Here is a 288,358-nt window from a genome sequence, read left to right on the forward strand (position 1 = left end):
AAAAATGTAGTTTTCTCTGTGAGTCTTGGTGCCATTAACATTTTTCTTTCACAGTTTTATGGAAAACACAATGTTCTCTGTGACATAAGACAAGTACTTTTTACTGCATGGAAGAGAAATATGAAAACAGCTGAATGTCTAATTCATCACTTGTATTAACCACAGAAGCTTGATTCACATTCCCATGTGTTCTTGTATTTTAGCCTTGTATTCTAGAAGACTTAGAGTCTATCTTGTTTTCTACCTGCATGTCACACCTTATGCTAGTAAGTTTGGAGCAGTGAGCTGACTGCAAGAAAATCTAGTAGAGCAGAAGGGTCTCAAGGATTTCATATTTCTGAAGATATTTCATATCTTTTGATAAAAGTAACAGATAATTGGAGGGAAGAGAGCCTCTCAGTGCTTCCAAAAGTGAGGAAAGACCATACTGTGCCTTCTCCTTCTTGATCAATAAATCCATGCAGTCTGTTTGTCAGCTAGCCCATGGCCTGCCCCAACCCACCAGAACAGCACTGCTCTTCCTTAGACAACACTTGGGGAATCAGAAGCAGCTCCAGAGGTCTGCTGGAAACCTAAGGAAAGAATTAGGAACCTGTGGTGCTGGGGAGGTGGGTGATGTTGAGATGACAATCCCTTGATATAATTGTGGGGTGGGGACAGGATGTGGCGGATGCTCTGTGGGTTGAGGTTTCAGTGACATTGGACACAGCTCCATGCAAATCTAGATTTCATTAGTTCTACTTTACATGCAGAAAATACCCCCAAACAGCCACACACCTCCCAATCTGTCCTAATTTGCCCAATCCATAATATTTTCCCCATCATTTTCTTTCAAGTAAATGTTAATTTCACCTTGCTGACTGTGGCTGTGTTCACCAAACAACTCAGAACTCTGGAAAGCATTGCTTAATCCAAAATTATTCTGGTTCTGCATCATAAGAGCTGTCTGTGGAGCATTGGCTTGAGGTTCCTCCTCAGCAAAACAGGCTGAGAGATGACTGGGCTCGTAAACACACAGAACAGAGGCCCCATTTTGCTTTGCAACCAAGGCATTTCCTTCTCTTTTATCGTCTTCTATATAGGACTGGAAAATGTGAGCCGCAAAATCAACAAGTAGCATATTCAACAAAAGCCAGGATCCTAGGTTTAAAGAAAAACAAAGATAATTATGGCAATCTCTTCATTTGCATATCTTTATTATGTGTTCTTTTTTGGAGGGCTTCATTATATAATAGGCTAGACAAAGTAATGGACTAGCACTCATGAAACAGTAATTACAAAATTATGTACTTCCAAATATCCCAGAAAAATAAGTACCACTGCTAATTTTAAACATATGCAATTTCCCCCCTTATTTAACTAGAGAGAGAAGTTGTGTTCATTCACTTTCCTGTTCAAGTTTCTCCTCCACATTCACTTCTACTACAAGACTTACCAATAAACATGTATTACCCCCATTCTCCCCTCAGATAGATAAATCGTTCCGCCTCTTCCCAAGCAAAACCCCCTACAGTCATCTGTGTGTGTTGTATCTATGACATTAAATGGCCCACCTTGCAGCTTGGACCATAAGTGATAAAAGCCAAGAGAGACTCACTGAGGCCATTGACTTTTGAATCATACCTTGGTTAAAAGCCCTTACTGTAAAAAGTAGATCTTCCATGCCATAAATATACATAGGAATTCATCAAGTAATTTATAACCTCTGCACCCCACAAACTAGTTTATATGGACATCAACAAGGAAATATCACAATTTATATTAATGACCACAGTTTACAGAGCTTTAAAAATGAAAAATACTCTCTTTTGATATGTGTCTAAGAAGCTGCTGTTTCTGCTGTTAATCCTTTTGAGGATCTTTAAACTAAAAAAGTAGGAGGAAGTACTTGTTTGCTTATGGAACAAGGAAAGGGATTTTATATAGTTGGAGTTGAAACTATATTGATTTGTTAATAGTCATTCAAGAGTGTTTCTAGCACTCTTACATGTGTTTTCAATATATTCTCTAAGAAGAAGAGTAAGCATGAAGCCAAAGCTACCACTCCAGTTGTCTTTTGGGATAATACAGAGGAACACAGTTCTCAAGGGGAACCAGGTTGAAGCAACTTGCTTGAAGAAGAGGAATGCACAGCTCACTACTCTCAGTCCCCATGGCTTGGCAGTACATCCTTGAATGCCTTGGAAGGCAACAGAGGTGTGTGAGCTGACATGAAACTCTATGAGGGAGGTGTGTAGAGGCACATTTTCTAAAAAGGAGATGGAGTTGAATGAGCTGTAGAGGTCCCATATGCCCTGAATGCTCTAGCACACTTGCTCCCTGCTTCCTTACAGCAGGGGTAAATGCAGAGCTCCTCTGATCTCACTTGGGCATCACGCAAGCAGGGGCTGGGCTGGAAAAGGGTGAAAGTCAATCCTAAATTGAGAGGTGTGAGTATGCCAGTGTATTATGTCTGCTGGATGTGGCCAGATAGAAGGCAAGAGGTCAAGTCAGAAGTAAAAGTTGTTTTGGTTACTGGATTAACGTGACACACATTTCCCCAGGTAATTGTGTTTCCTCAGTGAGGATGCTACATAGTTCATATTTTGAAGAAATGCTGAGATTTAAGACATTTCTGGAAAGCAGTGTTCCCAAGTACAGAACTTTTACACCAGATGGCTTGTTAACAGAACCGCTTCAGCCTGTCTGCTAAAACTCAGTGTCCTAAAGGAATAGAAATATGCAAAAAAAAAAAAAAAAAAAAAAAAAAAAAAAAGACATTGATAGCTCAAATACAACATCTCAAGGAGTAAAAAAAGATAATTATTGAAGCATCATGGCAAAATATTAAAAAAAAATTTAACTCTGTCATATTTGAAATAAGTTCAATTTTAGTGTTATTGAAGTAGAGTAGGAAAACTGTCATAAAATGGGTGAAATCTGTATTTTATTTACAAAGTCTCAGCAGACCAAGAGATGTGCTCCATCCATTGTATCCCATCCATCCACACAACTGCAGAACAGGGAGGCAATTCATTAAACTCTTCTTGTGGTGAAAAGAGGGGAGAGGATTTCATCATCATGGGGAATTTCAATAAACATTATACTTTCAATGCAGTTCTTGGAATGCATTTTCAATTTATTCATTGCCAAAAATATTGCATGTAACATTGGAGAGTTTTGTGCAGAACTCCTCTGGAGGGAGAGAAAGAACTGATTATTTTACTCTTACTGTAATGCAGCAGCTGATGGACCCTACTGTGTTATGTTCCCTGCAGACACAGAACAAATCTCTGATCCTGCTCCAGACAGTTTACAAGCAAACAGAAGGCAAAAGGCAGCAGCTTGATGCAGAAGAAGTGTGTGTTCATACATGCATAAGCACAGACATTAATGGGGTAAGAATACTGAAGAACACAAAAGGCAACAACCTTGACATACTATGTATTTATAGCAAACATGAAAGCATGGTTTTGAAGGGGCATTTCAGAGAAAATAATGAGGTTTTCTTTGGCTATTTGTATGAAGTTGCATCCAACAGAAGAGTTAAAAATATGAAGGTACTCCTTTGAAAATCTAAAAGGCATTTCATCCAGTTTGGGATTAGATGCAATTCATGGGAGACAGTACATTTCTGCAGAAGTGGCACCTTTGCAAGGTGTTGCAAGTGAAGAGAAAGGCAATTGGAGTAGTGATGGGACTGATTTAAGACATGTTTTTATCACTTCAAGCCTCTTTGAGTGAACACAACTGCACAGTTCCTTCCCTTCTCCCACCTTGCACTGCTGTATGATGGATTTGATGTTTGACAGCTCAGAGCCTTAAGACTGAGAGAAAAATAACCCAGCTAAAGAAGTGGCTATTTTTCAGTCAGTTTAATACCTTCAACAGGTGTCCTGGTGGCTAGGCAAGAACTTAGGTCAGTGTAAGACAAAAATAAGAAGAACGTATATCTGTTGTCAAAGGAACCAACTACTTTTTTGGCAACTAGTTATTACAGTGGCTCTGCTCTGGCTGTATTATATAGAAAGAACCTGGGGGACTCTTGTATGGAGGAAAGCAGAGGCTCTCACCTCTGGAGGAACAGGCCCTGTTCCCTGTTTCCCCACAATCTACAACTTCTGCCAGAAGAGGGAGTCCTGGCTTTCCTGCCATCTAAGCTGCAAGCTCCTACTCTCTCTTATGCTCATCCTACAGTTCCGCTCAGAGAACTGGTTTGGTCAAAATCTAATAATTTAATTTCCCTGACCTGTCTAGCCACATCACCAGGGTGCCCACCCCCTGCCAAGCATTTTCCAGAGGTTGCTCAAAGCCCCATCCAACCTGGCTTTGACCACTTCCAGTGATGGGGCATCCACAGCTTCTCTGGGCAACCTGTTCCAGTGTCTCATGACCCTCACAGTAAAGATTTTTTTCTTAATATCCAGTCTATACCTGCTCTCTTTCAGTTTAAAGACATTCCCCATTGTCCTGTCACTATATCACCAGCTCTTATTGGCCCCTTTAGGTACTTTTGGATCTGTTGCCTCTGCCATCTCAGGTCAAAATGGGGCATATCAAATTAGAGCCACAAAGATTCTATTTACCAAAACTGTCTGTCCTGTTGATGGTCAGAATCTTGCCTACATTGCTCAGTAGGAGGCTCCATTTCAACATGAAATCTGATGCCTGCTCTTTAAATGCCTCTTTATTCTTGCTTGGCTGCAGATAAAGAAGAAAAATGGTTTATGATAAAGTTGGTTAAAAGAATTCCTTTCTGTGTGACAGACCATTTTCCCTGTACAAACTGCAAAGGTGAAAAAAGCAACAAGCATTTTTTTCTATTAGAATCCTAAAATGTCTTAGGTTGAAAGACATCTTTGGATATTACCTATTCTGATCTCTTGTCCAAAGAATGGCCAGCTTAGTTCAGGCCTTTTCCAGCCAAATTCTGAACATATCTTGGATAAAAATTCTACAGCCTTTCTAGATAAACTCTTCCTATGCTTAATTATTCTAATGGTAATTTTTTTTCCCTTTGTATCTATTGTAAGTTTTCTTTGCTGCAACTTGTGTCTATTGTCTTATGGTCTATAACTGTGAACCCCCAGGAAAAGTCCCACTCCATCTTCTCTATGCTATTCCATGATGTAGCTAAGGGTTATGTAAGATGGAGGCACTACAGAATTGCAAAGTATTATTCTTCATTTAAAAAGAAAAGAATAAGAGTAAATAATTAAGCCAAGTAAACACAGTTTAGTCTGCTTCTTCAGAAAGGAGGAAAAATCCCAAACACTAAGTACCACCCAAACCCAAGTTAATTGTTGTGGTAACCAACCAAATGCAGCAGTAGCACCAACATGGTGACACAAATTGTGAGTCAGTGAAGGTAGAGGGGTGGTAGAATTGGTAATCTATTGAAAGGTGCATATGGTCATACTTGAATCACCATCAGGTGAGGATGGTCATACTTGAATCTTTCACAAGAGCTAGAAACTTTCTACTAGAAATTCTTAGCACTTGCTAAAAGTCAATAGTTGGTGAAACAAGGATGTAAGGAACCATGAAGTGTTCTCTTCATTTATACCAACATATTACTTCTGAATTTTAGTTTATTAGGGGCTATGATAATATGTGTCTATGAAATGAGCAGATACTGAAACCACTAGAGTGGATATGTGCACATAAATATGCTTGTAGTTGTTTGCACAGATGGAATTTTTGTATGTCAATTAATTCTCCCTTTTTCCACAGCATGCCTAAATTGTATTTATGCAAATCTGCAGTCTGGTCAGGTTTCTAGTGTGCAATGTAGCTCCTGCAGACTAGTGCCAGTCAGCATGTAGCAGGATAAATGATGTGATCACTCCTATTCTGAAATTATTAAATTTATACCTTAATAACAAAAGTCTGGAGATCTGAAGACAAACAGCTCAGGAGATCCTGAATATTTGTGGAAGATGCCAGTGAAGAAATGAAGTTTTTCAAACCTGTGAAATGCAGAAGGGAGATCGTTATTTGAAGTGATTGGTCTGCCTTTTGGTTTGTTTCTGCAGTTTTAAGCTTGCCTTTTTTTTTTTTTTTTCCCTTTCTTTTATCTTTACCTTAAAATAGATTAAGACATCTGTTCCTAGCATTTTGATTAATATATCATTTCTTTAGTGAGGAATAATACCCTATTTTCAAATCAGTCAGAATTCATGTTTATGTCCATTTGCAATATATCTGCATTGACCTAGTCATCATGGCAAAAGTGGCAAGAATAAACAGTTCCAATGTGAAAGCTGGAATTTGGTTAGAGGCAATGCTAACTTATTTATGTGAGATTTTATGTGGTTGAGAAAAAAATATCTGGCTGTTGAACTGAGGGAAAAAAGGTCAGGCTGTTGAAGGGAGAAAAAAATTTTAAAACAATATCAGAAAATGAAGAATATTCTATAGACCACTAGAAATATGGATAATGTTGCCACATATCAATGCAATTGTTTCACCAAAAGTTTGGCACCTACTACCCAATGCCAAAAGGTAAATTGGACCTCCCTGAATTTATACCCTTCTAATTGAGACCTCTTCCTTCAAGAAAGCATATGGATAAGTTCAGTGAAACCTTGCTTATTACAAATGACAGTTTGGAAAAGCTATGAAAAGAGAATTCAATAAAACCACCTTGGGAAGACTAAGACCATTGACAATATAATGGAAAAATGTAATAACTGTTCTATGCAGTGGTTTTGGGTTTAGTATGTATATGTATATGTATATGTATATGTATATGTATATGTATATGTATATGTGTATGTGTTTGTGTATGTGTATGTGTATGTGTATGTGTATGTGTATGTGTATGTGTATGTGTATGTGTATGTATATGTGTATGTATATGTGTATCTGTATCTGTATGTATATGTATATTATTGAAATGGTTCTCCTGATGGTTCTGTAAAGCAGTCAAGTTGTTATCCCTACTGAAAGCAACCACAGAAAGTCTGTGACAAATCCGTTGTCAGTGCATGAGTCTGTGATGGACCAGGAACAAAGAGCTGAGGTTCCACCAGTTAGTTCTGTGCACAGCCTAGTCCAACTTGCCTATCTCTTCCTAATATTTTAAATGGCAGACCATTAATCTAAAAATTAAGTTACCATTCTATTCCTTTTCTTGAATCCATCAAATCATTATGTCACAGCTGCACACAAACTGTGTATTTTATTGTTCACAGCACAACATTGATCCCACAGGCCACAATATAGCAAAAGGACACCAAAGCTAAAAGGCCTTGTCCAATTCAGCATTCAGTATTTTAAATCTGGCCACAAGAACTGATTTTGTGTGCTTCAACTAATAACAGAAGAAAATGTAATGATTGAAAACATCTTTCCTGTCAAAAGAAACTAAGAAAAAATATCCCTGCTTGTCAAAATTCTTCTAGGAAATACATAATTCAGTAACACAAACCCCATTCCTGCTGTCACAAAAAGCTTTAAGCGAGTCAGAACCAAAAGCCTTTAATTCTTAACCTTTAAAGTTAGGAGGATATTACCTCATGCTCGATTCTCAATTTTATTGGCTCTTTTCTAGCCCTTCAGGTTACAGGAAGACTGTAATTCCCAGTAAGACAGATGTCAGGAATCAACAAGAGGAAATGCTGGACCTTCCACAATGACAAGCTGGTGCTTAAGAGGAAAGACAATAAATACAAAAAATTAATTACATTTTAATTGTATGTTTTTCTGCCGTTTCTTTGGATTCCTAGACTTCTCTTGAAAGAGGTCCTTAGTCACATCCAGGGATTTCTCATGGAAGATGGCATGCAAGCCTGATCGCAGAACAGTGACTGTGCTGTTGTTGTTCAAGAGTGCTCTTACTGTCTGCAGAGAATAAAAAAACAGTTAATGCCTTTCATTTTCTCAAGCCCTTAACTCAGCCAATTAAGGAAAATGAAAAAGGAAAGCTTCCCTTATTCAATACTAGGCTTCATATGACCAGTCTCCAAATTGAGGGTGTGGGGGGTGGGTATAGGATCAAAGGAGATAAATCTGAAGTTGTCTTCAAGAGAGTTTTTTTCTGAGAGATGTCCTTTTCAATGACGCTCTGTGTTGTCTGTGGTGGAGCAGACAAGGCTAACATACTTGAATTATCTGGGCAATTGCCTGGGCAATTGGCTTTGCCTAGAGTTATTATAATTACACTAAATAATGATATTTTGTCTATTTTGGAATGGTGTATCAGGAATGACTTTCCTTCAGTGTTATCTGTCCTTAATTCATGTTGCAATTTAATTGTTGCAAGTTTTTTCAAGTTGGTCAAGCCTTTGAGAGAGTAAAAATAACATTAGAAATATGGTATTAGTTAAAACAGTATTAGTTGGTATTTTATCCCATGTATTTGCTTATAAGTCATTTGTGAATGAATCTATTTGTCTCAAAAACTATTATTCACAGAGATATTGCAAACAATTTTCAGACTACCACTTATCATAATCTCTTCACTTTTTAAAATTAGTGGTTATATCACACAATATTCCTTAAGATTCTTGATGAAACAATGAAAACAGTCAAGGTAACTAAATCTGAGTCCATTAAATTTTGTTAACAAATACTTTTAGTCTCTTAGACTGAAATCAGTAAGATCCTAAAGCATTTTTTGGACTTCAGGCTTTTCTGTGAATAACCCTTGTCCAGTTGGGCTTTTCAGTGAAAAAATATGGTATGCAAAATTCCAGAAAACTTCAGGATTCATACATGTTTTAACAAATTCCATTCACCAGGTGCTTAACATGACCCCACAAGCAGCAATGAATGCAGCTGACCATTTATTAGCAAAAATTATCAATACAGCTATTTTTCATCACACTGCTAACTTTTTTGAAATACCAAACCCAATCTGATTCTTGCTTAGCAATCTCCTTCATATAAGTTAAAGACAAAGGCATTCTTCTTATTTGACTTGGATTTTCCAGTGACAGAAAAAGAGCCTGAAAAAAGAATACATGACCCAAAGGCTGAGAACTACTGGGGCAGCATCTTCACTAGGCTCTTAATACCTAACTCCGTGCCCTGACACTTTAGACTGATCCCTTTAGACATTGCTAAACATGATTCTCCAAAATTACTCAGAGACAGTCCTCTCAACACGCAAATACAACTTACCAGAGACAACCCAGAAAATGACAAGCATCATATTCACATTCTTTTCTCACAGGGAATTTGCACCTTTTTATGCTCTAATTATTTCTACATGTCCAGGAAGTACCAGCTGTCAGCCTGCTTTATCTACACAGGGTGGGAAAGTTACCTTTTTTCTTTTGAATGCTGACCCTGCCAAAATTGTTCTTACTTTCTCTCCAGATGGCTGAATTATTGTGAGGTACTCCACAAGGGATGGTGTGGTTACAGCATTCAGAGGTTGCAGATGCGCAGTGCCTGTGTAGCACTTCTCATCAGGAGCACTCTTGCCTGCTCTGACCATCAGTCTTTAGATGAAATTCCAGATGCATTTTAGACAGAAAACTGAGAAGGCTGATTAGCAATATCAAATTACTCCTATGTGAGAAGATGAGATAAACTTCACTTTTAGAGAGAAATAACTGAGGCAGGATGTGATGCAGGTTTGCAGGAAGAATTGCTTGAATTGCTTAGAAGAAAGTATTTTTTCATACAACAAATAATTAAACTTGGAACTCACTACCCCAAAATATCAAGCACAGTAAAACTCTTACTTTTCCCTTGTGTTTTGAAGAGGCTCTAGAGAAGGTACAAACATTTACTTGTGAGTGTAAATTTGACCCTGATTCTCAGGTCTTCTGTGTTCAATTTGTGTGGGTTAAACAGTGTAAAAGAGATGTAGAGCACCCAGAGGCTTCTTCTAGAGAACTTCTTCCAATTGCTGCAATTCTCTTGCCCTAAATCTTGAGGGTGTAAATCCAGTTTTGACTCTGAAGGTTTTCCACACATTAAGAATAGACAAGGAAGACTGAAAGAGCTACAACCAGCCCTTCGACGTCATGGCTTGAAAACAAGAAGGATGGTTTGAAGCCTGAGTATGCAAATTAAATACATATGTCTGGTAATAGGTGACACTTGTGATCTTGCTGGATCATGCTCTTCAATGCATAAGATCTGTTTAGAAGCACATAAAGTTGAGATTTTCAGGTACTAGTATTTCCAAGGGCTGCTGCAGTTAGTGGAAATGTGAGTGCTCAGTACTTCATGGAAGTCAACTTTTTGCGTCTGTAGGCACCCTTATGCATGTCTGTGCTTTTTTTTTTTTTTTTTTTTACAATTTTTTTCTTTTTTTTTTAAAGCAAGAGGAGGAAGTGTTTTGTTTGCTGCTGGTGATGAAGTTTTCCCATAAAGAAAAGCTGTATTTAGTGGTCCAAGAAATTGCAGTTCCTCCCATCCCTCTCTCATTTGCCCTGCTTCCCTTCCATCTGAGTAACAATTCAAATCAGATGGCATGTTGGGAAAATTTTGTACTTGTTTGAAGGAGGGAATATATCCCCTCTTCTCTTTTGCTTTCTTCCCTATTTGTGACCTTCCTTTTTCTGTTATAGCACAGACCACCTCAAAAACCAAGGATTTTTAATTATCCAAGGACACCAATGGAAAGAATGCTCCAGCATATGCTCTTGACTGACTTCGGCATGGATGGGCAAAGATACTGGAAGCTGTCATCTGACCCTTCCTACTACTATGCTCTCCTCTCCATGGCCTACCATCAACTGTATCTCAGAAGAATCCAGAGGGAGGAAAATGTCCCCTCAGCATGCTTAATAGTGAGGGAAGAGATGGGTAGGAGTGTGAGCATGACATGGCCGGTGCACAGTTAAGAACATCCATGCTGCTGCACTTGTTCTACAATGGAGTATTTCAAAAATAGTGCAGACAGCTCACAGGAATGAGATTCCCAGCAGGTTTTTTTTTCATGAATTCTGAAACGTACCTTGACCATGTTGCAAAGGTCTGTCTTCCTCCTGAGCCTTTTTACAAACTCTTTAGCTTCTGTTAAAGAAGAAGAGGCAGGTGTTTCATATCATTAATATTTTACAGTCTAAAATACATTAATGAAGACATCTTTTAAGTTAGAAAGTAGTTCCCTAGGGGAGATATGGAGGGTAATAGAAGGCACAGCAGGGGCATTGAGCCAGCATTATGGGATGGGCTGGGGACCCTTGCCGCCAAAGCTTGCAAGAAGCTGCCCAGCTCACCACTAGTCCTTTACTGTGAATTAATCCATGATGTGCAGAAAAATGTCTTTTAATATTTTCTTACATTTAATACTTCCAAATTAAGACTAATGCTCTTTTACTTGTACAGTTTCAGGTGAATGAAAGTAATGTTAATATAAACTTGCTGTATTTTGTTTATATAGTTTACATTTAGACCTTTATGCATCTATAATTCTACAGCACTGTTGATATAAGTTGGTTTATTTTGTTCTACTTTTATCCTGTTTACAATGTGCTGTATGTAATTATGAAAAGTATGGTCCAAGAACACACTTCCTCAAAGTAAAATAAATAACTGTTTCTCAGTTGCAGGGAAATCAAATACAAAGCAACTGCTGTAGACAGACAATGATTTTAAAGTGAAAATTTGTGTTTCTATGATATTTGTACAAACCAGAAAAAAACAGGATGTATATACACAGGGCCACAGCTGATTAATTACATACACTTCTTTGCACACACATGTTAAAAATACATTACTATGTTTGCTCTGTCAAGCATTCAAATGTAGGAAATGCCAAAATTAAGCCTGTCTGCAATATTGAGCATATGAATCCTAACACAAACTTTTGCCTACACAGGACTCCTGCTTTACCACTGTGGAGTTGGTCTTCACTCAGTGATCCTCTTAGCAACATGTTTTAGTCAAAATCCTAACACAAACTTTTGCCTACACAGGACTCCTGCTTTACCACTGTGGAGTTGGTCTTCACTCAGTGATCCTCTTAGCAACATGTTTTAGTCAAAATCTTCAGCATAACAGGTATAATGTGTACATATTTACAAACACATTTTTTTTCCAATTGTCTTCTAATATCAGTCATATTTTCCCTATGGAACTATGGCTTTTTTCCTTTTATATTGGACTGCTACAGCCATTAATTAATTTATCAGCATGAAGCCACTTGTAAGAGGAAGAGACAAAATAATATCTGAGTTTCAGAAGGCATGCTGCATAGTATTGGTCTTCTACATGGCCAAAGCAATCATGGCAAGAAACAGATCTGTAAAAAGATTTAAGTGCATTTCAATTTAAGTACATTTCAATTTCAATGAATTGGGAATACTTTTGGCTTAAGTCTGTTCTCATCACATTATGCAAGACCATTTATTTTTAACTGTATCCCAACTAACTGTAATTGTTGCTACTATCAGTGTTACATCAGCTGATTTTAAAAAATAATTTAAGAGTTTTGTAATACAATCTTTTCTGCAGTTTAACCAAAGATTATTTTTGAAAATACCTCTCCTACTCAAACCTACCATTAGACTTGGATGTTTGGAGCAGTAATGGAAAACCTCCCAAAGGATTAAGCATCCAACATTTAACATTTTCACTGAATGATCTGATGAAGTCTATGTGTTGTGCAGGCACCTCCTCCAGGAAATCAGGAAGTAGGATGTTCTCCAATTCCTAGAATACAAATTCATGCTGCTGTATTTGACTGGTGTACCAGAGATATTTACAGCAGCATGAAATAAAATTATATAGATAATTTAAATGTAAGTGTAAAGAAACACATTTTTTTCTTCCAATTAAGCAAGAGGTAAGCTAACTTTTTTAGTAGAAGGACAAAGATCCTTAGAGTAAATGTTGCTACCTGAATTAATTTCTAGACAATACTTAATGACCTGCTGGAAATAAGAAGCAAATTATTTTTATCAGAAAACTGCATGTTTCTATGTGGAAGGTCACTGAGAAATGCAGTAGTGTTCTCAAAGGAAAAGTAACTCTCATAATCTGGAAAATCATCATCAATTGAAATTTCAGTCGCATAACCTCATGCCAGAACCACAAACCACATTTCTAACAGCACACTCCACTGATATTAGGAACTTTCAAATTAATATATAGGAGAAAAATGGAATCTATCCCAAATTCCAGTGTCTCCTTTCAAAACCAAAACTCATACTGGGCTGTCCCAGAAGAAGCAAAAAGATAGAGTTGAGGAATAAACAAAAATCCCATTGTACAGCACAAAAGAAAGAGAGGACTCTTCTCCTTAGAGCTACCAAAAAGACACAAACACGTAATAGCATAACTACAACAAGCAAATGTGTGTGCAGTACCTTGAATAGATGCCTATCATAGCTTTTTAACATCTGGCACACATCTGGCAGGCACATAAGTTCTATTCTTTCAGGCTGCAGAGATGTCCAGAATGACATGATACAGTCTTCCACCTGCCACACAAAGCCCTTTATGAATTTCCACTGATTTTACACTTGTGGAATGTGAAGTATAATTCAGTAAGACAACACACAAACACAGAAGCAAAGGAATGACCATGGAGATGGTCTCTTTGCCTGGGCCCATTCTGGCTGGGCTCCAGCGTAAGTGGAAGTGTGCTGGGGAAGCCACAACAAGCTAAACCTCACCAGGCAGTGTATGAAAGAGGAAGGAACAAAGAATTGTGAGGATGTAATTAAAGATATGTATCCATGGCTATGTGTTATGTGCTCAGCTCAGACTTGTTGATGTGCCAGGAGGGCTTAGGATATGTGCACAAACTCATATTCTTGGAGTTATGTTTTGTTAATTCAGAATTTTAAAATAACTTGACTGAATGCTCCTTTTGTCTGTAAATCATCATCTACCTTAGCTCAAACTATCAAGTAAATAAGCTACCCAGACATAATTTTGTCCTTACAGTTGTTTGCTGTTGTCAGAGTAACTGTTATTAAAGAAAAGGCATACCTTGTCAAGCTTAGCTTCTTTCACCGTTTGTAAAATAACTTGACAATAGTTGTAGTAGTCATTGCCAAGCAGTGTAATCTGTTACCAAAAAGAGGGAACAAAATGATATAACAGGAAAAGAGCTATCTTGTTTTATGGCCATGTACTTTCAACATACCAGTTCATAGGGGTATGTCTCACTTTGTGCTTGTTCTCCAAAGAAGAACTGGTTGAAATCAGGAGAAAGGTAATGAAATGTCTCTTGTTCAGTCTTCAGATAAATGACAGATGGATAATACTGCAAATTCTTACTCTTGATGCATCAGAATTTATTTTGGACAATTAAAAAAAAAAAAGATTGCAATTAATTTGTCAGTTTGGTTAAAGGTGATAAGTATTTTCTTGAAATTGTAGGACATGATTTTATAATAAGATTTATTTCTTCAGAGAAATGCTTGTGCTGCCACACTTGTCTTTTTTTAGAAAATACGGGTGGGTGAAAAGAACAAGAAGGGCTGCCTAAATGTTTAAATCCTAAACTGTACACTAATTTCTTTTCAAAACCAGTAAATATTTAATACTATACAGATTTATATATATATTTTCTATAGCACTCATGTCACACTTGTAATCCTCTGCATAGGGCTGCAGATAGCTGGCTGTGCTGTGGGGATGACAGGACGTTTCCCACTGGCTGTCATTGTCACAGCACTCATCGGGAGGAGTCACACATCCAGCCTCTCATTTTTTCCTCACTTAGGTCTACCTAAGTTTGTTGCCCATGTTCTTCTGGCTGACACCCAACAAACCTGGTGTCAGGTCATCGCATAGCAGCTTGCTGATGGGAGAACTGCCACAGGTTAATTTTGCATCTGCCCTTTTCTGTGGATTGTGCTCTTTTTTTTAATAATTTCCTAGTATTTAAATACTTCTCATGACAATAAACTCCAAGCATGTTGATGTCATCGTTGAGTAAGAGACGACATGTTGAGAAGACACCATCTCAACAGCATGCGGGTCTGTTGCTGTGGGCCGCAGGCAAGGAAGGCTGTGCCCCACTAAGTCCCCTAATGTTCAAAACCTGATCTGTCAGCCACAATTTCTGCTCTCAGTACAGAAAAAATTATTTGAGCTGATGTTAAGACAACAAAAGTATTTAGCTAATGGAGGAAATAGGAGTGGGGGAACTAAGCATGTAGTGAAATTACACAGATCAAGATTATTTTGAGGAAGATGGGCTAGCTGTATTTCATCAGAACATATTAGATAGAAGTTGTAATTAAACACAGAGATAGACATTTCGTTATGTCTAATGTATCTGAAACTCACTGTTCCTTTTTTTTCTCTATTCTTCTTGTAATCAGTTGCATTTTCAGAACTCCAGGAACTTCTACTGTGATAAAATAAATAACAGAAAAAACAAACAAACATTCAAAAGCTCACTGATTCATTCTGTATTTAGTAAGAAAATGAGCTCAAACTCGATAGAGTACACTAGGTTGGAGAATTGTATTTGGGAAACAAACCCCTCTCCCTTTCCTGTCATTTAGTAACCCCATGATTTTCTAACAAATCTGGAACCAACTTCTGAATTTTAAGATTAAACTTAAACATTCATTTTAATGACAATTGACCATTTAACAGTGCAATGACTTTGAATTTCTTGCACCAGAACCATGGGTTTGTATTTCTAGTTGCAGTTTGTTTGGAATGATAATAACTATTACAAATATGAAAATAACAAAATCATTATAATCCTTTTGCTTAGGTTTCACAGTTATTACATTTTCTGCATCACAGATAAGTTTAGATGGCATTTTGTTTCTGACTACTTCCCATTTACTTTGCAAGTTGGCCATGGTGTTCCACACAGTCAGAATTTACCTAGACCTGCAAAGGCTTGACCACTGGCTTGTTGCTGAAAGCAGGCACAACAGGCTGCTTTCTTGTACTTTCTCCTAGATGTCTTCCTGCCTGCTTTGTCGAGGCCGATGGTAGCAGAGGGAGAGACAATGTTGCTAGTAAAAGGGACATGCTGCAAAAATTGGATGTCTCCAGTCAAGCCTCCATCTGCTGCAGACACCTGCTCACTTTCTGTGAAGGCATTTCAAGCTCAAGGGTCCTGCTGGACTTGGCTGTTTGGAAAGGTGGCAGGCTATCTAATCAGAACCTGGCTACTGGGTTTCACTGCTGTGATGGATTACAAACCAGGGTACCACCATATGCCCTGAAGGGACAGAGGACAAAATGCAACAACTTGTCTGCCTGAAAACTCCAGCCACTGAAAATGCTTCCTCTCCGCTCTCTGCCATCCACAGGCTTGGCCCTTGCCACCTTTCCCTCTGCCCTACTCCATGCCGTGAAGGCTGTTCTCCAGCAAAACTACCAATTTGGCTGCCCAAGACAGGGCACAACATTCATGCTGAGTATGTTTGGTAGTGCTGGTGACTATTTTGCCCGAACATTTTAGAGGTGGTGACTGGACAAAGCAAACACATGTACATAGAGATGTTTCACAAGACTTTTTTCAAATAGGTCCTTCCTGCAGATTTCTAAAGCCTGTGAAATGAAATTAATTAATATTTTCCAGCTCCTGCTCTCCCTGAGAAGGCGGCCAGCTGTATCTTCTGCTGCTGCTACTATGGCAACACGTATCAGCATGGCACGCCTCCAGTGCGTTGGTTCCCTCGGCAGCCTGGCTCCCCACTCCCCTGACACAGGGATGTGGAGGACAGACAAGGAGTCCTCTGTGCCCCAGCAGCCAGCCAGGACCTTGGTGCTGGTTAGGTGCAAACACCTGCGGGACACTAACAAACAGTTCTGTGTGTTCCCACTGTTACCAAGAGGGCTGGGACTCACCTGGTGCTCGGCTGCACATCAGAGATGCTCACTTCCCCCGGAGAGCAGTGCCTGGGTAAAGACAGAACACACAAAAGAGGAGGTGGGTGGGAGAAGGGGAAAACGGGAGACAAAAAGATCACAAGGAGTTTCACCATCTCTCTAGCAGAGTCTGGATGATGCTATGGGGTGGGAATTAAAGCTAAAATGGGAAATACAACAATGGGGATGAAATAAAGAATAACAGAGATGCAAATGGGAAAGACAAAAGAAAAATGAAAAGAGGGAAGGTGGTGAATGTGCATGCTTTTGACTGCCAGATTACACAGAGATTAGAAAAGTCAATTTTCTAGAAGCAAAATAATTTTTTTAAAATAAAAAAATAGTACATTTGCTTCACTAGTCAGGAGCCTAAACCTTGCCTGTTACTAGAATCAAAAAAGCAAATCTTACAGAACCAAAATTCAATTACGTTTTTTTAAACACTGCTGTACTCTGAGCCAGACCAGGTACCATTTTAGGGAGAGCTTATCCTCAAAGCTCCTCAAAGTTCCCAGAGGGAACACATTCTATTGTAATACAAATCAGTAAATACCATATTACCTCGTGTCTGTAATGCATTTGCAGACCTCATTGACTACAGCTGCATATATTTACATTATTTTCATAGCACCATCATCAGAGCAGTGGTACACATATCTTCAACGAATTGAAGATTTCTAAACGAACCAATTCATAGGTGCTGTGTAAGACCATCCTCATCACCCCTTGTGAGAAAATGTTCCAACCCCAACACATGAGGTCCCACCAACTACCAAAATGTAAACACCTTCTTTGTATTTAAAGGCAAACCATTATAATCTTACTGCCATTTCTGTGACACCCATAAGCCTAGCTTGCAGGCTGCCAGATCCTTCAGAAGCCTAGCTCCTCACTACCAACACTGTGTGAGTTGCTGGCTACCATGGTCAAGAAATATCCTTTTCAGTAATTAGAAAGAGTCCATAATTTTGAAACCATTTTTTCCCTTGACAACCCACAGGCTAATGGATGTCGTGGTCTCTCAGCTGGGCTCAAGGATCCACTTTCCTCTCTGGTAAGTGTGACAGAAAAAGCATCTGCATGTTGAATTTTATTCAGGCATGGGAGGGCGCAGTAGCTATTCAGGACACCTTCACTACTGAATCAGATATCTCCGGCCCCTGCCTGAGGCAAATGGCAACAAGCCAGAGAAGTTATCCCATTAGAGAGGTCTGGAAAATAGACTGGCACTGGACTGCACTGAAATGGTACATTAAAAATCATCTTCACTCTGACTTGGAAATTTCCACACAAATACACTCTCAAAAATTGAGATTATAGGTCAAATACCCTGCTGCGTTTATACATATGATTACTTATATGAGAACACAATTTCTTCTTGCAGGTAAAGAAGTCATCAGGTTTTTAATTACTTTTTCAAAATTTCAATTTTTTAAAGTAAAAAACAATCTAGACTTTTCCATTGCTGGTTTTATCAGTTTGACTGGATGACAAAAAATGAATGGTGATTTCAAAAAGTACTGAACTGTACTGATAGGACAGTAAAGATTAGTTATTTCCTTCAATACTTAATTGCAAAAAATTTACAAAGCTCCACACATATGGAAACTAGCTCACTTATTTGGTTGAAGCAGATGCTTTTTTAGTATGCGACCTAATTATTTCTTTCAGAGCTCTGCTACTCATCCTTCTCTGGCTGTGTTTTGTGTTTTTTTACTGCTTTCTCTCTGTTTTTTCCTGCTGTGCTATATGAGATACTAAGAAGTAATTGTGACACCCATCTGCCCAGGTGTTGTGGGCCTGCATGTTGTCTTGGGACAGGGACATGTAGCTGAATTTAGAGTGGAAGCTGTTCTAATTTCAGCTGTCTGGCTTGCCTCAACATCTTAGTGTCTTCTTAAAATTGTCTTTAATGAAGGAAGCATCAGACAAGATAATTTTGTAGTTAAGGGACTTTTCTACTGCAGCTAGAAATATGATCTTTGTCTGAATATGATCTTTATATTTTGATTTTTTTTTTTAATCTGAGAAGTTATAGAATCATAGGATAGTTTGGTTTCTAAGGAACCATCAAGGGTTATCCAGTCCAACTCCATTGCCAAGGGCAGGGACACCTTCCACTAGACCAGGTTGCTCAAATCGCCATCCAACCTTGCCTTGAACAATTCCAAGGATGGGGATCCACAGCTCTGGGCAACCTCTTCCAGTGTCTCACCACCCTCACTGTAAAGAACTTCTTCCCAATATCCAGTCAAAGCCTACCCTCTTTCAGTACAAAATCTTTCCCCAGCTCTTCTGATGGCTCCCTTTAGGTACTGGAAGGTGCTTTTAAAGTCTCTGGAGCCTTCTCTTCTCCAGGCTGAAGAATGCCAACTCCCTCAGCCTTTTCTCAATAGGACAGGTTTCTTAAGAACTAATATCAAGATCAGTAGGTGTCTGGTTGATATCAGTCATTTCCCTGGAAAGCATATCCTATTCCTTGCCTTGGCCAAATTAAACACAGTTTTTTAGGAGTAGGTGTCTGGGCAGGCATCTCTGCAGCTGGTGGAAAAGGAGGAGGAGGTCTGGAGCAGCCAGGGCAACAGTTCCCCTATGGTTAAGCATGACCTACAGGGTGTTCCCCATCTCCCTATAGAGGATATGGCTCATTTCCATGAGGAGGGCCAAAGACAGAAGCTATGCTGGTATATGTGGTGTGTCTCTCTCTCCCAGCTGAAGTCCTTCTTTTTGCACCTGCACCAAACTTAGCTAACATTGCTTCTTTGGTTCCTCTGATTTTATAATTTTTTTCCTCATGTTTCTACAATGGGAGGAAAAAAGAGCATCAATTCAAATAATTCTGTTCTCTGTCAGCTCTCATATTACCAGAACCATCACCTTTCCTTTTATGCCCATCGAGATTGCTATTTTTAAATGATGCTGCAGGGAGACACCTTTCTTTCCCTGAAAAGGAAAGATCAGCAGACTTAGCCAGAGACCTGCAATATCCCTTAAACAGTGGACAAGACCTTTCCTCATTGTGGGTGTCAAGCCTTAGGCCTGTTCTGGGTATACTAGGTACAGAGGAAGGGAAGGATATCCTTTCAGCAAACGTGACATGGGAAACCAGCCTCAAATTTCCTATGAATAATTTGTTTAGTCTCACAACAACAGACTGCCAGTTGATCATCTACAGAACCTGACCCTCTGTCCTGTCTCAACATTTACCCTTGTCCCTCTATGGACTTCTGCACCATTACCTGCCATAAAACCTATGAAGAAAGGCAACAAACTTATGGGTGCAAATTTTCCATGTTCTTCCAAAGCGTGCACTTAATTAAGTAACTATCATATAAAATATCACTGAAACAGTTTCAGCATCACCAGATATCTGGGTCCTTACAGGCTGACTTGTATGGTCCTAGCATTCATGCCATAGAATAATGCTGTATCTCCCTATTAAAGAATGGAAACCTAATTACAGAATTTACCCATACACACACTAAAGTAATGTACAAGACTGTAAGAGAATGAGGATACAAACCTGGTCTTCAGAGGCACAGACTGCACCTAATTTTTTCTTCAGTGTAAAGGAGTGTAAAACTGCTAAAACTGCTGCAGAATGGCAGCATTTCTTTTTCTTTTTTTTTTTTTTTTTTTTTTTTTTTTTCCTTTCTGGGAAGAAATTCAAGATTGTGGTTTATTTATCTGAATCATGAGCTCAGCCATGAGAATTCTTCCTCTCCTGCCCACAAAATGCTCCTGTCTGTCCTTTAACCTACCATAGTATTTTACATTCATTTCAGAATTTTAGGCTTTTAAGCTTTGCAATCCATTTTTAGTTGTCTTAAACATTTTCTTATTAATGTTATCTTACAAGAGGTGACTTTAAAATCTGATATTTTAAAACCAAATGAATGAAGTATTTTTGAAGTACTGTTTCAAGCAGCAAAAACCCCAGCTAACAAGATTGTGTGTAGGACTCTTCAAAACAGTGCAGTCATTTATACTGTAATACATTTTTCCAGCCTAGTGTTTAATGAGGAAGGTGATAGAATGTCAAGAAGCCATTTAAATATGATTTTTTTGAGTTCCCATTTAGAGTCTCAACATATTAAGCTCTTCTTTTAGGTTCAGCATGAGTTTCTCCTCTTAAGATCTACATGACTAAACCATCCAATTTTAGGAAGACTAATTAGGCAGTGTCTGTTTCCAAAATGCAGCTTGTCTATTAGGGCACAGCACTTAATGGCACAGCACTTTCATAGTGTTTATAATGAGAAGAAAAATATAATGCTACTGTCAGTGTTCAACAGAAGACTTACAGATTTTCATAGACAGAAAACATATAGACATGGGACATTTTTTGATGAAACATTTTTAAAAACAAACCTGAAAAAATTTTGTTCATACAGAAGACAGCAAAAACGTGCATAAAAGGAAGACACCTTCTTGATAGCTATTCCATCATAATGGTATCTAGAAAATAAAAAATATTAACTGTATGATTTTCAAAAAGTAAGCAAATAATTCATAATCCTCTTTTAAAAAGAAAATGCTCATTCTATTTAACTCCATCTGAATGGAGAGCCTCAGATTTGTACAGGACAGTTAGTGAAGTCAGGAAACAGACTCTTAGCAGACAGAGGTCCCCATATCCCCACAGAAGTTGAAGAACTTAGTGCAAGGTGTTCCTTGGCCATTTACAGTAGCTCAGCGTCTGACGGCCCATAAGTGTCATGGCAAGCTAAAACTCAAGAAAACTGCCAGACCTTCTGTAAGATTTATCTGAACTCAGTGAGAAACAGAGCCACCATCTCTGCTACCAAGGTGCTTCCAGCTGGCTCCTCCCAGGCTGGGTCACCAGGAGCCAGAGGAGCAGTGTTGTGCTCCAGAGTCACCTGCAGCCAGGAGCAGGTAACCTTCTGCTGGTGGGGAGAGCATGGAGGCCACCAAACACCATCCCAAATCCTGTCTGCTGTGAGCAGGAGCCTAGGAGTGTCTGAGGTGAGGCACTCCCAAAATAAAGGATCTCCTAGCTCAAGCTGATAGCAAGTCCAGGCTAGTGGAGACAAGTCAGGGCATGTTGTTCTTAAAGCCCATACTTGATAGCTACACAAAATGCTTGCAAAATTATTCAGTCTCAATGACCTTAAAACATCCCTTTTCCTAGTCTGGATGTTCAGCATGTGAGTATAACTTTGGATATGAAAAAGCATCAAACTCTGTGCTCTAGAAGAGAGGGAAGGGAAAAGAAAGGATGTTTAGGAGGAGGACCTGAAGTTGTCCAATTTAAACGGTTTGAAGCTGTACAGCACTTCCATTGACCATTGACTGGGTCACTCCATGGATGTGTGCAAGGACAAACAGCACAATATGGACATTGATCATTAACCACCAGTCCTGTGCATCCCAGATCCTTTCCTGGCCTAGAGATGCAGTATCTGAAGAGCTCTCAGTAAGGCTGTGATGTCTGGCACATGCTTCATGCCAGCCATGCTGTTAATAGCCAGTACAAATTGGAGGACTAAGATCTTTTAAAAAGCAGTCCAGTCTGGAATTCATGCCTTACCAAAACAGATCGGATGTGGTGGTTTTCATGGAATTAACTCTATTTTAATGTCCTTGGTTACACCATGAATTACTCTGGATCTTGTGTTACACACTTGCAACCAACAATTCAGCTGCCATATTACAGTTCTGGGGCTGAAAAGTCACCCACTTTAAAATTTTATGAGAATAGTTATAAATAACATTTCCAAAGAAAGGACACAAACCTGATACTCCCTGCTGTGGTCCGCCTTCTTGTCACCAGGCCTGGGAAAACTAACTGAATAAGCTGTATAAACAAACAGAAAATTAGAGATACGTAGCAAATTCATTCAAAGATGTAAAAATGTATCTGGTATACTTTTTTGTCTTTAATCACTTTGTTTGCTTTTCATAATTTCCAGGCTAATACCTGTTCTTACGTGCCTCTCAAATGGTAACTGTTGAACTAAACTCAATCAGACATTTGCGTACCCAAAGCTAAATAATTTAAAGGATTACCTCTCTCAGGTAGGAATTTTTTTTATAGTTTGCACTAGAAAACTGTGCTCACACCAAGAGACCCCTTGCAGCCAGGGCAGGATCAATCAGCTGAGGGAACTTGAAGGTGCCCTGATGGTTCCATACTCTGCCAGACCTTCAAGCCTTATTAATTTAAGAAGGACTTAACACAAGGGGCTTCACCTACCCACTTACTCTTGGAAGGTGTACTGACAGGATAGGGCCAGATTTACTTGTCTTATAAGGACCTGAATCATCAAGCTGCAAGGCAACCTTTTGACCACTGTGCTGGTGTGAACTGAGGTTGTGCAGCATCTGTCAAGGTCGGGCTCTACAGAGTAATTAGATACTGTCAGGGTTTTATAATCCACTTCACTATGATGATTCTGCATGAGCTGTCCTGAGACTAACAGAGACTAACTCAAGACACCTGGGTCCAGGACTAACCCAGGACACTCTAATATTCCCAATACAGCAGGAACAGAGGATTTACTCCCTGTTAGCAAGGAGTGAGGAGAGTCTCCACTGAGACTTGCTGAGCAGCACAAAGATGGACTCTGCACAATGTGTTGCTGGTCCAAAGGCCTGGTAAAGGACTCACCAACACACACCTCTAGTTTTTATGATGGACCTGTTCATTGCATGTTTCTGCATGCACCTACCCAAGCTGCTCCCTTTCTCAAATTGATAGCTTAGCATAATCCCATTTTTCTAAAAGGACAGCCTATGAAACTGGGGCTTTTTGTGGCACAAAACATATCCTTCCTCCCGCTGCCATTCCTTACAGAAACAGTAATGTATTTTTGGGCAGAGGGATAGGGCAGATGAAATTAATAGTGTCTTCAACCACCATAGTTTGATCCATATGGGGCTGTGAAAGCCCTTGCAGTCCACACGCATGGAGCACAGTCAGGTTACTACAGCTTGGTAAATTATTAATAGCTCAGCCCATTATAGGCTGTGGTGTTTACACATGCACTCAGGTTAAACCAGGATTGCTGCAGTTCCTGCTCTGCTCAGTTTCTTGCTACAAGGTCCATTCTCCTGCTGCAGAAGGCCAGACAATTTCAAGCCACTGGGGAGCTGCACCCCAGCTTGCTGCTTTGGGATGTGTCAACTTGCACTGCAATGCACTGGGTTGATTGAGGCTGCGAGCAAATAGTTACAAGCAGCAGCCCACAGCAGCTCTGGCACGTCAGCTCTTCCATGTGAGCAGACTCAAGCTTCATCTGTGCCTGTCCCAGCTTAAAAGTCAAACACATTAAGGTAAACCACATGAAGGCTTAGCTTACAGGTGGTAACTCAGCCGTGCTGGAGCACTGGAAGGGTACAAGCAGGATAGGATTAATCTCATCTACATGGCTACAAGGCAGAGAAGTCTAAGATAGTCGCTGCAGACTATGTAGTCAATGGGGAAAAAACAAATGGCAGTTCTGAGGCCCCTTTCATCTGAGCTGTCTGGGTTGACTCATATAGTATGAGGAAACATATATAGCTACTTATTTCTCTCCAGTGGCTACCTAGAGATTTTTAAGGTGACAAGCTTCATGACCAATGCCTATGCTGAGCCAGGCAAATTCTACCCAGTCTTAGCTGATGGGTGATGATCCATTAAGCTGTGGTAATAAATTACACCGGAGCACTCACTCAAATATTAATTTTCAGCAAAAGTGATTTAACTTATGCAGTAAAAAAATTAGATTCAACTGAATTGAGATAAATTATTCATAGAACGGGGCTAGCCATACAAATAAAATTGACTTCAGATACAACTTGTACTTAAATTATTTTGGGTTTGTGCTAAAACAGTGCTTACTAGCTCTTACTATTAAGAGTAGTAAGAGCTACTAAGAGTAGCTACTTAGTAGCTCTTACTTTGGGAATTAATAGAAAGTTAGCCATAAAAAATAAGAAGTTCTGAATTCTGAATAAGAAGTCTTGAACAATAAATAATCACAGTATATTCCTTAATTTGTTAAAAAAGTTTGAATAGCTATGGGTGTTATTGCAGTTTGGATTTCTAAGTGTCAGTTGTTCCATGGGTTGTATCAACCTCTATGTAATAGAAGAATGGAACTGTTAGAAGGAGATTCAGTTCTACATCTCCAATTGTTTTGCTTGACTGATTACGTAGCAACTTTTTAGGGTATGTTTGAAGCAAAATCTCTTCAAGTATACAGAAAAGGGAAAGCATAAACTTATGTAACAACCAAAGGTGTCTTTTAAAGACAGAAGAATCATCTCCTTGGAATAAGTTGTGTAACTTTCTGCTGTTAAAAAAAAAGAAAACTGTAAAACTTTCTAAAATATATTGGCAAAAGAAATCTTTGCTAGTGTATTATGCACCAGTTCCCTGAAGAAAATAAACTCCATACCAAACAATACTCTTTCCTCTGGTACAAATGCATCTACATGAAGGCTTAGCAAAAATACAATAGAAAATGCACACATAATCCATTACATATGCATTCTTCTCTGATATGTCTTTTGATATGCAGTGTGTATATTTGATGATCAGGCTATCTCTTTAGGCCTCCCTACTTCTTATCTTGTATCAACTTCTCTTGTATCTTGTATGCACTCTGTACCTTTCCAAAGGTGGATGGATGTACTTGAATCTTGAAATTGGCATTGCAGGTTTCAATATACAGCTCATATAGTAGCCGGCAGGGTACAGTGCATCCTCCACACAAATAGAAATTATCAGCTAGCCTTTAAAACAAAAATCAGCAATTCGTTTATGTCAGAGTTAGAATAAAGAACTGTTAGATTTTTATAGTTTATCAGATTTACAGTGAACCCTGCAATAGTCATTCTGATTTTATAGAAGCACAGAATCAAAAAGAGCTACTTCCTTTGTGTTAATCTGTATCCTGGGAAACAATATACTTTTTCATATAAATATATATATATACTCTCTGTTTATTTTTAATTTTTAGAGCCCTATATTCCTTGCTTTCAACATGTAAGAGACGTCATGTGAGATTCTGCTAAGAAATTAACTAGTTCTCAGAATTTTTAAATTAAAACAATACAACTTAGTAATACTAATATAACATTAACACCAATACAGATAGTATTTGAATTTCTCATATGTAAAATGTTGTTATATCAAAGGATCTAACTCAGTGCACAAACTATAAAGGACCACATTTTGTTTTCATATAACCTCACCGATTTTAGGATAAGTTTAATAGGAGAACAGAGTTTTAATTTACAGTTACTGTATAACAGAACTGTCAGGACTGAAACAGGTTTAAGTGTTTAAATATCCATCCTCTTGCCAAATCCCTATTCATCCTACTAATCAGAATGTCATAGCCAAGTAAATGCAACTACTTGTGTGAATAAGGTGAGGAAAATGTAAACTTGGTTACTTATTAGCCTAAGATATTACCTTCACCAGGAGAAAAGTTATCTTTAATTACAAAATAATGCCAATGGTTTTGATGTCAGGATAATAGGCTACAGTACATATATGGGAGCAAAGCTGAATCAAAGGAGCAGAGGGATTAATTTTCAAAGCATGACACACTTCTCATATCATGGTGCTTTCTTGCTCTGACTGTTTCTGTTCTACCAAATTATTTATGCATATTTAATTATCAGCTGAATGCCAGTGCAGCACAGTGCTGGTTACTCACTGTGTCTTTACTGACAGTCAGGTTGGTTGGGAAAGCAGACTTTTCAATTCAATTGAAAAGTGTGTGAAAAGTCAGCTGGATTTTAAATCAGCATCCTCTGCTTTAGTACCCCGACTTCAGGCAACCCAGTTGTTTATCTTAGTTGCTTTGTCAGTAGACAGTGGATAAGATGTACAGCAAATCAGCTTTCTAGAACAGACTGAGTAAGAATATGGTCTCTGTGTAGTTGATGATGTTTACCTCACCTGTTATTTGTGCCTTCTCCCCTCTTTCCATTGAAGAATGCTATCTGCTGCCCCCCAAATGCATCACCTATACCTCGTTGAAGACCATCTCCTCACCCAACAACCCAAGATGCTCTGCTGGGCTCCCTGCCAGCTCCTCACCACCTCCAGCCCCACCATCCAACAGCAAAAGCTTCATGGCTAGACCTGAGCATAACCTGCACCCAAAGATAGGGGATCTGCTGCTCTAACGGGTATTTCCCATCATCAGGCTAAAAGGTAAATGAAATTCATTCTACATAAGAGTCCTGATGAGCTCTGCCTCCCAGCAGGCAGAAGTGCTTTTTCTTCTAGAGCATCTCAAAACTCTTCACAATTGAGCAGTCTCAGAGGAGATTAATCTTAAGTTCAAATTCATCCTTAATATAACATCACAAGAGTCATTGGAAGTGCATCAGAAATTAATTCACGCTCCAGTAGCTGGTTTCTGCCAATAGCTTTCCCTCAGCATTTAACTACTTAGCGACAAAGTATTTGGGAATTCCATTTCGTGAATTTTTTGTCTATTAAGCTGCCAGTCTTTTTCAAATAGTAAGTCAAACACCTTCTTAGTGCTGACACATAATACAAAAATATTTCTATCAGGAAAGCAATCTATGCAGAAAAGAGCACAGCACTCCTCTTCTTGCTTACTAGCCCCAAGGTTTTCAAAACCTGAGTTTTTATGGCATGCATCAAAACAAAACTGTGAAAAAAGACAAAAAAATCTAAAGGAAAGTGTGGTAAGGGAAAAAGGTAGAGGTTAAAGAAAAAGCACAGAGGGAAAGACCTCCTCTATTTATCTACTGTGTATCCACACACTGTGTAGGGTTTTTTATCCTATTGATTTTAGGACCTCACATTTAGGGTTTGCCACCTATTCTGTGTGAACCCTTAGCAGCCAGGCCATTATACAGGCTGGCAAATCTGCTGTTAAACCATTTCTGGACCAAAATCTGGTTTGCTACTGGAAATGCGCCAACTGTAAAATGAAGCTGAACATTCAAAATTTTTCAAAACATGAAAAGAAGGTTGTCATGATGAAAAGAATCATTAGTTCATCCTTTCAAGGATTGCTTCTGATTCCGTTTTATGCTGTGTCTAAGACTGTTGGATGAATGACCTGGTATGAATCTCTTCCTTTAATCCTTTCAGAACGGGAGCAGTGGTATCTATATCACAGTGAAAAAACCGACTAACTCCCACTGCTCATGTATGGGGGGAGTAAAATTATTTAAGATCACTTGCTGATGAGTTAGAAGTTTGTATGTGTTGTTACTGTTTCACAAAAGCTTCAACATTATTTAGGAGCAGGACTCATTTGTGGAGAGAACCCTGGTTTCTCTTTGGCTGTCACATGGTAGATCATGCTCTTCTCAAAACCCAAGAAAACAATGGTGACAGCTTTCCTCCACTACACAAAGTGTCTCATTAAGGAGTTCGACCTTCAGCTCAAGAAAAAATAACCTTGGAAAATCTCAAACATCCAGCATCACCCTGTGTGCCTGTGTGCCACCTCCTCGCAGCCACCTGTGTGCTGCAAGAGCCCACCAGGCAGGGAGATCCTCAGGAGCTGCCCCGCAGCATCACATCCAGTGCATGGCTGCCAGGGGCCAGATCCCAGCCTGTGGGTAGGCTGAGACAAAATCCCATTCCCCCGTGTCAAACCACCTCCATATCACTAGGGCTTGTGGCAGAAGATGGTCTTTCAGGGGAATTTCCCTGCTTGCTTGGTATCGTTTATACATCACCACGATGATGGGGCCTTTGCAGCAAACCGCGCTCTTGCCCTACGAAACCGCGAGAAAAGTTAAAAGCAGGGCTCCTGCACTCCCTGTGGCAAGGCACATCCTGCGAGCCCCACGGGGAAGCAGAGACAGCCGCGCCACCTGCCCGCTCCGTCCCGGGCAGCGGGCAAGGGGACAACACCCACCACTGGAGGACGGGGAGGTAGGTGAGGGAGGTGGGGCCGAAATAAGTCATGTCGGCCGGCTCCGGGTCGGGCTGCGGCGCCGCGTCGTCCATTGGGACGGGGATGGTGGGGCCGGGGCCGGTGGCTGCCGGGGCGGTCGGGTAACGGACGGCGGGTAACGCCCGCCCCGCGAGCGCTCCGCGCGGACCCGCGCCCGCCCCGCGCCCGCCCCGCGAGCGCTCCGCGCGGACCCGCGCCCGCCCCGCGCGGCCCCGCGCCGCCCCGCGCCGCCCCGCGCCCGCCCCGCGCCGCCCCGCGCCGCCCCGCGCCGCCCCGCACGGTCCCGCGCCCGCCCCGCGCCCGCCCCGCGCCGCCCCGCACGGTCCCGCGCCCGCCCCGCGCCGCCCCGCGCCCGCCCCGCGCCCGCCCCGCACGGTCCCGCGCCGCCCCGCGCCCGCCCCGCGCCCGCCCCGCGCCGCCCCGCGGCGCTTCCCGCAGCGGCGTCCGCGCCCTGCGGAGAATTCGGGCGAGCCGCGGCATTCCTGGCACCCACCCACTGCTCTGCCGCCTGATGGGCCTGTTTTTTTGTAGGAACTGCAGGAGAGAAAAGGAATTCTTGTCCAAATCGGAAAGCGGTGTAAATGGCCGATCGTGCAGCGGTACTGCTGAATATCACGTAGTAGCAGGAGAAGAGGGAATAGTTTCAGACTAAGTGTACGTTTAGATTATGTGTTAGGAAAAAAATCTTTACTATGAGTGTGCATGGCACTGGCCCAGGCTGCCCAGAGAAGCTGTGGACTCTCTGTTCCTGGAAGTGTTCAAAGCCAGGTTGGATGGGGCCTTGAGCAGCCTTGGTCTGGTGGAAGGTGTCCCACCCGTGGCAGGGGAGTTTGGGACTCTTTATGGCCCCTTACCACCAGGCCATTCTATGATTCTGTGATCACAAGTGCCATCTAGAAGGTTTTGCACATCTTTAAAGCCTTCCTTTCAGAGTTTTCAACAGGGATGCTGCAAACTCCCATAACTGTTTAATTTCTCTTTGATACAGATAGATGAAAGGTCTGTCTGCTCTGCTGAAACCCTGTAAGCACTTTTCCATCACAAGCATCCATTATGCAAAATGAGCTTTGCTGCCATGTGACTGACAAACATAAATTATGTATGGCTGGAGCATCTAAAAGCTTACTAGTCCATGGCTTTGGGTTACATCAGAGCTCAGCTTCTCAGAAACTCCCACGGCTCCCTCCTGTTAATTAGCTTCCTGAAATCCCCATGTGTGACACAGACTGGCTTGCTTCTTTCGTTATGACAATATGACCAAAGCCAACACATTGGTAGACAGCAGTATTAAAGGGGGGGCAGGGAGCACGATGGCAGGAAAGGGAATTTAAGGTGGCAGGTTACTTTGGCAAGGTACCTTGATGTACCTTGTTTTGAAGGAGCAGTGCACGCAGATGTCATGTATGGTACAGGTTGCTTTAAGTCTGTGAAGCCTTATGCTGTGTGGAGAAGCCCATGGGAAGATCATGTTCACTCAAGGGCCCCTGAACCAAAGCCTTGAAAATGCTGTCTGCCAAAAACACAGGTTGGTGTTAGTACATGCATTGTAACCAGTACAGTCTGCCATCAATAACTGTGCTTAATGGCCAATTGTGGAAGCTTCCCTTAGTAGCTGCAGTTTTTGGTATTGATTTTGTATGTCTACAGTCTGCTGACCTCCAATGTGGGACATTGAACTTAGACAGCAAATACTCCTGCAAATGCTGTAGAGCAAATCCTTTCTCAGGTTGAAGTAGGTGTTGTAAGAACTAACAACAGTGAGGCAGCAGCAGCTGTAAGGCTTGTGTGGTGTTGCCATGTAAGTACTCCCAGAGCTTCTGCAGCAGGTCTGGCAGTAGATGCTGCCCGGGACACTCCCTGCCAGTTGAGGTGTGCCTTCCATTCTGCACTCAGAGCAGTGCCCTCCACTCCATGCACTTCAGGAAGAGGAAACCTCATCTCCAGTTTCCAACAACTGGCTTGCTTATGTGTTTGCATGTGCTTCTGAGCCCTGGTCTTAGTTCTCAAGGTTCATGACCAACAACTGACTTTTTGGGACTGTCTGAAACTCTACACAGGGAAGTTCCCTATGCCCAAAAACATCTCAGCAGGAAAAATCCCAAAAAGCATTTACAATTTAGCTAAAACTGAAGAATGATAAATAGAATATTACTGTGGTAATAGACAGAAGTAAGGGAAATGACACAGATCAGAAAGTCCCTGGCTAATACCTCATACTCAGAAAGGTTTTGATGAAAAGAAGCAAATGCTGCACAAAAAATACTGTCCAGTTACTGTCTATAGCTTGAGAGATACCAATTAGGTCACAGCATTTTTCCTGCCTAGTTTGCAGATAATGAGATAGACAGGTCTGTGCGCTGTTCAGGTCTTGATTGATTAAGGCTTTCCCATTTTTTTCCAAAAATGACTCTTTACCTCTCAGAGAATTCTAGCATGTGCTGTTTGTTTGTTTGGTTTGGTTTGGTTTGGTTTGGTTTGAGTTTTTTTGACAAGAGGAGGAGTGAGTGGGAGAGAAGGGAGATTCTGTCTTTAAATGTCAGGCTGTTCACAGAATTTGGTTGAAAACCTGAAATCAGTTTCTTCAGTTTAAACTAGTCAAATAGGACTGGTGGATATAGATTAGGTCAAGCTGTAATAAGTCTTTATTCTTGCATAAGCTGAAAGATGCAAAGCTCTTTATTGCTGTCATGGACATACTCCTTGCATAAAATTACAGAGTATATAATGAACATGTACTTTGACTGAAAAAAGATTTGGTATAAAATTAGGAATATGGTTGAACAGATTAAAAGGTGTACAAAAAAGCTTCCTTCCTCTGACTTTCACCCATAACTAGGACAAATTTAAACCAAACTTTGAGGTAATCTCCAAAAAGTTGTAAGGAGTGTCTTTAGCACAAAATTGCCTGTTCAGATTACTGTCTGCCCTCAGCTCCCCCATCCCATATTCAAGAGAAGATTTGGATACCTTGGGAGATTTGTAAGGTAAACAGATTATGTAAGAGCTCTTGCTGGTGACAGCTGTCTTGTAAAGGCAAGTGCTAACATCTCTCAGATATTTACAGTTTTAAAAATAAGTACTTTATTAAGATTTTTTTAATACTTAGGCAAAAGTATGTATGAAATAATAATTAAAGCAAATTAATCTACTATAGCTTCCACCACTACCAGCAGCAATGAACATATGTGACTATAGGAAATTGTGTTTTCCCTAGAGCTGCAGAGGCCTGAAGGGTATTTATTGCATTCATTCTCATGTAGGAAGGAATGGGTAAAAGAGCTTGAAAAGGAAAATCAAATATACAAATTCTTCCCTCACACCCACCAAATCAAAGTTCTGGAGCAACATATCATTATCTTTTCCATATGGAAAGTTAAAAGAATTGGGTCACAGTGTAAAAGTCCCGTTGGACAAAGGTAAATATCCCAGTTTGAGAAATGTGTCAGTACATTTTATTAGTTTGGCGTTTGTTTGTTTGTTTGTTTGTTTGTTTGTTTGTTTGTTTGTTGTTTTTCTACCTTTACTAATTGGCCTACAAGGGACAAAATTACATCTGTGCAAAGGTTTACTCATTTTCCCTTACTTTGAGATCTGAATAATGCCAATGATCAGGCATTACCTAAATCTGATCAGTTTACTATGAGCAGAGATCTTCGGTCATAGTTACCTTTCAAACTTCAGTTTGAAATAGATCACTTGAAAGAATCAAACAAATGCAATACTTTAACAATAAAGAATGCTATGTACTTCACAAACCATGCATTTGGACCTGAATGCACATGAGGAAGAGGAAGGCTCCTCTCCCAAGTGCCTATAGCATGTGAATTCTTGTATGTATGAAAATCCAATTCAGCAAAGAATGTCAGCATGTTTGTAAGACTGCTTCATTTCAGCAAAGCATTTAAGAATGTGCTTAAATTTAAATACGCACTTAGCTGAATCGTTCCACTGAGTGGGGATTGATGGCTGAATTGAGGCATTAAACATTAATGAGGGAGTTGGGAGTACAAAATAATATGTAAATTGGGATATGTCCTGTCATGACTAGAATAAACTGATTCAAACAATACAATCATTGCATGACTAAGATCTCTTGAAAGATGTGAAACCATTAGAAATACTTAAGACCTAGTGACTTGAGATGGGACACAATCACTGACAATCACTCAGGCCTTCACTCATCTCAGATCACCTGGTTTTGGAGTGTCTGGTGGAGAGGCTGGGTGAAAATCTCTTCAACACGGTAACCGAAACACTTAACTGACTGTTGCCACATCATTCATTCCAGATGCTGCCCAGGGCAGTGTCATCTACTGATCTTTTGACTAAGATTAACAATGACTTTGACTGCTTTTGGTCCAGCCGCAACTGGGAGCAGGGACTGTCTGAGCAGCTCTGTCCCTCCTGTCTGGAGAGCCTCTGGTGAGAACGCATCCCATGGGGCACTGCCGGTCCCCCTCGTGCTCCTGTACAGGGCAGTGCCTCTAGGGAGCTAAGAGGAACTAAGAACTGTGGTTTCCACTGTGTGCTGACACCTGCTCTTTGTATTTCTTGCTCTTTAGTCCAGTTTAGGGCAGCCAAACAGTTTATACAGTGACTCATGAAGATGGAGATATAGATAAAAACCTATCTGACCAGAAGAGGCTGAGGTAATGCTTGCAGGAGAAAGCAACTGCTTCATTTCTGCTTGGCAGAAGATGTGGCGCTTGCTCCTCCAAGTAGAAATAGCATTTTATGATGCTTCCCTGATACATTCTTTTTGTGGTTTTGTTTTGTTTTCTACGTCTTGGGTGCATACTGGAGTTAACTTTCTGTTTAATATGACAATTTATTAAAACAGCTGTGCTATAAACGCTGAAATAGTGATGCTAGGTTTGCATGTTAGAGTAATTTGAACAGAAAAAAAAATTCCCTACAATAAAAGCAGTCATGAGTCATGCAGAAAAGCCCCATCTCAGAGGCTAGAAACAGCAGCTCTTACATTAGCTCCTGTGCCTGGTTTGCAGATGACATGCAAAAACCCTTGATTGTATTTGTGGGTCAGGAATGTTTGCACAATTAATCAATTAGTTCGGAAATAAGGAATGGCATTAAGGGCAGCTTTCAAATGTATTCACAGTAAAGTCCAACTACAAAAGTTTTGAAAACAGAGAAAAACATCACCCTCCTCCAAAAAAATAAATGCAGACTTTACTGTGAAAAGAGATGCTTTCTTTTTTCTTCTTAATTAAAACAAAGGGTGACAATGTTTCACTTAAATAGCTACATTAACCAATAATTTTCTTGAAAGAACTTGTTGAAAGATTCAACATAGTGTTTGACATAATTAAATGACAATGCAGTTAACAGTTAACTCCTTTGAAACTGAATTTTATTGCAACAAATACAAATCCTGCCTCAGTAATTTTTGAAGGTTAAGCATATGTTACATGAGTGATGTAGTTTTATTTTCTCACCTTTTGAATATCTTAGGCCAAATGGTACATCAGAGAAACATTATATGCATGTAGTGTCAGGGGTGATATGACTAAAACTGCATGCAGTTCTGTATTCCTATTATTCTTTTACAAATATTGTTTTATCCTTCAGTCTAGAAAGCATTGTAGGAGATAGTGTGATTTATGCCTTGATTATAGTTACATAACTGACATTTTCATATAATATTTTATCTCAGATTACCAATAAATTTAAGAGAGAGAAAAAACACCCTAACAGACTTAATAAGCATAACCACTGTATGAACAATGAAACCTGAAGTACCATGACCCATCTGAACTGTTCAGATCCACCAGGACCCCTCTTTGATCAGAGAGGTGAATTAGACAACCTCCAGACATCCCTGACCACCTCATATATTCCATGATTGCTGCATGGTCTTTTTCTTAATTGCATCTGAAGCATTTATTACTTGTCTATGATTGGCTTTTGTTCAAGTAAGTAGAGTGTTCATTAATGTTGCTGGCAGTAGTGTGGCTCTAGCTGCAGCAGTGTACAGATACAGCCAAGGCAAATTTTATAAAGAAAAATCTTTTACTTGGGCCACTTCATACAGCTAGACTAGATACACCTACTGTATGCCTATACAGATTGTGTTGGATCTGAAGCTAGCAGCAAACATATGGCTGATAAAGGTTGGGAGCAATTGCTCTGGTAGAATGAGAGTATTTCGTTTTCCCAATTTAGTGAATTTGATTAGACTGATATGGTTTAGGACGACAAGATGTCTGCTATACGAATTGATACTCTCTATTTTAATTGGAATAAATTACCAAATCAACCTTTGTGAAAATTTGGATTTGAAATTCCCCTTTGAGGAGCTTGTGAGCTGTGGCCCCATAGCTTTGCACTGACACAAAGGAGCTCTGGGATGATTGGATTGTGACCAGCCACGGAGAGCCTTTGGTCTGATCAAGATCCTTCATTTATGGTCCTAATTTGTGATCCTGATCTTGAACTACTCCACCATTTCTGACCCTTACAAATACTTTCCTTCCTGCTAAGTGCTCCTCAGATAGCTTACATAAAACATTTCTACTTCTGCAAGCTTCTTATTTTGACTGTGTGCTATTTGTAACACGGCCCTCTAGTTGGTACTGTTGGAGTTTTGCATGAGCAAGGACTAGAGCAGACTGAGCACATATCCTAAATATCCATTTGCATTCAAAAGGGAACTTCCATTTAACAGTGGTTGTAATCCTTTTATGTTTGTTTTCTATGAATATGCGATCATGTGAGCTTTACTAGCAGAATACTTCTCTGTGAGAATGCCCATGTGACTTACTTATGGGAGGCAAACATTTCATTCAAATGTTGCCTTTCCAAAAGGAGGTTCGGAGTTTTCTATTGACTTTGTTTTGATTACTTATTCAAACTAAATGTTAAGATCCTTGAGGATAAATCAAAGCAAACCTAGGCAATATTATAATTGGTGGGACAATATGCACTCATGCTCAACTTATTAATTTTTAAAAATGGTATCAATATAGGCCAAAAGATATGTGGGGTTTAAATTCACTTTTCTTGATTCATTTTAGAGGATACATTCCCAACTGAAAATTTCAATATGGATTACAATATTCATAAATTGTATGATCTACAGACCTACTATTACTCACTGAGTATTTAATTCACAATTTTATAACAAGCACATTTCAGACTTGAACTTCAGATCTACAATTGATTCAATGTAAACTTTGCCAAAGCAAATCCTCTGGTAAGATCAAAATGTGTGAGTTAGGGATGCAGGATGTGGTTGCTTAGTTACTAAGCAGAAGTCTACCTGAAAAGCAGAGAGAGTATGGAGAACACTTCCGAGCATGGAGAAGGGTTTTGCCCTTTGCTTTTGACTGACGTGTCTGCTGAATGTTAAATGTGGAACCAATTTTAATAAACAGTGGCTCCAGTCGGGCAACCTCATTGCTACTGCAGCCAGTGGTAGTGTAACCATCAGGAAAGACAGAATCACTGGGGAAAATTTAAACGAAATTTAGTTTTAAGATGCATTTAAGAGGCATTTTAAAGACTGTACTTTGGATATTTTTCTTTCATATGCCATCTTCATTGCCCTCAGAAATCACAGAGATTTCTTATCTGTTTTAATATTTTCAATATATCCTTGGATGACTTTAATAAAATTTTTATAACTATTTAAAATTAAAATCCTAAAAAGATCATTAACCTATAATATTTAAAATTAATTTTCACTTGAATCTGATTCTTGAAATAAATATTATTTAACAAGATTCTGTGATGTTTCTGCAATTTGCCATTTTTTTTTTCAAATATTTATAATATATTTTCACCATTGTCTTGAGAATTGTCAAGAAGATAGTGAATTATTCTGCTTCCCACTGTGCAACAATAAGTTTTGCACAGTTTGAAGCCTTAATGGCCACAGAGAAAAATATTTTTAAATCAAACCTGTAATGGTTTTCATAATTGAAAGAGATGCTGACATAGTTAGGAATGCACAAAGATTTTTTTTTTTAAGAAGATATACAATTTTGACTTTGAGTGAATCTTGGAAAACAACATGATTTAATTTGCCATCACAGTCAAGTGATCTATATGAATGATATCAGACAATCTTATGACATACTTTTTTATGCTTCTGCAGCTGTCATCTTGTCTTTTTCCAATTTTCTTAGCTACAAAACAGATGTCAAACATTTTGTTTGTAGAATTATTTTATCACTCACACCATTTATAAGCATTAGTGTACCTAAGGATGCAATTAATTAAGAAATCTCTTAATAAATTGCAAAAATACAGTAAGTATTGTACAACGCTATGCACAATAATTTCTTTACAAATTCTAGAAAGTGCAGAACATTTTTCTAGATCTTGCAGCTTAATGGCAGGTTAGTGTCACAGTTGTGGCTACAGTCTGTGTAGAATTGTAGCGTGACCAAGAAGAAAAACATAAATAATATGTAAACCTACCTTACTGTGGCATTACTTGCCTATGCAATTCCCATTTTTGATACCCTAAACTCAAATGCTGTTTTCCATACAGTTACTCTTTATCCATGTGGAAATACATGGGAAGGAGCTCCAGCCATGCCTGGCACTCTGCTGGCACAAGATGCTGGATGCATCTAAACCCCTTGTTTTCTTCCCCACCGAGTGGGGAGGCACAGAGGGCCAGGAGCCAGGACCATGGCACTCCAGCAGCTGAACAACTAAGGGACCACAAAGCACCTTGCAGATGAGCCCCTGCTTCTCCAGTGGGGTCAATATTCACAAGTCTTTCTTCTCCGATCTTTGGCTCACTCTCATGGGTTCTTTCATTTCAGTTTTAATTGGAGGCCTTGGTAAAGGGGCATATTCAGCCCATTTTTTCTGAAGAAATCTTCAGACCTTCAGGATCTCTGAAACCCTCAACCACATCTTGCTGTCCAAATTACTTTTCCTCCCTCTCTCCCCTATTTCATCTTGTGTCTTCCTTCAGCTGCCCTCCTTCATTAACAGTTCCTGGTTAATTAAGCAGGTTAATACAAGAAAATCATATCAAGATGTAACCTCCTTTCACACAGGCTGCTGAAGCCTGGCTGGGAATTAACAAGAACTTCCAGTAAGGGTTCTCCTGAGCAAATCCTATTAACAGCAGGCTACCATGGTCAGTCAAAACATTAAAACATTGCATTTAAACATACAAAGTTTTATAGTGTTATTCCTTGTACATCACCTCTTAAGCAGGTTAAAAGAGTACAGGTGATGGCCGGAGAAATGTCACATTTTAAGAAAGCAGCATCTATAGTTCTTACTTCAGGTGAGTAATTTAGCATAGTTTTAGAACTATATAAAAAAAAAAGTTGTTTCTTTTAAATGGTGTAATTAATTATTATTGAAATGCTAACTTTCTTTGGGCCTAATTCTACTTTAAAAATGAGCTTTAATCAAGAGTTAGAGTATTTAATGTTACTCTGTGCAGGTTTGATTGATTCAGTTTTCTTCTTGCTCCTGCAAAAATGAACGCAAGAAGACATGACTCTTAAATTAAAGAGTGGATTATGACCTTCAGGGAGAAGTCAAAGGATTTAGGAAGAATCTCAAATAAGGGATGGATGAACATATTAATGACAGTTAGCATTCACTTTCTGTTAGGTTGAAATAAATTAAGACAATTTGAGCACGTATATGACAAAGCTTTTCCAGTTTCCTGAAACCAAAATTGTTAACTATTAACACATGCTAAAAACCCTTAACCCTTTGATAAAATGTTGGGAAGGAAGATGTGCATGTTATACCTAAAGTAATTTTTCATTATTAGTAATATTATTAAATGTGGTATTTTGTCCTGTTTGTTTTTGTTGGGTAGGTGGTTGCTCATGTTCTGCCAGTTAATCCTGTTCTTTTGCCCATTTTAATTATAAAGCGCTTAATAACGTAGTGACTGCTTCTAATAAATTAAAAACACCTGGATAAATAGAGAGGTGGTGTTGTCTATTAGGCACAATATCCAGGTTTGGTTAAAAACAGGAAAGTGCTTGAGCTCCTAAAGTAGCTTCTGCTTGACACAGATATAGAAGATTAGCTCTCAGCTCTAGTAGAAATGCCTGAAGCAGAAGGACCTGGGAACTTCTGTTCAAGGACAGAAATAATCAGCACACACAACATCCGATTTTTTCTGTTCAGCCCTCATAAATATTGTTCCTAATTCTACATGTCACAGTGAAAATAATATTGCAGCCTTGAGAGGCTTTTACATTTTCAGCTTAGCGTAGTTTAACCGCAAGCTGTGTGGCTTGCAGAAGAGCAACCCACTTGTGCATTTCTCCAAAAGCAATGGTTCATATGCCTCTGAAACAGAGAGGATACAATGCCCAGGCTGTGGCCAGTTTCAGTGTTTGCCACATCAGTGGTGCTGCCAGTCACCCTGCAAAGCCAATGCAATGTAGCTTTTAGTCACAGTGCTTACACTAACTTCTGATATTCTGAAACAACTGGCACTTGCCATGGGCTTTTAATCAGGCCCTTGTAGTTCTCCTTTCCTTAGTATACAGCAGCTCTTAGAGGCTGGGTTTAGCCAGAGCTTCCAAGTGAAGTCTCAGCAAAATTTGGATTGTTTCATGTATGAGCCCATACAGAATCTGAGTTCTTTGAAAACCCTCATCATCATTATCTAAGTGCAACTTTATCATTCTACAGCAGTAACCTTCCTGAGGACCTCACCATGGGTGAAAATACTGAGCAGAGGAGAAAAAAGGGATCATGAGAATATGTACTACAGTAACCCCTTATTAGTGAATGAATGCACACTCATGCACACTTCAGCTATCTGCTTTGATATCCAAATACAATAGAGCTATAGACTAGGCTCAGAATTTGACCTTCTGTGTCTTTCTGCCAGGGCATTTATTCCTCAACTGGTTTCTTTCGTCTTAGGCTGTTTTTGTGCTAAGTAGTGAAGAAGTCTGGTAACCCCTGCTGTGCCAGAGGAGATTGGCCCTGTACAGCAATCATGGTGTAAGACCGACAAACTGTGCCTGACAGGTAATGACATCTTCTGCCAATCCTTCTTCATCCACAGAATGCAAGCTTTACTAAGCTGCTTAATGATGGCACAATGTTTACTTCCTTTTTGATGTAGGTATAGAAGGGATCTGAATAAAATTTATCCCCTTTTGGTCATGAAATATTATATGTTGTGAAACACAGGTTGTACAGCTGAGAGCATAACAATTTGAGGACAGAACTACCTCTGGAAAAACCATTTCTGTTGCTCTTCTGCACATTTCCATCTGCCTTTTATATCACTGTTTATCTTTGTTATTATGAAGTACATCTTTCTGCATGGTGGTCATAGCTCAAATATTGTTTGAAGGGAATGTCTTTTGACTGTCATTTTGCTTGCTCAAGCCCTTGGAGTTCTTGAAATGTAAAGATTTATAGCTTTTTTTTTTTGCTCTGCTTGTCCCTTACATATGCATATATAGATGCATATCTGTTGGAACTCAAAATGTCCCTCAGACATTTTTGGAGGTTCCAGGCCCTGGTCAGAAGCATTTTAGACCCTGGAAGGCAGCTGGAGACAGCTGTGAGTTTGAGTTTGAGCCATGGAATGAGTTACCAACTTTGGAAGTGGAACAAGCAGCCACAAAAGTTTAGATATTATAGTAGAAGTAGTTACAAAATAGAGGGGAAAATTTTTTAGTATTGTACAGGGGGGTTTTAGCACCTCTACAGGGGAGGTTTTACTTTGTACATGGGGGTCAGAACTTTTAAGATGGAGGAATGTAGGCCGGTCCTGTTCCTCCTCTTTCTTCTTCCTTACGTCCATGTTCTTGATGATGCTGGCACTTATGGATTGGTTTAGAGTAGAAAAGCACCTTTTAATATAGGTAGTAGGTATTGGGGAAAAACTGTAAATATGTAACACGTAATATATCATATAAAAGATAGCAGCAGCCCTGGGCGGGGAGGGAGAAGAAGAAGACAGCAGACAGAGAGGGTGTCAGGAGTGTGTGTGCCTCTGCCTGAGCTGCTGACCAAACCACAGTAGCCAGAGAAGACAATCCTTTAGATAGCTTACAATAAACTGCCTTGAGACCAAACAACAAGAGGCTGCAGAGTTTTTCTTTGGAAGCATGGGTTGGAGGAGAGACTTTGCCCTGAACCAGGCCGGGGTTCCGGCACATATCTCAAACTGGCTGATTAAAGTAACTGGTGCAGAGGAACCCATCCTAGGAACAGTATCTTCTGCTATATCCGTGGCTCCAGTCAATGCTTGTCTTCTGACACCTGGAGAAGTACACAGTACACACACAAAATCAAGGAGCAGGAAGTATTTTCTTTTATTTTTGATAAAAAATTTTGCTGACCTATGTTCCTTTGCTACAATAATGAAAGCCCATCCACCTCTAGAACATGATTCTACAGCTTTGAGTAGGGGAAATTAATTCAACAAACACAAGGCCCTGATGACTCTATGATCAATTATCAGAACTGCTCATTCCCCTTTAATGGCAGGGTTAATATGAGGATGTATTTTGTAGGACTGGACCAGATACCCAGAGTTGTAAAAAGAGAAAAGAACACTTCCCTTTTAGGTAAAAATCTAAAACTATTTCAACATTCCTTTTGGTTTATCTTTCCTGTGCTAAACAATTCTCGAAGTGTAAGTGATTACCTTTGCTGGTGCCTTTTGGTAATATCCAGTGACATATGCAGGAGCATGTGGAAAAGGCTTTGTCACCACACCTTAGCATAACAGATAGTGTGTTTTATTGAGTGCCATGGAAAAAAAAAAAAAGTAGAAAAAAGTGAGGCTTAAAGCAGAGGTCTTGCCCTTGGCAGAAAAGAAGCAGGCTTGTAATGTTCATAATTTCTAGGGGAACCCATTGCCCCTAAGATGGGGTATGCCATTATGGGAAGTTCTCTGCCAAGTGAGGAGCAAAGCTGAACATCACAGTCTTCACAAAAGAATTTCAGATGAATTTGAGACCCAGACTACTGCGTGCTTTGGAGACTTGGGCTGGAGTCAGCAGTGTAGGAGAGCACTAAGAGGGTACTGTAAGTCCTAGTCTGTGCAGGTGAGAAGAAATATTGCAGCCTTCTGCACTTGCTGGAATTTCCTAAGAGCTCATGACTTCTCACTCATGCGTGTGACATTGCTTTGGTCTAGACAAGAGCTGACAAAGGCTTGTATAATGGGGAACAGGTCGCCATCTGATGCTGACTCCCATGACCCTTAAATGACATTATTTTTCCAGGCAGCTATCATAAATAGCATTTTCTGTTAGAACACATGACAAAAACTCTATTACATTTTTTGCTCTGCTTTGAAAGAAATCCCCTTTTACATTCATGGCCAAATCTGGTTAAAAGGTTCTGGAATGGGACTTTTCTGATCAGAATTTTCTGCTGTGAATTTAAAACGAAAAAAAAAGTATCATTGTTGAGGGGTCTTAAAGTTGACACAATCCAAAGTAAAAACATCCACATAATCTAAAATGACCAAGAATATTAGTAAAATGTAAAGTTTAATGATAAAAAGCCCTTAAAAAAATTGTAATACCAGACAACAGTAATTCAAAAGTGACCACATAATATTTTTTCTTTTATTCTAGATGTCACCAACTCTCATAAATAAACAAATATGTAACTTGCCAGAGGAATGATCCAAATCCTTCATGTTCTGAAAATAGGCAGTAACTAAATAAAGATATTTTTTTAAGAGAAGTGCAATATTTGAATGACCCTGTGAAATTTACCCCTCTGCTTCAGCCCTCACCTAAACCATCACACTTCAGGTCACTGCTCTCTTGCGTGTGCTATCACATGTGCTTGTGGTCAGTGTTCTCAGTGAAATGATCAAATTTAGTCCTCAAATGGTGCAAGCAATTGAGCTGGTGCAGAGGAGAAGGCACTAACCTCTAAGGAAGGGATGAGTACAAGCCCTGTGCCCTGTATAACATGCTAGCCCAGTGCACAATTGAGACTAATATTTAGTGGAATTCCCCCTCCTCCTGTATTAATTAATTAGTGACAGGGACTCTCCCAGCTGCTGGCCCCTGGTGATCAACACACCTCATCTGTTGAAATGTGCTGGCCCAAGGGTTTGGCCCATGGTGACTAATACTATTCTAAGGGATTTAGCAGCTGGCACAATCAAGGCCCTCTTCTCAGTAAGAAAAATGCTTAAGAAATTAAGGTGGTTGAATACAACAGGCATGGGCGAAACTCCATCTCCTCTAGCCCTACAGACTGAGAATGATCCTGGATGCTGCTCCTTTGTGAGGATGCCTGCCTACATACTTATTCATCCATCTTGCCCTACCACATGATCGGTAAAGACAAAATTATCACCTACTGTCCCTCTGCAAACTTCACTCTGGAGGGAACATGGAGGCCTAACAGAATTGTAGAATCACAGAATAGTTTAAGATGGAAGTGACCTTTAAAGGTCTTCTAATCTAACCCCCTGCAATGAGACAGGACATCTTCAACTAGATCAGGCTGCCCAAAGCCCCATCCAACTTGACCTTGAATATTTACAATGATAGGGCTTCTGCTTCCTCTCTGAACAACCTGTTTCAATGTTTCAGCACCTTCATTGTAAAAATTTTCTTCCTTAAATCTAGTCCAAATATACCCTATTTTAATTTAAGGTCTTGACCTCTTGTCCTATGCAAAAATCCTAAAAGGATTGTCTCCATCTTTCTTGTAGGCCCCCTTTAAGTAATGAAAAGCTGTAATAAGGTCTCACCGAAGCTTTCTCCGGGCAGTACAACCCCAACTCTCTCATAATTTCTTCATAGGAGAGGTGTTCCAGTCCTTTGATTATCTTGGTGGCCCTTCTTTGGACCTATTCCAACAGGTCCGTGTCCTCCCTGTGCTGGGACCCCAGAGCTGGACACAGCACTGCAGGTGGGGTCTCACCAGAGCAGAGCAGAGGGGCAGAACCCCCTCCCTGGCCCTGCTGGCCACACTGCTTTGGCTGCAGCCCAGGCTATGCTTGGCTTTCTGGGCTGTGAGTGCACATTGCTGGGTCGTGTCCAGCTTTTCATTCACCAGCACCCAGAGTCCTGCCCTGCAGCGTTGCTCTCAAGCCCTTCTTCCCCCAGGCTGTATTGATCCCAGGGGTTGCCATGACCCAGAGGTAGGACTCTCTCAGAGGAAGGGGCTGAGGGCCCTTGCACTCTGTCCTTCTAAACTTGGTGTGTCATCTCACAGCTTGTCACAGGCAAGCCTGGCATTAGCCCCCTCTCTTCAAGTCTAGTTTAAAGTTCTGTTGACAAGCCCCACTAACCTCTGAGCAAAGATTCCCCCTTAATTATGGGGAAAAAATTAAGGTTTTAATTTGGCCACTCTTCAACATCAGACTGAATTTGACCCACAGCCACTGAACACCATTGAAAGGAAAGCTGCAAAATAATCAGTTCTGGGACTGGAAGAAAATTTCTGGGCAATGTTTCCGAATCCTTTTGCTGCAGTCCTGTCATCTTTATTAGTCAGTACTTGTTTTAGCAATGAAACCACTTTGATTTGGGGTAGAACTCAGAACTTCTCTGCTTTCTTAGAAAAACAAAATTATGCTGATTTGTATCTTTCCCTTGTGCAGGCTGCATTTGTTTGCACACAAGATGTGAATAATGAAGGAGTCTACAAAATTCAGCTGGTGAAATTCTATCAGAGTTTGCAAGAAACAAAACAAACACAAAAACAGCCCATCAAGTAAAAATGGCTGATTGATGCAAAAGGCAACACAGATGGAGGTAATGGAGTTTCAAAAGAGGAATTAGAGAAGATCTGAATGGAAGCTTGTAAATCTGCAGTAATTCAGCTTTGCCAAGAATTGCAACGGGAAATCCTCATTATGGAAGATATTTCCATTCTGTACTCACCGATGGGAGCTTTGCTAGGGCAACCACAGGGAAAGCAGGAGACCCAGCCATCAGCATTCCTGAGCCCTGCCAGCGGGCACTGCTGACTCACAAGGCAGCCTTGAGTGAGTCACTCATTGCCAGATGCTTCCACCTGACCTTGTCAAGGTGCTGCAAACAAGGAAGCAAAACAGACTCACCTTTGGCAACTCTGCAGACAAGTTTTATCATGTTGTATTCCAGCTTCCCCCACATCACCAGTAAGCAGTGTGGCCAAGGAAGACACTTTAGGCCAGGCCAAGCCATTTTTGGGATTGGGAGCTATTTCCCTGGCATGGCAGACATATAAAGGAGCTGTCTGTAACAGAGGAAGACTTGACTGTTGCAAAAGGTACATAACAACTGGCAGCAAGTTCTTTCTACACAGAAAGTGGAGAACCTGGTTGGTGGAAAGCTCTTTGTACATAGGCAGCAGAGAAGCCAGTGGCTCAGCAGATCCTGTGGGAAAGATCAGTCAACAAGGCGATGCAGAGTCCCAGGAAGAGAGCCACATAAACCTCTGAAATAGCCTCCTACCATGCAAGCTCAGCTGAAGGGCTTAGATAGAGGCTGGTCTTAAATCTTCCACCAAATAGGAAATATATCATTGCTTCTAACAGTGGGCTAGTGAATCCTGGAAGGCTACAAAATCAGGGAATTTTTCTGTTTTATTCCACCAGTTTCTCACCAGAGGGCATGCCACATTGCTAGTCTGGGAAGGACAGTTCTTGATTTGACAATCTGTCTCAATGCAATTTCTGTGACATACTCTTTCTCTTCTGTGGGATCAGATGTTGGCAGCCTGCTCTATGTTAGGAAAACATCATCAAAAGTTTCTGAAATAATTCACTTGGGACTGAGATTTCCTGAGGATTTTTCTCTGTAGTTCCTCTCTGTAATATCTCTTGTACCACCACCTCTGACCACGAACACTGGGCTAGATTAACATGACTTAAAAAGCCTAAAAAAAGAGCTGAGACCTGGGTGGTGTGTGGTCAGACCTGCAAGCTCAGGGGAAAAGGAGCCATAATAACCCTTATCTTGGCTTAAGCTTCATCTCCTCTTGCCTCCCAGCACTGGCTCTGGATCAAACTTCCCTGTTTCATGACAGGAGACAATGCCATTAATCACATTGCTGCATCCAGTATTTATACATAGAAAAATCAAGCCATGTTGCAGGTTATTGAAAATCCCTCCTGAGTGCCAGCTGAGGGTTAGTTTTAGGTTGCAGCTGCCCAGATACCATTACTGGTAAAGATCCTTACTATCAGCTATAGAGAGAGATTCTTGAGGGAGGGTGGGATGGGGGAGGGGGAGACATGAGAGGCTGCCCTGCAGAGCTATAATCTGGGGTTTAGAGCTAGCCCACATCTCCTACAGAGTCATAGAAAAGTGCCACTAAAGTCAGTACAGTAGCTCTCTACTGTCTGAGCTGCACTAGGCAGCTTAGACACAAACACAGGCAACAAGCTGTGTCCTGAGTGCTCCTCTCCACTTTGCCCATCTTCCCCCAGGCTTTGTGAGGACTGTGAAATGCATGTGGATTTGGGATTGGTCTCAGCTCTGTTGGGCTGGTGAAGGTAAACAGATGTGAGTTATATGGTTCCTGTTTTCTGTTGCTGTGACCGTTCTGTGACACCTGAAAGCTTCAGGAAGTGATTTATAAAAACACATTTGCAGCAGGTTAGGTGCACTAAGAGAGTTGTAGGAAGAGTTGTCAAGAAGTCACAGGTATGGGTAAACCCAGCTGTGTACCACCAACAACACAGAAAGCTGTCCTGACCCCTGTTGGGACAAGCCAGGCTGTGTTGTAGTAGGTGCACCAGGCTGTAATCCTCCCCAGCACTCCAGCACTCAACCAGGTAAGGGATGGATGTCCCTCTGGGTGAGGTCTCACCCTGACACCACAAATTACTCCACAGGGAGCAAGCCTTTATTCAGAGAGGCAGAACCTCCATGCAATAAATGCCCCTCTTGTTTCTGTTTTGTGACTCTGTTAGAAAATCAGGTTAGTGAAATACTCTTACCAATTTTAATCCCTGAATAGCAGAGTGAAGCCTTATGTCCTTTGTGCTGCTTACAGCTACAGCATTAGTGTTGCTAAATATATTAAATGTTAGCATTTTTGTACTTTTTTGGTAGAAACAGAAAAATAATAATTATGCTGGACCTGACCTGTTTGAACTAGTGAAACACCAAAAACTCTCAGCTGTCTTTGAATAGAAACATTTCAAAGTATTTCCTAAATATTTTGGAACAATATTCAAACTATGTTTTCTTTGTGAGATATTTTATTTGATGTTTGCAAAATATTTGATGTCTGCAAGCTATTGGATTTGATTCTCAGCTCATGTTGAGCAGTAAGCAACATGTTTTTTGGCTGCAGGACTAAAGCTTTCCTCCTGACAACTGGTGACCTGCACACCATTGTCTTTCTTTCCTTGCATTTCTGCACATAATTTATGCTAAATTAATGAAGCATTTACAGAATAGCTTCTAATCACCAATAGAAAAACCATTATACTATCTCAGAAGTTGCAGTTAATGAAATTATGTGGTTTTACTTGCAGTGCACCTAAATGCTTTATTTGCTCCTTGAAAGAGCTATAAGCTCTTTTTCTGAAATTCTCTCTTTCTGTAATAAGCCCTTTTTCAAACTTTCTCTTTCTGAAACTATTAATGGGCATATTTTCTGTCACGGCCAGGGCTCTGTATATTATATGACCAGCTTTCTTGTTAAATTCCTTTGAGCAAATCATACTTTAGCACTGCAGGTGCAAATTCTTTTGCAGCCAGTGGGTGTAGCAAGTACATATCTGAGATCTGCATTATCCCTGTTGAGTCGAACTGCCCAGATCCTCAGAGGACCAAATGGGACAAGGGGAAAAATGGGAGCCATGAATTGCTCTACCACTAACGGGCTGGGATGTTGGAAGGATATAGACACAGGTGCTTTTTGGACACATAACCACTTTCCAGCGATGAGAAAATCTGGGGAAGTGGTGACATTTGAGAGGCTGGGAAAGAGATGTAGCAACTGGAGTGGGAGAGCATGACTGTACCCACTGTCAGAGTTTCAGTGCACCAAAGCCAGGGTGCCTCACCCCATAATGACACAGCTAAATGGAAAGATTTTGTTTCTTTTGTGTCTCCACCCAGTTAGATAAAGATATGGCTAATGAAAGCCAGGTCACACCTGTCTACTGGCACCTTTTCCTCCCTCATTACGTGTGTTACCTTCACAGATAGATTTATCTCGGCATTGAGATAAAGAGGGTTCTTTCTGTTTGTTTTCTGTTTTCTCTTTAATTTTAAAGGAAATGTTTCATACCTGAAAGGTACAGATTACAGTTGCTTTTGCTTTCTCTAAACTTAACTGCGGTGGAAAAATAAGAGCTGCTGAATCTGTTGTGTTTGATCCACTAGAAAATAAATATGCAAATAAATTTGGGGCTGCACAGATTATAGCCCTCTGAAAACAGCTGATTAAAAGCCACAAAGTAAAACCAAGGATATCTTAAGCAATTTATTAAATGAAAAATATTTATGCTTAGTATTTTTCACATATATTTTAAAATTTTTTGCATATTATGATTTAAACCAATTTTAATTCACCTCAAAATACTTGTTAATTCATTGAACACTTCACTGTCTAGTATAGTTGGTTCTAGACCTGCATCTTTTATCAATACCTGCTCTGAGGAAATCCTATTTATTTCTAACAGACAACCCAAATCAGGATTACAGAGTTTAACCTACAGTGAATTAGGAATGCAGACATGGCTCAGCTGAGAAAGCAGGAGTTTCAGTTCATCGTGGAATTATCTGTCCTGAAGCAAAAACCCTCCTTGAATGTACTGTTCAGACGAGAGAATAGTTTTTCAACTTCAAGCCTACAGCAGAATAATAAAGTCCTCGTGTTGAAACTACAGGTGCTTCATACAACACTGAGTAAATTACTCCAGAGTGAGTTTGGCTGGGGAGAAATGACAATCTTTTATTCATTGCACAAGCACCTCAGTCAGTCTGTCTGCTCAGGTTTCTGGAAACCTCTGTGGTCTGATTCACTATTTCCTTACTGTTTGTTTTGGGACTGGGAGTAACTATGCAAACATGACATTGATGCAATGTTGTAGGGAGTATCTAGGCTAATCCCTGCATTCAACTTCTGAACATGTTTGTTGGGAGCAAGGGGTTGGATTCCTTACTGTCTTCTCTCCTGTGCTAAGCCTATGGAGATACAGGCACCCACAGTTTTTACACTTATTTTCTAACTAAATCACCATATGCAAGCCAGTGAAAGAGAGAACTTCTAGTGTACAGTGAAATGTTCTGACAGTTGGCATAAGGACATAGCTAGCACAAAAAATGTATTTTCACACAAAATCTTTTTGGAAATTTGCAACTTCTAAGGAATCAGTGCTGTCTTCAAAATCACCTGAGGTAGTTTTGGTTTTGGTAGTGATGGCTTGGTGCTTTCAGGGAAGAATTAGCATTTGCTTCCCTCCAGATTTGTTTAAAGATGTCCAAAGATATAGTATTTCTAGCAGGCCCTGTCTGGTGACTCGGAGTTTATTTGGAGGTTCAGTATAGAGGCCAGAAACACACTTCTAGAGACCTGTGCCACTTTTTAACATGCATTCCAGGCAGCATCCATCTCAACTCACAGTACCTGTGAGAAACATCTGGCCCATTTTAGATGTCTGCCTTGTGAAGAAAGGTAGGAAAGCTGCTTCCACAGGTCAGCTGTGAAGGGATCCATTCAGCACCCTCAGATGTGGAGCCTGCAGCCAGTTTGGCCAGCAGACATCTTACCCTTTGCTGCTGAGAAAGAAGTGAGATTGCATAGAACAAGTACGTTATTTACAGTGGCAGAAGTGTGAAGGAAGACAAAATAGCAAACATTTCAGACCTGCTTTCCAGTTCCTGATTCTCCAGGGAGTGTTGTGTTGGTTTTGGAGACATTTATGAGGGAGGATTTAAAGTTTTCTTTAAGGACTGCAGAGCTTCTAAGGGTGGGGTGGATGGTGTTTGCAAGCCTTTTTAGGAAAGAAAACTTGACTTGTATCTCTCTGTAGACAGTGCCACTTTCAGTTGCGAGGCAGTGGTATGGAGACCAGAAAGGTTTCCTGTTTAATCTCCCAGCCAAAACTACAAACACATGAATAGTTCTCTAGAAGAACACAGCTAAAAGATTGCCCTTCCAGGCACCAGCTACGGAATATCAAATTGTAGGTGGCCGTGCTTTGATATTGTAAAATGTAAGTGGCCTGCAGACAGGCAGGATAGAAGTCCATGGGACTTGGGATGTATCTGAGGTGCTAAGAGAGACAGCTATGGCTTCCTGCCATTTTTGGAAGGCTATGGTCATTGGGGAAGGCCTCCAAGGAGGTCTTGCAAATGTCACGTCTGAAGTGTGAGAAAGGATCCAAGGAACTGCAGGCTGGTTGGCCTAACCATTACAAACATATCTTCTGGAAGCTGTGACTGGCCACATGAAGAACAGACAGATAGCTGGGGACAGCCAGCATGGGCCTAGCAAGGACAAGTCCTGCCTGCCCATCCTGCCTGCCTTCTGTGTGCAGTGCCAGACTGTGAAAAGGGCAGAGCAAGGCTCCTTACAAAGATGTTAAGCAGTACTGGCCCAAGCACTGACCTCTGAGGGAGGCCACTAGCAACCAGCTGCCACTAGAACTTTGTACCTCTGACCACAAGTCTTTAAGCTCAGCAATGCAGCCAGCTTTCCACCCACCATGCACTCTGCTCATTTGTTTCGGGAGTTTGGCTCTAAGGATACTATGAGAAGCTACAATGAAGGTCAAAATCAAATCAAGAGGCAGCTGGCAGAGGTTGCAACAAAGGCAATCCCAATCAGATCAAAAGAAAACCAAACCTCATTGGGAGATGGAGGGGGGACAGACCCTTATTCAGGAGCCCCTGTCCTTGGAGATGCTGATAACAGCTATCCAAGGCCCTGAGCAATATGATCTGAGAGAGCCACATTCCAGTGAAGGGGTGGCCCAGAGGGATGGAAGGCACCCAGCCAGGTCCTTTCCAAACTGAATTATTCTATGATCTACACTATATTATAGTGTGTGTTTATAGGTAGGTGTGCAGGAGACTTCCAGCACCATCTCTGGCCTTGTGTGGGAGGCTGTTTTGTACCTTAATTCAAAACAGTTGTGTCTGGCTTTCTTTGAGAGAAGAGACAACCTTCTGGAAGCTCATGTTTTTGTTTCCACTTCTGTTAGGGAGATGTCAGAATTGTGAAAGTTACCACGGTGTGCAAGACTAATTACTGCCTATTTGAGAAAAGGAATATGGGGCTGTATTGCCTTCTTACAAGGTCAGGTGTGGAAGCTGTCTGGGCAATGGGAGGAGGTCTGTGCTCTCCCACAGAGGAAAAGCTGAAGAACAAAGCTGTCAGCCTACTGCTTATCATCCCTAATACACATCTCTGTTTTGTGTGTGAGCTGGTATTTGCTCCACGCCTGACCCTGCTCTAAAATTAAAGATAACAATATTTCAACATGTTCTTGCCATGCAGAGACAGCTAAAGAGAATTAACAGCAAAGATAGATAGACCCATGGGCAACAGCAGTGAGGGGTAGTATGTACTTTCTCTGTCCTCCAGACAGGAATCAGAATAACCTTTAAGGGTTCAGCCAACAAATATTTTTGTGACATCATCAGTGTTTAATCTAAAAAACTCATGTTGATATTACCTCCAATATCATGATAGAGATAATGCTTGTGAATGGATAGGAAGGTTCCACATTGTGGGGCTACATCCGTGTACATTTTATCTCATCTCTGATGACATAAGCACTTCAGTCTGTGCTCATTCTGGATCTTACAGGTACATCTAGAAGGGCTCTTCTAACCCATTTTACAGCAAACCCATCTACACTGAGATTCCCTCTGTGGTCAGAGGAGAGATATAGGTGTTTCCAGGGAGTAATTTCTCTCATTTGATAGCGGATCTTCAGAATAGATTTTACAACTTCCTGTTCCCAGCTACTGAAAAGGAAGTGTGGGTGACAGGCTCAAATGGAGATATCTTCATTATGAACATCAAAAGTGCAGATTCATCTCACCCTGATTTTAGGGTGTTAGAGTAATTGCCCTGACTAGCCTCCCACAGGACCCCCAGACATGGCATGTTGTAGCTGTACCTGTGCCCTCTGCCCCATCCCCTGCTGATCCAGACTTGCTCCCTGTACTGCCCACATTGACTTCACACCCGACTCCTTGCCGGCTGTACCCTCTAAAGGGCTTGATGCAATCACCTCAACTCTAATGCCATTTGGTGTTGGTTATCTTGCTTAGTGGGGAACTGATGCTCCAATAATCTCCCACAGGTCTGGCACCAGCTCCACGGGGAGCAACAACCCAGAAGAGTCTGAAAAGGCGTCAGACATTAATGGGCAGGCAGCTTTACGCACTTCAGGTGTCTAAAGCCCAAGTGTCTGCCTGAGAGCAAGGTGTCTAAGCTCTTGGTACAGGCAGTAAGGATCTAGATAATATAGTTAGTTGAGTCTGGAGAACAATTTGGCTGGCCAAATGTTGTGACCAACCTCTGGAAGAAAGTAGCTTGCTAGTCTGGACCAAGTGTATGGGCTTGGTCTTCCTTTTCTACCACTGGAGTTTAAGCTGTATCTCACATTCAGGCACTATAATTTAGGCAAGCTAAATCCCACCCATGGTGACTAAAAGGAGAAGAAATAAATACATTTATGAGAAAAATATTTAAATGATCACTCTTTGTGTTAAAAATTATGATTTTCATCTGAAAGGTACAGAAAGGCAAAAGCTTTGTGGATATTTAAAGTACAGTCACTGTGTCTGTACATGCAATCACACACTCCAAGAGTATTACATACACTCTCACAAAACACATCCTTTGTTTACAGTCATATAGATTTACAAACACTCCCTGGAAGAACAGGAACACACTCTTTTCATACAATATATTTTTTGGTTCTGTAAACTGTTAATATGGAATTATAAATAATAATTTGGGATATTTCCCATATGGTTTTCTGCATTCTGTGTTTCTATTTCTCCAAATAAATTAAAATACTGGTAGTGTAAAATAATTATCTCTTTTTTGCCCAGTCTCTTCTGCTCAGTTATATAGTATTGTTATATCCTCCTCTGTTGCCATAGAAATGATTGATATGTCAAATCATTGCATTCTTGCCATACCCTTGCATCTACATATTATGTATTTTTCCTTTAAACCAAAGTCTTGGTTAGCTTTTTGATATTTTGGGTTAAGTTCTGCAGAGACAATAACAATGAAACACACAATCAAAAGAAAGAAAAGAAAAAAGAAAACTTTGGCTTTGAGAAGACTGAAATTAATTCAAAATACAGTTACCTGTATTAATACTGTGATTATCCATGATTTTACTTTAAACCTTTGACATTTGCTGTCCTTATTAACTCCTAGCTCTGGCAAGCAATGACTTTGGGAGATTCTTAGCATCTTCTCATGCAAAACAAGTATTTGCAGCACTTAAACTTCCTAGCTATGGAATTTAAAAGAAATTTAAAGACCTGCCTTTTGGGGGGCCTGCTGATTATGATTTTTGCAGATTTGAGTTTCCCTCTCAAGAAAGCAGAAGAAAAAAAGAACTAGTCGAGCATGATTTTGCTTCACATTTTCAGAACTTACTAATGCAAGCTGGCTACTTCCAGACTCAGATGTCCATTCCACAGCACTTTATGACTCTAGGAAATGCCCTGGGGCTGCCTGGACTTCCTTTTCACGGATTTCTACTTCCCCCCCAGCACTGCCTGCAGGGATATGGCACCAGACATACTCTCCCCTTTCCCTACTTCTGGACAATAAACCTTCCCCCCAGTCCTTTGTTCAGAGCCTCACGAAGGCCCCTCCACATTCCCCCGAACATCCTCTACGTAGGAGGGAGGGCTTTCTGTTCACCCAAGGCACTCGCAACACGAGTGCTTTTAGGAAACCAAAGTGCAAAGGAAACCAAGGCAAGCCAGGTCTGAGCACAGGGGGCTGCATGGCTTTGCAGCCCTGCTGCCTCCTGCTGAGATGCTCAGCATTTGGTCCATCCCAAAGGATGGCCCAGCCGGCACAAAAAGGGCTCTCGGTGCAATTCGGCAATTCGGCAAAGCGTACCTCTAAGCTGCCGCTGAATCGCCTCCTCAATCTCCTGCCTTTTTTGGGGACTTCCCATCCTGAAGCTGCCTGTAATACCGATTTCTGTGAAGTGCCACTAGGTGGCCCGAGATTGAACCTCTGCAGGCAACAGCTTTCAGTGGGATGTACGTGTGTGGGGGGCAGGAATTTGGGAATTATCCTTGGGCGGTGTGCACCACCCTCATCGCTTCTGTGATTTTTAGATCTTGGTTGCAGATGCTGGAGGAGGTAAAGGGGCATCCCAGCAAACCCTCTGAAATGGGAACGAGCTCATTCTTATTTCTCACGTGAAATGAAACACAATTTTTTTCTCTTGAGAAGTGGGACTGGTGATACCCTGGAGCCTAGTAGTACTCTCCGGAATACCAGCACTGCCGCCACCCCAAATAAAAATGTGTATTGTTTTTCTCTTTTAAACTTTTTCAAAGGCAATTGTTGCCATTATCAGGGGCTTATTTTGACACAGGTTAGCTTTGAGAACTCACCGTGGATGAGACATACTGGAGGAGAAAAAGGCTTTCACATGCCCAGCAGATGACAAAAGTAATCTACAGGCATCAGTTTTATGCCTGTCACCCTTCTAACCTCTTTCTCAGAGGTCCCCTGAAGTAATTGATTACTCCCCATTTCTCACTTCCCTCCATACCAAGCCTCTCTGTTTTCTGCCTATTCTTGTTCACTCTCATTCCAGGGAGCTCCGTGTCCCTCTGCCTCACTGATACCTATCGGGGCATCAGACCTGCAGTTCGGCAGACACCCCCGTGGCGGTGGAGGGACATCTCCCACCCGGAGCTGCCGCAGACGCCTGGGGCGACGCGCGAGGATGCTGCAGGCAGGAGCAGAGCACGGAAGGCGGGATGCACGGCCCGGCGCTGCTGGAAAACCTCGCCCTGCTCCCGGGGGAGGCCAGGCCCGAGTTTGTCAGGGTGTCAACACCTCAAAGGCAAGGAGGAGGACGGGGAAGGAGGAGATAGAGACATCATTGAGCAAGAAGGTGCAAGTGGGTGCCATCAGCCGGTTGTTTGAACTATAAACAACTGCAGAGATGCTGGGGGCTGTAGCTATGCTAATCAGTTGATCCATCCACCTCCTGTGTTGTTCCCATTACACCTTCTCTTGTCCACAGTCAACGGGGCTTTGGCCAGCAGTGCTTTCCCTGACATTTTGGATTTGACTGGAAAGCAATGTCACATGCAGGCAGGTGAGCACAGCGATGCTGGCAAGTCAAGCATATGGTCTCTCACAGCAAGTCAAATATATCCCCCCACACCCTTATGGGACTTAAAAAATCCTCATTTAAGGCCAGAGACAGCAAAGGTGAGCAACACCAAAGTACTTGCTTGGCTCTTAAGGGCTACAGAGGGGGGAAATTTCATCTGGCTTCTGCACAGCAGCTACCAGAGCTCCTGCTAACCATCAACAAATTAGAGGCTTGTTTTAAAGTGTAAAAATACACTTACTCTCAACTTCGCTTTTATTGAAAGAGAAGGGATAAAAACCGAATTCATAAGCCCCACCTAAAGCCTCTTCCCCAGTGTTGGCTCTGCCTCAGCCTGCCTCCTCTCTCCCCACAAACATTACCTGCCTTCCACCCAGAGGGCTCCTCCTGTCTTCCTCATTTTTAGGGTGGAGGCTAATAAGCTCCCCAACCCTGGTAAGTCAGTATTAATTAACCTGCAGATCCCTGCAGGCTTCCAACACCTGCTAACTGAGAGAATCCAGCCAGGCTCTCACGGTGGTTTTTTTTTGTTTGGTGGTGTTTTTTTTTTTTTTTTTGCACACAGCAAGCTTTAGCACCTGGAATAAGGGAAGGTTATAAACTCTCACTTTGCCTGGGTGGTTTACAGTGAGGTAAAAAAAAAAAAAGAGGGGGAAAAATAATATTTTGTAGGGTCTGTTTTCTTTCCTTTTTTCTCTTTTTTTTTTTTTTAAACTTTAATTTAGACCAACAACCTCTTTTGCATGGGAGGGGCATCTACAAGGAAGCAGCTCTGCTGCATGCCATTACCACCTTTCTGAGGCTGGGGGAGGCAGTTTTAGCCGAGTTCTGCCTCTCTGCTAATGGGCACCCCTCTCTGCTGGCTGGTGGCTGCCATCTGTGGCAAACGTTGTAGAGCATGTAGTCAATCACTGCGGGATGCAGTTATGTGGTGCAACAGCTCTCTAGGGACTGATTTAGGGCCACTACAGTAAGGCCAGTTTGAGCTAATTGGATTTTTTTTCCCTCTCCAGCCAGGGTCTCCAGATGTGACAGGGCAGCATAGCTTTATTAACCTGTGTTCATCCATGTTCCCTGTTACAGAGGAAGAGATTTCTTTCTTTTTTTTCCCCTTGGTGTTGAATCACAGCTTAGTGGGGGTTGTTTCCTGCCAGTTCCTGAACAAGAGCCAAGTGGCTTTCCTTGCCTGCTGGAATTTTACAGCATGCACTAAGCAGGGGTGCCACCCTGCTGAATGCTGGCAATTTTTATTTCAGTGAGCACTTCTTGTTATCTCCACCAATACACAAGTCATTTTTCAGTGGACTAGGAAAACCAGAAGAAAAAAAAAATCCCTGGCAGCATTCTTCAGTGACCCATTCAGGTGGCTAAAGCTTTTACAAATGTCCCCTCACAGCTAAGAGGACACACTGGTAAATAGCCTGTGTGCAGAACGGAGATGGTGTTTTGCTGGGTCACTCCTGCAAGAGTGTGCAGGTCACTGCTGGAGAACTCCCACCACCCAGCTCTTCCCTGCCCAGGCTCCATCTTGGTGCTCTTGGGGTCCCCCCACAGCCATATCACCATTCCAACTGGACGGAAACACAGAGCTGTGTCCAGCTAGTGCTTTGGCCCAAGACCAGCTGGGCTGTGAGGGAGGAGAAATGAGCCCACCTGGTTGGGAAGATATTTGACCACTGCAGAACAGCAGCCCCAGTCCATCTGCCGGCACTCACCAGCCATGTATTCTTTATCACAGTGCCTTTCTGGAAGAGATGAGAAACAAAGACCCAAGAAGAGCTTAGGTGACATGCTGGAGGTCATAATATAACAAACCCAGTTTTCTCACAAGTTTTGCTTGTGAGTGTTGTACCAAACTATCAAGAAAATTACTTGTATGCTATATTTGTCTGGATAATCCTGTGCTTTAGATAATGGAAGCTTGGCCCCATACTGTGACCCACTTCTAGGGCAAAAGAATTTATTTCAAGAACAGAAATAATGTTCCATCATGGCTGTTGATCATTTACATTCTGTAGCTGTTTGCTGAGGATCTCCACAAGAATAAGAGTTCCATTTTTATCTGTCTTGCAGATCTTAAAGAGAGGCTGAAGGTTTCCTAGTACTGTGCACAATGCAATACAACTCCAGAGCCAGAGTGGAGAACATCCTTCAGAAGAGCATGATTCTTCACAGTCCAGGCAAGGGTAGTGGTGGCTCCTTCCAATACAAGTAGTTGCAACAGGATCCTTAAAAGAATGATTAAAAGGACACTCCGTTTACCTTCAATCATGGCAAAGGTTTTAAGAGATGTGGCTCTGGAGCAAGAAAGACCACATGCAATTCCATCTGCATATCTGCTTATGTCTGGTCACTCCTTTCTCCTCACTTCACACCTACCCTCTCTTTTTTTTTTTTACCCCATCTGCCAGCAACAGGCAAAATCTCCTATTTTATGGAGAGCAGTTGGTGCTTTCCTACCAGCAACCCATCACCCACAGTGACGGATCTTTTCCTTCCTAAATGATTCCAAGTTATCACACAGCTCTTCTTTCACTAGCAATGCAATGAATTGGGAGTACTAGAATAGGGTTCTCCCCACAAACTTCCTACCTGCCCTCCCAGACAGTTTCCCTGTGAAGCATCATCCCCAGCATCCTGTTCTTGGCTTGCCTAAAGGCTGCTGCTCTTTGACTGAAAGACACGCTTCTGGCATTCCTGGGCAGTGAATTACAGTCATGCTGGCAGCTGCCCTCTGCCCCTGTCTATTGCAATACCTCAAGATGATGCCAGCAGGCCCTGGGCTGCATTAGGAGGAGGGTCACCAGCAGGTCGAGGGAGGTGATTATTCCCATTCAGTTCAGCACTGGTAGACAGACACGTGAGAGGTTCTGGGTTCAGTTCTCAGCTCCCCAGTACAACACAGACAGGAACTTGCTGCACAAGTCAGTGAAGGGCCATGAAGATAATGAAGGGATGAGATATTGAGAGAGCTGGGATTGTTCAGCCTGGAAAAGAGAAGGCTCAGGGGGATCTGACCCTTGTGTATGAATACTCAGTGGTGTGACAAAAGAAGATGAAGTCACACTCTAAGTGGTGTCCAGTTAAATGACAAGAGGCAATTGGCAGAAATGGAAATACGAGAAATAGCATTTCAACATTAACTGCCCCCGTCCCTCCTCCACTTCTCTACTGAAAGGGTAACCACCCAGAGTGACCATCCAGACAGACTATGGAGTCTCCATCCTTGGAAATAGTCAAAATCTGACTGTATCCACTCCTAAGCAACCTGCACTAGCAACTGACCAGGTGTCAGACTAGACACCTCAGAGGCACCTACCTCCCAGCCTTAACTGTTCTGTGATCCCATTTGCTGATTCTTATGTCTTGCATTCAATCCCACTATCCTTATCCTTAACCATCTTGATGAAGTGTTGTTTGGCACTCCTGGGTGAAGGAACAAATTAGCTCTAATGCAGCAGATACTCAGAGACACCTGACCAACAGTCAAATGCACAGCTTATATGGGCAGTATAAAAAAAATTGTTCCATAAGGTATTAAGACCAGACAAGGGGATTCATCCCATCTAACTCTGGACATTTGAAGCGTAACCATTTATGTCTGAGTAGTGTATCTAGACTCCCTTTGGAGTTAACACAGAGAAAGAGGCATTTCTAGAGAGCGACTCATGTGACCTATTTCATATGAGATGAATCATGGCCAAGAGCTGCTCTTCTTTCTTTGCTGACTACTATGAGGAGAGTGAGGAGTGAAGAGGTCAAGTTTGGACTTCTATACTGTAGACATCTTACAACATTTAGGATGATTCCCACCTCTGATACTTGTGCAGAAGTCTGTTATTGCCTAGAGTAAATTTTTACACACCATAAAATGAGTCAAATTTGATGAATGTCTCTTTGCCTACAAAGAGGACTAAACAAACAGACAACTGATAGGGACAGGCAAACCCCAGAGCACTGCAGATTAAAAGTTCATACACATGATCTAGGGGTTGGATGGAATCCTATAGTTTTATTCCAAGACTGATTATTTTAGGGGTGCAGGTCAAGGGCACTTTGAGTAATGGGACTCCTCTGGACCAAAGTCAAGAGCCCTAAACCCAACCCTATAGATTTCTTTTGTGGCTGGGCCCCTTACAGTCCAGGGGAGTCTAGAGAACTGCTTACTTGATCAGCCCATGCTACTGTTTCTGCAGTGGACAGAAGAGGGCTGTGGACAAGATGTCTTGGTAAGGATATGTCTTAGATATTTCTTTGCAATTTTTGCAGATTTCTTTGCATACAACCATCAATAGGGTCTTACAAAGGCACATCATCACCGCATCACACTGTTGATTGAATTTAGTCATAAACTATCCTTGGCCTGCAATGCCAAGCAGCAAGGAGGTAATGTGTGTCCTTGGCAGTGACAGGCCCTAGGCTGGGTCAAAGGCTTGAAGGGATGGTGAGAAGACACAACCTGTCTTGTTTTTTCTTTTGAAATGTGATAAGACAACACAGCACAAAACTGTTTTCCCTTTTTGCACTGTCTGGCACACATCTGGACAGCATCTAGCCAGAGAACTGATCAGACTTGGCAGAGGTAGTTTGGCTGTGCAGCATGATGCCTCCATGCACTACAGGAAGCCAGATGGCATTAACACCCTGTGGTGGTGCCAAGAGTGCTGGGGTGCAGTGTGGTCCTGGGTGCCTCAGACAGTCAGTCTAGGAGCTTGACTCTAATGTTGCACCAATGGCTCTGGGAAAAGGCAGTATAGCTCCAGATTTCATCAGGCAAGTGATCTTTGGGCAAGATGCTTAGCCCCAGGATTTTTCAAGAGAGGCCATAACTTCTAGATAGCTTCATAATTTTGGAATGTTAACATTGAAGAAAAAGAAAAGGATTGAGAAAGAGTAAATGAAAAAAGTAAACTGATGAGAAAAATAACATGCAAAGTGTGAATGAAAATAGTTAATCTCAAATTAGGTACTTCAAATCCTAAATTAATTCCTGGTATAAAAGAACTTGTGACCTCAAATTTCTCAGAACTTTGATAAAGACAATAATGTGTTGTTTTTTTTTTTTCCCTGAAGTGCTTAGAGATGTCAGACAACTATATAAGACTTAAGTGTTATCAAATATAGATATTAGCTGCTGTCCTGTAAAATGTAGTATGCAAACATGTTGGAAACTGCTGTGGGATGCAGGGAAAAGGTTGATATTTAAATATAATTTTACACCTTGACAGTGTTAAATCTCATCATCAAAAAAATCATAAAGTGTTTCTGTCTTATTGTGTTGGAGAGAGGAATATGGCTAACTATAAAAAATTGCTTAAAATACCTAGTGCTAAGGTCAGTGGCCCTTACTAAAACTCATTAACTTCTCTCATTTGATATTTCCTTTTCAATAGTATGAAAATACATTTTTTCTTACAGCTGAGCCCAGTGAAGAGCTAGACAGGACCTAGGTGGACAGGCCCTATTGGACCTGTGGACAAGTGTCCACCTCAGTGGAAATGCATAATCTCCACCTCTTCTTGCAGTGGTGTAATTCCATGTAGATCAGGAAGAGTCCAGCTCCAGAGGTTTTTACCCCCAATATTGTCAAAATACATGTGCAAGAGAAAACTATTTTGCTGAGCTTACATTCATCCTCAGTGAGCTGGCTTTCAGATCCCAACATCAGTGTAAAGACAGCCTTTCTTTCCTGTAGGAAATCAAGGGCTTGATCAGGCAAGGAGCTGCAGGCAGGGTTTGAGTACACCTGGCAGTGTTCTGAGGAACTCTGAAAAGCCTCTTGCCAAGTACTTAGCATCTAATCTGGGGGAATGCCCTTATTCAGAAGTGCACATTTGCATGCCACCCTACCACCTTTAGTACTTGTCTTCCTGAACTGGGACTTCCTCCTGTGGTGTATGCCTTTATCTCATCATTTCTCCCTATATATTTACACATAGTTCAAATAACGGCTCCAGGCTGGGCCTGTGAGAGGAGGGAACAACAATTATCAAAGAGGCAGAAAAAGTTTTCAAAGTGCTGTTGGGAAATCATGGGTTGTTTTTCTTTTCTTTGTATAAATTTTCCTGTTTTTCCATTTCATGGCTAATTGAGCCAAGGCCAAATCGCCTATTCACCACTGCCTAACAACTTTGTTTCTGATGATGTCTGTGCATAATAAAACCAGAAGTCTTAAATGGGAGAAGTTGGTCATCAGAACTTCCAGGCAGTTTCAGAAGAGCTACCCTAATTCACAGCAGTTAAATATCTGTCACCCTGACTTTACTTTGCTACTTAAATGGGTAAATAGTTTCCAAAGCATGCATGACTGCATTGAAAATCTTAAAAACTGGCATTGCATGAAAAAGCATTGCCTGGTTACAAGAGATTAATCAATCACACCAACCTGAGATGTCTCCAGCAAAGGGTCCAGCCTCTAAATTAACCATGACTGCTAAGATACCATTCCTCTGTTCCATTTCATTGTTTGTTTCATGATGAGAAGAACCTGAATGTTCACCCTGGAGGTGCTCACTTCTCCAAATGTCCAGGGGAAGCCCACATGTTTTATCTGGATATAGTAGACCCTCTATATTCAGTATTTCTGTTATGACCAGAAGATCCTTAAAATATCACATTTCAAAAAAAAAAAAAAGTTATTACATTGATTAGGAGTTCTTCACTAACAGTTACACCAGGGAACTTCACCAAACTGCTGTGTCACAGCAGCTCTCATAATTGGATTACTTAAAGCCAGATCACAGAGGGTAAATGTATCATACAGAAGAGCCCCTTGTTAAATTAGCAAGATCTAGAAATAGACAGAAAATGCCTCTGAAAGCCAAACTGTAGCTAAAATACTTTGCCTTCTATCAAAACCCAGCAATGCCCCATAACATTCAACATTTTACTGTATTTTGATGACAACATTTTGTTTAAGAAACAACACCTGGAGGATTATCTTGTGTCAATCAACGGCCCTTCCCATTTCAGACATTGATTACAACAAGCTGGTGTCTTTTTTAAGATTATATCAGCCTAGAGGCTTTGTCCCTTCCCTTGGACCTTTCTTTGGTATTTCTATTGGCATGTCAGCAGCAGCCTCATGAGATCTTGGCCTTGTTGGTGGAGAAGTTGCCAATGCTATTTCACCATTTCACTTGTGCTGCTTTGCTGTTATGGCCTTCTTGGTGATGTCACTGCCAGGCGTCAGAACTGATTCACTCTTTCTGGGGAATATTATTTTCCACTGATGTGGGCTTAACCCTGCAAATCCTTGTTCTGGCAATAGCTGTTGCCCATGGAGAGGTGTGAAGCCAGGTACAGGGCACCAGGGAAGGGAGCAGAGGGAACATTTTAAGTTAGCTTCATTGACAAAGCCAGAGTTTCCTGAAATTATGGCCTCTGTGGACGTCATGCTGTATGAAATGAAAGGGAAACTTAAAATAATTAAACCTACATATTAACTGTGGAAATTCTTACATGGTTTTAAATTTCCTTTAATAGCACTGGGGTTTTAATTTTTCATTTGAAAGGATAGTTAATTCTCACCTAAGCCTTTTTTCCTCCTTTCTTTTGCATTTTCGTGCTAATTCACTTTTCATTTTAAAGTTACTTTCCAAACACAACTCCACTCATTGTCAAATATAACACAAAATGAAAATACCTTCAGTGTTCAAATAAAAGCGACTCGGAAACTGAAGAAGAAAGCTTTCAAAGGGCAGACTTCAGTAGCTTTAATGTTTGTTTAAAATACATGCTCTACACTTTAATTTCAACTTCTATAATTTACCTCACTAAGTCACAATTCTCAAAGGTATATGAATTCACAGGGAGCTTGCACAGTGCACAAAGTTCAACGTGGGGATACATTTTCAGAATTAAAGACAGCTATACTCAGACCAGGGGCACTGCAGGAATTTATGCTCTCAGAGATTCCTTGCAGAAGCCCCCTGTTAGATGTTCTGTGACAAAATGACTCCCTCAGAATTTTTTGGATACATTAGAATTGACAGAAGAAGTTCATAAAGGTTCAGTGATTTGTATCACTTCATCATGGCATGTTTGACTCATTATATGGCACATCAAGACTATGTTCAGGGTGATGCCAAAACGAGGCCCCAGTTCTTGAAAGGTGATCCCCACTGATTTTGTCACGAGCCTGGCAGGCTTGCAGACTCAACTTGAACTCTGTTTATATAAGCTGAAGGGCTCTAAAAGAGCAACACAACTACATCCCCACTCACTGCCTTTCTGCTTTCACCACATTATGGACACAACAGAGCTGGATAAAACAAAATAAAATCTGAAAACAGGTGTTATTTCCAATAATTATCTGTTTGATCACATGGCTCTCGTAAGGATAATGCAGTGACATGAGCCAAAGAGCAGAAGGAAAAGCATAGGATACATGCCCATGTGCTTTGTGGGGAAGGCCTGGGAGATCCTTGAACAAGCACTGCCTGTAAATGCCTGCACAGCCACAGCCACTGTCATGTTGGCAAAGCAACTTTTCTTCTTCGAGGGTGCAAATGTGGCATAAGCAGGTTGTCTCTCCTGAAGACAGATCCCAGAAACTCTGGGTGAGCATCCCCAGGTGCCCTTTTGTGAGATAAAGCACATCAAGACAAATGTGAGAAGAGACAATACTCCCTGAGGAGTTCTGAGTCAGATGGGGAGGAAAAGAGTTTGCTCACAGCCACTACAGATATGGCTCAGGGCCCTGTATAAGAGGTGAAATAAGTGTCACACTTGGGTCATGGGAAGATAGCTACAAGCCAGCTTAGCTACAAGCAGAGATAGCCTGTGACAGGCAGTCACACTCAGTAATTGTGTGCTTTGTGTGACAGATAGCAGACTCAGAAACAGCGAGCTTGTTAAAACCCTAGAACACGGGCAGTGTACAGAAATACACATGGGATCTTCTCAACTAGCCCAAGCATGCAACAGTATTTTTTATGCCAGGTTTTTGCATCATTGCCTGGTTTAAGTCCAGCTGCAGGACTGACAACAGTCTGATATGAAGTACAAGATTCTGGACTGTACTGTGAGTTCAGTCTGAGTAGATCAGTCAGGGATGTGGTGTCAATGAAAACAGTGTGGCAACATGAAATCACTCTTTCTTCTGTGCAGAAGCAGTCTCCTCACAGAGACTATGGCTCCATGGATGCAAATCCTATGTGAGCATGTTCAGAGTCAGATTCAAAATACCCCAGCTAGGTGATGCAAATTTCTGAACTTCACTCTGCTGGTTTAGATTTGTTCAGATTTCTCTGGAAGCATGTTGTCCCAGCAAACTTCATACCATTTCAGCCATCTGCTTCTCATGGCCTATGACTTTAAATGGACCAGGTACCATCTTACTTCATCACAACCAGCATAAACAAATGGCATAAAAATTGTATTATGTTATTTTCATATGAAAATTTGCATATGCTCATTTGTAATCTGGATTAAATAAAAAATGCTGGGTGCTCCACTACTGCACAAGTGTGATATTAATTATTATAGGACTAAGATTAACTTTTCCCCTTAGGCTATTCTGCAGTGCCATTTGAGGTAATTCTTCCCAAAATTATTTTCAGGACATGGTTTTGTGGTACCTAGATCTCTATGCAATAACAACGTGAGAAATTCTCACTCTCACCAAATTGCCTACCACTCATTTAAAGCAGGGCATTAATGGGAGGTAAAGCAAAACTTGCAAAAAAATAAAAATGGTGTATTCCTTTTTGCTAAGATCAGTCTAGCTACCAAACCACAATACAGAGAAGCCATACCAGCACAGCTGAAAAAACAGCACAGATGTGAAGCCTGGCAGGGGATGGAGAAAGGTGGGCACCTCCAAAGTGCTGACAGTGCTGACTGCACTGTGCCTCCCTGCATGGTACCGAGCAGCTGTGGAAAGGCTCTGACTCACTTTGCCACTCTTCCTGCACTAGCAGGATTGCTATATTTAGACATCCCCTGTATTTCAGGAGTCCTTTCAATCCAGTCCCCAAAATGCTAACAGAGGAAGCCAGCCAGGGTGTGGGCAGTGATGGCCTCAAAGAGTACAGCTGGTGGAAAGCTGCTCCTTTCTGGCCCTGTGCATCTTCATGTCACCTACATCATCATCTACATGTGCATCCCCAAGCTTGGGCCCGGCTATGTGCCTGAGCCTGATTCCTGCATGCTGGAATGAGGGAAACCCATCAGTGTGGGAGGCAGTGCAGCATCCTGAGGAGCGGGAAGCAGCAGGATGTCACCAGCAGCAGTGTGTGCGCAACTGGGCAATCAGAGCTGCAGGAACATGTCCACCCCATATGACATTGTAAAGATGCAGCATGAGAAAACCTGGGTGTGCCTGCAGAGATCACACAGAGCAGCTTTCACATGGAGGTGTGAGATAGGGGTGGTGGAAACAGCAGAGGAGGAGAGGAGCCTAAGCTAGAGGGAGGCTGATTGTATGGCATCCTTTTGTAACTGATCTACTCCCAGTATGTGTTGCAATAAATAGCATGAGGAAAAGTCTCCCAGCCTCCTTCTGCTCCATGTGCAGCAGGAGAGCTGGACTATGCAAAGCCTGACTCAGCCCCACTCACTACCCTGTCCTCTGTTACTTATCACCCTAGCTTGAGCCTCCCTCAGGGATTGTTTCAGCCAAGGAGAGAACAATTTCCCCAGAGTATGACAGGGTACATGTCTAATACTTCACACTATAAAGGAGGTCAAAATCACTCCCATTTTCCACATAGAGAACGAGAGTGGAAGCAGGAAATGAGATGCCCCAAGGCTATAGGATGAATCAGTAGTAGAACAAAATGAAAATTCAGAACTTCCTGTCTCTTTACTCATCTTCTTGAATACTGTTGATGATTAAGCTCATAAAAAGTTAGTGCAGTTGATGACCTCTGCATCTCTGGTCAGTGATTAGAGCCCTGGCATATTAGAAGTGGAAAATTATAGAACAAAGACAATTTCAAATAACTTGAAAAAAAATAGAGGGCAAGGAATTTCTTTTGTGGCTACAACATAAATGTTGAGTTCCCATCACTCCCACAGTGTCTCTTCCAGTAAGGAAGGAAGTTTCTCTAGTTTTACCCCTATGGGTCCACTGAGAGTTGAAATTGGCTTAAGCCACAGCCGCAACCAAGAGGCAATGCTGTGGTCACAGTTCCTGCCCTCCACTTAGTTTCTGACCCCTCGGTTTCCCTTTTGTTAACACATCAGCTCAAGGAGACACGTGATGAACCAGCCCAAGGAATTGATCAATAATAACATTAGAAGTTATTTTCCTTTTGTGGGTTAGCTTTGCTATGAGTCCTGGCTCACTATGTAGCTGTAGGAATGCTCATATCCACACAAGGGTACCATTCAATAGGAATAAATGGTCAGAGAAAGGGAAGCTCAGGACCCCTCTTTCAGGGATACTGAAACTGCTCAGGGAGCTTCAACTCCTCTGTTCCCTTCACTGCTATGAGCACTTTGAGCAGGAATGGGTGCAACTGTGTCTGAGGGTGATGGAAAGCAGCACACAGGTCCCAGCTTTCTCCTGCTTTGCTCCCCAGTGGACTCAGATATTTTGATAAATCTTCTGAAGTTTGTCATTAGAAAAACCATGTGTGCTCTGTGGGGAGACGATCCACAGGGTTGAAAATGCATTTCCTTGCATTTAGTCTTCGTTATGATTTTTGATGGCTGTCTCACTCTGTCTCACTTCAGCATTGCTGGTTTCACTATGAGGAAGAGTTAAAACAGATTGCTCTTCTTCTTTCCAGTGGTTTTAGGTTTGGTCTTTCAACCTTTGGACTTTCAAACTGGTTATGTACACTGAGCTGGTGAAGAGCATGATGAACATGTGAAGAGAGTGGTTTTGGCCACAGCTGAAGAGGCTTCTTCCTCAAAAAAGCAAGCTTTTCATCCCTTCACTTGAGTAGAAGAAAAAGGAAGCTGAGGCATCGTGGTGCTTCACTCTGGGAACTAGCAGGAAGCTCTCTTCATAAAGCATTTACTGCTTTATGAAAACTATTTTTTCCCCTAAAGATAGAGGATGGCTTACTTTTCAAGAATTCACAATCTTGTTGCTAGCACTTTAGCAGTCTTTAGTGTAATACAAAAACATGCCAAAGAACTGAACTCACTCTAATAAAATAAAAACTTAAAGCAGAGAGGGAACACTGTGGTGGAGCCACATCAGAGGTCTGGTGAAATGACATCTGTTGGTGAAAATATGAATGGTGAAAATGTGTATATGGGCTCAGATCCTCATCTCTAAAATCCTGGCCTGTACTTTTCAGAGGCACAAGGAAGTTGTTACGTCCTGGGTTTGGAAAACTCAGAATTCAGAATTTGGGCCTGAAAATCTTTCAGCATTCAGAAATGCACAACAACAGTCTCTGAGGTGGTATTAACATTACAGAAGGGGATCCTGGAGTTATAATAGGCATGTGCCACAGGAATGTCATATTCATACCCAACAGTGAAGAAGGGAAGGATCAGGAGCGGATTAGAAACGAGGACATCACAATGATGCTGCACGGGGAAGCCAGCATGAACATGAGATGGAAATCTGTTTACCCATGTCAAAAAGGAAGGTATTAGAAATGGTTCAATGAAGGACAAATATAGAATGAGTTCCATTTGTGGTATCACTAAAAAGACCAGAACTTACTAGCTGGCAAAAACCAAGGGGAAAACACACCAGAAGTCTAAAAAATGAACATAATAAAGAAAATGAATAGGAAACGATTGGTGTCTCTTCCAAAACAAGAACCAGCAGGATATTTTTTTTTTAGTTTAGCAAAAGGTGCTCTCCACACAACATGTTAGCTCACCTTTGGAACTCCCTGCCAAAGGACACTGCGAGAGCCACAAGCATGTATGAATCCAGAAAGTAAACAGCCAATCTAATGGAAGGAAAACACAATTAAAAAAAACAAAATGCAGGGACACCAAATGCTGCTAAAGAGCTCCTTGAGCTGTAGAGAGTTGGTAAAATAAGCCAGGGAAGTATTACTGGATGGTTAAAGTATCCCTGTGATCTTCTCTCAGTGTCTACTACTGGCTAAATCTGGAGATGGATGCTGGGACAGACAGGAAATGGATCTGACCTACCAAGGTTTCCCTTACACATAAAAAGGCTGAGTTACCATGTAATGCAAACCAGACCAATGATAATAAATCTTTGTAGAAATACACTTTTCAAAACCTACTGCATCTCTAGACTTGATCTTACTCCTGTGCATGCACTTGGGCAGACACAGCATCAAATACATTTGAAATTACTTGCCTTTTCCTAACTATAGGTTCCTGTACAGAGAATGAAGTTTCCTGGTCTAGGCTGAAGTTTCCTTTCTTTGTATCTACACTTAAAGTGAAAATGAAGTATGCCATTAAACTGTTATGGTAATTTATCCTTAAACTTTCTGCTCAACAGGTTTGCTTTGTTTCAAAAGTATGTTTCTGTAATACTTATAGCTATGTATATGTAATTTTGTGGTTAAATTAGAAGACAGGAAAACCCCGATTCCCACAGGAAACTCGACCTCTTGCAAGCAGGTAACACTTTTGCCATATCAGTGTGATAAAAAACTTCAATGAGAAACAAATCCTGCCAAGGTTTACACTTGTGTCAAACTGCCTGATGTGTCTTGCTCAAGTGAGGTTAATGAGATTTTTCCACGATTCAAATTCTGCTAGAGGATTCTTCTGGGCGGGAAGGGGGCCTGAGACAGCTCTGTCAGTAAACGATGTGTTAAAATATGAGAGATGGGTCTGGTTCTGTGGGCCAGGATTTGGCCGTCTTTCTGTAGAAATCTCTTCATGAGACATAATGTTTTTTTTCCTGTGGGCCTGGGATCTCGAGGCAGGGGGGAACTGTGACATTTTGCTGGTCATCTCACCGGGGATGGGAAAATATCCCCACCACACGGTGCATACGAGCCGTGACAGGCCCCCACGGAGCGCGCTGTCCCGCAGAGGCGCGGCGGGGGCTGCAGGGCTCCGTCCTTGCCCCGGGCCCGGGCACGCGTGGGGCTCCCGCGGGCGGGGCCCAGCGCCGGTGCGGCGGGGAAGGGCCGCCCGGGGTCGCCCCCGCCCCGCGGGGCTATTGTGGGCGGCGGGGCGGGCAGGCTGCGCGGCCGGTTCCCTCCCCGCCCGCTGGCTCCCTCCCTCTCTCTTTCTCTCTCCCCGCGAGTTTACCCAGCAGTGCTCTGGTGCGGGCGCGTTTCCGCCGGTTTTTCCTGTTGGAGAAGGGAAGGGGGAGCTGTTCTCTTCTCTCTCTCTCTCTCCGCTCGCAGTATATTTTTTCTCCTCCTCCTTCTCCTCCTCCTCCTCCTCCTCCCCGGCTATCTTTGTCTGGCTCGCAGCACCCCGCTCCAGCCCCGCGCCCCTGCCCCGCCGCCGCCGGGACGCGCAGCCGCTGCCCGCCGGTGCCCGGCGCCGTTTGATGCGAGGGCAGCGCCGCGGGGAGGGCTCGGAGGCGGCGGGGGCTCCGCCGCGGCGCTGGGCGTGAGCCGCCCCCCCATGCGAGAGCGGGGCCGCGGCTGCCACTGCCGGCTCCCGGCGTGAGCGCCGCCGGCCGGGCCGAGCCGTGCCGTGCCATGCCAGGGAGCGGGGCGCATCGTGAGGCTGCCAGAGGCTGCCGGCACCGGCGCCGCTCCTGCCGCCGCCGCCGCGACATGGTGTGAGCCCGCTGCCGCCGGGGACGCGCGGGCACCCACCGACTCACCCGCCCAGCCACCGACCGGCCGGCCGGGATCCTCGGGGGGATCCAGCCCCGCACTGCAGCGCGGGGAGACGGACGGACGGACAAACCGCAGCACCCCTTCTCCTTCTTCCTTCCCTTCCTTCACCTCCCTTTCCCTCCTCCTCCCACCATCCATCTATCTATCCATCATCCCCCCCCCCGCCAACCCCTCCCAATGCTGAAGAGTTTCAACCCAGCGGGGCTGGAGTGAAGAAGGGCGGAAGGGAGGAGAGGAGCGGAGCTCCGCGCAATTCACAGCTCCTCCAGGGAGGGGGGAGCGGCCTCGCTATTATTTAACAGAGAAGAAAAAAATATTTAAAGAAAAAAAAAAAAAAAAAAGAAGAGACGGGAAAATGGCGAACGATTCTCCTGCAAAAAGTCTGGTGGATATCGACCTTTCCTCCCTGCGGGTGAGTGCCGGTGCCGGGGGCCGGGGCGGGGGCCCCCCGGGGTCGGCGCGCCCCTTGCCGGGGCTGCGCGGCCGGTGGGGTGGGAGCGGCCGGGCCCGGGGCCGGTGCCGGGCGCGGGGGCCGCGGCCGCATGGGGGGAGCCCTCCCGCGGGGGCGGGCGGGGGACCGCGGCCCTGGGCTGCTTTTCCTTTGTTTGCATGTATTGGCATGTGCGTGGAAAAACAGGGCGCAACAGCTGCACGCCGCCAGCAGCCGGGTTCGCTGGCTGGGCTCTGCCAGCAGCCATCGCCTGAACAAAAATGTAACCCCACTTCTCTTCTCCCCTTTCCTCCCCCGCCCCTTCTGCCCCTTCCTCCCCCTAGGACCCCGCTGGGATTTTTGAACTGGTGGAAGTGGTTGGCAATGGCACGTACGGGCAAGTCTACAAGGTTTGTGTCAGAATTTCTTCTCCTTTTATTGTTGCCGATCTTCCAGAGGGTACCCGGTGTCTGCGCCGGGCTGAGCACACGGCTGAAGGCGAGCCACCCGCACTGGCAACCGGAACAGTGAGGGGTGGTAGAAGTGTTGCCCTTGTCATTGTTGCTGGCCTTGTCAAGTTTGTCAGCCTCTTGGCTTCTGCTTTTTTAGACGGGTACAAATTACTCTCCCAAGTACCCATCCTGTAATGATGAAATACGCCTTTATTGTCCTTATTCTTCTCTGTGCTCCTTTCAGAGAAATGACCAAACCAAGTGGACGCTGTCAGAGTCTGGCTCGGTTATACAAACACGTCCACAGGCTTATTCAGCTTTGCTGCTGGAAATCCTTATAGAAGTTGCTGCTGCTGCAGTGACTTTAGACAAAGACATTTGCCATAATTAAAACTGTCACCCGGTTTCCTTGTGAGTGTTGAAGCTCTGGAGTTGGGGGTGTGTGCATCTGATGGGCTGTGCAGAGATGAGGGGTGCAGAGTGACAATAATAAGTGACCAAAGCAGAGAAGTTTATTTTGTGGAAATCAGAATTCCCAGAATAACCTGTTTGACAAGTGTATGACTTTAAAAAATAGAAATCAGAGAGTGCCCATGTGGGTGTGAAACTAGCCTACTTTTTTCTTTTTTTCTTTTTTTACCCTTTAGTGTGCAGTCAGTGGAACAAACAAATCTTGAGCTTGCATGATTTTGCAGTGAGTGCTAGCTACCAGGAGGACTAATTATTTGCACAGACTTAATACTTGGCTAAAGATTGAAGGCTCTAGCCTTAAACTGTAGAAATGCAAGATGCATTTGGAGAGAGAAGGAGAGATGAAGATGCTTAGTTGCTTGTTTGTTTTTTGGTTGTTTTTTTGTTGTTGTTGTTGTTTTTCTTTTTGCTTATAAACAAGGGACTGTAATTGGTCCGCGTTTCCCTGATGGCAAGATACTGCTGCTTGCAGCTCCGGTAACTAATGCTCCAGTAAATAAAGTGCTTTGCTGCCTCTTCTGCAAATGAAACACATGTCAGTTTGTTTTGAGGGCGTGAACCTCAGCCTTCCTGATGGAGAATTGGTCTGCCTGTGCAGTGTATTAGTTGCTTTTTAAGACTTGAGCTGGAATAGCCAGACTGCTGCTGTTGGTACAAAGGTGGGAAAAAGAATGTGGCTCAAAGGGCCACAGGAGACGGGGAAGATAAGTAAAAGCTTTGACACAACCTCGACTATTTAATTTTTTTATGCCATTTGAAAGGACACAACTTTTTTCTGTAATCCTTTGCTCCCAGAGCTTGCATCATCTGAACCCTTATTAAAAAAAAAGAAAAATAATGGGGTGTGAATGTGTGAGTTGAAACTCTCCTGTTAATTATTGCAATTTAGTGTATTGTTTCTCAGTGTACTTGTTAATGCTTTTGAATAATGAGCAAAGTTCTCCTTAGTTTAACAGTCTTGACAATAGAAATGTTAAACTTAGTTTTCTTTAGGTAAGGTAGAGCTCTTCCAGAATAGTTAGTATTAGAAATGAAACTGGGCACATGCATTTATTGTCTTGGAAGAGTTGAACACCTGATGTCATCAGTGTCACTGTGATAATGGGGAGCAACAGGCAACCTTTTTTCTTGCTATAGAACCTGCTGGACAGTAATGGATTGACAGGTGTTTAAGTTTGGGTTGGCACTGCTTCTTCTTAGGTATTTGTCTACATTTGTGTACATACACTGATAATGTGGACACCTAACAGGGCTGTATGTAAACAAATAATACCAAACAAAAAAACTTTCTTTCTGTGATAAGCATTTTTTTTTTTTAAGTAATGAAATTATGTAAAAAAAAAATTAAAAATCAGTTGTTGCAAAAGTTGTTGCAAAAAACAAAACAAAACAAAAATCCCAAACCTTTTCTTGGGCACTTTTTTTGCTAGGAAAAATGCTCCAGGGATGCCCAACGATGAGACTGTATGTGTATGTTTTGAGGGCTTTCATGGGAACTGCATAACCAAGGGAAAAACGTGTTTATGCCATGTTTGCTTGTTGCCTTCTGCTTTACTTGTACCCAGCAACCACTTCTTGAAATCTCTCTTCCTGGATGGTTTTATTTCCCTTGTTAGCGGTCTGTCATCCCAAGGGGCTGGGGGGTGGGGTGTAGGTTGCTTTTGAGGAGCCGAGCTCCGAGATGTAGTTTGATGTACTTCCACATTCGTGTAGAGGCATCAGCGATGATGTCACCCGGGAGCGGGATTGGCTGGCTACCTGCCACTGCGGGAGGACACGCAGGGAGCGCAGAGGCCATGACGTTATCTCTTTGTCTAGCTCATACACCCGCCGATGATGCCGAAGGTCGCTTGCCTGGCTGGGGAGTCAGCTTTCCAGCAGCGCTGGGAAGGGGAGTGCGCCAACCTGTTGAAAAGCAGAAAATAGTCCTGTTTTTCTCCCCTTTGCCTTAGCTGAGCTAGCTGGAAATAGCTCATCTATCTGGCTGGTGATATTTCTGTAGCTAGTTCTACCTTAGCTATTTATTTAGCTATATGTAGGTGTGTAGATGTTTATACATGTATGAAATGTGAGGGTAGCCCTTGAATGTTTGGCACCTAAATGCAAGTCGAGTTACTCTGCATTTTATGCATTTGATGCATTGGCTTATGTGGAGTGTTACTGTGGGCCTGAGACCTCAGTGGTGAGATGGTAAAAATACTAAGTTTTCTATTGCTGTGATGGAATTGGGATAATGGCTTTAAACTGAGAGTAGGTTTAGATTAGGTATTGGGAAGAAATCCTTAACTGCGAGGTTGGTGGCCTACAGGAACAAGTTGCCCAGAGAACTTGTGGATGCCCCATCCCTGCAAGTGTTCAAGGCTGGGTTGGATGGGACTTTGTACAGCCTGGTCTAGTGTAAAGTGTTTCTGCCTGTGACAAAGGAGTTGGAACTAGATGATCTTTGAGACCACTTCCAACCCAAACAGTTCTGTGATTCTGAAATCTATAGAGTTTTTATTATTTTCATCTTCAAAACCTTGCTTACACCTCTCCTGTGTGAAGAAGCTTTGTGTGTCACGAGCAGCTGGTTACGCAGTGGTGAATTAATGAGGAAAAAAAAAAAAAAAAAAGAGGTTCCCCAGCCCTGGGGTATGTAAAGAAAGGAAGAGGTGTTTTGGGGAAGCCTTTGCCCAGCACAGGGGAAGGGGCAGCAGGGATTGGCTCATTCATCCTGGGGCCAAGCAGAGCTCTCCTGCTGCTCGGAAACCCTGGGCAATGGGAGTTGTTTTCCCTTTCGTAGCTGGTTCGAAACCCGAGAACGACGGCGAGGAAGTTCCATCACTTAGATCAGAGAGAAAGCAAAGGGTTAAACGCTGCCAAGTACGGCCGGCAGCGTTCCCTCCGAGCCGAGGCGGGAAGGACCGGCCGCAGAACCCCTGGCTCGGTCCTTCTCACACTTTTAAGGAGTCCCAGGCCAGTTCTGGGGTTGGGAGGGGGAAGTTTCCCTTGGGTAGGTCGGTATCAGCTGGCGGCAGTCGAGCGGCGTGTGCGGGCCGGCCCGGGCCGCGCCTGTGCCCGCGGCGGCCGGGGAGCCCCGGCCTCCCCCCGGCCTCCCCCCGGCCTCCCCCCGGCCTCCCCCCGGCCTTCCCCCGGCCTTCCCCCGGCCTCCCCCCGGCCTTCCCCCGGCCTCCCCCCGGCCTCCCCCCGGCCTCCCCCCGGCCGCCCCCGGCCTTCCCCCGGCCTCCCCCCGGCCTCCCCCCGGCCTCCCCCCGGCCTCCCCCCGGCCTCCCCCCGGCCTTCCCCCGGCCTTCCCCCGGCCTTCCCCCGGCCTTCCCCCGGCCTCCCCCGGCCTCCCCCCGGCCGCCCCCGGCCAGCCGCCGGCAGCGCCGCTGGGCCCGGCGGGCAGGGCGGCGGCGGTGTCCGCCGGGCCCGCCGGGCCGTGCCCGCCGCGGCCGGGATGGCGCACGGATGTGCTGCCCCTCCCCTCCCGAGTCAGCCCGGTCCCGCTGCCGTGTGACCGGGACTCGTAGCCAGCTCACCGAGTGACCGCCTGCCTTAAGGGCTTTTTTTTTGATCTTTTGCAAGTAGTGGGAGAAGCATTTTTAGCATTGCTGCGGTTAGATTTTAGCTTTTTACATCCCATAAGCTTAATATGAAGTTTGGCTTGCACCAAATTAGAACACTGCTGAAATTTGTCTCAAGATAAGGTCTGAACTGGGTGTTTGCTTCCATTCTGGTTTTTGGTATCTTGGGTTTTTTTTTAATGTAAAAATTACCTGTGACCTAAAGGTAATTGGTTAATACTTCTGAAATTTTAAAATCTCTATCATCTGATAATTCATAGAGGCATAAAACATTGTAATTTTGCTATTGACACTGAACTATGTTAACTTGCTTAGTCACTTTCTCTTTTGTTGTGTATGTGTCTGGTTTTAAAGACATCTAACACCTTGACCATTTTGAGTGTGCTGTTACATCTCACAGACATCGTAATTCTCTTGTGGCAGCAATAATTTGGGTGGAAGGATGTATTTGTGGGAGTTCTGAGGCATAACAGGGGTGCACCAGAAAGATGAGAATTAGAGGATGATACTCCTAATTGCCCTCAACACAGGCTGGAGTGACTTTTTTAAAGTCTTGTAATAGTTAATTCATAGTGAAGGCATCTTTTGTTGATCTATGTTGCAGCCTTCCAAAACTGCATGTAAATGATGTGTATTGTCTAACTGCTGGCTCGTAAAAGGAAGTGATGTAAGATGTGATCGTTTAAATGCTGATTTGAAAGTAAATTAAAACTTTGTTAAATGTTTTCCCACACTAAGGATACCCTATTTGTGTCTTAATGGACTTTCTGTCTTATAAGGTGACTGTGTTGGGAGGGTAGGAAGATAGGAGAGTTCTTGGTATTCTCTAGTAACTCAGTTAAGGGTGTTTTTTTCTGCTCTCTCTCCCCTTTGTTTCTCTCACTGCTAAAGGGACATTATTTTGTATTCAAATATTTTAGTTAAACATGAATACAATTCTAGTCTTATCACTATAAAGAAAAACTGTACAGGGGATCAGTGAGGTCACTGGCTTTCAGGAACTGATCCAGACTAGCTCTCTTAAGTATGAATTGCACTTCTTCCCTTACTCCTCTGATTTTTTTTGTGGACTGTGTTGCAAAGTGAGACCTTGCTGTTTTAGAAATCGTGAAGGACCAGGCAGCGGCTGGAATGTTGGCATTTTTTGGGTCCTTCAGCTAGATGTTTACTCTCCTGTCCTCCCCTAAACTGGTTGAACTTTTGACCAGTTCTCCATCACCCAAATCCTTCTTAATTAAATACACAAAAGCTAGGCAGGTGGCCAGTGGGGATTACTGATATTTATTTTTATTAAAAAAAAAAAAAAAAAAAAAAAAAAAAAAAAACTAAGAGAAAAGAAAGCAATGTGCCAGTTGTGGGTAACCACATGTCCCTCTTGTTTTCCTCCCCCAGTCCCATCTGTCTCTTTGCAAAATGTGGGGGTTTTGCAAACTCCTGGGGCAGGGACTCCTTATTCTGAACTAATTAGAAGAGGAACCAGCAGTCTAGTACTTGGGTGTGTGCAGGGCTTGGAGGTGATGGATGTAACAAGATCCAACCCAGAGTTTTGTGCTGACTCCTAGAAATTTTTTTCACCTTTCTATTGGAAGATATTTCAACTGGTGTGGATAAAATTTCAGTTGAAATCATCTGGTATTTGCTCCTTGCTTTTTACATCTGTGGGCTCTCTCCCCCTTGGCAATGGTGGGGGTAATTTCCCTGGGCTTGTATGGGTGAATGGTTTTCCCCATCAAGGTCTCTTCTTGCATCAGGCATGAGGGAGGTGAGCTTTATCTGTAAGGCCTGGAGTAGGGGTTTTTAGTTACTTTGGGATAGTGAAGAAAGGAGGAAACCAGGAATGCACACCTTCCATTCATTCCTTACTTAATTTTTATTCTCTCCTAGCAGTGTAATGTAGTTTGGTGACATGTTGTCAACTTCCAGGCACCAGAGCCTTGGCTTGATGGTGTGCAGAAATCCTTCTTTTGGTCTCTGTGATGATGGCAGGCCTGCACCTCCCACCCAAGGGAATGATGGTGAGGAACATCCCCAAAGGCAGTGCAGCATTCATTATAAGAGGTGCTCACCCTTTGCATTTCCTTGCCTTCCTCACACACATTTTTTAGTATAAATTTTTTGGATGAGAATGCTAGCTAACTTTTCTCATGTGGTCTAGCATGTGTTTGTATATACACATTATGTTCTAGTCATCTTTTCAAGTGGTACTTGCCTTTGCAAAAGTGATTTTAACCTGGTATGTTGTATGCCCACCCTCCTGAGATCTGTTTTCTTTGGAGGAAAGTGGTATTTTTGTTTTTTTTATTTTACATTTCTGACTGTACACTCTGGCTCCACCAGGCTTTGGATGACATGGATATTTAAGCTCAGTAGCATTGACTTGCACAATGTGAGCTTGACTGTAGTCAAAGTTACAGTAAGATCCTTATCTGCATTGTTATTTTCGGTCTCAGCCCACAGAAAGTGGTGGAAAGAATTCAGCTTGCTTGAACGAGAGGTGGATTTGGGAGGGGATTTCATAGCTTTGCACAAGAGTTCTCTTATCAAATACTCTATGTTTGTAACATTATGGGTCCCTTATTATTTCTCAGGTTAGCACAGGCTCAAGGAAAGATACTGTTGGCTCTAAAATCAGAGCTATGGGAAGGAGGAGGAAAAAAGCCCACACTTGTGCATACCTCTTGGGAACCTTAAGGCAGCTTTGATTGTAAAGGGCTTGGGGATTTTGACATTGCGTCCCAATATTATTTCTAAAATGTATTTTCTGCTTTGGATGTGTTGTGAAACACTTTCACAGAGGCACAAAAATATTACACTAGTTATAAGTTGTGGAGTACTACTGAATGGCCTATACACTGCTGTGAAGCTCATGATACCTCCACCTAAGCCTCATTCCTGGTCCCCTGTCCTGTCCTGGGCAAGGCTTGATGTATCTCCTCCAAGGTAGCCATGGGCCCCTGTAGTCCTAACTCGTGTGGTATCTATTTCAGTGTTAGAAAAAGGACAGAGCAGCTTTTTGAATGAGGGGCAAATACTGACTAGACTCGATGGTATTGCCAACAAAGTACTCCCCTACTCTCTCAGGCTTTACTGTCCTGCAGCAGAGTGAAATCTTCTGTTCTGAGTGTAATGAATAATTACAATTTGACCTCAGTGGTGTTGGTTTTAATTTGCTTCTGATTGGGAAATCTGTGAAAAGCACCACTAAAGAAGGATGAAATCACAGGGACTAGGGAGAGGAGATGCTCACCGATTCAGAGAATTTGCACTTCTGAGGGTCATAAGGATCAGACAGAGGTATGGATGGAGTAGGCTTCTCTCCACTTTACTTAGAAATTGATGTAACTAAGTCCTATCTCTAATGCTCTGTGCAGCTCAACTGTGTGGGCATGAAGGGTGTTGACATCTCCCAAAGGCTTATCTGTAGCCTTCTGCTTGACCTTGCATTATAGTTGCAAATGAAGGGTGAAATCTATGGGAAGATGTGGAGTTAGGAAGAGATAGTAGGACAGTTCAGAGAGAAGCAGTTGACTGAAGGTGAATTTACAGAAGAAATCAGAAGATGAAGGAGAATATGGCTTAAATGTAGAGACTGAATTAGAGGACTGTTCATAGTTGTGGGCAAGAAAAAGTAGTATGGAGTCAGGGAAGTACTTAGTATAAGAAAAAGTAAGGGACACTTTAGTTGTTAGTAGAAACATTAGCACATAAAATTGATGTTAAAAAAATATATACTATGAAAAAGATTAGCTTTTAGCCATGGCAGCTCACTAGTCAGCCAGGCTTTGGGTTTATGTGCACCAGGGGAATGTTCATTGACAAAGGTTTTTACGCTGATTTCAGCATGGCCCAGGCTGAGGACACCTCCCTTAGCCCACCTAGCTGTGTTATGACCATGTGCCAGAATGAGGGATGTCTTTTGTGGGAGATTGTTTCACACTCCTACCAGGATGCTTCTTTCCCATTGGAGCCGCACCTCCCCGGCTTGCTCTGGCACTGTGGCACATTATCACTGTACAAACAGGACACTGCAAGTGCCAACAGGTCTTGATTGGCCTGTCTAGCAATAAAACAGCTAACGTGGTAAAACTCCTAACATGGATGCAGTTATACTGGTATTGTAGGGCTTATCTAGTATGTCTCTGTCACCTCCCTTTGGAGCTGTCCCGTGGCACATTGATAGCAGTTGGTCTCCGTGCAGGGATTGCAGTGACTCATGGCTTTGTACCTGTGGCTGAAGGAGCCACATGAACTGTAGCCACTCTCTTCCTCGATCAAGGTAGTGCTACCCCTGGAGAAGGTCTGCTGTGGGCTGAGGTCAGGGTGTGGCTGCTGGGGCTGTTGGTGGTGTGCCATGGACATTTGTCTGCTTCCTCCCCTGCCTCTGTGTGCCTTTGAGCACCCCAGTAGCCCCGTGGCTCTGGGGCTGCTGGTGAAGTCCACGTGCTTAGTGCTCTTCTCACCACCTCACCTTTAGAAAGTCCTAAAAGATCCCTCTGGGCACTGTAGGTTTGCAGCTTTGGAGGTGTGGTGCTGCTCCACTCTGTACCTGCTTCTGAAGGTTTTCCTTCTAATGCCACCCTGCACATGGAAACGCGGGTCTGCACGTCCATCTGTGACATCCCTCTGCTTCTTCTTTGACTACTCACTCTATGATGTCTTATCCCCCAAAATGTCTTTTCCTTTCAGTTTGTCTGTCCATGAAGTTCCCCTTAGTCCACTGGATATTTTAGGGCTCTGAAAGTCCGGCTGGTTTTATGTGTAAATATTTGGGTTACCATCTTCTAATGTTGTACGAGTCCATGGTGTGGACATTTTGGCTGTAGTTTCTGCACTTGGAAACTTCACCAGAGGACAGAGGTGAAATGGGAGTGTTACCTAGGTAGGTAAAAGAATGGCACCAGCTCAAAATAATTGGTTGCATCAAATCTGTTTTAGTAACTTCCTGTGGACTACCAAGCCAATAGTTTATTCTTGCTGGTTTGCCTCAAAGCTGATGCAGCTTGGGATTGGCACTGTTAAAAATTACTTGAAGTCTTAAAAATAAGACAGTTTCAGTTAAGCTCTGGCAGTCTCAAGAGCTTCTTCCCAGGACAGAGAGAGTAGCTATGGGGAGTGACAGTGAGCAAGAGTTCATTATTTTAATTTAAAATCTAAGCTCAAAACAAAAGAAACCTGTCTCAAAACTTGCTCCCTAAACTTTGAGCTGTCTAATGGTATTGGGTTGTTTTGTTTTCGAATGCAGAAAAGAAAAACTTAAGGTCTATGGGCCTTAATGTGTTATCATAAAGTATTCTATGCCATGCTTGGGTTTATGTATCTTAGAATCAGGGACCCCCCAATATTATTTTTGTTCATTATTTTTCTTTATTTTTGTGATTCACAAAGGAAAATCAGTAGATAACTTAGAAGGAGGCACAGCTATGCCCGTCTTACAAGGCTGTTGTCAAGAGGGAACACTTGTAACTGAGTTATAAACCCTTACAGATAGGGGTGCAGAAAGAAAGTCAGCATGCTGGTGAACCCTAGCTGTAATCCACTGCCATGAACTACTGAAATAATCAAAGTAATTATTGGGGAAACTGGTGCAGCAGAGTTTGGAAATAATAATGAGGTATTTGCTGACTGGAAGCCCCAATTAAATTTGTTTTGTGCTTCCCAAAAAACTGAAGAGTGCTATGTATCTTCAGTTATGTTATGGTGGCCTGATGGGTAAAAAATGCATTTTGTAGTGAGAGCTGCTTTTACACACAGATGTTCAGTAATTCACAGCTTGTTTCTGTACAGTGGGCATGGATGGTACTTTTGAAGGTGCTTAAGTAGGTGAGCTGCTTTACTGTCCTTTTGCTGTCTGATCTGAGCTTTGTGCTCTTGGACTCAGTGGAGAGAAAGAGAACAGGAATGGCTTCTAGAGATAACTACCATAGGATGAGATAAATTGCTCTTTATCTGAGTCTCTGTCTGTTAGTTAAAATGGGGACTTTTGATTAATGTCTCAGTTTTATGTCTTCTGAATATCTTAAGATTGGACAGGTTGACCCCACGCTGTACCATGTATGTAGCAGCTCTTGCAGTCCATGTTCTTTGTGGGATATATAATAAGAGTGAAGATACCTTTGTAAGTGAATGTATGAAAGTGAGTGACATGTAAAACCCCACTGGCCCATCATGGAAGGGAAACATCTATGTTCTCAAAAAAACTCATAAGTGACCTGTTTTTGCATGTACCAAGAGGTGAATGTGCTTCCTCTCAGTTAGGATTCTCTGCACTCTTACATGAAATATGATAACTTTTATGAGATGGCTTTTCTCAACCAGATCCTTCACAAGTTGTGCAGAAATAAATCTATCAGTGTGAAAAGCAGTCAGTGTCTTGTCTGTCCTCTCTGTGCTTCAGCAGTAAGCACTAGGGTTGTTCCTGTTCAGGTAGATTATACATCTACAGAGAGCACATTTAATCTAGGTTACTGTTTGTCAGGTGAGAATTATAGAAGTACTTTAGCTTTTTGATGATCTTGATAAGGGTTGTAATTTAGTGCTTGATGTTCAAACAGTTTTATTCAAATGTGTGCTTCTCTGTTAGGTATGCTTTCCCATCAAACCTGTTTGTTTTTTTATATATTTATTTTTCCCACCTGTGTTGTTGTAATTGCTTCTTCCTGTCTGTAAGCTCAGCTAGTAGAATTTAGTCTGGTTGTGAATCTTGTGTTAAAATCTCAACCTGTTGTAAATCCAAGTATCTTTTCTCTGGTTAACACTTGTGGTTTTTTTGAGACGATATCCTGGCTATTCCTTCAACAGCTACAGTTGACATTCCTGAAGTACTTGAAGTTTCAGAGTCCGCACCATTTGTTAAACTGAACTTTCAGTTGCATGGCAATTTCCTGTATACACACAGAAGGAAGTGGAACTCTCTTGTGCTTCTCTGATACTCTGGTTATCCACTGTGCTTTAATACAGGGTGAGGAGGTGGCAGGGAAGTATGGTGTGGAACTGATGTAATTTATTCCCAGCCACCCAGGAAATACATGACGGAGATATAATCTAAACCTCTGAACACAGAGTAGTTACGTGCTTTAATCAAAAGAGATCCTTTCTTTTGCCTTAGTACTGGCTGGGGTCAGTTTTTATGCTTACCCATGCCAAAGAGAGGTAAGACTGCATGCTGACCATGTGGTGTCTTAAAAACTGCCCAGAGAAAGGGTCTAAATGTCCTGGGGTGACTGGGTGGGTGGATCTCATAGAGCAGGTCTCATAGTACCCTTGCTTGTTTTACTTGTATTTGTGGTGGAATTATGTGCTGGCATGCAGTTGGTGAGGTTTCTTCTTAACTGTCTTTTGCAGAAAGGCCTGAACTGAATTGCTCACATTTAACTGTATTACTGTCTGTAACAGAGGTGAGGAAGGTATTAGGTATTACCATGACTAAACAGCAGTTTAATACCTTTAAAATTGGTATATTGACATTTATGAGCAGGTATCATATTACAGTGATAGCTTCAGGGGCCTTCTGCTGCATATAAGAGCTCTTGGTTGCTTTAGAAAGCAAAGAAAGCAAATAAATAAAATTTTAAAGGTACCCCAACACAGCTAAGCATGTTAAGTCGAAAATTCAAGGTGATGCTATATCCTTAGATTATCCTGTCAATCGCTGCTATTTCAGCAGATGAAGTTAATGATGTACTGTCGCAGGAGAAGGAACAAAAGATGCATCATTGAGAACTATGGGGGAGTCTGGGATATGAGAGCTTGTCCTGGGGTCTCTTTGGAGTTGTCCTTGTGCTGCAGAGTTGGGATTTGGCAGAGCTGGCATGACTCCAGGCTCCCTTAACTTGTTGCCCTTCGCCTGTGTTTCTGGTGTGGTCTTGTGGGAGAAGAAAGAATGTCAGCCTATTAATAGTGACAGCACAGGCTTTCTCATCTTCATCTCTGGAACGCTTTGAATAACAAATAAATTATTACTATTTTCTTTTTAATCTGGGTGTTGTGAAAGGTTACTTTGCTGTTCTTTCCCCCGTGTGGAACACACTGAAATTCTCTGACCTGACTTGTCCTTGGAGACTATGGAGAACACTCTGTACAGCTCCCTCTGTGCGTTTTCACCAAGAGTTAAGTTCTGGGGTGATGACAAGTGAATATGGAGAAAATGTTTCAAGTAATGTGAAAGAAATGTTACTTGCTAAATAACTTGAGTGTTAAAAGAAGGAATGGGAAAAGCTTTTCTTTGCTTTCTTGCAATCTTACATGGCAAGGAGTGAAAATCTTTTAAATACAAATAAAATTAGGTCAATATTAGATCAAAGAGCCTTTGTGAATGAGTTGCTTGTCTTGTCTGTCAGTGGCTTTATGGTCTTCTGAATGGCTTGAGGCACTAAATCAGTTCTGAGTAATGTTACCTTTCCTTAGGTTTCGTCTGAGGTAATGGAAGAGTGTTCTAGTTTCTTCTTCAGGAATAAAGATATATTCGTTATTGAGAAGACTTCTTTTGGGCTAATTGCCAAGTTTGGAGGTGCCCTCTCATGGACCAAGTGTTGTGGCAGTGCTTATGCTGGGCTTTGGGAAAGGATGAGAAAAATGGGCAATGAAACAACTGTTGTTGACACTGCCACTTTGTTCACAGATCAAGTCCTTGGCTTCAGAGTGGCCTCATCTGCTGCTACTCTGCACCTCTAAGCTCTTTGCTAGCAGAATGTGTAGTCAGTGTGTGCTGGTGTTGTAAAAAAGCATGTTTTATATACATATTTTATGGTTACACTGGGCTGTGTGGGAAAGGGGAAGGTTTTATTTTGTGCTTACCATCAGAAGGATTTTCTATTGCAGAAAGGACAAGGGAAGGTTAGGCAGATAGATGGAACACCTTGAGTGGTATCTGATTAGATGGAACACCTTGAGTGGTATCTGTTTGCTTTATTCCTGCAGGGAGAGGGATCCTGCTGGCTTACATGATTCAGAGCTGTGCTGAAAGCACTGGGTCTTGGAGATAACTGGGATTGCTGGAGAATCTCTTGACCCAGTAGCACTATAATGTGGATTTTAATATTTCTCTGTAACTCGGATAGGAGAAGATGGGAAAAAGAAATAGAAGAACATTTCAAATCTATAAACATGATTCAATGTAGTTTGTAGATCCTTGTGAGTTTGGAAACAAAGCCATTAGACTTGAGTATTAAAGTGTTTTGTTACTGCTGAAATCTGTTCACCCTATAGGATTCCTATGCTTAGGAAAAGAGAAGATTATTTTTAAGGGAAGAATCCCAAATCCTCTTCTTTCTTCTTTAAGAATTCTTTTTGTGGATACCGTTGTCTCAGCTGTTGTCTTGTGAAAATGCACATGTGAATGAAAACCCACTCAAAAGGGTGTGGATGGTACAGTACCTCTGGGGTGGTAGTTGTGTCTTCTGAGCCTTGACTGCTTGTGGATCTTGGTGGTGGTGGATGCTGCTGACTTGGCAGTGCCTCTTCTCACCTCCTCTGCTCTGAGCTGGTGCTCATTTGTGGGAGTGAGAGGTGCCCAGTAAACGGGAATATCACAAAGCCACTTGTGTTGCTGAAATTTACCAAAACCTGTCTTTTTGTCAAGGTTAGCTGAAAAGCCTGGGTTGTGTTTTTCTTGCAAGTGCTCTTGGTTTAAAGCTCCATTAATTGTGTGTCAGTTACCATATGTGTTATGATAATAATCAGTAGTGGAAAAAGACTAGATTTATTTCAGTAAACATTTCACCTAGTAAAATTTTAATAGCTTGTCCATCTTCAAAGGCCATTCCTTTTTCTTCTGTGCAGATTGTGCACCCAGCATCAGTACAGAGTGTTTTCCTGAGAGATGCATTTATAACCTGACCTTGAGATGCTGCTCTTTCCAAGACACTTTGGTTGTTCTAAAGATGTTCAGTCTTGAGTGTCTTTGCAAGGCAGAGATTGAGTTTGCCTCTGCTGTGCTGGATTTTGTGGGTTTCTTTTAATAGTGATTATGAACAGCTTTGAATGATAAAAACAGCGTGCTGAAATGACTAGGAACTGAATCACAGCCATCAGCAAAACCACCTCGTTTCGGGAATGGTTCTGCGTGACGGCAGAAAGTCTTGTGAGCACCCAAGCCAAACTTCTCTTCAACAAATATGGGATTTCATGGGTGAGTGTTTTGAGGGAAATGTTCTGAACATCTTTGCTGTGTTAGGCCAGCAGGAATGCACACCTTACCTGATTATGAAACCACCAATATGCTCATAATTTAAGAGATGTAAATGTCATTTGAGAGATAAATAAGTGTGGTAGAATAAGAGCATGATAGAAGCAATCCCTGTGCAGAGTTGAGGTGGATATTGGTTAGCTTAGATTTACTTTTGTAAAGCTAGAAGTACTTTGACTCTCCAGGAACAGCCTCTGCTAAAGTCAGAGGAACTAAACTGAGTGTCAGCCTGGCTCTGGAGCTTGTGGTTAGAGCTGTGTGGGCAAAGGCTGGCACATTTTTGGTTTGAGACAACGTTCACTTGTCAGACTTGAGAGAAAGAAGTATTCTTTCTAGAAATAGCACTTTTCAGAAGTGCCTCAGGTCCTTAATTCTTTGACTTATTCTTTAATCTTGTGTAATAAATTTTTTAATTTTGTCCTTTCTCTTAGCAGTGGCAGGTTTTTCTCCCTTTGTGTGGTTTTGTCCTTGCTGTCTTCCATCATACTCATCTGATGTGGGTAAATTCCTCCTGCTAGTCTCCCTTCCTGTAAACTCTATACTCATCATCTTTTGCATTTCTTCCTCTAGGCTTGTCTGAGGCTTTATATTTTTTGTCTAAAAGTAACTAACAAATAGGAAGGATATGGTTAAATCCACATGACCTCTGGTATATTGGCTGTAGTTCTGTCAAGATGAATGAGGTATATTTGTTTTTACATTAATTTGTTGCTCCACATGCATTCTGTACTTTTTTTTTTTTTTTTCTTTTGTAGTCTCTTTTTACCCTGGATTTCTGAAGGAATGAAGCTTTGTCCACTTCATTCTGTCCTCAACACTTTTTCAACCTCAGGGTGGGCTTCAGCTGTGTTTTGATTTGGGTTATGGGTCTGAAATCCTTACAAGTTTAATGAAAAAATAGATGACTAGGTAGATGGGAGTGAGAGAGCCTGTTAGCTCTTCTCCTCTTCCCTGCTTCTCAGTTATTGCTCATTGGGAAGGTGTGTGCCCAAGCTTCAGGTTACCCCTGCTTGCAAATTTGTGTTCTGCTTGAGTGGGGTAATCTTTTTACCCTGGTCTTTCAGAGGAAAAGGCTGGTGCCATTTTCTAAGTTTGGGTGTTCCATCCCCTGTCAGAGGAGCTCTGAGGGAGGGATGCTCTCTGCTCTCTCCCAGGGCTTCTGTCTCCACTGGGATTGCAGATGTGAGATTTGGATATACTTACTTAAGTGCATTGAAAGTCTTTGTCTAGACAAGGCATGCTGCCCTTGACACATGCTTAAGTTGGTTTAAAGCCTCGGGTACTTAGTGTGTGCTAACCTCGGGAGGTAAATCCAGGGCTAGACAAGCCCCCTAAGGAGGTGGTGGACAAGGTGGGGATTTCTTTGCATTTGCTGTGACTTCAGCTGGTGCCTGAATGCAAAACTAGTAGTAAACGGTCATAAACCCTGGATGCTTTTTCTCTTGACAGCTCCTGTCTGAATAGGGGCTTTTTCATGACACATGCTTGTTTGCTCATGTTTCTCTTTTAAGGAAAGCAGTTAAACCACACAATAACCAGCAGTAATTCAGTGCTCTGTTAAGCATGTAATAAACCAAGCCCCAGATCTCTCAGTCTGGAGCCATTAGAGACTGCCACCCTTTGTTTCTCTCTTGGAGGGGAGGAGGGAAGAAATGGGGCACGACCAGCTTTTGGTGTGGGAAGGACAAAAGGGCGCCGGGCAGGGGAGAGGTGATGGTGCCGTGCTCCCAGGACAGGCACCACCGTCTGCCCCAGGAGCACAGGGTCAAACCCCAGCCTCTGCTCTCTGCCTGCAGTGGCAAAACATTGTGAAATCTGCTTCAAATTTGCTCAAAGAGGAGTTGCAGCCGCTTGTGATTGTTGCCAATTTGAGTATGGGTCTCAGCTCATCCTTCTGATGCAGGCACCTCTCCTTGACCACAAGGCTTGCAATCATGTTCTGACCTTTGTTTAATCCAAGAGCAGCCCACCTGTGGGCTAGCCAGTAGCTGATCCTATTCTGCTTTACTTGCAGTCATTGCTAAAATACAGTCTTCTACTAAGTTATCAAAGGGACTTTGTTGCAATTTTTATTTTGGTTTTATATTTTTGTGGGTTTTTAAAAATAAAACTAGTCCATGCAAGTGTTGGTATAAAGTAGAAACAAAGCAAAGGCTTTAACCAATATGTGGATACATATTTAGGACGTGTGTATTAGAGGTTCTGGGAAACTCTTGCTGTAAAAAAAAAAAAAATAAAAATTGAAGTGCTGTCTTATCTCTGAACTGCCCCTTTAAGCCTAAAACACAGCCTCTGAAAGTCAGTTTGCTCTTTGACAAAGAGAATGGCTTCATACTCTTTCTCTCTATCATCCTGCAAAAAGCATTTCCAGAGGGTACCTTTCTTATACTTATGCAGAACAAATTTTAGCAAAGCATTTCACTTTCTTCTCTCTTCAGATTTATGAAAATGAACTCCATCATGACTTTTCAAAGTGTGGGTTTAAGCAGAAACTCTCAAGGCATTTCAGTGCTGGTTCTGATGCAGCTGTTAGTTTAAGAAATCTCTTTAAACTGGAGGTGGCTGTTAATTTTATTCAGGAGAGGAAAATGGAGTGTTGAGCTGGATAAACCATAGTTTAGCTGATACTTATTTTGAGATTGGGTGTGGCAGGTAAAGAGACATTGTATCAGAAACAGGAAAGAAGAAAGACTGGTTTCAATTTTGTTCCAACAAATTTTTAACAATCTTTTCTAAAATTTTTTCCTTCTGCAACACAAATTACCAGCGCTGCCATCCAGAGAGCAGCCCCTGGCATCCTGCTTTGACTTCTTTGTTGCAACACTTCTGTCTTTTCAAAATGTATTGTGGTGTTCACTGTAGGTAATTTAATATACATAGACTTTCGTTTCTTGGTCCTCTAGGTGTAAGGAGGTGCCTAGTGGCTCTGTAAATGCTGAATGGAAGTGTAAAAGACAGTAGGTGCTAGGCAACTGTTAAAGAGGAAGCGGGGGAATCAAGGGAGGAGAGCAGGTTGTCTGGGTGGGTCTGCCTTCATTAGCTTGGCTTGAAGCTTCCACATGGACCATCACCACATCCCGTCTCTGGCTCTGTGGGTTAGCTTGTGTGATTGTCCCCCTGGGACTGTGTGGGCATCATGGCCTTAAGAAATGGTCCATTTAATTTGTCTAGATGATAATAGCATTTGATGGGGGAAGCTTTAAATGTGGAGTTACTGCCTTTTGAGCCTGGAGCTTAGTCGCAGTTTTCCTTGCTTGTTATGCTTCTCTTCCCCACATGTGTTTGAGTGACCCACTCCATGCACAGGAGCGATGCTCTCCCCTTGGGAGCCATTCACCCCTTTGCTTTGATTCAGACCCTGCTCCCCAGGAATTGCTTTTCCTGTCCTTCGTGGGTGTGGAGTAGATGGGAGAGCAGGGACACACAGCCGGCTTATTAAACTCAGTTTCCCAGCCTGCCAGGTTTACCAGATGAAGTGAAATTAGTTTTCTATTCATTAACTATCTGTCTATTATTTTTTCACCTCATGGGTGAATTGAGAAGTGCGTAAGGGTGTCTATGGCCTTGTGCCATACAGCGAGCAGTGGAGGATGAAGAAACTGCTGTAGGTCTCGTCTCCAGCCTTCTGATTGCTGGAGCTGCTGATTGCTCCTGTATCCTGGATTCAGTCTTTCAGGTGCTGGATAGTAATGCAGTGATAGCAGAAGGCAACAAATTATAAAGATCAAAACTCTGTCACTTGGATATCTGCAGTTTTGAATGTACACACATAGCCTTTTTTCCCCCAGGAAAACCGTAATTGCATCTATCTTTTAAGATTCCCTCCTCCAAGCCTGTCCCCCTCCCAACTCTGTCCCCCCTTGATCTCCAAGGAGGTGACAATTCTGGAAGGATTGAGCCAGATCTGGTTTTTTAGGTGTTAGGCAGTACTTAAAACAGTTTCTGCTAAGACCACCATTTGAACAAAGATTCATTTACTGGGGAGCTGCAGTGATTCCAGGGAAAGACTGTTCACATGGGGTGTGTGTGGTACCAGCAGGCTGAAAAGACAGTAAAGGAAGATACAGGGTGCTCTATGGTTACTTTAGGACACTATATTTCTTGAAGTTTTTCCTGGATGGAAAAGAGCAAGCAGTCATTGCAGATGGGCTTGGTGCTGACCAAGTAAAGTACTGGGTAGCCAGAGGACTCTAATCATTATTAATTGCTCCTATATGGCAAATTCACTAATAATATAGGTGGTCAGGTATTTGGGAATCACTTTTTTCTTTCAATGATCTGGTCCTGTACCTGTCCCATACAGGAATTGCTGAAAGCAGCATAAGTTCTTGGGAAGAGTTTAAAATGCAGTGTATTTCCAACTTGACCCCTTGAGGTGTTTGGCTCTTGCCCTCGGACACAGATCTTGTTAGTCCTGCTCTGCTGAATTTTACTGGCTGTTTCATGCTCTCTGTGCTGGAATTGATTGAAGATTAGAGGCATGTGGATACACCACACATGTCCCACTCTGGGGGCATTGTACTGGTGGGGCTTCACATTTAGGCACCAGAAGGATTAAAGGGCATGCTTTGGAAAGATACGACTTCATTGTGCTGATAAGCGGCGCTGAGCACACAGGAGGGAGAGAGGGTTAATGCCCCTTTTACCCAGGGTCTGTTTAAAGAAAGGCAGTAATTTAACTAAAATATACATCCACAGTTCCTTTCTGTTTAAACTGAAATTACTGAGTCAAGAAATGCATCCTGGGAACAGATTAAGCTGAATGCTGGGAAAGGAACACATTTCTCTCAAGCTTAGTTGACAGCAATATGCTTCAGGGTTTTCTGTATTAAATATTTGATAAATCTCTAGTAGATTTGAATTCTGCATGGTTTTAATTACTTTTGATTTTTTTAAGTCTGTAGGATTCTGACATCCTTTTTTTTCATAGTGATTCTTTTTCATCATGAAATGAGTACTTGGGTATAATTGTTTGTAGCCACATCCTGGTGATGGGCAGGGTGATACCTGTGGAGCTGGCCATAAGGCTACATTTTCAACCCTGGGAGGTCCAGAAAGCTCTGGTCTTGAAATTTATAGCTTCAGAAATATTTGGTTAAATTTGCTGTATTATTATGAGGTTGTTTAAGGTTGGTTTTATTGCTATTGCCTATACTTTATTAAAAAAATTAGAAGTGCAAACATATGTATTTCCTTGTTATGAACCCTTTATTTTTCTGCTATTGGTAGCAGTTTTGCCATAGGATTGTTAGCAGCCAGTGCTTCCAGGCATGGTGGGATGGGGAGCGAGGAGTGGTGCTGCTCCTATTTTTTAAAAATATTTTATGTTATCAGAAAATATTTAGTGGGTTTTTTTGGGTTTTTTTTTTTTTTGTTTGTTTGTTTTTTTGTTTTTTTTTTTTGTTTTTTTTTTGAGCTGGAAAGAGGTTAATTCTCCCTGTGCATTCTAGAGCAGGACTCTGGATCTTCCTCTCTTTTTGAGCTATATTTGGGGCATATTTGCCTGTGTGCTGTAGGTATGTAGGTGCCACTGACTTCTGTGCCTGTTTGCTTTGTTCCCCCCACTCCCAGCTGGAGACAGCCTAGACTTTTCACCTGCCCCGTGCATTGCATTCCCAGCCTTTGGATAATCTTGTTTTGTCAGGGAGCCATGGGCACCGGTGATTTCTGCTAGATGCACCTGCATTATGTCCCTGTGTAATTTGTATCAGCCAGTGCAGTGGTGTTCTCAAACAATGAATAGAGAGGAGGGAGGTCAAGGGGAAGAGAACCCAACCAACCCAGCCTTGAGCAGTTGCTTGTAGCTATTTCAGGCAGTCTATTCCTGCTGCTGCTGCTTTATCACTTATGTGCTTTGGGCCTGCAGACTCTGGACTGCAGAAGATAAGAAAAAAAAAATATAAGTCCACTCCAGAGAGAACTTGATTTGCTTATTCAAAGTACAGATATCTTTCCTAGCAAGAGCACAGATTTTTTTTTTTTTTTTAAGGGAAAAGTGCTGATTCTATGTGAGCAATTGCGGTATTTTGTTGTGAGTAATGATGAATATATTCCTTTGCAAAGCAGAACTGTTAAAAAAAATTCTCACCAAGCTAGTAGTGCAAGCTGGTGTTTGGTGGTCTTTCCCCATTTCTCCTTATTTTAACCAGGTCTGTAACTATTTGTCTTTTGAGAAACCCTTTCTGGAGGTGTTTTCTGTGACTTAAGTTTTTCCCCCCTCCCCAGTGGTATATTTTGGTTTCTCAGTTTGCATTTTCCACCCTTCACAATATATAATACTTGAGACATTAGTCTTTATTTAGTCTGTTTTCCATAAGGTTATAGGTATGTAAGAAATGCTGGAGACAGCTAAAACAAAAGACCTTCCCAGACAAGAAATATAATACAAGACACCTGAGTAGCTTGGTCTTGTCTAGCTGCCTGCTAGTAACCCTCTTTTTTTTTTTCTCTCAGGCTCAGGGCCTCCATTGAAGTCTCTCCCCTCCAGATTTGCCAAGTTCTTGGTTTGTCTGTTAATCACCAGTAATAAAAAGCATGTTTAAGATCAGGTGGATGTCTTGGGATTCTTGTCAAGACTATATGTCTCCTCAGCCTTTGCAGCTTTTTCCAGCAATGAGTGTGGATGAGGTGACTCAGACCCCCAAAGTGCAGCTGAGCCAGCAGTTTGCCTGTGGGTACAGGCTTGGCCATTTCCCTCTTACCCCTGCTTTGCACAGAGACAGGCATCGGGCAGATCCTCATTGTTCAGGAGACATCAGAGAGGTTGTGCTGTGTATGGCTGGGTAGAGGATGTTTGGTGTGTGCACAGCACTAGTGAAACTTCTGCTGAAAGGCTACAACTCGCCCTGTACTTAAACCAGATGTGTTTTAAGTGGGTTCTACTACTATGGACAGCCATGGAAAGCTGCTCTCAGCATGGTTGTGGGTCATAAGGTCATGGTCACATAGCTGACAAGGGTTGATCTGTCAGGGCTTGTGTTAGCCAGGGAAGACCCTCTGACTGACTGCAGATTTGAAAGCTTGAGCTCAGGTGGGAGAGCCTCTTGTTGCTGTCTTTGTCCATTGCCTGCCTCAGCTGATGCTCGTCAGCACCTTGGTGTTGCCCAATGCAGGTTCTCCTTGTCAATTCATCTCTGTTATACAAGTCATTTGCTGACAAAACAAAGATCTGGGTCACTGCTCTTAAAAATAGATTCAGCATTAGGCAAATTGCTCAAGCGAGCTCTCCTTTCCTCTGAGAAGACAATGTCAGCCCAACCTCATAAGGATACCTCTAAGAAGCACACCATCCTACTGCAGAGGCCCTGTTGATTTAACACACTTGCTTAATACGCTTTCAAAATACAATGCCCAGCTGTTTGCTCAACATCCACTTGTGCCTTAGGAGTAAGGGTTTTTTATTTACATTGATGCAGATATATGCATCAATATGAATTGGTTTGGGGTTTTTTGTTTGGTTTGGTTTTTTTTTTTTTTGATTTTGTGGGGTTTTGTTTTTGTGGTGTTCCTTGCAAATAGTTTCTCTGTGCTTTTGTGCCTGGAAGTGTGATCAGCACATTTAACTTTCATCTGTAACAGCCATAATAAATGATAACTATATAAGGTGATTGTTGGCTTTGCTTATAGGCAGAGTCTGGTGGAGCCACTTTAATCTTGATAACAATCATCCTGTAACTGCTTTGAGCACACTGTGCCAAGTTCACGTGTGGGTGCACAACCGGTCAAGGTTGAATTACTCATGAAATAAATTTTTAAGGTCAGAGCCAGGCTTCTGTGGACTGTGATCCTGAATTTATAGGACAATTTGCTGTACCACGTGCCCTGCTCCAAGAGTTCTGTGGGCTTCCTGGGCCTGGGCTGCAAAACATGCTGCCTGGCAATTTCTTCTGTTTGTGCAGGGGATTTCTTCCACTTTGAAGAGGACTACTGTTCTGGGAGTGGGACTGGAAAGCACTGATCAGAAAAGGGGAAGTGGAAAGAAGGATATTGGTTCTTCTTGCTCATCAGAATTCACCTCTCTGTGTCTATTGACGTTAATGTGGGCATGGAAAGCGTAGTAGCCATTGGTTTGAGGAACTGTGAAGTCTAGGTTAGAATTTCCCAACTGAAGAGAAGTAGTGTGAGTGCTCACCAAATACGGGGAATGCTAACAATTCTGTAGCTTCTTAGTAAGAGCACTTGGCAAGTAGAGAGTTGGGGTCCAAGCTCTTCCTTTGAGATGTGATCTCTTACCTTCTTCACCCTACTCCAGCTACTGTGAGTTAGGAAAGTCTTGATAGATTTGATCCCGCTCTCTTTCTGAAGTTGTAATACTTGTGTGAATTGGTTTGGGAAGGAGGTAATACAATGCATATGACTTTGTGTGATACATTATCATGTGGAGTGTCTCCTAAAAAGTTCTGTGTCTGCACATCTAACAAGGTTGAAGTACAGTTCAGGTGAAGAGAGGATGGTGGGTGGGTTGTTACTGACAGCTCTTCCACTTGGAAGAGGAGATGTGGGGATGCTATTACCTATTTCAGCCCCCTCCCAACAGTGTACTTTCAGGGAAAGCAGAGTGCCTCAGTACTGCTGAGGGGCAGCAGAGGAGGGCAGGCTGACATGGAGTGGCTGTTGGTAGGTGCCAGTGTTACCCCCAGGGACAGACTGAGGAATGGAGGGAGTCAAATACTTCTGTAGAGACTGTCGTTGATGGGAGCAGAAAGCTCCCTCCCTTATCAGGCCGGTAGGGCCCAGTGATTTGTAAATCCGAACTGTCTTTGTTATGTCAGCTAAGAAAGAAACCTTTCTTCTCATACACTAGGGGGAAAATCAAGTCTCACTGTGGTAACTGTTAATTAGGTTTATCTACTTTCCCTCTGTTGAAATGTTATTTTGTTTCTTTTTTCCTTAATGAGGAAGCTGAAGTACTAGTCAGTGATTTTAAACAGCCTGCTCCAAAGGACATTGCTACTTTAGAAACTAACTCCTTTATGTTGCAGTGTTGCATTGAGGTTAATCCTGACCTGGAACCTAGCATTTGCCTTTTCATTTTGGATTCTTCCCACTCTTAAGTCACAGATCTAATCAACTTAAACAGAAATGAAAGGTGGCAAACTGGGAGAAGGCTTTGTAACTGTTTTCCTGGAGAGGCTGGTGCTTGTCCTGGTGGAGCCTTTTTCAATGATGCTTTGGGAGCAGAAAATAGTTGTTTGCCCCAAATCATTAAGTCAGGATGATGGACTGAAGGAGGGTCAAAAATTGTTTCAGGTGGTTATCACTCTTTTTATTTCATCAGTTCTGAAGCTTTGCTGTACTGACCTCATCACTAAAGCTGAGTGACAGTCAGCTGCTGTTATATCTTCATTTGGGAGCTGAGATCTGGACTTGATTTTTTGCTTAAATATTTTATTCAGAAAGGTGAGGACTGGGACAGAGAACTGTTTGCTGGCACATTGGTGTGCTTATGAGATTAGGCCCAGAATCATTCATGTGACAGTACTGAAGTACTATGATGCACAGAGTGGAATTTTTCAGCAGAATGATACTGTGCTGTTGTATGTGTCAGATTCTTGCTGTATCTTTAAAAAATAGTTATCTAATTGCTCTGTTCAGCAATTTTTTAAACAAAATTACAGAAATGACCTAGGAGTGGTTGTGTTGGTTTTTATTTTCTTTTTTTTCCTAGGGGTGGCAAATTCACATGGACTAGAAAAATAGCAAAAAGCAAATAGAAGCTTGCTGGAATGGTCGTTAGGTTTGTGTTCTGCTTCTAGATATTATTCTCTTCACTGAAAATGTTGAGCTAAATCTTAACCAGGGTTTCAATGCTGAAATCACATGGGGTACTAATTTTGACTCAAGAGGTAAGACAACAAAGGAGAGATGATGAGAAGCATGGACATAATGCAGAGATGTTGAATTAGTGTGTTAAAGCCACACGCAGAATATTCCTGTTCAGGCATTTCATGCAGCTTCTAAGAGCTCTCACTACCTTGTTGTTACTGGGTCTCCTCTGTGTCGTTACCATGAATTTTTCAGTGTATGAGAGAGCTGTGTGTGTACTGCACATCAGAATAATATAAATCATGCATGTTAACATAAAAAAGGGATAATGCTAATTGCTCTGTCAGGCTGATAGTGTCTTTATAATCAGGACTTCTGAATCAATGTCCTCGAATGGAGCTGTGACAGCTGTCCCTTGGACATTTCTCTATGTGTTAATTTTTAATTCCTGTATCAATCACTAGCTTTATGCAAGGCTTGATCAGGTTGATAAAACACAGAAAAGGATCCATCTAATACAGCTTACAGTGAAAGTGGCACAGTAAGTTCCCCCTGCATGAACAGCAGTCCCCTGATATATCAAGAAGACCTGATTATATAACAGGACTAATCAGCTCTGGATGCTGTCATGAATTATGGGTTGGCTTAAGTGCTGTGATACACATTTCTGCCTTAAATTATGTCAGAATCAAAACAGAAAAACCAGTGCAGAAAGCCCAAATGTTGACAAGGCTTATCTTCTTTAAGTCTCTATCAGGGTTAAGGAAGAGGTTTCTTAATGTAATTATAACCCGTCTCTTCTATCCAGGCTAGCAAAAATAAACCAGGTTATATTGGATATTCACTGCATTATGTTACACAACCATGCTTATTTAAATGAAGCTATTTTTGTGATATGCATTGTCCTTTCATGGGAGTCATGGATAAAGTGTGGTGAGCCACTGAAACAGCTTAATATAGAGGTCCAACATTTATGGAAGTTACAGTGAACCTAGCATATTTGCATTTAGAGCAGAGAAAAAGGTGGAAAATAATTAATGTGTTAAAAAAAAACCTGCCTGGTGTAGCTATTTGCCTTTTTCATCTTATGGAGAGTAAATGAGTTGTTCACTTCCTCCCCCCGCCCCTTTCTTTCTTTGTCTGTTTTCCATTTTTATTTTGCTATTTACAGTGGTGTCATTTTGTCACCTTATGTACAGTTCTTTCATTTCAGCCACCTCCAATTAATGTCTAAGCCTTACCTATTTACTCAGACTTAGTTGCATCTGTGGTTGAGAGATGAACAGGTGCTTGCAGGTGATTCATCTGACCTGTCAGGCCCTGATGAAAAGGTGGCTAGCTGAAACTAGCAGTTAGGTGCCCATTGGGACAGATGTGTTCCCTCTCTCCACCTGCATGACATCTCCAGCTCAGGTCACTTTGTGAAGAGGATGAGGAGGGTGGCATTGGTCTATTCCTGGTAATTTCCAAACCAGGTCCACAGCTGTTAGGTGAGTTTTGGGGTAAGTGTGCTTGGGAGGTGGTGGCTCAGACCAAGGGGCTTTCAAAAATACAGCAGGGTGCTGGCTGTGGAGAACTCAGCTGTTTCTTAGATATGCAAATCCACTCTCTCTGATTTGGCTGGGAGAACTGGCTGTCTGTGTCTCCTCATGATGAGATTGTTTGTTTGTTTATCTCTGTGGGATTTTCAACATTATAAATTCTGAGTATAATTATAATAATAGATGGCATGGTTATTTTACAAACATGTGCCCTCTGCTGTGATCAGCTACTGCTTTCAGGAGCCTATGTGCCCATCTACAGCTTCGTATCCTCTTGCCATATCTGTATTCTGGTTGTTCCAGGTTTTCCATCCTCAAGAGCAGCAGCAGTTTCCAAGCATTAAGAGAAAAATAATAAAGGACTGCTGTGAACATTTTTAAGGCTGTCCTGTCCAGAGGCAGGAGTTGGACTCAGTGTTTCTTGTGGGTCCTTTACAGCTTGGGATACTCTGTTTCTGTGATTCCAACATGATTTAGGAAGGAGGAAATTATTAATGGTTTGGTAAGAAGTGGCATTCTGTTGCCTTTTTTTTTTGCTGGCTGGGAGTAGTGAGTGATACAGCCTTTGTGACGTGCAAGGTGTGTCTGTGGAGGAAAGCTGGCACCTACTTGCAAATAATTACAGTCTAAGCAAGCTTGGAAAAGGGGTGGAGCGCTGGGAACAATTCAATCTGTGAGAGATTTGTTGTACAATGGGGTCAGCTCTTGGTTCTCATTCAGTTTTTCTTCTAGGGTTTTACATTTGGAGGGTTCAGGTGACAGAGTGAGGGGATACTGTTAGTTGCATGCTGCTCTTTGGAGGGGACTCTCAAAATTGGATTCCCTAAATTTAAACCTGTGTGTTTCTCTAGCATTTCTTTCAGTAGACATGTCAGCTGGGAGAGCTCAGCCCTTCCCCACCACCATCTCTTTTGCTGGGCTGGTACAGCCCTGGCAGCAGCTGAATTTCAGGAGCCTGTCCAGCTGCACAGAGTGGCTCCAGGTGCCAGAGCAGTGGGGAGGGAGGAAGAGGAGGAGGAGGGATGCTGGGCTTGGCTGTGCTGTCGAAACAAGAGCTTGTGGTTGAAGGCTGTCAATTTGTGTAAGCTGGTTTTAGGGCTTTTTAGTGCTGGATCAGGAGCATTCTCATCAGATCTGAATCTTTGCCGTGCAAACTCAGCAGGTTCAAATCTGTTAGCATTAATTTATTTATTTAGTTTAAACAGGTTAACTTTCCGCTGATGGGACTTTGTGCTGCTTTGGGTGTCCTCCTGCAGCCAGTGGAAAGCTGGCAGGGTGTCCAAGCTTTGGCTAGTGCAAGAGTCATGTGGCTGGCTGGCTGCTAGTTTCTTGCTGACATTTTGGGGTGGGGCTTTGCTTGCCCCCATGGGTGCCTGCTGCCTGGTGTGGGCAGCTGGTGGGGAAAGGTTGGGTCGGTCCCCAGCTGGCACTGGCACGCTGGCAAAGCTGTGGCAGTGTGGTGCTTTTTGCTTGGCTCACCTGGCCCAGGGACAGCCACCATGGCATGCACCCAGCCAAACAAGGGTTTCACCCACCTCTGTGAGTGTGCTGGGGGTACAGTGTGCTGGGCAGGATGCCCTGGCAAGGTGCATCCCTCTGCAAATGAGGTCCCCGCCACCCTTGCTGGTGTCAGCTGAAACTGTTAGCTTGGGAGTCAGAGCAAAAACATAAAACAGATTGAAAATGTTGGGCTGGAGCACTGACAGGAGATCCCTCGAGTCTCACCTGTGCTGTGAAGATAACCATCCAGGCTTCTTTCCCTGGAGTACAGCACAGCCTGAGTAAATGGTTCTTAACAGTGCTGAGGATGAACACCTCCACAGCTTGTCTCTATGGAAGGGGGCCATGGGGCTTGCAGATGCTTTCAGCTTTGTCTTGAACAGTTTCACCTGCTGATTCTGAGTGAACATCACATGGGGCCTGTTGAAATGAGGCAAAATCCTATTTAGTTGCTAGCTTCTCCTCCCCAAAGAGAGGTAAGAAAATCTGTGCCCCTTCCCTCCTTGACCCAGTCCCTGTGGGACAGAGGAGGTACTGGCCAGTGCAACACCCAGTCCATTGTTTTTGGTTTATTGTTGTTTCTTGATAGGAGATTAAATCAAGATGCAAATACAACATCAGAAAGTAGATTGATAGAACATTTAGTTTTACCCAGAAGTTGTAGTAAGGGTGTGCAACTTTTCTTGCTAAGTTTTTCCCTGAAATTGTATTTTGGCTGTGCAGCCCTTACAATTGTATGAACCAAGGGTGCTTCCTCCTTATGTTTACTGCGTTTTCCTTTTGCAAGTGAAACACCCCTCAGGTGTGCAGCTGAGCCAGATTGGGTGGGTGGGACTGAAGGCAAGAGAAGGACAAGCATATGCAGGAAGAGACATATTCTGGATTCCTGCTGTGGAGATGAGTAATCGCTGGTGGTTAAGGCAAAACAAGCAAGTTACAAATAGAGTTTTGTCTATTCCTTACATCTTTTTTTCTCACTGGAGAGCCTTTTCGTGATTAAGGTCTAAACATCTGAGCCCCAGGGTTGCAGAAGACGATAAGGCTATGCTTTTTGTTGGTATTGGACAAAACTTGCGAATTATCTTACTATTTTTCTCTTTACTGTGAACTTTGAAAAGATGATCTATAGCCACATGCCAAATACTCGATAATCTGTGACAAAGGAGGTGGTTGTGTACTGTCTGGGTATGCGGATATAAACAAATCATAATTTGTTTTTTAGGACTATGTTTGACTATATAGTACATATTGGGGAATACAAGACGGAGTTGGAGCCTACTGACATAGTTGCCTGGCCTGGCAGTTGTAAGGTTTTATGTATGATGCCATGAACAATGGCTTGGAATGTGATGCTATTGATTTTTTTCCCTGCAGTGTTTCATAAATGCTGTGCAGTTTAACTCAGCTTTTAACCTTGTATGCAGTTTGGAGTGTGAGGCTTCTCACCCGGTGTCAGATGGCTCACTCAGTGGAAAAAAAGCCAGTCACCCTACAGCTCAAATCCCATCAGTACGTGGAAACGTGCCTGTTCTGCTGTCCGATTCCCAGCAAAAGCGCCTGGATGGTGGCAGCCCTCCGGGGTGGTCCTGGGGAGGTCTGTGCACAGCTCATGGAAAGAACATGAGCGCTGTGGGCTCCACACTGCCCGGAGCCTGGAGCCTCAGGCTTCAGTTTTAGGTGCCTTTGTTTCCAGCCTGGATTGCTATAGCATCTGTTTGCGCCTAACAGGGCTGTGTTGTACTCTGCTTGCTGAGTTTTATACTGCATGTGGTACTCAGCACTTGCTGTAGAGCACTCTCAAAAGAAATCAGTTAACTTGGACTTGTTTTTAACCAGTTACTATTTCACTGAATATTGCATTGCATATTCATTAAAAACCCCCTGAAACATAAAACACTCCAGTGGGGGAGCATTATATTTTCTCCATGTTTTTATAATGTTCCCATTTTTCTGGATGTGCAGGTGTCTCATTTACATTCCTAGAAACACAGCCTTCATGTTTCCTTTAAAGTCAAAGTTTCTGATCTGTTGTACTTAGCTTAAGGCATCCTTGGCATCACTCAGGAACACCTTTGAGAGGGGATTGTTTCACAATGCAGTATCTGCAGGTGGTGATGTCATGGCAACACGAGCAAAAGAAAAACTATTAGAAACATTGCAGGGTGAGTTGGGCTCCTCCTGTGCTGTGTCACTCAAGGATGTGTCTTCTTGTGTGTTGAGTTTCTGTCAGAGCACTTGTGCCTGTGCGTTGTGGTATGCCTCTTGTACAGCCAACCCTTTGTACAGGTTATTGTGCAGTTTTGGCTCCAAATTGCACAGATCTGGATTTAGTAGAGTTACGTTTGCCTATCTGACTTATTTATTGCTGTTTCACATGGTGGATCAGTAAATACTGCTGAAAGACGTGCTTGATATAGCAGTATTAGGAGAAAAGCCAAAGCTGATCTTGTGTAGGTGGAGTGACTGACTATCCCTCATAAATAAGATGATTAACACACATGCACACACCAGAAAAAACCCCAACCACCACCACCACCACCAACAAAAAAAACCGTGAAATGTTTGCTTTTTCCTTTAGACATCACTTTTGACTTGCTCGGGGTGATGACCCTGTGTCGTGAATGTCAGGCAGGTGACTCAGGAGTGCTGATGACAAAACATCTGCTTGAAGTTTCTGGTTATGAGAGGAGATCCCGTTTCTGCTTCTCTGTGCCTGCTTAGCCATGTAGCAGCTGGAGACATTGTGTGTCTGTACTAGTAAATGCTCTGAGGTCACCCCAAAAATTAATTATATGCTGGACAAACACTGGAAATTGTAAATATAGTTTTTATTTCCTGGAGTAGCCTTCTTCAAACTTAAGTAAAACAGAAAAGGGACTGGAGGCTCTTGCAGAGTTTGTACAGGGAAGGCTTTGCTGGTAAGATCAGCTAAAGGTGAAAAGGTCTGACCCATAGCTGGTTGATATAAATGTGTTGGCTAATGTTAATAGCTGGAGGTTTCCTTTGCTGTTTTTGTTAATAAACTCCCCCAGTGCAGCATTGGAAGAGTTCACATTTTTTTGAAGAAAAGTTTTGGGTTGCTGAATCCTCAACAAATCTTAAACTAGAGGTATGTCAGGATACTACGATTCAAAGCGCTGTGTGTGCCTGGGAAATTGAGACATGGGACGTATGTTCTCTGCCACTGGACCCCACATAAAACAAAAATAAAAAAAAACCTCACAATGTTCAATTTTGTATTTTTGTGTTTTACACCTTTATGTTAATATGTTTACACCTCTGCTTAAACTAAGTTGTCAGTGAAAGTATAATTGCAAGTTTTGCTAAAAGGTTGTGATACTGAATGCAGCTTTTAATCTTGAACACCTTTGGAAACCAAATTCTGTTATTTTCTGATGGAATGATTTTAAACAAGGGCAAATGCTAGGTATATCTGGTGAGGTTTTTTTGTTTTGTTTTTTTGTTTTGTTTTTTTTTGCAGAGGGGGTACTGTTTTAAAAAATATTAGCACTATGTGAAGTTGATTGCAGCTGTCAGGATCCTGGTATGTCACTCCTGTGCTTCCAGACAGTGTAGCCATGATGTAGCCATTGCACTTGAATTCTTTTCATTCTGACAGCACTTGCAGTTTAGCTGTTGGGATCTGTTGGAGTGCAGAAATCCAGGCATGCACATGGGCTCTCTGCTGAGAAATTACTCGATTGACACCCCCCTCCCCCCATGGAAAAGTACAAGCATGTGCATGTACTTTTGAAAGCTATTTATTTGCCTTGCAGAGGGTCAACTGTAAAACCCTTTCTGAAAATATGCTCCTTGAAAGCCTCCTAAAGAATGGTGGGCTCAAGCCAGAAAGGTCTTGTTTTACAGCCCCGCTGTCATGAAAGAAATCTAAGTGTAGAAAAAAAATATAGCTTAAATACCTCAGATATTTATTTTGTCCGTGCCTTAGACAAGCCTTCTCTCCCTCCCTGGGCTGGGAGGTCAGGGCGTGTGTGTGTGTGGCTGTGCTTTCAGAGGGAACCCTGCTGCACAGGCACTTGTGGGTCTGCTCTAGCCCCCTTATTGTTTTAACAAGTAATCTTTCACCCATTTATAATTCAAAACACTAATGAGTACACCATTCTCTCCCCAAATTCTCACCAATTTCTGCAGTCTCCTGCTTGATTGTGTATCTCCAAGCTTACACAAATAAGTCATTCAGTGTTATCCCACCAAATAAAACCTTGTAGGGTTGTGTTTCACCTTGGTTTGTGCATTGACTGTACTTTACGTTCTGAAGACAGAAAAGAACGTTGACATTCACAATGTGAAAATAAGTATTTGAAGATAGATTTTGGTCTGTCACCATGAAGAAAAAACATTATCTGTGTGTTAAGGGTCCATATTGTAGCCTTCACAATACTACTCTGTATAATCCAAAATCCCTTCATAGGAGGCATGTTTAATTGGAAGCTAAAACTAGAAAACAAACCAGAAATGAAACTCCTGCACTACTATGATTGCTTGTATTCCTTTCTTCTTAAATTCAGTATGGATTTTTTTATTTTATGTTTTTGCATATTCTCACAGCAAATGGTATGTTTGCTACCCCACGAGGAAGCTCAAACCGCTGCCTAGCCCTTGGTTTCATAGGAGGCATTAATTTGAAAGAAAATTTGAGCATTTCTCTAGGCTGCCAAGAAAAATTGGAAGAACTTGTTTCACATTAGAGCTCCCACCTTCGTTCTTAGCTGTGGAAATAAATGAAAAACTTGTTTTGATGACCTGGTGTATTTGGCTGAATGCCTTCCTTTTCACTGATGGATAGAGGGACAGGCTTGTAGTTCTGGGTACCATGGGCCAGGAGCAGTGCTTCCCAGAACAGGACATCTAATGACAGGACAGGAATGAAGGCCTAAATACCTGCTTTCAATTCCGTGTGTGTGCATCTGCTCCAGGAAACTTTGAGATGAAAAAAGTGTAAGATTCAAGGATACCTGGTTGGTAGCTTTGTTCATCCATGATCCTATGTGTGGATCCTCTCCTTTCATTTTCTCTATTGTTGAAAAAGTGTAAGGCCTTGTTTTAGCCAATTCCCTTTCCATTAGAACCTCCTAAGAAAGTAAGAAGTGACATGTTGAATTTGGAGTGGACCAGGTTTATTTGCTTGATGCCAAACAGGAAACTGTGCAGTGCTCTAGAGAAGTAATCTGTTTCAAAAAAAAATTATTCTTTAAAGGGTAGTGGTGCTCATTTCCTGAAGTGGAGCTAGCATGAGCTGAGGATGTCTGTACCACTGAGGTGGTGTGGTGTCTCTCTGGTGTCCTGAGAGAGGTGTGCCTGTAGGAATGGGCTCCTACTGATGGAGATGTGACAGTGTGTCACAAAATTCTGTGCCTACTACTGCAAAATTTCTCCTGAAGTTTTTCTATAAAGACTGACAGAAACCAGAAGCATTTTGTGTTGGGTCAAAATGCTGAGATGGTTTTTCTTCTACTTGCTGTGCTTTTATATTTTTAAAGCCAAGGCGAGATTGGTAGCAGTCTCTGTGTTCACTTGATTTTGAGATACTTCCAGTGGCACTGTGCCTGCTAGTACTGTTTCAGACCATCAGGATTTTGTTATCTCCAGAGAAGTCTATAGCAGAACAATTGTCGACATCAATTTCTGCACTGAGAGTTCACTGACAGTCTCTGGTGCGTGCAAGGACTAGATCTGGTTTTGATCTGATTAGCTTGTTTATAGCTTGAGGAAGAAGAGCTGAAAGTCACTTTGCCATCCTTTGATTTCCCTGAATGTTGCTTTTTCTTGGCTTTTTTCTCCTTCTTGGGTAGTCTTTCCCAATCAATTTAAAGGGGACTACCATGTTTTGTGCACTATTTGTAGAAAATCTAATGTTGACAGGCAGTAATATATTTAAACAACTTTCCTTGAAACCTTCTTGTCATGGTTGGACAGTCTCACGGGCTTGTATTGTGCAGAGCAAGGGCATGGAGTCAGGTTTCATGTTTTGGTTAATTTGCAGGTCATTTAGAGCTCAGGGTATTGCAGGGAGAAGGCTGCAGAACTGTGTGAAAAACATGGGGTTTATCACTTGCCTCTGTCTTTTTTTTTTTTTTTTTTTTTTTTTTTTAATCTTGTTCAGAAGAATTAGTTTTCCTGCCTTTCCTGCCTTTCCACTTCATGCCCTAAAAATCACTGAATTTTAAATTAAGAGGTAAACTTGAAGTCAACCTGTTGGCTTCCTTGTTTGTGTTGGTTTGGTTTGAAGGAAAGTTTTTTAAGGCTTAAGAGGGGAAGTCTAACTAACCCTTGGTGGCAGTGGTACTTGAGCTCTTCACTGGTGGCCTTTGCTTGGTGGTGTTCCTCCTTGAAGGTGATGTCCTGATGGGACTGAGGCCTTGGCAGTGATCCTTAAGATGATGAAAACTCCGTGTAGGGCTACATCTGTCCTGTAGTTTTTATAGTCTCTGCTCTAGCTCTGTTCTGCCAACAGTAAATGAGAAATGTGATTCTTGATGGTGTGGTAAGTCAAAGATGGCACCAGCTACTTTCTGTTCAGAATACAGATCACCCAGCTCTTGAGGCATGTACACCTTCAATCACACCTTGTGTTTTCGCTTATTCTTCTTCTCACTATGGAGGTGAAATTAAGGCACAAGAAGTAGAAAACCATGTAAAATTAGAATTGTGAGCCAGGAGAGGTTCTCTGTCCCTTCTCGTGCAATATTGACCTTGTAATTATCTCAGGGATAAACATTCATTATTTTCTGCCTCCTCAGCATGGAGAGGGAGATGGACAATGGGGGCTGTGGTCAGTTCATCATTGATTGATTCTGAGGGTGAGGAGGCGGTCCACCACAAACTCGTCCAATGTGAGTTCTTCTCAATGGTTGCAATTCTTCATGAACTGCTTCAGTATGAGTCCCTTCCATGGACCCCAGTCCTTCAGGAACAAGTTGGGTCCACCATGGGATCACAGGTTCTGCTCTTACACTTACTCCATCATGGGCTCCTCACTCCGCAGGTCCACAGGTCCTCCATGCCAGGAGCCTGCTCCAGTGTAGGCTTCTCCACAGAGTCACAGCCTCTTCTGGGCATCCATCTGCTCTAGTGTGGAGTCTGCAGGTGGATGTCTACTCCACCAGAGACTGCAGAGGCACAGCTGCCTCACTATGGTCTTCACCATGGTCTGCAGAGGAATCTTTCCTGGCACCTGGAGCACTTTCTCCCTTTCCTTCACAGACCTCTTGGTGTCTGGAGAGTTGTTTCTCTCACACATTCTTCATCCTTGATTCTCTGGCTACAATTACTTCCACACAGTATTTTTTTCCCTTTAAATGTGTTATCCTGAAGTCATTACCAACACTTCTGCTGGGCTCAGCCTTGGCCAGCAGCAGGTCTGTTTTGGAGCTGACTGGTGTTGGCTGTCAAACATGGGAAGCTTCTGGCAGCTTCTCAGAGAAGAAACCCCTATAACCTCCCTGGCTGTCAGCACCTTGCCACCCAAACCCAATGCTTTGGCCTGTCAGTTCTTCCTGGTGCTATTTGTGCTGGGGGCTTTCATCTGCATGGGTTCTGGGTCTTGGATTAGGCTCCAGGAAAACGAATTAGCCTGTGGATCATTTCAGGCACTTTTGTGTGTGCTTCTAATTTGCTTTACTGGAAGAAAAAGCATTTGATTTTTTTTTTCACCCCCACTTTAAAATAGTGATGGCCTGAGTTTCCCAGAACTAGTCCACTGAGAGGAGGAATAAAAAAGTGTTTAGGCAAATGAAGGCTTCAGCAGCTTAGTGCTTGTCTACATGGGGAAGTTAGTGCGCAGTAAGCTAGGGTGTGAATTTACAGCACGCTAGCTGCTCTGCACTAACTCCCCCTGTGGATGCTGAGTGTGCACTAAGAGCGCCTGTTGGGCAGGTTAATTTAGTCTGCTGAAAGAAAGTGTGCTGAAAATTCACACTGCCACTTCCTTTGCCCTGACTTTCCCATGTAGACAAGCCCTTGGTAAGGCTAGAATAAAAAGTCCTTGTTCAGAGGTCTGGCTACAATTCTTTCTGCTTTGTTATTTCTTCATTGTTCTTTCCTCTCTTCTCTCCCAGTTCACCCTCTGTTTTTTCTCCTTTGTCTCTCCTCTTCATTTTCTCTCCTCCTATTTTCTCTTCAGTGCAGATTAAATGTGACTGGAGCTTTGTTGTCCTGGTGAAGACTCTCTGTACACATAAATTTAGGGCCAATGAGGGAATAACTTCAGAGAGAGGCCTGAAGGTGTATCATGTGCAAGTGTAAAATGCTGTTTTACCAGATGAAGAAGGAGGCATGCCCTCCAAAGCACAAGCAAGGTGTACTTGACTCAGCTTAAACGCAGCTTAACCAAAAGCTAGAAGAGCATAGTCATTTGGAGAAATGTACTTCCCCTTGCTTAGAAGATGAGAAGGTATTTATACTTGAAACTGTATGTTTTGTAGACACAGCATTAGGTTTGTTTAATTTTCAACAATTAGGGGTCCCGTAAAAAGCCCCACTTCTAACAAGTACAGACAGTAATTCTCTTACTGATTCCTGAGGTATCAGGGCAGATTAGTATTGTGGAAATTATAGAAACAAATTAATTTTTTAATAGGTTACACTCACTGGTGGTTATTACTCTCAGCACATTTCACTGCCTATTATCTCAGTTTATTTCCTCTTGGGAGGTGGGAAATGTGAGAAGGAAATTTATATGTTCTGGTACAAAATGCAGAGCCCTCAGTCCTTTTAATTTTGAGAAGGTTTACCATATGAAATTTTGGCTATGTCATACTGATATTTTCTATCTAGATTTCTGAGAAATAGGTTGTTTTGGTGACTTAAATAATGGAAAGAAAATTTGCGTTTCTTCTCCTTAATTGGGAGGATGAGAAGGTGTGGTTACATACATGTGTGAAAACAAACTCTTCTACAGCTCATCTCACTGTGCTAAAATAAGCCCAGTCAAATGGGTGAAATAGGTCAGGTACAATGTTGCACCATTCTGGCTTTTCGCTTATCCTGCTTTGTGGTGGAGTTTCTCAGAGAGCTTTTCCAACATGCCTTCCCCAGCCCTGATGAGGAGGGAGATACAGGCTCTTCCCTTTTCCCTCTTCAGTATGCATGTGCTCACACACTGTTTGTGTGTGTGGTTATGCTGGATGCAGTCCACTTCATCCAGTATTTCCAAATGCAAAGGAGAGTGAGTGATTTGGAGGTAAAAGAGAAGTTCTAGGGCTGTCTTTGATATAGGGATCTTGTTTTAAGGATTTGCACTCAATGAAATATGGAAAATGGGCTGTGTTCAGAGTTTCCTTTGGTTTTATAGATCCTCCCCATCTATGCTGTCTTAATGGTCCACACTTGTAATGACTTAGAGGTACTGCCACAGAGGTTGGAAGCAATTTTATCATCCTCTTTTCAACAGAATGTGTATTTTTGTTACATAGTTTTTCTATAAAGTACAGAGACTATGGTGGTGGCTTCTGCCTGGTGTCCTGGCTCATGTGGCAGAGAGTTAGTGAAGTGGACTTGGGCCTCCTGTAGAAGAGGTCATGAGCAGTAAACACGGATATGCCACTGTGTTGGGATGTTTTGACTTAATTCTTCCTTACCACTGTTTCTTGTCTGCTGCAGTATATCAACTGGTACTTTGTCAGCCTGTAAACATATATTTATTTTATAGAGAGTTTATAAAACACAGGAATAAGTTCCTGTAGTGTTTGAGAAGAATAAATAAACCCCCAATGTATATCTGCAAAGGAGCAGGAGTTGTTCCTTGTATTATAATTGTAGCATATTGTTGATGGATGTCTTATATAAACAAACCTAAAAAAAAAAAACCAACTATGTGGTTGGTGCTCTTGCTGCAATTTCCCTTCCAAATTAAACTGATCTATGCCCTTTTTTTCTTGCCTGGTGTAACCTTGCATAAATTGCTTTGAACAATTAAAAAAAAAAATCTGTCTGGTCATTTCCTTTATTTTCTGGCATCTGTGGTGGGACTATGTCTCTGTTTAGCTGCTCCTCCCCTCCTTTCCATTTTTGGGAGACCCTTCTCCTATAAATGCTCCCAGTGCCAGCTTCCCTGGGCCGCTGTTCTGGACCATGCCAAGCAACGGACAAAGCTGAACTTTAGCAGTCTCTTGGCTTTCCAGGCACTGCCTGCTTCTGAATAGCAGCTGGGGAGACTGATGAGGCACTGTTCTCTCCCGCTTCGCTGTGCTTAGGCGAGGCTGGCTGCTGGGGCTGTGCCCTTGCAGGCTTATGAAGACATTGCTCACCTTCTCTTTGCCCAAGTTTGGGTTTGAGTGATTCCCTTCACAGCTAGCGGGGCGCAGGGGTGGGATTGTGCCACGCCTGAAAGCTTGGGCTCTGCTGAGGCTGGGGAGCTTGCACTGGATTTTTTCCTGTTTTCTACGGGTGAGAAGAGTCATTCAGAGCATTACTTTTGCTGTTCGAGTATCAAACTCCTGAACACAATTAAGCAGGGCAAGAAAGAGAAGGGAAAAGGGACTCTCTACTTCCCTAGTTTTCCTCCCTGGAGCTGGGAGGTGCAGGGGCCACTGTGCTGCAGCAGGAACCATGGCAAAGCCACATTGTGTGTGGGGCAGCTAGCTTTGATCACCAGCTGTCAGCCTTGGAGGGACTTGAAGGTGACAGAGATAAGGCTTGGATCCTTGTAAACCGACTAATAAAAGACTTATTCCAGCCTTAATAAGCTCCTTGGACAGATGGATTCTGTTGGACAGATGGATTTAATCTGGGAAAATGATTACACGGCTTTTGTACTCATTAGTATTTTTGGTCTTGGTATTTATGCATTAATATTCTTGTGGTAGGTTGGTGAAAATATATCTGTGTAAACCTGCACTACTCCTGCTAGCAGCAGTGGGGCAAGATGCTTTTGTGCTTCCCTTCCCAGCCAGGTATGTGGTGTACATGAGTGCCTCTCTATATTTTATAGACATACGTCTATACATGTACATATGGGTATGTAGATAAGCATAAAGATATATGTCCATGTGTCTGTAACATATGTAGATTATGCATTCCATGATTTTTGCATGACTGAGTTGAAGACTTCCATTTTGTAGCTGTGTAGCCCTGTATTCCCCGAAGGTGCAGCTCAAAGTGATTTTCTAAGCTGAAATGTTCTTTTTCCAGCTTGTGCGTAGCCACGTTTTGGAAGGAGACTTGGCAGCTCTTTAAGATAATGAGGGAGATCAAAGTTGAGACTTCGGGTTGTCCTCATGTCCCCAGTAACATATTAGCAGGGTGGACCAGAGAGTAACTAAACAGATTCACAGTCTTCATGTAACAGAGGAGAGCTCTTGCAGTGGAGTGGGTGCATACTTAGGTAATGGTGTGGGAATAATTAATGCTAGAGCAGAGGATGCTAATAAACACCATCTCTCCCCAGGGTTCATTCAAAGCAAGAAGCTATAAAAACATAGAATGAGAAATAACATACCAAACATTTTGTGATTGGACTTTATATTTTCATTGCCTTAAGTGAGAGGTACTTATTTTAAGCACTTAATTTTCCTATTATGGATGGGTGTCATTTGCAGCTCTGGACTGGCTGGGGATTTTTGAAATAGCTGGAGCATGATGAAGTTTTAAGTGAAGTCAGAAACCGAAACTTACAGTGGAAACTTTCTTAATATTTAATATACTACCTCCAGAGCGAGTGGAAAAGGGCTGGGGGCAGAGAGAAAGGGAAGAACAATATTCATGAATTGTTCTGTGAATGTGTGAGTGGGTGTTTTAACGGAACAACAACAACAAAAAAGTTAATTTCATAAGATTTATGAACTTACTTTGCTATAAACTGCAGGGGTGTTTGCCAAATAGTTTTCTTCCTTGGCACTTTATTTTCCTATAGGTGCTTTACCAATGTTACCTGCCACGGAGGATTAGCTTGGTAGTTTGGCAGGCTTTGAAGGAGTGGCCATTAGCAGTGGGAGGTGGCGAGTTTTGCGACCCACCCTGGAAGTCTGTGCTACCTTGCTGGCACTGTGAGGATGCAGGGGCAGGTGACTCCCACCCTGTCACCTCCCTGATGCTGGATTACCCTGCTGGATAGGCAGCTCCCCATTCCTGGGACTGCCCACAAGAAATCCTCTTTGAAATACCTTTTACTCTGTAGGTGTCTGCACTTTGGGTTTTCACAGGGAGTGTCCTAGGGCGAAAGTATTAGTGTTTAAAATATGTCAGTGTGTGCATTAGCTTCTCCCACAGGTAGGCATGAAAAGATTAGCTGTTTTCTGCTTCTGTAGGGCCTGGGAACCCCAGGCAGGGGTGTCAGAGGTCCCTCATCAAGCACTTTCCTTGTGCTCCCTGTAAGCCACAAGGTGCACAGACAGGCGCCTGGTAGTAGTAGTGTGTGACCCAGCAGAACCAGGTGCTCTGGAACTGAAGCACACGATGCAGGTTGTGCTGTTGTTGTGAGGCTTCTCTGCCCCTCTAATTGCCATACTAATGTGGATTAGTATTGAAATAGTTGGGTGGAAAGTGTTCATATTTATGTTGTGATTTTTTTTTTTTTATGTCTGTGGGTCTGTGACGACTTATTCAGTTCTTACATGTCTATATTTCCTTGATTGTGGAAATAAAGAATCTGAGTAAAAGACTCCAATATTGGTGTGCTTCTGTTTCAGGGGGCTCAGTGCTGTTGTGGTGAGGTGCTTAAGATCTGATTGCTGTGAAAGGGGGGGTGAGGTTGTCGAGCAAATAGCAATTAAAGAGTTCTTCAGGGAACAAATTATCCCAGGTGTATAATTAAAAATAGTGGTCTGCTGCTGTCATTGCTGTTTGGGTTTGCAGTTTGAAGCAGAGCCAAGAAGGGCAGCAGGCAGCTGCCCCTCCCACAGTGTGGCTGCAGGATGTAAAGGCCTGTCTGCTCAATCATTTTTCCCCTTGGTACCTGCTTTCCCCCTGTTTTTCAAGCACACCCACAGGAAGCCCTACCCCAGTCAAGGGAGTGAAGCCTGTGCTTGCTCTGGGGTGCTTGTTGCTGTCAGCCTACTTCAAAGCACCAGGCATTCCTGTACACAGAAAAGCCTCTCACTGTGTTCAACTAGATGTGCTTCATGGGTTTCTCTGGAAAAAGTGCTAACACAAGTCTTTAGTTACAAACAAAAAACAAAAGAAGAATAACTGCTCTGAAGCAGCATAATTTGTACTGGCTGGCAGTGAGTCACAGAAATTGATTTTTCCCCCTAGTTAAAAAGTTTACTGTTCTTTTTTGTTTTCCAGTTAGGTGTATCTGCACTATTTATTGTATAATAAAACACCTCCTAGATGAATCCCTTTATTTAGGGGAATATCCCCTCAGCTTTTCTCCTTTATCTTCTTTAATGATGGCTTCACTTTGCTTTCTGACTGATGCCATGAATCATGTGCATGTTAATAGATCTCTCTCAAGGTCTGCTTGCTCACAGAATTGAGAAGGGGAGCAAATGATGGAGGTGTCTTGTAGCTGTAGAACTGCTGTAGCCACCTTACAGATTGAAAAACAAAGAAAGCCCAAACCTGCTAGCATGAGGTAATTTTTCTGTGAGGAGAGGTGATTGAAAAAACAGTAGAAAAACTAGTCTGGCAAAACTGTGACCCTCCAATTCTTTCAAGTCCTGTCCAGCTGTGAGAAGGAGTGCAGATGGCACTGGATTTTTGGCTAACCTTTTCTTTGCTTGCTTGTTATGGTTCTTCAAGGATATTTGCATGCTTTCCCTGCAGCAAACCAGAATTTGTTTTTATGGTGAGATTTGAATGACTCAAGGGAATTTCTGCTGTAGTTTTATTTAAATTCAAAACACACTTTGATTAATCACATGAAGAAGGGTCATGTGGTCAGTATCCTCTGTTTTGCTTGGAAAATTATTAAGCTTCCCATATTCAGCTTGCTAAGAGTAGTTGCTGGTGTTTCAGTTGCTAGTACTCAGCTGTGATGGATGATACAGGGTTCTAGGATAAAGACCTTTGGACTCCTAACTAAATTCCTGCGCTCAGCTTTTTGGCAAAGCAGCTCACTGAGCTAGCATTTGTGATTGCCTTTTCAATTCATTCATGGTACACAAGGAAACTGAACCATGGGGGGACAGCCAGGCACCTCCTTGAGTGCTTGCGGGTGAGCCATGGAGGTGGGTGGTGTGCTGCTGGAAGTGTCTCCTTGGTGGCAGCCAGGAAGAGGGGAAGGAGTGCCTGCCCCAGAGTTTTAGTATCACACAGCTGTGGACAGAGGTAGCTGGAGCTCTGATGCCTCTAATTTAGAGCAGGCAAAAAGCATGTAGGTGGATTTCAGTGGGTGAATTTGGCTGCAGAGGCAGGGATTGATGGTGGGCACCTGGAATGAGGAGGACCTTCAGCAAGCAATGTCTCACCAGCCAGAGCTCTTCTGCCTTGGGTCTGTAAGTAAGCGTGTTTTGGTAATATTGAGAAGTTATCTTCCACCCCACAAAAATATGCAAAACCTAAGTTAGTATGTTGGATTTCTTTGCTCAGAAGTTGGGAATCAGTACGTGTACAGTTATTCTTGCAGCAGGTCTCTTTCTGCACCCTTTTTCTGTGTATACCACACTCCACTTGCCCTAAAACACGGGCAAGTGGAGTGTGGTGGCACTTTATAGTAATGTCAGTTTGTAGGAAAACTGAATGGAAGCTTGTGTGGATAAAAGAATAGTCCCAGCTGGTCTAAGATTTGGATCTGAGAATTGGATAACTTCAGCACAAAGAAAAAGGTTTCTGTTGTAGGCTTAAATAGAGAGTGGGGTTTTTAGTTTTTCAATGATTGAGAAGGACTGGTTTTTGACAACATAGCTGTCACACGCTTTTTTGTCTTTTAGAAATAATGATTCCTTAGGCTAATCTTGCTCTGAAGAGTTGTTACGCATTAGCTGTTCAACTCTGCTCTGGACCATGCTGGCCAAATCCCAAATAATCCCCAACATTTAGTGAGAATTTAGTGAGATGAGAATTCCAGCTCTGGGGTTGAGCAGAGTGTTACAGGTCATGTGTCCATGTATATTGTATGGAGTGGAAAGCTGTTTTTTCAGAGATGTCTGTTCTTGACATGGGTGGTCTTTGTCCCCTGAACCCTGTCCATAGTTCTTGGGATGGCTGTATGTTATTGCTTTCCTTGGAGATTATTTACTGTGTTTTAAGCTATGCTGATTGCCAGGAGGTTGAGGCTGTCAGTATTATTTGGGTTGCCTTTGTAGCCTAAAAGTAAATATTTTTATTGTAGCCTGTATTCTTGGGAATTGCATGCACATGTTAACCACTCCATGGAAACACCTTACTGTGGAAAGCACCACTGAGAAAATGAGAAAATCTTTGTTAAAGTGGGAATTTTGGTCTTATTCTTTCTCACTTAAATTTCTCCTCCTGATGCTTGTTCACCTTGATTGCTTGGGAACATGCCTTTTTCTGGTGTATGTGGGAGGCTGCTGTATGAAGAGTTATCTTTAGTTTTGGATGGATGTTCTAGGGCATGGATACTGAAGAAAATACAGACGTGCTCTTAGATTTGCATTCACAAATAATTCCATTGATTAGGGGCCTAAAGGGGCAAATTATTTAAATTTATTCATTACATTTTTTGTAATCCTAGATTTGAAGACTTTCCTGTTTTAAGTAGATGCATGGGAGAAGCCTGTATCTAGTTTTATTCTCTATACTGAAGAACTAGAAGCACTTGGGTTTGGATTAATTAGAGCTAACAGTAATAAATTGTTTTACCCATAGCTCTCAGACTTTTTCTTGAAGAGCAGATTCGTCACTGTGATTGAAGGTGACATGAGGACTGAGTCATATACTCAGCCCCATCCAACACTTGCATATGATAAGTTTTAATTAATTTTAAATTTGGACTAAAACTTCATCTCATGATGATCTTTATTTTTATGCTAAGAGCATGCTTTGTGTTTTTATAGTAAGACTGCACTTTGAGTGATTGCTGCATGGCATTTTAAGATAGCTTTTAATGGGGAATTTTTTTCTATAGAAGCTTTGCTTTGTGTTTTTATTTTAAAAAATGCTATCTTTTACTTGGAGACATTAAGGAATATTAAGCTGAGAGATAATTTACCTTGTCTTTTTTTATGCAATGTTCATGTGCCCTATTGTGGTTTTGAACAATGTTACCTTTGGGTACATGATGAAGGTGATGACAAGTTGATGAAGTATGACGACGAAGAGAGGCTTAATTTTAGTATATTTTGTACTTGGAAAGTTCACTAAGTTCTTTTACAGTCTGATTTAAATGCATCTGTTAGTTGCTTAACCCATGATTGAAGTGGAAGGACAAACTTCTGAGCGGGCAGAATGTGTAATCATGAAAACTGAGTAACAGCTTGTGATTATGGGATTGAAACTACTGGTGAGAATTTTTGTAGTTGCATGTAGTTTATATAACTAACCAAATTAAAATTTAACCAAATATGAATATCTTCCTTCTTACAGAATATGTTTACTGGAAAAAAAAAAAAGGAAAACAACCCCCCAAGGAATTCAGCAATTACAGGCAGTGCTTTACATTTGATCTCTTACCAGTCTTTCACTAATAGTATTTTAAAGTATGAATTTAATTTTAATGCATACATAATTCTCTGCTATTTTCACTTGTTTGATTTGGACTGTGAGAATCTAATATTGCTGTTTATCAATATCTGCTTCCACATCACCACCTCCTTGGGGGAGAGCTTTTGTTTTCAGAGCAGTGCTTTGGACTGCACAAAGAGAAAACTGGAGCTTTCTCCTTTGCTTAGTTTCTTTATGTCAGCATTACACCTTCTCAACTGCATTTAGGGCTGAGTCCTACTTTTTAAGATGCCAGTGAGCTGCCACTCTTGATGTAAAAACCTGTTTCCAAGAACTTAAGCTTTTTCTACACAAAAACCTAAGTGTACTTGGGAAAGCCTAAGAGCTTCCATGTGAAATCAGGCTGCAGATCTGTACTGCCTAGGCTCCTGTCTTTAGTACTTGTCAGTGATTGAGAAAAGGATTAAAAATACAAATACAGACAAAAAGAGAGACTTCCCATATTACCAACCCTTGGCAGCTGATACTGGGGGTTTGCTGTGGGTGTGGTGTTGTTTTTTTTTTTTGGTTTTTTTTTTTTTTTTTTTTTGTGTGTGTGTTTTTGTTTGTTTTGACCGGAGTTTTATCCAGTTCATCCATACTTAATAATCCTTATGATATAAAGCATGTTTCCACCTTGGCTTCAGTGGCATCCAGTGAGAAGGAGTCTGGCTGTGTGAAAACGTACTGGTTGAACTTGCTACTCATTAAACAGTGGTAGGAGCACCATGGTGTGACTCTTCAGGGTGGAGGAGCACTCAAGAGCCATCTGCAGCTGGCAGAGCCTCATCTTTCCTGCCATTCTTCTTCCCTCATTTCAAGATAGCAAAGTTACACCTCAGCAGCTTGATGACCTGTGGGTTGTGTTGCGTGGATTTGCAGCCCACTTCCATCTGCCGGACATAATTAATGATCCGTGTGTGTCCATCTATTAAAATATCAGGCTAGTGTAAACAGTCATTTTTCCTTTGGAAGCACGGCTGCTCAAAAGCATGCTATCACCAAATTGGTATTTGTTTTAATCTACAAGTTGGAAAAACATGTTTTTCTGATTTATTAGGCTGTCATGAGGGCTCCCTAAGTCAGGCCTGAGTCTTGCTGTCTCCTGCAATCCCAAATGGGACTCCCTTCCAAAGCTGCTATAAGTCCCATTTTTGCTGAAATAGTTTCATATGTTTTGCTGTTAGAAAAAGAGCACTTGAGATGAAAATTAGTTTGTTAACAGTAAATTTTGGTCTTAAGCCTAAGATTTTTTTTAGCCGTGAAAGAGCTCTTATTCCCGAATTTCTGCAGTTCCTTTCACAACAAAATACACACAGTTCTTCTCAACAAAGTACAGGATGAATTTTATGAAGAATCAAAGCAAGTTTTAGGTGTTGCTTGCCACATGATGTTTGATATAGTTTCTCAGTTGTGGGATTATCTGTTGTAATTTTCTAATTTGGCTCTCTAGCCTGTGTTCTAAGTGTATGGATTTTTTTGGTGCTTCAGAGTGTTTTTACCCTGTATGGAAGGAGGGAAGAAGAAAGCAAAAAAGGCATCTATAAAGGTTTCCTGGTATATTCTTATGTATGCATGGTATAGTCTCATGAACTCAGTTGTTTATCGGATCAGTAGGGAGCAGAGTTTTTTCTAGAATTGGTGTCCACCAACAAGTAGCAAATTTGAATAGCCCAGGAAGACAGAACAAAAGGATGTGACTCCTGCTGCACATGTCTGTCAGGAAGACCAATGAAACTGTGAAGACTGAATTTTTATATATGTTGTTTTTGGCATCTGGTTGGTGTGCAAAAGACTTCAATTCTTATTAGGAAGAATGCTTTTTGGTATTTGCTTCTATCTTCTGAACATTTTCAGCAGCTTCAGAAACCAACATTTTGCAGAAATAAGGTTTGGGTTATTACTTCTTTGCTCTTTGTTAGTAAAGAGTGAGAGTTATGATTTTCTGTAATAAATATTTCCAGGATATAGTAATCTGCAATGAAATATGGTATGCACCGAAGGTTTCCCAAGATATGGAATACATTTTTTGTATTTTTCAGAGAGTGCGTAATCTTATTTTTTTTCCAGGATGGGGTTGCTTAAAAAAAGATTGTTTTTTTTTTTCCACACCAGCAGTTGGTGACATAGTTTGCCGAGCATGCAGTATATAAACAGATGAAAGCTATTTTTGATGTGTCATTGTCTCAGCAAGATGGGAATTGGCAGCACCGATGAAATGACAAGTACTTGGCGCTGTCGACTTTACCACATGGCTGTCAGTCTAGCGATTAAAAAGAACTGGCAGGCGAGGATTGCTGTGATTTTAAGCAGAGGAGCTGATTTTCTGCTGTAGAACCTGATTCTGCACGTTTTGACTCATTTTGATGTGCTGCAATCAGGTGACTTGGCTCAAGTGAGGTAAGGTTTGCTGGAATTGAGTGCTCAGGAGCAGGGTTGATGCTCTGCAGACCCTCCTGTTGTGGCACAGGGCTTGCTAGCACATGGGCACATAGGGATGCACGGACACACGGACACGCAGGGATGCACGGGCACATGGACAGACACACATGCGCACTCAGGTCGCTGCTTCTGAGCCAGAACTGATTCTTGGGCACAAATCCTCTGAGTCTCTGAACTCTGGGCTGGAGTTGCATTTGCTTTTTACAGCATTGCTTCTAGCTCACGTTGGAAATGAGGATAAGTTGTTTTATACTGCTTTCTCTGGAATGGGGGTCTAAAATAACTGTCCTCTTTAATGTACTGTGCAGGAGTGATTTCATCTTTTAAATTAGAAAGTTAGATGAACACCATTAATAAAGAGCTTGATCTGTTGATGGATTCAAGGAGGGCAGAAAACATGCCTAAATTTAGGAATTTTTTCTCTCTCTGGGAGTGGGGACTGTATATGCCCCAGCAATTCCGCTTTCTGTGGTGAGGGGGTAACATTGTTGCATAAAAGGGTTTTCTTTATTTATTTTAGTGGCACAGCTTAAAGGCTAATTGGAAGGGTACTCTTGGGCTGTGCTGAAGTGCTTAAAGGGCTCCTTGTGGCTGGGTGAGCAAAGGGCCTTTGTTCTGTGCCGGGCTCATGTGACAGCAGCGAGGGGATAAATAGCGACAAGACATGTGCACAGCAAAGCCTGACTTATCTCTGCAGCACCCCCCCTCCATCTCCACCCTCCCACCCTGCTGCAGGCCCTTGGATGATTTTTTTTTTTTTTTTTTTTTTTTTTTGTTTAAATATGATCCAGGTTTTTCTCCTGTAGTTGACTTTGGGGTGAGTGGAGGAAGTGGGGCAGTGCAGAGGACAATCTCCATCCCGGTTAAGACAAACTTGCCAATGACTTTCTAATGCTGTAGAAAGGGCAGTTCTCCAGGCGTCTTGAGGGTTTTAATGAGCGTAGCTGATGGTTCGGTTAGGGCTTTTCTTTCCTTTTATGACAGATTGCTGATACCTGTCCAGGAAACCTAAATGCAAAAGTCATTTGTGGCTGCTCCGTTGCTCTCCTTTGCCATCCATCTCCCCAGGTGCAGAGTGCTCGCCATGGCAGCAGCCGTGGGTGAGGACAGTGGGAGCTGGATGCTGCACATCTGTCTTGGTCACAGCCCCTCTGGTTTGTCTGTGAGCATCCTCCTCTGCCAGCAGATATGTAGGGATGGGTGCTGGTGCCCAGGTTTGAGGAGTACACTCCTACCAACCCTCCCTATGAACCGTCTGTGGCCTTTCTAGAGGGGGTTTGGCAGTTTTGGGGTTTTTTAAATCACCCCCCCCCCGGTCTCAGTCAGGAAATTTTTCAGTATTGTGCCTGGTGTTTTCGTGTTACAAATCCTCTCAGCTGGCTTCTCATTTTTCTGGCCATTTTTCTGACCACCTTGTACTGGCTGTAAGGCAAAGGGGGGAAAGCCACCCTTGGGATTTGAGGCTTGACTGCTGCCCTGTATTTTTACCTTTTCCTACTACTTCTGTTTTTCAGGCTCAGTTTTAAGTCTCAGTTGCCAGATGTTTGAAATGAGATGGCTAGTCCTATTCAACATAGTTGAAGTCACTTCAACATTTTGAACTTATCAGAAGTGTGTTAAGGGATTTAAAGTTGCATGGCCATTTCAGAAGTGCAGCTGAGCTCCATCATTTATCTTTATGGAGAGAGCTGGACCATTGCACATTTTTTTTACCTACATTTATCTGATGAAAGGAAGAGGGCATGAAATATAAATCCTCAGTTGTTTAGTTCTGGTCTTTTTTTTTTTTTTTTCTTCATTTGTTTTGTGAGGGCAACAAGAAAGAATTGTGGGGGTGGGTGTCTCAGAGTTACCTGAAGCTTTTGAACTCTTGGAGGCCAGGAACAATAAAAATATGAAGGGAGGGTGAATTCTTGCCATCACTGGTCTCAGGCTGGTGATCTGCAGAGCTTACATCAGCTTCAAAAAGCTGTGAAAATACTTTCTTTAGGTTATGCATGGACTTTTGGGTTTTGGTTTTTATTTTAAATTCTTTATTTAGGAGTTTGGGACACAGTGTTTTTTTGTTTTAAGGGAGAAGTGAGTAGCCATCAGTGATTAGCCTGTCCTGTGTTGCATACTTAACCAGATACTTTGTAAAGCTCCTAGCTACTGTTTTTTTATTCAAACACAAGATCCATCTCTGGCCTACAAGTTTTCCACACCTTTGAAAAGTAGCACAATTTCAGGTGCAAGTGGCTGACGGCTCTGCTGCCTCATGGAGTATTGGTATTATTTTGCTCAGCACATCCATTTCCTCTGGGTGGCTGGGCTTCAGGGAGGTCCTGAGCTTGCAGCATTGCAGATTCTCACAACAGGTTAGGCCTGCCATGAGTTAAGAAGATAACAGACTCTTTTCACAGCTTTTAATACACAACTTATGTGTTCAGTGCACTTGGTTCTTATGGGAAGGTATATGCTTGGAGGAAAAAGCCGGGCTGTTGACCCTGGATATTTTAGAAGAGAAGAGAAAATTATCTTTCCATTAGCATTGTCATTGCCAGTTGCTACAAGTACACTATTACCTGTCACTGTGCCTTGGTGACCTGTAGCTGCTGTGAAAGTGTTGCTTTATGGCTCATGGGAGGCTTGAAGTAGCTTTTTTCTTTCCCCCACCCTCCATCTGTTGCCCTTGTGCAGCTGTTGGCATTTTACGTGTGTCCAGAGGAACCCTGGAGAGGGGACTGTTTGGGGCTGAACCCTGAGGGATAGGAGTAACCTGTGGCTTCTCTTCCTCTGGCTGCCCCAAGCTGGTGTTAGGGAAGCCTCAGATTTTATTATGGGTAAATTACATAAAATGTGCTCTTTTGATTGCTGCCCTTGTGTTGTTAGAGCACATTTATGACAGATAAAATACCTGGGTTTGGAGGGCTGTTGAGGACACAGGCTGAAGGAATGGTTTTTATTTTGTGTATGTGGCTTGGACAAGAAGTCTTTGAATCTCTCCTGTAGTTTCTAAATTAATTCCCAGGGAGTGTGGGGTCTGCAGCTCAAACTCTTAGATGTGACAAGTGTGACTACTCACATGCCTTCAGTTTTAAAGAAACTGTCTTTTTCAAATGTCTTCTGAAAATCACTGACTGCTTCTTTTTACTTTTTTTTTTAAATTACTTTTGAAGTAACATTGAGTGTTACCATTTAATCTTTCTTATGCTAGTGCTGAAAAAATGCTATTGCTAGTGTGGTACCATTTCAGAGGCAGTGAGGTTTTGGGGACTACCTGACTAAAGGCAGCAGGTGTTTTTTCTGGTTTCCCTCCCTTCCTGCTGTGCTCTTGCTTGAGCAAGAGTCTTGAACATGACTTATTCCCTCCTTCCACAGAGAAGGCTCTTTGATCCAAGCCCTTGGGGATGAAGCTGGTGGAGATTTTTGAGGTGCCCTGCAGGGCAGCAGAAGCCTAGGAAGGTGGTTAGCTCAAAGGAAGCACACACAGGTTGTGTCTGGATGCCAACCTGGTAGTCCCTAGGCCCTTGTGTCCTGTGATGTGCTGGCATCACTGCTGGCAAGGTTGCTGATGGTCTTCTGATATCAACACATCTCCCATTGCTCTCCGAGTCACTGCTCTGGAAAATACCAGATTTCCTCTCCTGACTTGAGCAAATGTCAAGTCTTGTTACTAATCAGTTTTTTCCTTCTTTTCCCCACTGTTCTTCCTGTGAGAAGTCCCTGTGCTAGCCTTAAGAAGTGGATCAGTGATTGAATTTTCATCCCTGTAAACACGGTACTCCTGTGTGCTGGCTTACAAATCCCATTGAAACGTCTTATGCTGCTGTTTGGTTTTTGAAGTATTTCAGATAGGCCCTCATTGTCTGTGGCTGCATGCTTGTTTATTTACTTACTTATCCAGGTGCCCTTTGGTCGGCTGGAGGGCTTCAGTTGTTTTCGGCTGCACTTTGGTAGATCTTTTAAGTGTGGTTAGCAAGCATGCTTAAGCAGGGTTTAAAATTCTTATGGCTGAGCAAAATCACAACACACTTCTGCCAGCATTGTGGTGGGAGCCAAATGGTGTCAGAACTGTCTGAAAAAACTTGCTTTGAAATGATGGAGAGTTGCAGCAGTCGGGGACACTTGGCCAGGCTGACCTGTGTTACAGCCTGAGTTGGCCACAGCCACATCTGAGCCCTGCCCGGCTCCAGCCTGCCGGCCTTCTGTGCCATCAGTAGCTGCCCTGCCTCCCTTTAGGGAGAAGGAGGCTTTGGAGATGAGACAGGACTTGGTAGAGGTTGATGGACAAGAGATGGGAGGAAGGAGCAGAGGGCCAACATTGATTCACTAGCATTGGATGTTGGTCGGGACAATCATCTGTATTCATCTGTGTCATCCTGGGCTTTCAGTAGGCACTTTCCATAATTGTTCTTGTTATTACAAGGCTAACCTTTATGAGGGAAAAAAATTGCCAACAGGTTTAATAATAAGTCTGGCTATTGTAAAGGAAAAGATGTTCTTAGCACAAATGGGTAATTATCTCCTAGAGCTTGGTCTTATCTATTCTCTATTCTCAAAGGATCTGATGATACCATCTGGGTGGCATTTCCTCAGAAAAGTTTGTAGCTCAGATCCTCTACGCCACCCTGGCCCTGCCTGAACCACTGGGAAATGGGGGTGTGAGAAGGGGGGAAGGGAAAACCATATAGACATGTTTTCTGAGGGAGACAGGAAGCAAAACAGGATTCATTGCCCCCTTCACCTCCACTTTGCTCCATGGAGTGCCCCATTGAGAGCATGTTGGGCATGAGAGGGTGTCAGCAGAGCTTTGCACACACATCCCCTTGGCGCCTTTGCCTGGGCCATTGTGTCCATGTCTGCAGTGTGCTGATCTCCTGCATGTGATCGCTCTCCTTTCCGCGTCTGGCCTAAGTTACTTAACAACCAGCAGATTAACTTTAGGAAGATTTCCTCTGGTTTGAGGGGGAAGCCTGTTCTTTTCTTAATGAATGTGGGATTCGAATCTTATGTAAGCAACCAAAGGTGTTGACTGCAGTCCTTGGATGGCAACATCTTGTGTTACTGGGACTTTTTTGTAGCGTAGGTAATTTGAAGGGGATTTGGGCTTCTATTCTCCTCCTAGCCAAAATTGGTTAGCTGGAAACTGTATTAAGGAAATCATGTATGTAATATTTTCTTGCCCCAGAATAGATAATTTGTGTGTACGTGTTTGTGTGTATATATATATATATATATATATGCATGTGTGTGTACATGTATGCATGTACAGATGACTAATCCATTAATGGAAAAGAATTTCAGGAAATCATCCAGTCCCATGCCCCAAGATTGGAGCGCTTTGGTCTGTTAAGCTATTCCTAATTGCTAATTTGTGTAGCCTCTGGTCTCATGGAACTGCATCCTCAGGCAGTCTGTTTCTGCAGGTAACCATCATTGATAAGGAGGACCCTGCAGTATGTAGCAGCATGTCCCCTGATTTCCAGCTGATAAATGAAAATCATCAGGAGTTTGTGTCTTATCCTCAAGAGACATGCTGGTTTTAGTAGGAATGCTGCAACCTTCATCATGTCTGCTCTTCCTTGTCAGGAATCCTTGACCCTGTCTAGTTGTTTATTGGCTGCAGGTGCTCAGCCTCCTAGCTCAGCAGCACTGGTTATGTCTCTGAGCTGTGGATGTTCATTTTCTTTTTCTCCCCCCTCTCCTCGACAAAGAAATGATGGAGATTTCTGCCAGTCTGGCTCTCTGGCTGTGGCTGCTGCTGCTGTGCCTGAGGTGGGGGCTGGAGGTGTGGGGAGGGGAGCTGTCAGAGGCCTGCTCCTGGTGCCAGTAGCTCACCCTTAGATGGGTTTTTAGCTGAAACCCCAAGTCACACCCACAGACATTGCTCAGGTCTGGTTTGAGTGAGGGGTGAACTGCTGGTGCCCTGGCGATGGGGTGAAACGTGGCTCTCAGCTGTGACTCGCAGCAGTATGGTCTGCTCAGGATAGATGGCCTTAATTTGATGGTGAGGGACTCGGGAGGAGTTGTTGCTCATATATGGGCTTCCCGTCCTGCTGCTTTGACACCCTGCTTTCTGCTTACCTTCTCAGATGCTTTCTTACCCTTGGCTTTTGCCTATTTTTTGCCTGTTTCATCTTGCACATAGCAGCTTCCCTGCTTTACCTCCATACCTCCAGACAAGGACAGGAACCAACTTATTGCAGTTTGGCTGAGGCTGAAAACAAAACAAACTTCTCTTAAACACCCATGTAGTTTTGGTGGGCAAGGTGATAAATATCTATGAAGGAACATTTGCACCACTCCTACTTTCCTCTTTTGGGATCAATACTTCTTTTTTCAACTATGGTAATTAGTGAGAGTAATCAAGTCACCCATGAATACAAGTTATCCTGTACTTTAAGAGAAGTAACTCCTGGCAAACTAGACCTTTTCATTTCCTCTGACATCAAAAAAGGTGACTTACTTTACCCATAAACACCACTAACCTTTCTTTTTCCCTGGCTTTAGCTGAAAGAACATCCTGAATAGTCCTACATTCATCTGGCTGCTGTGAGAGAGCCTGCTTTTTGTGGAGGCATGTTTTGAAAAGGCTTAAGTTACAGTTATGTTGTCCTCAAAAAACCAGAATTTGTTTTCATAGCTGAGGGCAGAATAAATGGATTTCTTTAAATGACAGTATTTTTAGTAAAATTGTGGGGAGTAGTAATAAAATTGTCTACAGCTGAGATAATATTTTATTTACTTATCTGTTTTTTTTCCCCTGGTTGAGAGCTAGCACAAGGCATTGTCATCACATGAGCACAGCAGAAAGGTCCAGTGCTAATTTCTGTTCTCCAAGAAAGGGACAAGAGCTGGAGAAACTCCACTCTGCTGTTGAGCTCCTGATCTCTATTAGCAGCCTGTGATTTAATCTGCTTGTTGTTCTTGTTAACATGGTTTTCTTCCTCTTCACTATGTTGTAAGTCAGCTGAACATCCATCCCATCCCATCCCGCCCTATCCCGTTTGGTAACAGCAGCTAAAGTCATGGGACCAGGAGTCTGTCTTAGCCTTTCCAAATCACTTCTCAGTTCCTTGGCATCTCACTGAGTACCCTCCTGAAAAGGGGAAAAGTAGATATTTTTCTCCTCCTGACAGGGTTCATCATAGTTCCAGTCACACAGCACAATGTAGTTAATTGTGGAGCTATGTTGAAAGTGATGTCCTTGGCAGCAGTAAGTTTTTCTTGTTGAAATTCTGCCATGGAAGTGGCTTTTAGCAACCCAGTACTCATGAACCTACTTTCTTAATTTATAAATACTAAATTAGAAGAATTAAATGTCTTCTGATTTTAGTCTTTAAGCCAATGAAAGTGAAGTAAATCACGATTATGGATGAACTGCTATGTAAACTTGCTGCTGTAAAATACTCTGCCAAGTAGAATACTATAACAAAATAAATCCTGTAAGCCTAAAGCTTAATTATTGATTTGATTTAGGCACATATACAAATGCTAAGAAAATACTGTAACTTTGGATTCTAGTGTAAGTTGTAATTCAAGTTGTAAAACAGTTTCCATTATGACCCTCAGATTGGAGACCTTTTTTTATTATTTTGGTTTTTTTTTCCTTTCCTGTTTTGGCTGACAGTTTGCATCTGGCTTGTTCTCTCTAGAGGTTGCTTTGAGTGTTTGTGCTCTGTGGTTTTGTTCTGGCCTTGGAAATCAGAGGGTCATAGGAGTTAGTTCCCTCCATCTGATGGAATTTTGTCCTTTCTTTTATAGTGGGTTATAGCAAACATTCTAAACTAGAGGAGAAATTTGCATTAGGGAGAACTCAATAGCTCTTGAGAGATGGAAATATTTGGGTATTGACAAAGCAGTCCATTGGTGGAAGAGAGTCCTGAGACTCCAACTGTCTCCACCAGAACTTCACAATATTTTCTTAAAACAAGGACTGTAAATAGTATCACAAACACTATAGGTTGAAGTTGTGGCAATTGTGACAAAATCATGTTTATGGGGAGACAAAGTGTATTTGATAAACATTGACAAAATTTGGTCATGGAATAGTCCTTTGAGCCCTGCAACAGGAGGAGCAAGCTTCAAGAAGTGATATTTTTTGTGTTTGGTGTATTTTTTGGGGTGTATGTGGGTTTTTAATGGATTTAAATACTTTTCTTGTCTGCATAGTTTCCTTTTGAATGCCACATCTGCATTTTGATCACTTTAGAGAACATTTTACTAATCCTAAGCATCCTCAGGTTTTTCCTTCCAGCCTACCAAGAGGCTGAGAACTTGCAGGACCTAAGGCAGTGTTTGACATAAGGCAGCCAGAGGAAGATGTGAATTTGCAGCAATGTTTGTGCAGGCCAGGCATTTTGCAGACGGGCATTTCTGCCCTAACTGGGACAGAATCAAACTCTTGGAGTCTTTGCTGTCTGGGATAGCTCGAGTGCACATGCTTTCCTGAGCGAGGGCACCAGGATGTAAGCGCTTTGGCCTAAGCGCTTTGCCTGTGTGGGTGGCTGGACAGTGCCTAACACAATGCTGATTTGGGCATGATTTGAGGCCACTGAGTGGTACTGCAGTGTAAATAAGAAATAAATTGACACTGAGCCGCACTCTCATGCTGAGCCATTCAGTCCCAACAGCCTCTTGTTCCAACTTTAATTACTGTTCAGGGGGAGCTTCCCCCAGTACCCAGACCACATCGGTAGCTGGTGGAGAGGCTGCTGCCTTATCTTTTCTCTTCCTTTGCAGAGTTAGCTCTCTGGTTCCCTTGTGCTCCTAATGGAAGAATTGATGTTGATTTCCCACTGGTTACACATCAATTTGTGCCTCTGAGCTCTGAGGATGCCCCAAAATCCTCTAATCTGCCTGGAGTGCAATTCCATAGGGAATTTGGCTTCCTGTGCTTCATGCTGGGTCGGATCCTCAGGACGTGGCTGGTGGGGAAGTTGTGTGAGCTGCAGGCTTCCTGCTCACCCCATGTGGGGCATGTCTGCCTCACACTGTCCCTCTGAGATTTCTTCAACTGTTTCCCGTTGGGAGCTGGTGACATCATTTATATTTTCAGTGATGCAGAAAAACTGCCTGGCAAATCCAGCCTTGTTCATTTGTTCCTATGGACATCTTGTACCTTGAAAAATAACCTGCAGAACATCTGCGTGCAGGGGTGTATTTACTCATGCTATAGATATCCGCTATGAAGTTGCTCCCATCTGTGCTTCTGCCTAGATGGATTAATTTAATTTATAGTTTGCTGCAGCTGCAGAAGTGGGAGTCTGTCTGTTCTACCCGCAGACCCAGGGCAGGCTCTTGCTCAACCTCTGCTCCTTTTTCTAGCATTTTTCTGAGGTTTAGAATCCTCTTTGATCCTTGACTTGCCTAGGAAGGAGTGAACTGTGTAAACCTGAAAGTAATTGGTTGTTCTACTCAATAAAAAAGGCTCTCTGACTTTTTTTCCTGCAGTAGCTTAATTTTTGCCGTGATTTCCCCCCTTGCTTTTCTTTAACTATTGGTGTTTGGGCATAGTAATATAAAATGGGTAATGTTGCGGGTATAAAATAGTTGTTTATAAATACTGCACATGTAACTTCCACATCCTCCACAACTTCTTGCTGTAAGCTTGGTCTTCTTTTAAAATCCAGGAAACCTGATAGCCTAAGAGAAATGGGATAAAGCAGATTGTTGGTATCAAACCCAGCACTGGAAAGAGACAGAGAAGGGGCTCAGGGAGGAATTGCACTTCACATTTGCAAGTGATGTGAGGTCAGATATGGCATTTGTGCTGAGTGGTGCTTTGACCTCTGTCAGTCTGTTGAATGACTAATCAAATAGATAGTTAAAGGCCTTCCAGTCCAAATTGTTAGTCCTCCTTTCTCAACAAAGAGAAGAATAACACAATTTTAGCCCACTGTGCTGTTCCCTACTGTGCTATAGTCTGGCCCTCACAGAGGGCTTTATGTGAAACTCGGCATAGGGAGAAGATAATTAGACTGTTGCTCTTTTTTCTTACTGTTCTGTTAAATTCATGATGCACTTTTCTCTAACCAATGCTCATTATAGGTAATCTTATAAACTGCCCTGCTAACGTATTTAGTAATATTCTAGTAATTCAGAGACACACAAAAGCACCAGGCAGAGGGTGATCTTGGGACCTGATTAATGATGTCTGCTGCTCCTAGGGGAGGAGGGTGACAAGTCCTTCCTGCTGGATGCATGGTGCAGTTTCTTTAAATAGCTGTAACTTGCAGCTGAGTGAGGAAGGAGGATGAGGCTGTGTGCCCACTGAAGTGTCACAGGAGGAGTGGGCTACACCTCAGTTCTTGGTGGTCCTCTGCCACAGCATTTAATGAATCATGACCTGGGGAGCTGAGGATCTTTTCCTTCAGTGCAGTTCCTCAGGGGTCCCAGCTTGCTCTACAAAAATTGTCATTTGAGAGTAGGATGTAAACTGGCAGTAAATGGTAGGTGGGTTTGGGGTACAGAAGAGGGTCCTTGTGGGTGGAGGATGCTGCACAACTCCAGGCTGCTCCTTGTTTCTGGAAACTTCTTGGATTTGCAGAATTTTAAAATAATTTGGCATAGAGTGAACCATCAGTTGTGAAGTGTGGGAGGAGTTGGCCTGCATTAAAGGCAGTCTTTTCTCACCAACCCTGAAATACAGAGTCTTCAGAGGATCTAGTGACTTTTAATTTTAGAAACAAGAACACCTTAGATCTGAAAGTACACCAGCAGCTCCAGCTCCCAGCCAGGCAAGGTGTAGAAGTGACAGTACTGAAGCAGTGGAGTTTTGTCTTGAAGGACAAAATGTCTCTGCAGAGAGGGAATTCAGAATTTTTTTTCATTTTGCTTTGCTTTCAGGCTTATAGATAAAGACCTGAATTTCCACTACATCAGCAAATCTTGGATTTACAGCCTCTTGAATACATCCACATCCATGATACTGTTAATATTTGTTTAAACAGACATTCTGTTACTAAAAAAAGCTACTTTTTTTGGAGACCATCTTAACCCGCTCATTCCCTTTTGCTGTGCTGAAGGGAAGTGCAAGAATCAAGAATAATCTTTCCCGTAACCCCTTTCTTCCTGTGGAAAACATTAATACTCAGAAGCTCAAAGTCAGAGTGCATATACTCTCTGGAAAACCATACCACCTTATCAGGAATAGGAGTTGTGCGGTTGTGTATTTTTTGTTTTTTATAAGGTTTTTTGTTGTTGTTTTGGGGTTTTTTTTGGGGGGGTGTTCTTTGTTTTGGTTTTTTGTTGGTTTTTTTTTAATATATGGGATTAAGAGTGAAAAATTAAAAGGTGGTGAGATCTCATCTCGTGAAGTAGTAGTAATCAGTAGTGCCTTTTTGAATAGGCATTCCTCTTTCTTTTCATCCTGTCTGCCAGACTGCAGCGTTGTTTGCAGCATGCCTTGTTATGAAGGCTGGGAAGCACGTGGGTCCTTTGTTCCAGCCGTGTTGAGGCACTTCCACAAAGTCAGAGGGATTGACCCCATTTTCAGGGGCCACTGCAGCCCAGCTGCCTTCAAAACCAAGGTGCATCCAGCTGGGACATTGCCTTTGAGCTGTTGTACCAGGAGTATTGCTGGTGATGCCATCCTACCTCAGAGGCAGTGGGATAGGACTCATGTCCTCTCTTCCCCACCACCCTCTCCCCTCTACTTCTGTCAGCAAGGAGAGGTATGCTGGAGAATTCTGTCCTGCCTGGCCCCCAGCATCTGCTCCAAAAGGACTTAGACCTTTAACAGGACTTACATTATTTTTTGCTTGCCCTGGGATGTCCCATGAACCATCAATCACCCATATTTAAGCTACAGAAGTTGAACTGCAGGATGCTGACAGTCTGGTCTCAGACTCATGCAGGAGGAAGAGGAAATCTGACTCAGCTTCCTTGGTTTTCCCTCAGCACCCATGATTTTGTTTCTTTGCTTCTGTGGTGTCATCTGCTCTCCTCCGGATCTGGCATGGCATTGAATGTGCCTGGTGTTTCTGATGGATGTGTCTGATGCTGTTTCCTGGTCTCAAATGGCCACTCAGTACAGAGAAATTGCAAATACTCTTGTAAGGCATTAGTCCACTCAGCTGTTCTTTAATATGTGATCTGTCTGTAGCAGCTTTCACTGAGGAACTTCAAAGCACTTTTTAAATGGAACATTAATGAATTACATCTGACAGCATAACTATGGAGTTAGTATTTTTATGGATTAAAACAAAACAGAAATTTGAATTGCATTTTCAAAATTGCACAGGAAATCTACAGCTAAAGTGGAAATGTGTCATCTCCTTCCAGATCTCTCTTCTTGACATGCATTGTCCCATCTCCCACTGTCTTGTGGTGACAGACACCTCAGATTTGTGTGTGTGCGTTCATGTGTCTCTTTCAATGTGCCTCAAACTGCTCAAAACAGTAATTCCCTTCTGAATTTATATTTTGAAATTTCTGCTAGTTTTCATGGCAAAGCTGGAACACTAGAGATGGGGGGGGGGGTAAGGTGGAAGGATCAAGGTCTGGAGTTTATCCTGGGAACTGACTCAATTGGATCCTGGTAATGTGCACACCTCCATGTTTTCTTCCAAACCCAGGCCCATTGTTTATGGGAGGACCTTCCTGATGCTTCTGTGTTCTCTTGTAAGCCATGTTTGAGCTACCTGCTGCGTTTAACAGGAAAAAGAGATGGTTGGCATGTTCTTCTGTTTCAGTGCAAAGGCAAGGTGCAAACGTGTGCTCTTTATCTGCTGGATGCTTCACATCTGAGGAAGTGAAAGGTGGTACAAGAAAATTAATTTTTCAGGTAGTAGATTTGGCAGGAGAAGGCTTGAAAAGAGTAGAAAAAACCATGTGCAAACTGAGAATTAGAGGAGTGGTCACAAGGGTAGAAATGCAGATGCTGTTTGGGTCAGACTGCCACTGCATGCGTGAAATGGATGAAAAATGGTAGCAATGCTAAGATCTAAATGTGTATAGTAGTTTCTCCACAAGTAATTTTATATGTGCAGAGGTCCTCTGGTATAGCTGTTGGTTTCAGAAGTAATTTGGCAGAGAGCTTATGGTCTGCTAGAGAATTTTGCAAAAACATTTAATGGATATTTGTTACTTAAGTTTTAAAATTTTTGTTACTAGCACTTTTTCATCGGCCTTAACTATCTCAGTTTTGTAGACTTGAGAAGCAAGTTTTGGATATTGCAGCAGACAAACAACACAGAAATTTTTCTTCTTCCCATCTTTGAACATCGGGCTCTATTTTTTGCCCCACTGAATTTGAGGTACCTGTATTTTCATGAAGACCATCCATCACAGCCAAAGTGGTGGGAAGGACAAGGAGAGTCCAGTCCTGGAAGTGTCTGTGTCTAGCTGTGGTAGAGAGAATCATCATTAACTCTCATTAATGGCATCATTAAATGGATAAGTCTTTTTTAAGTCTAGCTTTGAGGAACCAAATTATCTTAACCTTATATAGGCAATAAGTCACCAGCACTCTGGAGGCACTGGTTTTTTTTCCCCATTAGGAATGAAATTTGGCACTCTAAAGGGAGGCTCCCCTGTGCAAAAGGCACATATGCAGGTTGTGATGCTAGATGGGATTACTAAATGCTGGCCTTTGTTCATCCTTATAATCCCTGTGCATATTGTTTCCTGGACTTGTCTGATGCAAGGGCCTGCTGTCATGTGTTGACTTCCTAGCAGTGACTAGGCAGGCACCTTTTGTGAGGATTAATGGTGCTGGAAGCAGTCCTCTTTTTCTTCCTCTCTCTTTGCCTTTTCTTTGACTGTTCCTTCTAGCTTTATGGAGGGGATTCCCCCTCCTTTGTCATGTTATATCCATGAGAAAGATTTTTGTCCAAGTTTGGATGTTCAAAGAGAGCAGGGATGTTAGGAAAGATGCTCCATTGGCTTGGGGAGTTGCCACTCTCCCTCAGATGATTTTTGGACTGCTCCAGTGAGTGTCACATGGGAATCCAGTATCAGGTAATCTTGATTGAAGAAAGGAAGGCTTTGCTTATCATTCACAAGGTGATTCTAGCTGGGGGAAATGAAATCCTAGCAATACTTTACTTATTAGGTGTTCTCTCTTGAGATTCTGTTTTCTGAGATGAAGGGAGTTGTGGCTGGGAGTACTGAAGATCTGATGTGGAGGAAGAGATGAAAGATAGGGCTGTACTTGCACCTACATGTCATAAATTCAGCTCCCTTGCCATTGACCCATCTAGCAGTAAAAACACAGTCCCTTTTTGTTTACAGTTGTTACCTCCTATCTCCCAGAGCTCTGCCAAAGCTGTAGCATTGCAGACTCCCCAGGGTAGCTGTGTCAGCCAGACTCGCAGACCTCCATCTTGGCTCCTCCCTGGGGCTCATCTGTCCTCTCTGCTGTTTTTGACCCTCTCTTTCTCTCACGTCTCTTCCATAGGGCAGCCTGAAGAAATGTAGCCCAAAGGCCTTCTTTTCAAGTGAATTTCCTTGAAGGAATCAGACTTCATTTAAGCATATCATGTATCTCTCTTGTTTGTTTGCTTGGGAGGTATTGGCACAGGCTTGCCTATGCATTGAATGATTTCTATCCTGAGACAGCTAAAATTTGTCATTAGTAGGCGTGTACTTTTGCTAAGTGTGTGACACATTCACAAGAATCATAAAAGTAAAACAAATGAATTTCTGCCTGCAATGTACATGAAAATGAAGACTGGAAAGCTGGAATGATCTACTTCAAATTTCCACTAGTCAGTTTTTCTGTTAATTTTTCAATTTTTATGTAAATTTTGTACTGTAGCTAAGGGTGGTTCTTGAAAACTTTAATGCAGCATTCAACAAGACTGCTTTTCTCGCTTGCCACCTCTTGAATTTCACCCACTGATTTCAATGCTGCCTATAAATGCAAGTGGCAAACAGTGTAATTAGGTAGATTAAACCTCTCTTAGCTACAGACTTCACATAGTGGATAAGTCTTGGGTTTCTTCTAATTTTTCCGTTTTGTTCTGGAATTGTGTCTCCTGAAATTCTCGAACAAGTGAGCAGGCTAAATGGAAGCCGAGCATTATAATTCTTAAGTGTTTATAGAAGATAGTTTGTAAGCTACTGACGTGATAGTAAAAATGAAAAACAGAATCATCAAAATCTGTTAAAGTAAAAGCAAGCACTTGCTATTTCTTTCTTAAATGGAGTGCTGATGTTTGCCAGTAACATGTATCTGCTTACTTTCTTTTCCCAATCATTGGGTTTCACACCGAGGGGCCCTTGCTCTGTGCTTCTTGCAGGTATTTGGATGCTACATCTCCTCAGTTTTAATTCTTTGGAGCTCAGATGATTCTATCTCTGATCTCTTAGCTTTGCCTCTTTCTTGGTTGCACTTAGGGTTTGTGGCAAAAGTCAGAAAAGGAGTCCTTCTACCTTTCTGCTGGTGTAAAGGTACAAGCTCCTTCCTTCTTTCTGGCATATGGGCATCTTAAATACTTCCAGCTTTGAATTCTTATGTTTATTTGAACTCAAGCCCAGCATAACATCCAGTTAAGCTTTGGGGGTTTTCTTGATGTTTCAAATGGAAATTCATTGGCAGCCTTGAGCTTTTTGTTTATTTTCTTTCCAGGCATCTCAGTTTGGGATGTGCTGTAGCTAGATGATGAGAAAGTGCATAAGATCCCTGAGTTTTTTACTTGCTTTTTTTTTTCACTAAAACATCCTCTCAGGCCTTGATCTAGATAGAATAAGGCCTTTGGGACAGACCTGTGTACCTATGGGGACCTGACTGGTCTTCAGATTGTATGTACTGGGTCTACCATAGGTTCCCTTGGGAGGGTAAGAAAGCCCCTGGCTTTGCCTTGAAAAGTTGTGGGAGCCTGCCTCCCTGCCACAGACAAAGTCAGGCAGAGGTGAGTGATGATGGAAAATGTTTTGGCATGTACATGTATGACTCTGTGTGTTTTTCACCTTCAGTGATAGTGGAGCAGCATTCCAGCCAGAGTTTAAGAACTTTGCCAGAGATGGGTCTCCCAGGGCTGCGCTTTGCTGGCTGTGTCCAGTACTCCTTTCCTTTGTGCCCTGTAGTTTCTGAATGTCCGTGGTTTCCCTGTGTGGTGAAGCAACCTCACCTGCTGGGCTGGTGGGTGGGTAGGATTCTGACTTTTATTGGGGTCTTCTCACTCAGAGTAGGTGATGTGGGTGGGGAAGTGGTCATTGATGCTCAGGTTTAGAGCATGGTACCATAGTCAGCCCTTGGCTTGTCTGTGTATTTGATGGTGCTGCCCCACACTTGCATAAATATGCATCTGTCCATGTGAGTGTCCATAACTGACAGCACTTACAGCTAAATTTTGTCTTGCATGTGCTTTGCCTGTAATCCATGGTTCAGTGAAATTGCTTTAAGAGTTGACTATTGCTTGTGCTTGTGTTTTGCAAAACAAGTGCTTGGACTTGTTCAGAATTCTACTTTGACAGCAGTTGCAATAGCTGTGCACTGTATAATTGAGCAATCTATTCCAGCATTCCATCTTCATGTTTTCAGTGCAGACACATGATTATTATAAACTGTAATGCTTTTTCAGTAATTAGACAAGTGAACTTTATAAGGTTTATAAGGTGAACTTTAAAAGCTGGAACTTTTGCAAATCCAGTTTTATTACAAATTTAAAAATAGTTACTTTGTTTTAGCTGTCCTCGTAGTGGTGTAATTTGGGACAGGCACATCCAGGGTGTGTAGACCCCTCCCCAGCATCTTTGAAATCCCGTCCTTCTGGTGATACAACGTTCAGACTGGTGGAAAGGACTTTGTTTTCTTTCCCTGATGGGAGAAGGGAGAAGAAGTAGTAGGGCAGCATCACAGCTGATTTAATTTTGTTTTCAGTGCATGACACTTAATTGGAAGATTGCTTAATTCTAGGAACTGCTGTTCTGCACCACTATACCACATAATGTAATTAGGTCATGGCTGTAGTGTTTGGTCGGAGTACCTGATTAACACAACTGTTTTCCAGATTCAAGTGGTGATTTGTTTAAATGATGAGTAGTTTTTCAGGCAGTGTTGCTCAAACTTTGTAGGTAAGTTTCCATATGTCCTAGGAAAGTGAGCAGAAACATTAAAACAAGTGGAAGGCTTTTACTCTTAAAAAAAAAATATATATTTCCAGTCCCCCCTCTTCAATCCTTTTTGTAAGGTTGGAACTGGTGGAACAAATTAAGTTTGGCTACAGCTTTGGCATTATGTATATCTGTGTTTTAAGGATTAAATTTTTTTAAGATTTAAATTCTGAGTGGGATTAAGCAGTATTTGCACTTGTGACTTCTAACCAAAAGATGTACTAGAGGTTTCCAGGCCGTTCCCCTAGTCTCTGAGCTGCAGTAGCTGAGATGACTGATTATTTTACAAAGAGCCATGTGGCAGGAGGCAGTGTGCTGGCTCCAGCTGTGCTGCAGTCCAAATGTGTCTGGGTGCATCCTTCACAGTCAGCTTCATCTGCTCCTGGAGACACCAGTGTATCAGCAGAGACATGAATTCTTTCATGACTGCTTCCCTGGAAATCACCCAGCTGCGGATGGAAACTTTGGGTGTGTAGGGCGCTCCTGAGTCAGGGCTGAATGATTGCTGGAGAAATATTTTTTTTTGTTTGTTCGTAGGGGGCTGGAACTTTCCATCTGAACTCTTTATAGGTTCCTATTTCTTATTTAGGGGAGATGAGGTGACGGTCCCAGAGATGATCAGCCTGCTGTAGTCATCAGCAGGGCTGGTCTACTGTCTGCTTCCTTTATGTTGTGCCCTAGTCCTCAGCGAGTGTCCCTGCTGCCTCTTCTGTTTATGTGAGCATGGCTGCCAAGATGTTTGCAGGGCCAGAAGGACAACTTTGTTGCCCATGTGGGTGGAGTGTTCTTCCTTTCCCTTTGCCACATGAGAAGTGGTGCAGTATTACCTGAGGCTACCACACGTTACGTGGGGTCGGTGGCTGGAAACAAGGACGACAGCACACACTCTTAGATCCATCAAACAACAGTGAGTTTTATTGTTTGAACCCAGTTTATATAGGGGGTTTGAAACACCTGGTTAAACTGCTGATTTAACACTACCCAGCTCTTTGACCAGTGAGATGTCTGCAGCTTAGGATGGAGCGTGATTGGGTGAAGTCTCTGTTTAGGTTTGAATCCAACCTATCCCTGCCTCATCTGAGGACTTGTTTTGAGGGCCTGATATGACCAAATTTATTTAGCAACAGTGACAGTGCTATGTTATGGAGGTTTCATGGGTGGTGATACTGAGCTAAACTGCCTGGCTATAACTGGCTACAAAATGTATGAGTCTTGCTCCTCAGCTGAATCTTGATCATTGCTCCTCTTTCGCAGTTTGGGGCAAGAGTAAGTTGTCGTATTTGTTCCAGTTTACCAAATGATTTACAACCAAAAGCTTGGCCTTTCTGACTAGCAATTTTTACATTACATCTAATAGCAGTTGTGGTCCAGAATAGTGACTTGTGGTTTGCAGGAATGGCTGATGTTGGATCATGAGCTGAATAACAGTTTTGCATGTGTTGTGGTGTCATGAGAAACGACATGACAATTTTATTTTTCCCAAAGTGCAATTGTTATTAGCAAGTCTTCATTTTATATCCTATCCACAGCTACAGAAGGTGTGTGTGTTGGGGACTAAAACTGAAGAATCACAGAATTGTTTAGGTTGAAAAAGAGCACTGCCAAGTCCACCACTAAATTAGGTTCCCAAATGCCACATCTGCATTTCTTTTGAATACCTCCACAGATGGTGACTCCACTTCCCTGGGCATCCTGTTCCAATGCCTAACCACTCTTTCTGTGAATAAATTATCCCTAATATCCAGTCTAAACCTCCCTTGGTGCAATTCAAGTCCATTTCCTTTGGTTCTGTTATTTGTTTGCTTAGGAGAAGGGACTGACCCCACCTTGCTAGAGCCTCTTTTCAGGTGGTTGTAGAGAGCAATAAGATCTCCTCTGAGCCTTTTTCCCCAGGCCAAATATTTCCAGCTCCCTCAGCTGCTCTTCATGGGACCTGTGCTCCAGACCCTTCACCAGGTCTGCTGCCCTTCTCTGGGCACACTCTAGCACCTCAGTGTCCTTTTTATAGTGAGGGGCCCAGAACAGAACACAGGATTTGAGGTGTAAACCACTCTATTGCTGATATGGGCCAGGGCACTGTTGGCTTTCTTGGCACATTCCTGTGTTTCCTACCCCTTCTTTCAAAGATTACAAACTCTTCTTTTTTCCTCTTAAGTTCCACCCAAAGTACTTTATTCAGCCAGGCTAGCCTATTTCCCTGCCAGCTTGTCTTGCATCATATGGGGATGGGTTGCTCCTGTGCTTTTAAGATTTCCTTCTTGTAGAATGTCCAACCTTTCTGGACCCCTTTGCCCATCAGGGCTACCTTGCAATGGACTTTGTCACCCAGTTTCCCAGACAGGCTGCTGCCCTCCCCCTTACTTGTTCAAGAACTGAAAACTCTTTATCATTTCGTGGTTGTTTTGCTCAAGAGTACTCCAACCATCACATCACCTGCCAGTCCTTCTCTGTTCACAAACAGCAGTCCTAGCAGGGCAGCTTCCCTAGCTGTCCACATTAGACCAGCTGCATCAGGAAGTTACAATCTTCCACACTCTCCAAGACCCACCCAGACTATTTCTTCTCTGCTGCATTGTATTTCTAGCAGACGTCTGGTAAATTAAAGTTGCCCATGAGAATAAGGGCCAGTGATAACGCGATGACTTCCAGCTGCTTGTAGAATATTTCATCTGCGTCTTCATCCCGGTTGGGTGGTCTGTAACAGACTCCTGCCAGGATATCTGCCTAGGCCATCCCTCTGATTCTTACCCATAAACACTCCACCCTGTCATCACCATCATTAAACTCTAGGCAGTCAAAACACTCCCTAACACACAGGGCTACCCCACCACCTCTCCTTCCTTGCCTGTCTGTTCTAAACAGTTTATAGCCATCCATTTCAGCTCTCCAATTGTATGAGCTATCGCACCATGTGTCTGTGATGGCATCTGTATAATGGTTTTCCTGCTGTGCGATGACTTCTAGTTCCTCCTGTTTGTTGCCCGTGCTGTGTGCATTGATGTGATGCTTCAGTTGGTCCGTTGATTCTGCCACCTTTTCATGGGAAAAAGCCCTGATTTTTGCGTGACCGTGCTCAGATACTTCTGTGGTTTCCAAAGCATCAGTAATCCATTCTATCTTTGTTGTCATATGAACCTCCATCTGCAGCCTTCCCTAAAACAGCAGACTGAAGGACCTTGGTAGCACACTGTCCCTCAAACATTGGCATGGTTCTCCCAGACTTATCTCTAGTGACTCTGGTTTTATCCCTTTCCAGTTTCAAACCTAGTTCAAGGCTCTTTCAATGAGCCCTGTTAACTGTTGTCCAGAGATCCTTTTCTCCCTTTGAGAAAGATGTAGCCTGTCTGTTGCCAGCTGGCTTGCTGTCATGTAGACTAACTGATGACCAAAACCCCCAAAATTCTGCTGGAGACACCAGGCTCAGAGCCAGGTATTGATCTGCTGACTCTTACTGTAGAAAGAAACCTAACAAAGCCTTTTGCACCAAAATAATTTTTGCTTAATCTGTTTTATTTGTACCCTGAGTTCACAGCAAGGCAGGTAAGGACCAGCTGCAGTGGCAGCAGTACTGCAGCCTTGCTTTGCAAGCTTGCCCAAGGAATTTCTTTCCCTTTTTGTTTGCCACAGCTTGGTCTGTGAAAGCCTGGAGTGTGTTATTTAAGAATGGTGAACGTGTTTTGACTAGTTTTTGTGAGGCACTTGGTGTGTTCTTGAGTACTTGGTAAAAAAATCATTATTGGAGAACACACAGCCTCCATTTCCTTAATGCTGTTCTTTCCATGGATTAACCTGTGAGCTGAATGTGTTGCATAATGGCTTTTCTGTTGTCTGGCCCTTTCACATAATAAACATGTTGTCCATAGACTTTGGGAATGCAACTTACATACCCAGGTAGCAACAGAGAGGAAATGGCATTTATTTTGGTCTTTCTTTTGCTAAATAAATAAATAAGTAAGTGTCTCTATAATTACTGATACTGGGGAGTTGTTGTTACTGACTCTGGTATAGAAAGGGTTGTTAGTACAGGCTTGAATTTCTGACTCAAACTCCTGCTGACAAAGCAGAAATGGTTTGAGGTCTGAAAGTACTGCCTGAGTATTTGAAAATAGTTGTGTGGACACAAAGCTGTTTACAGATCACTCGCTGGCCACCAGCCAGGTTCTCAAGGACAAGGTGGTTTGGATTTTTTTTTTTCCTCTCTTTAGAATCACAGATGTACTTGGCAGGTTATCAGAAGATAAAAATGCTGGAAATAGTCTCCTGGTGCGAGTCCTCATTTAATTAAAACATAAAACTTTAGGCCAAATGTTGCTTGAAAGCAACTTGGTAAAATATTTCTGAATTTGTTCTTGTGTATGGGGTTACAGTATAAAGCATGGGCCCTATTCTTTTCAATAATGCTTCTTACTGTAGTCCTCCTGCAGCATACCTTGTGCTCTACAAGATGTATTTTAGTTTCAGCAGTTTCTGCCTGGCAAATTCTGGCTTCCTAGTACATAGTGGCAAGGAGATATGATGAAAACTGGCACTGATGGTGTTTGTAATGGCTAAAGGAAAGAGGATTGAATAATAGAATATCCTGAGTTGGAAGGGACCCACAACTCTTGATGGAATGTCTCTCCTCACAGGAGAAACGAAAAGCTCAAAACCATGCAGTTCCAGCCCTTTTGGTTGTGTGAGGTAGCACTGGAGACATATTAACAGTTGGACTGGAACTTACTTTATATATATACACATAAATACATGTATATGTATTTAAATAAATGTACATTTAACAGTTTATTAACTTCTTTAATGCTAATGTTCCAGATTTTTTTTTAAGGCTGCCAATGTGAAATCTCTCATTTCAAACATGTTGAAATAAAATTCATTACATAGCCTGATTTCTTTGCTCTGCTCAGCTGTATTGTTCTGCTGGGAAGGTATATATGAAAATAGTTACCTTTCCCCTTGCCCCTCATTAACATTAAGTTAGCAACTCCTTCCCACGTAGTGTGTTTGCTAGCAGCCAGACAAAAGGTGGGATTCTTGATGGGGACAGCTGTACAGTGTGTGTTGGGCTCCTCTGTGCAGCAGCAATTCCAAAAACATAGTAAAAAGTGAAATAAAAGCAGTAAAGGCAGTAGTTCCCCCTTTTGCCTTCCCACTATGTGTTTTGCATTTACAGTGAGGTTTTTTGCCTTCCAAAACAATTGCCCCATCCATTTAGCATTATTGAAATAAAAGAAAAAGTTGATTTCCATTTATTACCCCTCTTTGCTGCTCTCCAGGAGGCTGCAGGACATTTCAGTATGGTGCCTCAGGCAGCAGGACCTGAAGCAGCATAGCTGGATACTTGCTGTCTGTGACTGCTGGATGCTGCCCAGGGAGGGACATGGACCTCCCACTGCCTGGTGATGGCTGTCACCCATTTCTCCTAGCAAGTCCCTTTTGGCAGTACATGGAATTGCAACAAGGCTGGTAGGGTGTGTTTGGGCTTATTTTTCCTTCTGTCGTGGTGTATAACCTCTGGCAATGCCCCTCACCAGAGTGCAGGCTGCTTACAACAGCGGTGGTGCATGGAGGGGCAGGGACTAACTAGGGTTTGAATATTATTTTTCTCTCCTCAAAGAAAAGTAAAGTTGTGACACTTCTGTGTACTCAGTGCTTAAATACTTAAAATTGTTGAGGACATCTCACCTTGTCTTTCTGAAGGGGTGTGCCCAGGAATGAGGTGGTTTCTCTGCAAGTTGGTGGTGGGTGTGCAAAAAGTGAAATGGGAGCAGACTTACCTGGGTATGCAGAGGGTCTTGGTCAAAAGGTATCACTTGCTCTTTTCAGTTGGAAAGCTCTGCTTGTCCAGGGTGATGATTAGATGTCAATATGAATTCATTTAAAAGGCAGTTAAACAAAGAGAAGCAGCCCCAGGCTTTCTTCATCCAGGCTTATTTTGATGTCACTCTGCAGAAGGGATGGAGAAACTCTGCCCTTTATCTGCCATCTCTCTCAGCTGCAGAAGCACCTGCATTGTTTTAAAGCCCCCGTCCACCCATGTGGGGACCTTGGTAGGTCACTTTGGGCCCTGCTTGGTCTGAGGTAGGAACCTTGTGTGGTGCTGGACGTCTTTGAAATTACGCTGGGTGGTTCTGATGCTCTGTGGCAGGCACAGTGCTTGCTCTGGTCACTTGTGGGGGTTCCCTTCAACCTGAGTAGCACAGCCCCTGTTGCAGGGACTTGCCATGGCCATGCCACCAAACTGGGTCTGCTGCTCCTTCAGCAGTGGCCAAGACTCTGTGGAAGGTGTTTTGTGGAGAAAGTGCCTGTCAAGGTGTGAGATGAGAAATCAGTAGCAGTCTGCATCAACAGACCATGTAATTTTGTATCTACAAGTACATGTTTTGAAATTCGATCTAAATTCTTTCCATTATGTCCTCCATCTGGCTAATTTTTAATTATAGGTGCCAGAAAGAAATTGTTCTACATAAAAGGGACCATTGCAGGGCACCCAGAGAGACAAATCATTGTTAGGAGGGGTGTATCTAGTGACTGGTAAAGCCATTAAGGTAGGGTGAAGAACTGGTTTGAATGGGGGCCAGCTGATTTTAACTGATGTTTCCAAAGGAAGCTAAATGTGCTCTAAGCTAACTGTGTCCACGTGGGAGGTATGCCTCTATTCTGATTTAATTATTTTCTTTTTTCATTAGTTTTTTTTTGTGTGTGTGTTTGTTTTTCAGTAGTGTGCTAACTAAATCATCTAGGAAGGTTTAAAATCAGGAAAAAACTGCAAGGGTTAATAAAGTCCTATTTTTGGATGCAGATTCTATTTTAAGGGAAAATGAGTGATAGTGGTTTTGGTAAAAAAAACTGAACACAGCATGGTGGTGACTGGAAGAATGGGATGATGACTTCAAGGATGGCTCTTGAAGAGGGTATCTTCTAGGCTGGGGTCTCAAGCCAGTTAGCTCAAGTGTCCCTTTAGAAGAAGCATCTAGTGTGGTGCAGGAAGCTGTGGTGGTCACCTACAGAGCAGCACACAGCTGATGGCTGGGGTGTCTGGCAGAGGGGCAGCACTCAGCACAGCGTGTCTTTCAAAGAGGCTTCTGTGGCATCGTGTGAAAATGCATTTTGCCCTTGCTGCCAGTGTTGATCAGCCTGTCCTGCTTGGTTTTTGAAGAATGAAAACCAGAAATCTGTAGTGTTCACTTGGTAAGGGAATGTTTTGTGCCATTTGAGCAGGAAATGTGCAGTCTTGAAGGGATCCCAATTGGCTGAATAGGCTGGAGTTGACATGACTGGATTAACAAAGGAACATCCATAGTCTTAAACTGCACAGATGCACTCTTTTTACCCTCCTCCTTCCCCTGCAACATCCCCTTCTCTTGCTATCTTTTTTAATCTATTGCCAGGTGAAGTGTTTCAGTGGCTGTGAACATTCAGTGCATGAACGTCAGGCCTCAGGCAAATCTTTCAAAACTCCTTGGGGAACTGGTGTTGTTTTCCAGGTGAATTGTCAAGAGAACAGGCCTGCCTTTGCAGTTCTTTTTCTGTTTCTCCCATCAGACCAAAACATCTCCTGCTGATGGGTGTGAGGAGGGAGGCTGACTGCTGGGCAGTGTGCTGGGAGTCAGCAGAGATGCCTTCTCACTGAGCTCTGCAATTGACCTGTTGTTATCCTGGGAAAGTTAGATTGTGGCTTTCTGCCATGCTTTTCCCACCATCCTTTCTCCCCCCTCCCCTTTCTTTTCTTCCTATTTAGGCAATGAGCTGTTTGGGAGAAGGAAATGCCTCTGATAATGTATATCCAGCATCTTTCACAGTGGGAAAGCTACCACAAAACTAGGAAGCAAAGTGAAAAATCAGTGAATAGAACTCTCTTTTTTTTCTTCCTAGTGGGAAACATCTTTTCACTCTGTCCCCAGAAGAACAAAACTGATAATAACTGTGTATCTTTCTGTGTATTATTTCACAGAATGCAGTACTATGCATGAGTAAATTGTCATTATTATTTCTTCAATAGGCAGCTAGCAAGCCTGTGGATATCAAAAGCAGGATAGAGAATATGTTATTTTCTGTTTTGCTTTCCAGGCATTTGATGTCAAGAGTTAGACAGAAGGAAAACACAAGAGCTCTGTCCTGTCTTTGACTTAAACAGGGACAGACATTAACAGCTCTGGTTAGTTTGGGTTTAGAATCATCTAACAGGATAATTTCTCGTGTATTTCTGCAGTGATTTTCTAAGTCTTTGTACTCAGGGGGTCTTTTGCTCATTTTTACTTTAGAAGTATTTTTCATGCCAGATAAACATTATCCTTTTTGTTTACAAATTCATCTCCATTGCTGGAACATATTTTTACCTTACAGAATGCTGTATCAGTAGGAACAGCATAATTATGGCTACAAATGCAGTTAGGTAGACTTTTTGCTTAAGAACACTTTATTATTTATTTATTATTTATGTTTTTAGTTTTGACTGGGGGGTTTGTTTTCACTTTGTGCCGTTCTGTTTCCCCCACAAGCACTATTCCCAATGCTTTTCACAGGGTAGACCTGATCTTTTCAAGGGGTGGAACGAAATAACCATGTCGAGTCCAAGTTTTCACAATGCAAAGTTGATTAGCCTACAACTTTCTATGTTGCCAAGTGACAGAAAGAGCTGATGGTAAACATGCCTTGGAATAATAAGTTATCATTTATTGCACTGGGCTGTGCAACCCAATAACAGAGCATTGCTTCATGGCCTGTTGCCTCAGGCTGGTAGGAGTTAAGAGTCAACTGAAGGAGAAGTGAAATGGAAAGTTATGTTTGCCATTGAGCCATTGTACAGTGCTCACCACTAAGAGGTGGTACTTGATGGCACGTCTAAATCTGCTGCTTCTGTGTGCAGTGTGGCAACTGAAATTGGATTAGTAGTTAATTTGTTTTTTTCAAATCAATTCCTCTTCTTTCTACAACTGTCAGCATAGAATACTGGGAGCTGGGAGAAGTTTACCAAAGACTTAATTGTGTACAGAGCACAGGATAATCCAAACTTTCAAGTAATGACTCACAAATGGTGCATTCCTTCCTTAACGTGTGATGTTGCCCTATATGCCACTTCCATGCCATTTAACTGGGGAGCAAGCTTCCAGGAACAGTCTCCCAGAGGCATGTTAATATTCACGTCTGAAACTGTGTTAGTAGAATACATTACTGTGACATAAATATCTTGGGTAATTGGGGGAGGGGGTGTTGGGAAAGGAGGTAAATTAACTGATAGCATTTCTTTTGCACTTAATTTGCATAGTTCTTTGATAACATTAAGGCACAAGAGAAAAGAGCACCATGAAAAACAGCACATAACACTGCTTGCTTTTGAACCTTTCTAAAGTAAAAATTTTACAGTAATAATGTGTACAAAGGAGGAAAGAGGCAAGAAGTAGGTGTATTAACTGACTTGGAGAGTGTGGGAAGACTTGAAATTTATAATGTTCTGCAGATCTTGGCAGTCTACCACGGATTCCCCTTGCCCCTCTGCTTTTCAACATGCATAAAGCCCACTGAGATGAGAAATAAACACCATATTGCTATCAGACATCACTAGGAATGTGCTTAAGTAGTGGATTCGGTTTAAGATCCAGTTAAATGCTGCAGTATTGCTGTGTTGATGAGAACTACAGCTCTATGTATATGAACTTGCAGTCATGTGCATGAGAAGAAACAGGACAAGATTTGAGGTTGGCAGTCTCAATTCCATTGACTTGCTCATCCCAACAGGCCATTTAAAAATGCAGTGGTACAAGTAGCACTCTTAAAAATATTCTTAGGCTGCTTCCTTGCGAGGATAAACCAAGTGCTTTAATATGAGTAGAACCATGAAATGAGGGAGAGAAAAGTGGGGAGAGTGTGTAAGAAGTAGTTCAGAAGTTTTGGTGAATAAAATCTTAATGTGGTCTAAATGAAGGGAATGTGTTGGCAGGCTCATTTCCATGGGGACAAGCTGACAGTGCGGATGTTTTCTTATGGTTCCCGTGCTGAAACCCAGTAAGAGACAAACTCTCACTCCCAGGATGACGTAGCCTTTTCTACCTGTTGCTGTGCCACTGTTTGAAGAAATCTCTGCAGCTTCCTCAGTCCTTTGGTTCTGGAGAGTCACCTTATGCTTAGTAAGATCCTTCTAGGTTGCTGTTGTCTTCATTGCACATTTCATATCCACACAACATGCTGGCTGTGGGACAGTATCTTGTGATCCTCAGCCTCTGATATTTGGCACCTAGCAATATTTTAAGAAACTGCTCTTTTCAGTTAGCATTGGTTGCATTTTTGTAATATTGAAGCGCTTTTCAGATATCTAGATGGTAATGGCTGACAGTTTGCCTGGAGAAACAAAGCTTCAAGAAGCTCTGCCTTGCCATGGGGATGGGCATGCCTAGATGCCCGGAGGGGCCATGTGTCCAACTGCACTAAAGCAGAGGCCTCATTCTGCATGAAAAATGTTATCCCAGTGGAGGGGTGTTGCTGAGATATGGTGTCTGGATGGAGCCTTGATGGTTACTACATTTGTAAAGGGCCCTGTGAGCAGAATTTTAATAAATTTTAATCCCAGGAGATTGAGTTCAAAGGGTTTCTCCCATCTATGATTTCTGCAGTTCTTTCTTCACATTCAACCATATTGTGATTTTATTATTACTCTTTTTAACACTGACAAACTTTTCCTAAGCAAAAGCTGGCCCTGAAAATCTGATGCTTGGTTTCCAAAATGGGATTGCTTAGCCATTTCATGTTGCAAGCAAAATTATACCAGCATGCTAATAGTTTGACAGGTCTGTTCTTGAGCAGAGCTGTTAAGCAAATAAACAAACAAACAAATACTCTGCTCATGCTTATATGCTGTGCTTTTGGTGTTTGCTATTTCCCACCCTCTGAAAATATTTTTAAGGAAAAGAATGTGGCTTCGAATATCTTTTTTACTTCTCTCATAATAAATTAATGTCATGCAGGCCATCTCTCCTCCTCCCCATATGTTGCAGCTTTTTAGAATATGAGTGCTCCATACATTATGAAAAGGGTATTTGGAGTAATTTTAAACAATATTCTGAAGTGACCAGGGTTTAAATTTGGTCTGGGATACTGAGCAGACCACACTTCCCACACTCTGCAGTTCCCTTGCTTTCAGTCCCTTAGGAGGGTTATGTAGAAGCTTTTCCCCTCCCAGAAGAAGCAAAGTGAAACATGAGCAGTGGCTGTGTTCTGCTGTAGCTGGCCCCAGTTTTCATAGGGACACTCATGAAGGCACCAGCAGGATCCCATAAAGCTGCAGGGGAAATATGGTAGGGCTGGTGCGTATTAGTCATCCTGAGTGGGCCAGTCTCACAGGGAGGAACATTGACTTCAGAAAAGCTGTGAAGTCGAGCACTGGGAAATTTTAGGTGTCACTCTGGAAATAGCAAGCCCACCAGTAGTTAGTGGATTTAAAAAGACAAATAGAGAAAAAAATTCCATGAAAATGGCATCCTGTCGTGCAACTTTGCTCTTCTGCATGCCACGTTTTCTGCTTGAGCATATTTGGCCACCATTCTAGCAACTCCACTTTGCTGCAGTGAATGGGGAACTGTATTTCACTGCTTTTGTAAAAAAAGTTTCTCTCCTCGGATGTCCTTAATGTTGTGAGTTTTTTTTCTTTCAGAGATGTCTTTGTTTCTCTGTTATCTTTAGCATATTCTTTTTGTACCTAAAACTGTACTTCTCATGTCCCTGGGCTTTCAAATTCCTTCAACAAGGAATTTGTTGAAGGAAAATGTGGAAAATGGGGGCAGAGCTGAGAGTAGGTGTTTTTCCACCTCAGTATAAGCCATTTTCCCCTCCTTCCTTGTAGGATGATAAGTCTTGAGGAGAAGCCCACAGGCTTTTGTCATTAGGCAGAGGTCCAGGGTGGGAAATTGGAGTTGGAAATCTCCTGGGCTTGCTGAAAGACTTTGGTTCAAGAAGAAGTAAGAGAAGTAAGGTCAAGGTGAGGTCAGTGTTGGCTACTGCACACGTTACGACCCCTAACTTTGTTTCAAAATCAAAACCAGCTTGAGACCAAGCTGTAAAAAGAAATGCCTGTGGTAAAGCCAGTTTACAGAGCAAGCAAAGCCTGAGCACAGTAATGTATTTATAGAAAGCACGTGGATTGGTTAGTAAGGGGGAGAGTGAAGCACAAGAAGAGTTGTGGAAGAAAGCTGAGGCAGTGAATTCTGCAGCATTTCATCCTTTTGAATGCACCAGCAACGCCTGGCCAGTACCTCATCATAAGGTGTGAAAGGGTCAGGATTCTCTAAAGAGACTAGTGGTTTGTGGTGCTTCAGTTCTGGGGTGCCAGTCTCGAAAGACCCTGTAAAGAGATTAATGTTAGTCCAGGCAAAAAATACACTATTCATGTCCATCATATAGGTTTCTGCCTAGGAAACTCAGAAATTGGTGAGGAGAGAAATAAAGGAACTGTGACTTCAGTTAAATGTTCCATTGTGTTCTTATCATTATTTGTGATAAAAGTGAAGAAATTTAATGGGCATACCTGTTGCTAGAGAGCTTGACTGATGCAGATAAGAACCTTTGGAGATGGTGCCTGGGAAAGTGGTTGGTAGACTGGGCTGTTTGACTGGTTTGGACAGACTGCTGGTGTTACACTGCTGAGCATTAAGTGGAGAGCTGGAAAATACCAATATTGGGACCATTTCTAAGTGTCTGTTTTTATTAGAATAAAAAGTACACAACCCCTAATTGATGTCTCTACCTCATGTAAACACACTGGAGAGAAAAAGGCTTTTGTTCGAAGTCAGCTGAGGCAAGTTACAGCCCACCAGGGCTGGAGGGGCCTGCCATGCCGCTTGCCTGCCAGCCCTGTGATCTGCATCCTGCTGGCTCCAGCTCTGTTTTCACTGCAGAGCAAACCAGTTTAATTTCCTGGACTGCAATCCCCTGCCCCACCCCACAGTTTGCTTTGTCTGTGTTAACTTTCTGCCATTTTAGTGATCTCAATCAGCTTATCATATGATACAATGAGTGCCAGAAGGAGCTCAGTGCTCCTGGGAGAAATATGTGACAGGAGGCTGGAAGGAGGCAGAGGAAGGAAGGGTAGGAGCTCCCTGCTGCAGGAGCTGGGATCTATTAACTTGGCTCCAGCTGTACTGAGAAACTGTACCCTTACTGTGGTGTAGCTGAAGGGAGATGACGTCTTGTTCTGGTCTAGCCATTGTGGGACAAGCAGAGAGCTCTTGCAGGTCTGATGCATCCTTTGCAGAAAACCCACTTTTCTTACCTGGAAAGACCAAACCAGTGAGAAATGTCCGAAGCACTAAGCATGGGCTAAGGTGATATAGCAAAGTATAGTAAAGCATGTAATATATCACCTAGGTACTACGCATTGGTTCATACAAATAAAATATGCAACACGTGGAATTTATTCTGACATGTTAATAAGCTATCATTACTGACAACAAGCTTTGCTAAACACAAGGGAAGCTGAGAATATAATCTATTTGTACTTGATAATCATAATTTTAATGTAGAGAAAAATAAATGGGTACTAAAATTTGAAGAGGAACACTTTAAGTTTGTTATTGTTGATTTAGCCATCTAAAGTATTTGTGGTATCTCCTAGGAAGTATCAGAAGGGCCCAGCACAGCTGGGAAAGACCCGGTGACTGGCACTCTTGTCCAAGTGTTTTGCTCTGTGTAAGCTGAAGGGATGGGTGAGATGCTGGTGCTGACTGTTCTCTCTCTCTCACTCAGGGTCGCCATGTCAAGACGGGTCAGCTGGCAGCTATCAAAGTCATGGACGTTACTGAGGTGAGTACAAGAACCTTCTGCATTATTAGCAATGTGTAAAATTTAATAATGAGATGGTATAAGGCTTGCATAATATTTCTGTTCATAAGGTTTACACTGTATTTCTGTTTAAAGGCATGGTCCTTGCATGTGAATGTTTGCTCTCTGCTTGTAGTACCTGACCTCTTCAGTCCATTTGTGTGAGATTTCTGTGTGCCTGTGTGCTGGGGCGTTTTGCCTTCAAAAATTGCATTGCCCAGTCCCAGGGCATATCGGTGCATGTAGCACTCTCTTTTCAGAAATTTTTTAGAAGAGGGGGAAAAGTTCAGATTGCTTGCTTCCCACTGTTTTTCTCTGAAAAGTATCATCTTGCTTTTACCAAAAAAGAAGGTGAGGTGTCTGCTTGATGTTAAGGACAGTGTTCTCCCTAGTACATCTGCAGCCTACAAAGGGTATATGTTTATTCAAAGGAATGAGTCCATTGTAGTTCCAAGAAGCCTAAAAGCAGAAACATCTGCAGGACTGATGAGCAGATTGCTAACAGAATTCAGCAGTGTAAAGTAGTTGTAGTAACTGACCCATGGAGATTTACTGTGGAGCTTTAGATGGGAAAGAGGGGAAATTAACCCAGTCAAAGAAATAAAAAATATATGTCTATATTTGAATCCTTGGGTATCTTACAGTTTATGCTGTTCAAGAAGCAATCAGTTTAAATTAAGTTTTCAAAACAGATGAAGAAAAGCATGGGTTTCTCTCTATTACTCTGTTTGTGATATGTGGAGTTCCATTCACAAATTAACAGCTTCAAATTTAAAATTGAATGAGATACTCCCATGTGATATCTGCAAAGCTTGACTGATACTGCTCTTCTGTAGAGAGGTTGTGCCTTTTCAAATTGTCATATTCTTCTGAGCTCCTGAGTCTTACACAGGGGGAATACTTAAATGAATGCATGTACATTGTGCAGAACAGGGGTCTTTGGCCAAGATGGGCCAAATATTGCTTAGTGTGGTTATAGGTGCAATGAGTAAAAATGGCCTTGGACACAAGGTCCTAGATGAGTGGTGGGGTGTAATGGGTAAACAGGCAGGAGAGAGGAAAACAAGAGACAGGGTTAGGTCAACTGATAGGGCTTCAGTCTTATCTCTGAATCTCTAGTGATTGATGGGCAGTGTGACTGCTGCTCTCTAACATCAGCTGTTGTGTCTGCCAACAGCTAGATATTCCTTTTTTGTCAGATGGCTTGATAAAGATCAATTTTCAGCTGAAGTTTTTCAAAGGCTGCCTTCATGAGGAGGCAATGCTTTTTTTGCTGCAGTTAACAGAGAAACCAAAGAAGAATGATGGTTCATTGCATGTTCTTTGCACAGCAAATGTTTTCATCTGTGCAGCAGTTTTACACAGGGCAACTTGCTGGACTGTGCATGACAATGGCTTCTTCCATAATACTAAGATTGGCTCTATTGCACACTCCCTCTGTTTTTAATAGCATGTAGTAATCACAAGCAGTTGTAATAGAGAGGTTGCACAGAAAAGGGAAGACAGTTGAAAAATGCTGGTTTTAGTATGGCTAAGCTTATATTGCAGGAGTAAGTTTTGAAAAGCACTGTCTTTTATCTCATAAGTGCAATGCTTTGTAGGGGATGAAGGGTTGTCAGAGGGAGGAATTTGGAGATGTTAGCTAGCCCCATGCAGCTTAAAAGCATTGTCATTCCTACCAGTGGAGCTCATGTGTTTTTGCTTCAAAGAGCTCACAGAGACTAAAAATGTGTAAATTCATCCAAGTTGTAGTAACTCAGCTCCACTTTTTAACACCAGGCATGGGTGATATTGTTACATGTACCATTTTCTCACCAGTGGCAGATGTGGCTGTAGGATGTTCTTGTCCAGCCTTGCTCGCTGGTTCCTTGCCCGTTTCCCAACATTTGTGCTGACACAGCTGCCTTGGGGTCAGATGGTGACCTGGATCAGTGAACAGGCTCTGGTTCCACTTTTAAAATACCCTTACTCCCCTCCTTCCCATGGTTATTTATAACCTGATTGGTTCATTGATTGAGTTCAGCACATGATGTTGCAAGCTCTTGTGTGGTTATTATACAGAAGGTGGCATGAGACTGGAAAAGAGGCACTGCTGGCCATCAGGGAGAAGGGGCAGTAACTCAAATTGATATTTCTGCCAGAGATAACCATATCCTCAAGCCAAAGCTTCAGTTTCTCAAGGGTTCATTTCATGAGCACCTCCTTTGCTGGCAAACAATGCAGGTCTATCCTCGTTCTAGCTTGCCACAACTTATGGAGACAGTGGGAGGAGAGAACATGGGGACAGTGACTTCATCCTTAGCACTGTTCCAAAAGAAATCCTGAGGGAACCACAGCCACAAATTCACCTTCTCCGCCTGCTTTAAGACCTATAGTTAGATGAACTGCTAATGGTAATATCGTATCCATGCCATGAAGAAAGAGGCTTGAGTGGAAACTATCACAAAACTGAAATAATGGTTTTCTGATGAGTGGTTGCTTGAAGCTGTAGGTGATTTGTGCCTATGTGCATGTTTTATTGGCAGTGTTACGCCTTTCTGCCTAAATTCAAGTGGTGCCATGGGGGATATCTGATTATTTTGAATAACCTGAACTGAGAACAGACACAAGACTTCCTTTCTTTTAGGGTATTTCTGACCCAGTGCTTGTTTTGCCAAATGCTTAACAAATTAGGAAACTTAATGGATTAGCATGCTCTTTGGGCACACCCCAGATTTTCAGTTTTCAAGGCCATGATTCTGCAATTCACACATTGCTCAGGATCAGCAAAGTTATGTCAGTTCTGGGCTGTAAAGCTTTGATCATCCACACAGGAGAGATGTCCAAGTCAGAGTGAAGGCTTTCCTTAAAAAGTTTTGGTTGGCATGAAGAAAATGAGGTATTATAACCTCTGACTCGAGGCATTGGAAGAAATATTACTCTATGTAGTGCACATGGCACTGTGGAAATGCCATCTCATCTTTTCTTGTGGTTTTCTCTTTAGATTTTAATTTTGTAAAGAATGGTGGCAAGGATGAGAGAAAAGGAGGTGGGCTGAAGCCTATCAGCTTGATCTTTGAATAAATTATAATTAGTTAGTTCTGCTGCCTGAAACGTTGGGGGATGCTGATGTGCATAAAACTTCCCTGCCTCTTCTACATTCCTCCTTTCTAAACAAATAAGAAAAATACTTAGAAGACTGGATCTTTACTGATCTTTAGATCTACAGCACTAAAGCAAGCTCTAAATGGAACTGTAAGACCGAAAGATCTATAGGTATCACTATAGAATGGTGGACAGGTATGTCTTCTTTTCACTTTCAAAGGGCAAAGCTGCAGTGTGTGCAGGCTGAGAAAATTTCACTGGAGCATAGAACAAATAAAACTGAAAACCCCACCAGTTTTCATCAATGGAAAGCTATTCTTATTCCTTGTTGGAAAGAGCCCAATGACTGTAAAAGGGGAACAGTGCAAGCTATTGGCATATGCGCACTTTAAAAATTGTTTTACAAAATTTACACATGTAGGATGAATTTCACGCTGCATGCTTGTTGTGAGGGAGGCATTATATGTACTCTGTCATTAATCTTTCTATTGTAAGGTCTCCGTTCCTTTTGTGACATTGGTTTGGAAGAAGGCGGTGTTCAGTCTGTGTTGATCCCTTCCACTCACTGACCATACTGTTAGGTTTTCATGATCCTAAGATTGCCCTGACTCCTAAGATTTAGCAGTCCCTGTTTACTTAGAAGAATCTGTTTTCATGTGAAGCAAATAGCATTTAAAACCTTCGCAAAGCTTACTTGGCAAATCTGCCTGCATCCAAGCTGTTAACTTGCATTACACCCTAAATCTTGACTCTGCTTTAACTGCTTTGGAGCCTTTCCTTGCAGCTGCATGGTTGTTTCCAGGGTCGCTCCTGTGTTCTGCTTCCAGCAACACTTTTCTCTTTGAAAATTTTAGTAACTGACTTTGAGGGAAAAACACAATTGCTTCTCTTCTGTTTGTTATAACCCCTGACGCTGCTGCTTCTTCCTCCTACCTCTTCCCACACACACTCTTGGCATCCCTTGGGAAAGTTTTCCGCATGCCTTTTTTAATAGCACCATTTCTCAGCTCTTGTGCCCAGTGTTTCATGACTTGTCCAATCTAGTCTGTGTAAAATTATGCTAAGTAAACAACTGGATACTGTATCCTGCTGATTTATGAAAGAAGTTGGATTGCTTTTAGTGCTTGCCTGTCTTGCCATTTCTGTGTGTCCTCTGCAGAAAAATTAACCTCAGACCAAAGCCTCCAGGCCTGTAGAGAAACAGGGACATCTCCTATGCCTAGACAGGAAAGATTCCCTGAGTTACTCATTACCATCTTCCTTACTCTGCTGGCTCCTTATTTCTGTTGCAATAGGAGAGTCACTTTGATTTTTTTGAGTCTTTATCTTATGGCCTACGTGGTGGTATAAACTACAGTCATGTGGATAATTTGTCCTTTTTCCACAGGACATCTCAAAGCAGTCTGCAAAAAAACTGCAGATAAATAAAAACATGCATTCGCACATAAACTAGCAGACAAAATGAGGGAAAATGACATAATAAGCCAAACCAAAAGTTTGCCCTACTATGTATGTTCTTGTTTTCCCCATGAAAACTCAAAGACAATCCATGGATTTTGATCTATTTGAAGGGGGGAAAAAAAAAGGCTCATTCTGGAAAATTGGGAAATTGTCCCAGTGCAAAAGAACTGGGTCAAGCCAGCCTGGAGAAGCTAAATATGAGCCATCCTTTTAGTGTAGAGATATGAATGCAGTGCTTTACCTGGCTTTATTTGGCTTAGTGCAGCTGCCTGATAAAGTACTTATGTACCAGTCCATGGCTGTACCAATTGTGAAGTTAGCCAAAGCAAACCTAAAGTCACTAGAGTTACCAAAGTCTTTGCCCTTCCAGTGTGTCATAGGAGTCACTTCTTCTTAATGTGAATTGGGCAAAATTGATAAGGGACTTAAAAATCCAGATTGTTCCATGGAGAGTACTGGCATTCTGCTTGCTTGTCCCTGAAATGAAAGATTGCTTGCTACTAGTCTGTACAACGTTTTGCAGTCTTTGGTTAAACAGTTACTTGGCAAAATAAAGAATTGTTCTGTGCAAACAAAAAAAAAAAAACCCCAAAAAACGAAAGCTATTTACAATCTCGACAGCCCTGCTGTCCAGTTCTCCTGAAGGTGATTAACCTATGATCTCTTGTAGGGATTAGGTTAAGGGGAAAAAAAAAAAAAAGTTGCTGGGAATTATATATTACAGTTCAGAGGAAAACGGAGCTGGAGCTGGACAGAGTGGTCCCTTGAGCTGTAACATCTGGTTTTGGAGGAGGTCAAAAAGAGCTACAATAGTCTTGCAGCCAGTAGGGCAGCCTTTGTTGAACTGCAGAGCATTTATATAATTGGCTGTTTCCTTCTTTAATTGAGATCCCTCACCTACCTCTGCTTCATGCCCTCGCCCAGCAGCTTGGCACAGTTCTTCCCCCTGCTTTACCATGGACCCGATGCCAGGAGGTTCAGCCCTGGGTGCTGGCTGATCTCTGTGTGGGACCAGGCTCAGCTGAGCTCCATGCTGCTTTTTTTTCTGCAAGAGTCCTGTTTGGGTCAGGCAGAGGTGGTCCTGTCCATCTACAGGGCGAGGGCAGGGCATAGAGCCTTGCAGGGGCACCAGACATGTCACAACACCCCTGCCCTTGGGTGGCTGGGAAATTCCTTGGATTGCCAGCTCATAGTTCTAACAGTAGAATAACATTTAACTCTAAAAAGCCTTTTGTCCTTACAAGGAGCAGTGACTTTATTGCCCAGCAAGGCAGATACATCTAACACCTGGTTTAAGTCAGAGCTTCGATTTCTGGACTCAACCCAAGAAATTTTCTGGAGCAATGCTGGCACCAGTTTGGATAAAGGGCAAACTTCCACTCTCTTCATCTGATTATTCAGGGGTTAGCAGGATTGTCAGGCTGGAGAAGCTTATTTTGAAAGGGGAGGATGCAGTTTGATGCAGTTGCAAAGAGACTGAATAGGGAGCTTCACAGGGGTTTGAGATCAGGGGAAAAAGCTGTGGGAAATTACACTGGTGGAGTGAGCTGATGTTGAGCACTAAGGCTCTGCATTACTGTGTCTCTGTGAAGAGCAACTTTGCATTGATACTGTGTGAGGGAAATATTGGCAAAGGAGAGAGAAGGAAATGGATGTAAAACATTCATACATGCTTGTTTCTCTGTGCTTATTTCAACATATGTTTTCTCCTTATGCAAGATTCCCACCTGTGAGGAAGACAGTTTACATGCAAAGCCTATCGTCAGTTGTCCTTGTGGGCATACTTCTCTATGTATTTTAATAAGCTTGTTTTGGAAACCTGACTGTTTCAAGGCTGAAAGAAACAAATATGTTCCTTTTGCCACGAAGATCCTTGAGGGCACCAGTGCAGCACCTCTCAAAAGCAACAGAGCTTTTGCTCTAAAGGCTTCATAGTGCTCATTTAGTAGGATTCCTGTTGCATGGCTTTTTCAGTTGAGGCTGGGCAATGGCTTCATGCTCAAAGTTGATTGTGGAATACAAGTGTCAATAAAGTGTAAAGAAAGCAGTGTTGCCTCTGCCTTCTCATCTGTATGCTTATGTCTGATGTACAGGGTTCTTGTCCTGTCTAGCAGAAAATGTTTTACCAGTGCTCTGTAAATTGAAGTGTAGTTTAGATGACACAACCTGAAGTTATGGCCACATAAAGGGAACTTTGCTGTAGTTTGGAGTGTAAAAGAATCTCCTTTGTTGTAGGGAGACGGCTTTAAGATTTTGCCCACCTGGCTTTATGAGAACCAGATAACACTGCTATAGCACAGCAGAAGATGCTCAGGATATGCTCATCAGCTGTGGCACTGCTATTGCTAATTGTATGTGAGAGCACATGTTTAATATTGGAGCATAATGGAAATGGCTGCAGCTGATTTCTATAGGCAGAAGGGCAGGATTGCATATTAAGATTTCTCTGCAAGTCTTGAGCTCTTTGGACAAGTCTGGACTTGTTCAGACTTGTTAAAAAATTTCTTTCCTTTGGTCTGGTGGTGCAGCTGCAGTGACACCCTGAGAAAGAAAGAGTAAGTCATCTAGGTGAACTCATTGACATCTGTTACCTGTCCAGATGGGCAATACTCATGCATTTAAGCTCTAATACTGTGACTATTTTTCTTCAGTCATTAGGCTTGATACCTGCAATCATCTGAAGTCCTGCTGTTAGCAGTGGCAGAGAGGTCACTAATGACACATTTTGTATGTATACAAATGACTGCTAGGATCAGTCTGTGTCCTGGACTCTGAGACTTCACCACTGCTAGCATTAATGTGGGTAGCATGCAGATGCTTTCACAGTTGAGATATTTTACCTACAGGTCGTACCTGCTCTAACATGAATTTGAGCAATAATAACCTGTGCAAATTCTAATGATGGAGCATTTCTTCTGAGCTGAGAGGAGCGTTTGTGCAGGTGATTTGCTGCTGCCTTCCCCAGTGCTGAGCTCTGACTGTCTCCACTGCTAATGAGGTTTGAGTTCTGATGGGAAACAAATGTTTTGTGTGCAGATAATAGCAAAAAGTACGGTGCTGCATTTTTTATCATTTCTATCAGACACAGCACAGCTCAATTTACCCCCAGTGAGTCAGACATACTGTCTACTCAAGGATAACAAGACAACCCTGTCAATACAGTGTTAGAGCATGTGTGCTCTTGCCAGTTTGGGCAGAGTGAAACCAATAACGATTGTGACAGAGCATTGTGCTTTCATTTTAGCAGGTTTCAAGGCTGAACTCAGGTCAGCTGAATATTCTTCCTGTCTGCATAGGCAACCAAAAGATCACAGGTCCAGTATAAGCTGCTGTTTTTCAGAAATACACTTTAAAATCTGGCTTGGGCATTAAGATCAAAGTCAGGGGAATTAATTCTCTGTTTATATTAAAGGGGATATATCTGCTTGAAATGTAATCTCTCTTGACTGTGTTTAATTGCATTTTCATAAACTGCACCTGCCTGTGGGCCCCTCCTGTTTGTGCTGCAGCATTCCGTATTTTTATCTTGACTTCCTAAGGAAATTAGGCTTCTTGGTTATACTGAGCATGTCCTGGTTTCTTTTTCACCAAATACCATTTGGATCTGCTGGTTGACTTCAGCCAAGTTTAATGAGGAGGAGAAATTCCGGAGATCCAAAGTCCTGACAAGTTAGGTGAAAACTGGCAGGCTGCATGGAGAAGGGAGTGGCTGAAATTTATAGCCTCTGCTTTGAAAATGATAGGCAGACCTTAGCCACCTTCCATTATCAGTCAGCTGGCCACTGTTTTGCAGTAAATCATGAGGAGAAAGTAGATCACTTCATTTTTCATTTAAAGAAAAAGTTCTGTGCAGTGTAGCACATGAAAACTACTTTCAAGCATTTTTAAATCTCCTCTGGTTCTTTCTTCAGTTTATGAGTCCACAAATCTAGTACTGTACATTTGAGATTATTTTGTATGATCTCTCTCTCCCCTCCTTTCTTAACATGCCTATGTGTATATATAAAGATAAAACACCAGTGTTATTCTTCAACATTTAATGAGTCAAAAATGTTTTTTCTAAGTCCCTCGACAGGGCTTCTTTTGCAAGGCACAGTTTGAATGATTTTGCATGGAATTGTTGGCTAAAATAGAGTCTTAAAGCCCAGCTCCTGAATCTAGAGATTATGGTAGCGAGTGCTAATGCTCGAGGACCTGGGAATTCATTGTACTCTAAGCTGGTTTGTAAGCACAATAAACACTGCCCTAGTGCCTCAAGTATTCTGCTTCCCCTGTGCCAAATTCCTTAAATATGCAATGGAAAGCACACAGCTGAGCTAGTGTTGAAAGAGCCTTGAAGATGCTGTGCAAACTAGTTCAGTTGATCAGTGTAAGAGAAGATTCTGTTTGTCTCCAGAGCCCATAAGTGTCTCTTATCCTTTCCAACAAGGCTCCTGTGTACATACCTCTAGATAGAAAGTAGTCTCTCTGTCAGAAAACAGTAGATAAAGTGGAGAACACTTTAGCTAGAAGTGCAAAGGTGTTGTCATTAAGTTGCAAAGATTGGTGCTTCATAGTAAGCACACAGTTTAATCTTACTCTCTCTTATTAAGACCAGGCTTCAAGCACTATTAGAACAATGGAAGTCTGGCCACAGAGGCTTTTTTTTTTTCCAGTTGTGGTGTTTACCTGTTGATTTCTTTAAAATGTCAGGCTTTATTTCTTGAACACTTCATCAGTGTTTTGTTCTGAAACACTGTGAGAAGTGAACAAGCTAACTATCAGAAGTACTACTATTCCTGTGTGGACAGCAAGCAGGAGGGTGTTGTGTTTTGCCTCACATCCACCAGGTAAAATGGTAGTTTTGTACTTAGCTGGTGCAAAAGATGGAGGTGGGAGTTCCAATAGCCTGCAATCTTTTGCACCTCGTTCTGTAAGATGATGGGTGCCTTCACAGGTGTCCCTCTCTCTGCCTAGTGGAGGGGCCAGTTCCAGAAGTGAGCTCAGCTTTGTGTGTTGGTTGGTGTATGAGATGTTTCTGCAGTGTTTCTCTTCAGCAGGAATATTTTCCACTGTAGCACCTTCTTCCTGAATCAAGTTTTAGTGTTTGATTTTAGATGTGGTAAGAACTAAGTGGAAATCCCAGTGTAAATGCAGCAGCCCACAGACCTTTGGATAGCTCTTCCTGTCCTGGCTAAGCACCATGGCTCTGCCTGCAAGAGTAAGAAAGGAGAGCATCCATGATCCCTGAAAATAGTTTTCTCATGTGGAATATTTTACTGAATGGAAATGTAATTGGGCAGAGAGACCAGAGGCAGCAGGGAGAGAGAGCATCCTGGTGGCTGCTTGGCTCCCTCTGCTCTAACCTGTCCTGGCTGGGGCTGCAGGACAGGCAGCCCTGAGTCAATGCTGTGGAAACACTGATGCAAAGGCAGCATTATTACTGAAGGTTTTAGTTGTCTCTTGTATTTCTTACCTCAGCTCCCTTTTCACTAGCATTTATTGTAGTTGCCTCCCTTTGAACCTGTAGGACAAAATGTTTTTTATAAATGACTTTGTTGATTTTCATTTTGAATCTGTCTTTCTGCTTCTCTTACTACACTCCTTTGCAGCAATTTTTAAAATGTGCAGCCTTGCATAAATTATAAAATGATAGAGTCACACCGATTTATAGATCAGAGGGGGCAGCATGGTCAAACAAGTCTGCACTCAAATTTGAGTCCCTGAGGGAGATATCTGTTCCTATGTCAGAATTGCTGCTTCTCCCCAGTTCTGATTAAAAAGTTTGGGAAATGTACCCAGCCCAGTCTTGGTTTGCAACACAAATTTTAAGAGTTGGCACTGATCATGTAAAAGTGGATGGATCAGCATGTAAATGTAAACTCATTCTCTGTGCCTACAAATGAAAACACACTATGTGTAAACTCAGGAAAGGATTTCTCCTACTGGCAGGGGAAAAAAGAAGGAATAGTTGCATTTTCTGTTTGTAAATGTTCAGATGGCATCCTCTTATGTTAAAGTGCTTCTCCTGACATAGGTGTCTATGGTCTCCCCGTTTCTAGTTACTTCTCCCTAGAGATAAGGTTTTACAATACAGCAAAGACAATTGGGTGTCTGGTTGCTATTGCAGGGAGACCCCTGCCTCTCTTCCCTTCCCTTCCAAGTTCTCCTTACACCAGAATCTATCAGGTCCCATCCTGTGCTCCACTGGCTAGGAAATATATATATAATTTTAATAATATAGATCTTTCTACTGTTTTTGCCCTCACTAAAGCTGGCCAGGGTGTGGGTGAGAGGGGCCAAGCAGGACGGAGAAGTGGCAGCTTCTGGGAGCTGGCCTGCAAGCAGCCAGCTGTAACCACAGGGCTACAGTTGTGAGGCTGCATGAGGAACCCGGAGCCATCCCTTCAGTGCAAATCCAGGAGGAAAGCTGGCTGCAACGCCTTTCCAACATCTTCGCTGCATCTTTCTCAGCCACCTATGGTGACAGCTCTGAGGGACTGTTTGTAGTGCTTCAACCTGCAGGTTTAGGAATAAAGAATGGAGTGTAAAGGTGTTCTGCAGGGATTCCCCTACCCTCTGATTCTTTCCACTGTGTAACAGGCTATTTTTAGTCTGTCTACTTGCCTTAGAAATTACTTCACTTTCTGCTTTGGATGATTTCCATAGCATTCATTGTGATTCTGAATTCCAGTGTTCAGGATAATAGCGGAGCAAAGAATTGCTGTGTGGCAATTGCTGTGTGGTCAATTCCAGTGCTGGAGCTGGAAAACCTGTGCTGAGGATGTGTGGTGCCAGCTGCCTCTGACCTGGTGACCTATGGGAGGCTGGCTTAGCTGAACTGCATTGTGGATCATGCCCCATGTTTGCAGGCAAAGATCCTCTTTAACCCTGAGTTTAACAGCACTTTGGTTAGTGAATGGCAAAGGAAAACAACCCTTTAGTGAACTAATCCAGGTAGCCAACATAGATCTACCTCTGAAAGACATCTGTTTGTTTTAAGTCAAGTCCAGAGTCAAAAGCCCAGTCTGCCCTTGCTGTGTATGTTTGATGGTACCATTGCTAATTTGCTGAATGCCTCTCATTCTTCCTCCACATAGTAGTTAGATATGATTTAAATTGGCATCATTTAAATTTTCTTAGTCAATGAAGTGCTCTTAAGCTATGTAAGGTGTTAAAGCAGTCCTTGTTGTGGGAAACACTGCTCATCTTAACATTGTTGCATATGATGCATCTAATCATTTGCCACTCTGACATATAAAAATAATCATAGAACCAAAGAATCACCAAGGTTGGAAGAGACCTACAAGATCATCCAATCCAACTGCTCACCTGGCACTATCGCTGTAACCCCTAAACCACTGGACCCACATCATCCAGCACCAGATCCACAAATTTCCAGGGATGGTGACTCTACCATCTCCCTGGGCAACCAATTCCAAAGCCTGACCAACTGAACAGTGAAATTTTCTTTTTAATATCTAATCTGAATCTCTTCTGTTTCAGCTTAAGGCCATTTTCTGTGTCCCTCTCACTGAAGGCACAGCAGAAGAGATTGTTCCCCACCTCACTACATCTCCTTTCAGGCAGTTGTAGAGAGTGATGAGGTTGTAGAGAGTTGTGAGGTCCCTCCGAGCCACCTTATCCCACTCCCTCACTGTGTCTCACACATGATTTCTAGACCCTTCACAAGCCTTGTTCCCCTTCTCTGGACACACTTCAGCATCTCAATGTGCTTTTTATATATTTTATATTGCTAGTTCTGTAATAAGTGCGTTTCATACAGCTGGTTGATAAAGCAGGAGAATGCAATTCAGTGGGTTTGGGCAGTGTTGCTGTTTCCTAGGAAAGGCCTGCATACTTAGAATCTGTGAGGCAGTGCTGGATCCAGAGGGGGATGAAGACTGACTTGACTGGCAGTTAATAGGAAATTTTCTTAGATAAAACTGAAGAGATTTCTTCTTCTGATTTCTCTGCAGCTTGATAATGTTTGGGATTAATATACTTGTGGGAATTAATATATTCAGGAGCTGTATATTCAGTGGAGAGTAGAAATTGAGCCTAATGCTATGGGTCAATATAGATCTAAAAGCTGAAATTCAGTGGGGTTGTGTTGGTTTTTTTTTTTGTTTTTTTTTTTTTTTTTTAGTATGAAGACTATATTTTTACGAATTTTAAGTACCACTCTGGATAGATTGGTTCCTTTTTGGATTAGAGATCTAATCCATGATTGTTTACAAAAATACCCATATTCATCAGCCTTTGGAGAACAAATGGCTACTCAGGGCACGGATAAACAGTCACAAGCACTCAGTGTGGTTTCATGAGGTGTTCTGTGCTCCTTGAAACGTGGCCATCCTCACCTGGTGTGGCAGATGAGCAGTGATGTCTTGTGCAGGTGTTTTTCTGCGTTTGTCTCCTGATTGCACTCAAAGTGAATAGATGTGTGACTGCTCTGCTTTTGGCCATCACTAGAGGGCTTCAGAGGGAGAAACCTGCTTGCCTCCTACACGATATCAGGAGCCAAATGTTTCTTCTGAAACCTGATACACAGCATTGTAACAGAGACGTTCTAGTTATGCTAGTAGGAGCCTATTGGTGTTCAAGAGTTTTTTTGCATCTTTTGTTCAGGGAACTTCTTCCATATTTTTTTTCCTTTCTAAGCTTCTCTTGTAATTATCTTTACAAGATGAATGGTATAACAGGTGTGAGGTGAGTAGGGCTGGTGGGCAGCTGACACCAGTTTTGCAGAGCCCTGAAGGGAGGCGACTGGCAACGTGCAGGTTGTTGGTGTGCATGGGCATGTGCCCCACTCTCACTGTGGAGAGGTGGCCAAAACTGGCTCGTGACTGGTGCATGGATGTACACTCTGTGGTTCCTCAGGAAGAGCGTCTGCTCACGCACTAAAGGCGTGAGGGAATAAGGGATGCATTGTATGAAAGAGACAACCTTTAGCTGGGTGCCTTGCTTTGAAGAGGCTTGCCAGCAAGTTGGAGAGCTGCCCTCAGCCAAGCCCGCTTTCAGTCAGGAAGTTTTATAGGTCATGAAAACCAGCAATGTCCTTTTCTTTCCATCGTGCCCAGCCTTTATATGCAGCAGCACACATGCACTGCCCTCATCCTTCGTGCTTTGGATCAGTGGCTCAGCATTAGCCCAGGAAGAGTTGTGAGTGCCTCCAATTTTTGTGTGGTGTGGGAACACTGAAGCACATAATGGCTGCGATTCAAAGACAAATGCTAGCTCTTTGCTACTGATCACTTTGGCAGAAGGCCCCAAATGCTCAGAGACTACAGATGGAGCTGTTTTGGGGAGAGATTTTTTGTTAAATAAAATAAAAATGCACCCACTACCTTAGAATTTTCTATTATTATTATCAGTGGCGGTAGTACTAATATTATGTTTTTCTATCTTTATAATAGCCTCTCTATTCTTCCTTTTCTTATTCTGCACCCCTTGAACCTCATTTTTCAATTCATGCCAGCCAGAGCACAGCTAAAAGCTTTTTGTAGTGGTGCATCATTTTTTAGTAAACCAGCAAAGAAAAGCTTAACCAATTGAATTGTCAATTTCTGTGAGACTTTTCTTCATGTGTGAGCTTTGGGATTTCTACATGTGCCTTTTGAAGGGACTAGGCTTCAGGAAACTGCAGGAGAGGAGCCTTCAGCCATAATGGGCTTTGTTCAGATACCTTAGTCTGGCAGAAGCTAACCTCTGCAGCACATGGTCTTTCACTTAGCTGCCCCTCTCCAGCTATTGAAGAGATAGCTGGAGAGGGGCTGGTTTGCGGTGTGTGGGATTTCTGCTGCCTCCATGCTGCTTGGCAATGTTTCCAAACCAACCAGCGGATCCTTGCCTTGGTCATGGAGCTGGAGCTGGCAAGGTTGCTGCAGCTGTCCCTTTGTGCATGACTTCATTGTCACTCAGCTCTGCTCTGAGCAAATCCGGTGCCTTGAACCTTATCCTCCTGAATTTTGAAGCTCTCCAAACAATCTAGGTTGTAGTCTTTTGGATGTAAATGCCTTCCCCTGTCTCCCCCACGCATTTTGGCTGAGCTAATTGCTCTTAGTTTGGTTTCAAATCAAGCGTGATTAAGGGAAGATTTCTTCAGACTGCCACTTAATCATGTTACCAGACTAGCATAGTAAAAAGTTGTAATATCTATTGGGGTGAATACCCTGAGCACAGGATTACAGGCCCTTTCCTGCTCATGAGTCATCTTCCCCTGAGACTCTGTAGTGATAGCATTGCTTTTATTTTAACAGAAAAATCCCTGAGAAGGCGACCAGTTATTTATTTGAATAGGAAAACCATATTTTTTGGGTTTTGCTGGTTTTGTTTGTTTATTTTTTAACCCCAAACTTTTGTGTATGTCCTTAAGGAAGGCACTGCTTTGGGTGTAGTTCCCATGCAGATGCTGGCTGGGCAGGCGGGGGCCATGCTTGGCACAGGGGCTGTGGTGGCTGCTGCAGGCTGGGGAAACCAAACCAATACCTTTTCTGAGGGAGATCAGATTATATTATGTATTGGGGTATTTCAGTAAAACACGTTATGCCTGCATTTATTTTACAGTCAGGTTGCTAAGTTTCACTTTTTAACAGGCACTTGTCCTGCAGGAGTGGCTTGTGCCTGTCGGAATGGCTTGCTTGAGAAAAGAGCCTCCAGAGTAGCTCACAGCAGGCTCATAACACACAGACATACACACACACACACACAGGGCCTTTGTGTGTCACTTCTCTGAACATGTGTAGTGCCCAGTGAGTAGAATAACCAAAGCGAGCCCCTGACCACAAGCGTGAGGAAGTGGTATTGCCCATCACTGCCCAGGGAGGGTTGCAGCAGCCTGGACAGAGTGGTGGATGTGCTTCCACCTCTTCCTGGACTATTGCAGGGCATTTTCTTTCTGGATGAGATGGCCAGGCCTCTCTGGGTTTTCTTACAGGCATTATGATTGTTGTAAGGCCTGCCACAGGACACTTTTGGACTGAGTAAACATCATTTTTCTTCTCATCAGCGTACAAGTGTTGGTGCCTGACTCCCTCGTTCCTGTTAGGACTGGTCGCTGCCTGCTGTGCATGCACACCTGCAGTTTTGAACAGCTGTCTGACCATTCAATGTTGTGGTCCTTGCAGGTCCCCTCTGTTACTTGTGGTGCAGTTCTGACAGACAAAGCAAGGCTGGCAGGTTAGAGTCTGACAGGAGCCCTGCTTTTCAGCATGGGGACAGCAGGGCAAAGAGCAGCTGAGCCTCACTGGAAGCTGGTGTTGAGGTTGAGAAGTGGACTTCTGTCCCCAAACTCCTGCCCCTCCTCTCAGCATTTCAGCTCAAGAGTGAGAGACTTGTGCTGGGATCTGAGCTGTTTGTTTTTAAACTGGAAAGTGAGATGCCATAGCAGCTCTGATTTTTGAAGTGGAATACCTTTTAATAAATGCTTGCCTGTTCACAGCCCAGCAGCAAAAACAAACATGTACTGTAGCATTAGGACTGTTTTATATTTTTTCCAGTCCTATTTTTTGGCTGTTAATCAAGGTCTCTTTGTCACCTTCCCAGCTAAGGGTAAATGCAGCTGGGGTATAATATTTGCAGGCATTTTTGGTTGCTTATATTTATCCTGATGGAGGCAGAAAGGCTTTTCTTCTCAGACAGGTAAATAATTAGTTGGCCATCCACAGCTTCCTTGCTCAGAGAGCAGGAGTAAGGGAGAGAGGGGACTGTGACACCCCATTTAATAGATGGACATGAGCATCTTGTGGCTCTGTTCATTGTTAATTCACTCCTGCAGCACTGCTCAGCTGTGAGGTTTCCAGGCGTGCTTGGCAGCACTGACAACAAAAACATCTGGTCCAAGAATATAGCTCCCTTCTGCTGGCAGCTGCATGGAAATGATTTTGTACAATGTAGCGTAGCGCCAAATGCACTTAACTTGTACACTAAAGTGCACAGCCTTTATAGAGCTTTGGCAGTGAAGAGCGATTTTAAATGCTGTGCATAAGTCAGTGTTAATCTACCAAAGAAAATCAAAACCTCAGCAACCAATTTTATAAAGAACTTGCTTATCACACATGCCCAGACGTGGCTGTACCTTTGTACCTGTCTAACAGCTGTTCCTGTCTGAACACAAAGGAAAAGCCTTTTGGTTGCAGCTCTGGTTGTCATCTGTCCTCTGGGAGGGTTTGGCACAGACATGAAGGGAAATTTGCCCCTCTCAGACATCCCTGAATTCCACTCGTCAGCAGCTGCATTTGTTACTGATAGAGGTTGTCTGTCTCCCCTCTTGTTTTAGAAAGGACCTGGCAATTGCTGAAGAAAAAATGTTAACTGTGAATCAAATAGTTTGTGTGTCTGCTGGTAAATTGTAATTTGAGTGATTGGATATGGTAATTACAGACATCATCATCTTGTCAGTCAGTTGTAAATCATTTGATAATGGATTTACCATTTTTAAAAGAGCTGTTTCTTGAGCAGTAGAGGATTTTAAAGGTAAAATATCAATATTCGTTTTTTCCTTCTTGCTTTGAAAACCCCTAGGGTTATAAACATGGATCTCATTCATACATGAACAAGCAAGTTGGAGAGGTCTGCCTCAAGAAAGCTGCTCTCAGCATACATATTTCTAGTTATTTATTTTCAGTTTATTCCTGCAGAGTAGCTGAGGGTGGTGTTTTTTCATCCTTAAAGCTGCTGTGGCATTGTAGGTTTTGGGAACGAAGAAGAGCAGGGAGGAGCAGAAATCCCAGGTCTAGTCTGGTATCCATCATGGACCTGCATTTACCCTTTGCAGATGGAGCCCATTCCTTCCCAATAAGTAGCAGGTGTTTTAAGGGATTGGACAGGTTGTACAGGACTGATGGTGTCACAGCTATTGACCTGATATTAGTTTTCTGCACTGTTATGAGGAGCATTTCTTACCAAAACAGAAAGGGAAGAGAAGGTGGAGATGGTGACAAAGGGAGTAGGAGCAAGTCTCCTCCCAGCTTTTTAAGCAGTCCTTGCTTGCAATGTTGGGGTAAGAAACCAAAGGCATTTTCTGGAGTATTTTGAAAATTGAATTTGACAAACCTGTCCAGTCTCCTCCCATGGCCTACGCAGACAGTGGTTTATTCAGCCTTTTTCTCAAACATATATCGGTGGGCTGGTGTTGCAGCTGTTTTTGTGGTCCCTTCTGTCCCTCGTCAGGTGAGAGAAGTGTGCCTTTGAACCTTTCGGGTCCTCCATACTGCCACCTGGCATTTTGGATTTGCAGTCCTTTCTCTGTGCAAGGCAGGGGGAAGGCTGTGGATTACTGACACGGTGACTAATATTGGACCAGAGGAGCTAAAGTGTTTAACCTTCAGGCAAAGATTACCTGAAATTAAAACTTGTAAGGACTTGTGCTCTCACACTGTCATTCAATCGTGTTTGTAAGACACATGTACAGATCGGATGATTTCTTTTATTCCTGGGCAATTTACATATTTTGGCTGCTGCACAAAAGAAACCTTGTGTTGAATAAGTCAGATCATGATCTCACACCAATCCTTGCTTACAAGAAGATTTTTGGAAGCTGTAGCATAGTGCAGAATTTTGAGTTTTCCTTTTGTGGGTGTGAGACAGAGCATAGGTTAATAGCTGCACTAAAAATGGGCATTAAGCATGGGTATTCCTAAGCCAATGTCTTACCTTCTATGCTTGCAGATGTGACTGCTGTCTGTTAGAAGTAGTTTCACCTGGGAGGTGTACCGCAGACAAAGGTACACCACTTTAGAAAAGAAGCATTAAATCTATTTCTTCATAGTAGCAGGTCCAGTGAAGTGTATGTCACATTATAGAAGTGGATTGGTGACCTGCAAAGAAAATACAGTTCTTCTTCCACCTACTAGCTGATTTGGGGTCAGAAGACCAAAACCATAATAAAACTTGTAGACTTTCAGCAGTTGTATGCTTGTCTTAACCATTGATGCTACCAGTGACCAAAAACTGGATTCATTCTATCCAATTTTAGGCACACAGTGGTTGTGCTGAAGTCTGGAGTATTGAAGCCTGGGGATCTGCAGTACAACATGGGGGAAAATTGCCTGTGAGGGACAGGTCTGTCCACCTGAGGTGGTATTTGTCCTCTAGAGGGGTAAAGGTCACTGGTGGGATGGTGTCTCTTGGAATATGAGGTATTGCTTCATGGCTACCAGCTGCTCACTGCTGGCAATTGTGGTGGTACTTGTTTGTGCTGCTCTGTATTTTGGGTTTGTTTTTGTTTTTGGTGGTTTTGTTTTGTGGGTTTTGTTTGTTTTGTTTTGGGGATTTTGTTTGTTTGTTTTTATTTCTAATGTTATTTCTTAATGTATGATTTATTTTGGAGTACCATTGCCAGTCTGCCCCCTTTGCAAATCTGTCTGTTTGCTTTTGGCCTAAATAATGTGCCAGGCCATATAGAAAAGAAATGGTGGCATGTTATAGAATTGCTGAATTTCTCTTGAAAACTACTTCTCCAACCCCATCTCATTTTGATAAAAGATCCTGTGTGAAACAGCCCTGAGGAAAGCCCAAGTGGGATTACTTTTCAGTCCTCTTACTTGTTCTGTTCATGCTCAGGTGTGCATGGTTATATCTTTTGTGGTTTTTAGCCCAAGCTGTTGGGATATTTTATTTTTCTTGTAGCATTTGGGTTTCCTTCAATGTATGAAATGAAAGAGGGATTGTAAATAAATTCCTCTTCCCTATTCATCTGCAAGACTTGTTGGTCAGTGTGGGTGTGAGGCTGTATATTGAACAAATCTGTCCTTTAAGAAAATTAGTGTCTTTGTGTAATTATAGGTTTTCACTGTGTATGTATGAGAAGAACATTAGTGTTATGCCAGAACTGCAATTTTTAATGTATTTTACTTTCTTTGCTTACATTTCTGCTAATACAATGTCTGTGTGGCATTTGGTGCATAGGAAATCTGCTTTCAGTCATTTCAACCTTTTGTTTCCTCTCTTCTCTCAGATGTTCCCCTTATGCCTCCCTCTAAGTTTAAAGCTTAGTCTCAAGCCAGAATTTCAGTTTCTTGTTGAATCTCTCCAGCTTTGTGAAACCTGCAGGGTACGGGGGGCCTTTTACACCTCTCAGGTCCAAACTGTGGCCCGGCAGCATCTGGACTGCAGATGTGGGGAGGGACTCGTGCGTTGGCCCCTTTGGGAAGGAGATCTGCCCTCCAGGTGGGAGCGGTGGAGCAGGGACCAGGCAGTGGGCAAATGCCTTCCTTGGCTCTGTCACCCCCTGAGATGTTGCTTTCCTTGGCATCACTTGCATGCTGAGATTGGAGGAGCCGTGCAACATTTTGGCATTGTTCATTAGCCTGCTTTCTCTTCAGCATCTACATCTCCTCTAATTATCTGAGCCTGGAGCTTTGCATGAAGGGGATTACTTTCTTACACACACAGGCTTAATTTTAATATCTGCTAGGAAGGGCTTGTTCCGATCACAAGAAACCTGAGACTGGATGTAGAAATTGTATAGCAACAGGCATTTTTAGTCTAAATAATAATGATGAAGATAGGGGACTAATTCTTGTCTCTTTTTTGAGAGCTCTTAAGATGTCAGTATAAGGCTAGCTTGTTGTGAAACTCGTAAGTAATTTAGGCAGGATGAAGATGGACAGTTGAATTGTATAGCTGAGACAAACATGCAATCTGAGCAGGAAACTCTTTTAAGTAATCATGACTAGCATCAAGGAATTAGCCTTGGAAATAGTTGAAGCGATTTGCCCTTAGGAGGTTTCTCTCTTGGCTGTCTTTGGAAAAGCCTATGGCATCCCGGGATTTTACTGAGGGAGGTCAGCAGTGGTGTGGTTTCTGTGCCTTCAGAGCAGCTCATTCAGTGACCAGTGAAGGCACCGGAGGCACATCAGGCAAGAAAGAAAATATTGTTGTGGAAGTGACTGGCAGAGGCGGTGGTTTAGGGGGGGAGACAACAGACAAGTATTGTCTTCACGTGGGTTTTGGCTCCTTCCTGCCTGCACGTGATTCCATCTCCTGCGCCTGCACAATGCTGCTACACAGGCTCCTTGGGGAGTGCTGGGACCCTGCTTAGGAGCTAGTCCTTCCTCATGCCTCTTTATCCAGCTAATTTAACTGTTCTTTATGGCTGCAGCCTCAGTGATGGCACTGTCATGAACAACTTGGCTCATTTGCGTTTTTGTTTCAAACAGCGCCTTTAGCATGCAGTAGAGAGTGTGTTCTGCCAAGGAGAGACAAAGCAGCTTCTGTTTTGTGTGTTTGGTGGAAGTGTTTCTCACCTGCTTGATGAAATGTTGCCACTGAAGGTAACTGAATGTGGTCATAAGGACAGCACTGTTCTGCCAGCCAGTCCTTGCAAAAGTAAGGGTTTTTTTGACCCTTGAAAAAGCTTCCCAGCCATCTTCTGCAATTCCTGTGCCTGAGCAGCGTTGCTGCTTTGCTGTTCCTGGCAGCATGGCTCTGTGCCAGCAGCAGCAGCAGCTCGCAGGCTGGTGGGCAGCTCCCAGTGATGGGATGCTTGCTTTCCAGAAAGCTGACAAAAGGTAAAGCCCATGAAGGCCTTTTCCTGCATGGGCTGTGATGTGGGCAAGGGGCAGAGGCTGAGGCACCCTCCCAGCAGTGGTGGGGATGCTCAGCACCCAGGCCAGTGCTTGCTGGATGGCTAGTGCTCCATCAGTGTCACTGTGTGGCATGATGGATGCCTTTCTTAAGAGGGTACAGTCTGAAGGCCTTGGAACAATCTGTGTTTGGGAAGGACTTGAAGGACAGTGCAGACAAATTAACCTGCTGATGCCAAGGTGGGAAGAGTATGTGGGTAAGGTGTCTGTGAAAAAGAGACCTTGCATGTGAAGTGAAACAGGCACGGAGAATGCTGGGAGTGAGAAGGTAACACAGGAGAGAGACAGATGGGAAATAAACTTGCCCTTTGGCTTGAGGGTGACAAAGCTCAAAGGCTTGTAAAATGCTCTCAAGAAGGATGGGGGTGTAATAAGAAATTTAAGATTTAGGAGGGACTGTATAAGGACTTGTTAAATATTTATTGCACCGCTTGATTAAAGTCTTTTATTTGAAATAGTTTAGACTTTCCCTCCCAAGAAGCCCGTGTTTGATATTTTTTCTTACAAACTATTTTATGTTGTATTCCCAATTCCAACACTTCATTGTGGTGTTGGAGAGGATCACTTTCTTCCACGTTGCACTCTCTGCACTGCAAGCTGCTCTGCTTTATACAAATTCTACCTTGGCAGTCACTGGCAGGGACTTACCCACTTGGAGTATCGTTTCTCTTGTGGTTTGGTTCCTCCTGAAATTACAACCTCCTTCTCAGCTTGGAGGCAGCGCCACAGCTCCCTGTTCAAGTACTGTGCTATGTGCAATACTGCCCCAACTTTCTTCGCCAAAACATCTCCCTTGTGTGTGAGAACTTTATTAACGAGTTTATATATTATGGAGGATTCCTGCAGCAGAAAAGGTCACCTATTGTGCTAGGCTCTATTCAGACTTTCTCTGTCCTGGGCAGATTCTGCTCCAAATGGATGCTGGCCACGTCTGGAGTGCAAAGAGGAGGGAGGTTGTGACACTCAAGCAGAATGGTGGTTTGCAAAAGTTGGTGTTGTGATTTGATTTACCCAGGAAGATTTTTGTTTGTGGTTTTGGTGTCTTTTAGGGCTTTTTTTTTTTTTTTTTTTTTTTTTAATGTGAGTGGAAGGCAGAAGTGAAACGTGAGAGGAAGCAGAAAAGAAAACAAACTGGGTTTCTTTTGGACTTCTCCTGCTTTCCTTCAATTAGTGTGTCAGGGGCAGATGGTAAAAGAAAGGGAAAGTTGTTATCATTTTAATGCCTGTGAAGGCAGACTTGTTTCCTCTCCATTGCTCTGGGAGTCCATGGGTTAGCAGTGCCTTTTCACTCCCAGTGCTGGGCTGAGGCTGCTGCCTGCTGCTCTACACAGATCCCAACTCTGCTGTGATCTCAGGATTCCAAAATTTCAGAAGCTGCCATTGGAGCTTGTGATCCTCAGGAACTCAGTTTACTCCGAAACCCCAGGCAGAATATTGCCAGCTGCCATTCTCCAGGCAGGTCAGCTCCAATGGGTATGGGTATAGGCAGGCAAAGCTTTGTGAGCAGTACTGGGAAGGCAAAGGAGAGGAGATTTGAAGGCCTCCCTCACTCCATTCTATTTTGCTGGTGTTTGATTTTACACTGCTTGGCAGTGATATTAATTCTAAAAAACCCTTGGTTGTAGCTTGAAATGACTGGATGTCATTTGTGAGGGGAGAGATGAGATTTGTCACAGTCTCATTTCTTAAATCAGAAAGCAAAGTTACTGAAAGGACCAGTTTGTATTCTGCTTTACACAGATTTAGAGCAGCATATAAATCATCTGGTAGGATAAGTAAACTTGCTCTCTCCTTTATCACAGAACATTGTTTTGCTTTAACCTTGCTGGACTGTGTTTTCTCATTCGCATTTCCCCTCATCATAATACTAGGGTGAATAAAACCTTTGGAAATAATACAGTTTCTCCTCCTTGAGCTGGCAGAACAAATTTCCAGCCAAGTGCAGTAGTCAGACAGATCTTCCAGGTGAGGGAGTTTGAATGGAAAGTCACTACTTACATGCCTTGAGACATGTCTTTGCTCTATCTTTGGGTGGTTTGGGTGGATTTTTTTTTAATTTTAAAATTCAGCTCCTAAAATAATTTCATTGTTCTATAGAGCTTGGGGAACAGTGTTATTTCCCTCTTACTCCTCCAAGTGTGTTTCGCAGAGACTATTTCTCATAGGGGTCTCATACCAATTTTAGTGCTGGAACAGGTCAGGACTGTTCTGCTTGGTCTCCTGAGGCATCTAGACAATGATGTTTAGGGACAGACTTGAAGTGACTTTTCCTTTGGTTATGTCCTCTCTGTTTCTGACACTTCTAGAGCTTAGTTCTCTTCTTTTCCATCCCTCAAAAATGTCCAGCAAAATGTGTCTAAATTCCTTGCCTTCTAAAAATTTGTGTAAATATTCAGTGTTTTCTTTCCATAATGTTGCAGGGGGTGGAGTGCTACCTTTGGAAAACAGCTGGTAATCTTCCTTACATGGATCTGCACTAGTACCATTTTTTGACCGCGAGTTTCTCGGTCAAAGTTTCTCAAGTGGCAACCATGGTCAAATACTTAAATCTTCAGCTACTTAAATCATCACAATTTTGTAAATGCTGAAGTAATAAAAACAACAAGTCATTGATTTGCTATCTGCATGCAGAAAAGCCCATGCTGATATTTAGTGTGCAGTGATGAATGGAAGAACAAGGGATGTTGAGCTTTGTGGTGGAGCAGTAAGCAAGCTGATCAGGTGCTGCTGGGTGGTAGGCCGAGAGGTAACGCACCTGGGTTTATTTTCAGTGTGCTTATTCAAATGGTTAGAAATTATCAGAATGTACATAGGTGGATTTCTGTGTGGGAGTCATATGCAGGTAATCTTACAGGCAAGATTATTTTGGTAAAAGAGTGTTGCAGTTAGAAACCCCTAGAGATGCTGGCACGTCCACTCAGTCTCTGAAGGGAAACACATGAAAAGGGAGAGAAAAGCTGCTCCAAGCTTGATTTAACCACGTGAGTCTTGTAAAAGTATAGCTTACTGCAAAAATTACTGGTAATCAGACGTGCTGTCACAAACAGACATGGAATGTATAAGGATAAAACACTTCCACCAGCTCCATCAGAGGGAAGACAAAGAGGGTTTCAATGGGAGTTTGTATTCACAGATAATGGCTTAAAGTGGTAATTGATGCCAGCTGCATAAAATCACTAGGAAAGGCTCACCAGCTGCCTCTCTCCTTCAAGAAAAAAGGATGTACTTTTGTATTACTTCATGAGAATGACAGTCTCTTGCATCAATAAGTTTTAATTTTCTGCCTTTGTGATACCCTTGCCTCTGCAAATGGAGGGGTGTCAGTGGTGGTGGTGCAGTGCATGTGTTGTCTGGAGGAGGTGACAGACCTTCCATCTCTGAGGCTGGCTTACATGTCCAAATCCCAGGACGGCTGCCAAAACACCTTGGCCTGCTCAGGAGGATCCCTGCTGCAGGCTGCAGCATACCCTCCCTGAGGCATGTGTGTCCATAAGGAGATCTGTGCGGAAATGGCCTTATCCGGTGAGATTTTTGGGTGGGATTCATCTCGCCCTGATGCAAGACGTCTGCAGGATTGGTGTCTGGATCTTGGTTAATGACCTCACCCTCCTTTTGTAGTTAGTGGGGAGAAGTAAACACCAGTAGGGTGCACATTGTTTGGCCTCTTTCAGATGTCCACATTGGGATGAAATGACCTGTACCCTGGAAAAAAAATGCTCCTGAATCTGGAACAGAACAATTTTGGTATGGGAAACGTTTTGTTTTTAAGTCTTCTACCAATTGCTCTACCACAGCCTTTTCTGTGCTGATTAATCCTCATAATAGTTCCTGTCACCACAGAATCTTCAGGACTCATTGCCAGGGGGTTATTGATCCACACTAAGTGGATTCTTCCAAAGTCTGGCAAAAATTACTGAACCCACTTACTATTGTAAATTCCATTTTGTACTGGATTGAACTGTAGGTGAGGTGCTATTTCTGTTGTGGACAAGTGCTCAAAGGCAGCTGAAATATGAATGTAGGACCATTGTTAGCTGTAATTCAGGGAGATACTTGGGGAGATATTGCTGCAGGGAGATTCTGCTGCAGGGCTTTGAGCAGGTGCTGTGACAGAGACTCAGTGGAGAGCTGAAAGAGCAGTAACTGTCTACAGTCTGCTGGCTCTGTCTATGCCTTTTTTGTCATTTGTTCTTCGGGATTTTTTTTGGGGGGGAGTGAGGCTGGGATTTTTATTATTTCATTTTTCAGAAGTAGATCCTGTTTAAGTATTGTCATTTTGGCTTCTGTTACAATAAATAAACACAAACAACCTTTAGGACATCCTGCCCATTGTATTGTAAAAGCTATTGTGTTTGCTGAGGGTAGGAAGTAATTTTTATCTAAAACGTCAGTTCAAAATAGCAGATTAATCCAATTATACATATTAACCTATCAGCAATTAAGTCCCAAAGCATCAAGTTTAACAATGTCCTGTTTAATTTTTTTTTTTTGCCAAAATACACAGTTCAGAGATTCACTGTAACATAAGCCTGTATTCCTCCTCTCTTTTTTTTTCTTTTTACATATAGTCTGAATAAATAAAAAAAAAATCATTCAACAGCACGTACAACAGAAGCAGCTGAAGAAGCACCAAGTTAGCTTTTGGCTCAAAAAGCTTTTCTGACAATGCTTTCTCCCAGGGCTGCTCTTCACTAGGAACTTTGATTTACAAGATTCTTTTACTATTTTGTTCAGTGTTCCAGAAATATACAGTACTTTACTGTATATTTACTTCAAAGATGCATCATGAAAAGATGAAAGAGTAGTTTAGCCCTGGTGCATTTTGGGAATTCTGTTGTAATAATTTACGAGTAAGCATTGCACCCCACTATTAGAGTATTTGAAATGCTTGTTAGCTTTGTAGCAGAGAGTGGAATCTTTTGCTCAAGCTGTGTGTACCAGTGTGTACAAAGAGTTAACATGTAGCTAGTATTAACATCTGCGTATGTCATGAATAGGATATTTGATTGCTAACGTGGTACAAATTGCGAGGAAGTTTAAGGCTTAAAATTTTATCATATAATCAGCTTTGACATCACAGAATAATCAGAGTATGTGCTACCGTTCCCATCAGCCAGCAACCCTAGGGAGAAGTTTGTCTTCTTCCTGGAATCAATTTAAGGTAGATGTTTTCCTGCTTGGATATAAAATTGTGGAGCAAAAAGGGATATCCATCTGCCGTTTAATTTGTTGCCTTTATAGGAGCTTGAAGAAGACTCATGCTGTCTAGGTATGGGAAGAGAGATTTGGGGGTGGGTTGGTGTCCGTTCCTTCTTTTGTATCTGCTGTCTGCCTGCTCAGACACCACCTCAGAGCGTGTGGATCCTTCCATGCCACATGTCCTGCTGTCAGTTCAGAAGCAGGTTGTGGGTGTTTCAAGGAGTACTTTCATTATGTTACCCATTTCAGCTCTTTGGAGGGATGACCTCCCTTCACCTGAGCTGCTCTTTGCTTGGCACCTTGCTGGAGCGGGGGCAGCCAGGGGAAATCCTTCCTCTGCCTTTGTGTCTCAGCATCCTGTTTACTGCCTGGGCTCCTGGCCCATGCTTCCTGATCCAGTTGCTCTTCCTCCACAAAGGCAGATGGAGGAGGAGGAGGAAGCTTGTGTGCAAGGCAAATGCCTTTTTCTTGCAATAAGGGGAATTCCTGATCTCCACCTCTGTTTTCCTATGCCAGTCCAATGCTGGCACCAAGATGGGAACCTACTTTGACAGGTGGTTTCACAAAGCCACTGTCTAGAATTTAAATAGAACTGGTTGAAATTTCCAAAATTAAAGGAGAAAAAATTGTGAAGATGGAAATAATACTCCTCTGTCATATATTTCCAGCCTGCTAGCTATGGATTTGCTTAAAGTGTTACAAGCATTGGGTTTTTGAAACAGATTGTCATGTTCCATCACTGGGTAAAATCCACTGCATCTTTTATTTGTTTCTTTGTGTTACTGAAAACTTGGGAAAGGCTTGTTTTAGACCATTTCAATAGACAGAATTTTGATGGCATGAACATCATAGGAGCTTATTGAACATGATGCTCATGTAAATTGAAGTTCAGAAAAAATCTGCTTGTGTGAAAGTGAAGAATAAATCAATAATGCATATGGTATATTAAACATATGGGGGTTTGTTTTATTTTTTTCCCCAAAGGATGAAGAAGAAGAAATCAAACTGGAGATTAATATGCTAAAGAAATATTCTCATCATAGAAATATTGCAACTTACTATGGTGCTTTCATTAAGAAAAGTCCTCCAGGACATGATGACCAACTGTGGGTAAGCAGATGTTTTTCCTAAGTATTTCCCTGTTGGATATAGATTGGTAATGAGAGAAATACCACTTTATGGAAAGACAAACTAAAGTAGTTTGGTGCTTGTCTGAGCTGCTAGATAAGTGAATCGCAGAGGCTAATAACACATCCTTAAGGGGATGTCTGAACCAAAATTTGTTATAAGCAGTGGATTTGTTCTTTAAGTAACTTTTTTCCCCTGTATCCCTGACAGATAATGACATGTTTCATAGGAACACCCTCAAGAGGACTGAAGTTTGGGGTTGAAATGGCAGGGTGCACATTCTTCCATAAATACATGGAAGTTAAAGGATAAGAAGTGTTGCAGTGATGTGATAAGTTTGATTCCTTCAGCATTAGATGTGCTCTTACTGCTAATGCATTTTGCATAGCTGAGCAAATCCAGATTCCTAGCATTAAATTACAGTGATTAAATCAGTCCTTGAAAATCTGGTAACTAATGTGAGACATATTCCATATATATCTGACACACATTGAAGACATTTGGTTGAATCCATTTTCCAGGCAGAGATGTAAAGTACATTCTCTGGTTCACAAGAGCTTCTCAAATCAGTGCTGTAACCTGATTATTTTGCTTTGCTATACAGCTGAGGTCTATCTTTAATGTCCTTTGTACACTGATATTTGTTTTACAGCTTGTTATGGAGTTTTGTGGAGCTGGCTCTATCACAGACCTTGTGAAGAACACAAAAGGGAATACCCTGAAGGAAGACTGGATAGCATACATCTCCAGAGAGATTCTCCGGGTAAGGAAAACAGTCCTACAGAGGCGCAGCCTAGCTTGAGGTTCTGCAAGAAGCTGTTTCTGATCAATCCCATTAGCCATGTCATCACTTGGAGAATGCGTAGGAGCAGATAGATGTCTGCTCCACATCATTTAACTTGGTGTGAGTTGTACTGTATTGTAGCAGAAGGCTTGCAGAAAATTGCATTTCTAGTCATACGAAGCCAATAGAGGAGTCAGTGACCTTGCCTACTGCAGAAGCTGTGAAGCAGTGTCCCTAAGACCTGAGGCTGAAACAGTGCTGTAGCATGGTAGCTTACAGAACAGGCTTTTCTAAATATGCTTGCAGCTGCCTTTTTCTTTCCTAATGAAGTCCATGGAGGAAGAGCTGTTGGCTCAGGCCAGCAGTCAGGACTTCTGTGCTGTGATGTGCTCTTATCTTGTGTTGTCCCTGCAGTCTGTCTAGAGCAAGCAGCTCTGTCACGTGTGGCTGTGCCCTGTGCAGTGCTTGCAGGCAGTGCTACAGAGGTTTTCAGGAAATGGTTACCAGTTACAGCTTACCAGTTGTTCTAAAATTGCAACTTAAGATAATTACTCTTAATATTTAATTTCCAGTTGGTACAGTTTAAGTGCTTTTTGAATTGGCATTTGTTTTGCTTCACTAAGTAAATCTGGGATGGTTTTCCTCGTGCTTCTTTGCAAAACAAATTGCCTCCTACCCATACCACTACACAGTATGTTTGTCCAATTGCTTAATCCTAAATGAAGTTCTGAAGGGCTTTATGTTAAAGGAAATGCGCACTAGCTTGTGCATAAATCAATGCTCCTGTGGTCTGCATTACACATTTGCTCTTCCTTGGCAATTTTTAAGATGAGGATGGAGGGAGACACATAGTTCTGGTCTCTTGCTCTAATTTCAAAGGCTAGAGGACAGTCCAACTGCTGGTGTTTGACTGGCACATTTTAAGTTGTTTACAAAGGAGACGTTCTATTTCAAATCAAATGTTTAGCATGCCTTAATATAACTTCTGCAGGACCATCTTACCCTTGATTTGAGAAACATGTGGGCTTGGAGGTATTCTATGCTATGTTGCGTTCATCCTAGATCCTCCTAAGATAAAGCAGTCAAGCCCTTGCTGAGAAGAGGAAAAAATATTTACCTCAGAAAAGAGGGAAAACTATTTTCTCATTCCAATGAGAGATTTATAAAGGGAGTGTTAATTACTGACCATCAGGATCTGGAATATCTGGAAAAAAAAGAATGCTAAACTCACATGAGATGTCTGATTCAACACAGAGTTTGTCAGAGGTGAAGGAGAGAGGTCATGTAACACAAAAGGAGCTAAAGTGCCAAAGATTGGTGCAGGTGGAGACACCGGTGAAGGCTGACCCAGTGAATCCTTGTGTGGTTGGAAAAGTTGGGGGACTGCAGGAAAGTGGAGACATGCCCCTCTGTCTTCTCCCAGGCCTTTGCATCCCCAGATGAGTTTTTTCAGTAGGGTTAAATGGTACTCTGGAGAGAAGAGATGATTATCTCTCTGGCTGGGTTGGAGCAGCAGAAGGCTTTAAAAAATATCCTGTGTGAAGCTGTGGAAAAGCCTACATTCCTGTGAAAAAGAAGACCACACTCAGCATTAGCAGTCAGTGAAGGGTCTCAGGGACATCAGCCGTTCACTTGATTTGCTTATGACATGTGGAAAGGAAGCTGTAGATAGTGGTTTTTTGTCACACTCATTAACTGTTTTAAAAAAAGGAAAATAGCCCAATGGTTATGTAGGAAAACTAGTAAATGATCAGTTAATGAAGAACATGTGTAAGAAATACTTCTCTACAGCAACCACTATTCTCTTAATCTCTTGCAGCTGTAAAGGTTCTATTCTTTTATTTTTCACAAAACATTAAAAGACTATGAGGGCAACATGAACAGGCAGGATGATCCCACTGGAGACTACAATTTTCCAAGCAGAAAACTGAGGAGAACCCGAAATACAGGCAGTTGCTAAGAGGGTTGCCTTTTCTCCCAGTTACATTAGAGAGTAAAATGCAACATATGTCTTTCTCAGCCCTCCCTCCACATGGCTAATGCTTTGGGGCATGTATCCAAGTGCTGTCTCAACAAAAAGCACCGTATGCCAGGAGGTTTTGTTTCCTTTGGAAACTATAACGCTTATGCTTTTTTTTTCCCTTTGCATTTTTTTTCCTGAGGTACAGTTATCTGGCTTCACGTTTATGGAGGCTAGAGAAGAGAACTGCACTTTTGCAGTGGAGCATGTCTTTATCATCTATCCTCCCTTGCCCTCAAACATGACTGCCACTCCATCACCCCCCACCTGCTTCTCAGGGGTGCATATAATACATGTGGATGCTGCCTTCTTTCTCCTTCTACCTCCCTTCCCAGCTAAATTCTGTGTGACCCTGTGCACGTCAGAAGTCAGTGGCATACACCGACACTGATGTCATTTAGAATGTAATTACTTGGAGACTTTGTGGGACTTCACAGGACAGCTGAGAGGTGTTTGCACAGTACAGGTGTTGGGCTGTATTTAGGTACTGTGTGTGCCTGATCTAAGCCTGTGTCTCTGCTCCATCACCAAAAGCTGTGTGGGTGGTGTGCTGCAGGTCCCTTTGCACCCAGTTGCAAGAGGTTGAGGCACAGTGCTGTGATCTTTGGGGCTGCTGGGTATGGGTAGTTTGTTGCTGAGCCAAAAGCCTGACTCTGAACATCCTCTCCTTCCTCTCTTCTCCTTAATGCAGGGGTTGGCACATCTTCATGCCCATCATGTGATTCACAGGGATATCAAAGGGCAAAATGTATTATTAACAGAGAATGCAGAAGTGAAACTTGGTAAGTAGGTACATGTGTCCTCTTCCTCATTTGTTCAGCTTTTGGTTTTATGATGTTCCCAAATTAATTTCATCCTTTAAGAGCCCTGCAACATGTTTTATAGTGTAAATACTCTGTCAGTGGTTCCGTGTGGATTGACAGCCTGCATGTATTTCCTCCTGCTTGGAGAGGATGGGAGCACAGGTTGTTATTGAATTTGGTTAGGAGATACTGATTTTCATGCCAGAATCAGTGCAGAGATCATTTTGTTTCCCCTACTGAGCTGTGTATAAGCTGAGTCTGTTCGGATTCACTTTATTCTGGACTCGGGAAGTGACAGGAGTCTCTCTTGTATTTAGCTTTAATTAAAATAGCACCTGCTGTTCAGGTTCTGGACACAAAAATATGATCTGGACAGCACTCTCAAGGGAGCTGTGGTATTGAATTCAAAACACAGTTCCAGCTCTGGCATGCCTGCTGAAAATCGTGCTCATCCCTGGCCTCTTCTCTCCTGCCAAGTGGACATACTCTTTTTTTATTTCCTCTCTAATTTGTCTCTTTCAGTTAGTGCACATGTCAACCTTCTGTATTTGTATCACGCTACACTCGCCACCTTTTTTTCGTTAAATATAGAGCCATGCTGAAGCCCTCCCACCCAGCCCACATCCCTTCTGGTTTGTATTACACCTTCCTGCAGCATGAGGCATGGGAAGTTGTCCTGGCTGCTGGGGGAGGAAGTTCTTGGGAGAGCTTTCCTTCATTTGGTCCAAAATGGGGTACAGTAACTTCCAAACCATTGCTTCCACTGAGCTCGTCTACACCAGTTTGTCAGTGTCACTCAGATGTGGATGCAGCAAAGCTGACACAGCCCTCTTAGGGCAGATGCAGTTACTGGTATAGAAGGACATGTAGCACTGTGGTCATGAACAGGGCAAAATGAAAGGCAGAAAGCACCTTTGTAATGTAATTACTTTGTAATGAAATGGGCATCTCTTTCGCAGCTTGTGTGCATGTGTAACCAAAGTTAGCGCTTCCTGAATAATTCTCATCTTTTGCTCTCATTGATGTTTCTGCTCTGTGCATTAAAGCAGAGACCAGTTCACTGAGCAACAGGTTAGTTTTGCTGTCCAGTTTTAGAGCAGAAAAGGTGGTGAACTGAAAGGAATGTGTTTATGCATGTAATTTTCCCATAGCATGAGAGGTACCTTTGGGAAGTGGCTGTTTTCTGTATAGGCAAAGGTGCTTGGATTCACCATGTGGGAAGGGACTAAATAGCCCTTTCTCAGCTTCCCAGGCAGTAGTTCTGCAGCTGTGCTCTCCCTTCTGTCCAGGCAGACCAGTGAGGGGTACAGGAGAGGTGATTATGTGCTGCTGGGTCCCTTGACATTTGTGCCCAAGCACATTGTGTGTGAACCATAAGGGCTCAGGATTAGTCATCTTATTTCTCTTTAGCATGGTCCTCCCCTGTGGGACATCTACAGGGCTTTATTTTCAAATCATTTTGTAAAAGTAATCATTGTGTTATTTTCCCCCTCTTATTTCATTTTACTCTTTTCCCACCCACAGTGGATTTTGGTGTGAGCGCTCAGCTGGACAGGACAGTTGGCAGGAGAAACACTTTTATTGGGACTCCGTACTGGATGGCTCCAGAAGTTATTGCCTGTGATGAGAATCCAGATGCTACGTATGATTACAGAGTAAGAGTCCTGTTCAAAGAAAATACCCAAAACATACACTTGCAATATAAATGTCTATGGACTATGACAGTTTTTGAGACTTCTTGTGCTTTGTAGGTGTAATAACTGTTTTGTGTAGTTGCATTCTTATTACCAAAGAACAAGGTAAGGATATTATCAAATTGTGACCTTTAACACTTTCTGCTGCTTGTATTATTGTAGCTTTGAGATGTAAATACAGGACTTCAGGGTGCTGTAGATGCTTAGAGAGGGCAAAAAAGAGTTTACTTGGAAATGCTTGTGTTCTCAATTTGCATAATGGTTGTACTTTAAATTGTGTTACACTATGTCCCAGTTATTGTGGTAACCAAGAACAATACATTTTAGGTGTTGCCTTAAATAGAACCACCATCTGGAGAGCCAGTGAAGTACAGAAGGAATTCCGAAAACTACTTCTGATTTCAGGATACATATACATTACTTTTTTTTATAAAAATTTATCCATCACAACATTTCTTAACAAAGATCATTCTTTACATAGCTTGCTGCAAACCAAGGATTTAATTACTGCAAAACCATAATTGGCTTGATGGTATTTGCATTACCTTAAGAATATTAGGTATACGTATTTAAAGTTAAATATATCTAGTGAAAGCATACTGTAATCTTTAAAGTTCCTCTGAGCTGACTTTAATGAGAGCACAAGGAAAGAAAAAATGTAAAAATATGGTTTTAAGAAACCTTTACTTAGACTAATGTATTGTTCCATCTTTAACCAAGGATATCAGAAAGCCAGAGATTAAGGCCTTACAATGAATTATAGAGCTGAATATCAATTGTATCACTTTGCTGAGACTGATAGTGTTAGCTATCAGTATATTTGTGTGTGTCTAAATCTTTGTAAAACACCCAAATTATTTGAATTGGTGTTTTTGTACGTTTTGACTAATTTTGATCAGATTGATCCCTTTTCTCTTGATTTACTTGCTTTTTGCATTCAGCATCTCATTGTACTAAAGCTAATGTTTTATATCTTTCCAGACAGAGTTGTTATTAGTAAGGAAAGTTGCTATTAAATTATTTAATAAAGCAGAAAAGCCCCCTGCAATAATTGTTAATGCAGTAGTGATATGAAAAATAACTCCTCTGTCCTCTGAAAACACCTGTTTATTGTTCTAGGTGGAGCCTCTAGGGTGGTTGCTCACAAAAAATTAATGTTTGAAGGATTCTGTAAGATCATGAATATGTGCAATTTAGCTAAGATGGCTGCATTTGACTAAGAGAAGAATGCCTTGCTGGGTCTGAAAAGATGATCTTTAGAAATGCTTCTCTGGTTGTAGTGCATGAAGAGCTTATTTCCCCATTAGTTTTGAGTCATTTTTAAAAAATCACAATTATGACCAGAAATGAAGACTGCTTTGCTCAAGAAAAGCTCTCTTTCACAGCAGTCTCCTCCAATATTTTGCCCATTAAGCTGTGTCACTCTCTGAAGTTGGTTTCTTGCCCAGACTCCTCCATCTCTTCCTGCTGTTTGATCTTCCTGGCTCTTGTTTGGTCTCTCCCAAGTCAGAGGTGCTGGTCAGAGGTGGTACCTTGAAAGTCTGCTGCTGAAGAACTCTTTTTCTGTAGCGTTTTAAGGAAAGCTGAAGTGTTAGGGGAGGAATGTTGCCTTTGGCATTAAGTAATGCCTGTGGTAAAGACAGAGGTGTAAATTTTGGGAGACTGTGGTAAAGACCGAGGTGTAAGTTTTGGGAACCTCTGCCTTTTCAGTGGTGTTGGTGACTAATTCAGCTCTCCTTTCAGATGGATCTGTATTTTCCTTTTATTCTTGCTTGTTTTGTACCTGAAGAGCCCCTGCAGTTTTTGACAAGTCTGACCACTTTAAATTTGAGCTGAGCTTTTTGTTTTACAACTGTGTCTCTCCACACTCTGGGAGTGCGTTGTTCAATTCTTTGTTGACAAGGGAATATTGAAAATTCTGTTGTTTCATAGGCTTAGATTTCTGGCAAATGTATTTCCCATTGTCATAATGTGAATATATTTTTATGTGCTGTTGGAAAGGGTTGTTTGCTCACTCAGTAAGAATACGTGTGTTTCTGCATATACATACGTATTATGTGAAAAGTAGGATTTTATGATACAGTTACAAGATAAAAGAGGCTTATATTATTTAAATAGCCGTGGTATTTGGTTTCAGCCTCACCTACAGGGCCTCTCTAAATAGTACTCTCTTACTGTGTGAATGGGTAAATCCACCTACTAACATATGGTGTCTCTCTTTTTCTGCAGAGTGACCTTTGGTCGTGTGGCATTACGGCCATAGAGATGGCAGAAGGAGCTCCCCGTAAGTGATCCCTGTGCTTCTCCAGTGGGCTCCTTAAGGCTGAAACGTATACTTGGGTGATGCTGGTTGTAATCTAAGCGAGTTTTGAGGTTTCTGAAAATATCCCCATGCTATTTATGTTCTCTTTGGTTTTGCCTGCTCTATAAAAATAAAATCCCATAAATAGCAATGCTTTTGATAAAGATAGTGTTGTGTTTAAACACTACAGTGCAGACTGCAGTAATTTAATTTGTATAGCAGGAATATTTGGAAGCTAATCGAGAGTCTGACTTCCTTCCTATGGATAGTATATTGTGTTTTGGAGTTGTGTCCCACTTTGTCTATGGACTGGCCTGGAATACTGAAACTTCAGCTGGGTAGAGGGTCAGTGGGGCCTCGAGGAAACAGGTCTTAATGAAAAAAGCATTTGTAGCAGCTATTTCTGTGTTGGCTTTCTGTTGGTCTGGATAATGCTAACATAGCTTCTCCTTCTGTTTCCACTCATCAGTGGGTGGTGTTAATCTTCCTTAGCAGTGACATGGCTTAAACTATAAATCCTTCTTCAGGACAAAGCACTGAACTTAGGTATTCTCAAGCACGGATCAGTATCAGTTAGTCTAGATTTGAGAGGAAAACCTGGAAACTAAAAATGCCCAACTTTTTAATAGGTTCTTTTCCTTTCATGTAGTTCTTCCAGAATAGAAAGGCAAACAGCAGATGTGTGAGGAGGACAGAAACCTTTGAAAAGAAAAGAAAAGAAGTTAGGCATGGTGTTTTGACTTCTAATGATGATTTTTTCATCCTTACTGATCTTGCAAATATACTTGTCCTTATTGATTTTGCAAATATACTTACCCTCACCCTCAGCTGGAGGTCTGTATTTAAAAAATAAGAGTCTAAGGTACCAAAGAGCAAGTTAAATTTTTTTGCACATAAAAATCTACCACAATAATACAACCCAGATTGAAATGTCTGAAATAATCTTGTTGAAATAAAGTATTGATATTTCCCAGCTAAAAATTGGTCACTTTGTTGTAGCTGCTGCCTGATTTTCTTGTTCTTCTTATTGACTTTAATGCAAGATTTAAAAATCAAAACACAATGGTCATGTGTTGATTTATGTTTTAGGAGGCCTGATACTTTGGGGTTGTTTTCTTTCTCCTTCCTAATTGCACGTTTGCATGACTGTCCAAGTGAGAGCTGCTCCTAGGACACTTCAGCCAGCAGTATATTAAGTGAACTACCTCCTTTTTGCCATACCTTTGTGTTCAGAACTTTGAGTTGCCTGTATGGCTTTGTAAGCCTAGAATTGGACAATAATATTTTGCTAATTTCTAAATCAAAACAGAGCTTGACCGTTCTTTGTGTAAAAGCACAAGAGTAGCATTTAGGAAGTTAGCAAAGATCCTCTGTAAGTGCTGAACAGTGGGCTCTACCTTCTCCTCCAGTGGCAGCTGAAGAGTCCATCTCTACGGACTCTTTGGTGGTCTGCAGGGATCCATAGGTATCCAGGGGGCTTCTTTGCCAAGATTGCGGCCCCTTATTTTTGAGCCAGAATTCTCTTCACATCAGTCTATTTCTCCTGAATTTCTGTTGTGTGATGTCACCTCATACTGCAGTGATCACTCAGACTGAGGGTATAAGTGATCAAATATAGGAAGGTAGTTAGAACATGGCTCCTAGAGACTTTTCTTGGGCTGCCTCTCTCCCTGCTCCCTTGTTTCCCTGGGTTGGCTCTGCCATGTTGCTTTGCTATGGAACAGGAGGAAAAGCTGTCCAACATTGATCCTAGACTCTCACAAATGTCCACTGAAACAAACAAGACTTTTTTGGATGGAAGTTGTGGGTTTGCATTTCAGTTCTGCAGACAGTCCTTTTGTGTGATACAGACCCCCTCCCATGCTTCAAAACTGTCATGCCTTGAAGTAAAGAAAATATCTAGGTCTGGAGAATAAAAATGAAGCACACTCCATAATGGGAGAGAAGGGCAGGTGGAGGGAAGATTATATGAAACAGTAACTCTCATTGCTCACGTCCACCATCATCTTCCAGTACTTTACTGACCCAAAAGTAAGTCAGATGACTTGGGCCTGGAGGAGGGCCATGCTCAGATGTTCCCATCTTGGTTGATTTTAGAGGTTGATCCATGCTTTGACTTCTTTTTCCTTTTGGGCTGCCATTGGCACATTGAGCTATGGAACTGTTGTAATTTTGGGTTAATTCCATTTACCTGTGTTGCTGTCTGCACCTGCTGCATGGCTGTTTGGGATGGTGGGAGTGGTTGTGGAAGCTGAAGTCATGCCATTGACAGAGAGCAACTAAACCAGTGTCTCTATCTCTGGTTTTGTTTTCTTCCCTTCAGCACTTTGTGACATGCACCCCATGAGGGCACTCTTTCTGATACCCAGAAACCCTCCCCCACGGTTAAAATCCAAGAAATGGTATGTATTAATTATATCTTGCTTGTAGCCTTGTGTAGTGTGAAGTTTTCTCGTATCGCATACAGTTTTGTTACTCCTTCCACAGAATTGTAAAGCAATTTAAGTTAGCAAAAATCTCTGTTATCTTTTGTGCCTCTGAATCAAAGCATGACATAAAATGCATGCATTATTTAGCTCTGTTTGTCCCAGAGAAATTTAATTTCAAATTGTATGGAAATGAATACCAAGGTTGTTGGTTTTTTTTTTTTTTTTTGGGGGGGGGGGGGGTGGTTTGTGGGTGTTTTTTGTTTGTTTTTGTTGTCTTAATGTAGCATCTGTATTAAGGTGACAAATGGATCCATGTTTTAAAATATAAACTCCTGTAGCACTCTTAATATGCAGTATGTTTTCTCAGACGTATCATAACACAGAAACAGAACAGTGCTATGGTGTTCTAGTTGCTAAATAGAAAGGAGCTATTAAAACTAATGAAGGCTTTTACTATAATTATTGTAAACGGTTGGAATTGAGTGCCTGCTTCTTGCCAGCTGAGAAGAATCCATTAGTATCAGAGGATTTCCTCCCAGTTACTGGTTACAACTGGCACATATGAAACAAAAATACTCAGTAGAAAGAGATTTCTTATAGATGGAATGTGATCATAGGATGCTGTGAGCCTGTCAAAATAATGAAGTGATTGGACTGTGTATTCAGTATCAACACAATATAAACTTGGCTTGCTTGCTGGGCTTGGTCTTTACCTGGATTGACTTATTCATGCACTTGTATACTGTCAAGGCATCGCTGTATCTTACTTGCCTTCTGCATATATTAATGGAATAGAGATGCATATGGTCCATTCACATTAGCCTTTCATTGACCTTTTTATGTGGAATAAAAACATTCAAGTGTGAGGAATAAAAAAAAATCTGAACATCCAAGTTTTGCTGGATTTAGCCTTTTTTATTACAGTAGGGAAGTGGACTGATGGATGGAAATTATTGCTTTTTCCTCTTAAGCATGTAGTGAGGATGTTTGCTCTCCAAGCACTGGAGGAGGTTGAGAGCACATACCAGTTAAAAAGCAGCTCTGGTCCAAGGCAGTTCTGCTGTCACTCAGCTGTTTTGATAGCATGCTCAGTTGCAAGTTATGAGAAGATAGGCCAAATGATGACAAAGTTGTAGAAAGATCATAGAATGGCTTGGAAGGGACCTTAAAGATCATCTAGTTCCAAACCCTGCCAAGGAGTCCATGGATCCATGGATCCCAGCCAACTAGGATCCACTAGTTCAGGTAGCTCAGAAATCCATCCAGCCTGGCATTGCATGTTTCCAGGCATGGGGCATCCACAACTTCTCTGGGCAACCTGTTCTAGTGCCTCATTGCAGTTTTGAGTATTTCCACTATTGGATTTTGGTAAGTGGCTTGTTTGGTGACTTCTTTCTGGAGAGGTCCTCTTTCAAGGGTTCAAATGAAGTGCAAATTTTGGAAGATAGTGCTGCAGCTCGGCTAACTCCCATACCCTGTCACTTTATGCTGTGTGCAGAGGGGTTTAGTTTAGTTCATGCCCTTAAATTGTGTCAGAGACCCAATGTGCCTGTGTTGAACAGACAACACTGACCAACACCCACCTCTAGTTCTGTAAAATTTTTTTGTGTGTGTGACTCTTAAGGTAAAAAATAAAATAATCTTAAATTCTGGCAGATCTAACTTTGTAAGCCCAGGTGCATGCAAAAGCAGCGTGGCGCTGCTTCTGTCAGGAGAATGGCAGACACAGTTCTCCTGACTGGGTGTGTCTGTCTGTAGCATGGATAGGTGGAGGCATGCCAGAGCTGCTCTGATCCAGAAGATTTACATTATTTACCTCACTCATAGATCCTGACTTTCAGAGAAATTACCCTCTGAAAGAGGGTACATTACTGTGAGGATGTGCCTGAGAGCTCCAAGAATGTTCATGTCACCCTGTGTCCCTCCAGCCCTGTGTCGCTCCAGCTCAGTGCTCAGCTGGAGCACACAGAGATCTGTTTAGGAGGTACACTTGCAGGCAACACTTGTGCTGTGCTCTGGGACATGGTGGTCTTGGAGAAAATGAATTTGAGGAATAACAGAAAAACTGTTTCAGCTGAGTTTCACCTCTCATCTTCTGCCTTTTTTTTTTTCCTTCTTGCTTTCTCAGGTCGAAAAAGTTTTTCAGCTTTATAGAAGGTTGTCTAGTGAAGAATTACATGCAGCGACCTTCTACAGAACAACTGTTGAAACATCCCTTTATACGTGACCAGCCAAATGAAAGGCAAGTCCGAATCCAGCTTAAGGACCATATAGACAGGACCAGGAAGAAGAGAGGAGAGAAAGGTATGCAGCTTCTAAAAATCAAGTCTTTGCCACTTGTAAAAAATGCATATTTTTGTCTTGCTTTGCATTCTTCTCTCCAAGAGAAGCTCCTATAGCCAAAATCCTTAAAAAGTTCCTTTTCAATTCATAGTTTGACTGTCAGAAGGCTCTGTTTTGTTCTGTCCTTTACAGAGAAAGCATAAATTTCAAGTACTGTATTTTCTGATACATTAAATTTGCTCACTTGCTGGCCACTGGCTCTTCCATACAAGCATTAAGCAGTATTTAGGAGGATATTGGCATATATGCCTTTCCCTTCTTTAGTCTCTGGTAGATTCATTTCCTGGAATGGTGCCATAAATCGGACTCCCAGGAAATAAGCCATCACAAGAGCTGTGAAGCAAAAGTTTTGGGCAGTCTTTTCTCCTTATTCAGGTGGTGCTGAAGTTCTCCAGGTGTCTTGTCTTACATGTAAAACTTGGTGTTGTTCAGGGAGTTTACTGGAAGTCTTCTGCAAACCACTGTGCTGCTGGGAATATAAGCTTATGTATATAGAATGAGTTCTAGAGTCTGTGATAGATCCTCTCACTGAAGGGGACAGGAGCTGGTTTACTGAGATGCTACTGCAACTCCCCACTACCCTAAAATTAAAGTACTATCCAGGCCTTTGTTTCTTTCCTGTTAGATGAGACGGAGTATGAATATAGTGGAAGTGAGGAAGAAGAGGAGGAAGTGCCTGAACAAGAAGGAGAGCCAAGGTAATAATTGCTTTTGGGATGGCTTTGGGCAGTCCATGCCAAATAAGTGTAAAGGTCTGTGATTATAAATCAGCATGCTAAATTTCTGTCTCTTATTAAGTGAATGCACAAACCACTCGAAGGGTTTGAATACCTATGCTGTGACTGTTAAAGGTTTGAAAGCTCCCCTCCCTATGACTTAGAGCAAATAAGCTCTGGATGGAGATTTATGGCAAATATGATTGATCAGGGTCCCCACAGTGTTAGCATTCGTCCTTACTTTGCTTGTCCTCATTTCACGCCTTCCACTGAGAGCGTGTATTTGACATACAACTGGTGTCTTTGCTCCAAAAGAAAACGAGATTAAACTTTAACCATGATATATTTTATTAATGTTCCCCTGCTTTGGCAAAGGTATTTAATGGCCCATCAGGCTTTATCATACAGAAGGCTTTAACTTTCTCTTGTTGCAGTTCCATTGTCAATGTGCCTGGAGAATCAACCCTCCGACGTGATTTCCTGAGACTGCAGCAGGAAAACAAGGAACGGTCCGAGGCCCTTCGGAGACAGCAGCTGCTGCAGGAGCAGCAGCTCCGGGAGCAGGAGGAGTACAAGAGGCAGCTGCTGGCAGAGAGGCAGAAACGCATTGAGCAGCAGAAGGAGCAGAGGCGGCGGCTAGAAGAGGTAGAAACAGGAGACTGGAGTTTGGGAGCAGAAGCCCCTCTCCCCGTTTTGTTTCCCATTCCCACACCCATTTAAATAGAATTCCTTGTAGCTCCAGGATATCTCAGGACAGAAAACATCCTGTGAAAATCCACCTGTAAAGGTAGAGCAAAGCACTTAAATCCATGCCTGGCTACTTGAATATAAGACATCTTCCAAAGCATTTGAATATCCAGCAGCTCCCATGAAGACAACAGAAGCCAGAGCTGGGTTATTTGAAAGTGTTTTTTGTGGAAGAGGCTGTTTCTTGGTCTCTGGCTAAGCTTAGGTAGGTATAGAGAAGAGGAGACAAATTATTCCCAGGTGGATTCTTCTCTCAGGAGTACTGTTTTGGGAGTCATAAAATTTTTCAGATTTCCCTTTAAAGCTTTCTCAAACATCTGTGTTTGGTATTCATTCATAGTAGATAGAAGCCTGTTTTTTAATGTATTACACTCTCATGCACAGTAGCTTAATGAATAAAAGCCACCTAGATCATAAAATAATAGAATGATTTGGATTGGAGGGGCCTTTAAAAGTAGATCTTTAAATATGTTTTGTTAATTATGCTAAAATTACAGTTCTGCAGGAATTACAAATATGTAAATACTACTTCTGTGATACAAGTAAGTATGCATTTTCTATACACTGCTGGAAGATAAAAGAAAGTGAATGTATGTGGACAATATTGTTCTGTCATACTTTTCACCTCCTAAGATCTTATGTGCATTTATATGTATGTAGATGGAATATGCAGCATGAGCTTCAGAAGTAGGAGGATTTCAAAACAGCTCTTCAGGCCAGAGCTGGGTATGACGGAGTTGAAGTGAAACCAATCCTCTGGTTCTTCAGGAAGTGCAGGGTCAAATTCTAGTTGTCCTTAAATGACCTCTTGCTTGAGTCTGTTTCAACCTTTCACTTAGTGATGGAAAAACTACACCCAGTCTGGCTTTCCAAATCCTGGTAACGTTTAATGAGGATGCAGCCAGGACCAAATGTTGATTTGCATCCCGTGACCTGTTTGCATAACAAGTAATACAAAGTTCCAAATACCTTTCCAGGTCACATTATGCTCCTTATCCCTCTTTTCCAAAGTGCACATGAGTTTAGTGCTGCTATAAGGAGGGATTGGGAGCTAAGATGAAGCCACACATGATTCCATAAGGAGGGATGAGGGGAAGGTATATAAACCCCATTTCTCTTCTGTTTCTTCTCCACCCTTCAGAGAATGCCAAGATGAACCTCACAGCACTTGCAACTAGTTTTAGACTATTTGTGGGGGGAGTAGGTAATAAAAAAAGATACTAGAAAAATATGAAAATAAAAGATTGATATTGTCAAAGGTGAGCAAAAGTTGAGCTACTGCTTAACTGCTCAAATTTTTCTTAGTATGAGAGTCAATGATTTCTTTTAAATGCCTCTTTAATCTCTAAGGTTCTGCAGGCAGTATTTTTTTGTTGAGGAAGAGGATTACAATTAAATTATCTAGGTCATTTAACTTTAGTAATCAGTGCAACTCTTAAAATCTGGATTTTCTTTTTAAAATAAAGGAGCTGCTGCTGGTGGTAGTGAAAACAAAGCAATGCACCATTTTCTCTGTATGGTTTGAACTTTTCGGGGATGTTGCACTTATAACAGAATGAGCAAGTAGAAAGAAAAGGCAGTTACCTGAAATCATGTTTAATCAGTCCTGCTTTTTAAAATCCAAAATAAAACTTACAGCTTCCACAACCACAAGACAGCATGTAATGTAGGTTGTATTGCTGAATAAGGTTGCATGGTAAAACATGTAAAATTTGTAAGATCAAAGCTTTTTACCTTGTATGGGTCTGTAACCTCTGCCTGGTTCCTTGGAGGCATAAATAGGAATAAGTTACAAAATAGGTGAGTTTAAAAAGTTTCCTTTTGCAGGTGATGGTGTAGGCATATTGTTCATCAAGTGCATTAAAAAAAAAGACTCACATTTAGCTTTCAAAAAAAAATCCCACTTAGTTCATTGGATCTTGTGTTGGAAAAAATGTATGATCCCAAGTGGTTTTTAATAAAACAGCAGCCAGAACAAGCTCTTTCAGATGGGGGAAGGGTAGTAGACACAAATTTAGATAAACATCAGTGTTGTGACACAATTGAAAGCCAAAATACTGAAATGTTGTCACTTTGTCCTTAACTCACCCCCTCTGTTTTGATGAAGCCAGTAAACAATGAAGAGCTTGATAATGGGAGTCAAGATCAGTGTCAGGCATTGAAGCTCAGGGTGTTCATAAATTCGTTGATACTTCTATCAGACTTGCTGTCATGTAATTTTTGCTAGTGTAAAGTATGTATGCATATGCTTATTTAATATTCTTTGGTAGAATTTTATGCGTTAGATAATCTTCCTGAACAAGTTGCATATACTTCCCCCCCTCCCCACTTCCTAAATTAAAATCGAGGGCTTGTTCTTACAATGCTGGCACAGAGCCTAGACAGTTTTGACCGAGACTGTAACAGGAACGGTGTTTAGGACATCTGCCAAAAACTGTAATTCTCAGCAGTATTAGAGAAAAGATTACTTTTTAAAAGGCATATAGGTGACTTCTAAAAGTTGTTGCAGGAACTGTGTCTGACTGAGGAGGTGAAAATGACATGTGGTCAAACTACAGAAAATTCTGTGAGAATTTTGAGACAGGGATTTTGTCTTACCCCCAGCTCTCCTTTAAAAGACATATAAAAACTGTCAACTATATAGGTGTTTAGATAGTTTAAACAAAAAAATCTCACCTGTTCCTGTTTTAATGTGATTCTGTCGTTCTGTTCAGCAACATGGAGACAGCTGCTGAATATGAGAAGGCATTTGAATTTGTACTTTGCAAAACTGAATCTGGCTTAGAAAGTTAAGAATTGGCTGTAGTGGAATCCCATTCTCTGTGGACCTCTGCAGTTCAGGATAGCTTCATTAAATGGTGTCTCTGTCCCTGATTATGAGAACCTAAGATGGACGTTTTTGAAGTGGTAGGTTATAGCTACACTGGCAAGTAGTACAGTCCTGTAGAAGCAGACTGTGGAGCGCAATAATTAAAGTGCTGAGGACCTGAAGACTTCATGTGTTTAAAGACAGGAGGAATTCCTTTGGACTAGCTGAGGTCTAGACTCTGTGCCTGCTTGTGGTTGGAGTGCATCAGCCTTTTTAATTTCATCCAAAAGGTGTGGTTGGCACTCCGAGACATCTTCAGAGTACGAAACAAAACTGTATAAGCGGAGATGTTTGGATGATTCATTTCAAAAGAGCACTCCTGATCTGAACCAAGATGCTAATGTAGGTGTACCTGCAGGCAGTTTTTGCCAGGGCTTTATTTCTTTCACAGAAGGAGAGCTTATTCTTATCTACTTAATTTGAATTGCTTGCATCTTGGATTGGTACTGAGTAAGAAGTTCTACTTCTGGTTTATCTCTAGTGTGGACAAAGCAAAAATCTCTTTATTAATCTTGCCAATTCTCTTTCTAAGCTGATACCAGGCTACCTAATTTTTTGTGGAAGAAATAATTAATATAGGTATCATTAATCTTCTCTCTGAATATGAGACACAGTAATAATATTTTAGGAATTTAAAATTAAAGGATCTATATCAATCTTGAACATTTCACTGTATGAACGAGGGCCTGAATTCGTTGGTATAGACAAACTGCATGTGTAGTTGCATTGCCCCCTCCTGGTAAGTCATACTCTACTGCATAGACTTCCAGTTTGGAGTTGTCAGGTTCCATTATGAGATCATCATTATCGCACCCTAAAAGCAGATAAGGAGCCAGGGTACTGACACTGTATTTTCTTTGTGTGTGTGGTTTTTGTTGGGTTTTTTTTTTTTTTTTTTATGTTGTTTGCATAGTTGATGCCCATTTTGTGAAATGCAGTAATTTGAGGCAGTATGGGCTCTGTCAAAATTCTGTTTTGGCATGTCTGATATTTCTTTGAAGAGTTCTTGCCTTATTTTCTGGCTAACAGTTTGCTCCTTGGAAATAAGCTTTTAATCTGACATGTGCAAGAAAGTTGGTAATACCATACCAAACTAAAGAAGATCTGGATATGCATTCTTAAGTTCAGGAATCTAGATCTATACCTGCTGTTTCTTGGACAACAGTGTTTTATGTCAGCCTTTTTTGTAGTGTATGACAAAAAATGACAGTGTCTGACAATCACACAAACTAAATTTAAAAGGCAAATTTTTATATGTATATTGTATTTTATATGACACTGGTTTTAACAAACAGTTTTTCCTGTCCCTCTCCTGTCCTTTGGGCAGGCCTAAGGCACACAGTGATCAGGTTTTGGTGTTCTCATGGAAGAGTTGCAAGAGCCAGTCAGGAAGGCAGCCTTGTGCCAACAGATGGATGCAAAAAAGTCAGCTATAGGGCTGGCTCTGAAGCCAGGTTGGGTTAACCCAACTTGCTACCAAACACATTTGGCATTGTTTTGACAAGATGTGGACTAGGACCCAAGAGATGGTTGTCACTGTAGGTTTCCTCTCCCTGGTGTGTTAAAACTAAATTCCGCTTTGTTAGTGACCACTGGTTTGATGATGAGGTTTCAAAGACTACGTGCAAAGGAAGTGATACCTTTATTTTATATCTAGGGCTGTGAATAAGGGGATCATGCAGCGTGTTTGTGTGTGTTTGTGTTTGGGCTCCTGCACTGCTGGATACCTCCTTTCCACTCACCTGGCAGGAGGCGGAGGCAGTGTCTGATGGGAGTGGAAGTGATGCTGAGAAACCTGATCTCCCTGCATACTTTGGCACATAGACAGTAGCAGATTTGTGAGATCTGTCATTTTTTCCCCCTATTCCTTTGCTGGGTAATAAATACCTGCTGATGTGCTGAGTTAGATATCTGGATCAAGGTTTCATTAAAAATTTCATCTTTTCTCAATTGATTTTTATTTATTTTCTGCTGCCATGGGACACTGACTGTCTTAATCAGTTTGTAGCTTATTTTTCCTCATATTAAGTTCAGTTATTTATAATTATTGCTGAATACTTCTAAATTAATTCAAGAAGCGATGAATTTGCCCGTCTTCCTTGTAGTGAGAGTGATGCCATCCTGAGATCTGCAATATATCCACTTAACAATGTCAACACAATATTGTTTGAGTTGATAAATGTGCATGTTATATTAACCAGTCAGCAGTGTGCTGTCTTGCATCCTCAAGGCAGCAGAATTATTGTACTTCAAGTCTTAGTTTTCTTAAACAAAAGCCTGTCAGACTTGATTAGCCAAGGAGGACCTGAATATATTGACTTAAATGTAGAAATTGCTTGACACTGAGGCATATATTCAGAAATAAAAGTGCCTACTTAATCCTTTTACAATGCTTAAAAAATGAGGGAGGGGAACCAGTGAAACCTATGAAATGCACCGCGTGCTGTAGCTGCCTTGCAGCGCTTTTGCTATTTTTATATCTACATTCATTGAGGAGAGCTGGCTTAAGCACAAGTGAAAAGGCTGGTAAATGGATTTAGTTAGAAGAGATGCAAGAGCAAGGAAGCTGTGTTTCTGAGAAAATACAGGAAATGTGGGGGATAAAAGAGCTTATGTCTTGTGGCACAGGAAGGTGGTAGTGAACCTAGGATCATGCTATGGGCCAGGAAAGAGGACATGATAGTTACAGCGTGGGTGTATTTCAACAGTGGTCTCCAGGAAAGTCACATCTTCCCCCAAACTGTAGTTAATGAAAGAGAATTGGAAAGCAGCCTGTATTATTTAAGTTCTACTAATTGATGGAATCACAGAATGGTTTTTGTAGAAGGACCTTTAAAAACCATCTTGCTCCAACTTCTCTCCCATGGGCAGGGGACACCTTCCAGTGCTCAAAGCCCCATCCAGCCTAGCCTTGAACAGTGCCAGGGGTGGGATACCCACAACCTCTCCTGGCAGAAAAGCTGAGAAAACCCAAGAACCATCTTTTTTCCCCCCTAGTATTTCTTCTCCACTATCATGTCAGTATAGATTCCAGAAGATAGAGGGCTGTTGATATTTCATTCCTTCATAGTAATGCAGGAAAATGTTGCAAGCAGAGAAAGCTCATCTCACGAAAGCAACACAGCAAGTGTAGATCAGCCTTTGCTTTTTCAGTTGAGCACAACTATGAAACTCACACCAGTAATTGGATTTGTGAACCCAAAGTAAAGCTTAGTGTGAGTGCTCTTTCTTGCAAGACTATTTGGAGTGCCTTAAGACAGGAAAATCTGTGGCAGCTTTGCTCCAACAGAAATTGGGGATAGTATTAACCTTAACATAAATGTGATAAGGAATAACCAATGTAGGTGTTCATTTTTGTTCTTGGGATTAAATTTGTGTGTGCTATTTTTTGGTTTAAATTTCTTCCATATTTTTACAGCATATTATAGAAACGTATAAAGAAAGTAAATGTAGTGCTGTTCCCAGTTGATGGTTGAACAGGAGACAGCTGGGTCTTTTGACGCTTAGGCAGTTGTGGGAGGCTGCCTGGGATTTCGAGGTAGGTGGAGTAACTGGATGCTTATGCTGAAGTGCAGGAAGAATTGGTCACGACTACATGGGCATTTAAAATGTCTTCTCTGAAGTCATATGTGGTGCTCTATAGACATAAATGAGTCAGTTCATGCTTTCTAGAGCTGTTTTCCAGGTTTTTTTCAGACTCGAGCAGACCTAATCAGCACTCATTCATATTGGGTCATGTGTAGAAGTGTAAATCTTACTTAGCTGCTTTTCCTCTTTTACATATAGGTGCATTTGTTGTTTTGGGAGGAGCTGAGGTGCTGTTGACCAGCCTTCTCTCTTAGGCAAAGTTTTGGACAGTGCATTAAGTTAAGCTTGATTGTTGAGCCAACACTACAAAATCCTTAGCAGACCAACTGTCTTAAGAGAAAAGCTGCTTACAGAAAGTTCAGATAGTTGGCATTTGAGTTACCTGATTTAGGGCTGATCATCCCCTTGTTGATATCAAGAAAGTTGTCATCTCTGAGTTCAACAGTTGTTTGAGGATTGGGATTTCTGTTAGCCTCTCTTGAAGAGAGGAGTGAGTTTCCACACCTTGATTGTCATCAGGAATATGGTACATGACTTTGTGTGTGTGCATGAAGAAACCAGAGAGTCTAAGTGAGGCTGCTTTTAGGGATAGATGTGTGCTGGGTATGAGTTTAATTTCCTGGTGGAACACTTGCATAAAATGTTTTGTCACTCAGTTGCAGAGCTTGCTAGTCCTGGTAAATCCCGCTCTTCACCATAGAAAATAACCCCACCTCTTTCTTTGATAACAACAGAAGTAAAACTCTGTGGTTTCTTTTCGCTTTTTGTAGCAACAAAGAAGAGAAAGGGAAGCTCGAAGGCAACAAGAGCGTGAGCAAAGGAGGAGAGAACAGGAGGAAAAAAGACGTCTGGAAGAAATGGAGAGGAGGCGTAAGGAGGAGGAAGAGAGAAGAAGAGCAGAGGAGGAAAAGAGGAGGGTAGAAAGGGAGCAGGTGAGTCCATGATACAGATACATGTGCAATAGGTTTGTTTCTTCTAAGTTCTAATTTAATTTTTAAAAAAGTAGTAAGCCTAAATCAGCTTAGAGGCAGCGTAACACTAACTCTTTCATCTTTGTTGTTTTTGACAGAAAGTGCACTAACGTAGGATTGTAGGGCTTTATGGAAAATTCTGGCAGCCTCAATATTCTCTCAAAAAAAGAAGTCTTGTTGCAGTACTCATTCTAAATTCAGCTCATGCCCCTGGGCTGGACTAAAATCACCAGAATTGGCAAAATCATCACTGGGGCTGAAAACTGTTTCTAGGCTTGTCTTGCTGGATCAGTGGTTCTTGCAGGACATGCCCCTGTTCAGAAGGCCTCCCAAGAGAAGGGCAGCTCTGTTGCATGTCAACTTTTGGCACACAGAATTGGTCATTGGCATGAACTTTGAATACTCTGAATTTGAGATGGAATCTTTGAGCTGCAGAGGATTTTCCCTCCTAAAACTTGAATATGCAAATTCCCTCTCTTACTCTGTTTAGAATCAGTAACGTATGCCCATTCAGGCAACAAGTATATCTTAAGTTATGCCAGTGTGTCCTTAATACATTGAAAGTACAACTGAGAAATTTGTTAAACTGTGAAATTCATCTGCTATATTTATGCATGAAATCTGCATGCTTTAAAATCCTTTAATAACTTCAATCAGGGTGATAATCAGAGAAATACTTACTGTGCATGTACTGCAAAATACTGATCACAAATAAAGGGCCAAAACTTCTGTCCTAGATGCTGATTGATTGTAAATTTCTCCATTAACTTCAGGAATGCTGGGTTTGACCTGACACACCTTAATTTTTTTCTTACATAAATTCACTGTATTGAGATCATTGATGATTGTGTTGCTGGGAAATTTTATTGTGTTTGTGTATGTTTCAAAGATTCTTAAGTCAAAAGCAGAGAAGACTAACCAATGGGAATAAATATATGGAAAATCTATAATTACAGTATAGTAATTTGCTTTTGGGCAGACACTGGGTATTCCCCCAGCTGCTTTTTAAACTGTTGAAATGCTAATTACGCACAGTGCCAGTAATGACAAATGGTTAATTGGTGTGGCCAAGCTGAACCACTCTGAATTTTTATTCTTTTTTTCTAGAAGAAAAGACATGTCCCTCTTAGAATTTTTGTTAACTCAAACTGTGGCTCAGCCAATGTGCGTAACAACAGTATGGTGTATCTCATCAGTCTGTCACAAGACTTTCTATAACTCCCATCACTGTATCACTGATCCATTAATTTCTTTATGCATACACTGTAAATGTGTGCGTGTGCTTGTGTGTGTGCGCATGCACATGTTACATACTTCCATTAATTGCATGATAGGATGTTACCAGCTTGGGTTTGGTGCTTCAGAGTTTGAGTTCTTCTAGGGGATAGGTGAAGTGAGGGTAAATGTCTTGACCTGTTGAGGCTGCAGGTGAAGAGGTGGCTAGATGGCAAGAGCAAGCGAGTTTGGTCTAATTTCTGTTTCCTGGTGGATGTTTGTTTGTATCATAACCATCGCATAATTCAGCAAGGCTGGCAGTGTTTGCTCAGGAGAGGCTTTGGTGAGGGCGGCAGGGGAGACTTGGCAGGGCAGGTCCCAGCTGCACTTGGCAGAGCCCATTTGGGGGAGCTTGCTCCAGCTCTGCCTACACTATGCCTGGCTCTAGCTGTTGCTAACAGTTCATCGCACCAGTGCAACACACTAATGTTTACTACAACTTGCATGTGACTTTGTATTGGCTGTGTTGAGTCAGACTTGCTGTGTTTTAACTTACCAAAACCTTCAAGTGCATTTTGCTGCTTCTTGAAACCACTTCCAAAATACATAAATGAGCACTGGCCTGTGCCGGCAACATTTGCAGGAGTGCAAATTTCAGAACAGAAGGGGCCAAAATCTAATGCTCAGGAGACAGGGCTTCCTAAATTGTTCTGCAGGCACTAATCCATCCTGAAGTGCGTTTCTCATTAAAGCTGAACTGGGGAAGTAGCGTGTGGTGTTCCACCCAGGGGGTTCTGATGCATTCCTTTTGAATAAATTTATTGCTGGGTAATTTCTATGTGACAGGAGTATATCAGGCGACAGCTAGAAGAGGAGCAGCGGCACTTGGAAATTCTACAGCAGCAGCTGCTCCAGGAGCAGGCCATGTTACTGGTAAAGCACTGTATCTGTTTTGTTCAGTAGCTATAGGATCCATTTATCCGGCCAGTCCTAGGCTTCCCTCAGTCGGGCACAGCTGCACTGACAGTACGACAACAAAGGAGCTTGATTAAAAGGCCATTTATGCTAGTGTTGTGGGCTGACAGGCACATATGAGAAGTGCTGTATGGTCACTCTGCTTTCTGAGCAATAAGAGGAGGCTTTATGTTAAAGTGGAACAGTTCTGGTGTGGTGGTCGAGTTTCTGAACAGACCTTGGCATTCAGTGAAGAACTAGAGTGCTTGTATTGCAGATCAAAAGCACACATGATATGTAAATCCACCCCAGGATACAATGGCCTAGTGTTGGTCTAAATCATTGTTTTATGAACTTAACACTGGATTTAGTATAAACAACTCTTTTTTTCCCTTTAATAAAAATCAGTTTTGTCATAACTCTCCAATCATGTCAAGCTTAGCAGTACACTCATGACTTTCCCAACATAAGACACAAGTCATATGGGTCTAACTTAGCTCTTGGTTACACATTAACAATGAAATAAACAAACAAGCAAACAAAACAGCAACCAGAAAGGTGCATTTTTAATGGGATTGGTAGGGACATGTCCACCATACAGTCAGTGTCATGTCTTGAATTCCTCACCCATTCTCTCAAAGGAATACAGATGGCGAGAGATGGAGGAACACCGACAGGCAGAGCGACTCCAGCGCCAGTTGCAGCAGGAGCAAGCCTATCTCCTGTCGCTGCAGCACGATCACAGGCGGCAGCAGCAGCAACAACAGCAGCAACAGCAGCAGCAGCAAGAAAGAAATAAACAAAGCTATCATACCCCTGAGCCAAAATCCCACTATGAGCCTGCTGAAAGAGCACGTGAGGTAAGTCCTGCTAGTGAACAGAAGTCTCCTAACTGCTTGTCTGCCTGCTGGCATCAGTATGACTGCAATTCTGCTACAGTATAGTTGGAGGCCAAAGCACCGCTCATAAGGGGCAGGATATTTTAAACTGTTTAACCAAAAGTTTTCAAGCCCTAGGGCAACTTCTGAGTAGTTCTACTGCAATCACTGTAGTTCAGACTTTTTGAGGTGTAAAAGTTGGAAAGAAGTCTGGAAGGCTTTAGACTAATGGGACCTGGTTTTGGAAGTAGCATGTCAGCAAGTTGTATCTGTGCTTCATCAGATGTGTTTTCTTAAGAAGCGTTGGTGCAGTGCTCTGCGTCTCTGGCAAGTACTGGTGATTTGAAATTGAGAGGCAGTTGGAAAGCACAAACCCATGATGGATGTTAACACTCAGCACATGTGTACACATTTGGTGTTTTAACTTACACTTTTCAAAATTTCCTTCTCATGAACACAAACCTGAATTTCATTAGTTCCATTTTTGAAATGTTAAGTATTCTCTGGTGAGATCATGTCCAGCTCTTTTGAAACTCTATAGTGTTGCCTTGGACTCCAGGCACTCACAAGTTGATCTGAAGTGCTGTGCCTTTCAGTGAGTCTTCACTGGTCCATGAGTAACATTGGTAAGCAAGTGAATGCCTCTTTGATGTATATTTGGCTTTCTTTCAGTGATCTTATTCTTGTGTTTCCCTTGAGCACCATACTGCCCACAAACCACTAGACTGGGCAATGTTAGTCAAAGCTCTTAATGGCATTCATCATCTACATGTGGGAACTAGGTAAATACATTTTGGAACAAGAACAGAAAATATATTTAGGCCTACTAAACACGATAAAATAGCTCTCGGTTCAGCTTCATCCAGCAGTGCCTCTTAGTCTTTGAAGTACTATTGTTTGGGCTTGGTGGACACAAACTCATTTTATTCTAGATGCTGTTGTCCAAGTTCTTAATAAACCTTATGTTTGTGCTATCTCATCCATTCTTCTTGATGGTTGAAGTATCTGATATGTCTTTCTTACTTGGAAGAAATTCAGACTTGTCTGGTATGAGATGGTGCAGACATGGAACCAGCCCTCTTGTCCTTGTTGCATGCTCTTGGCCCACCTCTGTGAAAGCATAGTGCCAGTCTAGCACTTCTGTCCAGCCTGAATGCTGGTGGGGATTTGGAGGGATGCAGAACTGTATCTGCTTCATTTTCCTTTCAGAGCTGAAAAAGAGAGAAAAAGATTCAAGTGTTCCATCCTTTAGGAGAACCACTGACTCAGTGGTTTTTTCTGTTGTGGTCTTTCTTTTGTGATTGCTCTAGCCCAAAAGAGTAAAGACAGAAAAACTGATTAGTAGTCAGATCTTCCCAGAGATCATTGTGTAATTGTCTTTTTTAAAAGTGTGACAGAAGTATAGCCACAAGGTCTTGATACCTGGCAGTGAAAATGCCACCATTTAATCCTAACAGCAGGCATTAACACTGACGTCATTCTTTACATTAAACAGTGAATTGGAATGAGTGTTCTGTGCCTCATTCTTTCAGACATACTGCTCTCCAGAAAAAGTGTCCACTTACAGAGATGCTAACCATTGGGATGGTTAGGTGAAGTGGACTAGCCTTCCTGGTTGGCAGAGTTTAATGGTGATTAGTAGTTTTTTTCCTCATTGGGGTAGCAATGAGGATATAAGGAAAAAGAATTCTAAGATTGACTTTGGGAAACAGCAGGGACCTTAGAACTTAATATGACTTTCAGGACCAGACAGTCAGATGACTGGAATAGGACCTGTTTCTGTCCGGAATGTACTCTATCTCCTTGCCACTTCTTGTCTGGTTTTGAGGATATGTCACTCTTGCAGTTTACGTGCTTTGTAGAAGAAACTTCCTATCATCTACAGCTAGAGATGTGAAAACCTGTTGCTTCAGACAGAAGGCTTTTCCTTGAGGCTTTTCCTTATTGTATTCATAACAAGGAGTCTGGCCTGGTTTTTAGATTTTAGAGAATGCCTCTATGAAGTTGAACACAGTGATGAAAATGATTGCATGGTGAAGATGCTTGCCTCCATTATTGTTGCACTCCTCCCAAGACATGGTGTGTTTTGTGTAGACCTTAACAGAGAAGCTTGTCTGCTTGTCCCTATAGGCAACCTGGTACTATCCTCAAATTTTGGAATGCAGAGGCAGGTTGGGTTTGTAGAGGAGCCCACCTGAGGCGAGGAGTCTGGAAACTTGCCTGTCTTCTGGAAGCCAGTCTCTCCAGACATCACTCCTAGGGAGGATTAGGAAATCATCCCAATACTGGTTTTGTTCTCTGGGCACAAGAGTTAAAGCTAATTAAATCATCCCAAGCTTCCAGTTTGATCTTCAGTGCTTTGGTAAAATACTGGGAGTTTAGCATTCCTCAGAGGCAGCTTATCTGGCACATGCTGCCTTGGTTCTAGCAACAGACTTTCTTAGGAAATGAAAGGCTGTTTCTGCCTGTAGCCTCCCTCTATCTCTTGTCCTTCATACCTCTTACTTTGTTGTCAGTGTTGTGGCCTTGAAAGTGGTGACATTTCTCCATGGGTAACTTGCTTGATGGTCTTCTGAGGACTGAGCATATTCTGACTTAGTCTACCCCTCAGGAAGCTCTTGAGGTTAACATAAGATCAATTTTACACCTTCCTGAGAACAGGAAACAAACTGATGGGGCTGTCCTCTGCAGCTGTTGAGTTTATGCTGAGTATTTGATAAGAGAGATGATAACTTCTATACTTGTTCCTAAAGCTGAACAGACTCCAGTATTACCTGGCAGAGAAACATACTCCTGTCTCTTCTTCTGTTGCTGAAGAGAGAAACACAGGAAAGCAGATAATCCAAAACCATTGTTTGCATAAGGTGGGCAGCTAAAGTAAGGGATAGCAGTGGGAAATACTTTTATATTGTAAGGTTGTTTTTGTTTAGGCATATCCTTTTTATTATCTGTGAGGAAAGTACTGACAGATAATTAGTCTAGGCAGAAAGAAGGCCCATAATGTTCTTTCATCATATTATCTCACATCTTGCTACCTCCTGTATCTCCTCTCTTCCTAGTATGGATTATTGGCATACTTGGAGCTTTGGTGTAGTTCACTCAGTAAACTTACAGTGCTGTCAAAAATGGTAGAGAAAAAATCCTGCCAAACCCCAAATGTATTTGCTTTCTTTGTGGTAAAGAAAAGTTGGTACTCCCCTTTGTATTTCTACTGTAATTGCTTTACTGACTCAAGGCTTAACCTCCATTTATTTTGGCTTAGGTGGAGGAGAGATTTAGAAAAACTAATCAGGGCTCCCCTGAAGCACAGTCTAAACAGATGGGCAAAGTGTTGGAGCCACCAGTGCCTTCAAGATCGGAGTCCTTTTCCAATGGAAACTCAGAACCTGCTCAGCCTGCCCTGCAGAGGCCAATGGAGCCCCAGGTAAGTGCCCAGGAAAATCTTGGTGAGCCTGGAGGGAATGCAGATGTCCTAACATGTTTCCTTCAAATTTGCAGATCTTTGCACTTAAAAAGCCTTTTGTAAAGGGTAGTACTATTACACAAAACAGCTGTAGATTTGCTCTGTCAATTTTTGCTTAGTTTATTGATAAACTGATGGATTTGTGGCTTTGGTGTATTTTCTTGGTTTGGGTTTTTTTCATGTTAGAGCTAGACTAGAACTGTTGTATCCATTATTATCTGTGCAGCAGTGACACAGTGGGTTAAATGCTGGTGGCAGTTGCAGAGCTGTTGTGTTATGTTTTCACAACACAACACAGAGGATTTTGCAATTCAGAATTTGCTCTGTGCAAGGTTTTTACTACTAAAAAGGATGCTCAGGAAAAAAGTGCACTTGCTTGGTTTTTAGAATTCTTGCAGAAAAAAGCTAACTAAACAAGTGGGTTTTAACAGTGTGAGCACTGTTTCAAAGAGTTTGCAAAACATGTCTAAGAAAAGCAAGTTTGTTGTCAGTAGGCCTTCAGTTGCTAAATAAAGCTCTGTACCACCCCTGGAAAATCAAGAAGAGGTTGAAACCACTGAGCTGCATGGTTGCCATTGTTCTATTGTTTACTAACCAAGAGCCTCCAGATCTTGATACCTGATCTCATAGGAGTTATGGAATGAATTGAAAAAGTAACCTTTGTCTAAAAGTTAGACATAGCCCATTAATTCTGAGCAGTTTAGGTATGCTAAATTAAACTGTAGAGTTCTGCATTTAGTTCCTCTGTTTCCATGCAGAATTTTCATAAAGTCTGTTGATGACAGTGCAAGCTAAAACCATCCCTGATTGTGACTAGGTATTGCCACTCTTTTGGACAATAGGAGAATTTGAACAGACGGAAGAGTGGGAGAAATCAGGACAGAACTTCATCCCTTGCTCATTATTTCCTGGCTCTTATTCAAACCTCTATGACTATTTCAAAATATTGGACTTGTATCTTCATACTCTGTGCCAGTTACTTTTAAAGTCTGTCTTTCACTCAAATTAAGGATAATCAGGCTCTTCAACAGCTTTGTGTATTAAAATTGAGGAAATAATAATAACATAAAAACAAATACAGCCAGCCTACTGAAACTGGGATTGAAAGCAAAGTTTTACTTAATCATTAGGTGTGAAAACAGCATGTTCCTCAGTTATGACTTTTCCTCCTCCTTAGTTACAGAAATTAACTCTGAAACACAGGCTTATACACCAAGAGGAAGTAGGCTGAAGGGAATATGGACCTCACTGGAAATCCTAATGGAGTTTTAACTCCTTAGTCACTGTTATGCCTTCTTAGTATGTGTAATTGAATATGTGTGCATGTGTGTGTGTACTCTGTATAAATATGTATATATGTACACTATACAGTACATATATGGTGTAAGTATAATATGCATTGTACATATGTATACTATATACAATATATATTATGGTTTTTTATATATATTGCAATAACTGTAAAGGAATAAAGGCTTTGTGTTATGGTCTTTCTCCAAAAGTTTCAAGCTGTATCCAGTCCCTGAATTTGTTAGGAAACATAAACGTCTGTTGGTATACCAAATTTACAGCATTCTTTAATTTTGTACATTGCCCCAATTGGATGTCCACTTCAAATTTCCCAGCTTGCCATGAGACCTGACCAAAGCCCACTGAAGACCAGGGAACAGGAGGTGACTTCTGTCTTGAGTGGCCTTTGAACTCAGGCTCATGGTGCAGATACTGGATCCCCTTTCCCTCTGGGCACCAGTGTACGTGTGTGTGGAGAGCGCATCACACAAAAAATGCGTATGTGCTGTATTTTCAGTCTGTTACGTTCTTTGGGCGCTTGCCTTGCTTTTAAGTGCATTGATTCCACCCCACGCTTACCTAATGCCATAACCAATTTGTCTCTGCCTGCCCCACCTGCCTTTATTCTGTGTTAATTGGAAAGCCGGTTATACTGAGCGCATTGAATGTTTTATGTTTTGTTTTCTTGTAAGGTACAGTGGTCCCATCTGGCATCTCTCAAGAACAATGTTTCCCCTGTCTCGCGATCCCATTCCTTCAGTGACCCTTCTCCCAAATTTGCTCATCACCATCTTCGTTCCCAGGACCCATATCCACCTTCACGCAGTGAAGTGCTTAATCAGAGTTCTGACTCTAAGTCGGAGGTACCCGACCCCACCCAAAAGGCTTGGGCTAGATCAGACAGTGACGAGGTGCCTCCAAGGGTAAGGAGTAGAAAGACAGATGTGTGCTATTTTTTTATTATTAATTTCAGTTTTCTTAAGGATGTGATACCCTGGGCACTGAGAAGACCGTGCCCTTGTGCCAGCACTGGTAACAGTATTTTGGAAGGCAGATTGTAATGTAGGTATTCAGCCAATGGGTTAATAATAATCAACCTGAAGTACAATATTGAAGCTTCATATAAAATTGGCAATGATTTATAGAATGCAGCTATTTCAGATAAACAATTTATTATGCAAAGTGAACAAATAATTACCATATTCAGGAAAGAATTCAAAATATCCCTGAGGTTATTGCTCAGAGTTAATATTCCTCTTCATTGGTTTGCAACCCAAACTATGACTCATACACTTATTTAAAATTGAGATGGATCTGAACAAAAAGGAAACATTCAATATATTTCCTTCTCCTCTCCCCCTTCCATCCCCCCCTCCCATCCACTGGGATTTGCTTCTTCTGAGTATATTCTTGCTCCCCGCCCCCCACCAATCTTTGCCTTCTGCTGATCCATTCCTAGGCATTTGTTTGGTTCCCTTGAGCTTATTCTCCTAATTCTCATGCTGTTCAGCAAATTGCTTTGTGCCTCCCCTGCTTCAGTCAAAATGCCATATTCTTTTCAAATGTCTCAGCAGTTGGGAGGGTAGCAGAGCGTGTTCGTGTTTGTGTGATAACCATTAAATGCTATTTAATGTTAAGACTAAACATCGAGTTCTGTTCAAATACTGAACAGCATCACAGCTAAGGCTTTTGGCTTTGTGGGTGTTTGTTTATTGCTTTTGGTCATTGATGCTAGATTGTACTATGTTGTTAAGGTCTTAAGAGTATATTCTGTGGCAGGAGAAGTTTTATCTTCCTGTCCTCGCCATCCTCTTCATGGGTTTAACACAACGTTTTTTCTCCCAAGGTACCTGTGAGAACAACGTCCCGATCGCCAGTCCTGTCCCGCCGTGATTCCCCACTGCAGGGCAGTGGGCAGCAAAATAACCAAGCAGGTCAAAGAAATTCCACGAGGTTTGTAAGCCTACATGTCCTTGCTTTTCTTGAATTGGAAGAAAAAGGCATATGGGAAGCCAGACATTTGCAGACAGCTTTTGGCAATGCCTGTAGGATGTGAAAGGAAGATGGTGTTGGATCCCTTTTCAGTAATGAGTAATTTCTCTTGATGTGGCACATGTGTCAACAAATGCTGACAAAATTTCTTCTTTCCTCTTCTCATCTGAGTTGCCTGCCCTGTAATTTTTGCAATAATTTCAAATATCCTTCAAATTTTGGAACAAATGTGGCCATTTATGAATGTCTTGTCTTTTGGTGTAACAGGTAAGCTAGGGTGTACCATGGGGATTACTGGCAGCAGAAGGGTTTGTAACATCTAAAGTGAAGAGACCTCAGAAACTTTCTGGCCTCTTAGCCAGAACCAGATTTTAAGAGGGGGGAAAAAGCATCCATGGGCTATGACACAGAGCACCCAAGGTCAGGAAGGGAGCAGAGAGAACTGACTCCTAAATTCAACAGGGAAACATGGGCAGGCCACCATGGAATTAGCTCACTGGGTAGGGTGAGGGTATTCTGGTATTCTTTTTGGCTTTTGTTTAATGCCTAGGATAATTCTGACCCAATTTTAAACCTGCTGCATGCAGGCTGAGAGAATTGTCCACTTGAGGTTATATACATAAGAATGGCAGGTAGATAATCTCAAATAAAAGGAGTAGCTTATACCCACATAAACTTGTTTTTGACCATCATAAATATGGTAATAGTTATTTGAAAGGGAGCCACTGCCTGGGTTGTGAAGCATTACTGATGCCCTAATCTCAGCATTAAAGTGTTCTTTCAGTTGAGTTATTAGCAAAGCCATGGAGAGAGAATGATGTTTCAGTTTAGAGCTGAGAATCTGGGACTGAAGTGTGTGTGACAAAGAATTTCTTTCTTCCCTTGATATAGCAATATAGAGCCTCGTCTGCTGTGGGAAAGGGTTGAGAAGCTTGTACCAAGGCCAGGCAGTGGCAGTTCTTCTGGCTCAAGCAACTCTGGCTCACAACCTGGTTCCCACCCTGGCTCTCAGAGCGGGTCCGGAGAGCGGTTCAGGATGAGATGTAAGTCCTTCTCCTACCCTTTATAACACTGTGTTTATAACTTTATTAAGCTGTGAAGCACTCAGTAATTAAAGATGATAACAATCACAGGGAACAGCCTTTCAGCATGCAGTATTATAGATGGGTTGGCTTCCTGTACCATCTTGGCCATATGTCCTTGCTTGGGAAAGGCAGCAGGCACAGAAATCATTGTCAAACTGTTTGTTTCATTGTTCTTGAATTCACATCCAGGTACTGCTGCACTTTCCTTTATGCAAACAGCCCAGTCTCCATGTCCTCACAGCTCCCTCCCTTCCTCATGTGTGCAAGGGCACATTTTGATAGTTGTTGCCTGTCACCTTGGTGGGTTGTTGACAGGGTGCAGACTGCCATGGGTAGGTCTCAGCTGGGCTGCATTGGATGATGATAGAGGTTTTCCAGCTTGTGGCTACACTTGGGTCTTTGATTTACAATTGTTGTGACTGTTTACTTTGGCTTCAGATGTAGATCAGTTGCACCTATACAAATCACAGCTTATGGTGGTTTTTGTATAGTCCTTCAGGGACAATAGTATAGTGAACCAGTGAAACTTACTTTGTGGTCAGAAACCCCTAGCAGTCATCTCACGTCTCTTCCTCACTCCAGAGTGAAGTAAGAAAACATATTTTAGCTCCCTGCTTAATCTGCTTTGTTCTGTGTTCTTTTTGGGGTCTTGGCACGTGCAGCATCATCCAAATCAGAGGGTTCGCCATCACAGCGCCATGAAAGTGCACCTAAAAAGCCTGAAGAGAAAAAGGAAGTCTTCAGACCTATCAAGCCTGCTGTGAGTTGCGTCCACCTCCCCTGTCCTCCTTCTCTTTCAGGTAGATTCACAAAAAATACACTGAGAGCTTCATTCAGAGCCATCAGGGGTGAACACCAGCTGGAGTTGAGTTTTTAACTGTGGATCTAGCAGCATGTTCTGGGCTGTGCAATTGCCTGTGCACATCAATACTGCAAACATTAGATTTTGCACTGCTTCTGGGATTGATTTCTGCTCTCCAGTTTTCTTCCTTCCTAATCCATGCCTTTCTCTCTTTCAATCTTGTGTTTCCTTCCTGGGGCTGGACCAATGATCGTGCTTTTGTCCTGAATGTGCCAATGCTGGGCTGAATGGTGCAGGGAGAAGTGGTAAGACCTTACATTTTTCCTACTTTCTGTGAAAGATTTCTGATGTTTTCTACATCTGGCTGCTATTACAATTGATTACAGCTCTGTGTCCCGATTGTATCTTGGGGAACTCAGTGGGCTTGCATAATATTTCTATCTTTCCTTGAAACTTTCTTCAGTAGCCATATCTCTTAAAATACTGTAGTTAGTCGTAAATCAAAATTGTTTCTGAGTATGGATAGGGATTTGAGTATGGATTGTTTCTGAGTATGGAACCGATATGGATATGGATAGAAGCCCTGATAGGGTTTCTGAGTATGCACGTTTTTCTATGATATGACAAGACCCCCTTAGGTTGACTGTTCTGGTGCTTGAGTTTATGAGAAAGTGAGTTTTAGTAACTGTAAGGACTGAATAAGTAAAAGGAAACAGTACTGCTGGGGCAATGGAAACATGGAAGTGAACAAGTGAACACATTCGGGCACTAATCCTGTGGGTTTGTCTTGCAAAGTCTTCTTCTCTCTTACTTGCAACATCAGTTTTAACATTTTTTTCTTCCCTTTCCCAACAGGATTTAACTGCATTGGCGAAGGAGCTGCGAGCAGTAGAGGATGTGCGACCTCCACATAAAGTAACAGATTACTCATCCTCAAGTGAGGAGTCAGGGACAACAGACGAGGAAGATGATGATATGGAACAAGAAGGAGCAGATGAATCTACTTCTGGACCAGATGATGTCCGAGCAGTGTTAGTCCCTCTAACAGTGTTTTGCATCTGTTTTGCCTTATAGGGGATTGAAGGAAAAGGATGTTAGCATCCTGGCTTGTATGTTAGTTCTTTCAGCTTACTACAATCAATGAACAAGACATAGCAGCCTCATATCTTCATATATTCAAACACTGAGGATAGTCTTCTCAATGTCCTTTCCCTCTGCTCCCTTGATTTGTTACAAAACAAGAAACTGTTTAACAATATCTTGAATTTTTTCTTGATAGAGAGGCTTTTCTAGGCAGCTTATGTAAATATTCCACTCTGGCTATAATACAAGTTAATTCTGAGTATGCCATGATGCAGGGCAGTGACAGCCAGGGCACTAGTGCTGTTATCTCACTCCAGTTATTTCTTGTCTGACAAACAGGTCAACGTTGAACTTGAGCAATGGTGAAACAGAGTCAGTAAAAACCATGATTGTCCATGATGATGTGGAGAGTGAACCTGCCTTGACTCCTTCTAAGGAGGGCACCTTAATTGTTCGACAGGTATTGCTTTTCCTTCCCTGTGCAGTGCTGCACCTTTCTGTGCTCATTAACCCACTCGCTCATTCACCCATGCTGTTTCTACATTATATTTGTTGTTCGTATTATCAAGATGCAGCTGTAGAGAATTTCAGATGAGCAAGATATTAGATGCATGCAAATAGGAGAGTAGCCCTTCACCCCTTGCTTCTGTTTTGCATGCTTTCTGGTGACACTCATGGCAGCACCATGCAGAATATCTCAAAGTCTGTGGGAGAGAAGAGTAGAAAAGCTGCAGGTGTGTGGAGCAAGTACCTGGAGCAAAAACTTAGTTTAGTTTTACCACATAACCAGATATGTGTCTCAGGAGTGAGGCTGGGAGGGAGCTGGGGTGGGGAGCACTCAAGGTTTTTAAGATTGTTTTGAACCTGTAGTTTAGAGCATACAGACCAGCCAGATAACATACACACACATGTACATGCAAATTCACACAACAGTTGGTGTGGGGGAGAAGCAAAAATAGGTGGTGAAGCAGAGAATGTGGACAGAGTAGCGTGCTGTGTTGTTGCCTTTGATTCTGAAAATACTACGTTCTTGTGCCTCTGAAACATAATGGTTCCCCATTTTTAAATGAGCTTGTGTGTTAATGAGCGTGCTAGTTTATAGGAGTTTCCTCAGTAATCGCATTTCTGAGTTTCACAACTGAATGCCAATTTCTTAATTGAGTCTTCTTGTTTGAAAATTAAGATTTCATGATTATTGTTTTAAATAGTTAGCTGAAGGGATTCTCCAGAAGGTCCAGACTGCTATCTGTATAGGGTCTAAGTTAGTTTTAAACAAAACAATAGGGAAAAAAATCCTCACTCCACCCCCAAAAATGTGCTTGTCTCTGTTGTGGTGTTGGACTTAGCAGCGCAGTTGTTGTTCTCTTAATTGCTGGAACTGGCTGTGTAAGTCAACCACATGAACCAAGCTTTTTCCTGCTGGTGGGAATTTCATGAATTCTAGTAGCTCTGCCCGCTTTCCTTTTCCATGCAGGCATCAAAGCACGGATTATCAGCTTTTTAAAAAAAACAAAAAAAGTGAAAAGGTAGGAAGTGAGGGAGAGAAGGAGAGAGGATGTTAGGGATATAGACTTTTAAGCAGCACTTGAGCAAGACAAGTGTGCCTGTTTTTTCTACAGAGTACAGTTGACAAAAAGCGTGCCAGCCATCATGAGAGCAATGGCTTTGCCGGTCGCATTCACCTCTTGCCAGATCTCTTACAGCAAAGCCATTCCTCCTCCACTTCCTCCACCTCCTCCTCCCCATCCTCCAGCCAGCCGACACCCACCATGTCCCCACAGACACCCCAGGACAAGCTAACTACTAATGAGGTATGTCTTACACCACAGCTGGCTGCTTTCTTAGGGTTATAGCAGCATTGCCTAGTAGCTAGTTTGCAAAGGAACTCCAGCCAATCTCCCCTGCTTTTTTTTTCTGTCACCTTTGTTCCCACCTCCCAAATAACACATTTCAGTTCTGTGTAAGAAGCCCTTAACTCTAGAGCAGTCCCATGCCAAACTTGCCAGTTTACTATTTTTGCTTCCTTTTAGTGAGTCATTAATTGCATGGCGTTCATTTTAAACTAAACTTGACTACTGCATTTTCAAGCCAACACTCTTTTTAATTCTGTTTTATTCCGGGAGCAGGCTAATTGCAAGCAATGTGCCTCTTCAGAATTAGCAGTTAATTTTGGCTTTGTCAGTAAAGGCTGGACTAGTGTCTCCATACATATGAGGAGCTGCTTGTGGAAACTCACCCTTTGGGAGAGGAAGTAGCTCTAGAGGGATTTTGCTCACTAAAGCTGGGTGAACAAATCAGGTGTTGCCTGGGAGGGTTGTAAAAGCCTGAGGGATTGTTATTTTGGAATAATGAATGGGGGAAAATATTTGGGGTGTTTTCCAAGTATGTATGTACTCTGAGAAGCAGCTGTGTAAAGATGACTGTTCTCCACCAGCACTGATTGTGTCCGGGTGGAGAAGGCTTTACCATGGGGGAAGCTCCCACTTGCTGCCCTGGGCTGATCCCAGGAGGTGCCTTCCTTTATGAGTGCAGGTGGGAAAGCCTGGTCCTTCCCATGTCTTAAGAGGACGTGCACAGGTGTGAATGAACAAAGGGCCATTCACCCCTTATGAGCCCAGCAGTGAGCGAGGAGCCTTGTCTGGTGTCTCCACTCCTGGCTGGCTGGCCAGCCTGGCTTGTAAGGAGAGCCTCTGCAGCAGGGGGTGATACAGGGCAAATGAAACTTGGTGAAAAGAACCTGCTGCTTCTCAGGGTAGAGTTCTGCCATGGAGGTGTGCAAGTGTTGTGATGAGGTGAGGTTGCAGTGAGTTGGGTAGGTTTATGGCAATGCACGTTTACCACATAATCAAAAATGCTACTTAACCACATAGCAGGTGGGTGGGAAGGAGAATTTCCTCCTGGAAATTAATTTAGCTTTATACATAATTTTCAGCTATGCTTCATTGCTCTTTGATCTTTCTAAAAGCGCACTCTTGTAGGTTATAGAGATCAGTTGATCGATCCAGAGATACGCTTGCTCATTAGTTTGATCTAAGCAATATGTAAGCAGGTTCAGTTAACTCAGCTTAGGAAGTGGGGGGCTGTGGCAGTGCCTGGTGACAAAGGAGCCTTTTGGTGTTGGGCTGTTCAGGGCAGGGATAAACTCCAAAGACCCATTGCTGTTTTTTTTTCCTACAGAGTTTAGGAAGATTAGAGGTTGAAGATTAGTTGATGCTAAAGAAGTGTCTTATAACTGTGTTTGCAAAAAACTAATCAAAAACCCAGTGCTGTTTGATAGGACTTACCACATGCACACTCTTTATATATATATATATATATGTACACTTTTTTTTTCCACTTGTCCCATTCTGCTTCAGTATGATATGTTGTCACTGTAATACTAAACTGGCAAGGGTTTTTAAGTTGTTCCATTTCCACTTTTAACAGTTCATTGTTTCACTTGTCTTTTTACTTTCTTTATGTTTTTTCATGTTTAGACCTCATAACTCAATAAGCACCAGTGATTTTATCCACTACATATTCATAGTGTCATGTCACTGTTTGCTACACCTTCCACACTAATGAGCCCCTTTATTCGATACAGGTTTAATATGTTGCTTTGTCAAATAAAGGTGGAAGAATCTGCTGCAGCTTTCTGGCAAGAGGCTCAGGTTAAACAAAATAGGGAGAACGAACAGTAGCGAACATTGAAACGTAGTCCATCATAGAAGTGAATGCTTGATCCCAGATGGTTCTGATTTTGTTGCACAAGCCAAGAGATCAAACTTCAGAATTTAATTAACTACCTCAATTCAGGAGATGCTTTATAAATTCAAAAGTTGTAGGTAGTGGACAGCTTACAGATAAAATAGTATACACACATTAAAGCAGATTTTCAAAAGGAGAGAGATTCCCTTGCTTTATGCCTGATTGTAGTGGTCTGTACTAAAAAGCTTCGCTAGCAGCTGAGGTTCAGGGATGACAATTCAGCTAATTACATTTTGTTGTAACATGTGCGGTGCGCATATGTATCTAGCTCAGGTGTGGTGCCTGCAGTGCATTGTGTATCTATAAAGGAAGTATAAAAGCTTGGGGAGGCTCTGTAGCATAATTCCATAGTGACTTTAAAATGTTGGTGTTTGTTATCCGTGCTTTTTATTGTCATTAATATTAATAAAGTTGAAATTTACATTGCAGACTCAGTCCGCTAGTAACACACTCCAGAAACACAAATCTTCCTCCTCCTTTACACCTTTTATAGACCCCAGATTACTACAGATTTCTCCATCTAGTGGGACAACTGTGACTTCTGTGGGTAAGTAAAGTAGCTGAAGACGACAATTGAAAAAGGGTTCAGTGACTTCAGTGGCTCTTTAAAGTACTTAAGAATGTTACCATCATGCTTTTTATTTGTTTTGCAATGGATTGCATAATTTATTTTCTTTTTCCATTTACATTTCTTACAAAAATTAGGACTCTCTCAGTGTTCTCAGTTACTGATTTGGTTTGTATGATGTAAAAAATATATGTCCAGAATCTGGCACTTGAAGTGTATTGCATGCACTTTACTTTTTTTTTTTTTCTTTCAGTAGGATTTTCTAGTGAAGCAATGAGATCAGAGGCAATAAGGCAAGACCCTACACGGAAAGGATCAGTTGTCAATGTGAATCCCACAAATACGCGGCCGCAGAGTGACACACCAGAGATTCGCAAATACAAGAAGAGATTCAATTCCGAGATACTGTGTGCAGCCTTATGGGGTAATGCAAACGTATCCTTCCCTTGCCATTCTTGAAATGTAGATGTGCCACTAGGAGCTTTCAGCCTTTGATAATGTATGTCCAAAACTGTAGCTTTCTCTGCATTTATTAAGTGCTTGTTTACATCTTTTTTTTTGTTGCAAGACCTGATTGTTATTGTGTTTTTAACAGTATGTTGCTTCTGCTTTGTTATCATTTCTCACTGGTACATATATGCTTCTGACGGCACAGTTTAGACTGAGAATCACAGAATCATTAAAGTTGGAAAAGACCTGGGATCATCAAGGCCAGGCTTTGACTTACCACCACCGGATCATCTAGACCATGTCACATAGTGCCATCCAGTCATTTCTTGAACTCTTGCAGGGATGATGGCTTTTATCACCTTTGTGGGCAGCCTGTTCCAATGCTTAACCATACTTTCAGTGGAAAAGTTCTTCCTGGTATCCAGCCTAGCATAGCTTGAGGCTGTGTCCTCTTTTCCTGTCATAGGTTGTCTGGGACAGGCTTCATGCTGTTCATCAGGATGTCCTTTCTAAACCCTGCTAGTACATCTCTTGCAGCTTTGGGAGCTTGTAGTAGTCCTTGCAGTGTACACCTGGTGCACACAGAGTATTCCTTTGAAAAATTTTCATCTTCTTGACGTTCTTGCTAATGTGTTGTTGTAGAGCTTTATTAAGGTGTGTTGCGTAAGATGACTTGTCGCCTCAGTCAGCAGTTTATGTAGGAAGTAAAATGGAAAAGAAAAGGATAGAAGAACATTTCCCATTCTGAAACCTAGCTTTGTTAAGAGTGATTACTGCAGAGAGAAGCTGAGCATGAGATGTCAGCTGACCAAGTCTGGTCTTCTAGTCGCAAGAGATAATTTGTGTTGGTGTCAGGCAGTCAGGATCCCACACTTCATCAGGCTTTGGGCGGTGCCTGTTGCCTGCTACAGTGTAGAATCTCTGCTGCAATCCCTAGTGAAGGTTTCTCTGTGTTGTTTGTTTCCTGGCCAGAATCTGTGAATTAATTTTTTCATTATCTAAATATTAATAGTTGCTGCTTTTGTATATTACGCACATACTTATCTAGTATCCCTAAACTTGGCAGATTATAAATGCACATACAGGTCATTTAAACAATTTAGGAAGAAGAGAATTGGCCATTGCCCTAAGGTATATGATTTTTTAAAGGTAACACAGTCCCCTCTATTTTTTACTTTTTTATAGCTCTTTCCAAGGCTTTAGTTCTCTTTTGGAATTATGTCCAGCATTTCCTGTTTCTCAGAACAGCACTTTTGTCTCAATCTTCTTTCCTGCAAAGCTGTGTCAATGAAATAGCTCTCCCAACACCTTGTCTTCCTATCTGCTGCTTTCTTTATTTCCAGAATTTACTGGTAAGAATTTTTGCCTCAGAACTATTTCTGCTTGAATTCCTGTAACAATCTCTGATAAAGTTAAGACTTGTGCACATGTAAACTTTCAAGCTGTGAGAGGCCAAAGGCAGAGAGAAATCATATGGTGTCAGTAAAGATGACTCATAATTTCTCTGATCTGCCTTGTTTTGCCAGTAGCAATTTGTGTTAATGGCTTTATATTTCTTTGATCTATATATCTGTCTGTTAGGGTGGTTTAAAGAACAGGTGTAAAATCCTAGAGGTGTTTTACAGCTGTAACACAGCCCTTCATTGAACATTTAGGGCCAAACCCACAGTGATACAAGTTGGTACACATGCTTACTTCTTGATTATGTTTCACTTCCTTCTCCCTTAAGAAAATTAAACCATTTCATGGTGATGCTTTCTATTAAAAAAAAGGGCAACTTTCTTTGTTTTGCTTTGCCTTTACCAGTGGTAATGCCAGTAGTATCTGGCAAGCTGCTAATTGCATTAGGTCTCTGATGCTGTTTCTTCTAGCTCTGAGTGGTGAAAATCAATGTTAATGACATGGATGCAGTTACACAGAGTCTTACACCCAGCCTCCACAGCCAGCCTGTAGTTTTTCAGGAAGCATTTCCATTTGTTTGAAAAAACCAGAACTGCTTAATTGTAGGGTGGCAGTCGAAGAGCTCTGCTGTCTGTGAGTGAGGAGGGCATCTACACTGTAAAATAAGCAAGCCCTGCTTGCTACCAGTGTAGCACCTCATTAGTTTCATCTAAAGTGCACATAGCTGAGGGAAGGGGTTTGGCACAGGTGTGCATGAGAGCTCAAAGCAGGAACAACTGCACCAGAAAGGCAGCGGCAGGAGAGGTGAGGGTGGAGCAATGGAGTCCTGATGTACAAAGAGGGCGAGGGACCCTGAGGGAGCAGTTTGCATATGGCTTGCTTTGAATTGTACCCACACTGGAAAAGGTGCAGAAATGCATGTTGAAGCTTACAGCTTTGGTCAGTGGGTACTGGAGCTGCAGGGAGTTCTGAAGTTTTCTTACTGAAAAGGGTAGAGAGAAATGGAGAGATGCGTGATGATTTCTGAACTCACTATGGGCTACATCTGTTTTTCTCGTCCACCCAGAAGCTTTTAAGAGTTCTCTAGCACCAGCAACTCAGCCCCCACCCCATCATAACTGTTTCCCCCTAACACCCTCTCCCCTTTCAGAGACACCTTGTGCCCCCTGGGTCAGGCTTAATGTGCCCTCCTTTTTGCAAGCCTCTCCCATGCCTGGTATCCAGCGGGGTGTTTAGGTGAGCAATAATGCCTTTTTTCAGTGCTGTGAGAAGGCACATCACTGCTGTAGGTGCAGACTGTACTGAGACACACACACACACACCTGAGCCCACCTGCTCTGTCAGAAAAGGTTCATGATGGGATCAGCCCAGATGGCCCATTGGCACCAGTATAGTTGTATGTGGGGGTTAATTATCTAAGGATTAAGACCATTAAGCAATGAAACTATGATCATCTTGTGTGAGTTTTTCTTTTCTTACTTCATTATTTTATTGTGACAAAGATAGTAAGTTTTATATTGACATTGCAACATGGAAGTATAATAAAATTTTTGAGCTTCTGGACTTAAACACTATTGCAAGTAGATAGTTATGAAATTTAAGAGTGATAATATATTAATAGATATTTAAAACTTAGTCCCATATATATCTGTTATGTAAAAAATTTAATTGATTCTAAATAGTAAGGTTTTATGGACTCTTTGAGTGTTCCAGTGGACCTTTGGAACTTTGTGTAAAGAAACTGGCCTACTGACTTTTCTCATCTATATTTGCTTGATCTTTAGGAGAACCCTGTGGAAACACAAGATTACTGTATTTCCTCTAGTTTTAACATTCAGACAGAAAAGATTATTGTGAAGCTGGGAACAAACCCTCTACCTACCTTTTTGTGGAAGGGCTGCAACACAACCTGTTTCTCCCAGTGGGAGTTGTTTTTATTGCCATGTTCTTGTCAAGAGCATCATACTGCCATGTCCCTAACAACAGCTAACACATCTTTAGGCTTGCATACCACTTCATGCCTCATCCCTCCTTCCAACATTAGCATGCCTTTTTTTAGGGGAATTACTGCTCTGGAAAGCTTTCTGTGGTCTGCCAGTCTCTTATTCTCTTTAATGCTGTTTGGTGTCAGTAGACACTGTGGGCAGGGAATATAGAGAGCATCTACATCAGGAGATCTTTAGGCTACAGGCAATAGAGACCCAATCAGCAGTGGTTAGACCTGCTTGAAACAAGACAGTTGCTCTATCAATCATCAGTTCCTCAGAATATGTGAGGAAAAGTACTAACTTGGATCTTTGGTTTTGTTTTTTCTAGGAGTGAATTTGTTGGTGGGCACTGAAAGTGGTCTGATGCTGCTAGACAGAAGTGGGCAGGGGAAGGTTTATCCACTCATCAATCGAAGACGATTCCAGCAAATGGATGTACTTGAAGGGCTGAATGTCTTGGTGACAATTTCTGGTAAAGTTAACTGTTGAACATTATATTTTTCCTCCATGTTGCATGGTATGGCAGAAGGATTTTCTTGGCAGCCTGTGTATTGAGGGGGAAGTCCTGACTGAAGTCAGTGGGTTTTCCATCATTTCATCTCTGAGTCTACAGTTTATTTCTGCAATTGAATCGTTTTCCACACAACACCCATGCCTACTTGCTCCCTGTCCTTCCTTCTGTGGGGTGACCTTTAAAAATGCTGCATGAGTTTGTGGGAAATGTCTGACTGTGTTTCCTTGTTCGGTATTTGAGGGCTGGAAGTTAATGTTTTGTGAAGTTTGGGAAAATAGCTTTAAGGAGGTTTTTCTTGTGTGTTAAAATCTGTAGAATGGGAAAAGCTCTTGCAGATTAGGGAAGTAAGAGTGAGGTACAGTAAAAGTGTGAGAGAGAGGAGTACAGTGTGTACATGGTGTGGAAGTAACCAGAGTGAGAAGGCAGATTGGTGCATGGTCTCTCTCTGGGTGCTACTTGGGAATGGCAAAGCAATGGAAGATGTAGGGTGGTGGTGATGCTTGTGTTTGTTTTGTGTCTGCTGATGAAAAATGTGTTTTATGAAACTTGAGGTTCCAGACTCTTTGGCTCCGGAAAGTTATGGCATAAGTTCAACGTACTGTTGGACAATTTGATGTGGTGCATTGTTAATCTTTCTTTACAGGTGTTGTTCAGACATTTACCTTTAGTTTTGGTTTGTTTGGGAAATCAGCCTTTGCTATGCTGTGTGTGTCTGATGTTACACGAGGTTTCCCACAGGATTCACTGTTGTTATTCAGACCCACCTAAATTTTATCTAGGCTCTAGAACCTCTCTTAAGTCTGCTGGAGGAGCTCTCTGGCTCTTCCAACACTTGTTCAAAAAGACACAAATTAGACGATTTAGTGGAATTTAGCACATTAGCAATGTTGTGTTACCACGGATCCAAAGGACTATGCCCATGCAACTGTCACCAACACGGGATTTGTTTCTGTCTGGAACAACTGAATTTTATTGGCTTGCCACTTGCTACATGCTCAGATACAGCTATGCTGTGAAACCTATAAAAAGAAAAGATGAAGCAAGCAGTGTTTAAAAATACACAGCCTGCTGTGTGTCCTTTTGATGTCTAATGCTGTATGTTAAAATATAAGCTGTTTGAAAGGCCCTATTTGGTGGAGTTTATTCTATAGCAGACCTTGTAAACAAAAATATTGTATAATCCAACTTGTGTAAAATCTGTTGGTTTGAAACATATCCTACACAAATCACAAGCATCTGTGATTCAGTCTTGTGTATAATTGTTTTAAGTTTATTTATTTTTGCGTCAGTCACAATTGGAGCACCCTGACACATCCGTTTGCTTTGTTTCCTTTAAAACTATTGCTTCCTCTGTGGAGACACGCTACATTAACCCTTAAGAAATCAGCTGATCTTTGGTTGTTTTATGCCTTTGTGTCTGTGCCATCTCCTGTGTTTTATGGGAGGTTACTGGACTATGAGGCAGAAGAGGCATCCTTGCTCAGTGAAAGGCAGGGCTGCGGCAGTGTATTCAGTGAAACCATAATGCTGTTATGCCCAAGCTTCCCCTTATATCCTGCTTTTGTTTTCTATGCTGCACATCTCAGTTTTTTACCCTCATGCTGGACTTCCTTAAGTATATTTTAATTTGTGATGTGTTGCTTAACCTCTCCAGGCAAAATTGGAATGCTGGAATGAGGATATGTTTCTGCAAATGGTGTGTTTTAGCAGATTAGTGATGGAACTGTCTCTGAGCTTTGTCCCAGAACTGCTACAGCTTCAATGGAAGCATTGTTCAGCTCGCTGTGGTGCACTCAGCCATAGGTTCCCCTGAGTTTTTTGGGAAGTGATGTGCTGATGGTGGTGGGGTTTGAGAGGTGTCACTGTGTTGTGCAAAGTTGCAGTGCATTAGGATTTTGAGAGGATTGTCACCTAAACTTGCTTTTAATAGACACACTCTTCAGTCTGAAAACATGAAATCAGTTCTTGGCCCTATTTATATTTGAAATGTTGAACTTTCTGACAACAAAGCTTTTGATACTGAGCCCGCTAGAAATGGCACAAGAAAGCCTCGCAGGTAAAGCAAGAATAGTTGATTGGTGTTTCAGTTCATGCCGTTGCGAGGCAAAAAACAGTTTCATCTGCTCAGGTGGTACAATGCAGAGTCATAAAAATGCTGGAGGAGAGAGCGGCAACGTGCATGCAGAACACACTCCAGTTGTGGCTCCCTGAGGGTTTTACCAGCCCAACTGGCTGATGGTGGCACCAGGAAGGTAAGAAGAGATGACAGAGTGGAAGAACTGGTTGGAATCTGTCTGCTTAATAATTAAAAACCACAGTGGCAATAAAAACAAAAAACTCAATCTAGGAAAGAGGACTTTGCGTTTGAAACTATGTGGGAGAATCCAAGCTGGGGGTTCTCATACAGTTCACTGTCTGATTAGTTCATGTGATGGCTGGAGTAGAGTTTTCTTTCTTATTTCAGGATCATAAGGATTAGATCCATGCAAAAAATAAAAAATTCCAGAATTGTGAGAGCTGTTTAAACTGACTTTACAAGAGCTTTACAAGGAGAAGGATCTAATCTTCCCCACTCCAAATATGAACATGAAGAGCAGCATAACTTGTTGAAATAAATGCATGGCAATGTTTATATAACTAACTGGTTCTGCTCTTTTCATGTCAGGCTGCAGAAAGGCAGAGGAATTTCCTGTCTTGTGACTTTTCCTTGTGGTCTAGACACCAGAACACAATGGGAACACACTTGAGATATTTCTGAGTTGTTTTGAAAAATATTTCTTCTGGTTGGAGAGAAGCACTGTGGTGCATATCATGTGAATCAAAAGGAAAAAAGTAGCCGCATGCTGGGAAATTCCCACGTGTACTGTTTGTTCTGAGTCTTAAAGTTTGACTAAGCTACTGGGGAACCTACAGCCATGGAAATAGCTGAGGCAGAATTTGTGTCCTTGTGGGTAGGAACTCGGCATGGTTTTGAAAGCATATGGTACATTGTAGAGACCCTGAGCCCTCTGAGTTCTTTCTTGCCTAGAACTGCAGTGGCTTGGTCTGGGCAAGTGATCTGAACTGTTTCCTATTTTTCAGTGTTTTTAAAAGAGCCCTTGTGGCTATCATTTGCAGTGTTTTCATGGAAAGACCTTTTCTTGGTTACATGTGAAACTTAAGGAAATACTGTTTCCTGTACTAGTCCTCCAGATCTTGAGAAAGCTACAGGAGTGGTAGAGCTTTACCCCTTTATGAAACATGGCTTACTAAATATTAAGTCAGGAAGTAAATCAGCGTACTAATTTACTGCTAAATCTGTAGTCCCATTTGTAATGGAGATAAACAAAAGATAGTGCAGTGTTACTTCACATTTCATTGCATGGCATCAGAACAGAAGGGCTTTTAAAATTGAGTAGCAGATCCAGCATTTGCAATTGCCTCTCCAATTCCACTTTAAGCTTAGTGAACAGATTTTTTACTTTGTAACTGCCTCCTCTTTTCCTCCTGTCCTTTTCCATCCAAGAAATCTTAAAAAGATCTTTTAGACTGTGTGTCTTTTTAATGCAGTGGCTTGTGGTGCTGGAGTCTATGGAGAAGCCTGTTTGCAAGCTGTGCTCCCCCACATTGCTGCCCCAGCCCCCTGCAGATGCTTTTCCTAACAAGCCTAGCTGTTAGGGGATCCCTTACTATCAGGGTAGGGGGTCTGTGCCAGCTCCAGCCCCGTAGTGTGGAGCTGGTCTCAGTGCTCAAGCCTCTTGTCCTGCTGCAGCCAGTATCCCCCGAGCTGTGAACTAATCTGTGAAAATTTAAATGACAAATTAAAGACGCTTAGCTGAACTCCGTAGCTATCTGGATCTGGCTAGCAGGCTGCCAGGTGTGTCATCTTGATCGGTCATGGCTTTTGACAGCACAGACCAGTAGGATGTCACTTGGCCAGCCCAGCAGTGACTGCAGTACAGGTCACCTCTCTCCCTCTCACCTCCAGTGGCTGAGAAACACTGGGAAGACACAAGGCTCCTCATTGTGGCTAGTGCAGCACGAGCAGGGAGCTACTCTGCTGACAAGTAGGGTCCCTGAGGGCATCTCCCGTTTCCTTTCCTTTCAAAGAGACCTCATGGAGCCTTGTTAAATGGCTACTAGACAAAGCAGGGATGATCTCCCTCAGATGCAGCTTAATCTGTGGAACTGTAATGGTTCCAAGCAGCTGGAGAAAGGAGGATGCAAGGTTTGAGTATATGCACTTAGGGACGTCTTCTCACTAGCTCAACAAATGCTTTCTGGGCCATTAATTGATAAAGAATCAGTGGTAAATGTTATAATGAACCTTGCTTTGCATTCTAAGAGGCCTTCTTGTATTGAGAATTAAAAGTGAGCTGTGTTTTTATGAAGTTGTCAGTTGATGATAGGGCAGCCTGGGCAGGTAGCTTCTTTCACCTGTGGAGAAAAAACACCTCTCACAGTTTCTGTGAGCAGCCTGGTAAGTATTGCACCCCTGCGGCTGAAGGGAAGGGCTGCTGACAAAGCAGCCATCAGTTTTTAGCAAGCAGATGAAGTTTCAGGTCTCACATTCCATCCTGCTGCTCTCCTACAGTTTTGTGTCTAAAAGAGCCATTCTGACTCAGTTACAGATTTATATTTTTAATCTCAGTGTATGACTCTCTGGTGCTTTTGTTGTGGGAGTTCCCTGTTCTAGTGGAAGTTGTCTTGGTCCTAAGAACCAGATAGCTGGAGAGTTGTTCCCTTTAGTTTGTCATTTATGTTTGTGTGGTCCTACCATGTGTATCTGTCATTGATTAATGGGAAAGTGCATATCTGGGTGGAGTCTGGAGTGAAGCTATTGTGGGTGAAAAACTGAGGGAGATTTCTGTGGTTGCAGCATTTTCTCCTTCACTGTTGTTTTGATTTGTTTTGCAGAGCTTTCTGTTTGCCTGGGTAGGGCTTTTTGCAAGTATCTTCCTATGGAGATAAAGAATTTTTTTTTCATTTTGTGGTTAGGTAAGAAGAACAAGTTGCGAGTTTACTATTTGTCATGGTTAAGAAATAAAATCCTTCACAATGATCCTGAGGTAGAAAAGAAACAGGGCTGGACAACGGTGGGCGACTTGGAAGGCTGCGTGCACTATAAAGTTGGTGAGTAGCAAATGCAGTAATCAAGTAAGTTGGGATAAAGGATGGCTGAGAAAGGGAACTGCAGTGCATGTAGCTACTGGGTTCATGGTTTGGTTGGTTCTATTTCTGGCTGTCTTATCTGTTTCTCAGGGTGAACTTGCTGGCAAAGCACCAAAATGGCAAGTTACTGGGTTAAATCGAAGATGAGAGGGGTTTTGTGGTGGGATGATGGGTTGGAAACTGGAGAGCGAGCAAATCCCATCTGTCTCCTTCCTGTAATGGATGCAGCTTCCAGAAGAGTGCTAATATGGGCAGTGAGGGCTGGTAACATTTCACCCCCTGTTTAGGTAATAGAGGCATTCTCATCCCCAGCAACTGTTTCTTTACTAACAAGTTTCCTGTATTTTTTACCATGATGAATTTACATGCTGGAATAGATTGAAAAAGTCTCTCTTTAATGTAGATTTTAGAGACTGGGAGGAAAAAAAAAAAAGTAGGAGGAGAAAGAAAGCTCAGGTAGCAGATGAGCTCTGGGGAAGAATCTGGCAACAGAAGCATGTCTGTAACTTCAGGGTGATTCACTGATTCCTCTTAACTCATCAAATTTCCTAATGCCATCTCAGATCTGCTGCAGTACGGTTACAGAATCAAATGTGTTTTCATCAGGCAGGTGCCCTTTGACTGGTTTTAAGTAATTTAAACGGATTAAGGTATAGAAACTTCCACCAAAGCTGGTGAAAGACATGTAGCATTCACAGCCAGCCAATTATATTCAGTGAGCCTGCTGCCCTGCAGGTGGGAATATGAACCAAGTGCTCTTTCTGCTGCTTCAGTTTCATGATGCATCTTAATGGACACTGGATGTTGCTCCGATTTGATTTTCTCCCATTAGCCAGCTCAGTTCCTTTCCAGCTGTGCCAGCCAGTGTGGAGCAGCAGCAATCAGACTGTTCCCAGTCTCCTCCTGTCCTGCTTGTGCTCTTGGAAAAACCTGCTAATGGGGCGTAATCAATAACAATGGCAGTAAGTGACTGCTGAACGAGGAGCTTGACCCTGAAAACAATTAATAATGCACTTCTCTGGTATCATACCCCAGGGTGTCAGCAGCATAATGAAGTGGCCTGTTAACAATACATCAGCAGCTATTGAAAGGAGGCTTTCCAGCAGGGAAGCGTCTGAAACAAAGAGCATTCTCTTCCTGATGAAGAGGGGTTTGTTAGCCTGGGCTGCAGCCTGGCACTGAACTTCCCCCTGAACCACGGGAACACAGTAGATGTTTTCAGGTAGTGCGAGGCCTATGACAGCTGTGCTTCAGTTCCCAAGAAGGAGAGCTCTGCCAGTGGCTGGGCTTCAGTCTGGATGCTGTCACCGAGGCAGCTGGCACTGATCATTTCCTTGTCTCTTTGATGCAACAGGGGTCTCCGATGTCAGGGTGAAGTGGTATTTATGGATCTCAGTTGCTTCAGGCAACTTTTGGCTCCTCTAAATGAGAAATTGCTCTTTTGAAGCTTACGATTTGGGTGAATTCCCAGATAGCACCCAGAGCAAATAATAAGAATTGCCAAATGTCCCCTTTCACAGATGAGGTGGTTTTGTTCAACGCCCCCCTCTTCCCCGTGAAAAAATTCCAGGAAGTCTTGTAAGCTAGACAAGACCAAACAAAAGCTCTGTTTTTAGTCAGTACAGCTGTGGAGGTTGAGAGACTTTTTTTGTCTGTTGAAGAAGTGTCAAGTCCCTTAACACTTAGAGTTCAATCTTGCTTTCCTGCAGAGCTCAAAGAACAAGTAGTAGCATGGATCACTAGTATAATAACACTTTATTTCTGATAAATTATGTGGTTTTTTTTTTTCTTTTTCTCAAATGAGCTATCTCAGGATTTAGGGACAAAGGAAAGTGTTCCACTATTAAGCTTGTATTTTGCTTTTGAAATTATGTTGTAATTTTCATTTCTTCCTCCTTTCCTCTGGGTATTTTTTCTATCAGCTCAAACTACCACTGCCAGTAATGGACTCTTCCACAGTCACGGCCTTCTTTTATTGGAACGTCCCTGAAAATAGCTTTTCTTGTCTTGATGACTAAGCACTGTCCAATGTAGAAAAAAAAAAAAAAGGTGGAAATAAGTACTGACTACTTAATTCTAAAGATGATAACATGATCAGTTGCTAGCAGGAGTAATGACTTCTGTAGCATAAATGTATCAAAGAGCTTATCTACACAGAAGTAGCAATCCCAAAATGCAATGCCACTAAACTTTCAAAATTACAGTATTTCTTCATACATAACTTGTCTTCTTTCTTGATATAACTGCAATGACTTTGGCATTTGGCTTAATTCTTTTTTGTTTTCTTTAATTTCAGTAAAATATGAAAGAATCAAGTTCTTGGTAATTGCATTGAAGAGTTCTGTGGAAGTCTATGCATGGGCACCAAAGCCATACCATAAATTTATGGCCTTTAAGGTAACAGTATATTTCAGCCATAGGTAGGATTTTCTCATAATCACTTGCAGTTATCCCTTTTACAAAAATGTTCTGACATTGTATCATGGCCATATTCCAAGTTCTTTGATAAATCTCTGCAAACTTTGTGTTATATTTTAATTTAAGAGGGAATTTTTAAATTCTAAGAGTCAATACATTTAAGGTCTAAATTGTAACTGAGCATAAGCTAATAATGACACAGCATCATGAGTTTTTGTTTGCTCTCTCTATTAATAAAACATGGGACAGAGAGAAGTGGACTAAGCTTCTTTGTCTGAGCAGAGCAAGTCATGAAGTGATATTCAGCAATGCTATGGGACTGTTTTTAAATATTGCTGGAATGAAATTAGTTGGCTTGGTATAATTACCAGGCTGGTTTACAGACAGTTACTGTGGGTTGTGCAGATTGAAGTACTACAGAAGTGTCAAATTACCCTGAACTTTGGGGAAAACAATTCTTAATAAAAAAGCAAATGAACCAAGTAAACTTTACAGAAAAGAAGTGATTGAAATGCAGCAGCTTGCAGAGTAATCTGTCCATGAGAGATGTGTCAGCCTAATGAGTCTGGTATCTAGGGACCAGAGGAATGTGGAGGAATAAACTCACAATGTGTGCATGTGAACATGTTTTTATAAACCCGATCGTTGTTCTAAGCTGTAAAGTAAATCTCACTGATGGTTGTCTCACAGTCATTTGGAGAATTGGTACATAAGCCATTGCTGGTGGATCTGACTGTAGAAGAGGGTCAGAGACTAAAAGTGATCTATGGCTCCTGCGCTGGCTTCCATGCTGTTGATGTGGATTCAGGATCGGTCTATGATATTTATCTACCAACACATGTAAGAGCTGCTGTTGTGTCTGGGTTTTTCTCTTTCTTTCTGGTGGATCACCCCCCCGCACCTCCAACCCCTTCCTTTCCCCAAATGACCACAGTGTCCTTGTGGATCACTGCCAGATGTTTGCAGTGCACCCCTGATTGGGTGCAGGGGTCTGAACAGATACCGCCACATTGTGCTCTGGAGTTTGTGTCTCACAGTCAGTCCTCACCTCATAGTTAGTATGTCTCTATGGTTTGGAGCTGCCTGCTCAGATCTGATGAGGACCAGTGTGACTGTTTCAGGGGTGGCAGCTAAATGGCTGAGTACCCTGCAAATCTCCAGCTCACAAATGACACAACAACCCAAGGGTTGGTTTCTTGCCAACCCAAGAAATGGTTGGCAAACACTAGGTGACCTTAGCTGCCAAGGTTTCTTGTTGTTCATTGTACACAGAAGTGTCAGATGGGCCACCCCAAGCACTGTTCAACGCAGTGCAGAGATCTGAGGTCTGCCTCTGCTCTGCTTGCCCCAGGCTCCCTTTCTGCACATGGAAAGAAATGGGCACCCATACAGAGAAATTAATCTTTCCTCATTTAGATGTCTGCCTTAAGATGAGAGGATTTCTGCTCCAAGATTTACAGATCTTGGTCACTGTGCTGTCTAGCTTGAGGGCAGCAGATATAGCCCTTGTAAAGTGAGTGAATTTGGGACTCGATGATCTTTAGGGTCCCTTCAATCCCAAGCCATCCTATGATTCTGTGAATCCCTCATGTGTCAGCCAAAACCAAAATCCCCTGACCTTTTCTTCTAGCACAGGCTCTGCAGCATTAAAAATACTTCCTCTTTTGTCTCTGTAGATCCAGAGTAGTATCCAACCTCATGCAATCATCATACTCCCAAACACGGATGGGATGGAGCTGCTGGTCTGCTATGAGGATGAAGGAGTTTATGTCAACACATATGGAAGGATAACCAAGGATGTGGTTCTGCAGTGGGGGGAAATGCCAACTTCAGTTGGTAAGTGCCTCTGGTGAGCCATGTGCTCTTAGGGAGTGTGAGTCTGTGTGCACAAGGGCAGGAGGGAACATTGAGTGTGCTGCTTCTGCATCTGAAGTCAGTGCTTTTTATTTCTGGAAAAAAGCTGTGCAAAGTGAAGAGTAATCATATGGATCTGCTTTGTGCTGAAGTTTTTGTGAATGAAACCCAAACAATCAAGTTGAGGAGTTCACAGCTGAGAAACTCACCATGACCTCTGTAGGCTGCTGCAGAACTTTTGCTAGACAGCCACAAAATTGCAGAAACCTTTCAGTATAAAGGCATATAAAGTGGCAGATGAGTAAAATATTATGGGCAGAGTAGAGAACAAAAGTTGTACCTCATTTGATAGCTTTAATTCACCTTCAGATTCCTCATCTCTCCTAGCACCATTCTCCCTCATCTCTCTAGCTCAAAATAAGGTTGAGAGTGAGAACAGTGAGTGTAGTACACAAGTACACACCAGAATGCCTCCTGCTTGTGCTGCTGTAATTCAGTGCAGAGCAAAGCATGGGCTGTAGGCACACCCTCCTTTTGTTGGGCAAGCACATTGCATTTTATGGGCTGTGGGATGGCTGCACCTACTGGGAGGTGAGAGCTGATAGCTGTTTGGGGCAACAAGAGCAACAATGCAGGAGGAAATTTAAAGAAGTTAGATGCACAGCATGTTCCCTCCTGTGCTGATTAACTCTTGACTAGATCTAAAAGCAACCAGAATATATCAGCTGGCAAATTCCAGAGCCTTTGAGATTGAATGCTTGTAAAGTAGTAAATGGCACTGAGGCCATCAAGACCATCTGAACATCTCATCTGACAATTTTTAGTAACTATTGGGCCCAATTAGCACTAGTGGAATATTTAAAAAGGAATAAGTTTCAATAGGGATGGTATATGCACTGTTGGCGTACAATATACTGTAGTAGATAATTTGATTTAATTTGACTGAAAACTAGTATGTGTTATATAGAGAAAAAGTAAAATTAAATACTTTAAATTTTTGCTGCTATGAAGTCCTTTTTATTCTTCTGTAAAGTATGCATGCAACAGCTTAGTCTTCATTAAGTTCCCTTAAGTTATTTTTGACAGAATTCCTGAAACTATCAAATTGCTTTGTGAATATACATTTTTATAATGCTGGTGACTTTATTTTTTATTTCATTTTCTTACTACTATCAAAAATAGATACTTTTTCCTCATGCTACTCCCTAATCTGTGTTACCTGGGACACTCTAAGGAAAAATGTTTGATTTGTTGTTTTATGTGTGCACAAAGGGATGCAGTATGTCAAATAATAACATTTCTACTTTGAGAGCTCAATGTGAACCTCTTGTGAGATACACAGAACAATTTTCAGTTGGTTTTCTCAAGGAGATCAGTTTTTCAATTATTATTCCTATTAAGAGAGGCTAGGTAATTTTTTTCTAGTTTTACCTTTCCCTCTCATTTTTTGTTTTTGCTGACAAACTCTATCAAGGAAGGAAAATAACAGTAAGATACAGAGTTGGTGCTTGGGACACACTGTAGTGCATGTTTAAACCTTGGCTTCTACTTTCTCGTAGGCAACACCTAATTAATATGTCTCTTTGTCCCAGACTTGGAAGAAAAGGTCTGCATAAAAACCCAATGTTCCTTCCATTTAATTAAAGGTTATAAAGTTTCCTTTTTTATGAATGCTCAAGGAAGAAGTATATAACATAGAAAACATCCAAAAGAAATTAAAATTAAAAGTATTTTTTAGGCATCTTGAATGTTCTGAGGACAGAAATAGCACTTAGAACTTGTGTGTACCTACAACAACACACATGCAGGTAATTTTTAACTGGAGTGTGTCAGGATATTCTGTGCTTTTTCCATTTGTCCTGTTGCCCTCTGCCTCTCCTAATGTGCTGTTTTCTTTCCAAAGCATACATCCGATCTAACCAGATCATGGGCTGGGGAGAAAAAGCTATCGAGATACGGTCGGTGGAAACTGGACACTTGGATGGTGTGTTCATGCACAAAAGGGCACAAAGACTCAAATTCTTATGTGAACGCAACGACAAGGTACATTCCCTCCCACCAAGTTTTTTGCTAAGATGATAAACGTGTACTTCAGTTGGGTACTTAGGTTGGGTTGACCCTGACCAGCAGCCAAACACCCAGCCAGCCCCAAGCTCTCTCCCCTTATCTATGGAAGGGAAAGAAAATAGTCAGAAGGCAAAAAGACTCATGGATCGAGATACGGACAGTTTATTAAGACAGCAAAGTTTAATAAGACAGCTTTTACATGCAGGCCAGACAAAACTAAGAGTTAATACATAGTCTCCCATGGGCATGTGGATGTCCAGATGTTTTCCACACATAATGCTTGCTTGAGAAGGCAGATGTCTTCTCAGGGACACCATAGTATCCCTCCTTTCCCTGACATGAAGCTGTATGTTATAGGTCATCCATTTGGTCTGTTTGGGTCAGCTGTCCTAGCATTGTCCCCTTCCAGCCTTCTGCCAATCCCAGCCCACTGGCTTTTTAGGGGTGAGGGAGATGCAGAAAAAGCCTTGATACTGCGCCAGTGATGTTCAGCAGTAGCCAAAACACAGATGTGTTAACAACACTGTTTAACACAGGTGCAGAGCCCTGCACCCTACAGACCACTATGAGGAGCATCAACTCCATCCCCACCAGCCCAGAGCATCACTACAATTGCACTGCAAATACTGGGACAGTGAAGGCACATTAGAATCACTGCTGTCCTACCTGTTGAATTTGCCAATCTCTTTTCTTTTGCAGGTTTTCTTTGCCTCCGTGCGGTCAGGTGGAAGCAGTCAAGTCTATTTCATGACCCTTGGCAGGACTTCTCTTCTGAGCTGGTAGAAGCAGTGGGATTTGGAGAGGAATTGCTGACATCCAGAGTCTGAGATCTTCATAACTTGGAATTATTTTCAACTGGAGTACAGACCTGCACGAGTGCAGCACTCTGTGTAAATGTGTGTGCAGGCATCACTGGTGTTAGGTTTCTTTATGTTTTTCAACTGAGGCTGCGACGCAGCTGGTGCTGTAAAGATATTGCCATCAGGTGCTACAATGTCTTTGAGATTTGGGATCACGCTAGAAAGCTACAGGTCTTCTTTTCCCTTCAGCTCCAGTATTCCTAGGATTTGAAGGACTCTGTTTGTTAGTGCTAAAACAGAGGAAGGCGGGGAAAAAGGAAGAAAAACAAACCAGGCTTACCATGACCATGCTGTTTGTTGAGTGGACAGGAGGCAGGCAAGAGAAGGTGAGAAGTGGTGTAGAGAGTCAGACTGGCTGAAACAGAGGGCAGATCTAGTCTAGTAATGTTAACAATGTATTTAATTGACATTTCTTTTTTGTAATGTGACAATATGTGGACAAAGAGGAAGGTGCAGGTTTTAAGAAGTTAATATTTATAAAATGTGAAAGACACAGTGACTAGGATAACTTCTTTTTTGGGGACGGGAGGGTGGGAAGGGGCTTGGGGTGGAATTCTTAGGGATTTTTGTTTCTGCAGTTTTATTTTGGCCTGGCCAATAACTTTAGTCATTTTCTGTGTACCAGGTGTTGCCTGAAACATGTGCAGGTGATTAAAAAAAAAAGGAAAAAAAATTTCATTTTCTATAATGATTCTGTGTTAGGCCAGAACTTGGTTATGTCACAGTATTAGCACTGCCTCAGTTAAAGGTTTAATTTTTGTTTAAACCTAGAAGTGCAACAACAGTTTTACCACAGTCTGCACTTGCAGAACTAAAAAAAAAAGAAAAAAAAAAGAAAAAAAAGAGAAATAAAATCCAAACTACATATGTTTATTTTTTTGTGCCTACCTCATTGTTTTTAATGCATAAAATAAAAGAGGTGGTTTAGTTTATACGTTTTTAGAAGAAAACCATTAATGTCTAATTTAATCTTAATACCAAAACAACCAGATTGAAAGGTTTCTGACTGTTATTGCATAGCAAGTTTCAGCAGGAGGAGAGAGTAGTCCGTTGGGGCAATAGTCATAACGGTATGGCAGTGAGACACTGATTAATGTAATCTGCTTACAAAATTTGGTAAAGCAAGCATTTTTAAAACCAGTTTCATCCTTAATAGAAGTATAAATTTAGCCTAAACCAGAGGTTTGACTCTTCTAACACATGGGCTTAGTAACAGGCAGGTAAAAGTTAACTAGGCTAGTTCTATAAATTGTTAAATGTTGTAGGAAACATTTTGGGGCGGTGATGTTTTTCTTTTTTAAGAATGCAATGCACTAAAACTCTTTTAAGAATGTAGTTAATACTGCTTATTCATAAAAACAGCGTATACCTGTGTTTAGATGTAAGATCCCAGCTCTGGCTTTTTTCCTTTATTTTTTTTTTTTTAAGTCAGTTTTATTTTATGAATAAGTTCTGACATTTTTAATAAATGTCTTGAGAGTAATAATTTGTTTAGTGGCTACATGTTCATTACTTGAGAAATCTTGAGTGTATAATGATCTGTTGGTGTTGTAATAATGCACAGTGTCACAATTCAGCCATTTTCCTTTCTGTTTTCTTTTTTTTTCCCCCTTTAATTCCTTTGGTGGGGTACTTTGCTGACAGCTGCCTTAAGCTGTTCATTCAGTGAACAGGCTCTCAGTGTTTCATGGGCTTTGTCTTCTGCTGTGGTTAACTTTCCTTCATGGCATGACAGGTAGGGCTTTTTAAACACATATTCTTCAATTCAGTCAAGCTGATGGCTCGAGCGACTGGTCACACAATCAATTAAAAGCCAAGAGCACTAAGTGTGCAAAGCTCAGACTCAACAGACCCTTCTTTTGGTGTCAAATCTGACTGCTGTAAATCCTTCAACCCCGATCAGCGCTGCTGCTGAAGACTCCTTCGAACGTCGCGATGGTTGAAAAGCGAGCGGTAAATGCGTACCTCCAGCGCATGCGTGTGCACACAGCAACCCCCACTCCCCCACCCCCCAAAAAGAATCAAAACTCAAGAAAGCCTTACATTTGCTGGCGGTGGAATACCTAGAACTATTATTTTTTAATTGTATGACTTTTGGATAGTGTTGAAGGTGAAGGATGTGTTGTTTTCAGGCCCGGTGTGGTCAGCCAGAAGAATGATCAACCTTTTGTACAATAATGAACTAAAGGGGACTCGGAAATGCAACATAATGGTAGACATGGGTGTAATCACACAGCTGCCCTGTAGTGTAGTTTGCCTAAGCTGATTCGATCGAATGTCAGTCTGCGTGATTTAAATCTTCCAATGCTATGTGGTCAAAATTAATCTAGTCCTTGAAAGCTGATGCTATTCACCTAGAGGAAGATGTTCCAGTGCTATAGGGATGCCCAGGTCATGGATATGTGCTGTTGAAGTTTTGAGGCTCTGGGAGAGGGAGGAAATCTTCCTTCCTTCAGTGAGTCTGCCCATCTGGCAGCTTCTGCCTCCACAGAAGTGCCAACATGGCAAGGTAAAAACAGTAAAAAACAGTATTACAAAACCACTTCGTATACCAACATCGAACTCTTCAAACAGTGCTTTTGTAAGCAAAGAAGAAAATAAAAGCTCCTAGGTTTAGTTTTAAGCTTTAATAAGTAATAATTTTCTGTATCTTTAAGTCAAAGTAACCCTAACTTGTATGACTGCAGTGTTTTCATTTTTTATCTTATGCACATGTTATGTTGGAGAAAATGTTTACAAAAATGGTTTTGTTACACTAATGTGCATCACATATTTATGGTTTATTTGAAAGTGATTTTTGTGGGTTTTTTAGTTTTTCATAGTAGTAGTAGTACACTTTTTGTGATTTATAACCCCAAACTCTGCTGATTATAAAAATGCTAAACAATAATACAAAATGACAAACTGCATTAAAATTACTAATCGTAGAGCTGCAAAGCAGACTGGTGACAAGTAAAACACTCAGCCTTTTTTTTGCAGTGCTATCTAACTTGTCTTCTGTGTATTATGGAAATTACTGTTTTTTCCCCGTTTTTCCTTAAATAAAGTCAAATTGACACCTATTGTATGTGAAAAGTACTTTGAATATCTACTGGCTGCAGAAATCAAGCTGCATGTTGCCTAGTTGCATGTTACCATAAGAACAAAAGACTTATTGTCAAATCTCATCATTTTAGAGACTTTGACAATAAATGTGGGCTTTTGAGGGCTTTTGTTAGTTTCTTTTTTGTTTGTTTGTTTTGGTTTGGTTTTTTCTGCCCAGTCTCTTAGAAATGTGAGTATGGGCCCAGAAAGAAGTTGCACAAGGAGAGCCTGGATGCATTGTGAACATGCCCTCCTGCCACACTGCCTTCAGGCATGTGGTTTTTGTAAGCTGGCATTGCTTTATTGTCAAGAATGCAATGAACAGCAGTCCTGAGCTGGACTCTTGCATGGCATAAAAGCATGGCTCCAAGAAAGCCAGGCTTCTCCTAAGCCACAAATACTGAGGAGGTTTGATGAAAAATTGCTGGTTTTGCCCCTAGGGTTTCCCTTGGGCTTTGCCCATATTTTTCCACCAGAGGCTGTGTCTGTTTTCTGAAGTGGAGATAATCAGTAGACGTTTCCTTCCGACTAGGCTGGTCTCTGTGAGAGGAGGAGGAAATCTGTGGTCCCAGACCTCTGCCTTTCCTTTCATCTGCAGAAGGTATGGGATGTGGTGTAAGCTGAAAAATGTTTCAGGGTTTCATTTGCTTCCTATAGACAAAGGTATCTGAATCCATAAGCCTTACAGCTTTTCCACTTCTGCAAGGATAGATACTGACTGAGCTTAAAAAACTCACCAACTGCTGGTCAGGTTCCTGCTGGCTCCCCTCCAATTGCTGCTTCAGAGCTGCTGGTTTTCCTGAATTATCCCTGACCCATTGTTAAACAAACTTAGGTGCAGTTGGGCGAGCACTGTTAGCTGATTGTGAAGATGTATGTGAGCTGATGCTTGTTCCAGTGTGCAGTAAGTAGCTGAAAGCAGCAACCCCAGATGTGAGTTTTGGAGCAGGTGCTGGCAGAAGCAGTGGAGAACAGGGAAAACTTCTGTGCTTCTTTGAAGAATGGCACAATTATGGTGACTTACAGTAAGAAGGAAATTAAAAAAGATAAGAGCATTTGGAAACAATGTAGTAGATCTCATTCCTCTATAGGACTTGTGTAGGTAGCAGTGGTGAGAGAGACACAAATTTTTACTTTGCAGGGAGGGATGTCCATGGGGCAGAAAAGAAAAAACAGTGCAGCAAACAAACATGAGCATCTTTAACAACTGAATTAGTCAAACTAGAGAAAGAAATGATCAAATATCAAAATTGAAAAATATTTTTACAAAGCTTTTAAAATTGCAGATTAAATATTAGTAAAGTGCAAAACACTTGCCCAGATGAGTGAAGCAACAAAAATCTAAATTAAAAAAGATAACAAGAGCCAGCCCTTTTCAGCAGGTTGCTCTGCTAAAGGTCATGTGCTAGAGCAATAAGATTACATAGAACTATATATGAAGGTGGGAAAGTCCTGCTTTTTGGGCTGCTACCTTTTGTGCAGAGACCTTGTAAGTTCTTCTGCTTGTATTAGTGTTGTGGTGTGGGATGAGGACTGTAATACTGCTGAAAAGAGACTGAAGGTGCAGAAACTTTAAATGCAAGAAAAGAGCTGATGACAGAGAGAGGACTCGGCACTGTGCCTTCAGCACAGGACTCCATGATCTCAAAATGCTCCATGGCAACAAATGCAGTAGTAGTGGGACTATATTTCCACCTTGGGTCCAGTGCCTTGTGAGCTCCAGCATCTCAGCCCAAAGCTGTTTCTCTCTTCTAAAAGCACTAAAGAAACACTAGCACTGAATTGTGCCACTTTGCCTAAGCGGTATTCAATGAGCAGTTGTCACAGCCAGCCTGGGTCACTTGCTGCTGGCTCTTACTTTGCCAGGGAGTCCCAACCAGTCCAGCAGGGAAACAATGCTGGGAACTTAACTGTGAGAAGACTTCTTTTGCCCATGAGGAATATACTTTATGGCTGGTATTCCAGTTGCACATGAGGGGTGTCCTTTGCCTGCTAGAATACATCACGGTGTGTAAAGAGATGCAGGTTCAAAGAGCTGCATGTGCTCAGCAGCTGTAATAATGTTCAGTTGTAGCTGGCTTTCAGTATGTACAAATTCACTGCTGAGCTCCAGCACCTGGCTTTTGGCCTAATTCCAACCCATTGAAAACAGGAAAGCTGGTAACAACTATCTTATTTTGAGTTAACTTTTTTTTTTTTTTTTTTTTTTAACACACTCCTGTGTTGGTGCTGCTTGGGGAGGTGTGAAAACACAGGGACAGGCCAAAACTAGCACAGCCACTATAACCACTTGGACTGCTGTGAAGGTTACTGGTTGCAGGAATAAAGATGAATAATTGTGGTCACTTAATTTTTCACTCCAAGATTGTGTGGCTCCATGCAGCATATGCTCCTAAAGGGTAAAAACTCTGCCCCAGAAATACTGATAATCTTACTCTCCTTATCTCACTGATTTATCCCAGTCTTGATCTGAACAATAATAAACTTGGGAGAGAAGGAGGGAGGAAAGTGTTTTATTGTTTTAAGAAAATAAATCCCTGACTCAATCAAAATATGCCCTTTCCATCAGAGGAAATGACAGGGTACTTTCTTTGTTAAATTCTAGTAGGAAATTCATTTTAATGTTTCATTCTCGGGCTCTTTTGATTTTGTGGCATAAAAATGTGGCATGGAAAAATCAGATTACTTTGTTCCAATTGCTTCATGCAGCTCAGATTTTACTTGCCCTCTGTGTGAAATTTATATTGCACAATCTCATGTTTGTCATTCAGCTTAATTTGTCCATTAAAAGGCACTACCATACTTCCATTTTATTTTAATATTTGCATCTCCCAAGCAATCTTGCTGGGACCATGTTACCCATGGAAAAAAAACCTTTCTGTTACTGAAACAGTTGTTGGAGTGAAGGGATGGTAAGTACTGCTTGCATTGGCTCTTGTCACAGGGAGGTTACAGACTATTTCTGGTAGAATCCTGTCAGTATAGTTAGCAAGCCTCTAATCTGACAAACAGGCAAAGCTGAAAGAGTAAATGATGTGTTTGGCAGCTTTAAATGAGTCAGAGGGATAGTTAGAAAACAGGTTTTTAGTTTAATATTCTTCAAGGCAACCATTAAACCACCTTTTGACCCCTTCGGGTATGGGCATCTCCCTGGTGTTTGGTGAAGGAAATAGAGTGTGGCCCGCATGGCCACATTTCTGAGCCAGATGCTGACTAACCTTTTGGCAATTGAGACAGGAAGGCATTAAGCAAGGTGAGATCTGTGAGAGAGCAAAGAGCACATTTTCTGCTTTATTGCAATGATTTTACCAAATTTTCTACTACCACTAAAGGATACGTGTGCATGTAGTTTGGCAATCCTGTGTCTCCTTACTGGTGGTGCCACCAGGCAGAAGTGACCTGGGTCCTCCTAGAAGAGCATTCATATCTTTATCAAGTCAAGAGCTTTGTCATCTTTATCTTCAAACATAACATAGACACAATCTAACCTCTCTTCTCCCAAGCACTTAGTTGTGTCCTAATGTCCACCTAATGCCAAAGTGTAATCACAAACCTGAAGACAGATTTCCTGCCATGATGATCCCACCACAGTGCAGCCTACACAGAACAGTTGGCAAAGCCCGACTGGTGAGCACATACAAAAACTCTGTCCTTAGAACAGTCTCTCTAGTCTTCATTAACTGCTAGACCTACCCCAAAACCTTCTGGAAAATTCATATGGAAATTTTCTTGGTGTTTCGGTAATGAAATTAGCTGAAAGATAAGAAGAGAACACATACTGGCATAGAATGTTAAAATGCAAAATATGTAATTATAGACTCATAATTGTAATGACTCTAATGGATATCAGAGACAAGTATAAAAGGAGAATAAATTATTTCAGGGCATAAAGAATCAGTTATGGATAATTAAGCTGCAATTATCATTACTATGCTGCTATGATAGTTTTTTTTAAACTAATTTTTCTAAAATGGAAAAATGCAAGTTAAGTATGAATTCATCTCTTATTTGCCATTCAGATAAAAACATTTTTCCAGTGCTTTTCAAAATGTGCCAGTGGGACAGATCTCAGTTTTACACTAGCGAGAACACCAGGGATTTTTATGAAGTGATTTATTTCACGTCACATAGATGTTCAATGACATCATTTAAACTCGTATTCAGTGAGGTGAATAAACTCGTGCCCACTGCTAATCATGGAAGCCAGCAATCAGGTTCCAACAATTCTTGACATGTTTAAGATAAGGGTTTTGGTAAATCTAAAATCCAGGGCTCAAATTCAGAGCAAGGACATCACAGCTTAGAGTGGCCAGCATTGTTCTTGGTTCAGTCTGCAGTGCTGAGATGGCGAACCTGGAAATCAGCTCCTAAAAATCAGCTGATTCAGTCTCATTGGTGTCACCTTGCTTTAGAAGGGCCTTTGTAAAACATGTCAGGTGTGTATGTGCTCTGTGAGCAGGTGTGGTGTGGGAAGGATCAGTAGTCCTGCTCATGAGATCAGAGACCCGAGATGGCAGCGGTGTTACAAACAATGAGCCAGGAAGGCAGTGAGATGCCTTCTCTTCATCTTCAGGCACGGCAGACTTTGCAGCTGGGGAGGAGCTCCTTACTGGTACCAATGTACAAATTCAGGTATTAGAAGTAACAACCCAAAATGTGGATAGAGGACAACTTTGCCTGTATTGCATGGTAACCTGCAAAAAGGAGCAAAGAAATGAATTCCAGGTTTGCTCCTGGCACCATCTCTCTATGGACGACCCAAGGTAGGAATATTTCCTGAAGAATTACTTTTGAGTTCCTAAAGCCTTTGTGTCCTTTGGTATTCTGGCTGGCTTCCAGCTGCTGCAGTAGAACTGTTGGGGTTCCCAGGGAGGCAGGGTTGTCTCAGATACCTTGGACTTCTGGAAGAGAACTGCATGCTTGGGGTTTAGGTACTGACATCCCATCAGGGTTTTTTTGCATGATTACGGTGACAGTAAACTCCTCAGTGCAGGGCTTGTCAACTGCTGCATATGTTTTTATAAAAGGGATTTTTAAAAAATGCTGAAGATTTGGAATATACCAGATTCTAATGTTCCTACTTAATCCAGACACCTGTTTCTACTGCTCAGTATTTGTAGACTAATCTTGAAGAGCCATATTCACTCTACAACAGATGGTACTCATGTAAGAGTATTCAAAAACTTCCTTTATCATCATTAATTAGCTGGAAGTCTTATGTATGCCTTGATAGCATCTGAAGTACTTATCTTCTTAGAAATTACATCAATTTATTATGGTTCAAAAATACTAATGAACTTCTCTACACTCCTGTTGAGGTAAAGTTAGAAGCATTTTTTTTTATTATTATCCTAACTTGAAATAAAGAACAAAAGGTTAGATTTTTTTTTTCTTTACAGAAAAGAATTTAAAATGCATTTTGTTTCAGAAAATTCAAAGGAAGATGTATTTGGCAAAAACCAATTTATTAATTTCTAGTAACGGTAATATTTTTGCTTTCTGTAATAACCACTAGGATATCATTATGCTAACTGTAATTTGAATTCTAAAGGTATTTTCATGCTGCTGAATTAATTATCCCTATACAGTACATTGTGAATGGACAGCTTCTCTTACAGTCCAACTCACAAAGTTTGTCTCCAAGGGAAATGTATCAGGTTACATTTACATTTTTGAGGCGTTGGGTATATGTATAAAACCACACATGCTGGATGAAAAGGCTTTTAAAATTTTATGCCATTGATTAAATATTGCAGGGTGTATCAAACAAAATATTTTCTCTTGGTCAAGCAGACCTCTTCTTGCCTTCCAGACCAGAGTATCTATTTCACAAGACTAGCATTTTTTCCCCTGAGAAGTATCAGTTAAATAGCAAATTAATTTTCTGATTAAAAATGAAAATACTAGGATGGAAAAGGCATAGCTTGTTGTCATTTTTATATATGAAGCACTGAAGTTAAATTCTATCCAGCTAGCTGAAGTTTTTACTCCTGAGCTGCCCCAGGGGTGCCAGGTCATGGCACCTACAGATCTCAGCTGCAGACTTGTGGACAAACAAGTGCCAGTAACCCATATTTTGGGCAGTGCCTCAGAGTGTTGATTTTTGTTACAGTAATGGAGACTTGGGGCAGAAGGGGAAATGCATCAACAACTCAAGGACTCTGCCAAGCCCTTCCTCAGGTGCACTGAACACAAGTGGTGAGAAGTCCTTGGGGTTCAGCTGTCTGTGTCTCCAGCTCACCGAGGGACAAGGGAGCTTCTGGCAGATAACTTAATTAGAGAGGAGATACAAGCTGGTTGTTTTGTAGGGAAAAAACAAGGAGAACAAAAAGAGGTTTAGGCTGAAAAGGGGTTATAGTACTGTGCTGTAAAAACAGTACCAACAATGGGTCCCTGGTCTCTGTTTATCTGTTTTTTTTTGCTTGTCTTTGGAAGAGCATTTATTCACTGCTTTTAAACATGTATCTTCTTCTTAAAGGTGCATGCCTTGATCTTTATTTTCTGGAGACAGTACAAAAGAGATTTCCCCACAAATTCCATTTAGGGGCTTTTAAATAGCAGTTAATTGCATCACTGATGCTGTGGGAGGTGGGCATAACCCCTCATGCCACAGCATGTGGGCAAAAGGAGCAGATCCCTTGTCTTCTTGTGGTACGTGCACATGTATCTAGGAATGAAACAGGGCTTTATTCAGTTGTCAGTGATCACACTGTCACAGAGAATGTATCACAATTTAGGTTCTTAACTGAAATCAGTCCAATATATTGTTCCCCTGGGATCAGCTTGCAGCTCAGATTCACTGCAGCAGTGAACAAAATGGAATTATTATCCTCTTTTTGCCCCTCTTCTGTAAATAGAACCAATCCTTTTAGCTTTAGTTTTGTTTCTAGTCATGAAACAAAACAAAACAAAACAAAAAACCATGGTCTTCCCCATTCCTGTAACTGAGATGGCTTAAAGGGCTCTTACATCTTCTTCCTATTCCTTTGTGATAACAGCTCTGGGAAAGAAAACATGATTTCCTAGTGTCTGAGAGATGCTTGCATGACAAGGCCAAATATACAGGAACTCTCTGGAGACCTCTGGAAGAAGGAGTAGGTATGCCAGTGACTGCATGCCAGCGAGGCTGGGGTTGGATGCTGCCACAGCTGTGCCCCACAGCAGGAGGTCAGAGGAGGATAAGCTGGTGAGGCTCTGCACCTGGTGCTGCACCTTGGGGCTTGCCAGGCTGGGGAAAACTCTTATAAAAGATCCCACGGCTGAGTGAGACCTCTTGTGTAGGATCTTCTCACACCTGGCTGCATCTGCAGTGGGAAATGCAGCTTTCTTCCCTCTGCCAACAATGCCTTGAGGCCCTGCAGGACTCATTAACTTCTGAGAAGTTTGAGATTCAGTCTTACTTGAAGAAGTGTTAATGTTTCTGTTCCTTTCTGCTTTTATCAGCTCTTTTTTTCCCCTGCTTTCTGCTCTTTTTCTTTCTTTCCTTCCTTCCTTCCTTAACTGGCTATCATACTTCTTTTGCCAAAAAGCAGCATTTGTTTTGCAGAGTAATGGGTTGAAGCAACACATTGGAGATTCTTTTAGTGGATGCAGCTATTGCTACTTCCAGCAAAGACACAGATGTGTGGTAGTGGGATTGTATTTCTGCACTGCAGTGTGTAACTGTGCATATATCCTGATGCAAACTGTCCCAGGGTGGGCAGACACTCCAGCTTTCAGTCAAACAGCTTCAGGCCGCAAGCAAAGGAATATTTTCACAAAGGGGTGAAGCTGCAAAATATTTCCCTCCTGTCTGTGGAAGTTTTGATACTATATATATTTAATAATAGCCTGTAAAACCTGCAGTGAGATTGGAGGAAATCTGCAAGAGACTGGGGACCAGAAAATGGAAATATTGTGTTTGATTTTAAGCATATTGGTGAGTTTTACATTGTGGTCACTCTTCCAAATCCAGGTCCAAGACATACCCTGGATGCTGAATGTTTACATGCAGCATTGTCTTAGCAATTCCCTTGCAAATTGCTGCAGAAACTTCTCCTAGCAAACTGCAGCTGGGACATTTGCTCAGCATTAGAAGTATAGATGACTAGAGACATAGTTTAATGGTGGATTTGGCAGTGTTAAGTTTATTGTAGGACTCAATGACCTTAAGGGTCTTTGTCTGCCTAAATGATTTCATGATGCTAAGAGATTTTGAGCAAGCAAAATCTAAATCTTGTTTCTAAATTTGCCATTTGTTTGTAAAACATGTATCAGCAAATGCTAATGCTACACTTTAACATTCACAACTTAGCTTGAGTTCAAGTTGACTGTACTCCGAGACTTGACTAATGAATTTTGTAATAACCACCTTCACTACTTTGGGAACTGTGCTGTGCTGACATTTCTCACACACCAAATGCAGAGGCTTAGACATTCTTCTGGTGCTATTAAGCAAGGTCATTTTATAAGTTTCTAATCTCACCCTGGGAAACATCATTCTTGTGAAGATGTGGCCATCAGAAAAGTGAGAAAAGTGCACCCAATTTATTTCCTGTAAGATCTGGGATGACTTCATATCTTTCAGTGTCTGCTGGCACACAGGATAGCTTCTTTGGGAGTTTTGTCCCATGGCAGTAGATTGGGAGATGCTCAAAAATCTGAAGCTTGCAGAGGCAGTAGCAATAAATATTTTTTTGGAAGCTGTCATGGTCAGAGATAAAAAACCAAAGTATGTCCCTTTTGGGGATGATGACTGTATCCATTCTCAGATTAGTTAGATTTTACCATATAAGCCTATCATAAAAAGGCCTCAAGGAAACCCAGAATTGCATCCATCTACAGTTAAAAAGCAATTTGATTAATTCTAGCATTTGGAATTCTGCCATGGTTTTCCTAAAGTAGGGAGACGTTTTCTGGAAGGACCTTCTGGATCACTGCTATACTGCTGCTTTTATGATTATTTCAGGCAAACTCCTAGTAATGGATAGAAAGTAATAATCCTTTTGCAGTAGAAATATGGCACATTTTTAATGTATAGTCTTAGTTGATTGGTGGAGTCATCTCCTTGCTACATGTTTTTAAGATGTGGTGTGGCAGGAAGTTTCAAGAGAGAAAGCTGGTAACCATAAAAATTCATTTGTGGCACCTTGATATTTTTCCCTTCACACTTGTCTGAGACTGGTGGAACAACACTACCTGCAGGAGCTGGTAGGGAACAGCTTGTAAAAGAGACATTAGGTAAGACTGGAGACTTCCTCTCAATTTCTCCTTTAGATTCTTCTTTCTGTCCCTTCAAAAAAATGCCAAAACCCAAACACCAAAACCTCCAAAGGTTTTGTCTAAGTGCTATCATTTAGATGTGTTAGGAACACATTTCAATATCTTCATCTGTTCAGAGATTAAATTCTCACTTCACTACACTTAAAAGTTTTGGCCTACTTCATCTGAATATGATTTGAGTGGCAGATCCATCCATCTTGGAAAGGCATGTGTCTAATTTTGCTCAAGAGAGAACTCTGACTTAGTGTGCTGCTCACAGCCTAATACAGCACCCAAGCACTGACAAGCCCTTTGTGCATTCAGCAGAACGCACAAATCAGTAGCTGGATTTCTTCAAGGTTTGAAATGGTTTGTAGTCCATTTTGGTGTCATTTACCAAAGCAGTCCCAATAAGGTACAATGATCTTATGTTTTGTTCTCTGCTAAGTCTCTGATCTCCAGCTCTAGGAACTGGCAGGTCTGCTATTTCTTGAGTACTGTAGAACTGCGAGTGTATAATTTCACAAGTTAATCTTGAAATAGTGCAAGTGTAAATGTCAGTAGCTTTCCACATAGATACATTCCATTTTTTGTATTGCTTTACTTATTAGAGTTTTATATTGCTTTTTTATTGCAAGAGAAATGATATTAAGCTTACTAAGGTCTTTCAAAGGTAACACAGGGAAATCAAAATACTGTGTAAATAGACGCTGCTTAGAGACCTAGACTCTTCCTCATTGAGAGAATAAGAATAAATTCTTTAAGAACTGGACTTGGACAAACAGGTCTGGCTATACTTGACTGAGTTACTCCCACTGTCACCTTTGTCTTGTGCAGTGCTGCTACACATAGTACTTGTTCAGGAGCAGATTTTTCAGTGCCCAGATCTGAGGTTGTTTAGGCCAAATGTCTCAGTTTTGATCTTCTCAAATTAACCTTGTTCAACAAGGTTGTGCGAGTAAATTGATATGTGAATGAACTTGTTTTTCCTTTCAAGTCTGTGATGGTGTGTTGGAACTTAACTGATGGGCTGAAGCTTCTTTATTTTACCACTGTTGGAAACTAATTTTAAGAACTGATGCATTTGAGGTATATATAAAGTACGCATCCTTGAAGTGAACAACATGTGATATGTGAAAGAAGAGGAGGGAACAAGCAGCTAAAAAAGGTAAAGTTAGCAGTGTAAGTGTCATTGGGCACAGACAGATGGATACCAGCTGTCTTTTTGGTAGAGACTAAGATATGCTGTACGAACCAAGAAAGAAGAATGTACTTTAACTGAACACTGCTAACCCTGTAGAATAAAAAAGATGAAAACTAGATTTTATTTTTTTTAATCAATATGTCCATATTCTGTGTAAAGTACGTTTTTCTTTAATATTCAAATAGAAAGATATTTCAAGCTGTTTCAGTCTCTAGTGCTGCTGAAAAACCTCTGGATTCATGATAAAATGAATATTTATTATGTATCACAGATGGAAAAGAGAGCTGTTGTTTTTAGAGCCAGGGAAAAATTAGTTTGGAAGCATGTCACAATGTGGAACAAGTTCCTTGTCATATTTGTTAGGAGCAAATTATGCAGGAAATGTTAGTTGCAATAGATGTCCTGCAAATGTCATAATTAGTAATTTGAGCTAGAATTCCCAAACTCCTATATCCTAGAGACTTCAGAAAAAAATTGAAAATATACATCGGCAGGCCACATTACACTTTAAAACATGAGTGATTATAATGGCCATTTGGCTTGGTTTTTTCCAGGAAGCATTTCCAGGAGTGAATTCTAAATGTTTTTGGGTGCTCTCCTCTTATGTCATTCCACAGCATTGCTGACTTGCTATAGTTGAAAACTGGATCATTTCAGCAAGGGTGAGCTTTTAGTTGTCAAACAACCAGCAACCATATCAAAATCAAATTTGTAAAGAGGAAGCAAGTTGAAGCCTCTTGATGTGTGGCAACCCTTCCGGAACAGGGCAGGTGACGTGCAATCTTGGACAACCCCTAGGGACAGCAGATCAATGAATACTTGCAAGGAGATGTTGCCCAAGTAACCACAGTCACAGGGTCGTATTTCACAAGCATGTTTTCCTATTACTTGAGTAGTAATGGGATGCTCTTGGTACAGTGAATTCTGGGTACCTCATGGCTGCCTCTCTTACCTAGAAAACCTAAGGCCTACAGCTTCATAACCCAGAGTGCAAAGCATGAGGTTTGGCATGGGCTGAATTGGGGGTGCAAGGGCTGAACTGTTTTCAAACATGATGTTGCCATCTACACTTTCAGCTCCACACTTGTGCTGGAGCAGTGTAAGGCTGTGAGGAGGAGTGCATGTACGGTACGTTCTGTTCTGCAATCGGTGTCCAGCAATCCTGTTTCACTATCTCCCACGTGAGCAGAGATTGCCAGTAAGTGCTGTGTGTTCTCATTAGCCCCAAGTGTTGCTTCCACAAGTTTTCAGGAAACTCATGCAAGTTCCACACAGTGCCTACAAAGCACAGGATGTCCTGGGCCCACTGGTAATATTATTCCTGCAACTCCAGTGTTCCTGCAAATGGGTCCTGTTGGATGCCCTGTGACAGATTAGAGGGTCTTAAGAAGACCTGGAAGTGCTTTCCAATGCTTTGTTTATTGGGAGCTTTTTCCCATACCCATATGTGTTGCTTTTTCTCCTGATATCCAGAAAGTCCAGAACACCTCTTGTTCTTGTCTTACAAAGCCTTTTGCTAGCAAAAGAGTTAGGTATTTCCTGGGTTAGCTGCAGCATGTACATAGGTGTATCTATGGATGCATTTTCAGTGCAGAAAAGTAGAGATCCTTGTGACCCTTGCTGAACACAGCTGAGAAACATCTCCATATCACAGGAGCTGCTGGCTGCAATGTGGACAGCCTTCATGGATGATCCAGGTTCATGGCTGAGATGCTTCTCTACAGTGGTGCAAAGGTGGAGAGAGAACGATGCGGTAAAACTCCCAATGGGAACAACAGCCTCTCCTGCATTTGTACTACTCTGTGCCTTTTCTGTCTCCTGCATCCTGGCCTATTTCCTCATGCCCTACCTTTTATAGTGGCTGTATCAGTAGGTAATTTACCTCTGTGCAAAATCCCCACTGAAATATCTGATCTGGTTATAGCAGCCTGGGCATGAATGACAGGGGGAGAACACAGGTCTGCAGAGAAGTGAAGGTTGTGGAATAGAGCAATTTAAGAGATAGACAAGAACATGTGTCAGAGGCACATCAGAAGTTGGCTCAGGGTATAGATGAATTTGCATCCACTTGCTGCAGGTGACCTTGTTCATATCTAGAAAGGTTTGTTTCTGAAAGGGGCTTGATAATGCACATAAATACTACAGGGTTTGCTAACTCTGCATTTTGTTTTTTGAACAAGGAACAGCTGAACCCAAACCCACATGACCTTACCCATGGCAGATCCTAAATGAAGCACAAGGTGTGTTTGAAAGCCTCTTCAGCTCACTATGCTTCCTATGCACCAGCTTCTGATGAAAAGCCCTCTTACATAAACATAAAATTTGGCACATTAACAGAATCTTCTCCTCAAGGTGGTATTTCCTTATCTTCTCAGAAAGTACAGTCTTAACACAGAGCTCTCCAGGCACTTTTCTTCATTATAGCATTACAGGGTTTTGAAAGGGTCAATTAAATAGAGTGTTAAAACTGCTGGCTGCATACATTGTTAAGAAAACACTGAGAATCTCCCTTTGGCAGATTGCAGTGACAGAAAGTTTCAGATCTTTACTTTGTTCCACAAAGCCTTCAGAAATAAGAGTGATTTCATGAGGATGTATTAGAAAAATAATACTCTTCTTTCATAGTAGTTATTTGAAGAAATGAGAACTAAATTTACTCTAAGGCAAAGAGACAAGTGGTCTTAGCAAGGTCTGGAGTGTGCCATCCTAGTTCTGATGATTCTGTGAATGCTGAGCTGCAGGGGCCCTACCAGATACTGTCAGCCCCTAATATCATCAGCAAACTCATTAATGGATTTTGATCTAAAATGACTCAGCACTGCTGCTACTGAAATTTTTAATGATGCCCTACTATATAAATACTTCTTAGTATAGCCCTACACATGTAAACATCACTGAAATGCTATTAGCTGTGTTTGTAGTAAGTAAACTTTTTCTGGCTATAGTTTTGTTGTAAAACAGCTTTGAGTTATCACAAACATTAATCAGTTTATATGGAGGAGTTTTGGCTAGATTACTGTGGTGTCACTACAGAGCACAGCCAGCATCCTGTAGCTGTTCCACTTTGCATGGGGCAATGGAAAAACAGATTGCAGAGCAGGAACAGAAATCCTGGAGGGCTTTCTTGTCTACATTTCTTTTGGGGACTTTTTCAATTTGAATACAACTCTTTCCTCTCAGTATGTGGCAGCCTCTGAATTTCTCTATGTATGTATACATATATGTCTCTAATATATTTTTTATTTCTGTTTGCCTCAATCTATGTATGGAGAGAGTTGCCAAGAAGTATGTGCCTTCTTACTGATCTGTTATTTCTGGTATTTCACTTGGATATTTAAAAGTTCAGCAAAAGGACCTGTGGCTTCTGCATGGGACATGTAATTTTAAGCCACTCAGGCCAGAATCATAAGAACATCATGAAACAGGCTGCAGCTCTGAACAACTGAGTACCATGTCCTTGCTGTGCAGAGCTGCCATTAGCAACTTCAAGGCAGCCGGCAATAGTTAAGGTTCCAAACACTGCTGCCATATCATTATGATATTAAATGGTTAAATTTAGTTTACTTTTTTTTTTGTCTTTTGTTCCCATAGCTACGGTATCAAGCCAAGAACTATATCCATTATTCATATGCCCTGCTGAAACATTTCTCCCTGGGAAGTAGATTCACAAAATTGTGCATTATTCAAAATGGTAACTTGTAAAGGTCTTGGGATCTTTCAGCTTTCTGCAGAGACAAGGGAAATGGCTCAGCACTTATGAACTGGCCTTAAAGTAAATGTAGAGCTCTACAGGTCTCCATGAAATAAATGCCTCTGAGAGAACAGGTCTTGGAAGCTACATCCAGAAAGACCAGCAGGGATCTGAGTTTTATTTAGAAGGAATGTCTCAATCTAAGGGTGTTTTGAAGGAAAACCCACCCACCAGTTTCTTGCAGACTTTAATGAAAGTTACCCAGATTTTCCTACAAATGGTAAAGCCTTCCAATCACCTAAGTCTGAATGAAAACTCTTCCAGCTTGTAATTAAGGAAAATTTGCATAGCAAAGCACCACTATTGTTAAAATATCTTCTTTTTCTTTTCAAAATATGATTGATAGAAATTATTAAAACAAATAATATTCAATATTGTTTTGTGTAAAACGCTCCCAAAGTCTTTAGAAACAGTTGCTGAAATGATGACTTCCTTTTCAACATGGTACAGAACATTATGTGCTGGAGAAGGGCATAAGTAAGGGCATTTGAGGGTTGAAATCCTCCCAAGATCAGTTTTGTTACCTCATGTGTATTTGTACTCTTGTTACGTGGTCAGCTGTTGTAGCAGAACACTCCAAGCTTGGCTGATGGTAACTATTTTTATTAAAACATATGTATTCATTAACCTGAATAATAACACAAAATCTGGCATTCTTCAGTGCTTCACGGTGTGTGTCCACCAAATGAACAGATAAAAGATAAAAAGATAGACTGGGCCTACGTGCTTGTTATTGCAAGCACATACATGTTCTTGCAGCATCATTTGGTTGCTTATGTATTTCTTTTTTAGATCAATGGTGTTGTTGGGATTGGTTCTATTTCTTCTGAATTGATCTGATTTCTCCTAATTCCTGCTGTTGCATACCCTGGTTCTTCCCCTGCCTCTTCATTTAGAAGCAGTATATGTTGCATCTAATTATTTGCTATTCATTTATTTGTGAACCCCTCTTCTATTATTTCACAGATCCAGAGTAAGTCTTGCTCAATTTTTTCTTAAGCAACTCTTGATGCCAGTCAGAATTGCTGATCATTGTGACACTACACACAGGACAAGGACAAAGAGAGAATACCAAGTATGACTGCAAATTTGTTGTCTCTGTTTCTATACCATATGCACTTTCATGCATTGTCTCCCACCCCAGCCCTCTCCAAATCCTGTGATAATTAATTACACATTAATGTAGTGAAGTAGAGAACAAATACCGTGGGTCATTTGATCTGCTATGTATATTTCATATGACTGCTTCTTAAAACAAGTGTGTGAAATATACTTGTGTGTCAGACGGACAGTAAATCTAAGACAAATGGAAGACTTACTGCCAGTATTACATAAATGATTTCATCTTCTTGGTGAAACAAATACTTGATTCAAGAACATGTAATAAAAAAGTAATGCTTAATATTACCCTCCGAGTACACCTACAATAATGTATGATCCGTACCAGCTCAATTTTTCCTTTATCACAGACCATATGTTTTCATAGCTATGAAGTTACTTTTTTACCTACTAAATTTAAGTTCAGCAACAAAAAGGCAATTATGAACAAAAATCTTTGTCATCTGTTTTTCTCTTTGCCTCTGAAATCCCTGTTTGCTGGGCTGGCCACTTAAGTCAAGCAGCATAACTGGTTTAGAAATTTTCTTTTGTCCATGTTGTTCTGGCTCATGTAACTCTATATGATTTAATGATCCTCAACTGGACACAGTTCCTCCTCTGTCTGCTCTTACTGTGGGCTTTTTGTAATGACTGCTGTGTTTTAAAATCCCTTAACACTTCTCACATGAATAACCACAGAGCACATTATATTTTTTCATATATAAAGAAGACTGATCCTGATTGCAAGCAAACACTATGATTTTGGAACTGGTGGGAAAAAAAAAAAGCACTAGTCAGCAGTCTCAGGTTTGCTTTTTTCCTAGCTTGTCCCTAATTCCCCTATTGACTCACTGCCTATGGTCTGAGAAGACAGCAAAGCTGTGGGAAATGTCTGCTTGCTGTTCTCCTCAGCATTGCTGACTCCCAGCTAGCCCTTCCTCCCAGCCCTGGTGTGGCAAGTGACTGTGGGTGCTGCAGCCTTGCCTGGAGCCCTGCACTAAGGCATGGTAGGTGCTGTGTGCTGTAGGCTTGCTCCATCCGAGCATGGAGAATGGCTGGTAGCTTGGGAAAAAAGCAGGATCCTCAAAAGTAGCAAGAGTGGGTTGGTCTCTTCTCCCAGGTAACAAGTGACAGCACAAGAGAAAATTACCTCAGCTTGTAGCAGGGAAGGTTTAGATTAGATATTATGAAAAATCTCTTCAATGAAAGGATGGACAGGCTTTAGAATATGCTGCCCAGGGAAGTGGTGAAATCACCATCCCTGGAAGGGTTTAAAATGCATGTGGATATGGCACTTGGGGACGTGGTTTAGTGATGGCGGTGCTGTGTGAATGGTTGAATTTGACAATCTTAGAGGTTTTTTTTCTGAAGTGAATGGTTCTGTAAATGGCCCAGATTAGAAAGATATAGGGTCAGTAATGTTAAGGCCATGCTATGGTCCTTTTGGCATGCCTTTTCCATTCCCATTGTCCCTGGAGCCCTAGGCTCTTTTGTTGTCTGATCACTAACCCGAACCTTGATCAAAATTCAGTATATCTATGCACCATTTTATCCATAAGAGAAGGAAAAGCAGTAAGACATAGTTTTTACTTTTATTGCCATTTGAGACATACATGGATGTTTAGACTGTCACTATATAGTAGTTTAGATTATCCTCTTCAGATCAGTTTATAGGGAGAGCAATATCACTTTACTGCTTTCAACAAACTCAGCTTTGCAGCAGTAACGGCTTTGGAACAGACACTGCTGTTCCACATAACATCAAGCATCACATATCAAGTAGGCTGTGCCCAGGGATGGGTTTCTACTTTTAATAAAATCCAGCAAACCCCCACTTTTTCAGAAATAATTTCTTTATTTCACCAGTCTATGGCCGTGTGCCTGTGCACAGATACTCTGGACCTCTCTAGACCTTACTTTGTCCCTTCTACCTTCTTGATTTCTACACTGAGGGTCTCCTCCTCCCTGACCCTTCCAGCTCTTGAAAGTATAATTATTTTTCAAGTGTGCCTGCTTTCTATTGCAGTGAAAAGGTCTTTGGAAATCCTAGGAACCTATAGTGGTAAAACAATCTGTAACCCAGCCATGACTGCTCTGGCCAAACTAGCACTCCCTCATAACAAATTGACACATTGCCTTCTGTTTCTCTCACTTAGTCATATAAAACTGGGGTATGTCAGCACTTATTCCTCTGGCTAAGCATGCAAATTCTTGTATTCTTGGAGTCTGTTGTGCATTGTGCTAATCCCTCAGTTTAGTTTTCTCTTTCTGTCCCAGTTATTTGGTGATTCTCAGAGTTGAAGTGTTCAATTTCTTTCCTTTCCTTTCCTCTGCTCCTCAAGACCCCATCTTGGAACTGTGCACAAGGGTATTATAAATTATTTAAACCAGGTTTTCTCGTATCAGTAAGCCCAAGAACATGTGTTGCTGCAATAGTTGTGGTTTACTTTGTATCTGCTTTCTAGTCAGTTTCCAACATTCAGGATTTCTTAATACCTTGCCACCTTTTTCTTATGTGAACCAGAGAAATTTACTTCAGTTTTTAATTGCATGAAGTTTGCTTAGCCAAACTGGATAACAGAATAAATAATGAAGTCCAAGGGATTGCAGTTATTGGATGCCAAACATTATCAGCCACAGAGCCACTATAACAGGGTAAGTTCCTCCAGGAGAAGCAACAAAACCTGGGAGCTGCTTCAAGAACCTGACACATTAACTGTCCCTTGCAGAAATGGTGTAATCCCCATTCCATGATGCCTGACTTCTGTTGACTAGGGATAATGGACAGACATACCTTGCTTGTGGAGTTGTTTTGAAAGTCTCTGTTGCAAGGAGCTTCCAAAAGACCAGATATTTCTTGATATTTTTATTATTTTATTAGCATGTGCAAGGACAGCAAAATCCACCCAACTGTGGCAAGGAACTGCATGTAGCCCCGGTGTGGGAAATATCTATCTAGTGAGATGAGCAATGAGTGAGACATATGGGGAATAGTCTGGTCTTCAAGTCAGGAATTTCACAGCTACGCTCCAGCATCTTGAGCTGTATCAATGAATCATCAGCAGAGTAAAACCACAGAATGACACCAGCTTCCCTAAGAGAGTCTCTTTATATATATAGTTGCTAGACTTGCACATTTCTGTTTATAAATACTCAGTGATAGCTAACCGCAAAACAGCGTGGCCTTCTCAGCAGACATCTACTAAAAAATAATTAAATTCTTGTTGTATCTTTCCTTTCTTCCTGAGTTATTCTAAACAAGACTTTTGCACCTCCAGATAAACAACTGATACTTGAGGTCGTCATACTGCTGCATGTGATATTTTCTGGATAAAAAGACAGCCAGGGTAGAACTCTTCTGAAGGAATCTGTTGAAAAGTGTTGATCCATCTTAGATGTATCTGAGGATATTAGTCTATCTGGGAACTGCAGTCCCTCACTTGATTACCCTCTTCTAAAAGGCTAAAGGGCCAAAATTGCCACAATTCATAATCCTATTCTTACTCCTTCTCATGAGCCTGGAAACCATAATTTGCTTCTAGATGTTATTTCCTCATACCCCATTGCAAGAGAGCCTTAATGCAGGCTGTCACACTAAAATGGATGTTGTGAGAGGAAAGGGGAATCAACACATTTGTGATTCACATTGTGATTCAGGATCTGGGAAATCACAGAAGATTTATGTTGTCCATGAAGAGCTTGATAAACCACAAAATGTGATGATTGCAATTATTTAGCTGCTGACTATGCTGCAGTGCACCTTTTGTTACCCATGAAAATTTTTACTTTAGGTAGCGTATGAAATAGTCACGTGAAGACATGAATGTATGCAAGCTACCATTCGTCAGAAAAGGGGAAGATTAGTCATATATTTAGCAGTCACTTCCCCTTTTTTTGGGAAATCCAAACACATATTTTCTCTCTGTGCCTGCCTCTGTTTCACTTATCCTCACCCTACGGAAGGAAAGAAAGTTGGGTCTAAAACGTTATTTGGTTTTGACACAAATCTGATTGGGCAATGAGAAACAAGTTTCCGCTGTGTGTTGAACTCAACCCTATATAAGGTCCTCATCAGGAATTTTCAGTCTGACAGCTTCTTTTTGTGAGATGCTTATACATGAAAGATTACAGAAACACAGGTAAGTGAATCTGATTGAAATTTGGGAATGAAAACCTTCCCTAAACCCTCAAATGGCTTATGGAGATTGTTAGTTACTAAACCAAAGGGACCAGAAAGCTCTGAACAGAATAACTAAGAATTTTTGTCAGGCAAAGGCTCTGAAGAGAGAGAAACTCACCTGCTAAAGGGTATCAATGTGAACTGTGGGGCTTGTTAATGCCTCTAGCACCTGGTTCAGGTGTATCCGAGGGAGGCTAGAGCTCCATAGCAATTCCCTGGAAATCTGTGCAGACCTAAGAGTAGGGGAGATGACCTATGGTTATGAAAGAGTATTATTGAGAAAGAGGTTGGTTTTGTGGTGTTGTACAGATGACAATAATCTGGAAATAGTTTATTGTAGTCAAACTATCAGATGTCAGGTAAGTATAGCTACTAGAACAGGAAGAAATTTGGATTCAAACCATGCTGGAAGTATGAGCATGACAGAATACAAAAATATGCCCAAATGAATATGGCTTTGTTATATGGTAGAAATATTTATTTTTGGTTTTGATTTGAATAGTTGTACAGTCATTTAATATTCATCATAGTTTTAAGGTAATGTTAAATGCATGCAATTTCCATTTCTATACATAAAATGGAAATGTATCATGTGGATATGTGTATTGTATTGTTCATAAATTCCTTACACGGAGTATAAACTAGTTCCTCTATCCAGCATGTTTTATATATTTTTGCCCATGGCACACCAAGGTAAAGCATGATCAATCAACTGACTAGCAGAAGCTGAGGCCTCATGGCAGATTAGAAGCATTCAGTGATGTACACAGACACTGCCATGCTCATGTCAGGTCCATACAGATGACACTTGATGAATGACTGGCAGAGAAGAATTTTGTTTTCCCTTAGCAGCCACCCTGTCTGATTTTCAGGACAGGTTGTTCAAGGTTTTCCTTATCTTTTTATTGTTTAGAACAGATGGTAATAGTCTCCATGCTGAAAACTTGTGTACCACCATCAAGATGGGTATACATGCCATGGGAGTCAATGTTTTTTGTCCCAACAGAAACATTTGTTGGAGACAAGAAAGCTTGCTCTGCTTGTAGCAGTCTGATTCACACTAGCTGGCCTACTTTGCTCCTGTGTTCAGCCAAGCTACTACACTACAGCTCGAAGCAGCTGATCTGTGCCTCAGTCACATCTTAACACAGAATAAGCAGAGGTAAATGTTTTCACCTGTAGCTATTGCTCTGAAAAGCTGTGGGGACATCAGCATCCTGTGGTATGCTGTTTTCATCTTCTGGAGTGAAAGGGAAAGGCTAGAAGTGATATGTGTATGCCAAGCCAGATGTTCTGGTTCCACAGTTCTGCTCCCATAAACTAGGGATGGAGACACCTTTCTGCTCACTGAGGATGGACCAAAGCTCCCCAGGTCTGAAGTGAGAAAAATAGCAGTTAATTCTTTAGATAATGTTGAGTATTTTGATTATATAATCTGTCTTGTAATAAACTTCCTTGTAGATTTCAAAACACTTTCCTTTGACTCTCTTCTTCTGACTTCCTGTGGAAAAAAAATGCATGGGCTCTTCTTTGTCCTGGTGACGTGCACAGTAGGTGCCTCTGCTTTCAGACTTCAGCAAGTCAAAAACACAGGTAAGTGTATTTGTCTTTTTTCCTTCTGTTTCCCTCACCATTCTTTTAAATGTTCCTCTCTGACAGTAACGTAAAAATATCTCTGATTTGTATAGAAAACTGCTCAGATCACACCGTGTTTTTCAAACACTTCTATGAACTGCATGGAGAACCTGTGGTTCTGAAATGTCCTTCCCCCAGATACAAACATTTGGATTTCTCTGCCTTGACCTCTAATATCACATGGTATAAAAATGGTTCAAACACCATGATATCAGGAAGAGATGAAGATTCAAGAATCTGGGCAAAAGAAAATGCACTCTGGTTTTTACCAGCGATGCTAGAAGACTCAGGAGTATATATCTGCACAAGAAGGTAGGTATTTAAAAGAAAATCTAGTTCGCTAACAAAATGACTATGTCTAAATGCATTACCTTGATTCTAAACTCTAGTTACATTCAGAGTATTTCTGGATCATTTCCTTGCTGACCTTATTAGAGAGAAAAAATATGGGAAGTCAGGACCCTTAGAGTGTGTTGTGTGTCTCCTATAGTACTGAAACCTGGACAAATGCTGACACAGGGTTGCCACTTTGGCTGCAATCATAAGGAGAATAGTGTCTGCAGAGTTTTTTCTAGTTACCTCTCAGCCAATCAGTGGGACATGGTGCAGGCAGTGGCTTTGCTGTTGCACCTCAGATTGCCTTATGAAGCACATAGAAGGCGTTGTGGCTCTGCAGTGCCTTTCCTCTTCTCTCTTCCATATCCCTGGTCTTCACTCTTCTTCTGAGTCACATTTTAAACCAGAATTTGATTGACTTGGTATTGTTGGAAGACTTTTCATGAGACACAGTGTGTATTTGCTAGACTAGTACCAGACTTTTGGTGTTGCAGAGCCGTGTTAGCCATGGCTCTTTCCAGCCATATTACTAATTATTTTCCTGGGTGTTTTCAATCTGACAATGCACTTGTACCATGTCAAAAGAGATGCCAGGGTCTGGATTTGTCAAAGACTGAGGAAGGCAAAAAATCCCATCACCCTTAGAGCTTGAACTTCTGAAGATGTTCCAGGTCCCTGTCCCCTGCCATCTCCTGCTGCCAGCTGGCCTCTCAGTATACCTCTGGCAATTAGCTCTGGGGTTTATCCTGGAGAACATATCTCTACATCCCTGGAGCTGCTTGTGAACAGCAAGGTCTCCTTGATTTCACGGCACACCTTGTGAGGGATGTGTGTTAGCAGTAGAAGAGATGGACAAGCTGAGAAATCATGCTCAGGTTGGCCTTTCCCCACGTCTCAGCAGCAATTTAAGTTGTGGAGCAGAAGAGAACATACTGGTAGTGAAGCCCAAACAACAAAAGGTTGTAAATGCTCTGGAGCAGAATAGTTGCCTGAGATATCCAAGAGTGCTTTTAAATCCTCTTTTTGGACTATTCTGTCTCACTTTGACAATATATAACATTGTGGCAGTGTTACTGAGAGATCTAGTAAAATGCTGTGAAATTTGTTTGGAAACGACATGCAAGAGCCAAGCAGGTAACTTCATTGCTAACATTATTACATGATTAATAAAGCATAAGCAAATTACATTTCCTTTACAAATTATCCCGCAGGGAAGGCAGCAGATCTTTTTATCAACTCTGTAAAATGAAGGTAGCAGCAAATTATCACAGATCTCTGCTTCTGTGTTCTGTGGAAAAAATATTTTGGATTTGGGCATCTGGCCTGTACATGACAGATGGCCACAGTGCCCTGGCAATATTGTCAGTCTGCCTGCTTGCAGCCCACAGCTGCTCTCCTGGAGGTGGCAGCCCAGCCTCCCTGGCTTCACTGGCACCTTCAAGGATTATGCACTGTCCTGAGTAAAGGCATCTCTGAAGCAGGGTTCCTGAGGTTGTAAAGGGTGGAATTTAAGCATCTGTCTCTCCCAGTGTGGTCTTCCTTAGGACTGGAAATGATTGCCACTTGGGGCCAGAAAGAAAAGTTGAATATTACAAACCTTTCAAAGGCAGAATGCCTTATTTGCTACAGAAAATTACATGTATTTGCAGAAAATGTCTATGGTTGTGCAATAGTATCTGCAGCTGTATTGTAATACATGCTTTTAGCTTTTTATGTAATCATTAGGGTTTTCACAGTCAAAACCTCTTCCAAGGAAATGGGGGAGGGTTCATGACACATCTGCTACTGTTCAGGTCAACATGCTCCCCTTCCTCACACAGTTAAAATCGTGCTGCAGCCTAAAGGTACACAGGAAACTTGTTGTACTAAAAAGAAAAGAAAAGACTGAAGGTCTTGAGGCAGATGTGTCAGCAACATGTTTCGATTGTGCCAAAAGAACAGTACCAGTGATTTTCCAGCATTCCACCTGGTGTGATCATAGTCTTAGCCTCTGTTAATGAGGGAAATGGAGCCAGGAGGAAACCAAGGGCATTATTTGAGTTCCTCTCACCACTCTTGGGGTCTCACCTCTCCCTGCTCTGTCACCAGGAACTCCTCTTACTGTGCCGAGGTCTCCATTCACCTCACAGTTGTGGAGAAAACAGCTGCTTGGGAGATTGCCTACCCCCAGGTCCTCTTCACTTTCACCTCTGGAAGGATTGTTTGTCCTGACCTGTGGGATTTTACACCAAACAGGACAAGCCTGGAGCTCAAGTGGTACAAGGTAGAACATGTACTTCGTCTTTGTGCACAGCCTTATCCCAACTGTGCACATAAATATCCACTTTACATTTATCCTGAACATCATGTTGTTTAAGTCACTAGCATAGTGTAATATACTGGGATTTGGGGGCAGATGTATACATTTTAAGAAAAGTTCTCTGGGGCACACTCAGCACAGAATGAAGTGTTCCACGTTCTATGCTCTCATAGGCAGTGCAACTCTTTATAAAGCTAGATTACTTACCCAACTCCAGGGTGTGCCACCTGATATCAGGCCCTTCTCTTTGACACTGTGCTTCTTTTCATGGCCCCTCTAGTGAATCCCATAAAGTAGGACATCCCAGGGATACTGCCTCCATGTTCAGGTGGGGTAGCTTTCATTAATCAACTGGAATACACCATTTGGAAATACTGGATGAATTAAATAATGCCTGGAGTGTTCTCTTGCTTAACTGCCCAATTTGCTGCTTTTCAAGTAGGCAAGCCTGGTTTTGCCTCTAAGAACAAATGCAACATCTTTGGCTGTTCAATTTCACACTGGGGAAGGGGATTCTTCTTCCATTTCAATAATAACTCGATTTAGCTTTTATTTACACTCCCACTATAATCACAAATTCTGCCTGGTGCAGCTGTAGCCTTACCATAGGATGCAATACACAGGCTGGTTTGCAGTACTTAGGCTATGATCTGTACCATACCAGCAAAGTGTTGCTGCTCATGAATCCCTTCAGAAGTGGGAACTTAACCCACTTTATCTAAGTGAAAGGCTGCCCCCTCAATATGGTTCTTGTTACAAATGTAAGAAAGAGCTACTCCACCTTCATGAGGGAGGAACATAACTTCTCCTAGCAGGTCTCCAGACCAGGTATGAACAGAGCCTTATGGATACAGAGCAGGAATTTCTAATAGTTTACAGCGTAAGTAACAGTTATGTGAAATCCTGCATGATTACAAGTATTTGTCTTCAAAGAATGCCTTAGAATATTACACTTCTGTAGTCATGTATGGGAAGTATGGATACATACACATGGATATCTATGGATAACATTATGAAAACCTCCATAGGTACTAAAATCTTGTGTGATTGGTCTTAAGATGACTCAAGGAAAAGCCTATTGTATGTTTTCCATCTTAAATTGTGCACTGTGGAAGAGCTATGTGCACACATTATAGATAGCTTAAAATAGCAATTCTTCACACTTCACACATATAGTGCCACATGGCATTTTAGAGATGGATACACATTAAAAGAACTTGTGCTTTGGTGGGAAAGCAGAACTGCTCAGATTTCCCAGTGATAAGTGAACTTCTAATAACAGAGAGACAGAGATAATTTGTCTGAGAGTTACACAGGGTGTAGCTATCTGAGTCATAACACCAGTTACTGTCCTTTCTCCAGGATGCTCAGCCTTTGGAAGAGAATGAAAGATTCATCATTCTGAAAGGTTCAGCGTCTCTGATCATAACATCTGTGCTACCAACAGACGCGGGGTATTACACCTGCAAGATGTCATTTCCATTTGAAGGTGTAGCATATGAAATCACCAGGAGAATTCAACTGGAGACTGTTGGTAAGTATAGTATCAGATGATCAGAGGGATGGAGCACCTGTCCTGCAAGGAAAGGCTGAGAGAATTGGGTTCATTCAGCCTGGAAAATAGAAGGCTTTGGTGTGACCGAATTGTGGGCTACCAGTACATGACGGGGGCTTATAAGAGAAATGGGAGAGGGGCTTCTTACAAGAGCATGAAGTGACAGGACAAGGGTGAATGGCTTCAGACCGAAAGAGGGCAGGTTGAAAATAGCTATTAGGAGGAAGTTTTTTACTGTGAGGGTAGTGAGGTACTGGCACAGGTTGCCCAGATAAGTTGTGGATGCCCCCACCTCCCTCCCTGGAAGTGCTCAAGGCTAGGTTGCATGGGCATTTGAGCAACCTGGTCTAGTGGAAAGTGTCCATGCCCATGGCAGGAGGGTTGGAACCAGTAATCCTAGGAACCTTTTAGGAAAGGTTTTAGGAACATTTAAGGTTCCTTCCAACCTAAACAATTCTGTGGTTCCATGATTCAATGATGGACACATTAAAGCATCACAGCACATAAGAAAACCTCTTCTTTGCTAATAAAATTATTGAGAGGAGCTCATGCTCAGCCTTTCATGCCAAGGGAGTGCTTGTCCTGGCCCTGAAGGGGCTCCCGCACCACCCTGGCAGAACGGGGCTCCCTCATCAGCTACCTGCGCTTGTTAAACGGAACAATTGATATCTGGGGCAGGAGGTGGCGTGTCACTGCCGAGCCCTTCGGGGAGCTCGGAGCCATTCGGCGGCGGCCCGGGCGGGGCCGGGAGTCAGGGAGCGGGGCCGGGTGTCAGGGAGCGGGGCCGGGAGTCACGGAGCGGGGCCGGGAGTCACGGAGCGGGGCCGGGAGTCAGGGAGCGGGGCCGGGAGTCAGGGAGCGGGGCCGGCTGTCAGGGAGCGGGGCCGGGTGTCAGGGAGCGGGGCCGGGTGTCAGGGAGCGGGGCCGGGAGTCACGGAGCGGGGCCGGGAGTCACGGGGCGGGGCCGGGAGTCACGGAGCGGGGCCGGGTGTCAGGGAGCGGGGCCGGGTGTCACGGAGCGGGGCCGGGAGTCACGGGGCGGGGCCGGGAGTCACGGAGCGGGGCCGGGTGTCAGGGAGCGGGGCCGGGAGTCAGGGAGCGGGGCCGGGCCGGGTGTCAGGGAGCGGGGCCGGGTGTCACGGAGCGGGGCCGGCTGTCAGGGAGCGGGGCCGGGAGTCAGGGAGCGGGGCCGGGCCGGGTGTCAGGGAGCGGGGCCGGGTGTCAGGGAGCGGGGCCGGGAGTCAGGGAGCGGGGCCGGGTGTCACGGAGCGGGGCCGGGTGTCACGGAGCGGGGCCGGGTGTCACGGAGCGGGGCCGGGAGTCACGGAGCGGGGCCGGGTGTCACGGAGCGGGGCCGGAGTCACGGAGCGGGGCCGGGTGTCACGGAGCGGGCACGGCGGCGCCCGGGCGCTGCTGCGCAGAGCGGCCGGCAGGGGCCGCCCGTGGCGCGCGTCGCTCCCGCCGTCCCCGGGGCCCGCGGGGAGCGGGTCCCGCCCGTGCCCGCAGCCGCGGGGCCCCGGCAGGCAGCGGCAGTGTCTCTGCTTTCGGCGACTCTAGCAATCAAATCCTTTCTGGGAGACGACGGATGTTGGGTGAAGTGGCGTGTTTCTGGTTCTGAGGCCATGCCCACATTTTCTCTTGTCTTAGCACTGACTCTGTTCTCTTTTTCTGCCAAGAGCAAGAGAAGAGAATTACCCCGATAATTGTGTATCCAGCCCAAAAGACAACATCAGCTGCTCTTGGTAAGGCCCAATCATATTAATCAAATTAATACTAGAGCAGGTCCTCTTATTGTGTAATTTGTTGGTATAAATTGTTGTAGGTTCTTGATCTCAATTATATTGGTTGAGGGTTGGTTCTGGGGTATTGTTTGCTTTTTAACGTCTACAACCAGATGCTGTCTTCTGGGTTTATAGATATGCTTCCATATAATATAGATACACATCAGTCTGAAATCGCCTTATTCCTGAGTTACAGTAATTATAGAGGTTAAAAATCTCAGAAATTCTGCAAAATCACTTTATCCCCGGAAGTCCAACCTTCAGCTGAATGTCCTCACCTGCAGCATCTCTGAGTGAAGCTGTGCTGCTGGTTAATGCAGCTGCTGCAGAAGGGTAGATCACACCGCGCCCTTCGGGCTGCACGATGTCAGAAGGGGCAAGGCCGTGGGGACACAGCCTTGCCTCTGGGGAATGTGTTTAGTGCAAGGCCTGGTAGGTGTTGCAATAGGGAAATTATCTGGTTAGCAGTGGGAAGGACTGCCACACTGAAAGGTCTTGCTGCCAAGGAGTAGGGGATCAAAAGCAATCTGGAGATTAACTTCAGTTTTGAAAATAGTGGTTCTTGACGTGTGTGGGATCTCTCACTGGAGTTGTTGGTTTTCAACAAAAGAAAGAGTAGTTCTTCATATGTGTCTAAATTGTTTTTCAATTTTTATTTTTTTTTTTTTTGACAGGCTCCAAGATGACTCTCCCGTGCAAAGTGTTCGTTGGGCTGAGCAGCCATTTCCAAACTGATGTAGAATGGCTGGCAAATGACAGCAGCGTTGACATGGTTTATAAACAAAGCAGAGTTACAGAGGGGGAACGACAGTAAGTCTGCCTGAAAGTGCTTCCTTGTGCTTATTGTTCTAACCTGCAGTGCTACAGGGGCTCTCAGTGCAGCTGAATGCCAGGTAATGAAATGGGAAATGGACAGATCTGAAGTGAAGGTGAGAGATGAGGAAAAAAATGGGCAGGCAAGCAAATAAACCCCCAAGTCCAACCAGTCAATTAAATAAATGCTTTATCTCTGTTTTTTGTGCATGCATTTTGCAAATGAGACAACTTTGAGGCAAACTTTATTTTCATTTTCATTTTCATTTTCATGAGCAACTGAGCTGTTGTAAGGGCTGGCTGCATTGGAAAGCAAGGAGACTTGATCCTTCCCAGAGCTTCTCTTACCACTCTCCTTACCTCATGCCAGCAAGTGGCAATGTTCTCTCCCTGACATTCATGAGGTTCTCAGAATACACTGAGACAACAGAAAATTATCTAGTGGTTTGATGGTTTTTGTTTTGTTTAATAAATAACACTGTTTCCTCCCCTAAGCTTGTTCTTTTCCACATTAGTGAGTTAAACTGTCTCACACAGACACCTGCTGAGTGCTAGAACAGATGCTGGGGTAGTGCTGAAGGGAATGCTGGTGGGAGAGAGAAACAGGATCCTCTTGCCCTGATTCATAATGTGTCTCAGTCTTGAGGAGCCTTCTCTCAGCTGCCTCATAGCTATATACCTCAAGGCTTTTCCCACTAGGAAAGGGCAAGATACCTGCATTCTGTACCTGTGATGAGTTACCTGAGTAACTCACTTCATCTGGGCATATCTCTACTGTTTCTGTAAATGTGAACAAAACTTTCTGTCTGAAGTCTCTTCACTGAGTACCAAATCAGCTTGTTTAGTTTCTTGTTTCATGAAGCTTGGAGTTCCAAAACAGACCATTACCCTTGCCTGGTGGCTCTGCCTGTACTGATGGAACGACCCTAGAAGGTTCCTTGGCTCTGAGATGCCATTGCCTCTGCTGTTACTTCCTAAACTGGTCACACATCAGCTAGCACCTTCCCAAAGGGCTTCTGGCTATTGATTAGGGTTTAACATGGGCTAGGGGCCCTTTCCAACAGAGTTTGGGGGTGTAGCATCTGTTTTTTGAGGGACAAGAATGTTTAACTCTTATGGATGTGAGATGGTTTGTCACTTTGTGGCCACCAGTGCCAGATAACAGCCTGGACATGCTGCAGCCAGAGGTAACATAAGAACTCAGGTGAATGCCCAGGCCTTTAGGTGTTTTCCCATTCCCCACAGCATGACTGGAGAAATTGATCTTGTTTATACGGATAAGTGAAAATGCATTGAACTTGTGGCCAGGAACCATAAAAATGTACTGCAGGTATAGTCTCTGCAGGCTTTAGAATAGAGCAACACTTTATTACTTAGACTTTAAAAATTATTTTTGTTATGCCTACTACTATCATTATTGCTGTTATATATTATCATACAATTGCACAAGCACACTGATAGTGACAGATGAGGTTCCTGCAGGACCCACAGTGTGTGAGACACCCCAATTCTGCTGGAAGCCCTCATTATGGCAGCATGACAAAACAGCTCAAATGCCACTGGGAAAACAAATTCCCTGCAGAAATCTCTGGTGAAGAGCTCCTGAGAGGAGCACCCAGGGATTGCTGCTGTGCAATGCAGGCACATAATGGACAACTGCTCTGGTAATGACTAAAATATCAAGGGTAAATGTTTGACTCCAGCTAAAAAACCACTTTCAAATAGTGGTACTACTAAAATAACCATGTTGAAATTAGCTGGAAACTTCTTGGACAGTTTCTTATATTGAGCTACTGGCTTTGAGCATGTGATAGAAATGGTGGTTCAGCTTTCTCAGAGAACATTTGCAGGGTTATGTGCTCCATATGTCCTCTTCTAGCTGATTGTAAGAATTAACTTCAGGTGGGCAGAGAGAAGGAATTAGGTCCTTGCAGAATGCTAATGTATCAAAGATACACAGAATTCCTCTTGCCTTTTCCCCCTCCCTTTTTTTTATTTTTCCAAGACAAATCCAGGTCTTTTTTTTTCCTCTAGACTCCAAAAACGTCAGGGTAGGTGATAGGAAGGATAGGTGCTCACTGGGACTCAAGTAATTAGCACAACTGGGCTGAAGACAACGGGCATCCTTGAATGCTGAGGGACTGGTTCAGAAATAAACTAATATCCAATGCATTTTCTTGCAATGTGCTGTTACAATGAACACATCAAATAGAGAAAAGCTATCTTATTAAAATACTTAACATTAAATCTTTATTATTCTTCCAGAGAAATTGTAGAAAATGGTGAGAACTTCATTGAAGTACCACTGATTTTTGATTCTGTTGAAGAAGTGGACTTTTACACAGACTTCACCTGTCTGGCCCAGAACAGATATGGATACCAAGAACTGCCAACAAGAGTCAAGCAGGAAGGTAGTTATTTTTACTGCTTATTTTTGATAATTTTTATTATTATTGTAATGCTAAATTATCATCTGATCCTGTTTATGCTGTAAGAGGCTAGAGTTACTGCCTGGGGAAAATCTCGTTGCCTCTTTCACCTGTAGTCTTTGATACAGCCTATTCACAAAATGCACCTTCTGTAGGTAATTTACTGTCTTTTATGCAGGGATAAGGATCTGTCTGTGCTGGTATATCTGTTTATTGGATAAAAGATAAAACTCCAGTTTAGATACACTTTGTGAAATAAGTGTTCCAGTGAGACTTCTGGCAAACTGTCTTTGCAGCAATGCCAAATCTCTTCCAGTTCCTCAACAAGTAGAGAAAAAAAAGACAATTACAGAATAAATGATTAGTGTTTCTTTTCCTCATGCACAGACTACTGCCAAAATATCGAGAAGTGTAAATTATGATGGGTGTTGTTATTTTGGCTCCTAGTGATGGGAAGAGAAGACCTAAACTCAGCACAATTAATGTTGCAGTGTGATAAACCATTGGCCAAGAACCAGCTGTATAAAAAATGTGAAGCAATGTTAATTGTTTCTTTGCATGACATTGGTGAATCACCAAAGCTTGCTCACACTGTCTTAGAAAGGCACATGAACCCTTTGAGACTTCATTATCAGTTATGACTCACTCCAGCACCCTATGAGAGATTGGTACTCATTTTGCTGGATCATGTGCTGCCCTTGTCTTCCATGAGCTACAAAGGAATAACTACAGAATAGGCAGTACACATTGGAACAATCCAGAATGGTCTAGACAGACACTGGCATTGGAAATTGGCTGCATTTAGGAAGAAGTTTTGAGTCTTGGGTTGATTGTTACTAATTTATAAGCTGCTCTGTAGGAAAAAATTATTAACATAACTTGAGGGTGGACTAATTGTTAAGTATTCCTGCCCCATACAGTGCTTGGATTTCCTGCTTGGAATGTCTGTGCTTTTAACAAACCAAGATAGAAAGCACACAGCTGCTCTGATCAGGGGTTTAGAAAATTAGGTGTATGCAAAAGATTGAACTTTAAATTCTCACTCTCTGTTGTTTTCCAATCCTTCCTTCTATCTTCATGAACACATTTTCCAGAGTGCCCAATCAATAGATCTCTTCCTTTCAAAGGTGATAAGCCCTGCTGGAATGTTAACTTGCAGACATCCTTTCTATTGTCATTTCTCCTCTTCCAACTTGTGTGTAGAGAATTATGTTCCTGGGAGTTCATTGTTTTTTTTCTGTTTGGTTTTTTTTTTTTTTCTGTTTTTCTAACACTTAATTTGTTTACTTTTCCAGCTGTTGGTCTGTCCTGGTACATTGCAATGATTCCTGTTGCACTGGCCTGTTTGATCGTGGGAGGGGTGTGCATGCACAAGTGGTGGAAGCAGAGAGCTGATAAAGGATATACAATACCAAAGGTGTAAAATCTACTTGGCTCTCCAACTGTCAACAGAACAAAAAATCACCCTGGCTATCTCTCACATCAGACACAGCAAGCATTTCAGACCTGATATACTGCATTCCCAACAGACCAATAATAACATCTCTTTCCCACTTTTCTCAGTCTTCTATGATCTGTTGAAGTTAAGAATATAAGTTTGCATTTTTATGCTACTTAGATGCAGGAAATCTGGTTCTATTATTTTGCAACTAGGGTGCAATCTGTAGAATTTTGGAACACAAAATTATGCTCTGGATATGGGAAGGGTAGGGAAAGGGAGGTGCTCTCACCCTTTGTAATTCCAATAGATATACTGTTTTTTCAAAAAAAGGATAAGAAACCCTTGAAGTCTAAAATGAGAAGCTAAGGAAGCTTTCTACAGAAGGGCTATTTGACACTAGAGGGAAAAAACTATTTTTCTGTGCAACCACACTAAATTTATTTTACTTGAATCTACAAAGAGGCATTTGTTTTCCCTTTTCAGAGCCAAATGCAGTTGTCACGGCAACTGTATATCTATGAACTTCTCAAAAGAAAAACTAATTTTGTTCACTGTTTGGATTACACTCTGCTTAAATAGACTGTCTCAGAATATCCCTCCCCCAGAGATAACTCCATCTGTATAATATTCTGAAGGCTTTCCTCATAAATAAATGTCTTCAGGTACTACACAATGTAAATATTTTACAGATAGATTTGAACAAGTGACCTACATAATGTAAATATTTTACACTGATCTGTATCATTATACACAAGGGCAACATAGTTTATTTAAGTTTTAAAAATGTTATGTGGAAAAATGGTAAACAAATAAACCCAAACCAAAATGCTGGTGTGCGAGTTGAGATGTGACATATGAGATATCAAGAATTCAGGGCTCTGCACCACAATGTTTCTCTTTGGAAAAATTATGGATGTAATGAGGACAAGGTTACCTTGTTCCTGGGACAGTGTTGGTTTATAGCATTTTCCAGAGAGCTCATCTATCTACAACAACTTCAGAGGCACACTTACAGAGGGGAAAAGACTGGTGTACTATGGTCTTGGCATGAATTAGCATCCAGGATAAAGGCTTTTTGTACAAAAGTTGTTTTCAGGAAACACAAATTGAGTTAACAACTATTTTCTAGTTTTCAGTGTATGTGGTCTTGATGTTATCCATCTAAATAGGCAGCATAACTAATGTTTGACCAGAGTAGCACTCAAACCAAACCTAAATATAATGTGAAGAGCACCAAATAATTTCATCTGCTGGTTCTCAAACAAAACTCTTAAATAAATGTGGGAGCGAGTGAAAACAAGGGTTGACCTGCACATACAGTTGATCTTCACTGATCAAGACAAAAAAGTTACATTTTTAATTCTAGTAGCTGGGGAGGGGACGCATGCATACAGGAGGATGAGTGTTTTGGAATTGCCAGGAATAGTGTTTTAGGTATGAACAGCTAATTAAAGTGTTTTTTGCCTCAAGTCTGTAAAGCAACAGGTCCAGCAGGGCAAAAAAAAGTAGAACATAATTCTTATATTTTGGAGTTGAGAACTCTCTATCCATAACCTTGCAGCTGTAAAGGATAGCCTAGGGTGGCATACCTCTCATCCAGCCTTCACAAAGCCTAAAGAAATACCGGTAATCCAAGATAGCCACTGATGTTTCCTCTCCACTCAATGGAGAAAGACTTCTCTCTAAAATAAATGGGATGAGTTGCATCTCAAAGGTGTCTGTCTTTTTTCCACCGGTTTAAGACAAAGTGAGATGAATCTATTCTGCATGGATTCATGGATACAGGAATGACTGGTTGTGGATCACTGAATTTTGGGTTATCAGAAAGGTTACAAAAAGAATCAGTCTAAAACTCAGAGACACCCTGTGATGTAGTCAAAGCTGCTGGGCTTTCTTGGGAAATTACTTTAATGCTGGCAGCTCTGTGCAGAGCAAGCACAGGTTTGCACTAAATGAAAATAATGTAAGAGTGGCAGGCCCAAATGTATATATTGTGGAATCCAACGTAAGAGGGAGGCTGAAAATATCTAGTTGGTGCCTTGGAAAAACATTTGTGACTCACAGATTGTGTGGTCATGAAGTGCCACAGCTATTACAGGAAGAAAAGAAAGAGCTGTCCTGTGTGTGCATGGCTGAAGTACAGAGATCCCTGCTGGGACCAGGAAGTCTGCTGAGTGACTGCAGGTGTGCTGGGGCCTGTCACCCTTTCCACAGCTCTCAGCTCCCATGGCAGACAGTGTCTGCCTGCTCCTTCCTGGCTCTGCTGGGTACAGCAGAAAAATGGCAAAAACAGTTATATAGGAAAGGAAATATCATAAAACTAGCTTGCTTCCAGTGGACAAACTCATGTCATTGATAAGAAAACCACTTAAATACATATATGTGTATATATATTCTACTTTAATGTGTTAATTGCACTGGAAACTACCAGTCTATACTTAGTATTCACAATGTAAAAGCTTAATAAAGCAACTGAAATATAACTCCAGTCAGTTTTCAAGAAGAGCATATTATTTTCCTGAAATTCTTCAGCGAGGCACTAATAATAATAATAATAATAATAATAATAATAATAATAATAATGAGGAAACCTCTGAAAAATTATGTAGAACCAAGCTCACTTGTTAGAGCTTGGGAAGTTCATCCATTTCTGAATCTTTAACTACAAAGTGTAGTTTGGCTTTTATAGTTGTGTGTTCCTTCTATCCATTTTAAGTTTTTGCCCCAGTCTAAATTGTCCCAGAACTTGACAATGACTTCAGGTGTAAACGGCAAACTCCTTTGTAACATGTTGAAAAGGTCAGTATTTCAGTCCTGATAAGAAGTGAAGGTCCTCTCTTTCTCACTGTTTTTCTAGTTTGTCATCTTTTGAGTTGTGCCCCAGGAACTTTACTTACATGTACATGAATTTCGTAGAAATGCACATCTTGATTCCTTTGTGGATAATGAAGCATTTCCAGTGTTTCTGTCTCATGAGGCTTAAATGGTGCTATTCATTTAAAGCTGTAGAGGTCCTGTTCTGCCTTGGTTATAAAGGTTTAGTTTATCCATCTGCTAAGCTGTGGGATAAATGAATCATAATGTTTGCTTGCTTTGGCTCCCAAATGTACTTCGTCATAAGTGCTAAGAGGCCAGGCTATGACTGGAAGTAGTTGATGTTGTTTGTTTACTTGCAAAAAAGACTCTCAAGTGACTTGTGGCTTTCAAGTTGGAGACATTGCAGAACAAATTAATTAAAGGGTGTGATTACATGTACCCTCAGTATGTTACTACCACTCTTTTTGCTTTGACTGGGCCTTACCATGGCTGATCTTTCGACTGTTTTGAGAACACTCCAAAGGAGAGTGTGGGCAAGACACAGTGGTTTCTTTGGTCTCATCATCATTACTGTGCTAGCCTGTGAATGCTGGAAACTTGGTCCTCTTTCTTATCATTAAATTGTAGAATGATTCAGGTTGGAAGGGATCTCAAGGATCATCTAATTCCAGTCCTCCTGCCATGGGCAGGGACACTTTCCACTAGGAGGTTACTCAAAGCCCCATCCAACCTGGCTTTGAACACTTTCAGGGCTGGGGCACCCACAGTTTCTCTGTGCAACCTATTACAGTGCCTCACAACCCTCACAGTGACAAATTTCTTCCTACTACCTAATCTAACTCTACACTCTTTCTGTTTAAAGCCATTCTCCCTTGTCCTATCACTGCATGGTCTTGTAAACAGTCCCTCTCCAGCTTTCTTGCAGGTCCCCTTCTTGTGAGTGGGCAAGATTTATCAGCTCAGGGAAGAAACAAGTGCCCTGCCTTTGATTGCAGTTGATAGGTAGTTTTTCAGATGAATCTAAGCTAGTAAAATGCAGGAAGAAGCATGGTAGAGAAAGAACTGAGATTCACTTCTCCACCTAAGAGTGGCAGAATTCTGTGACTGATTGCTTTTTAATAGGAAAGAACATAGAAGATGTTGATGATACATATAAGATCACGATGATTACTACTGTCTCATTGATGATGATTATTACTACCACCATATTGAGTAGTGCCATTTAGGAAATACAGATTGCATAGGAGAACATAAACATGGGCGGAAGAGTGTGGGGGAATGGAGAACTTGTGAGAATAAACAATTCAAGCTTATCTTCTGCCTGAAAAGGCAATGACAGGCCATGATAACTGCCCATAAATTCATCCAAAGGGAGAGTAAAAAGTAAGGGCATGTAATTATTTCCACCAATGAAAGAGGCTGCATAATAAGACTGGAGTAAGAAATGTATAACCGAAATTTAGATGCCTCTAGTTACTGCAGCAGTGAGGTCCTGAAAGAGCATCTCAGCAGGAGTAATGGTAGGAAAATAAATTACTTCAAACCTAGAGCTGGGTACAGCTATGAATAGGATTTGATGTGTGTGACAGCATGGGGTCCTCCTGCAAGGCTGAATCATGTCCTCTGGCTTTGTGTTCTTTACCTCCATTGGAAAAGGCTGGACTGCTGAAGATAAAAAATGCCATCTAAGAGTTTAATTACTGTGTTATTATTATTTCCTCAGTTAAATCGGCCTTGCTCATAATTACAGTCCTTACTAGCTTGTAAGGGCTGGCAGATCAAAGAATTAAAAACTGAACACAATTGCTGGATGTTTTGGTAGACATGTCCAAAGTTCCAGTCTTTTAAAATCTGCCAGGAGGTGCCAGTTGCCCCTGGAAAATAGCCCTTAATGAGAGTTGGCTTTAATGGTGGAGTGATCCAGTCTCTAAAAAAAACCATTATTTAAGAGATAATTTAACTCTTCTTATGGCCTTTTATGTGTCTCTGTTATGCAAAGAGGAGGAGAAGGAAGTCCTTAAATGCTATTATGTTGTTTTCCACTTATTCTCTTAAATGCAACTTTCTGTTTGTTTATTTTATTTTACTGTTCAATGGCTGCTTCTGTGGCATTCATTTCTGACCATCCACTGGGAACCAAGATGGAGAAATGGCACCCCAGTGAGGGTACCAGGAGCTTCCTGGCTCAGGCCAGCAGGTCTCATAGACTGCAAGCAAGCAGCAGGAGTGATGTCTCTGCTGTGAATGTCAGGTCACTGGAGCCAAGGAGAAAAGAGTGCAGTAATGATATGTGGCAGTGGTATCCAACTTCCATCCCTAGAAGACTGCTTTAAAACATAGAAACCAGCTGTCAAACCATGACTGCTGCAGACTTGTCAGAAGTATGGTATGGTTTATGGGATTACATGTCAGGACTTTTAGCTGTTCCTGTATAATGGTTTCTTTGAATCTTCATTATAAAAGGGGAATATTGATTTACCCAAATGCAATCCCTAATCTCAAATCAGTAACTAAAGTTTTTCATTGTCTACCCAGTATTGGAGACAGTGATTGTGCAGAGGCAGTCTGAGATTGTATATGCCAGTCACCAACTGTCTTTTCTTGAGATATTTAACATTTGTTTTCATTCTGTTTCTTTTTGATTAAGAAAACTAATTAAATCCTCATTTTATAATGAGTTTTAAAAGTGGATCATGACTTAAATCTTATTATTCTTGAAAACAGATAAACAAATTATTGTGATGCAATACTTTGAGGAGGTCTGAGCATGCCACAGCTTGTTTGCACAAGCAGAAGTTAATTTTCAGAGAATATCCTTGTTCCTAGATTTCTCTAGGTTCAGTTTCAGCATTTCCTTTTTGTCATCTCTCTTTCATTTATTATGTTTGTAGCATATATTTGAGCAAAGTAGGTGCAAGAGGGCCAACTGTACAATGAGCCCCATCAGGATGGTGGGGTGAGAGGGAGAGGAAAGAGATGAGTCTTGGTGCAGCTGACATGTGAGTAGTAGTCTTCTGCTTCCTCTCTTCCTCAGGGCACCCTGCCTGGCCTCCAGACCCTGTCTCAGTTATACCAGTGGCACATCTCTACCTCTGTGGCATTATACTCAATTTCAGGCTATTTTCTTTGGCCAGCAAAGTCCCAGGTAATGTCCAGCCGACAGAGTGCTTCAGGTCTGGTTGTTCTTCTTCCTGTGTGAGTGTTTAGGTGCAGCTGCTTTGAGTTTAGTTCCTGGGATGTTTTCCTTGGAGCTGGACCAGTTCAGATTAACTCATGACGTGGGAGCCTTCAGCTCCTTGCTGTGTGTCTAAATTAAAACTGGACATATAATTATTTTTTTTGACACCAACAGAAATATATCACCAGCCCATGGATGCTTGTGGTCTTATGCTGTCATTCAGCCTTTCCATGTGAGCTGAATAATGTTCTATGAGCATCTGATCTATGAGCTCAGAGTCCAAAAAGTATTTGTGTACTACAATAAAATAATGTGAGCCAAGGCATTTGTAATGGATTAATTTTAAATGCAGATGTTGATAAAAAAGTATTTTCAATCTCCTACATTTCTCATATCATTAAAACACTGTAAGAGTGATGACTACGAATTCATGTAAGACAGCTAAATTTAGATCATGAAAATAAATGCCAGACTCCTAATGACACACAGTAGGTTGGTAAGTACTGACTAACATCACTGAGCTTTTTTCATTTGGTCTGAGCTTGTGCTTTTAGGACAACTAGTTAATGTGTGTAGGTTTTCTTTGAAGAAAGGGGCAAGTTTTAATTTAGCACAATTAATTTTTGTTGCATGTGATTGCTCACCTGTTGACCTCACCTCTTGCATTCAAAAGTCATTGACTTTGCCTACTTTTTTATTCATGGATATAGCAAAATTAGACTAAACACAACAGAAGAACTTGGATATTTTAGCTTGGCATGTCATTAGCCTGAGGGACATATTTATCACTCTGAAGTATTATAGGCTTTTACATCTTATTATGAAATAGCTTAACACATTCTTGAAAATAAAATGACAATGAACTGGAACTATTTGTTGCTGTCTCACAAGCCCCAGAGATCAGCATTTCAGAGCACCACAAAAGCTCAGGTCTCCTGTATCCACTATCTGGAACTTGTGGCTCTCCATAGTTTAAAGGCAGGGTCTCAAATGCTGTTTTTCAAAGCTATGTTTGTTCTATGAGCTCTGTGCTCCTATACCTCACAGTGAATACACACACAAGCAGGATGGAAGGAAAGAAACAAGGTGTTCAACAGTTCTCCTAATTTTGATGAAACCTAGACTAAATTTATTAAAATTTTTTTGGTATTTTTCTATTGCAGTAGAAGAAAGAAAAACACCTTCAGAAAGCTTTTTTAAGGTATTCTAAACTATTGCTTATCTGCAGTGTCTTTATCATGGACATTAACAACCATTAATAACTTAGTAATACATGCAACTGATCTTGTTTGGCCAGTAAATTCCAAGTTTCTTTGCTGCAACATTTGTAATAAATAATTTAATGATCCAGATGGTTGTTAAAGGATGGAATAATCACCCAAATATGGTTTAAGTGACTTCTTATCATTCCATGGAAGCTTTGTGGCAGAGCTAAAGCTGAAATCTTATTTTCAAAGGAAATGTTCACATCCTTTAAAAAAATCCTTCTGTTTTACTCCAAACCCCGCTTCATCCCTTTCTAGCTTCCAGCTTTTACAGTGATTAAGAAAAGAATCCTCCCATGAACAACCTCCTGTATGGTACAGCTGGATTATTTTCCATGGTTTGGGGCATCCTGTGCTCTCCAAGGCTGAAAAAAAATATAAAGTATCTTGTATGTCAAAGGAATGGATGATGTCAGTTGGAGAAATAGTACTGCAGTGTATGACATGTTTGTAGTAAGTGGACACAGAAAAATACTGTCATTCAAAACTAGGGATTATGATGTTATTTCTACTGTTTTCCTCTTGAATGACTACTTCTTCCAGTGATCTTGACCCTTCAACCACTTTCCTTGGTCCACTTCTGACTGCATCGAATCTCAGCCTCCACCCTGATGTTCTTTGCATCTCTCCTTCCTGTTTTTGGGCACACTGTCTTTTGCAATTTGGCTATGAGAAGACAGAATGTGAAATTGTGTCATATGTTCTTACTCAGTATCTCTGTACTGCTTTCCTGGCTCCAGTTGTGAAGGAAAGCTTTTCCACAAACATCTGCCAATTGATGACTGCTTAAACTGGAAATTGGTTCCTTGGTTCCCACAGGGAAGTACTTTTCCTTCCATGTCTGGGAACAAACCCACATTTTTCCTGCAAAGACATAAGCAAATTCTGAAGGCCATTGGGCTCTTGAGCTGTTTCTTTTTCAGAAACTATTAAGTACTCGGCATCTTAACTTGCATTCTTCCACACAGTACATACAGCATGTCTTTCTCTGCACATACAAAGTGAAGAGATTGTGTTTTGCTTTGAAATATGTTTTCTCATGCACCTCTCAAGATAGAGATCATCTGCCCTTCTTATTTGAACTAGACCAACCAGACCTATGGACTGAAACACCATAATTTTCTTTAAATGTGAACATTGTCTCCCTGATCTTGCAGCATGCCTAAATTCTGCACATCCTGCACCTCTATAGATCCAAGACAACAACAATAACTCCACCTCCTAATTTCTAGCATTTCTAACCTTCCAGGTCTAATTCAATATGGCCTGAAAATTTCATAAGTATCTACAGTTGGATGCTGATACGTGCACAGAAGCACTGTTACAGAAAAGATGTGCGGTTAAAGCTGTGCCAATTATCTGCTGACTTCTACAGAGACACATCGGCACCGAGGGCAGCCTGAAAATCTGGGCTTTGATACAGCCATAGGTGCCCTGGGAAAAACTAGATCTAAGGTGAAAGCTGAAAGTTCTGTCCCAGAAAGCTGAAGTTCTGTCCCAGAAAAGTGGTGCAGTGTGCCAGGCTGCTCCTGCCTGAAACAGCCAGGGTCAAGGACAGGGTGCGTCTGCTCCAGCAACTGGCATGGTTTGCTGCTTCTGATGAGTGGCTATTGTAGGAGGCAGGTTCATCCCAGCAAGCAGGGAGTGCAGCTCCCCAGCCTTGACTGTGTCCATTTCCCCTGGCCTGTTTTTGGCTGTTTCCTGGAATGCATTGTGGTTCTGCATCTCTGGAAGCAGGAGGATTTGGGAAGGATAAAAAAGGGTTAGCCCTTCTTAGGTCTCCTGCAGTCCTTCATATGAAGAAGTATACTAGTTGTGCCTAGTTCTGTCTACTAGCATTTTGTGTTTTATGAATTCAGAGACCTATTTATTTATAGCCATGGCTGTTGATCCACTTGTACAATTCTTGTATTTGAAATTGTTTAGAGAGCCCCTTATGCAAATCTGTTGGTCCTTGCTTACCGTAAGAACTTCCTTTGTACTGACACTGATGGTTTTGGCAGTTCTGACAGCAGCTGCTGGCTCTTCCATATTCCTTTTTATTCCCTAGCAAAGCCTCAGATGTCCTTCCAAATGGGTAGTAGGCTAATTGCATTCTTGTGGATGAGAAAGATTTTTCTGGTCTCATGTAACTTGTGGTCCAGATTAATTTATGTTATTCCTGATACGTAATAATACCATTAGAAAAAATTGAAGAAATGTGACAAATACTTTGCGTTAGTTAATTTCCTGCTCACAGGTTGTGTCAGAACGATAAATATGTTCCACATGAGAAAAGTCTTTCAACATAAAAATTAAAAAAGTCTGTAGTAGTTAATATCCATTTTAAAACAAAGATTTGATGTTCCATTACTTCAAATAAATATATTTTCTGAATTTCTTATATATATATATATATATATATATATATATATATATATATATATGCCATAAACCCACAACAAATATTCTGAAGTTTCTTATAATCCTTTGATAGCTAGATTATATTAGCATGCTGATTTACAAAGGTATGGGAGAGGATAAAAAAAGGTGTGAGAGGGTTTTGGCTGCACAGTTTGATTGTATATGACTCTTTTGAAGCCCAGAGAAAGATGGAAGACAGACTACTTTGATGCTCTCAGGCAAAAAATAAAAAGTGGCATATAATTGTCTTGTGGTCAAGACAAAGTTAAGGATTTGCCAGAACTGGAGACCTGAACTATTCAAATATCTGTTGGGAAAGAAACAAAAGAGGACACAAGTGATTCAGCAAGTTCTTGGAATGTGTTAGTGGCAACTTCTTATTGCAGAGGCAGAGGAAGTTAATAGATAAGTGACAGTAATTAGATCTCTTTGAAATTAAATTCAGACAGAAGTCACATAGTAGAGTTACAGGAGACTACAAAACAATAGTGTTCCAAATAAAGGAAGTAAGTGCTGAATTGAATTAAGGCAGAGAGGTAGGAGGATATCTTTAGAAGTAATTTCTAAGAGTATCTATGGAACAAGAACGCAAGTAGGAGATAAAAAGCTGATTAAAAACAAGGTTCATTTGCCAAGAGCAAAACACGACTTTTCAGTTCTGTTTCCTCTTTTGCATGATAACAGCTTAGAGGGGGCAGTAATTTATTTTCTCGGATTTAGTAAGGGTTTTGAGGAATGCCATAAGTAAGCTTGGAAAACATGATGGAGATGATGGGAATGTAAAGGATACTCAGACAGCAAATTCTGCTCATGGAGGAGTTAACAATGGATTTCTGTGAATGAGGGCTATTTCAAGGCAATGTTGCAAATATAATTCCTGTAAATGGCTTGACTTTATCAAATCCAGTAATTTAGGTTAACAATGTATGTGATGGTCTAAGGAATAGATTACTGAATTTATACTTCAAATGGTGGTGGGAAAGGGTAGAAGCACTGAAGACAAACCACAAAAGTCAAAGTAGGTTTGGTATGTTGGAGTGATGGTATGTGACTATAAATCCAAGAAAGAAAATACCAGGAAAAAAATTAGTGTCAATTAGGGAACTGATTAGGCAATAGCAGCTCTGCCAGGCATATGGAAAACAAAATCACTCAGAAATAGAGTTGGGAAACAATGCAAAGTAGTTGCAACAAAGCCAATTTGCATTGCATATAGTAACAGGGTTCTTGTTCATATAGCATGAGAGGTACTTATTCAACTCTATCTTTATTGGGAAGACCTGATCTGGCACTGAAAATTCATTGAGTTTCAAAATCACATTTTGAGAAAGATGCAAATAAATTGGAGACAATCCAGAATAGATATCCAGAAAGAAGATTTTTTGAAAATATTCTTTTTTTGGAACAAATTTAAACAGCTGAGTTTGTTTATATAAGAAAAGACTAGGGGAATATTGCTTAAATGATACCAGACTTCCAAAATGGCAAGAAGGTAGCAGAGAGTCATTTTCTGTGTTGACTGGATTAAGGCAATGAGTAATTGTTTCAGTTTTACATGGGAAAATATTTATGTACTGTATTAGGGAAACTACAGCAAGGTTTTCTATTTAAGGGCAGATGTAGACTATGATGGGGGTATTGTGTGCTGCTTTGTCTGGGATGGAGTTAATTTTCTTCATAGTAAGTAACTAGTTTGGGGCTGTGCTAGTATGGGGTTGTGCTTTGGGTTTGTGAGAACAACAGTGCTGTGAATACAGGGATGTTTTAGCTATTGCTTACACAGCATCAAGGCCTTTCCTGCCCCTCATCACACCCCAAGAAGGGGTAGACTTGAGATACACAAGAAGCTGGGAGGGGACACAGCCAGGACAGCTGACTCCTGCTGACCAGAGAGATATCCCACATCACATGGCATCTTACTCAAAATATAAAGTTGGTGAAAGAAGAAGGAAGTGGTGGACATGTTTGGGATGATGGCATTTGTCTTCCCAAGTCACCATTACCTGTGAAGTAGCCTGGTTTTCCTGCAGATTACTGGACATCTCTCTGCCAGTGGAAGTGGGAAATGAATTTCTTGTTCTGCTTTGCTAGAATGCTTTACCTGTTTAACAGTCTTAATCTCAGGCCACAAGTTTTCTCACTTTGTCTCTTCCAATTTTCTTCTGTATCCCAGTGGGGCTGGGGAAGTAAGTGAGTGGCTGTGTGGGACTGAATTGCCAGGTAGTATTTAAACCATGACAAGGGCACTAAGAGATATCTATGAGTATGTTAAATATCCATCTGAATATTACAGATCTACCAGCTGTACATCATGACAAAAGCATAGATTAGATGTCCTTGTGACATCCTTTCATGCTACATCCCAGATTTTACCTTCAGGGTCCTGTGCAAGGGTTTATGGAGTCACTCCCCCTTCAGGCAAGCAGAAATGTACACATGTATTGGTTTAACGTGTCAGGTGAGGCTTCTCTCTGTAGTTCAAACAACTTCATCAGAGTTTTATGGACTACTTCAGAGTCAACCTTTTCTTTGTGTGCACTGAAGCAGAGAAAATTTTGATTGTTTTTCCCCCCCACCCAGTAATCCATCAGACCTTTTCCTGGAGCAAGCTGGAAGCATTCCTTAATCAGAAAAATTTAATTGAGCAAATACCAGAGTCAATCTGCAAGTAAGAGCTGAGTCCCTTCCAATAGACCAAATTTTCCCTTTGCTTCTCTTGAGGAAGAGATGTAGTTTAACCTCTTGACAGAAATACCAGGTCTGCTTTTCATTATCTGAGGCTGAGTGTGGATTTTTCTTGGGGTTCCTAAGGTCAGGGTGAAGCCGAGAGATTGAAAAGAGTCTTTGCTTCCCTAGCCCAGTGGAAAGAAGGAGCCTGGAATGCTTCTGATTGTGCTTTCAAGGTTGTTTATTTCTCCTTATCTAAGCATTCTTTCTCTGACCTACTGAGCTCTGTCTAGCAAGGAGGCTGTAACATTCTGCCTTGAGCCATGGGCAGCTCCCACATTATATACTCAAAACTACGTGTCTATGTTTATAATTTCTTCACCAATTCCTATCATCTATGTTAGACTGTGAATCTCTACCTTGAACCAATAGAAAAGTGCCACCACCACACCAAGATGTGGATGACAAGAAGGAGGAGAAGAAGGCTAAGACATGTCCAAATTCCTCCATCTTGTACCCTCTTGAACCTCATTCTAAAAATCCTAAAATTCTACTTTGCCACCCTATGTTAGTTCAAATATCACACTACTAAAACCCTTGTGACTTGTAATTCCTCACCCAGAGTTGGCAGTTTTCCATGGGCTAAAATTGAAGTCACAGATGTTTTTGACTTCTTGCCAAGGTCTCTGAAACCCCTGCCAGGGTCTCAAGACAGCCAGGGCAGCCAGAGGGATGTCCTGGACTCCGACAGCTGACCTTCACTGAATGCTTCGTTGAATGTTTGAGCTCAGTATGCCATAAAATCCAACAGGTTTTATCTGGAAGCCTTAAGTGGTGTTTAATAGCAGGCTGCAATATTCACCTTAAAATTCACCTCTTCCTCATGCTGCCTTTCTAAGTCTGTGGACAAATACACATTTTGCATAAACATACATTTCAGATCCACAGATGAAATAACAATATAGCTCTATAACTAAATTTGTGGTTTTGCATTTCCAAAAGAACCTAAAAACTTTTATTCAGCATTTTCTTTCTTTATTTTTTCTTTCTTTCTAAGCTTCTGACCTATGTTATTTGTTTTAACCAGAGAAACACTGCCATTTCTTTGCTTCACTGTTTGATTTCTGGGTGATTTACAAGCAGCTATTTTGGCTGCAGGAATTTGGACGTCAGCAGTTAGTTAACAAACAGGTCGGGTTATTCACATTGACACTCATATTGATCATGAAGCCTGTGAAAGTTGCTCAAGGCTTTTCTATTGAATTAGGGTTCTGATTGTCCTCTGGTAGTTTTGTAACCAGTCTCAAATAAGCACATTTGCATTTTCAGTAGCAGGTACTGTAAAACACTGATACACCTTGGAAGAAATTAAAAAGGAAATAAAAATGTCTTCCAAAAAGTACATCTGAAATTTATAGTTCAGAACTACAAGGTCATAGCCACTGTGCAGCTTTCTAATAGTTATTCACCATAAAAAATATAATTGCTAATCAGATTGTTGCCAAATAAAATTAATTGTAAAGCAAATTCTTTTAACAAAATTATTACCCTTTTTTTTCTTCCGCATTTGGTTGGTTTATGGGATTTTTACATGCCAAAGTTGACGATCAGCTGGAAGCAACTCAAGTTATATTCTAGGGATAAAATCAATTATAATATGATAAGGAAGAAGATCTTTTCCTTGCCTTGCCTCCATGCTTCCAAGAGGGTCAAGTGATGGAGGTTGGCCTGTGGTTTTAAAGCTGCAGATAGTACAAACCATGAGCCTGCATGTGACAATTGGCCCATTGGACTGGGAGGCTGCAAGAAGCCTCTGAAAGGCTGCAAGGAGATGGACCCTCCATGAAAAGCAAAACTGCTCCCATTCCACACAAATTTTACCTGCACATCCTTGCTGAACATACCATAAATTGCCAGCTGAGAGTATGTGGCTTGTCACCTAGCCAAAGTTGGCATGTTGTGTTACACTGGGCTGAAATTCCCGTAAGGATTAGTCAAAGGCTGGGTGAAATTTGCAGTTATTGGCAACTGTGTTGTGAAGCTGTCCTCACCAGCAGCCACGGAAAAATACAAGGTCTGAGAACACAGAGCAGCTTTTAATGTAGCAATGCAGATGGCAGTGAAGTGTGCTGGGGAAGATCCTAGAGTTTTCATCAAGTTTTCTCTTCAAAAAATAGAACTGTGACATAAGATATCATTCAGAGAGATTGTTCAGTAATAATTTGGCTAAAAACTAAGTGTTAGGCTTGAGATTAATTGGCTCTTTTTTCATTTTGTACAGCTTGCCTGTATTCCTAATTACACACAGCTGTCCTTTCAGTTCATACCTAGTCTGCCAGTTGCTGGTGACAAAAATATGCCTATCATTCAAGCACATATCCCTTCCCAGCACAGCTCAGAAGGCTCTTGGGATGCTGCTTTGAAGAAGCTGCATGATTTTTGAAGGTGCTGAGACATGGACATACCACTCTGACAGCTTTGGTAGTACTACCTAATTTAAGTGCCTGTGAGAGCAAACTGTGCTAGATATGGTCAGGCAGGCAGAACAAAACCAGCCCTGTCCAAAAGCAAAACAGAAATTAGTGTCCATATGCTTAGTTCTATGATTTAGGTTTAGATAGTCCTGGAAGGAGCAAGGAGTTGTACTCAGTGATCCTTATGGTTTCCTGCTAATTTGAGACAGCCTATGATTCTGAAAGTTTAGAAAGTTATGCCCAAAGCTGTGATTTTTCTGGAAAGAGGCAATGCCTGGAGAAAAGGTAGACAGGCTGGCAGCAGCATGATCCGAGTATAGGTACCCATTTGTTTGATCTACCCTTAGCATTTTTTTTTTTTTTCTTACTACTGTCCTATCTTCAGTGCTGCTGAACTCACTAAGGGCTCAGTGGGTATATGAGCTCAGTGGATAACTTGAACCTAGAGGTGAAAGGGCCTTATAAAAGTTAGGTCAGGAAAAACATTCAGTGTAAGGAGTGAGAGCTGCAGCTTCCTGAAAATAAGTGGAAACATTTTCAGTAGAAACTGTGCACACGTTTCCAGCTGAGACTGAGATTCCCAAAGGCAGTTGTGGATGGTTATTGTGGGCTGCAGTTTGCACAAAATATAATACATGAGTAATTGCAGTCAAGCAGTCTAGTCTGGCAGTTACTCATTATTTCTGCTATATTAGTATCCCAAGCAGGACAGGGCTGTCTTCTGTACTTCACAGAATATGAAGCAAAAGAGAAACTGATTTGCCTTTATACAGATATGCATATATCTGTGTCTTTTCAAACTTGTTTAAAACTATTTTTTTTCCCATTTTTCCATCAACATCACCCTGTAAGTAACCTCTTAAGTAATCCTCTCCAATAAGTTTAGTCAGAAGCAGATCAGGTCTGTGAGCAGAAGAAGCTGCATGAAAGACATGCATGCTTCACTGCAATACATAGCACTTTCCTGTGCAAAGAGATGTGCAATGAAACTGGCTTTCAAAAGTGAAGTAAAAAAAACAAGTTTGGGGTGAAAGGGTAGGAGATTTTCCTTAAGAAAATGTGACATGTGACAGCTCTTCTTTAAATGACTGTTGCTCAGAGAGATAAGGGAGCCTTTTCCAGTTAATCCATTTGCCCAAAACTCTTGCACAGAGAGCTCAGAACAAATAGTACTCATGCTGGAAACAGCGTGCTGATACAGTTCTTGCATAGTAGGGGTTTAAAGGTCTGTTTCAATAATTAGCACATGCAGTTAGCTACTAGAGAGCACAACGTGCTCCCAGTCACTGGCATGACACAGGAGTAGAGGCTGCAATGAACCTGAATGGAGCATGTGGTTTAAAGGGATGAGTGATACTTGAGGCATACAGTGGGGTACAATCCTCTTCTCACTCAGATTAAGGGCAGGGCTTCCACTGACGTCAAAGCTCCTATCCTGCATGCACAGTGAGAATTGCCCTGTTGGCACATTTTGAGAATGAATGAGATATGTGACAATACGATTGCAGAAAAGCAAGATTTCACTTGACTTGTACTCCTATAAATGTGAGTTTGAAAGCTTCCCACCCCTTGAAATATTTGACTCTTAAGTTTGTACTAGATGAAGACTAAAGCTAAGCAAGATAATAAAAGCTTTTTTCCTTGAGAAAAGGTGATTACTGTTCCAGGTAGGCTTTACTTGCCATAACATGGGCTTATGTATTGCCAGCCAGAGCTTTGGTTTTGTAGTGGCTCATTTAAGGTCCCAGTAATCCCAATAATATTGGAAGAAGTGGTTTTCTCTTTTGTATGTCACTGTCAAATTAAATAAATTATAAAAACACAAAGAGGGCCTTTCAGTTTCAATATGCTCTGCAAAAGACAGAAGCAGCTGGTCTCAGTGCTTAAGCAGTTAGGATAAATTTTTGCTATGTATGTAGTACAATGGGTAAGTTGGTACAGCTGGGCTCAAATTAAAGTTGTTCTGACTGCAAGTATTTTAAAAATAAAAAAGAAACAGGAATTTACTTAATCAGACAACCTCATAAAACAAGATAGAAAGTTTTCCTTCACTGAGAACAGAGTTTTCTTGATTAAAACTTTAGTTACTGGAAAATACTGATTTAATAAAACCTAAACTTATCTTAAAAATTAATTAATTTTGACCAAAGTAATTTCTGTGAAGAATCTTTTTTTTCTGGGATATGAGAGAGCCAGGCTGAATTCTTTGTCCCAAAGAAACATGATATTGAATCTTTCCCATCCTTGCAATTTTGGCTTTTTTTCAGGAACTAGGATGTTACTCAGGTTTCTGGTGAAAAACTTAGAAAAAATTATTCTTCAAACCAATATGCTAAGAAAAGAAATATCCATTGCTTTGATCTCTTGTATTAATAGATTTTTTTTGTTTCCTCATAAATCCTTTAGATTTTAGAGTGATGAGATTCCACAGGCTTTTTGAACTAATTTAGATAATACTCTGGTAGTTGCACTTCCAATTCATATCCAAATTCAAGATATTATTGGAGCATGTGGCTTGCCAGAGATCTTTTTGGATTTCCTCTCAGTCTGTACTGATAAGAAGAAAGAACAATATTTTCACAACTCACTTGGCCTCCTCATTCATAGACTGAAATATCTTGCTCATCACTGGCACAGACCAAGAACAGCTTGAGAGTGGCACAGTGTGAGAAACTGGAGCTTTTTGCAACATCAAACCCAGCTCATTTATATGAGTCAGCTGCAAGATGAATGCAATTCACATGAGAAAGCATCAACTGTCTTCTCTTTCCTCCCTCTCCTCCTTCCTCCTCCTTTTTCTTGTTCTTCTCCTTCTCCTTCTCCTTCTCCTTCTCCTTCTCCTTCTCCTTCTCCTTCTCCTTCTTCTTCTCCTTCCCAATCTACAAGGGAGAGAAGGGAGCAGTATCTGCCTTCTCACTCACTGTTAGGGGTATTTTAGTCTGCAATTTTATTTGAGTGCTGTTAAGTAAAAAAATATAGTATTTCATACTGCCTTATGCAGATTCAGGTCACTGATGCTTCTGACCTACAAGGAGAGATCTCAAAGGGATCCTACTGACCTCTGTGCTGGTACTTAAAGTTTGTTTTTCTCAAAAAGGCAAGTGACAGACTTTGCATGTACTTCACAATTACTTAGGTTACTCAAATACATAAAAACATACTGTAAGGGCTGTGAAAGGGTCTTATTAAATAATCTCACAGAACTGTCTGATAAAATGAGAGGTTTAAATTTAGTGTAGAAAAATAGAAATCCTGTGGAAAACCAGCCTTAGATGTACCTGGAAAGACAGTAATCACTGTCCAAACATCTGCTCTTCATTAGCTGTGTTCTCACATGGATATCACTGTGACTAGTTCTCTGAAAGCAACAGCTCAGTGATGAGCAGCAGTCTGTCAGATGGGCTCTCTGGTGTTGTTAGGAAAGGAATGGAGAATGGCACTAAAAGGGTCCAGACTCAGTGTAGGTTTAGGTACATAGAATAAGTGGCTGCACCAAAGCAAGCACACCAGTGACTTGGAAAGAGCACATAATCCTAGTCCTCCAACCACTAACAAAATACAGAACAGAGAAGGGTGTCACAGATGGTGTGGGATGGCTTTGCCAGAAGGCTCTTCAGCTTGGAAATGCAAAAAGGATCCTCTGAGTCATGAATGGTGATGGAGAAAGTGAGCAAGAGAAGAGGTGTTCATGCTTTCTCACATAATCAGAGTGAAGGCTGCTCAGCTATTACTGAGTGGCAGACAAAGAAAAAGCAGGCAGTGTTCCTTTAATCATAGTGTGTGGCTAGTGTTGAATGATTAATGTGCAAGTCATTTCCATGGGATGTAAGGGCAAGAAAGATAAGAAGTTTAAATAGAGACTAGAGAGAGCTATGAAAGGAAGGTTAATTTGTAGCTACTGAATAGGGACATGACCTTTTGCTGATGGGATGCCTGAAATGTTATTACTGGAAAATAGGAGAGTATAACAAACACAGAAAAAACTAGATTAGCCTTGCTCAACTGCTTTTTTACAAGTACCTGCAGCTGGCCATAGTGTGAGACAGGAGATTGTGTCAAGGGTTGTATGGCCTCTAAATTTGGCTTTATATGTCTGTTCTTCTGCCACATTGCCTCTAACAAGTGGCAAATTTTAAATGCTTTTATTTTGTGAACCCATAAGTTACTATGCAGAGCAAATGTAGGGAATGTATTTTTTTTTCCTAGTGGCTTCTGGGAAAAAAAAAAAGAATTATTTTAAATATAAACTGGTACAGAATCAGCATGAGATCAGATAATACCCTATTTGTACATATGAACAAAAAGTGGGAAGGTAGTGCAGTGGAGGTGAATATGAAAAGATTTAAGATGGACATGAATAATTAATGACATAAGTCTGTGCCTAAACCAGGCTCTAACTCAGATATTTAGAGGAAAAAGAAGAGAATGGGGTTTAGACAACACAATGTGCTGCTTCCTGGTCATCAAAACATAATGTTCAGACACCTTCTGGGGCTCCTTAGGGATGCTGCTTACTTAGTTTCCTGTTTGGACTCCCTAAAGGATACAAGTAGTAAATGATGAAACATAATGAAAATATTATCATCCAGACAGTGCTTTCTCTTCTTTTTTGGCTCCTCCCCAAACACAGCAATAATTTTTAAGAGCCACAAAAGTGGGACATCATGCTGCCCATGTGCTTCAATATCTAATTGCACAAGGTTGTTCACAGGATATTTTAATAAAAGAACTTTTGTCATTAATTTGGCCATTAATTTATTTTAAAGGACCTGCCACAGATTACTATTATTTGCTAAAAGTTACACCTTTAATGCATGGAAGAAACAATGAAGCAAAGATGTGGATCCTGCTCTTCTTGTGACAAAGCAATCTTTGGATTAGGTAATGTTAGTCAGACATTTGACATTTTTGTGAATGTTTTTAAGCTGACAGGATGTCCTCTGGATCTTGGCTAGGAGCTAAACCAGAGTGGGGGTTTTTAATGGGGTTTTTGTACATCCGGCCAGTGAAAATCAAATTAAATGACTCAATTAATCTTTCTAAGATGGTGGAAGATGGTAGATTTCTCTTCCACACCACAAATTTAGGATGAGATATGCAAGGTGTAAATATAGATACACAGCTGAATTTATATTCTCCAGTGATTTCTCATCACTGAAGGCATTATAACAGGAATATACAGCTAGTTGGATTAACTTAATTTTGTTACCCGTGAATGGGAAAAGGCAGATTAGCGATAGTTCACCATACTGAGGTATGAACAACTGATAAATACAAGAACAGTGAGAATTATACCAGATATACCCATGATATCTTCTGGAGTAAAGCTGTCTCCTCCAAGTAATGACAGCTGCTGGCCAGATCCTTTGATTAGATCATTGCTCCTAGCACATGGAAGCTGTTAATGGGGTTTTTGTACATCCGGCCAGTGAAAACCAAATGACATGACTCAACTCATCTTTCTAAGATTAGAAGCAGTGCCCTAATGAGTAAAGGAGCAGGAGTTTTACAGTTTTTTAGAGCTGGTGGATAGGCCCATAGGTGTTGCACAAACCATGTAATTGGAAAAATCTAACATTAACTGCATTGTTTTAAATCCCAAGCTGTGCACCAGATAGTCCAGATCTGCAGGTCTGATTAGCTCTCACATAGGTCACCTCCTGTTAGCTCAGATTTACTCTCTGTTTTCCTTTTATTATATACTCCTTACTATGTTTAAATTCTTGATATAGCATAACTTTGCAGCTGTGTTATTAAAATGCACAGAACAATCCCCTGATATTGCCAACATGAGTTTAATCTCAAAAGCAATTAAAACTTTTTATCCGGTGCTCAGTCTCCATCAAGTTATTCAGTCTAAGGGTGAAAGTGGGAACTACTTCATACAGTATAACAATCACAGTTTGGCCAACTACTTGAACTCTTAATTAACTAACATTCCAGCCTCTAGACTCAAAGGAGACTTGGGCTGTGTCATCTCTTTTAATTCTGAATTTCTACATATTTATACTGTGAATTTGAGTAAAGGAAGAGTACCACTCCAGCCCTCAAAGGGAGGTTTATTTTGCATAGGAAACAAGAGATGAGGGGTCCTTACCATGTACTGAGGTGGCTCCCCAAAGAGGTTGTTAGCCTGGCTGAGGCCTACAACTGGAGCTAGAGTGCTGAGATCTCAGCACTAGAGGCAAGTTAAGCTATGAGTATCTTCATAAAACCAATGCAAAATGATAACGGGAAGCAGGGGGAAGACAAACAGGGTTAGAATGTAGGTTTAAAATAATTTTCAGAAACTGTGGTTTTCCCCAAAAGAGTCAGCCACATTGCTCAGAAAACTTCAAATGCTTAGGGCTATAATGTGCTCTCAGTTGCCATGTTACACAAAATAATTTCTGTTTCAACAAAACTTTTTTTTCCTGTGGCTTATGTAGTCTCATTTCTGTACTATGATAACCGTATAGGATGATACATTAAAAAAGCTATTTGCAGGAGGAAAAGCATCCCATCCTTTTGGGAATAGACCTCATGGGGGTACCATTTCCCTTTTCAGTTTGAAGGGACATAAGATCACTTTATCTCTTTAAAATTAAAATGTTCTGTAAAATCTCCCATTTGTGTTGCTTTTTTGACCTACTTGGTTAACCAAAATTCAGCATCCTGTGGGTTGTCTCTGTCTTGAAGAGAGGTTGATGATGGACTCGGATATCTTTGATGTGCTTCTTGTTTTTCAAATGAAGCCTTATTTGCTCACCACAGAGCACTTTGCATAGGAAATGGTTTTTACTCACAGCTCCAAATCCTCTTTATGTGAGTTTATGAGATTTATTCTTGAACTATAGATTAATTTTGGCTGTGCATTCCATTTTTAGTTTAATTATATGCTTCATATCTGCTATATAACTTCTTAACAAGCTTCAGTTTGATGGTTGCTGTATTTGAACAGTTTGCAGAAAAGCAGAGCTACAAACTGGTCACTACTGGTCATTATTTTGACCCAGCTGGCTCACAGAAAATTGTTTCAAAACAGGAAAGCAGGAGTGAGACTGCTATACAATGCTGTGTTGTGGAACAACAGGAAGAAAAACACAAGTGATCACCTAGCAGTATTTTGTTTAGCAAAAGTCAAAAAAGTAGAATGCCTGCAGCACTGAAACTGTTGCTGGAATCACCAGCAATTGGCTGCAAAACAAAGAAAAAGCAGAACAAGCCATCTGGTTTACCCAGTATGATTTGGCATCCCAAGAACTATAGATGTTTCCGGCAAGTGACAGAGAGGGTATCGATTGCAGGAACTGATGGCTTCAGGCAGCAGTGTTGACCTGACTTCCTAATTTCTGTTTTTATAGAGACACTGGCAGGGACATAGGGCATTATTACTATATCTCTTTGTCTAAGAAAATCTGTGCTGTGTCCTGAAGACGTAAATTCCTCCTAAGGCTGATGACTGACCTTTCCATATAGGCATTGTCACTACCTTGTTACCTGCAGAGCTTTTGTGATTCCTTCTGGATAGTTTGAGCTCCACTTATTCTATGACTTGTTGCTTATGTGACAGTTTCTACATAGTGTGTGGCATATAGAATTTTCATAGAATTAAAAGTCATCATTGTCCTGCAAAGCTCTGCTAAGGGCTCTGCTAAAGCTCTCTGCTCCAACTCTCTCTTCTGATGAAGGACACAGAACAGTGGGACAGCAGAAAGTGAGTAAATACAACAGCTACAGAAGGGGTCAAGATTCAGTTCCAGAGTGCTCTTTGGAACAGCTGGCAGAGATCAGAGACATTCTGACTTCCAGGACATTCAGCCGGCATGGATTTGAGAGCATGGAGTGTTAACAGAACATGGGATGATCCTGAAGGATCTGGAGTCAGAATGGATGAGGACCAAGATCTCCTCACCATATAGACTGGGAATATATTTTTGTGTGTGGTTCATACATTGCAGAACCAGGACTGTGAAAGAGGATGGAAGAGCTCCAAGGATGAATAATCAGAGATCTTTAAGCACATGCTGTCCAGCAGGAAATACCCAATCTGCAGCCACCATAAGGTCTGGGGAAGAGAGAGACTAAAAACATAAGTTTTTAGCTGGAAGAATAGAAAAACATGTTCAAAGGTCAAATATAAAAGGACAAAAAAAGCTGAATATAACATTTAAGCAGTTGTCCTTCACCCTCTTCTTCAGTGGAGGTTTCTGTGAGCAAAACCCTCATGCACAGGCTATAGAGAATCAATGGCAAGCCAGAGCAGCAAGGGATTATTTTTGCTGAATGATGTTTTCAGAAGGAAAACCGTGAATATTTGGATAAAATCAGAACAGATCAGGTAAAGCACTAAGTGCACTTAAGATAGGAAAGCAGAGAAATTATGTGGAATTTTGCAAAATGAAAAGTGAAGTACTGCATGGAATGCTCTGCTAATTTTCAATGGGATTTCAACAGAGTTTTTTGAGTTCTTCAGTCCATGTGGATTCACAGAAGATACATGCCCTGCAAACCTTGATGTGACTGCATTGTACTTCCAGTCCTTGAGATTACTCTTTGAGATAACTGAGTGTCAGAATTCTACCTGCTTGTCCATGCTCTCTCCCTCTCTCCCCTGTGTAATCAAAGGGAGTCTAGTCATCACTTTGAGTTATTTTTAACATTTTGCAAGAACACGCCTAAATTAGTTGAACATAGTGTCACAGGAAATGGAATAAGTGGGGCTGCAGTTAAACAAGCAGCCAACTGCATGCTCCTCCACTCTGCCCCCAGTGGGATATGGAGGAGAATCGGAATAAAGAAAAACCTGTGGTTTGATATAACAACAGTTTAATAATTTAAAAAAATGATGATGACGATGAAGATAG

The 288,358-nt window shown here is 41.8% G+C and overlaps 3 protein-coding genes across 5 annotated transcripts; 2 read left to right on the forward strand and 1 right to left on the reverse strand.

Moving 5' to 3' along the window:
- Nucleotides 1-603: 603 nt before the first annotated feature.
- Nucleotides 604-28,702, reverse strand: RFX8 (regulatory factor X8). Its single transcript, XM_077790889.1, has 16 exons — nucleotides 28,472-28,702; nucleotides 26,816-26,910; nucleotides 25,359-25,482; nucleotides 22,497-22,558; nucleotides 21,112-21,198; nucleotides 16,720-16,770; nucleotides 15,190-15,253; nucleotides 14,039-14,182; nucleotides 13,882-13,959; nucleotides 13,254-13,367; nucleotides 12,447-12,597; nucleotides 10,898-10,956; nucleotides 7,668-7,824; nucleotides 5,854-5,948; nucleotides 4,566-4,680; nucleotides 604-1,140 (listed from the first exon to the last, which is right to left on the reverse strand). The coding sequence occupies exons 1-16, from the start codon at nucleotides 28,700-28,702 to the stop codon at nucleotides 791-793; spliced, it is 1,977 nt and encodes a 658-aa protein (XP_077647015.1). The 3' UTR covers nucleotides 604-790.
- Nucleotides 28,703-69,391: 40,689 nt separating this feature from the next.
- Nucleotides 69,392-232,924, forward strand: MAP4K4 (mitogen-activated protein kinase kinase kinase kinase 4). 3 transcript variants are annotated; one of them, XM_077781543.1, is made up of 32 exons: nucleotides 69,392-70,026; nucleotides 70,389-70,454; nucleotides 147,302-147,358; nucleotides 174,673-174,798; nucleotides 175,469-175,579; nucleotides 178,312-178,402; nucleotides 179,948-180,078; nucleotides 182,347-182,401; nucleotides 184,743-184,821; nucleotides 186,977-187,152; nucleotides 187,817-187,889; nucleotides 188,342-188,552; nucleotides 195,882-196,043; nucleotides 198,144-198,230; nucleotides 198,893-199,111; nucleotides 202,392-202,553; nucleotides 204,575-204,805; nucleotides 205,729-205,835; nucleotides 206,766-206,917; nucleotides 207,622-207,719; nucleotides 208,617-208,792; nucleotides 209,184-209,304; nucleotides 210,464-210,655; nucleotides 213,021-213,138; nucleotides 213,413-213,583; nucleotides 217,327-217,470; nucleotides 222,490-222,624; nucleotides 224,960-225,060; nucleotides 225,772-225,921; nucleotides 226,758-226,917; nucleotides 228,839-228,978; nucleotides 229,702-232,924. In XM_077781543.1, the coding sequence occupies exons 1-32, from the start codon at nucleotides 69,970-69,972 to the stop codon at nucleotides 229,783-229,785; spliced, it is 4,143 nt and encodes a 1,380-aa protein (XP_077637669.1). In that variant the 5' UTR covers nucleotides 69,392-69,969; the 3' UTR covers nucleotides 229,786-232,924. The 3 variants fall into 3 exon arrangements, with proteins under 3 accessions (XP_077637669.1, XP_077637670.1, XP_077637671.1); XM_077781544.1 differs by lacking the exon at nucleotides 204,575-204,805 and having other exon boundaries at nucleotides 69,394-70,026; XM_077781545.1 differs by lacking the exons at nucleotides 204,575-204,805; nucleotides 210,464-210,655 and having other exon boundaries at nucleotides 69,395-70,026.
- Nucleotides 232,925-252,322: 19,398 nt separating this feature from the next.
- Nucleotides 252,323-265,534, forward strand: IL1R2 (interleukin 1 receptor type 2). The gene is made up of 9 exons (XM_021538776.2): nucleotides 252,323-252,378; nucleotides 253,881-254,012; nucleotides 254,108-254,366; nucleotides 256,479-256,653; nucleotides 258,052-258,223; nucleotides 259,921-259,986; nucleotides 260,700-260,835; nucleotides 263,104-263,249; nucleotides 264,563-265,534. Exons 1-9 carry the CDS (start codon nucleotides 252,357-252,359, stop codon nucleotides 264,688-264,690), a joined length of 1,236 nt encoding a protein of 411 aa, XP_021394451.2. The 5' UTR covers nucleotides 252,323-252,356; the 3' UTR covers nucleotides 264,691-265,534.
- The last annotated feature ends 22,824 nt before the right edge of the window (nucleotides 265,535-288,358 follow it).

The sequence above is a fragment of the Lonchura striata genome, chromosome 2, assembly GCF_046129695.1.
Source record: "Lonchura striata isolate bLonStr1 chromosome 2, bLonStr1.mat, whole genome shotgun sequence".
NCBI lineage: Eukaryota > Metazoa > Chordata > Aves > Passeriformes > Estrildidae > Lonchura > Lonchura striata.

Bases quoted from the DNA above. Each gene is read 5' to 3' on its own strand.
- RFX8 (XM_077790889.1), bottom strand. From the start codon at position 28,702: ATGGACGACGCGGCGCCGCAGCCCGACCCGGAGCCGGCCGACATGACT. The intron at 21,199-22,496 runs GTTTGTGTCCTT...TTTATTTTCTAG, and splicing joins ACCACAGCAGGGAGTATCAG to ATACCATTATGATGGAATAG. The intron at 12,598-13,253 runs GTACTGCACACA...TTTGTATTCTAG, and splicing joins ATGATAGGCATCTATTCAAG to GAATTGGAGAACATCCTACT.
- MAP4K4 (XM_077781543.1), top strand. From the start codon at position 69,970: ATGGCGAACGATTCTCCTGCAAAAAGTCTGGTGGATATCGACCTTTCC. The intron at 198,231-198,892 runs GTAAAGCACTGT...ATTCTCTCAAAG, and splicing joins AGGAGCAGGCCATGTTACTG to GAATACAGATGGCGAGAGAT. The intron at 209,305-210,463 runs GTATTGCTTTTC...TTTTTTCTACAG, and splicing joins GCACCTTAATTGTTCGACAG to AGTACAGTTGACAAAAAGCG.
- IL1R2 (XM_021538776.2), top strand. From the start codon at position 252,357: ATGAAAGATTACAGAAACACAG. The intron at 254,367-256,478 runs GTAGGTATTTAA...CTCTGTCACCAG, and splicing joins GTATATATCTGCACAAGAAG to GAACTCCTCTTACTGTGCCG. The intron at 258,224-259,920 runs GTAAGTATAGTA...TTTTCTGCCAAG, and splicing joins AATTCAACTGGAGACTGTTG to AGCAAGAGAAGAGAATTACC.